The sequence below is a fragment of the Nyctereutes procyonoides genome, unplaced genomic scaffold (assembly GCF_905146905.1).
Source record: "Nyctereutes procyonoides isolate TBG_1078 unplaced genomic scaffold, NYPRO_anot_genome, whole genome shotgun sequence".
NCBI lineage: Eukaryota > Metazoa > Chordata > Mammalia > Carnivora > Canidae > Nyctereutes > Nyctereutes procyonoides.
This window is the reverse complement of record NW_026575125.1, coordinates 10,903,240-11,191,328: the sequence shown is the minus strand read 5'-3', so window position 1 is coordinate 11,191,328 and position 288,089 is coordinate 10,903,240. Positions and strand designations below refer to the sequence as shown.

The 288,089-nt window shown below is 38.4% G+C and overlaps 1 protein-coding gene and 1 pseudogene across 2 annotated transcripts; both read right to left on the bottom strand.

Annotated features, from left to right (window-relative positions):
* Nucleotides 1-63,888: 63,888 nt before the first annotated feature.
* On the bottom strand, nucleotides 63,889-64,088 carry LOC129518840 (small EDRK-rich factor 2-like; annotated as a pseudogene).
* Nucleotides 64,089-90,245: 26,157 nt separating this feature from the next.
* On the bottom strand, nucleotides 90,246-264,188 carry GLRA2 (glycine receptor alpha 2). Of its 2 annotated transcripts, none has more exons than XM_055338563.1 (9): nucleotides 264,121-264,188; nucleotides 261,854-261,987; nucleotides 220,529-220,596; nucleotides 211,866-212,089; nucleotides 193,073-193,155; nucleotides 190,284-190,421; nucleotides 188,298-188,512; nucleotides 126,583-126,732; nucleotides 90,246-90,539 (listed from the first exon to the last, which is right to left on the bottom strand). In XM_055338563.1, the coding sequence occupies exons 1-9, from the start codon at nucleotides 264,186-264,188 to the stop codon at nucleotides 90,261-90,263; spliced, it is 1,359 nt and encodes a 452-aa protein (XP_055194538.1). In that variant the 3' UTR covers nucleotides 90,246-90,260. The 2 variants fall into 2 exon arrangements, with proteins under 2 accessions (XP_055194538.1, XP_055194539.1); XM_055338564.1 differs by lacking the exon at nucleotides 220,529-220,596 and adding an exon at nucleotides 220,366-220,433.
* Nucleotides 264,189-288,089: the final 23,901 nt, after the last annotated feature.

The window sequence follows — 288,089 nt, the reverse complement described above, 5'->3', positions numbered from 1 at the left end:
TTTAAGCCATTTGTAATTCTAACCCTAGGCAAAGCTAAAATATAGAATTCTAACTAAAATAACTTAAGGAATATGATGCTCCTTAGGGACTGAAAAATTTAAAAATAAGTGAAAATTCACTTAACAGTTAAAAAGTGATTTTTAAGGGGTCCAATGAGACATTTCAAAGGGGTAAAAATTTAACCTATTCTTTTTTTGGAAAAATAAGAATTCTGGAGTAATAGGAGAATGTCAGGAGAGGGGAAGACACAAAAGGATATAGGCCAAAAGGAATGTTTCGGATTCTTTTTGCTTTAAAATCCTTAAGTGAGATGGAAGTTTTGATCTGAGTTGAAAGAAAGAGATGATTATAGAAAGTGGCATTTCATGCTTGCAGCTCTGAAGTGCTAATTCCTTCCATGGCTTCAAAATGCTCGTACCTAATGATCTGGTGATGCAGATGGGGTTTAGAAAATACAGGTTATTATTTTCTTATCTTGCTTTTCATGATTGTCCATATACTATGCTACCTCCTGTTTTAGTAATCCATTACAAATGGAGATAGAACTCTATTTCCTTGAAATGTCAATAGAAAAGATTTCAGACTTTCTGGAAATGGAAATGGTATCATTTCAGGATTAATTATAGAGATCTGGAAGCAGTATGTGTCACTCATTAGGTGCATTGAAACTGTGACATGTTCTGAAAGAACAACCATGTGTAAAATACATTTTAGTTCCTACAGGAACTAAATTGAAAAACAAGGGCAATCAAAAAGTAAATAGAATTTAATTATAATAGTTTATCTGTAGGAAAGTTAGGATAATACAAAAAAGCACGTTGCATTTTTTTTTACCTATAAAGGCAACCAAAAAGTATTAATCTATATACACCAAGTAACCTCTTTGCAAGTGAGTTTTGTACTCCAGTATATTTTTTCTACTTACTACAAACAAGAAAAGCCAAAGTTGGAGGGAATGATGGCCTTGCTACTCTCTCATGATTCAGTAACGTTTGCCCATAAGCACACTCCTCTGACCACTTTCCTCATTATAAATCGGAGCTTACCCTCAAAAACATGCTTCTCTCAAATCCACACTGAAGTGAAAATGAGTTTTGTTTTAGAACAGAGCATACCACAGTTTTCAGGCACAAAACTTTCTGTTGTCCTCCTAATCCCTTAACTAAGGAATGTGTGCAAGTCAGCTTAGGTGTAGTATATATGTACCATTTATTGATTGCCAGCTCTCTGCCAAACAGCTTGAAACACATATACACACAAATATCCATATCAATACATATGTATGGTGACATCCTTCACAGCAACCCATAAAGTATAATTATTAGTATTGTCCCCGGTATGAAAAAAATGTTAGACAATTTAAGGGGGTGCACACAAGCAAGTTAATACTATATACCCTTGTTACAAATATTTTCAAAATGTGCAGATCCTTTTAGAATTCTAATAATATATAAGTGAATCTTTTATTGTCCTGGTAACATCTCTTTATACAATATAAAACTGAACACTCAGTTTTTTCCCAGTCTTAGAAGAGGTCTAATTAATGTATTTCTCTGCCTGTCCTTCCCAATAAAGGCAAAAAAAAAAAGTCAGCTGTCCAGGCTAGAAAGCTATGTAAAACTTACTTCCTCTCTCTCTCTCCTAAAACTTGAACAGCACCAGATACTGAGAGGTATCCTTTCTCTTCCTTATATTCAAACTTGTGGAAACATTACTATCCATTCTAAGAATTTGAAAATGAAAACTATTTCTTAGGTAACCCCATCTGGAGAAAGTTTGGCTTTTACTCTCAAAGCTAGTATGGTGTAATGGAAAGAATGCTGATCCATAAACTGTGTACCTAATTGAATCCTTTGGTTTGTTCTGTTTTCCCTTTTTGAGTTCCCTGGATCTGTTACTTGAATTGCTTTCTGCCTCAGCAAAATAGCCCTGTTCTATAAACCCTTACCGTGTTGAGTATCTTTGCTGTGCCATTGGTCTGGCCACTTTCTGGTTTCTTATTTCAATAATCCTGTCTTGCCTTTTTCTTCAGTAGGGTAGCAGGCACTGTCAGATAGTGAGGGTCATAAGGGCAGGAAGTCAGAGACCTGCTGTGCCCTCGCTGTTCCCATTTTTCCTGAGCTATGCTTGTGAATAGCTACACTGGATAGAAGTGCTTCTGTGCACAACTGAGGTCAACATAATGGTCCTGAGTTCAGCTAGGAAAGTTATTTAGCATCTCAAACTTTATCTTTGCTTCTCCATGTCCTCACAGCAGCCGTCACTTACCCCAAACGTACAAGGAGTGTTATGGGCCAGAAAAGCATGCCATTAGTAATCAGCTAAAACATTTAGCACTACATAGCCAGTCAGAAGTGGGAAAGAAGTGTGATGCATTCTGTTGATTGCCTTTTCCACATTGATTTCTTTCTTTTCTTGAACCTGAACTCTCATTTTGTTCAAGAAACTTCTTTCTACAGCTCACATGATTGGGAAAGTAGAGCCTATCCTCAGTTCCAGAGCTTAGTCCTGAACAGTATGAGCCAGTTACAGTAACACATTTGCTGGCACCTATTACTGGTCTGGGGTGAGCGCCAGACCTAAGTTGGGCCTAATGGGACTGAGGACCTAAAACAACTTCAGATTTTGGTGAGGAAGAGGCTCTTCCTGTCCTGCTGGAAGTAGGTGGCCCTAATTTAAAAATCATGGGAAATTAGGCTTTAGAATGAATCTGACATTATAGCCTACAGAATTGTTTTATTGTGCAGCTATATCAAACCTAAGTCCCACCCTTTCCTGGCACTACTTATTACATCAGGAAAAAAAAATTCCCTCTAACAGAAATCAAGGTTTTCATTAATTGCACCTGAAAACATTGCTCACTGCTAGACATGGGAAAAAGAATCCCAGAGGAAAAAAGTGACTGTTGGACATGTGACCTCCCAGGACAGGAACACTTTACTACAGAAACAGGACGCTTGTACTTATTACTCGGCCTGCCCTGAAAGAAGAGTGGGGAAGAGGTACCTACTCCTTATCCTGCATACACCTTTCCTTTCTGGGCAGTGGCTCCCTGGCTTTCCTGGTTTTTGTTTTTGATTTTTTTTTTAGTTTAAACTCAATTTAGTTTGTAACTGATAGTAGTTTATATCTGAGATAAGCTTTAATTTAAAAGATTCTTTTTTCTCTGCTCCTTAGCTTAGCTTCCCACTCTAAAATTCTCTGAAATGTTTGTTGTTGGTAGGGAATCGCTGTAGTGGAGAGTGGAATTTCAGGAAAAGTTGTAAGCTGTCTAGCCTAGAAAACTTAGATCTTTATTCCATTTGAGTACTATATCACCTGAGAAGAAAGAGAATGGAATTCTATTTTCTTTTTTAACTGTTGCCATGCTCTAATCCTTCCAGATGATGTGCCAATAGAAAACATTTCACCTCTTTCAAAATATCAATGGTATATAAAGTGGAAGGGGTTATGGAGATCTTTCATTCAGTCATGTGTTTATTGATGTTTCGTTGAATACTTTGTCATGCTCAGGTATATAAGCAGGTGCTGGGGATATAAAGATGAATATGAAACATTTTTAGGTTTTAAAGATCTTGAAGTCTTAATTGGAGAGACAGTGACAAAGAGTTGCATGCTATACTGAGATAATTCATACAAGTATACCTAGGGTTCCATGGGAATACCCTTATAGGGCACTGTGCCCATTAGGGGCACCATCTGAGAACAAGAGGTCTTAATTTAGGGAAACAGGACTTTCTGGGAATCTGATGAAAATGAAAACTAAGGGTATTCATGCTGGAGGTAGCTGTGGTTTAAAGTGGTGTTATAACAGAATTTTGCCTGATTCAAGGATCATCTGACAGACCTGTTCATGCCACATAAAGAAAGGTGCAGAGAGAAGTGTATACACAACAAAGATTAAACCAGAACACTTGGTTCAGTAAAAAGCAGTCTAAAATACTTTAAATCATGCAATTTTTAAATACTTATTGATTGAAAAACTGTCTTTATTATATTGGTGAACCCATAATTATACCCAAAACCCTTTGAATTTTTTAATTTTTACTTTTTAAAGGTTTATTTATTAATTTTATTTATTAATTTTAGAGAGAGAGAGAGCACTAGTGGGGTGGGAGGGTGGGAAAGGGCAAAGGAAGAGGAAGAGGGAGAGGGAATCTCAAGCTGACTCCCTGATGTGCACAGAGCCTGATGCAGGTTCGATCCCATAACCCAGAGATCATGACTTGAACCAAAATCAAGAGTTGGACCTTTAACTGACTGAGCCAACCAGGCACCCCTCCAAAACCCTTTTAGAATAAAAAGAACAAAACAAACTTGTTCTGAAAATTAAAATAACATATCCATCTATGTTAAAGCAAATAATTTCCTTAAATTGACTATCTGAATGATTTTGCCTATATTATTGCAGTAAACACATAACATCAAATTTATCATCCTGTTCATTTTTAATTGTACAGTTCAGTAGTGTTAAGTGGATGCACATTGTTGTGCAACAGGCCGCTGGAACTTTTTAATATTGCAAAACTGACTCTGTACCCATTAAACCCAATTCTTCCTTCTCTTCTCTGCCCTTGCTCTACACTAATAAAACTCAGCACTGATTGTACATAGGAATCACTTGAGGACTTCGTAGAATGATTTGCCGATCCTACGCCCCACCCCAAAGATTCTGATCGAGTTCTAGGTTCTGCCTTGGGCCTTGGCAAAGGTGTGAAAGCTCCAGGTGATTCTACCATCTAAGGTTGAGCGCTACCACTTTACTAGAAGCAGCAAATTAATTTAACTGTTTCAGGGGGCACAGCTTCACAGATTTTTCTTTGTCAATGCATCTTTCTCTTGGCAATTTAATAACCCATTGTTTCTCAAGCTTTAATGTACATATAAATCACCTGGGGACCTTGTTCAACTCTGCATTCTGATTCAGCAGGTCTAACAAGCTCACAGATGACGTTGATGCTGCTGGTTCATGGACTCAACTCATAGTCAAGGGTGATAAGCCACTCGATAGCATTGTCAAAGTCAAGGATTTTATGTTGGGGAAAATTCAAGTTTTCAAATAGTTTTGTTGTCAATATATTGACATATATATTGACAACATATTGCCCATATATTCTCACAGTCTGATGGGGTTTTTTGAATGGATAAATACAAAGTAATCCATCTCTGCTGGCATTGTGCTTCTGTTGATACAAATTCTGCACAGAAGTATTGCATATATTATCTGTGTTCCAACATCTTTGGTGATGAAAGGAAAACCAAAGGATACATAAAACTCTTATTTCTTCTTTGACATTTTCCAATTTAGGTTATCTTCCATGCCTAATATCCATAATCATTGTGGAAGGATATCTTTTCTTTAATTCCTAACAATGAAAAATTACTCTGAACACTGAAACAATGGAAAATGATTATACACTTCCTAATGATACCCTTTATCCATTAGGACTTAGAGTGAAAGAATACTCAAATTTACCGGTGAAAGAGGTGTCCTGGTTATTATAACTGGTGGGTGGTATGCAAGCTTGAGTCAGTTTGACTCAGCAGCTCAGCAGGATATCAAGGTTGTTTTCATCTTCATTCTAAGGTTGGCTCCCCACACAGTGCAGAAAGGCTGCAACACTTGCAGAGTATACATCTGCACATCACTCCATTCAGAAAGAGCTTACAGAAGATAGAGGAACCTTCTTTTCCAAAGGAAAATCTTGCCTCATGTCGTACTGCCCACATTTAGTCACACATTCAGTCCTGAAATTGTCTATGGCCATTTGAATCCCCTATATGGATTGGCTTAGGCCTGGGTTGTGAGAGGGAGACTTTTCACTGTTTACTACTACTTAAATGTTTTTATGTAAGCATCTGTTACAGGTTGAATTGTGTTCCCCCAAAAAGATACATTGACGTCCTAACCACCCCCTTCCCCAGTACCATAGAATGTGCCTTTCTTTGGAAATGGAGTCATTGCAGATGTGATTAATTGAGATGAGATCATACTGGAGTAGGGTCGGTCCCTAATCCAATATGACTGGCGTCCATAACTTAGAAGATGTGAAGACACAGAACAATGCAGTGTGACAATGTTGGCAGAGACTGGAGTAACGTAGCTGCAAGCCAAAGAATGCCAAAGATTGCCAATAAACCGCCATAAATTAGGAGGGACTCCTCTACAGATTTCAAAGGGAGTGTGAGCCTACCTGCTTCTTGATTTCAGACTTCTAACCTCTAGAATTATGAAACAATACATTTCTGTTGTTCTCAGCCACTCTGTGGCATCTTGTTTTGGCAGCTCTAGAAAACGAGACTGGACTTAGACTAGACAAGACTTACTCTCCATTACATTAGTTTTAAAAATTAAAAAAATCAAGAGTATTTTGGAGAAGAGGGGTAGATCATTGTGAAGGCCATGAAAAAATAGCAAGATGTTTGCATAGGACTGAAGGCAAATGGTTGTTAGTGTTAAAGATTCTGTCAGTCCATCCTCCTAAATCTCTTAATTTTATCAAGTTTTTCCCCCCATTTTCATTGCTGCCTCCCTATATCATGCTACCATTATTTCTCACCTGGACTATTTCAGCAGCTTTCAAACTTGTCTGCCCATTTTTACTCTTGCTTCCTTCCAGTCCTGTTCTCTAAACAACAGATAATGGTCAAAGCACAAATATCAGAATAGCCACTCATCATCTTTCCATTCTTTCAGTGTTTGTTCAGTAGCTTCCTATATTACTTTTAGAATAAAGATCAGAATCTCTATGTGGCATATTAGGTATATGGTGTCATCTAGCCTGCCTCATGAACTTAGCTAGGATTCTACTTCTGTCCCTGTGGACACTAGTCATTGACATCCCATCATTTCTTCAAGCACAACATTTTGCTTTCTACTCAAACTCTGCATGTGCTGTTCCTGTTATCTATGTTGCAGTCTCTCCAATCCTACTGTCTTTCACCTGATTTCATGCTCAGTCCTTCTTCAAATCTCAGTTCTTAATTTACTTCCTTATGGAAACCTCTGACCCTCCAAGACCAGGTCAAGTCCCTGTGGTATATGCTTTTGTAGTATACTACTTCCCAGTGACTGTAATTACAATTTAATTGGTGAGTAATTATAGGCAGGTACTATGGTTAACTCCAACTTGAAACCAGGGCTAAAAACTCGAAAATGTAAAACCTCATACTCTTAAGTTCCTTATGGGCAAAGTCCATTTTCTGTGTTGATCAACTTTATATCCCATCTAGCATAATACACATAATTGGTATTTAGTATTAGTGTGATTTTTTTAAAAAAGAAAACATTAATAAATGAAATGTAGTTTTAAGAAATTCGAGTAAAGAGCCAACGTTGGTGTGTTTATGTGTGTGGTAGAGGGGAGGATTTCCATGTTCACGTGTCACATTGAGAAGCTTGTATTTAATTCTTCAATCAGTGGTTTTTGGACTTTAATCATGGAAGCAGGTGTAATTTTAGAAATTGCAGTGACTAGCATAGATTTGACAACTTTTTGTTTTGCCAGGTAAGGATGTAATAATGACATTCCACTTCAGTTAGGAAAATATTATCTTAGGAAATCCAAGTAGCCACCTGGAGGAGAAAGGGGAGAATGTGCTTATTACCAGGATTAGTTTGATATAGATCAAAGTTTCAAACATAAAAAAAGAAAAAAGCAGATTAGATGAAAACAAGGGATTCTTTCCATGTTAACTTGGAATGGGGAAGACTTACCAATCTATTTCACAAAATCCAGAAGCCATGAAATCCATTCACATTAAAATAAAGTCAAAACATTTTTGTAAAAAAAAAAAAGTCAAGACAACACTGAAAAAAAAAAGACAACACTGGAAAAACATTATTTGGACATTTCTCAAAATAAAGACGAATATCCATAATATAGAGAAAATGTCTTGAAAATGATAAAGAAAAGGGGGCAAAGAAACTTTGAAATTAATGGAAAAGGAAATGCAAATAAACATTTAACAACATGTGTAACTTCACACAATAGGAAAACACAAAACTGCATTGAAAAAACTGGACTTTCATACAACAGTGAAATGAAATAGGTTGCCACAGGCCCACTCTCCCATTAGGTGAAACTGGATACATTACAAAGATCACATTTTAAAGGATTTAGAAATCTGTGGAAACAAGGACTGGATAGATAAAAAATACAGAACAAGGAAAATTGTTCTGAACTGATAATTCCAGCCTTTTGTTTATCTGAGGGCAGACTGTGGATCAGGCTTGGTCTAGGCAAAGGGCTTCTGCTTGAGGACTGAGAAGTCTGCATCTTTTAGGAGTTGCATAGTGCTGTAGTGATGAATTGAAACATTAAGGAGGCTTAGATGCACATAATTTCTATTATGTGATATTTTCATAGTTCTGTGGCCGCACAAGAAATGGGGCAGCTAGCACAAAAACTTCTAAAAGGAAGACTGAAATCTCTCAGTTGTACACTGCTGCCAGGGAGGAGGTTTGCTTCAAACACATGGCTGATTTCCCCTTTAAGACATTTGCCAAGTTTTGAAGCTCAATGAAGTAGGAGGCTTGAAGGGCTAAGCTATAAACTTTTGAAGGTCAGAACTGTCTCTCTGTTAGCTTCTAGGGCTGAGATCTGTACTTCCAGAATCTAGGAACAGGAACAGACCAGTAGTAGATTGAATCTTACTAAACTTGCAGTAGATCCCTGATCAAGCTCAATTTCTGATTGGATTGAACTGATTAGCTACTTAACCTAATTGTCTAATGAAATAAAAGGTTCCTCTTTTCCATGGAATCTCTGTGGTTCTTCTGTACCTACTATCTGGCACACAATAATTTTTACATAAGCAAAGAGGCAAGACTGAATGGTAAGAGAAAAAAAGATGCAGAATCCACAGGTGTTGCTGATATTGAAGTTAATTGATAAGAACTCTAAAATATGTTATATTCAAAGTAGAGGGAAAGGACAAAATATAAGAGGCTGGAAAATGTAAAATAATTGGAATCTTTGTAATCAAATAGAAAGATTAGAACTGAAAAGTGCAGTATCTGAAATTTTAAGAAGTAGTTTAGCAATAGAGGGGACATAGCGGAATGTAGAACAAGTGAACTGGGATATGGGCCAATAGAAAATACTCAGAGTGAAGCAGAGGGAAAAGAATAGAGTATAAGAGAAATGAGACATACTCAAATGGTTTAACATTCATGTAATTGAAGTCCAAGAGGAAAAAGAGAGATTGAGGCAAAAGCATTATTTAAAGAGCTGAGAATTTGTTCCAAACTGATGAAAGATAGCAGCCAAAAGATTCAAGAAACTCAGAGAACACCAGCTAGGAAATAAAAGTAGGAAACCACATGGTGAATTGTGGAGTACCAGCTGATAAGCAAAGACAAAGTCAATTAGAAAATCTTAAAAGTAGTCAAGAGAAGAAAGATATGTTACCTTCAAAAGAACAACAGTATAACTGACAGCCAACTGAAACAACTGAAATCAGAAAGCAATGGAATTTCATTTTTAAGCTGCTTCTAAAAAAGCCTAGAATTCTACGTGTGGCAAAATGTGCTTCAAAAATGAAGATAAAGACATAGATAATTTATTGATAGCAGGCCTGCTCTAAAAGAAGTATTAAAAGGATTTCTTCAGGCAGGACCAAAATGAAACTATATGGAAACAAAAATGTGGGAGGGAATGAAGAACATATGAAAAGATACATAGTAAATTTACATGAATAAATATTGTATAAAACAATAATTGTCATGTCTTGAGTTGAAATCATTTGTAGAACTTAAATACATGACAACAGGGGAGTGACATCACCAAGATGATGGAGCAGGAGACCCAAGTCTCCATCTCTCCACAAAGAACAACATTTAGACAGTGAAATCCACAAGTGAAAATAGCTCTGGAGGAGCTCAGGAGTCCATTTCAGAAGCTTTAGCAATCCAAAAGAAGAAGCAGCAGCAGCAGCAACAGCAACAACTTTAGCAATACAACCGCCCTGCACCTGCATGCTGCTAGCCTGACTTTCGTCACCACTTTGTACTGCTCATTGCTCGTAGTTTACATGCCCATAGCTAACCCCTGCAGCTGTATGAGTGCACAGCAACAGCTGCTTGTGTGCCAGAAGCTGGTTCTGACCCTTGTCACAGGCCCCTACCACTCCATGCACTAGTGGCTAGCCCCTGTATTTGTGCACCTATATGTTACTTGCTTCAACTCCCATTGTGGATCCTCACTGCTCTGTGTGTGTGTGTGGGGGGGGGCTGCATGTCTGGGACTAGCCTGTATAGTAGCATTAATGCACATTAAATGCCTCACAGCTACTTGGGTGCCTAGAGCTGGCTCTGACCCTGTCACAGGCCTATATCAACACATGTTTGCAGCTAGCCCCTATAGATGCATATGTGCACATCAGTGGCCCTGATTCCTTTCGTTGGACCCTGCTGCCATACTTATACGTTTGGCTAGCCCCTGCAATTATAAGGGCAGGTTAAACACTCGGACCCTACAGATACATATGTATCCATAGTGGGTCCTGGCCTCTGAAATTGGTCTTGGTCCTTGCCACTGCTTATATGCTTGAAGCCAGCCCCTGCCATCACACAGACACCTGTAGCCATTTCCCACAGCTGAACACATGCACACCACCAGCTCTGGTCCCTTGCCTCTGGACCTGGAGGTTCTACTAAGAGCCCCAACATCCATTGCAGCCACCACAGACACCTTACAGGTACCACTGCAAAGAATTATACAATTGTCAGTAGAAAACAGCTGCTTGAGCTTATGAGACCCCTTGCCTCACACTTGGAGCCCCACACCACTAGACCAAGAGCCACAGCATGCTTCAACATGTCCTGACCCACAGGCGAAGGTTTTTCTTAACTAAAGTCAGTCCATAAAGTCTGGAAGAAGTGACTGTTTCAAATGTGCAGACACTTACCACAAGGCTATATGGATCACTATGAGTCAGGGAAACATGATAACACCAAAGTACACAATAAGCTTTCAGTAACTGACCCCAAAGAAATGGAGATCTACAAATTACCAAAAGAATTCTAAATAATTATTCTAAAGAAGCTCAGAGAGTTACAGAAGAACATAGATAGAAATTTTAACAAAATCAGGAAAACAATAAAGCAAATGGGAAGTTCAACACAGAGAGAAAGCACTAAAAAGACCAAATTTTGGAGCTGAGGAATGAAAAATGAGATTTTAAAGATGCAAAAGAGAGCTTCAACAGCACACTCAGTTAAGCAAAAGAAAAAAAAATCAGTGAATCAGAAGATAGGCCATTTGAAATTAACCAGAGGAGAAAAAAGAATGAAGAAAGCTTGTGGAACTACAGAACAATGTTAAGTGAAATAATATTCACAGTATAGGAATCCTAGAAAGAATTTAAAAAGGAGCAAAAAGAAATCATAGGTTGAAAACTTCCCAGACCTGGGTTAAAATACAGACATACAAGTAGATGAAGCTCAAAGTTCCTAATTAGGGTCAGTCTAATGAAGACTTCACTGAGACACATTATAATAGAACTGTCAAAAATCAAAGACAGCATTTTGAGAGCAGCAAAAGAAATTTGTCACATACAAACCCTGGCCCCAAGTTCAAGGGAGCCTCCTTATAAGGCTATCAGCAGATTTCTCAGCAGCAACTCTGCAGATCAGGAGAATGGGATGATACATTCAAATTGCTGAAAGGAAAAAAAAAAACCAGAATACTTTACCCAGCACAGTTATCCTTCAGACATGAAGGAGAGATCATTACATTCCTAGACAAACAAAAAACCTACCTTATAAGAAATGCTAAAGGGAGCCTTTCAAGTTGAAAGGAAAGGTTGCTAACCAATAGCATGAGATCATATGAAAGTGTAAAACTTACTGGTAAAAGTAGTATAGTCAAATTCAGAATGCACTAATATTTTAAGAGTGGTGTATGAATCACTTATAATTTTAGTGTAAAGGTTAATGGACAAGGGGGACGCCTGGGTGGCTCAGTGGTTGAGTATTTGCCTTCGGTTCAGGATGTGATCCTGGAGTCCAGGATCGAGTCCTACATCAGGCTCCCTGCATGGAGCCTGCTTCTCCCTCTCCCTGTGTCTCTGCCTTTCTCTCTCTCTGTCTCTCATGAATAAATAAAATCTTAAAAAAAGGTTAATGGACAAAAGTATTAAAAATAACTGTAGCTACAATAATTTGTTATAGGATACAAAATATAAAAAGATGTAAATTGTGACACCAAAAATATAAATTGAGAGGGAGGTAGTAAAAAGTGTTGAGCTTTTGTATGCAAAGGTAAGTTGTTATAAGCTTTAAACAGACTATTATGTTTTGTGTAAGCCTCATGGTAACCCAAAAGCAAACACTTATAGTAGATACAGAAAAAGATGCAGAGGTGGATAAGTCAAAGCATATCACGATAGAAAATCATCAAATCACAAAGGAAGAATGCAAGAAAGGAAGGAGCAAAGGATCTATAAAACTACCAGAAACAATGGCCAAAATGACAATAGTAAGTCCTTACCTATCAATAATTACTTTAAATGTAAATAGACTAAATTCTTAAAAGACAGAGTGGCTGAATCAATAAAAAACAACAAACAAATGAAAAAGACCCAACAATATGCTGCCTATAGGAGACTCACTTCAATTAAGGACACATGTAGGCAAAAAATATAGTGACAGAAAAAAAGGTACTCCATGAAAATGGAAACCAAAAAAGAATAGTGATAACTATATTTATGTCAGACAAAATATTATATAAGTAAAAAATGTAATAAGAGACAATGTTGTTATATAATAATAAAAGGTTTAATTCATCAAGACGTAATCACAATAGTAAATATATATGCACTCAACATCAGAGCAATAAATATATAATTATTAGCAGATCTAAAGGGGGAAATAGAGAGGAATACAATAGTAGTGACTTCAGTACCCCACTTTCAACAATTGATAGATAATCCAGATAGAAAATCATTAACCAAACATTGAACCTGAACTACACATTAGGTCATATGGACCTAACAGACATATACAGAACATTCCATGCAATGGGAAGAGAATAAAATCCTTCTCAGGGGCTCACGGAGCATTCTTTAGGATAGATCACACGTTAGGCCACAAAACAAGTCTTAACAAATTTAAGAAGAATGAAATCATATCGAGTGTCTTTTTTGACCACAGGGGTATGACTAGAAATCAATAACAAGAAAAAAATCTGGAAAATTTACAAATACTTGGAGATTGGAAAACACTCTTGAACAACCAGTAGGTAAAAGAAGAAATCAAAAGGAAAATCAGAAAATATTTTGAGACAAATGGAAACACAGGATTCCAAAACATATAGGATGCATGAAAAATGATGCTAAGAAGAAAGTTTATACCAATGAATGCTTACGTGAATTAAAAAATAAAGATCTCGGGGATCCCTGGGTGGCTCAGCGGTTTTAGCGCCTGCCTTTGGCCCAGGGCGCAATCCTGGAGTCCCGGGATCAAGTCCCATGTCGGGCTCCTGGCATGGAGCCTGCTTCTCCCTCCTCCTGTGTCTCTGCCTCTCTCTCTCTCTCTCTATGTCTATCATAAATAAATAAATCTTTAAAAAAATAAAGATCTTAAATGAACAACTTTACACCTTGAAAAACTAGAAAAACAAGAGCAATCTAAGCCCAAAATTAGTAGATAGGAGGAAATTACAAAGATCAGAGAATAAATAAATGAAATAGAGACTAGAAAGACAATAGAAAAGATCAATAAAACTAAGTTGGTTTTTTGAAAAGGTGAAATTGGCAAACCTTTAGTTAGACTAAGGGAAAAAAAAGAAACTCAAATAAAATGATAAATGGAAAAAGAGATGTTAGAACTGATGCCACAGAAGTAAAAAGATGATAAAAGTCTACTCTGAAAAATTCCATGCCAACAAACTGGATAGTGTAGAAGAAATGAGGTTCCTAGAAATATACAACCTAAGAATAATGAATCATGAAGAAATAGAAAGTTCAAAAAGAGATCTACAGCTACAATGACTATTGAGTAAGTAATCAAAAAGCCTCCCAACAAAAAAAAGTCCAGGACCAGATGACTATACAAGTCATACTTACGAAATATTTAAAGAATTAACACCAAACATTCTCAAACTCTTCCAAAACATTAAAAAGAAGGAAACATTTCCAAAACTCATTTTATGAAGCCAATACTGTTCTGATATCAAAGCCGCAAGAAAACTACAGGCCAATGTCCCTGATAAATATAAATTCAAAGATCCTCAACAAAATACTAGCAAATGAATTCAGCAGTACAGTAAAGGATCATATACCATGACCATGGGATGTTTTCCTGGGAAGCAAGGAATATATGGTTCAACATATGAAAACCAATTAATGTGATATACAACATGAATGGAATGATGAATAAAAATCACATGATCATCTCAATGGACACAAAGAAAGCATTTGACAAAATTCAATATTCTTTTATAATAAAAAGTCTTACCAAAGTAGGAATAGAAATAAATGGCCTCAACATAATAAAGGGGATACATGATAAAGCCGCAGCTAGCATCATCCTCAACAATGAAAGGTTGAAAGCTTTTTCTCTAAGATCAGGAACAATATAAGAGTTCCCACTCTTGCTACCTCTATTCAAGATAGTACTGGAAGTCCTACCAACGGAATTAGGCAAGAAAAAGAAATAAACAGCATTCAACTTGAAAAGGTCAAATTATCTCTTGGCAGTAATGTGATCTTATATATAAAAAACACAAAGTCTCTACTTAAAAAAACTTAAACCTAACAAATGAATTCAGTAAAGTTGCAGGATACAAAATCTGCTACAAAAATCAGTTGGTTTTCTATACACTAACAATGAACTATCAGAAAAAGATTATTAAAACAATCCAATTTATAATAGCAACAAAAAGAATAAAATACTTTGGAATGAATTTAACCAAGGAGGTGAAAGATCTATACACTGAAAACTATAAAGCATTGATGAACAAAATCAAAGAAATCATAAATGGAAATATGTTATGGATTGGAAGAATAAATAATATTAAAATCTCTGTTCTACCCAAAGCAATCTACAGAATCAGTGCAATCCCTATCAAAATTCCAATGGCATTTTTCACAGAAATAGAAAAGTCCTAAAATTTGTATGGAACCACAAAGACCTACAAGTAGCCATAATAATCTTGAGAAAGAACAAAGTTGCAGGCATTACCCTTCCTGAGTTGAAAATATACTACAAAGTTATAGCGATCAAAACTGTATGATACTAGCATGAAAACAGACATTTTCAACAAAGATGCCAAGAAATATACAATGAGGAAAGGATAGTTTTCTTCAATAAATGGTGCTGAGAAAACTGGATAACCATATGCAAAAGAATAAAATTGGTCATTTAAACTATACACAAACATCAACTCAAATTTAAAGACTTAAATGTAAGACCTCAAGTTGTAAATCTACTACTTATTTATTCATGAGAGACACACACAGAGAGAGGTAGAGACAGAGGTAGAGGAAGAAGCAGGCTCCTCCCAGGGAGCCTGATGTGGGACTTGATCCCTGACCCTGGGATCACGCCCTGAGCTGAAGGCAGATGCTCAACCGCTGAGCCACCCAGACATCCCGGGAAGAAATTTTTTGACATTGGTCTTAACAATCATTCTTTGGAATTGACACCAAAAGCACAGGCAACAAAAGCAAAAATAAACAAGTGGGACTACATCAAACTAAAGAGGAAAACAAAAGAAACCATTAATAAAATGAAAAGTCAACATACAGAATGGGAGAAAATATTTGCAAACCATATATCTGATAAGGTGTTAATATACAAAATCATAAGGAACTCATACCACCCAATAGCAAAAAAAATTGATTAAAAAAATGAACAAAGGCTCTGAATCAACATTTTTCCAAATAAGACATACAAATGGCTAATGAGTGCATGTAAAGGTGTTTAACATCTTCAGTCATCAAGGGAATTCAAATCAAAACCACAGTGAGAGCATCTCATACCTACTAAGATGACTGTTACCAAAAAGATAAGAGAAAACAAGTATTGGTGAGGATATGGAGCAAAAGGAATCATTGTTCAGTGTTGGTGGGAACATAAATTGGTACATCTACTATGGAAGACAGTATGAAGGGTCAACAAAAAAATAAAAATAGAAATTCCTTAAAAATTTAAAAATCATATGATCAGCAATCCTCACCTCCAGAGATTTCTATCCAAATGCTATAAAATCACTATCTTGAAAAGACATCTGTGGTCCCATGTTCATTGCATCATTATTCAGAGCAGGCAAGATACGGAAACAACATAAGTGAGTTCTGGACTGCAGCTCCTTCCAGACAGTGGCAGTGGATTGGTTGTACACTGTCTGGTGTGACGAGAGTAGCTTTCCTTTCCCTTTTGGGTCCTGCCATGTAACACATTTGTTGGGCCAGAAAAATCACACATAAGTTTCTTGCCAGAAGCTGGATTCCTCAGTTTCAGTTGCAGAATGGGGGCCATAAATGACATTATGCATATAAAATGTTTAGGAAACACCGGACACATAGTAAACTCCCAATAAGTATCTTATTGTTAATATTATTATTGTTATCCCTGAGTTAAAACTCCTTGTTATGATCTTGTGATATGTAATAAATTTGTATATTTGGTCTTTGTCCTCATTTCTGGCACAGAGGTTCTAAAATGCTTGGAATTTCTTGTGATAAGAATGATGAGGTGTTTTTTGTTGTTTCAATGAAGTGACTTGTGAACCTAAGGATGCCAGTGGAGCCAACCAGGTGATTAGAAGGTTGGACCTTTCAGTCCCACCTACTGACCTCCAAGGAGGGGGAGGAGGAAGGAGATTTAGTTCAATTACCAATGACCAGTGCTCTAACCAATCATGCCTATGTCATACAGCCTCCATAGAAACCCAAAAGGACCGAGTTCAAAGAATTTTGGGATGGTAAACACATGAGATTAGGGGAGAATGCAGAGGACATGATACAATACGCAGAAAACCCTAAAGACTCCACCAAAAAAACTATTAGAACTGATAAATGAATTCAGTAAACTTGCAGGTAACAAAATCAGTATACAGAAATTTACACTAATAGTGAAGTAGCAGAAAGAGAAATTAAGGAAACAATCCCATTTACAATTGCACCAAAAAGAATAAAATACCTTGGAATAAACTTAACCAAGAGGTTTGAAAGACCCATATGCCAAAAACTATAAAAACACTGACGAAAGAAATTGAAGATGTCAGAAACAAATGGAAAGACATACCATGCTCATAGGTCAGAAGAACCAATATTGTTAAAATGTCCATACTATCCAAAGCATCTACAAATTTAATGCAATTCCTATCAAAATACCAGCAGCATTTTCACAGAACTAGAACAAATAATCCTAAAATTTGTATGGAACCACAAAAGACCCCAAATAGCCAAAACAGTCTTGAAAAAGAACGAAACTGGAGGTATCACAATCCTAGATTTCACAATATACTACAAAGCTATAATAATTAAAACAGCATGGTATTGCCATAAAAAGAGACACATGGATCAATGGAACAGAATAGAGTCCAGAAATAAACCTGCATTTTTATGGTCAACTAATCTACGACAAAGGAGGCAAAAAAATCCAATGGGGAAGAAACAGTCTCTTCAACAAATGATGTTGGGGAAACTAGACAGCTACATGCAAAAGAATGAAATGGGACCACTCCCTTATATCATACACAAAAATAAATTCAAAATGAATTAAAGGCCTAAATGTGAGACCTGAAAAATTCTTAGAAGAAAACACAGGCAGTGATCTCTTTGACATCAGCTGTACAAACATTTTTTAGATATGTGTCCTTTGGCAGGGGAAAGAAAAGCGAAATTAAGCTATTTTTATAATAGATAAAAGTTTTTGTACAATGAAAGAAACCATTAAAAAAATTAAAAGACTACTGAATGGGAGAAGGTATTTGCAAATGATGTATCCAGTGAACTGTTAATATCCAAACTATATAAAGAACCAAAAACCCCACAAGTAGTCCAGTTAAAAAAGGGCAGACCAAATAGACATTTTTGCAAATACATGCAGATGGCCAACAGATACATGAAGAGGTTTTCAACATCACTAATCATCAGGAAAATGTAAACCAAAACAACAAAGAGATATTACTTCACACCTGTGAAAATTGCTAGAATGAAAAACCATAATAAAAACAAGTGTTGACCAGGATATGGAGAAAATGGAACCCTCGTGTATTCTTGGTGGGAATGCAAGCTGATGTGGCCACTGTGGAAAACAGTATGGAGGTTCCTCAAAAAATTAAAAATAGAATTACTTACAATCTAGTAATTCCAGTACTGGGTATTTACCCCCCAAAAAAACCCCAAAAACACTAATTCAAGAAGATATATATGTGCACCCCTATGTTTATTGCTGCATTATTTACAATAATCAAGGTAGAGAAATAACTCAAGTGTCCATTGGTAGATGAATGGATAAAGAAGATGTGTTGTATAAAGGCAACGGAATATTGGCCACAAGAAAGGATGAAATCTTGCCATTTGCAGCGACATGGATGGACTTAGAGGGTATAATGCCAAGTCAAAGAAGTCAAAGAAAAACAAATACCATATGATTTCACTCACATGGAATTTAAAAAGCAAAAATGAACGAAGAAAAAAGAGACAAAAAATCAGACTCCTAACTATAGAGAACAATAGGTGGTTGTCATTAGGGAGGTCGATGGGGGAATAGGTGAAAGGTGAAGGAGATTGAGAGTATACTTACTTTGATGAGCACTGAGTAATGTATAAAATTATTAAATTATACCCATGAAACTAATAAAGCACTATGTTAATTATATTTTAGTAAAAAGAAAAAACTCCAAATGCACATGCCCTTTGACAAATTCTGCTTCTATGAATTTCTAAAATTCCTGTTATATTTTCAAATGTGTGTGTATGTATGTGTGTACACACCTACAAAGTTGTTTACTTTGCCATTGTTTGTAATGTCAAAAAAATGAAACTGAATGGAATTGGTGGAATAAATTGCATACATCCATTCAGTGGTGTTCTATGCACGTGTACAAATGGAAGTTGCTCTCTATGCAGTGATAGGGAAAGATCTCAACATGTATTATTCCGTCAATAAAGCAAGATACAGAACATGTATGGTAGATTACCTTTTGTGGTAGAAAGTGAAAAAAATGTGGGTATATTTTCCTACGTGTTTGCATTTGCTTATATCTGGAGAGGTGCACAGGAATCTGTGGTAGACTAAGTAATGGCCACTAAAGATACACCCACTTCCTAATCTCTGGAATCTATGATTGGTACGTATATAGCAAAAGATGTGATCAGTTAAGGAGATTATCCTGGATTATCCTGCAAGGTGGGCTCTAAATACCATCACAAACATTTTTATAAGAGAGAGTCAGAGAGTGATTATACACTGAAGATGTGAAGGCATTGTGACCAGGCAGGCAGCCGATGGGGTGATACAGGCACAAGTCAAGGCGTACCAGAAACTGGAAGAGGCAAGGAGCAGAGTCTCCCCTAGAACCTCTGGAGTGAGCATGGCTCACCTGACACCTTGATTTCCTTTTAGTGACACTGAGATCAGACTTCTGGCCACCAGAAGTTTGAGATAATAAATTCCTGTTGTTTTAAGCCACCATGTTTGTGGTACTTTGTTAGAGTAGCTATAAGAAACGAATTCAGAAGCTAACAAAAGTAATTACCTCTTTGGAGAATTTAGGTGATTGAAACAGAGGTAGGAGCAATATTTTTCACCAGATCTTTTGATCTTTTTATAGTTTTTTTTTTTAAAAAAAAAACAAGATGAATGCACTTATGTTTTAAAATGTAAACTGTTAAAAAATTAATCTCTCATTCACTTCAAACTTTCCCCCGCTCTCCTCAGCTCAGCTTGGCCCCCAGTTCTGCAGAGCAGCAATGAGGAAGGGGAATAGGCTGTACTCTCCACTTTCTTGTGCTCTGCTGTCCTGGCTGGCTCCCAACATGGAGACTCAAGGTAAAGAACAGTCCCTCCACACTGGTAGCTGTTGGTACCTCTGTCACAGAGGCAGGTCCTAAATGCAGGTGCTTTATTTCACAGCTTGTGTGTTTGAGCTTTTTGGAAATTCTTGTGGAAGGCTTGGCATTCCCATATTTCATGACCAGGGTGAGAAATGTCTTCCTATGACTTCTCTTTAACTCCTGGCTTTTGAATCTTGGGAAGCAGCATGGAGTTCCAGTATCTATTCTATGTAAAGCTGGAGAAGTAAGTAGGAGCCAGAGGGGCCAGATCATGAAGGTCTTGTGAAACCATGCCAAGGGTGGACTGGGTGGACAACGAGAAGCACTGGACTTGTTGTAAACAAAGAGGTGACACGATCTGATCTGTGTCTAGAAAGAGTATTCTGCTACCACTGGGAGAGTGGATTGGGGGGCAGTTATAAAGGCAGGCAGTATTAGGAAGGTGTCACAATAATCCAGGTGAAAGATGTGGCCTGAACAAGGTAGTGGCTAGGAAAATTAATGGAATTGGGAAATATTTTGGCCTCAAAATGGCAGAACTTTGTGACTGCCTGTGAAACAGACTGCCTGTCAAGGCAGGTATCAAACAGGGTACCTATGGAGGGTAGGTGGTGCCCTTGCCACTGATCTTCATTGTTGATAAGATCTCCTGAATTCCTTTGGGTATATACATATTAAGAGGAGAAAGCATGCATTATTCAGTATGGGAATAGATACTGGAACTCCATGCTGCTTCCCAAGATTCAAAGTTATGATGCCTGTAAACAGGCCAGAAAGACCTTCAAAAGCTAGTGGTAGAGATGGGCAGTGACATCCTGTAAATGCTGAGCAGCCACTGAGACAAGATTTGGGAGTTTATGGAGAAAGGCTGGTTTGGGCATAGTCTGTGGCTGGTGCTGGAGGTTCCTTCAGGCCTACCTTCCTGGTCTTCTGTGGTGCATGATGGGGCACTCCTTAGAACCAGAGATGGATGCTTGGCCAGTCAAGCATACAGGACCTGTTTTTGACAGCAAACTTGTGTAAGAACTCTGATGACAGTTCTCTATTTGGTTCTACACTAACATGGAAAATCAAAACCATCCTTCCCACTCCTTGGATTGGGCAATCCCCAGAGTTCATGGTCAATTATGGGGAGATGTAACATAGAGGGAATAAGTGGACTTGATGCTACCAGGGTGGTGGAGAGGTGGAGGCTTGAATGTATAATTGTTTTTGTCTGTCTTATCTTCAGTGATGGTGAAACAGGTGATACTGGTTCTATTTGGGTATTAGGAGTGAGGAGAAGGAGGAGTCAAGAATGTTTCTTAAGATTTTGTCTTAGGATCTGGGTCAATAATGACATCATTCCCAGATGTATGGAATTCATTTCCTATCCCTGTCCTACACTTGGTTAGGCTTTAGGCTTTTTTGTCTGTATCCAGACACTGGACAATAACTAACATTTGCATAGTACTTTACCATTTATCAGGAGCTTTCTCACATATTATCGTATGTAATGCTTTACAGTGCCCTGAGAAGTCCACCAGGCAATGCACTATTTTTCTTTTTTTATGATAAGGAAATGAAAGCTCAGAGAAGTGAAATGAGTTGCTCAAGTAATACAGCTAAGAAATCCATTTCATATAATTTAGTCATTCACTTGTTTATTTATATATCCATTCTTTATTTCTTACACAAGTATTTATTGGATGCTTCCTAGACCAGTTACTGGCTACTCTCCAGAGATACAAAGATGTGCATGATATAGGTCCTACCCTGAACACAGGCAGATGTGTTGACATGTAAGAAAAATACAAGCAGATTTCTCCAAGAGAGTGGAGGTGTTGTAAGGACACAAAGAAATTTGCATGAGTCAGCTTCATTTTCCCAGAGGTGGTGTTTCAACTGGCACATGGATGACATGTAGGAGATGTCAGGTGGAGGGGAAAGAAAGACACTCCAGGCAACTGTTTTTCCTTATTGGTGTTCCATCGTTCTCTGATTTCATAATCCTGAATGTCATTGAGAGAAGTGTAAAGTTAATGAGACTGAGTTCTATATTTTATGAAAAATTTGGGAGGAGAGAGGTAAAGATTGAATTGAGGGAGAGCACTGTTTTGTGCAAATGGCTAGATTTAATGAATAAATTCTTCCTTTTAAAAGTCTTTTTTTTTAAGTCAGTTATGCAATAGAACGGATTATGTTTCTAAAATTGGGAATTTTCTCTATTGTATTTCCCAGTTTGAACTCAGAATACCACAGATTCGGGCAGCCCGGGTGGCTCAAGCGGTTTAGTGCCGCCTTAGGCCCAGGGCCTGATCCTGGAGACCGGGGATCGAGTCCCACATCAGGCTCCTTGCATGGTGCCTGCTTCTCCCTCTGCCTGTGTCTCTGCTTCTCTCTCTCCTCTCTGTGTATTCTCAGAAATAAATAAATAAAATCTTTAAAAAAAATACCACACATTCTTTCAAATTACAAGACAGGAGAAATACAAGTTTCATAACTAACAAATAGAAAATTGTAATTGTTCACCAGGATAGCATTAAAAACCTGTTGTTAGAGCAAGTGAAAATATGGTGGTCCTGTTGATCCTTAATGGAAAGTATTGTGACATTCTATGGAAGAAGTTACAAAGTTAGACCTTTCCATCCTAATTCAATTTGAGCACTACTACTTTCAAAAGTTAAATGGTATAATGTGTCATCAGTTTGTCTTGAACTAAATGTCTTCTGAATTTTATTGCACCATAATTTCTGTTTTTCTGTACTTCTACACCTGTCTCATTCCAACAGCTAATGGGGTGGGAGACCACCTTCAACTTGCCTCTGGGAGCCCTGCAGGGACTAATGTATGCAGGAAGGTGTCTCCATTATCCCAACCCTGCACAACCTTGACTTGTTTTTTCCCTCTAAGATAGGAATCTAATTACTTAGTTAGGAAAAGTAAGATCTTCCTAGAAGAGCATTTTTATACATGGCAAATTAAACTTCAAGGAAACAGGATAGAATTTAGACTGATCTATTTCCAAGGCTAGAACAGTCGCTGACACTGTACATGACTCCTATTGTAGTATAGGACAGAGACGCTGCTGCAGGCAGAGCCATCTGGGGTTCAGCCCTGGATGCAAGCCTAGCAGTGCACTCTTCCAGGGCAGCCCACCTGGCTTGTGTCTAGAATGCGAACACCTAGGCCTTTGTCTCAATAAATGTTGGTTGAGTGAATGAGGCCATGGAACAAGCTTAACCTGTCTGGCTGTCTCTTTGCCCATTGAAAGCATTCCTTTGAAGACTTCTCTGGCTCTAGAAATGTATTGTTCCTAGGGTGGCCTCTGTCTTTTCACTTGAAATACCTCCCTGGATGATCTCACTCACTCAAATGGCTTGATCTGTTATCTATTTATTGCTGAATATTAAATTTAAGACTTACAGCCTCTCTCTCTTCTTGCCTTTCCCTCCCCTCCCTTTCCCTCTGCCCTTCTTGTTCTCCATAATAATTGACCCATTACATTCCCAAGAGTTCACTAGTTACTTCAAGTAATCTGTAAACTCCAGGGGCACCTAGCTGACTCAGTCAGTAGAGCAGGTGATTCTTAATCTCAGGCCCTTGAGTTTGAGCCCCATGTTGGGTATACAGATTACTTAAAAAAGAAATAAGTAAATAAAAGCAAAGTCACACAAACGTTCTTTTTTAAAAAATCTGTGAGCTCCTGAAAACTACTATGGAATATAATTATCCCTGTTAAATGTGTGTAGAAGGTAGAATAGAGAAAAACACAAAACAAAAACCCAACATAGCACAAAACAAACAAACCCCAGGTCCCTCTGAGGTCTTCAGCTGGGCCTCTTCTGTGTCCCGTCTATTCTTTGGCCCTGTCCCTGTCAATTCTTCTATCCAGCAAACAGCTTCTCAGATCATTGCCTCCACCTCATTCTTTTTTCCCACCTCCACTTCTAGTCCTCATTATTTCACATTTTATTTACTATGATAAACAGTTTGTCTCCCTGACTCTCTTGAATTTTTTTCTTTTTTGATTTTTCTATTCTGTTATAGATTAGGCTCCCTAGAAATCTGTTTCTGTCATAATATCTTTTTGCTTCTTGGCAACTAGTATAGAGTGGCTCTGTGCTGTGTACTAGCTTATATGCATTTTCCCTCCAGATGCTCTGAGTCTGCCATCCATGGGCCTTATGTCACCTGGCAACCCTGCTTCCCACCCCTAAAACCCACCTCTAGACCCGTGCAGCCTGACTCATAGCCATTGGCCACCTGTATGATTAAACCCTTGAAATTTGACCTGTAGGCCTGAAGAATTGAACTTTTAATTCATTTAAGTTTAATTGATTGACATTTAAATTTAAAAACTAAAGCAGTCTTGTCAATGTGGATGCAAATATTGACAAAATGATTTTTGATATTTGATTCAGTTACTAGAAGACTTTTAAGTATGTTTGGGGCAACTGATGTGGAAATTCATCTTTTTAGTTATAAATTTTATAGTATCTAAATACAGATCAAATATTTCTGATGAATTTAGCATCCAAATTGAGATATATGGGAAATACATATTAGATGTCAGAGACTTGGTATGAGTAAAAGAACATCAAGTATCTCAATAGTTTTTGTATATTAGTTTTTGTATATTGAGTTTTATATATTGAAATAACATTTTGGTTTTTTTTAATATTTTATTTATTTATTATGAGACAGAGAGAGAGAGGCAGAGACATAGGCAGAGGGAGAAGTAGGCTCCATGCAGGGAGCCCAATGTGGGACTCGATCCCCAGTCTCCAGGATCATGCCCTGAGCTGAAGGCAGACGCTCAACCACTGAGCCACCCAGGCGTCCCTGAAATAACATTTTGGATATCAAATTCTAGAAAATATATTTTTAAGTGAATTTACAGGCATATTTCATTTTATTGTGCTTCATTGTGGTGGTCTGGAACAGAACCTGCAATGTCTCCGAGATATGTTTGGTAAGTGTGTCAAAGAAGAGAGAAAGCATGATGCCTGACTCCAGTGACTGAACTTTCTAGAAGGGAAGGGACAATCTACATGTAAGAAACCAGAGCAATGCAAAGCAGTGTGGGGTGTGGCAATGAGTCTTATGATGTGGAAACTAACTCTAGGTGCTCTGGGAATTGAGAGATAAGAAACATCAACCCATGGCAAATGGTCAAGAACGGCACAGGGGTTAAGGTGGGACAGGTCACCCACATTGGACTCAGAGGACATATATACACCTTGGAAAAGAAAACAAAGATGTCTGAGATGCAAAAAACAAGATTAGAAAACACTTGAAGGGGGTGGAAGCCTGGATCACATCTTCTAAACCATTCATTTGAGTAGATTATCTCACAGGTATGTTGAGTTATTTATGAAAATGGGGGAGAGGGTAGTTACAGGAAATATTAAAAATTTAGCCTGCCTGGAAAATCTGAGTTGAAGGCAGGGGAGAATAAGGGAAATGGCCCAGTTGATTAATTTTATATAGTTGAAGTGCAGCCTTATTGAGTTTCCAAATACTAAATTTGGCAATTTTAATTAATTAAAGAAATATATTCATATTTTTGAAGCCGTGCCATAGTGGAGAAAGGGCTTGCTATCAAGTCAGCAAAATAAGGCTTTAGTTCTAGTTCTGCCTCTGTGGGTGCCTGGCCTTGGATAAGTATACTTCACCTTTCTGTGAGTGACTTTCTTCACCCAGAAAACAGATTAGCTAATCTCTAAGGTATATTGCAAATTACATATTTTATAAGTCTGTGGTGGAAATCTTTGTCAAATGCCATACACAGTACTCTGAATTTTTTAAAATAGAACATGCTGAACAGATATTAGCATTTTTTAAAATGTCAGAGTCATTATTAGGGATGTCAGTTATTATGCACTGACACTGTAATGCAGCTAAGGGGTTATTGTGATATGTATGGCTGCTTACTCTCCAGAGCATGTGGTTTTTATTTTTTAATTAATGTCTGCCATTTACTTGCCCGTCTTAATGTCAGACTGTCACCTGCCACTGATTGTTGATGCCAGTTCTGCCTGTAGTAATACCTTCGTTGTCCTCATTGCACCTCATTTGGGACTTCTAACAAGGTGATTTGGGGAAACCTGGTAACAATAAGCCTGTTTGACTTATATCTGAAATTGGTCATTTAGTCCCTCAGCAACCATTTATTGGGGCCTGTACCTGTGTGCAAGGCACCAGATGGTGCAGGGACTAAAGAATTAACAGTTTATGAACTGTCTTAATAACCTTGGGGGACTTCCAGTGAGAAAAGTATCTGAACTTTAGTTGAGGGCTTTTATAGGCCTGTTTCTTCACTTCTCATTTTCCAGCCCCTTTTCTGAGGGCCGAGTTTCCCAGGCAAGTCACCTATAGGTAATATAGGCCTTACTAATGACACTGGTTTATCAACACAGGGAGGAATTCTCCCAAGAATATGCATAGAGACAAGTAAAACAGGACAGAAAGTACAGAAATAGGTTCCATGTATATATAGGAACTGGGTTTATACAGAAGTCATTTCCTAAACAGAGAGAAAAGGAGGAGTTATATATTGTCTCATTTAATTCCTACAATAAGCTTGTGAGCCAGGTAACATTATCCTCCCTATTTTATAGATAGGGTAAAGAAGAGATTCAGACACTTGCCCGAAGTCTCAGTGGTAGATCTGGAAGAAAGTGTATTATCTTTATTCTATTCCTGCCTGTCCTCAATACTGGGGTATTTAATGTGTTAGAGGATCTGAACTCTTCCTAGTGGTCAGAGGAAACAAATAGAAAAGCCCTTCTCAACCAGTTTTTATTCGTACCCCCAGGGATATTTAACAATATCTGGAGACAATTTTGATTGTGACAATCATAGTGGGAGGGTTGATATTGGCATCTAGTGGGTGGAGACCAGGGATGGTGCTAAATATCCTGCAGCACAGGACAGCCCCCAAGAATGATCTAGCCTAAAACGGTAATAATGCCAAAGTTAAGTAACCCTAAAGTAGATAAAAGAAAACTCTTAGTCCTTCACTGGTTATGTGGATTTGATTAAAATAAATAATGTATTTAAAGTCTGTTTTTTATTCCTTTTTTTTGGGTCACACCATACTGAAGCAGGAAACAAGTGGGAAGAAGGTGGGGAAAAAAGCTTCTTATGCTTAGAAATACCTGGAGACATTTTCATTTTATCTTTACTATAGGAATACAAATAAAATTTGAAGATCTGCTATGTATCTGTAATAGACATTATTAAGTTTGCCACCAGGATTTCTGATTCTCCTTTTTTTGGTGGGGGCACATGCCCTCTTGAAGTTAGATATTGTTATGTGACTGAGATGTGAGTTATGGATGGAAGATAGCTTATGATTTTCCATGTTCTCTTCCTAGGCCACAGCAATCATCGCAATATATGTTGGGGTGGAGAAACCACAAAATCTAAGCAATGTGGAAAACTGTGCCAACACATGAGGAACAGCAATCCCGCCTAGTCTCCCAGATCTTCTAAAGACCTTGAGTAAGAAATAATCTTTTGTTGTGTTACACCAGTGAGAATTTTGAAATTATTACTGTAGCATATTCTAACTTATCCTAATATATCCAGGTTAATTAGCAAGTACTCTGGAATTCCTGAACCCCCAAATTTCTGGGTTACATCTGCTTTGGGATTCAAGATATATTAATATTTCACATACATATTCATTCCCACTGCTTTGTCAAATTCTGATTCACATTGAGGTCCTAGAGAGATGTTAGTCTCTATAAAACTTCACTGACTCTGCAGTAAACACCACATGTTCTCACATATAGTTGTTGGGTGGGTATGTGAAGGAATATTTTTTTAGGCTTTGGAAATACACCTTATGTCTGAAATGATTTCTTTTGGCATTAGAATATGTTCTGATTTGTGACATCCCAAGCTTGATGACTTTTACCTTCTTATTTTATAAATTCTATTATGTAAGATACAAGGTAGATTTGTTTTTAGTTTCCTGAATTCCTAGATTAGGAACTGTGAAAATTCTAGGACAATGGTAATCAACTTCTCCCTCTTCTCTTCCATTCACTTTACTCTTTCTTTCACTATAATTTGAATCAAAACCATGTTATTATTTCTCTGACCTTTTGGAAACAGTACAGGTTTTTTTTGGTAAGTCAAGGATCCAAAGACTAAAGACTAGTCTTTTATTTTTAAGTTATTATCAGTACTTTTATGAGATTATGTCTACAGTCCAATGTGATTTTTACCAACCCCTTTCTATCAGTGTATTCATTTTTAACTTATACTTAACATGGTTGTTATTGCATTTATTTACCTACTCAAGAGTATTTACTTCACTGAAATCCTATAACTTTATTATATGAGCTACTGTAACCCTAGGGTCAGCTGCCTAGAAATCCCCCCAATCTTACTGCCTTATGGGAATTGTGTCTCTTTTCCCTTCAATATCAAGTAGACTGTCCTGAGACACAGTCCATCAGTTGGTAGAAAAATCTAACATGTGGACCAAGCTGTCTGGGCACTTTTCTGCATCTGACTTTCTTGTGGTCAGTTCACACTGTGGCCTGTTTCCCTGTTACCCCCTGAACCCTAGCAGCTGCTGTCTTTTCTCCATACCACCTGTGCTGTTTCCCTCACCTGTGGCTTGGAGTACTGTTCTGCAGCAACACAGAGTGCTACTGTGACAGATTGTTATAGAGGGTTTAGGGGGAACAGAGGAGTATCACAACTCAGAAGAGCCGAGACATGCCCTAGAAAATGGAATCACAGGCACTCCAGTTCTCCAGAATCCCTTGGCCAACCTCATCACTGGGAATCGCTCAGTGGGTGTCTGTCTTCTCTGGCCATAGCATGTCTTCCCCGATATTGGGCTTTCTTTCATTATTACACTCTGCTCATGTGTCCCCTTCCCTCGTTTCTCAGAGCCCTCACTCACTCTCTATCCAACTCTCCTCTGAAACCCATAATTGCCCTTACTCTAGCATGCACTACAATTGGACTTTCCCAATCTTTAACTCAACCCTGGTTCTGCCTTTTCATTTTATAAACTTCAGCCAGACATTCTGCCAAACAAAGGCCATCTACTCTGGGTAGACAACCTTCAGAAACATATGCTTCCAGATTAGGGTTTTCTTTAATCTGTCACATTGTTAAGAACGAGAGTTCCTAATTTCTCAATAAGGAGCAAGCAACATAAAGTATTAAGGCATTTGAGAAGCCTAAGGAGGAGCAGACAGCTTTGTGGGTAACAGTAGCATGTTAGAGTACAGCTAAGTTGTTGAGTTGTAGCTAATGGGATCCGAGTGGTCAGAATGGGCCACATAATGGAGGACAGTATGTGGGCAGAAGAATGCCTTTCAAGGTTGTAAAAGAGCAGAACATCATGCTCAAAACTGGAACGGTCACTCTGGCTTTAGCCAGAGGGGAACAGTCAGTGCAGAATCAGAGAGAACAGTTGATAAGATTTTTACTCCAAAAAGAGACATGAGGCAAGACAAAGGTAGTGAGGTGAAATGGATTTGAAGCTATCAATAAGGTGGGATTAAATGAGTTTGGTAGCTGGTTGGGGAGATGAGTCAGTGGAAGGATGAACCTGGCTGAAGCACTTTAGGGGGTGATGGTATGCCCTCTGAGATAAGGGAATGAGGGGGGGAAGAACACTTTGGGGTAAAAGTGAAGGAAATCAGGGATTCACTTATGCCTATGGTTAGTTTGAAGTACCCTCTTGAAGATATCAAGTAGGCAGCTGTAGACTCACAGATGCTGGCACCCACAGATTCATCAGATTTGATTTTAAATGTTCTTGAGGGTCATGAGATTGTTAAAGCACAAACAAATCAAGATGTGAAAGATTGGTGTTTCAGAGTGAATCATGTAGGCCTGTGAGTAAGACTCAAACATCTACTTTTAAAAAATGTTTTCTTATTTTAATTCAAGTTAATTAACATACACTGTATCATTGGTGTCAGAGGTAGAATTCAGGGACTCATCAATTGCATACAAGACCCAGTGCTCATCACCTCAAGCGCCCTCCCTAATGCCCATCCCCCAGTCCCCCATCCCCCTAGTCACTACTGTTTATGGAGGAGCAGGAGAATTTAGGAAGGCTGGGCTTGGAGACACAGGGAGAAGTTGCAGTTAGTAGGGTGAGAAGGAGGTGGCGATAAATACGATAGAAGCATGTGGAGTTTGCGCAGCCAGCGTAACATACAAAAGCCACTAGAAAGTCAGGACTGGGACTGGATTAGGGAAACAAGTCCAACTTCTGCGTTTGATTTCTTAGCTCGCTTAAATGGGGTGGAACCAAGAAGCAGGCCCTGGTATTTTGAGTTTGTTCTACTTTCTAAAAGGCACCCTGTTCAAATTGGCAGAGGAAGGTGACTCTTTAATAGTCTGCAAAGAGATGGAGGTGAGCAATACACTTGGAAAAAGAGGGTGAAATCTAAACCACATCAGTAGAATTATAACTTTGTTATCTCTACATGCTGTGGGTGAAAAACAAGCATGGTATGTGAAGCCAGAAACAGGCTAAATTTTCACTTTAATTTGTCTTGTTTTAATTTTACTGCTGTCTGTGTGATGTTCCCCACACCTCCATTCCCCAAAAAAATCTTGGCAAGAGTTTTCTTCTCCCTCACACTCCTCTGCCACCATCACCCGCCACGCTCCTGTGCCATGTACACACCCCTAAAGAATTATTACTAGGCAAATTAACTCAAAAAGGCATTTCAGAATGTAATTTCTTTTTTGGTGAAGAAACACATGGTGATCATTTTAAAATTTTGAGTGGCTAAAGGAATTTCTGAGGTCTTTAAGACAATAGACTAAACTGGAGTCTTATTCTACACTGACATATGCTAGCACCAAGTTTATTGCTGAAATCCAAGTACCATCTGTGCTTTGAAACCCTAGCGCCATACATGCCTGTGGCTAGTTGACAGGTCTCACAATCCCTGGGTGATCTGCACATCTTGTCCTTAGGAATAAAAGTCTCTCCCTTTAGGAGAGCATGAGCCTGAATTGTACATAACAAAATCCCTTTGGTATATATAAAACAGTAGGTTTCTTAGAGTGAAGAGACAAATTGGTGAGGTCAGGACCACAACATGGCCCAGCTGACTCTTGGCTACCAATGTAAACATCTTGACTCTGAAAAAGAAGCTTGGTTGTCGTATACTGACATGAAGAGAATTTATTCAAATCTCAGCAGTACCTAGATCTGAATGGTCCAGCACCAGTACCCAAATTTTTCCAGAATTTCTTGTGTTTGGTACATGCCGAATCCTTTCTTTCTGAAATATATCTCCAAGGCCCGTGGTAGAAATTGTTGCCTGGTGACTTTAAAGGGGAGGGTTGATTGACTGAAGACCTGTATATTTCTTTTTTTTTCTGAAAGATTTTATTTATTTAATTCAGAGAGAAAGAGCAAGAAAGAGAGCACGAGTTGTGGTGGCGGTGGAGGCAGGGAACAGAGGGAGAGGGAGAAGCATTGGGCTGGGCAGGGAGCCCAATGCGGGGCTTGATCCAGGACCAAAGGCAGACATGCTTAACCATCTGAGCCACCCAGGTGCCCCAGGGCCTTTATATTTCTTGGATGGTTTGATTGCACTTTAGCTTAGGAATCAATCAGCTCTCCTGGTTCCCAGGCTTTTGAACTTAGACTGGAACTACAATGTTGGCTCTCCTGGGTCTCCAGCTTGCTCACTACAGATCTTGGGACTTCTCAGACTCTAATCATGTAAGCAAATTCCTCATTTTATATTTATTTGTATCCTACTGGATCCTCTTTAGAGAAGCCTATCTAATACAGCCTTCTGCCAATAGCCATGCAAGAGGATCGTCTTGGAAGCCCCATTCAAGCTTTCAGATGACTGCAGCCCAGATCACAGCAAACTCCCAAGAATTCCTGAGTCAGAAACCTGAACTAGGCTTCTCCCAAATTCCTTATCCATAGAAACTGTATGGGATAATAAATATTTGTTGTTTTAAGCTACTACACTTTGTGGTAACTTGTTATATAGCAGTAGATTAGTACCACACTAGGTGATAGCAATATACAGCCAAGCTTAAAGAGCACCACCATATTCTTTTGTCAGTAAAAATCATGAAATACTTGCCTTTGAGTAAAGGGATCTTGACCATTTATTTATATTGTAAGAGATCTGTCAAATGTCTAACTGAAGCAACTGATCTGTTGTGCTAACTCTTCTGTACTTCTCAATATTTTCCAGCTTTTCCTTACGTCCAATCAAATCTTCCATCAGTGAGCTTCCTACCTGAACTGTGTTACATTGACCTGGCCCTTTCCTCTATGCACTCAGAATTGACTTCCTAGCTCCAGTAATTCTGGTATCTTATGTTTGGGTATAAACATCTTTGTGTTTGGGATAGGGTAAAAGCCCTGAGAAAGACATAATTTTGTTCTAAATTTCTCTGGTTGTTTGAGACTTTCTTCTTGGTTTTCAGAAGAAAATCCCATAGGAAAAATAGTAGAAGCCACTAAACACAAATTCCCTCAATTTTCTTATCATCAAACCATCTTTGTATGCAATGTTTTCTCTCCTCTGGCTGTTATTCTTGGACTTGATGTCCTCTTTTCATAGGCTAATTTCCCACCTATGCTCTTCATCGCATTATCTCCTTCTCTTCTCGGGGACTGGTCTGCATCTTCACTGCTCCCCCTCTTCTGGCTTCTTCTCATTAAAACTACTCGTGATGTAAGGATTGGACTCTTTCCTGAGTTGAACTCTAGTCTTCTAGGAGGCAAGATCAGTGTCTTATTAATGAAGATTTATTGACTATAGGAGTGAACACATTAATTGTGAAAATACTGAAATACTTAATGAAGAAAAGAGTTACTCTTTTTCTGTCTACCCCCAAATTTGTATTTCATTTTGTTGAAAAGGAAAACTAAGATGAAAGTTAGAACCTCTTTTACAGAGATGTAAAAGAAGCTACAGATGTATTAAACTTAAAATAGAGGTGCATCTGTCTGGAGATCACCTACCTGTTTGGCAACCTAATGGCCACTTGACAGAGCGCATTTAAAGCATTATATTATAAAAAGAATCTGGAGATTAAAGACACACTTTTTCTTTTATTTTTACCTGAGCACTCTTGATTTCTCTTTATTTTGCAGTCAGAAAGACATGTCCACTCAAAGAGCCTAATGAAATTTTCCCTAGGAAGTGGAGTGACAGGCATTATTAGGTGTGAGAATCACTAGTGGGGTGGTTGCCATCCCTCTCTATCATACCTTTTATTATAGTATCCTTTTGAAATGTAAACTACAAACTGACTACATTGGATTCTTCCATCATACCTAATATTGTGCCTATTTTCTCCTTATTCTACAGGCCTCTTTTTTTGTTTTTTGTTTTGGGAAAGTCCATTCATTGCCATGACTTAGAGAGGGTCAACAAGACACAGAGGAAAGAACATAGGTGTTGTATTTAATGAGAGTTAGTTGAATCCTGGTTTTGCCATTTATTAGCTATGTGGCTTTTAGGAAGTTATTTGGTCTTTCAAAATCTCTTTCAAAATTCAAAAATGTCCTCATCAGTAAAAATGATGTATAGTTCAGAGTTGTCATGGACATTAAATGAGATAATTTAAAAACATTGGTTATGGTGGCAGTTTCATTGCATCCATATTCACAGATGACTTCCAAACATATGTAGCCCCAGTTTTCTCCTTAGATCCAAATCCATAATTACAACTGTATATCTGAAAGACATCTCATAGAGATATCTTCAACACAGTGGCTCAACTCATCATCTTTCCTGTCATCCTTTCTCTTCTGATGTTCTCTAGTTTAATTAAGAGCAGCATCATTCAGTTATCCAACCTAAAACACCTTTGCATCATGATGCATCTTTCATCTTCCTCTCCTTCAGTCTTCATCCCCAGAATCTGTCAGTCAACAAACTTAATTCTGTCTCTAAGGTACTTTAAAAATATAACTTGTCCTCTTTCTCCTCATTTCTACTTCTCTGGTTGTGACTCTCAATTCTTCAACCTGGCCATTGCCTGGACCATGTAAACAAAAGCATGTCATTCATCTGCTTACACACTAGACACATTGGTAACAGTGTCCTAGAGGACCCTGACAGCCCTTGTAGCTTCTACAAATCCCCCAAAGTGCTTGCCAAGAACCATGCAGTTGATGCTCTGGACCCCAGTAACTTGAGCCACTGAATCACCACAATCCCTTAGACCCAGAGTCTCCACATACCCCCCTTTAGTTGGCACCTTTATCACTAGACCCAGGGTCATAGAATATTCCAGTGTGCTGCCACCCATGGGTGAAGGTCTTTCCTTACTAAAGTCAGCCCATAAAGTCTGGAAGACATGATTGCTTCTTCAAATGTGAAGACAACAATAGAAGCTACAGGGATCACAAAGAATCAGGGAACCATGACTCCACTAAAGGAACACAGTTAACTTTTAGTAATTGACCCACCAAAGAAGTGGAGATACAGGAATTGCTCAACAAAGAACTCAAAATAATTGTTCTGAAGATGATTAGAGAACTACAAGAAAGCACAGTTAAACAATTTAATGAAATCAAGACAACACTACAAGAACAAAATTAGAAGTTCAAGAAAAAGACAAAAAAGAGGACCCAAACAGAAGTTTTGGAGCTTGAAAAACAATGACTGGACCAAAATTCCATAGAGAGCTTCAACATCAGACAGGACCAAAGAGAAGAAAGAATCAGTCAGCTCAAAGACAGATCATTTGAAATTGTCCAATTAATGGAACAGAAAGAAAAAAGAATGAAAAGAAATGAAGAAAGCCAGTGGGCCTGAGGGACACCATTAAGAGAAACAGCCAATATGCATTATTGGAGTTACAGAAGAAGAAGAGAGGGCGAAAGGGACAGAAAGCGTATTTAAAAAAAATAGTGGCTGGGAACTCCCCAAACCTGGGGAGAGACTTGGAAATTGAAGTTCATGAAGCTAAAAGGCACTCCCGAAATTTCAATCCAAAGCAATCTTCTCCAAGACATATTGTAATAGCACTGTCTAAAAATCAAAGACAAAGAAAAGTTTTAAAACAGCAGGAGAAAAAATTCTCTTGTACAACTGCCCCCTGCTGGTAGCAGATTTCTTAGCGGAAACCATGCATGCCAGGAGATAATTGAATGATATATATACAAAGTGCCAAAAGGAAAGAAAAAACAAAACTGCCAGCCAAAAATAGTTTATCCAGCAAAATTACTGTTTAGAAATAAAGCTAAGATAAAGACTTTCTCGGGAATCCCTGGGTGGTGCAGCGGTTTAGCGCCTGCCTTTGGCCCATGGCGTGATCCTGGAGATCTGGGATCGAATCCCACGTTGGGCTCCCGGTGCATGGAGCCTGCTTCTCCCTCTGCCTGTGTCTCTGCCTCTCTCTCTCTCTGTGTGTGACTATCATAAATAAATAAAAATTAAAAAAAAGACTTTCTCTAAGAACCAAAAGCTGAAGGAGTTCATCACTGCTAGACCTGCCTTAAAGGAAATGCTGAAAATAATTCTTCAAGCTGAAATGAAAGTACACTAACTAGTAATATGAAAGCATGAAAATATACAGCACACTGGTAAAAGCAAGCCTATATAGTCAGATTCAAATACTCTCTTGAAACATGGTGGGGTGTTGACCACTTAACTTTATTATCAAGATTAAAAGAAAAGTATTAAAAATAGCAATAGCTACAGTAACTTGTTAATGGGTGCACAATATAAAAAGATGTAAATGATGGTATCAAAAACCTAAAATGTGGTGATGGGAGTAAAAATAAGGAGTTTTGTATGCAAAGTTAAGGCCTTAGCAGGTTAAAATAGACTGTTGTATCTATTAAGATGTTTTTAGTAATCCTAAGGGTAACTACAAAGCAAAATCCTACAGTAGATCTGTACAAGATTAAGGGAAGGGAATCAAAGCATACTATTACAGAAAATTATCAGTTCACAAAGGAAGATGGCAAAAGAGGAAGAAAGGAACACAGGAACTATAAAACAGCCAGAAAACAATGAACAAGATGGCAATATTAAGTTCTGACCTATCAATAATTACTTTAAATGTAAGTGGGGTAAGTTCTCCAACCCAAAAGGCACAGAGTGGCTGAACGGATTTAAAAAAACACAGACCCAGGATGCCTGGGTGACTCAGGGGTTGGACATCTGCCTTTGACTCAGGGTGTGATCCCAAGTCCGAGGATTGAGTCCCACATTGGGCTCCCCACAAAGAGCCTATTTCTCCCTCTGTCTATGTCTCTGCCTCTCTCTCTCTGTCTCTCATGAATAAATAAAGTCTTTAAAAATATAAAATAAAACAAATGAAAAATAAAAAAACCCAGACCCAATGAAATACTGCTGTTGAGACTCACTTCAGCTTCAAGGACACAGGATGAAAGTGAGGAATGGGAAAAGATATTTCATGCAAATGGAAACTAAGAAAGCAGGGGTAGCTATACTTATATAAGACAAAATAGACTTTGAGTCAAATACTGTAATAAGAGCAAAGAAAATAATTATATATTGGTAAAGAGATCATTTCATCAGGAGGGATATAACAATTGTGAATACATATCTACCTATTATCAGAGCACCTAAATATATTAAGAAAATACTAGCAGATCTGAAGGAAGTAGTAGACAATAATACAGTAATTGTAGGGGACTTCAGTACCTCACTTTCAAAACTACCTAAGTGTCTGTCAATGGATGAATGAATAAAGAAGACATGGAATATATGTATTCAATGAAAGATTATTCAGCCATAGAAAGAAGGAAATCCTGCCATTTATTTATTTTTAAAGATTTTTATTCATTGGCCAGCCCAAGTGGCTCAGCGGTTTAGTGCTGCCTTCAGCCCAGGGCCTGATCCTGGGGACCCGGGATCGAGTCCCACGTCAGGTTCCCTGCAAGGAGCCTGCTTCTCCCTCTGCCTATGTCTCTCTCTCTCTCTCTCTATGTCTCTCTCTCTCCTTCTCATGAATAAATAAAATCTATGAGAAGCAGAGAGAGAGAGACAGGCAGTGAGAGAAGCAGGCTCCATGCAGGGAGCCTTATGTGGGACTCCATCCCGGGTTCCTAGGATCACACCCCGGGCTGAAGGCACCGCTAAACCGCTGAGCCACTGGGGCTGCCCAAATCCTGCCATTTATGGCAATGTGGATAGACCTTGAGGGCATTATGCTAAGTGAAAGAAGTCACAGAGAGACAAATACTCTATGATCTTATTTATATTGGGAATCTAAAAACATTGAACTTATGGAAACAGAGTAAGTGGTAGTTATCAGGAGCAACTGAAGAATGAGGGAAATCAGGAGATATTGGTCAAAGCATACACACTTATATGCATACAATTAAAAGGTGAATACGTTCTGAGGGTATATTGTACAGCATGGTAACTAAACAATAATATACTGTGTTCTTGAAAGTTTCTATGAGAGCAGAGCTTTAATGTTCTCACTATAACAACAATAACAAGAACAAAATGTTAATTATGTGAGATAAAGTAACTTTATTGTGGTAAACATTTCACCATGTATACATGTATCAAATCACATTAAGCTTACACAATGGTATATACATTAATTACATCTCAATGAAGGTTAAAAAAGAAGTAATGAAAAAATGAAAAAAAAAGAAGTAATGAGAATGCATGTTAGAAAGAGTCTGCACTTGAGATTCTTTATCCAATAGCCTAGAATCTAAATAGCACATTTCCTTTTTTAGTTTATAGAATTATAAAGAAGTATTATTTATGATAAAATGTCTAGATTACTTCCAATTTTTTTGGTTTTTAACTCTTGACAAATTATAACTCCTTTTATAATGAGGCAATATGTTTAGTTTTTAAAATTATGCATTGATATTGAAACCAAACACCTATTTCTGTTGGCCAACAGGATTCAATGTATGTGTTCATTCCAGAAAATTACTTAGCTTCTGGGAGGGATGGGTCAGCCAGGTGGAGAAGGAGAGTCAGGTTCTAACCAAAGTAGGGCATGATAAAGTGACTGGCTTTCATGAAGAGCCTTGCATTTTCTTCAGATGAAACATATTCAGCATCTTGAAAAAGTCCTTTCACTAATTTTTGCACATATTTCTTTTGAGATTGATGCTTTTGGAAAGAAAGTACAAAATGACAGTGTCTGAGAGCAATGCTTTTAGCAAGATATTCCTGACCCAGTTAAGGAATCTCGAATTTTAGGCAAATACCCATGCTCCCAATTTCCTTGGCAGGTCTATGACACATTTTTAGTGAATTCATTACAATTTTTAAACCTTTTCCCATACAAATATTATGAATATAAATGTAAGATTTTGAAGTGTAACACAATTGTCATCCGTTTTTGTTTTTGTTTTTGTCATTTTTTTACCCTAGAAAGAATGGAGGCTGCTCTGGAAGTCAGGCTGTTAAAATGTCCCCTGTTCATGTGTTAACAAATGTAATTGGTTCATATAAAAGAGGACATGGAATCTTAAGGGCTGCCTTAGGAAGAAAAAGTATATTTATAATTGAGAGGATAATAGGATTTACCATTGCCTCAAATGTAATGACAACATAGAACATACCTTTTGGCAGTGTAGGTTCTAGTTCTAGCCATTGCATACAGCTTTCCCACTCTTAGGGGGAGCTGAGAAACAGGACATTTTCTCAACTTCAACATGTCTACCTTTTGTGGACTCTGTGAAAGATGTCTGTAGTGCCCATGTCACTTCTCTTGCCTGCTCCTCCTAATTTCTGCCCTAGCTATGTTGCACAGTTCCTTGTGTAGGGGAACAAGAATGCCTTGCCACCTTCACAGGAAACAAGAACTCCTGTCTCCTTCAAGATCCTTCTAGCTGAACTAAGAATCAAATTAACATGATATAGGTTAATGGGAGAGAATCAAATTTAATAGGCTTATATATGGGAAATCCAGATAGACATGGAAATTCCAGAGACAGGCAAAATGAGGTCTATATGTCATTTTGAACTAAAGAGAAGGGAGTAGGTGTCTGAGACTTGATAGGAAAGGAATGCACTTCACAGGGCGATAAGAGCAGATGTTTGGTAAGGGGACACAGTTCAACCCATACAGCGTCACACCTTAAACTCACCTTAAACCCCTCTGCTGGGCTCTGAAGGTGAGGCTGTTGACACTCTTGGGGCAGTCTTCAATCAATCAGGGATGGGACCCAGTGAAAAAATGCACCAGCCTCCTTTCCTTTGGATTCTTCTGGCATGTATTCTGTCTTTTCTTAGAAGTCCCGATGAAGCAAATGGTGGATATTTATCGTTTCTAATGGCTGAGGAATATTCCATTGTATACATAAACCACATCTTCTTTATCCATTCATTTTTTGATGGACACCGAGGCTCCTTCCACAGTTTGGCTATTGTGGACATTGCTGCTAGAAACATCGGGGTGCAGGTGTCCCGGCAATTCACTGCATCTGTATCTTTGGGGTAAATCCCCAGCAGTGCAATTGCTGGGTCGTAGGGCAGGTCTATTTTTAACTCTTTGAGGAACCTCCACACAGTTTTCCAGAGTGGCTGCACCAGTTCCCATTCCCACCAACAGTGCAGGAGGGTTCCCCTTTCTCCACATCCTCTCCAACATTTGTGGTTTCCTGTCTTGTTAATACCATTCTCACTGGTGTAAGGTGGTATCTCATTGTGATTTTGATTTGTATTTCCCTGATGGCAAGTGATGCGGAGCTTTTTCTCATGTGCTTGGAGAAGGACAAACATGATATGGTCTCATTCATTTGGGGAATATAAAAAATAGTGAAAGGGAATGAAGAGGAAGGGAGAAATAATGAGTGGGAAATATCAGAAAGGGAGACAGAACATGAGAGACTCCTAACTCTGGGAAACGAACTAGGGGTGGTGGGAGGGGAGGTGGGTGGGGGGTGGGAGTGACTGGGTGGTGGGCACTGAGGGGGGCACTTGATGTGATGAGCACTGAGTGTTATTCTATATGTTGGCAAATTGAACACCAATAAAAATAAATTTATTTTTTAAAAAAAGAAATCCTGATGAGACAGGTTTCTAATTACTATAATAGCAACTTCATTAATGTGCTTTGACTTTGGCTTTCTTTTCTGTCTCACTGTCCCTATGTCTTACTACAACTTCTTGGGATTTCCCTCTCAAACAAATTACCACCATTCTGCTGAGATTATCTCCTTATCTCGTCGGACTCTGCTTCTGAGACACTCCAAACAGCTGTTTTTTTTTTTTTTTTTATCTTCAGTAGAAAAACTAATACCCTATAAGGTTGCATATCAATTCAAGTTGTACATGATAGTAGTGCCTATGGTTATGATATTAACTATAAAAAAGTATATTTTTCTAGTCTCCATAAACACGGCCTGTCTTGCTAGTGTGATTATAGTAGACAGGAAATAGAACTTTATTGCTGAAAATACCTTTGAGACCCTACTCCCATGTTGGCAGGTGACAAAATTGAAGCTTAGGGAGTATAATTGATAATATAAGAAGTTAAAAGCAGAGATAAGGCTAGAACCTAGATTTTCTGATGTCTAAGTTAGCATTTTCCCCTACTACACACTTAATTCCTGTTGCCAGGAATACTTAATATGTTAATAAATGTCATTCCTTTCAGAGAGTGTTTTATAAGCTTTTAAGGTAATGGAATATAAACTTAAAGACAGAGAAAATTGTTATTTGTATTGTGACAAATGGGGTTAATGTCTTTCACAGAATGGGTGCTAGAGAGACATAGTGTTAGCTCTATAATGGCACAAGTTTTTTTTTTTTTACTGAAGTTAATTGACACAAAATATTGCATTAGTTTCAGATATACAGCATAGTGAATCTACAACTTTATATTTTGCACTATGCTCACAACAAGTGTAGCTACCATCTGTTACTGTAAAATGCTATTACAATACTACTGACTATATTCCCTACACTGTACCTTTCCTCCTTATGACTTATTCATTCCATAACTGGAAGCCTGTACCTCCCACTCCCCTTCACCCATTTTGCTGATCCTCCCATCCGCCTTCCCTCTGGCAACCACCAGTTTGTTCTCTGTATTCATGGGTCTGTTTCTGCTTTTTTAGTTTGTACATTTGTTTTGTTTTTTAGGTGCCAGATATAAGTGAAATCATGGGTTTTGTCTTTCTCTGACTTCACCTTAGCATGATACTCTCTTGGTCTATCCACGTTGTTGCAAATGGCCAGTTCTCATTCTTTTTATGGCTGGGTAATACTACATTGTGCGTGCGTGTGTGTGTATACACACACACACACACACACACACACACATACATACCACACATACATACCATATCTTTTTTCATTCATCTATCAATGGACGTTTGGGTTGCTTCCGTATCTTGGCCATTGTAAATAATGCTGCCATAAACATAGAGATACATACAGTTTTTCACATTAGTATTTTCATTTTCTTAGGGCAAGTACCCAGTATTGGAATTACTGATCATATGGTATATCTGTTTTTTTTTCTATTTTTAATTTTGGAGGGAACTTCCATAATGTTTTTTCCACAATGGCTGCACCGATTTACATTCCCACCAGTAGTGCACTAGGGTTTCTTTTTCTCCACAACCTCACCAACATTCTTATTTCTTATGTTTTTTATTTTAGCCATTCTGACAGGTGATATCTCATTGTGGTTTTGATTTGCATTTCCTTGCTGATGAGTGACATTGAGCATCTTTTCATGTGTCTGTTTTGGCCATCTGGATGTCTTTGGAAAAATAGCAATTCGGGTCATATGCCCATTTTCTTAATTGGATTATTTGTTTTTTTGGTGTTGGGTTGTATAAGGTCTTTATAGATTGTGGATATTAATTCCTTATTGGATATATCATTTGCAAATATCTTCTCCCATTCAGTAGGTTGCCTTTTCCTTTTGTTTGGTTTTCTTTACTGTGCAAAATCATCTTATTTTGGTGTAGTCTCAATAGTTTATTTTTGCTTTTGTTTCCTTTGCCAGAAGAGACATATCTAGAAAAATGTTGCTGTGGCCAATGTCCAAGAGATTACTATCTATGTTTTCTTCTAGGAGTTTTATGGTTTCAGGTGTCACGTTTAGGTCTTTAATCCATTTTGAGTTTATTTTTGTGTATGGTGTAAGAAAGTGGTCCAGTTTCATTCTTTGATACAGCTGTCCAGTTTTCCCAACACTATTTATTGAAGAGACTGTCTTTTCTCCATTGCATATTCTTGCCTCCTTTGTCATAGATTAATTGACTATATAAGCTAAGTTTATTTCTGGGCTTTCTGTTTTGTTTCATTGATCTATATGTGTCTCTTTTTTGTGCCAATATCATTCTGTTGTGATTATTATAGCTTTGTAGTACATCTTGAAATCTAGGATTGTGATACCTGCAGCTTTGTTCTTCTTTCTGAAGATTGTTTTGGCTATTTGGGGTCTTTTGTGGTTCATTACAAATTTTAGGATGATTTGTTTAAGTGCTGTGAAAAATATTATTGGTATTTTGATACAAATTGCATTGGCCTTTTAAAATTGATTTGGGTAGTATGGGCATTTTAATATATATAAATTCTTCTAATCCATGAGTATGTATGTCTTTCCATTTGTTTGTGTCATCTTTCATATCTTTTATCAGTGTTTTATAGTTTTATAGTTTCAGAGTGTAGGTCTTTCACTTCCTTGGTTAAGTTTATTGCTAGGCATTTTATTCTTTTTGATGTAATTGTAAATTGCATTACTTTCTTAATTTCTCTTTATGCTACTCCATTATTAGTATATAGAACTGCAGTATATTAACAAAATGAAGGTTAAAAATTGTATGATCATCTCAATAGATTCAGAAAAATTATTTGACAGTATTCAATATTCATTCATGATAAAACTTCTCAACAAAATGGTTTAGAAGGAACATAACTCAACATAATAAAGACCATATATGAAAAACCCACAGCTAACATCATACTCAGTGGTGAAAAACTGAGAGCTTTTTCCCTAAAATCAGAAACAAGAGAAGGATGTCCACTCTCATCACTTTTATTCAACATAGATCAAGAAGATCTAGCCAGAGGAAGCAGACAAGAAAATTAAATAAAAGGCATCCAAAATGTTAAGGAAGACATAAACTATCACTATTTGCAGATGATATGATACTATACATAGAAAATGCTAAAGACCACAAAAAAACTATTAGAAGTAATAAATAAATTTAGTAAAGTTGTAGGATATAAAATTAATATACAGTAATTGGTTGTGTTTCTATAATGGCACAAATTTTTGTCTGGTGTGTTAGTAAAATATCCTAAGAACCTAGAATAGTGCCTGGCACAGAGTAGACATTCAACAAACATTTTCTGAGTGAACAAATGAATGTATACATGATTAAAAGATAAGAAATAATTCTCTCTTTGCTTTGGGGCCACCTAAAATCTATTAATAATAGTATAATTATACATATCAAAGAATGTTCTAGATTGTTTACATATATCCATGATCTAATTTAACTTTTACAAAATCCCTATAAGGTAAGGAAAGTGAGGCTTAGAAGAATTTTGTAACTATTCCATTATCACAAAGCTAATGATTGTCCCAACCATGTCTTGACCATGTTGCCTCTGATGAGCATAGCTTAGATAGCTGCACTGTGAATGCTATAGAAAATGAGGACACAAAGAGCTCTATTCTCTTTTTTTTTAATTTTTATTTACTTATGATAGTCACAGAGAGAGAGAGAGAGGCAGAGACACAGGCAGAGGGAAAAGCCTGCTCCATGCACCGGGAGCCCGATGTGGGATTCGATTCCGGGTCTCCAGGATCGCGCCCTAGGCCAAATGCAGGTGCCAAACCGCTGCGCCACCCAGGGATCCCAGAGCTCTATTCTCTAATCATAAATTAAGCAATCGTGTTGCAAACATCATAAGCCAAAAGTTGAAGAACTCATTCCAAGGTATTTCTAAACATTGAATCTGATGGAGTGTGATGACTCATCGTAAAATCAGAAAGAAACTTTACTTCTCCCTCTTGGATTGTTGCAAGTCTGCTGGGAGGGAATTTTATTAAACCAAAATTACTTTCAGTGTCATAATTCCTTATGTTATTAAGTACCATTATTGTTAGTTTTTTTGGTCCAAATTCATTCTTTCTGAGAAAAATAATGTTCTGCTGAACAATGGCATGCAAATAAAATCTTCTTCCTGTCTGAAGTGTCACTCCCCTTTGACAGCCTGAGACAATATATCCAAGAGGTTAAGTTAAGGGCTCTGTATAAACTGTGTGGCTTTGAAAAGTTCCTTACCCACTCTAAATTTCAGGTTCTACATCTATGAGCTGGGATCAAGAAAAGTACTTAGCTTATAGTGTTGTAGTATTAAATGAAATACTGAAATCAAAATGCTTTGCACAGGACCTGACTCTAAACATAAATGCTGAATAAAATATTGCCACTGCTGCTACCACCCACTGCCACCATCTTCATCATATTGAAGAAAAGTCCTTTTTATAATGGCATAATACTATTATTTGTTTAAAGAAAGATCACCTTTGCTGAGGTAGGGATGGTTTCTCTGGGTCTGCAGACATAACAGAGGGGTGAAACTTGCCAAGATGATTTGTTTTCCTTCTAATGGGATTTAGGGCCTCACCATCCCCTATACTTGTGTTGTCCTACATGGTATCTACTAGCTTCATTTAGCCTTTGTGCACTCCAAGTATAGGTAGTGCAACTGAGGAACTGAATTTTAAATTTCATTTAATTTTCATATGTTTAAATTTACACTTAAATATCCACTTGTGGCTAGTGACAACCAGACTGGACAGCACTATGCTTTGTCATGCTGGGGAAGGGACTTTGCAAACCTTTGCGAGCTGATACCCTGTTGGTCTCTACCGGGAGGGGGCACTAGAGGGAGACTTCCAGGTTGGATGGAGAAGGGCCTTGTTCCTTCCTGTCCACTTCTGTTCCTGTCGCTCAGGATCACCACAGCACTGGCTCTTCACTCTGACAAGTGGCAGTTGGTTTCAGTACTTGCCACACCCAGAGCTACCCCTCAGAGATACCAGGACCAGATGGGCAGTGCCTGTTCCCTCCCCCACAGCCCAGGCCCATGGCACTCCCTCTCCAAACCCCTCAGTTCCAATCACCCAAACCTCTTACGTAGAGGTGGGTTGCTGCTGCTGCAGGTTACTCCTTTTGTCTTTTCAGTCCACTGACAACAAGTTTAATCAACACTAGATTAAATCATTCCCATTAAACCACTTGGCCTGGTGTCTGTTTTCCTGCCTGGGCTCCCAATACAGGCTTCCTGGGATCTCAGTCCCTGAGACATATTCCCGCTGCTGCAGCCAGATGCAGCTCCAGTCCCTTGACTCTACCTCAGACTTCACCTGGGACTTCACCTCTGACACAATCTAGCCAGAGTTTCTTCCTTTCTTTCTGCTAATTCTTAACCTCACCTTTTAACCAAAAAGTTTGACGTTTTACTTTAACTGTACCTCCCTCAACTCCTGTTTCTATTGTATTTCTCACTGGATCTCAGTTTTTTCATCTCTCATTTATTAATTTTCCATTTTTCTTTAAATGGGTTTTTAATTATTATGATTTTTATTTTGTTGTTTAGTTTCCCCCTATCTTACTCTGGGTTTCCTCATTTAAAGTCTCATCTGTTTCATTTATTTATTTTTTCTTTCTGTTGTTGATACTGGGTAGGTTTCTAACAAAAACTTTAAAATGAGCAAATTAACTTTTACTTTTTAATTTATAGATTTAAGTCTACTTTTTCTTTTTCTTCATTTTCTTTGTTTCATATATTCTTTAAACATGTTTAAAATTGTAGTAAGATACACTTAAAGTTTATCACCTTAACCATTTCTAAGTGCATGGTTCAGTGGTATCAAATACATTCATATTGTATAATCATCACCACCATCCATCCTTGTAACTGTTTTAATTTTATGAAACTGAAACTTTATATCCACTAAACAATAACTCCCCATTCTCCCCTCCTCCCAGCCCCTGGAAACCACCATTCTACTCTCTGTCTTTCTGACTTTGACTATGCTAAGTACCTTATAAAAGTGGAATCATCCAGTACTTTTTTTTTTTGTGACTGGCTTATTTTACTTACTATAATGTCCTCAAGGTTCATCCATGTTGTAGCATATAGTAGAATTTCCTTCCTTTTAAAGGCTGAATAATATTCCATTGTAGGTATAGACCACATTTTATTTATCCATTCATCCATTAATGGACATGTGGATTGATTCCATATTTTAGCTATTGTGAATAATGTCATGAACATGGGTGTACATATGTTTTAAATGACTTTTCATCAGCACAATATGAACTGAAGGAGTCCTAAAGGGCACTAATGAGAGAATATTTTAGATGCTGATATTATTTCCCTGGTTCCTCCTGATGGATCCCCCAGCCTAGGTGAGGGATGTTCTGCCAAGAAATTCACCATGTAGTGACTGAGGCCATGTTAGTTACCTCTCCTTGGAGTTATAATCCCCATTTTGCCTTTGACCTGTTTTCCTCACAGGGACATTTATGCATTGTGACATTTCACATCATCCAACTCATTGGGCTCTAAATCTATGGTCTATGAAATATATTATCATTGGATTCTGGACAAATCCTTCTGGTGTCACACACTTGGAGAGCTTGCTACTAGGGAAGTGGCAGCCAGGGCAAGGCTGATTCCATGGTGTTCTCAGATGGAAATGAACTTCTTAATACCAGTGGAGGCCAACTAAGAGGTTATATTGCCACTTCTTGGGCAGTTTTACCTGTCTGCTTTCTGCCTACTAATTATGAGGTTCTTCCTTTTCACTTTTTTATCAGAGACATGGAAAGGCTTTTTTGAGGTACATTTATCCTCAGCTCCTTTTCCTTGCCATAAGGCCAAAGAGAATGAGTGAAACAGGAATTCAAACAAATATGAGTTTGAAAATAGTTTATCTTCTGTTGGGGAGGTTCTTTGATTTGTCAGGTTCCATTCTTTGCAACTAATAATAAGGAGAAGGACCAGACCCCGTCACTTTTATATGATAGGTCCAAGATGCCACAGCTCCCTGAGGTCAGGAAAAGCCATCTCAGCATATCAGAGCTTCTGGGGCAAGGCTTTTAAAAACTTTTTTACCATAGCCCTTGTCATAGGTGCTGCCCTGTTTTCCCTTCAGGACTGAAGCCTCATTCCCCCACCAGCTGGCTTCTGGTAGCTGATAGTTCATGGTAATCCCTTTTTGGGAGTTTCCCTGGGCCAAAGGAAGCCACCTCACAAGGGTCACACCCCTTCCCCAAGCACAGCTGCAGTGACTAGCTGATGCAGTAATGGAAAGATCTGAATCCCTTGCTTCAAGCAGGACAATTTAAAGGGCAGTTCAGCTTCAGAGCTCTTCACTTGGGCTCAGCTGAGGGCCATTGTTGCAAAAACATTGTAGTTCATTTCTCTCTGTGCCCAAACCTGCTTTCCTCATACCCTTACAGATATTCCCAAGAACACTCCTACACATGAGAGATTTGGTGTCAGGAGTGATGGGAGGAAGCTCACTCTAACCCACTAGTTAGCTGGCAATCAGGGCCCCATCACTAGGGGGTAGTGAAATATGGACAGCCTCTGGCATACCATAGCCCTGGGATTATTAGACTTTCAAGAGAAAGAAAGCACAAAAAACAGATATTTCAAGGGTGGAAAAGTGGGATAGAATACTTTTATCTCCTGCAGCCAAATAGGAGATCAACTAGGGTCATGTCACAACATAACCCTGCCAGAGAAGTGCTGGCCTTCTGAGAGAGGAAGGGGACTATATCCCAAAGTTGCTGCAGAATCTAGCCAACATACGCTATTAAGATCCAGAAGAGAGCTATGGTACTGAGTCTTGAGGTACTGGATCAAGGGAGAGTGAGCCAAAGTTGGATCAAAGAGAGTGTATTGATTTGGGAACACTGTCCTATGATGTAGGATTTGACATTCTGAGAAGGATGCAAAGAGCCCGTGCTGACACACAATTATGATAGCTCTCAGAAGCTTCAAGAAAACAATGGTCTGCACCAAGTCAAGTAATAATGGCAGAATTGCCATAGCAGATGGTGTAAGCAAGAACCAAAAGGCTCAGAAAAATGGGCACTCTAGTCTGGATATACTATTTAAGAAATGGAAAACCCAACAGTGATGATACTCCTAATCCCCGAGCCTGTGAATATGTTGCTTTACATGGCAAAAGGAACTTTGCAGATGGGATTAAAGGAAGGATTTTGAAATAGAGTGATTATCTTGGATTACCTTGGTGGGCCCAGTGTAATCACAAAGGTCTTGATGAGGGAAGAGGGGAGCAGGAAAGTCCAAGAAGGAGATGAGATAACAGAAGCAGAGATCGCAGGGATAGGATTGCTGACTTTGAAGATGAAGAAAGGGGCCATGAGCTGAGGAATGCAGTCAGCCTCTGGCAGCTGAAAAGGCAGAGAAATGAATTCCCCCCTAGAACTTTCAGAAATGTATGCAACCTTGCTGACATCTTCATCTTGGCCCAGTGAGACTGATTTCAGCCTTCTGACTTCCAGAATTATAAGACAATGCATTTGTGTTGTTTTTAAAAGCTACTAAGCTTGTGGTAATTTATTATATAGCAAAATAGAAATCTAATAGTAATATAGACATGTATTGCTAACCTAACACATCTGCATTTACTGGCATTTGTAGCTATTGCATTTATGGTAATAGGGGCCAGTATCCAACCACTCCCAGATATCTTCTCCTGTAGTTACACTCCAGCATTTCCATACCAAAATATGTATTTTGTTGTGAATTATATTCTTTTTTATTCTTCCTTTATATACTCTTCCCTCTGGGTTCAAAATCCTCAAGATCTCTTCCCACAAATATCCCTCTGGTTTTTGCTCTTATAGCTCAACAAATTCCTAAAGATCTTCTATTATATAAAGCCTTCTCTTCCCTAGTTTGGTTCCATGCTCAACTCTCCTCCCAAGGAATGCTAGAATATAATTATGGTTATTGGCTGAGCGGCAGTGACTGGTGGGGCACACAGTATGGCTTTTTTCTGCAAGGGCACACACTCAGGGCAAGAAATAAAGAGTTTCTCTAAGCAAAGGCAGGAGAACTACTCTGGAGACATAGGAGATCCAATGAGAAGCACATCATAAGGGGCTGCAAATTTAGGGTGTTCCTCAAAGTGTTCCAGATATTGCCATTCAAATTGCTGGAATTGTACTCTTCCCAGGTCACTGCCTTCACTCACATCAGAGACCTGGTAGAGCTATGAATCCATCTGATACTACAATTCAGCAAGCAAACTTGGATTGGGTCAGACTCAAAGTCTGAGTTAGATTTTTGGGTATTTTATTACTACTGCTGTAAGAGAGAACATTACTTAAAAATCATGTTATAGAAAATCTTTGATTTTAATCTGTGCCTCGAGGTAGAAATTTAAGCATATGAGGTTTTTGTTCATGCTTTAAGTTCTATACTACTATCAGGAGTAGCTATCCAGTTTAATTAGCTGTTTCAGCCCTGCCCAGTCTGAACCCCTGGGTTCCTGTGTCAGATTATGGACATAGATTCAGTGCATTTTCCATCCTTGCTACTCAGAGTATGGTCTGCAAACCAGCAGCATGGACATCCCCTAGAAGCTTGATAGAAATGCAGCATCTCAGGCTCCATCCTAGATGATGCTGAATTAGACTTGTGTTTTAACAAGATCCCCAAGATCTATATGCACCTTAAAGTCTGAGAAGCACTTTATGTACTATGTCAGCCGGGTCAACAAGAGTAGATTCAGAGTTTAGCTTCTTACCATCTCCTGGTTCTGCATTCCCTGAGGTTTTCAGTTTGAATCCTCACATGCTGGCCCTAGCCTCAGCATATTCTATATCCTCTCAGATTTAGGGCTAGGAGGAATGGGCACTGTCCCCTCCCCCCCAGGAGCCCTAGAAAAAGGCTAATTACCTCTCAGTAGTTCAACTGGGTCACATATTATTTATGAATCAATCAGGGGCCAGAGAATTGAGATACACTGACCATAGTTGTAGGTTCCAATGCAATAATAAGGAGTGACAGCCAGTGAGAAATGCCCAATGAACACTGTTCAAGAGTAATTGATGGGATATCCCAAGAGAATATCTAGGGACTTGATGAGTATTGTTTTACCAGAAAGGCAAATAAATTCTGGGCAGACAAAACAGTAGTTGTGTACTATGCATTTCCCATTGAGTTTCTGTGATGGCTCCCACTGAGAGTGATTTCTTGTTCCTGGTGGGCTCCTCCCCATCACTGCTCAGTTTCAGACAGTGGTGGTTCTCCTCATTTTGTTGAAGTGAATCCTGAGTGAAGGATCGGTGCTGCAGGCCAACATGCTACCTTATTGCCTTTCTTCCCAGAATGAGTTGTTGGGGCTCATCCTTTGGTGCATGAATGGTCTCCTCTCCCCTGCTGGCAAACTCCTCTAAAAACCTGCAGATTCATCCTACACTCTGGAACTGCTCAGAAACATTCTGCATTCCTCTACTTAGACCTACCTACAGCTGAATTTTTTTATTTCAGGAGTTTGCTTTCTCCATGACCAACATTCCTTTCCTGATATGTAACTAAATGAATAGGGGCCCCAAGATGTTGGCTTTCTTCTGGGTTTTTAACTTTACAGCCTGTGAGTGACCTAGCTTTTAGAATGTTAGTACCCTCATGTTTGTGATTTTAGGCTCCCAGAGAAATAACCCAGAAATAAAGGTTATTATCACCTTAGCAAACACTTTTTATTCCTGTATATTCCCTCAACCCACCTATGATAGTATATGCCACTCTGGTGGCAAGTTCCCAGGCTGACGAGCAGCATCCCATCACGAGTGCTTGTACCACTTCTTCACTTTTCTGCCTCAGAGCTTTACTGACACACAGGTAGGGCAACTTAAAAATCAAGAGACTATAGTCAGTAGGTAATGACCCAAGTCTCCCATTTTTCAGAGGAACATTTCTGAGGCATGTTCTACCAGTTTCTTGAGGTTCCCCCATGGGATAGAGCCCAGCTGCCCTCAGTAACCAACACAATAACACATTCTTTGTAGGGTCTCTCTCTCTCTCTCTCTCTCTCTCTCTCTCTCTCTCTCCCTCTCTCTCTCTCTCCCTCTCTCCCACTCCTGCTCCCTCCCTCCCTTCTCCTCCCCTCTCCCTCTTTCCCTTCCTCCCTCTCTTCATGTTCCTTTGCCTCTGCTTCTTGGGGGTACCTCCCAAATAAACTACTTGCATCCCAAGCTCTTGCCTCAGCCCTGCTTTGGGGAAACTAAATATTGGGACACCAGATTCTTGGACCAAATCTACCCTACTACCTGTTTTTATATAGCCCACTAGTGAGCTAAGAATTATTTTCACATTTTTAACTGGTTGAAAAAAATCAAAGGAATATTTTGTGATACATGAGAATTATATGAAAATCAAATGTCAGTATCTATGAAGCTTTATTGAGACATAGCTATGCCTAATAGTTTATATATTATCTGTGGCTGCTTTTGTACTTCAATGCAAGGTTGAGTAATTGTGACAGAAACTGTCTGGCCTACAAAGCCTAAAATTATTACTGACTCCTTACAGTGAAAGTTTGCTTACCCATGATCTATGCAATAAGTGTCACATTAAAATCAAATTATAACATTATATATCAAGTATAGACTAAACTCTAACCTTCTGTATTACATTAAAATAATTTCTTTCAGAATTTTATTTTTCTTTCAGAATATTTTAGACACTTAAAAAGCTTAGCAGATATTCTTCTACCTAATTATTATTAATAAAACTTAGTTTTTAGGCCTCAGACTAAGAGGTAATGTTGTAGGAAACCCTCTTCCAGTTACATCTACAGAATATAGAGTTTAATGGGCAGCCCTGGTGGCTCAGCGGCTTAGAGCCACCTTCAGCCCAGGGTCTGATCCTGGAGACCTGGGATCAAGTCCTGCGTTGGTCTCCCTGCATGGAGCCTGCTTCTCCCTCTGCCTGTCTCTCTCTCTCTAATAAATAAATAAAATCTTTTTTTTAAAAAAGAATATAGAGTTTAAAAATCCAAAAACTATTTCAATATTTAACTTTAACATTTACTTCTTAATCTATTTAGTACTTGACACATAGTAGGCAGATAGAAACTATTTAATAACAAACAAAAGATGTCCATAATTTTCCAAGATACTAAGTAGTTCTCATTTCATATTAGAAATGAAATTACCTTGTTATAAAGACAAGTGTTTCATTTTGTAAAATAAGTGGTCCCAGGCCACAGGGAAGCAAGCTTCCATTTTATGGTTGGCCGTAATCACAGTTCAAAGTCATTTGATCTATTCATGTATTTCTATAGCATGAAGCCCCTTTGTCCACAGAAAGTAATCACCACCTAAGAATTTTTCATTTCCCTTTATTGCATTGTGCTGTACTTGCAAGTTCCCCATTATTTAGTAATGTACTTGGAAAATGTCCAATAATTTACATTTAGTATCAACTAAGGTTTATTCATGTAACCAATTCTATTTTATGTGGAATGCTCTCCCTTACTGGAAAAATTGTTAATAGTTTTCTGTTGCTCATGGGCTACATCCAAATTCCTGAGTTAGACTCATCCTGGGTACAGTCTATCTCTCTGACCATATCTTCCACTATCATCCAGTTAGATGTCCTCTTACTATGAGAAGCATCTCCAAGCTCCCTAGCCTCCAAGTTACCTCCTCTTTTGCATTAGGTTGCCCAGAAGCAGACTTGGAGACGAGGCTTTATGTGCAAATGATTTCTTAAGGAAGTGTTCTCAAGAGAAAATGATGAGGGAGTAGAGTAAGCAGGATAGGTAAGAGTGTGATTGCAGGAATTCCTGGGTGGCGCAGCGGTTTGGCGCCTGCCTTTGGCCCAGGGCGCGATCCTGGAGACCCGGGATCGAATCCCACATCGGGCTCCCTGCATGGAGCCTGCTTCTCCCTCTGCCTGTGTCTCTGCCTCTCTCTCTCTCTGTGACTATCATAAATAAATAAAAATAAAAAAAAAGAAATCTTAAAAAAAAAAAAAGAGTGTGATTGCAGGTGAGGTCCTTCAAGTGTCCTTCAGCCTGATCCCACAGGGGAACTCTGGAGTGGCAGTCACTGCTCAGACCTTGTGTTGCCTTGAGGAACAGGACCTAGACTTCTATACACTCATGGCCCTGAGTTATTGGCTGAGGGCTGCTCAAGGGCATGTGGGCACACTAGCTGTAGGCATCTAAGGGAAACTTTGGAACAAAGTCATAGGTACAAGATGTTACAAGCAGAGGCACACCAAAGGGTGTATAGAAGCGGTAAGAGAGTCTTAATTCCTATCACATTATTTTCTCTAGCATATGCTTGCTGTGTGGTATGTATCACCTTCCACTTCCAAATACCATTGGAAAGGGAGAGCCCTGGGAGTGAATCCTGGCTTCCTCCCATACCAAGGGACCTTAGTCATATGTCTAAACTTCTTAGTCACTTAGATTGTGCTTCTTTACTTTTTTTTTTTTTTTGAGAGAGAGAGAGCACGCAGAGGAGGGGGAGAGGGAGCGGGAGAATCCCAAGCAGGCTCCATGCCCAGTGTGAGACCAACACAGGGCTTGATCCCATGACTCTAAGATCATGACCTGAAATGAAACCAAGAGTTGAACACGTAACTGACTGAGCCACCCAGGTGCCCCTAGATTGTGATTTTTTAAGTGAGCATAGTTCTACATACCTCAGGATTGATTATTCTGCAAATTAAAGAAGATACCTGGGAAACTAGTCCAAGATAGGTCTTCCATACATGTCAAATTTGAAATCATCCCACTTTATTTGTCTCTAGCAGTCCTTTGCTCTCCTGGCCATAGTCTAGAATTAGTCCCTATTGTATGACACAATGGAATGAATTATGAGCTTCTCTATTTAGTATAGTCAAGAACCATTACAAATGATGCATCCTGCCCTGGTTGGGTTAAGCAGGAGTTTTCAACCTCCACTGACATTTTGGATTCGGTAATTCTTTGTAATGGGATGCTGTCTTGTGCATTGTAGGATGTTTAGCAACATTCTTAACCTCTACCCAATATATCCTACTAGTATTTCCCCAAGTTGTGAGAACAAAAAGTATCTCCAGACATTGCCAAATATCCCCTAGGGAGCAGAATCACTCCTGGTTGAGACCAGTGGTTTATTTATTTTTTTAAAGATTTTATTTATTTATTCATAGAGACAAAGACACAGGCAGAGGGAGAAGCAGGCTCCATGTAGGGAGCCTGACGTGGGACTCGATCCTGGGCCTCCAGGATCATGCCCTGGGCTGCAGGCAGCGCTAAACCACTGCACCACCAGGGCTGCCTGAGACCAGTGGTTTAAATAAATTCCTAGGAGCCTGTGCAGAATTGATTTCAATCTTGGAAACCATGTAGGTTAACAGCAACATCTTTAAAAATTTTTTATCTAAATTCCATTTAATTAGCATATACTGCATTATTTGTTTCACAGGTAGAATTCAGTGATTCATCAGTTGCATTACAACACCCAATGCTCATTACTTCAAGTGCCCTCCTTAATGCCCATCACTTAGTTACCCCATCCCCCCACCCACTGCCCCTCCAGAAACCCTCTGTTTGTTCCCTAGAGTTAAGAGTCTCTTATGGTTTGTCTCCCTCTCTGTTCTCATATTATTTTATTTTTCCTTCCCTTCCCCTATGTTCATCTGTTTTGTTTCTTAAATTCTACATATGAGTGAAATCATACAGTGTTTGTCTTTCTCTGACTTATTTTGCTTAGCATAATAACCTCTAGTTCCATCCATGTCATTGCAAATGGTAAGATTTCATTCTTTTTATGGCTGAGTAATATTCCACTGTGCATATATACCACATCTTCTTTATCCATTCATCTGGGCTCTTTCCATTAGTTTGGCTATTATGGACATTGCTGCTATAAACATTGGGATGCTTGTGCCCTTTTGAATCACTATATTTCTATCCTTTGGATAAATACCTAGTAGTGCAATTGTTGGGTCATAGGGTAGCTCAATTTTTAACTTTTTGAGGAGCCTCCATACTGTTTTCCATAATGACTACTCCAGTTTGCATTCCCACCAACAGCCTGAGGGTTCCCCTTTCTCCATATCCTCACCAACACCTGATGTTTCCTGAGTTGTTAATTTTAGCCATTCTAACAGGTGTGAGATGGTATCTCATTGTGGTTTTGATTTGTATTTCCCTGATGCCAAGTGATGTGGAACATTTTTCATATGTCTGTTGGCCATTTGTATGTATTCTTTGGAGAAATGTCTGTTTATGTCTTAGCAGCATCTTTTAAATGCTCCTTTCTCCCTTTTTTAAAAAAGATTTTTTTACTTATTAATTTGAGAGAGATAATGAGAGAGTGAGAGAGCAGGAATGGAGAGAGAAGAAGAGGGAGAGGGAGAAAAAGACTCCCTGCTGAGCAGGGACCCTGATGCTGGGCTTAATTCCAGGACCCTGGGATCATGACCTGAGCCAAAGGCAGAAGCTTAACCAATTGAGCCACCCAGGCGCCCCCCCCTTTTTAAATAATATAATTTTTATGCATTTTTTTACTTTGTTTTGGACGATCGCAAGGTGAAAGGGATGAATCTCACATGCTCCAAATGCAAGAACTTGAGGAGCCATGCTTTGAGCAGCTCAGAGACCCAGATAGATGTCTCACATATGTCTTATCTCAAGTCTCTGAAAGAATCAGGATCTGAATGCAGACTGCCTTGCTCAAAGGAAAGCAGCCATTGAAAGATTATGATATTAGGTAATGATTGATTGTTTTCTTTTTTAAAGATTTTGTTTATTCATGAGAGACACAGAGAGAGAAGCAGAGACATAGGCAGAGGGAGAAGCAGGCTCCCTGAGAGGAGCCTGAAGCAGGATTCGATCATGGGACCCTGGGATCATGACCTGAGCCAAAGGCAGACTCTTAAGCACTGAGCCATCTGGGTGCCCCAATTGATTGTTTTCCATGTAACATTTTATTTGGGATGAGAGGAATAGAATGAATGTTATTGGACAAGATAGGATGTGCCAATCTCTTATTTAAAAGGAAAGATTAACATTGTTTTGGGAATATGATGCTAATGAAGCATATTTAGGAGCCAGTATTTCCATATAAAATGTCCAGTAATCTTATCTTTATAAGACCTATGGGTTCTGATTTCAATTTGTCATCCTTGTCAAAGAGAAAGCCAGCCTAATTGAAATCATCAAATTACTATAATTGTGACTATACTAATCTAGTAATTATCCCCTGAATTCAGTTTTCAACGCTGAATATTTATATCTGTATTAGGAGCAGATAGAATTGAAAAAATATCGAGTATTGCAAATCATAATCTCAGGAATTTGAACTGATAGGAAGACGTTACTTTTCCATCTTAGAAAAATAATTGGCTATTTTCAAGCTCACTGGAAGTCTCTCAGCAGGTACCCTCACAAGTAGATCTGTGAGAAAAATCACCTCATTTACACTACGACAGAGCTTTATTCAAGAGGTACAAAATTCCAGCTATAAAATAAATAAGTCACTTTACTTAAATATAGTAAAGCACAGAGAATTTAGTCAATAATATTGTAGGAACTTGGTATGGTGACAGGTGGTAACTACACTGATGGTGAGCATTTTGAAATGTATATAAATGTGGAATCATTGTGTGGTACCCCTGAAAATAATATATCGTTTGTCAGTTATACTCCAATTAAAAAAGAGAGAGGGAAGCTGTTGAGGAGCTTCTGGGTTGGTGAACACGTGAAGGTGCAGGAAGAATGGTGCGCTCAGAGAGGACATGGAAGCTCTGGGCCCTTTCCCCTCATACCTTGCCCTCTGCATCTCTTTCACCTGCTGTTCCGGAGTTATATATCCTTTTATAATAAACCAGTAATCTAGTAAAAAGAGAGAGAGAGAGAGAGAGAGAGAGAGAGAGAGAGAGAGAGAGAGAGAGGCTTTTGAATCTTCAGGATTTGGGTTTGTAAACCTTTAAGTGTTTCAGCATTATAATGATTGATTGGTTTTATTTTTTAAACCTGCTTTTAGATTCAGTGGTGCCTACAGAGGTCCTGAAACCACCCATTCTTGGTATGTGGTAAAGCAGAAATACCCATAGAGATCAGCAAAGCCAGTGTTGTCTGACCTATTTCCCTCTGGGCACCTTCCAGTTACTCTGAGCCCACCTCACATGGATAGCCAGTAGTCCTTCTATCTTTGGTCCGTCTTTCTGCTTCTTCTTCCAGTCTGTTCCATCAATTTCATCCCTTTGATGACCTAAAACCCCACACAATGTGGCCTAGATGACAGGTCTTCACCTTTTGTATTAGCAAACTTCATTTGCCCAGAATCCGTACTCTGTTCAGAGCTGCACACCTACAAGGTAAACATCCACCTCTCTTGCTAATATTGGTCAGTCCTCACAGATTTACTTTGATTTTTTTTCTTATGAATAACTATTTTAGTTTGGTTAAGTAGTTGTGAAACTTTATTTTAGCAGCCAAGTTTTCCCTTGAATAAAAACAGATACGGAGTCTCTGTACATGAAACAGACATGCATCTTATTTCCCAGCGGCCCTCTTGGCTGGTCTTCACAGGTCCCTTCTAAGTTTAGGCAATCCATAGACTGGAGCTTTCTGTTCAATATTCTTTGTGAATGACTGGTCTAGTTCAACGTTCTTATTTTACAAGAACTTAGGCCCAGAGAGTTACAGGCACAAGTTCAGCATTTTATTGCTTGTTCTTGACAGAGCCAAGATTTGAACTGGCCTGGTGCTTTTCTCCAGTAGCCCTCCCAACCATCCTGGCCAGATGTCCAGCAGATGTTTTTAATAACTTGAAGGAAGTAGGCATTTTCCCTAGGATCGGTCTCATATACTTGCTTTTATCATTGTTGATGAACTGAAAAGCCCTCTGGGAAGACTCAACATCCAAGAGGATGGTGTGCCACTTCTCACATCATGAGGATGTGAGAACCCCTCTTTTTCTCATTTCCACTTTTCCTGCAACCTCAGAACCCTTGACACCTCCCTATCTCCTCACCATCCCAGTGGTTTTGAGAGCTACCAGGGCATATAAAATGTGCCTGGAAACAAATCACCAATTGTATTCCCCTTCTCCTGATGATCCCCAGCAGGTGTGCTGGGCTCAGGCTCTGCATTCTCCTAAGTTTATGGGCACTAATGACCTGTCTGCTGTGTAGTGCTGCTCTTGCTTGGAGAGCTGGTATGGAGTGGATGGACAACCTCTCTTTTCTCTGTCATCCTCTCTATGGAGCTTTATGGAGTTTTTAATGATTGTGACCAGGAATACTCCATTAGAGTTGGGGAGATTTCTGGCAGGTTGAACCCGTTGAACCCACAGACGTTCCCAGACACACTCAGTTCCCTTTGGTGGCTCCATAGAAGCTCAAGCTGAGACTTCACTATGCTATAAGAAGTGATTCCCAGAGCTTAGGATGTGTCTACAAGTTGAACTCTTTTCTAACCCACTGAGCTGGTCTGGAATAGGTATCTCCTTTTTCATGCTGCTTCCTATCAGCACCAGGATTCCCAAGTGTCTGCCCAACATCATCTTCTGACTTAGTCTGGTTCTTCTGAGGTTCCCCTGCCCCACGCTGACTGGCCAAACATGGATTGTATTGAAAGGTAGAGTAAGGAGGGCAGGGGAAGGATTATCAGTAGGAAAATCTGCAGGTGTAGAAAAGAGAGTTACATTTTAATTAGTGTTAAATAACAGTTTGCACTTAACCATCAGAGTTGGGCATTGTTATTCTCTTAAGATTTCAATTTCTTTGAGAATACCGTGCCAGTAAAATGCTGTATGTCCTTGGAGGAATTTATATTCACTGTCTTTAATGAAAGCCAGATATTTGTGACCTTATTTTTCCCTTCATGCCTTGGCTTCTAGGAACCTCAGATTCTAATGGGTAATGAAAATTTATGGCTTATATCAACCTCTATAGTTAGTATGCTTTCTCCCTTTTTTTGTTCTGATTCTTCCCAGCTTTGCATACTCTTCTTTCTTTCTCATTCATTAATTTCTTTATTTTCCCATATGTACCCTCCTTCAAAACATTTGAAACAGATTATGGAAACTTACACCAAATGGTACCAAAATAAAAAGATTGGGTTAGAGGAATGGAAATTACAGAGTGGAAATAGAAAAGGGCCTTAAAAGGAAATGTCCTAGTTTATAGACAATAAAGGGACATGGCCAGAGCTTTAGGAATCTGAGCCTTAGCTACCTGTGAAAAGATAGAAAAAAATATGTATTAGAACATTTGTACTTTTCTTTTGAGTTATATACTTTCCATGAATCACAGGAAAGTTTTCACCACTACCAGGTTATAAAGAAATTTGCCCATTTTTTTCTTCTAGTACTTATAATACTTCAAAATTTTACCTTTAAATCATTGATCCATTTAGAGTCGATTTTGCTGCACAATGTAAAGTGTAGTACCAACTTCTTTTTCCATGGGGCTATCCAATCATCTCTACATTTCTTAAAAAGTCAATTTTACCCAACAGGTTTGAAATGCCCCTTCTATTATATGCTAATTCCCATGTGTATTTCTATCCTATATTTCTAGGGTATTCTGTTACATTAGCATTTCTAGTTGTACACTAGTTCCATAGCTTTAAATTATTGTGCCATTATAAATATATTTTAATATTCAGTAGGGCTTATTCTTCATTGCTTTTATTATTTTTCAGATGTTTGCCTAACTATTCTTGCCTATTTTATTATTTAATTTTACAATTAGCTTTCCTAGTTCTAGACAAAAATATTGGCATTTGTTGGAATCTCACTGAATTTATGAAATATAATACAGAACTTTTAATGGCTACTTAATAGTCTTTCATATTGAAATACCCTAATTTATATAACCATTCTACTATTTTGGTACCTTTAGGTTGTAGGCATTGATTGTTTTGTCCAGTCATTTTTGTCTTCTTTCTTTGGGGTAGTTGCTCTTTTCTCAGTCTAATCATATAACTTGGTTGAGGGCCATTAAACAAAGAACCTCATCACATCCTGGTAGTTGGTTCAACATACAGATAGGTGACACAGGCTGATCCAGTTAGACTCTTTCCCTGGGATCTCTTTGAATTGGGAATTTCATTGTAGAACTGTGAGGTTTTTAGCCTAGACCTGTAAGCAAGGATGGTTTTGTTTCATGGAGAACATAGCAAGAAAGAAAAAGGCTGATATCTATAGAGTGTTCTAGTGACATGGATGTCCTGCTTCAGGTATCTCTAACTAGAATCACACTCTTGCTGGTTATGAGCACTAAGAATCACATTTTGTAAAGATAGTGCCCCTCCAGTTTAATTAAGGTATAATTGACAAAATTATATATATTTAGGATATACAATGTAATGATTTACTATATGTATACATTATGAAATAATTATCATAATCAAGTTAATGAACACATCCATCACTTCACATAGTTACCATTTTAATGTTTGTGTTTATGGTGGGAACACTGAAGATCTATTTTCTGGGCACCTGGGTGGCTCAGTTGGTTAAGCATCTGCCTTTGGCTCAGGTCATGATCTCAGTGTCCTGGGATCGAGCCCCAAGATGGGCTCCCTGTTCATTAGGGAGCTTGCTTCTCCCTCTGCTTCCCCCTCCACTTCTATACTCTCTCTCAAATAAATAAATAAAACCTTAAAAAAGATCTAATCTCGTAGCAAAGTTCAAGTATACAATCCAACATTATTAAGTATAGTTACCAGGCTTTACTTAGATTCTCAGACCTTATTCATCTTATAACTGAAAGTTTGTACCCTTTGACCAACATCTCCTTATTTCTCCCACCCTTTAGCTGCTGGAAAGTACTATTCTATTTCTGTTTCCATGAGTTTGACTTTTGTGGAGTTCACATACAAGTGATAATATACAGTATTTCTCTTTCTGTCTGGCATATTTCACTTAGCATGATACCCTCCACATTCATCCATCTTGTCACAAGTGGCAGCATTTCCTTATTTTTATGGATAGGTAATATTCCATTGTGTATATATAACACATTTTCTTTATTTATTCATCTGTCAGTAGACACTTAGGTTGTTTTTGTATCTTGGCTGTTGTAAATAATGCTGTGAAGAACATGGGAGTGTACATATCTCCCCAATATACTTATTTTGTTTCCTTTGGATATATACCCAGAAGTGAGGTGGCTAGATCATATGGTAGTTCTATTGAGGAACTTTCCTAATGTTTTTCATAGTAGCTGCACCAGTTTTCATTCCCAGCATCACTGTACAAGCTTTCCCTTTTCTTTATATCCTCACCAACATTTATTATCTTTTTGGTAACAATCATTCTAGCAGGTGTGAGGTGATATAAAAATAATTCTAATTGAAGTAGTACTGAACAGTATAAAAGTTGTTTTCACTTTTTTCTCCCTCCCTCCATGCCTTTGTTTAGATGTGAGCATCTTATTGAGCATTGGGTATCCTCTAAATTTCACTTATGGCCTTTCTACCGGTATCTTATTCTGTTCCTTTCTGCATCCTGCATGTTAGCCAAACTGCTTTAGGACTACACCTTTGCCTTCCTTGCCTTTTAAACCGCTTTTGTGACTTCTAGGTCCTCCTATATTCTGATTTGAATAGCACTATTATGATACTTCACCATTCATAAGAAGCATGTTCAGAGCCTTCACAGATCCCCACTTCTGCTAAGAGTAAATGCTTGTTCATGTTTTCTTCTGAGCTGAAGTTTTTGCGTAAGACATGGATATATCCTAGGGCTAGTTCTTCAACCATCACTGATGTTTTTGGTTTCATTTGATTCCTGTTTTTCATACTTTTTTAACCCCTTCATAAATTATTATATACTGTATAAGATTTAAGACAAATGGAGGTTTGTCAATGAAAACACACATGACCAGCTAGTTTCACACATTAGCCCATGCATCCTTCACCTGTCCTATGGTGTTGTGACAACTGGTCTTTAAATGTTTGCCTGAAGAAAATGACCCTTTATTAGAATTATACAAAGCTTTGATCTAAATCAGCAGGGTTTTGCTTTATTTTTTCCTGTCTTTTTTTTCCTATTTGCATTCATTATTAACTCAAAATTTTATTTTTATTTGAGGGAAGGACATACATCTCATTCCTCCTCCATATCACTTCCAGGTGCTTACAAATTTATTTAATGGCTGAATGAATTTCTTATACACAGTCTTTCGCAAAGTACCTGGCACAGTGAATCACTCAATAAAAATTTATTGAATGAAGTATGAATATATGAATGAATATGGAATGATAGTATAGAATGGATCAGTGTATTAAGTGTTTTCAAAGTAGAAATGTTCTGAAAATCAAAACCACAATGAGATACCACCTCACACCAGTGAGAATGGGGAAAATTAACAAGGCAGGAAACCACAAATGTTGGAGAGGATGTGGAGAAAAGGGAACCCTCTTACACTGTTGGTGGGAATGGGAACTGGTGCAGCCACTCTGGAAAACTGTGTGGAGGTTCCTCAAAGAGTTAAAAATAGACCTGCCCTATGACCCAGCAATTGCACTGCTGGGGATTTACCCCAAAGATGCAGATGCAATGAAACGCCGGGACACCTGCACCCCGATGTTTCTAGCAGCAATGTCCACAATAGCCAAACTGTGGAAGGAGCCTCGGTGTCCATCAAAAGATGAATGGATAAAGAAGATGTGGTTTATGTATACAATGGAATATTCCTCAGTCATTAGAAATGACAAATACCCACCATTTGCTTCAACGTGGATGGAACTGGAGGGTATTATGCTGAGTGAAATGAGTCAATCGGAGAAGGACAAACATTATATGGTCTCATTCATTTGGGGAATATAAATAATAGTGAAAGGGAATAGAAGGGAAAGGAGAAGAAATGGGTAGGAAATATCAGAAAGGGAGACAGAACATAAAGACTCCTAACTCTGGGAAACGAACTAGGGGTGGTGGAAGGGGAGGAGGGCGGGGGGTGGGGGTGAATGGGTGACAGACACTGAGGGGGGCACTTGACGGGATAAGCACTGGGTGTAATTCTGTATGTTGGCAAATTGAACACCAATAAAAAATAAATTTATTATTTAAAAAAAGAAATGTTCTGAATACCAGAGTGTTAGAGCAATCTGATTTGTCAGTATAACAAAGAATTCAGATGGTCTCTGACTTATGACGGTTGACTTGCAATTTTAAACGCTATGTTAGTGTGCAAGTGATACACAAGCTTTACTTGGAATTTTGAATTTGGATCTTTTCCCAGGCCAGTAATATGTGGTACAATCCTCTCTTGTGATGCTGAGCAGGGCAGAGAGCTACAGTTCCCAGCCAGCCACGTGATCATGAAGGCAAACAACTGATACACTGACAACCATTCTGTCCTCCTACAACCATTTTGTTTTTCTCATTCAGCACAATATTCACTGAATTACATGATATAGTCAATACTTTATTATAAAAGAGGCCTTGTGTCAAGATGATTTTGCCTAACTGTAGCCTAATGTGTTCTGACCACATTTAAGGTGGGCGAGGCTAAGCTAAGATGTTCAGTAGGTAAGGTGTAGTAAATGCATTTTTACCGTATGATATTTTCACCTTATTAGGGTTTATCAGGATGTAACCCTGTCATAATTTGAAGATTGCCTATTTCTCTCTCTCTCTTTTAAATTACAAAGCTACTTTTAATACTTTGAGGTGAGCCCCACAGGAAAAAAAACACTGGGAAGAAGTAACTGTCACCCCCCCCCCAAAAAAAAGGAGACTGGCTCCCTGGGGAAGGAAGCACAAAAGGGACCTGCCGCAGACTCAGGGCACAGAGAATGGCATCGATGATGCTGGGACCTGTGAACACTGTAGAGAAAACTCAAGCATGGTGGCACTGGCTCCGGGAACACAAGCAAAGGGCAAAAGGATTGGACACGAAGCCACAAAGCTACTTGGGTTCCTCCTTCTTCTGTTTTGCCTTTTTCTGCTTCTACTGCATGATCTCCGAGTCCCTGGGGGTAGAGATGATGGGGCTCTCTGCTTGCGGGCAACAGCAGAAAGCCTGTCATCTCAGCACCTTCCCTTAACCCAGTCGCTCTGTGTTTTCATATTCTTCTAGCGAGTGAGCTTGCACTTTCTGTGGGTCATGGCGACAGCAGAGGCTCCAGCCTGCCTCTGTTGCATCCCCTCATTCTGTCCAGTTGTATATTTTTCTTACTAAGCAGGATTTCTCAACTTCAGCACTGATGACATCTTGGGTCAGATCATTCTTTGTCATGTGCACTGGAAGATGCTGAGCAACATCCCTGGTCTCTACTCACTAGATGCCAGTAGCTTCCACTACCCATTTTGATAACCAAAAATGTCTCCAGCCATTGCCACATGTCTGCTGGGGAAGGAGGTTGGTGACAAAATCGCCCCTAGTTGAGAACCACGGCTCTTAAGATCCTTTGCTTCGTTTCCTCCCTTCTCTCCAGCTACATGTTTAATAATGTGTAAATCATTTTTAAACGTCTTTCTATTCCTCCAGCAGTAGAGTGGACCCTGGCAGATCTCAGTAGTCTAATGCGCATTTGTCATTCCCATCTTGGCTGGAGGAACCGCAGGACTTTATATTTCTAGCAGATATCACTTGCCTATCATCAGCATTTTCAGGCTGCATCTAGCTGTCAGGCTTTGTTATGTTGAAGCTGCTGTTGCCAACTTCAGTAAGCAAGAACAACAAAAAATGCCTTCTGACTTCCCTAACAAGTCCTGTTTGACAGATTGAATTCACATAGATACTGAAGCATTTCATTAATAGATGATGAGCTGTCATTTCTGAACTGTCTTCTTACTCTTCGACGAAAGAGGGGGATTTGCTTCTTAAATGAGGGAACTATTCTTGACTATTGTGTCTCATGAAAGAGAGGCTAATTGGGCAGGGTAGTGGGTAGACAGTTTCCTATTGTATTAGTCATCATTTACTGTGTAATAAATTACTCCCCAGACTTCCTGGTTTTAAGTAGCAAGCATATATAGTCTCAGTTTCTGTGGGGCAGGATTTCAGGAGCAGCTGAGCCTGGAGGTTCTGGTTCAGGGTCTCTCCCAAGGTTGCAGTCAAGATGTCAGCTGTGGCCATAGGCAGAGGAAGTTTTGATTGAAGCTGGGCAGGGAAATCTGTTGCATCACATGGCTGCTGGCAGGTAGGGCTAGCAGATTTTGGAAAACAAACAAACAATAAATACCCCAAGGTGCCCTGTTAAATTTGAATTTCAGATAAATAACAGATAATTTTGCAATGTAAGTCTGCAGGATTTGGGACATACTTTTACTATTATTCATTGTTTATCAGAAATCCAAATTTAATGGCATTCTTTTGGAATCTAGCACCCTGATTGGCAGTAGGTCTTAGTTCTTTGCCATGTGGGGCTCTCCAGAGGGCTGTTTCAGTATCCTTATGGCATGGTAGTCAGCTTCTCTGAGAATACCTACCTGACAGGGAGGTTAAAACTGCATTGTCTTTTTTGATATAGTCTCAGAAGTCACAGGTCATCATTTCTGCCAATTTCTATTGGTCACATAGACCAATTCTCATTCAATGTAGGGGATTACACAATGGTATGATCATAGAGTACCATCTTGGAAGCTGATTCCCACATCTGTATTGTGGGATTTGAGGGCTGCTGATAAGATCTCCCTCACTCTCCAAATATTACCTATTTGTAGAAGGCAGACTTCTAAGGCAATCCCTAATGAGTTATATCCATGTAGAATATGTTCTCCTTGAATGTGAGCAGAGCCTGGGACTTGCTTCTAGCCAACATAATAAGACAAAGGTGATAAGATGTCACTCCCTCAATTAGGTGATATTATATGGCAAAGGTAATAGGATTTCATTTTCATAATTCTTTTACATTATATGAGCCTCTTTTAGCCTACTAGAGCAAAATACTCTCCCTTGCTGCCCTTGAAGGAGCTGTCATGTTGAGAGACCGGCTAGGTCTGTGTGTGACATGATGGGTAGACTCTAGGAGTAGAGAGTGGCCCTTAGTTCAACAAGAAAGAGGGGATCTCCATTCTACAGTGTCAGGGAACTAAATTCAGCCAACAATCATGTGAGCTTGGGAGAGGACCTTGAGACTCTCAAAAGGAATGCAGCCCTGGTGACACCTTGATTGTACCTTTGTGAGACCCTGAAGTAGAGGACCGAGTTAATGTATACCCAGAGTTGTGATGCACAGCAACTGTGAGAGAATTAGTGTGTGTTGTTTTAAGCTGCTAAGTTTTTGGTCATTTGTTACAAAGCAATAGATAACTAGTTCACCCTTCTATCTTTCTCACTGTATTGGGGCTGATATTCTCCCCTTGGGAGAGTATTATTAAATCTTACTACCTTCTTATGTCCTCCATTAAAATTTGTGCACTTTCACAATGAGCCTAAAAAGATATATAAAGCCAATTTGCAAAACTTGACCCAACAAGTAGTTGTAATTAAATGTGGAGAGTTGCTAAGAGAGGTGAACAACAGGAGACTTTGACTACATAGCAGGATGAGCTAAAATAGTCTAGGAATTCAGGAAAGCAAGAACACTTGCCTCACTTGCTTCTGGACAAAGTGATATTGAAAGTTGGAAGAACAAGAGTTATTTAGGTAAAAAAGGAGAGATGCAGAGTATGAAGGCAGAGAACTTTTTATAAGTGTCAACTGTTGTAGTATTAACAGAAAGAGTGCATAAATCCTAAGTGTGCAGATTGACAAATTTTCACAAAGCAAAGCCCGTGTAACTATTGCTCAGATCAAGAAACAGTATTACCTGCCTACCGGAAGCCTACCTATGTCCGATTCCAGAGAGGAGCTTGCCTTTCTCCTCTGCAAGGGCCACCCTGTCCTAACTTATAACATCATAGTTTAATTGTGACTATTTTTATACTTGATATACTTGGACTAATATAGTACATGCTCTCTGTACCTGGCTTTCCTCTCCAGTGTTATGTTTGTGAGATCCATTCATGTTGTTGCATCTAGCTGTAGTTACTTTTGTCTCATGGCTGCATAGTATTGCCTTTTAAGAGGATACCATGTTTATTCCTGTTCGTGTAGATGATCTGGGTTGTTTCCCATTTGGAACTCTTGTATATAATGCAGCTATGAACATCTTTATCCATGGTTTTTGTGAACAATAGCATATGTTGAGTAGATACCTAGGAGTGGAATTGGGTGATGGGATGAAGGCACTAGACATTTGAAATCAACAAGTGAGGCATCTAATGTGGCTTATAGGAAATAAAGCAATCTAGCATCAGTCTACCTTTCCAAGCTTTGTTTAGACCACTCTCTGAAATACAAGAGAGTGGTCTAAACAGATGCCAGAAAGGTAGATCAGTTCTAGATTGCTCACTGACCTGCAAGCCATGTTTAAGTTTCGACTTTATCCTGAGGGATCATTAAAAGGTTAAAGTGAGTGAAAGATAAAATTCATTTTTTTTCAATCCTTAAACATTTATTTAACTCTAATTACTTGCTAAACACAATGCCAGACACTGCAGTAACACCAAAAATACCAAAACATAGTTCATATTTTCTGGCTACAATTTGAAGAATTAATTAAAAGGAAGCAAGCCTGATGTATGGAGACAGATTGACTGCTATTTCAGTAGTTCTGAACCACAGAAATATTTGATCTTATAAGGGTTTATTGACTCTGGTATTCGATGTTTTCTGAAGTGAAGGACCTTGCATTGAATCATTGTTTTTTCCTGGATCAGCCAGAGGACTTAACTGGCATTTTTCACAGAACTGAGGAGGCTGGAGGAGCTGCTGGTTTGCTTTTGCTGGCTATCAGGCACTCCTGTAGTATTTGCATACTCTGCAAGTGCTACTGTAAAGAAAACAAGAAAAGCCTGAGGGCCACTGTCCTAATGGGGCTTTTGACCATAGTAATATTGCTGGCTAGGACAGGAAGCATGATTCCAACACTTACTTACTTTATTTATTTATTTGAGAAGGAGAGAGAGAGAGCGTGTGCTTGGCAGAGAGGGGCAGAGGGAGAGAAACTTCAAGCAGACTCCCTGGCAAGTGCAGAGCCCAACACAGGGCTTGATCCCATAACCCTGAGATCATGACCCGAGCTGAAATCAAGAGTCAGACGCTTAACTGATTGAACCCCCCCAGGTGCCCCTGATTCCAGCACTTTAATGTTAGAAATGCAATCTCATACTTGGACCAAGAGGGCATCCTTGATACTCTCTATAGACACGTGTAGTCAACACACCTTCCTCCATACACTGTGATGCTTCTGTCCAGAATGGCCCTTTCCCCATGTCATGACTAGGCTTCCCCCATCACGCTCTCTTTATTCATCCCCACTGATGTTAACTATCACATCTATACTGTGCACATGTTCATAGTGTCCCCTTGTTCACTCTCTTTATAAAAGCTCTCTAAATAGGTATGTGGTCATCCTTTCCAGCAAGGATTGTACCCGTCTGAGACCTGTTTCATGTTTATTTTTCATATAGCCACCATCCACCTTCCACCTCCACTGTTTCCCAGCCCCTCATAATCTTTCTCACCACTCTCTATCCATTTACTAAATCACATATGGTCTACCTCAGAAAACTCTCTAATGACCAGGTTTTTTTTTTTTCTTTCCACACCTACTGCTGACCTTCTACCCATTTCAGGCACTTTGCATCTCTTGAATGACCCCAACTGAATGACTCCTATTGACCTCCTTGCTCACTCTCCCTACCCTACTTCATTTTTTTTCATATGTCCAGGAAGTAGTGGCTTTTTGATACTATTATTCCAGCTACAATTAGGGTTCTTTACAGTAGCATTTGCAGAGTACACGACTACTACAGGAGTGCCTGATAGCCAACAAAAATAAACTAAAAGCTCCTCCAGCCTCCTCAGTTCTTCTGTGAAAAACTCCAGTTAAGTCCTCTGGCTGATCCAGGAAAAAACAGTGATTCATTGCAAGGTCCTTCACTTCAGAAAACATCGAATACCAGAGTCAATAAACCAATTAGAGCTACTGAGACTGTTGCTGTTCATTCTACAAAACCTATGATCACTGATCTGGAAAATTATGAGATGCATGGGCCCAGGATAGACCCACTTTCCTTGGGGCTGGTCAAAAGAGACAGTTGTTTCTTAGCCCTCTAAAAGCTCAGTCTTATTTAAATACCTCCCTCCTTCAGGCAGTGATCCTACTTCTGTACTCACCTGATATGTCAGTGTATCTGTGTCTTTCTTCCCTCTTAAGATTGTGGTGCTTTGAGCCCAGGGATGAATTTTACTTTTCTCTGAAGCCTGTGCCTTTAGTAAATGCTCAGTGTTTGTGGAATGGATGGATGAATTTAGCAGTTATGAGAAACAACACATTCTCTTATTATGTAGCTTAAAGCCACTCTTTGCATCCCATCAGTTTTGTGGAGAGGGGGGACAGATTTCCCACTGCAAAGGTCAGATAGATGTAAGACTGATTGAAATACATGGCATTGTCATTTGGCACTGAACACCCAGCAAGGTTCTTCTTGTTTCACCTACTCCCTATGGCCCTTTTGGGAGACCTTCCAACTCTCTGAGGCTCCCTGTGACCTTCTTTATGTGAGAAGCCAGGAGAGGGGAATCTCATATAAGATCTAACTTGGGCTTCATATTTATAAAGCAATATCCCACATCCTATTTTATTGGAAGCTATGGACATGCTATTAATAAGAGAAAAAAGTCATCATGGGAGTTAGGAACTCTGTCATAGAAGCATATAAAAAATGAACACTATCCAGCTGCCTGAATTTTAATCTGTTCTCTGATTCCAGATGTAGCTATAATAAGACACAAGACTGCTTTACCTTGGTTTCTTTTTCCCCACTTCTGTTCCTCTTCTGTATCTCATGCTTTCTCTTATGCACCCCTTTTGTCTCAGTATTGGGGCAACAGTAAGAATATGCTTTTAATGAAATACCTTTTTTTGGACTTAATGGTTTTTGTAGTTCATGAGGGTAGGAACATCACCTTTCAGAGGAGCAACATCTACCTAACTGCATTGATAGAGCTCTTCTTAGGTTGAGATGAAAGGTGCCCCTGACTTTCTGCTTGGAGAGCCTTGACCTCACAGAGGAGCCATACCCCTTGTGGTAATAAGCTTATGGCCCATCGGGAGAGAGCAGTATAACCTTCCCAGTGTCCTACATTAGTTCTACACAGTTAATTCCAATAATTCACAACAAGCCCTCACACTCTTAGGGAAAGTCATCCCATTCTCTAGCTATGGTAACAATCAAACCCCCAAACAAGAATGAAAGCGGTCTTATCTGTCTTATCTGAAAGCCAGCCAACAATGTCAGTCTCCCACTTTGACAGTCATCTAATGGGAAGCTGCTGACTTTGAACATGTTTCCAAGACTGACCACTCCAATCTCTTTGACAGTATAACCTCAAAACAAATCCATCCCCTAAATCAGCAGTTTGTTTTGTTCAGACAGTGTACCTAGCGAGCAAAACTCTCTCTTCCTTATATAAGAAATAAATTCAGGCTTTTGATTTCAGAAATCGTGTCATGGTCTTATTCTTTGTCAGTTTTCCATTACATCTTGATGTCTGCATATGCCAGCATTACAGAGTTCAATCATCTTTGCTATATGTAATATATCACCTGAAGATGATGGTTGTGGAGCATAAAGGTGTATCCATGCTATATATATATGATGCTGAGTCTTATAGTTCTTGAGCATAAATAAAGGTACATTTTACATAGTCACAGGTTAAGAGAGAGACTGTGACTAAGGGAATTGGATAAGCATTTCATTTATCCAAAATTTAAACTCTTTTTGTTTTTGTAGTTTGAGTTTTTGGATTGTAGGTTAGACAGTTGAGTTTTCAGATTCATGGTCCTTGGGCCTAATTTAGCATGTGAATGTGCTCTTAAAAATACTTGAAGCAACATTTAGAGAATCTAGAAATTTCACATTTCAGTCTAAATTTCCATATTTTCTTGAAAAACAATGCTCAATTTGGGCATTCCTGGGCCTCCATTGCTGCCTCGCAGTACTCAGTAGTGATGAAGGAGCTGCTGGTGCTGCCTGTAAAATGGGCGCAGGCTCCCTTCTTTATTACAGTGTCAGGACTCTCTGTCACTGCCCAGCAGGGAGGAAGATCATCAGTTCCCTGTATCATCTCTATCTTGTTCATATTACCATAGGCACCTATTCCTCTGCACAGAATTCTCTGTCATTTAGTGTTTGTGAAAATTGCATTATAGCTTTGGAGAGTGAGCATTACAGTTCATGTATAGGCTTTTAAATTTGACCCCTTTGACCAATTTTTAAAAGTTAGCTTGTGTTGGGATCCCTGGGTGGCGCAGTGGTTTGGCGCCTGCCTTTGGCCCAGGGCGCGATCCTGGAGACCCGGGATCGAGTCCCACATCAGGCTCCCGGTGCATGGAGCCTGCTTCTCCCTCTGCCTATGTCTCTGCCTCTCTCTCTCTGTGTGTGTGACTATCATAAATAAATAAAATAAATAAAAAAAGAGTGTCTTTTTTTTAAAAAAAAGTTAGCTTGTGTTAAAAGCCCTTTTCCCTCAGTGGTGTGGCATCTTGATTTCAGATTCTTTCAAGGATGTGAATTTAAGTATTTGTACCTCATGATTTTGGGGGCTTTTGTCTTTTCTCCTCATCTCTTCCATTAATAGCATATTCTTTCTTCCTTAAAAGAATTTCATCCCCTGTGTTTAGCTGCTATGGTAGTTTATAAAAATGGCCACAAATTATTCTTTTTCTTTTTAAAAAATTTTAATTTATTTTTTATTTGAGAGGGCATGAGGGAGAGAGCAGAGGGAGAGGGAGAAGCAGGGGTGGTGGGGCTCAATCCCAGGACACCGGGATCATGAACTGAGCTGAAGGCAGATGCTTAACCAACTGAGCTATCCAGGTGCCCCTGTTCTAATTTTTTCTATCCATGATCTGTGAGAGGGTTCTCCCACACTGACTCTGAGCTGGCCTTGTGACTTCCTTTGGCCAATGGGACATTAACAAACATGATGCAAGTAAAGGCTTGGAAAAAGTTTGTACATTGGGGCTTGCTCCCTTGCTGAGCTTCAGAACTGTGACCACCATCATGTGAATGAGTCCAGGTTAGCTCACTAACACAGATGATGAGAGATACATGGCTAAGTCATCCTTATCACTCCAGCTCATATTCATCTAACTGCTAGACACATGAGAGAGCTCACCCTAGACCATCCAGCCCCAGTCAAGCTGGCCCAAACCAGAAGAATCATTTAGCTGACCCACCCAATTGTGAGAAATGATACATTTTTTGTTATAACAATTTTTTGTTTTAAGTTGCCAAGTTTGGGGTTAATTATATAGCAAAAATTAACAGATACAACCTAGATTAATGAATATTCTATTACCAAAAAAAGACCCGCATTTTTAAAAAAAATGTCATTATCATGAAAGAAAAGAAAGACCGGGATCCCTGGGTGGCACAGTGGTTTGGCGCCTGCCTTTGGCCCAGGGTGCGATCCTGGAGACCCAGAATCGAATCCCACATCAGGCTCCCGGTGCATGGAGCCTGCTTCTCCCTCTGCCTATGTCTCTGCCTCTCTCTCTCTCTGTGTGTGACTATCATAAATAAATAAAAAAAAAGAAAAGAAAGACCAAAAAACTATTCAAGATTGGAGGATAGCAAAGAAGCATGAAAATCAAATGTAATATGTCATATTAGATTGGATCTTGGACTGTGTGGGGGAAATGCTCTAAGAGACATTGCTGGGACAATAAAAAAAATGGAATGTGGGCTGTGGAATAGATAATAGTATTATCTTGAATTTGATAATTATATTGTGGTTATGTAAGAAAATATCCTTGCTCTTGGGAAATACACACTGAAGTGTTCTGCGATAAAGTGGCATGATTTTTATAACCTACTCAGAGAAAAATACTAATAATGATATTCTATCTCAGAGGACAGATAATAATAATAATGTGCATGTGAGAGAGAGAGAGAGAGAGAGCAACTGTAGCAAATATTAAAAAGTTACCAATCTGAGTAAAGTTATATGGGGGTTCTTTACACTATTTTTATATCTTTAAGTTTTAAAACATTTCAAAAAAGATAAAAAGGAAAACTCAACAATAAGGAAATAAAAAATTAACTGATATAGTTTCTTTCAGAAACTTCCTAACAACATTATCTTAATACATTTGTTTTGGGCAAAAGGCAAGATACTTATTTATGTAGACATCAGACCTTGGGGCTTATGGTTGAAATGGGACATGGGGAAAAATGTTCATTTTATGCTAGATAGGGAAAAGAAATCTGGATTTTTGTCTTTGTTCTATAACTATCCTTACATTTTCAAGCAAGTTATTCAGTGTTCTTGGCCTCAATTTTCTTCCTAGATTAAAAGGAAAGGTAATTTACTAAGGTTCCTATTGATGCTAACATTTATAAAATACTTATAAAACGAAGCCACATGTGTTGATCAGTGACTTCTAGTGTTGTCATCGTAGTGACTTTTTGTTATTATGTGATAATTACACATGACATATATTTGTGGTTATAGGTAGGTGCCTCGTTAAACATCTGGATGTATAGTGAGCGCAGGCTTGAGTTATTATGTGGTTGCCCCTGCAGAAGTTAGGTTGTCTGGGATAATACTAGCTGAGAAAGATTTTTACGTGATCATGGTGTTGGAAATTTCCACTGGTGGTCAGGGTAATTGATACAGATTATATGGATTGGGATTGGTAAGGATCAACCCCTTCCCCATACACATACATACATATAACCATAGCTCCCCAAGATGACACAGGAAAGAAGAATTATAATGACAGAAATGACAGGGTGGCATATGGAATAGAAAGACACATTATAATCTGGAAGACATGTAGTTGATTGCCCATAGGGAAGACTTGTATTTTTAGCAGCACTAAAACTTAGCCTAAATAAGAAGGCCTATGTCACTGTGGAAAAATGTCCTGGACCCTTTTGTTATTGTCAGGGATTTGGGGCGTGTAACATAAAATGGCAGTTTTAAGACAAGTGGTAGATATCTCTGGTTCTTGGTACCCTCCAGCCTTATTCTACCCTCACCATCTCTCCTCCCTCTCTATAGCTTGTTTTCACATTTCTCCCTCCCTGCTCCTTTTAACTCTTTTTTCCCCCTTCCAAAGGCTGGTGGCACTCATGAGTAATGTTTAAACACATTGGAAGTCTCTCAGGGGAAGGATGCTATTTTTAAAAACTTTTTTCATTGATGTAAGTGTACGCTTAATGAATTTTCACAAACTGAATCTACTCTGGAACCAGCACCTCTCTTCTTCCAAAAGAGAATGCTACCTGCCTCCCACAAGCCATTCTCACATCTATTCCCATTCAATTGCATCCTCCAAGGGTAGCCATCATTCTGACTTCTTTAAAAAATTTTTTAAAGATTTTATTTATTTATTGATGACAGACACAGAGAGAGAGAGAGGCAGAGACACAGGCAGAGGGAGAAGCAGGCTCCATGCAGGGAGCCTGATGTGGGACTCGATCCCAGGTCCCCAGGATCATACCCCGGGCTGAAGGCGGCACCAAACCGCTGGGCCATCGGGGCTGCCCCATCATTCTGAGTTCTAATGGGACAGATGAAATTTGTCTGTTTGGAACTTTATATAAATGAAATTGCACAGTAGGTATTCTCTTGTATCTTTTGCTCAATATCTGTGAGATTCACCCATACTGGTGCACGTGGCTGTAGTTGTTCATTTTCATGGCCTTGTACTATACTATTTATTGCATGTAAGATATACAACAGTCTATTTGCCCATTCTATTCTTAGTGGGCATATGTAATATTGTTCCATTTTAGCTGTTATGAATAGCGTTTCTTTGATCATTCTGGTACTTAACTTTGGGTAAATATGTATATGCATTGGGTATAAACCTGGCAGTGGAATTGCTGGGACATAAGGGATGCATGTACTCAGCTTCTGTAGATGCACTCAGCTTCTGTAGATGCTGTGAGGGCACTATTTTACAAGTGCCTTTTATAGGCCAAGAACTTGCCCTACCATCTCGATGAGTCTTCACAAAATCCTTTCAGGATCTTATTATTGAGCTTACGCTGTTGCCGAAGACACTGAGGTTAAATAAATTGTGCAAGGTCCATTATTGTTTGGGCTGGAGCAGAGATTAAAACCCAGCCTGACTTAAAAAAAAAAAAAAAAAACAGCCTGACTTGACTTCAAAGCCTTTTTTTTTTTTTTTTATGATGCCTTCCCATAAGCTTCTGATCTCTGATTTAGAACCATGCTGGACTATTTTCATATGATTTAAGGATAAATGGCAGTGGCTTTCCAAGCAATGCTGTCTGTTTTATTGGTAACATTTCTAGCTATAAAAACCTTTGATGCGTGTATTGCATAGAAATGCTAGCAAAACGAAAGGATGCAAAATGTTGTAAACCTGTGTTCTCTCTCTGTTCTGTGGTAAGGAAGAGATGGCTACCTATTCCCCAAATGTTTGAACTCCTTTTTCATAGTGTGGAGTTGTTGCTGGCAAACCAGGAACTACATTTCATATCTTATTTGTATCTAGTGGGACCATGTGACAGGTTCTGTTCTCACCACAGGAATGTGAATGATAGTGATGTGTGTCCTCTCCAGGGATAAGTAGTTGAAAGCAGGTGTTCCTACTTCTCTTTTTTCTGCATGACAGACAAATACAGAGGATCCAGCATGGGCCTTTGAGCCCATGGTGATGCCTGAGCCATAAGGGAGTGTGGGTTCCAGATCAACTGAAAGAGAGGAGAGCTACCTGCCAATCAGAAATGCCCATTTGGAGGTGGGTGGTGCCTGGGTGGCTCCGTCGATTAAGCGTCTGCCTTCGGCTCAAATCATGATCTCAGGGTCCTGGGATTGAGCTCCGCATCAGGCTTTCTGCTCCGTGGGGAGTCTGCTTCTCCCTCTCCCCCCACTCATGTGCACATGGACTTCGCATGAGTGAATAATAAAGTTTTACTGTGTTAAGCTTCTTAGATTTGTTGTCTTATTTGTTACGACAGCTAGCATTACTTTAATATATCAGAGAAGTCTTCCTGTTCATCCCACCACTTCCTTCTGCTTTCATTATTTGCATTCTGGTACTTCTTCCACAGCTGATAGATACCTTGAAGAGTTACCCCTACCTCTCCTTACTGGCCAGGATCATAGGAATTAAATGCTCTGCTTTGCAGGATTTTGATCCTATTATCTTTGTGAATCATCTTCAGTCCTATTATTTATTGCATGTACTGTGACAGTGTTACGTAATTTTATGTAATTCAGCCTTTGAACTTCTTTGTTCTTTGTGAAGGAAGCCATTATGGAAAGAAGAAAAGGCTTTTTCATGGCAACAATGGAAAATTTAGTGGAACCTCTTTTTATATATAACCATGTATTTGTACAACTCTTTTATGCTTTTCAAACTCCAGCCCACACAGAAGCTTTGTGACATAGGACAGGCAGCTTTTATTATCTACATTGGGCAGTTGAAGAAAATGAAGTGCACAGAGGTTCAGTCACGCTGGACTAGAAGCCAGACTTGTGACTCCAGTCCACTGTCCTTTTGCCTCCTGTCTGATGCCTGGTGTCTGTGTCAGGAGTCTGTTTCAGGAGTCAGGAAATGATCACAGCATCCACTAACCACATGATGACAGGCTATTACATTTGAGATTCTTCAGTGTAGGTCTGAGGAATCAGTAATTTAAAGAAATCAGTGATTTCTCAAGAATTTCTTTAAAGTTGGTGTCTTGTGTGCTCAATTTACATGTTCATTCCCAAAGCTTTATTAGCCTATCATGGGGCTATGATGTACAGCTGTGTAGACTGAACACTATCTGCCAGCTCATATGCTCATATAATGCAAATGCCACAAGACCCACGTAAGGGTTTGGTGCATTCTAAGCACGGGTCTGAGTCCTGTATCTTTAGGTGTGAACACTTCCTCTTTCCCTCCACTTCAAGACTATGAAACTAGCAAGTTTCCCAAATTCTGATGCCCATCATCTCTTCCTACCCACCCATTTTCCTATTTCCAGATTCACTCTGGCTGCTTGCCATAAAGTCTTATGCAAATGTTCCTTCCTTGGTTTGCCCCCTACCAAGATTTGTCTTTCTTTTTCTGCCTACTTCTCCTCTTTGTAGGTACCCTTTCTTTCCAAGGCTTCCTCATCCTCACCTTTCATATGAGTTTCAAGATGATTGACCAAACCATGGAGGTCTTGATTCTTAGGACCCCTCCCATGAGGTACAGTCCCATCATTGTTTGTCTGGCCTGTACCCCTCAACTGGAATGCATTCCCTAATCCTACTCACTCTTCTAAGCCCTTCTTGAGCTTTCTACATTCAGGGTTCTTCCAGCCTTTCTGATATTCCTGTCCTCTAAACATTGTCATGGGATGTCATGGAAGAGTTCTGTAGTGGGAATCAGAAGCCCTGGGTTCTGTCGATGACACTTACGAGGAATCTATGGCCCTGGGCAAGTAAGTCACTTAGCTCTTCTAAATCTGTTTCCATTTCTAAAAAATGAGGGTGTTTGGCTAATGACCTCAAAGTTCCTTTCCAGACAGCAATTCTCTAAATTTATGCTTGATTTAAACTGATGGGATCCAACCAAGTTTTGGGCACATGCCCTATGTAGTTTTCCCATAAACACAAGCATATTCAGAAAGTCTTGGTCTATTTCCTGGAAGTAAGTACCTAAGGATCCAAATCAGCTTTTGGGGAAACAATTAAGTCATGCATTTATTCCTTCATTAGCATATGTTTACTGATTGTATTAGTTATTTATTGCTACACAACAAATTGCCTTAAAACTTAGTGGCTTAATACAACAAACATTTATTATTGCATAGTTTCTGTGGGTTGGAAATCTGCTCATGGCTCAGCTGGTTCCCCTGGCTCAGAGTCTCTTGAAGACTGAAATCAAAGTGTTGGCCAGGACTGCAATTAACTCAAGGCTCAACTGGTGGAGGATTTGTTTCCAAGCTCATTTATGTGACTGTTGGCAGGATTCAGTTCCTCATAAGCCTCATAGGTCTGAGAGCCTCAGTTCCTTGTTGGTTGTTGGCCAGAGTACTCCCTCAATTCCTTGCCACCATAGACCTCTCCATAGGGCATTTTAAAACATGGCAGCTTGCTCCTTCAGAGCAAGCAAGCAATAAGACCCACGAAGAGCGAGACAGAAGTCACAGACTTTTGTGACCTGATCTTGAAAGTGACATCCCGTCACTTTTGCCTTATTCTCTTTATTAGTAGAGGCCAACGAATAGCCATCTGCTTTTTCCATTGAGTTGTGAGCTAATTGAAAAATCAGAAAAATAGGTGAGGCAGATAAGAGACTGAAAATGCCAACACCTCTTACTTAACACTGGTTTTCTGTTAATGAAATCAGATGTTCTGCACAAAAATGTTAAAGGAGCTCTTTTACAATTATTTTAAATGGGAAAAATTACAATTACAAATCAACCCAAAACCCCCAGCCACAACCCAAACACATTAGAATGTCCATATTTAAAGAACAAACTCATATCATGAGATAAAATGCTTAAAATATTGTTTTGTTGACACCAAATAATTAATATGGTTGTTAACAAGCAGTTGCTTTGTCCACAGCCATATCTTTCGTAGTGCCAGCAATATTCTAGCTATAAATCCCCTCTGTTGACACTCTGGAGCACTTCAAAATATCTATGTGTCCTTCTGATCCATCTAAACTTGATTTATTCTAAATGCCAATTGTATTAGGAGTGAAACATCTCAAGAGATGTTTCCCGTACACTCTTTTCTTTAAAAGTTTGTATTGATTTTTAAGGCATAAATGTAATTTTTTAATAAAACCCTCATTCCCCTGAAAAGTACTTAGGTGAAGTTTGGATATTAAAAGGCAAGAAGCATTTCCTTGAGGAAACATTAACTGAAGACACATTCTGTGTGGTATACGTGTGTAACTTTTAGTGTAAATAGTACTAATATTGGAAAATGTGATTTATTATCTGTGGGCGAGCAGGCTCTAAAATTCTGTGCTCTAGAATTAGTCAGACTTGTCTGTTGAGTCACAGATCGTGCTGAAGATCTGTGGGCTTTCCCTGAAGGGAATTGTTGAAAACATTTCCTCCATGGCAAACATTTCCATTATGTTGAAAATATATGGCAAGACCAGAGCACAACATGCAATTTTGGAGGATTGGCCATCTCCCAAAACAGAGGAAGCTGGGGGATGGGGGTGCAGGGCAGGAAAACACCTTTAAACTCTGCAATCAGATTCAGTTATTTTTCATGTCCACGTCCAGAGAGGGGCAAAAGGGAGCCAGAAGGAATACCCTAGTGAGGTCCCTCCACACATAAAGAAACCACCAAGTTTGGGAAACCAGACTCTTTCTACAAACCCTGTTTTGTAGGTTCTGACAGTTTCCATGCACAAGCCTCACAAGGGGGTTGCAGATCAGGTGCTGCTCTTGTTATTGCCTTCGTAGGTGAGGAAACTGAGAATTTAAGAGAGTAAGCAACACATCAAAGAAACAGGAATGGAAGGAACAGACAGTGACACACTTGAGACTTGTACCCAGGCCTATCCAGTGCTGAAGCCTGTATTTTCAACCAGAGTGATAATACCTTACCATTTTATTTAACTCTTGATTGTAACCGGAAATGAAATGTCACTGAATTTTTAGGTGGTGACATGTTGAATTTTGATGAATTTTAACTGCTAAAAAATTTTATCCACATTTGGAGGGTTCGTTTTGTTTCCATCTTTGTCCAGACTAGAGGTTCCCCTTTACTTAAGTTAACTTCAGCAGTAGATGGATCTTTTCAGGTTTCGACCAGCATATTTAATTTCAAAACTTTAGAGATCATCCCTCTTTCATCCCCCTCCTGTCTCTTCTGTGCTCTGTAGCCAGAATTATATTCTGAAATGCAAAATCAATTCTGTCTCTTCCCTGTTTAAAACCTTGTAATGGTGTGTCATTACTTAGAAGAGAAATCCCAAGATCCTTTAAGCAGGCATGTGACTTTATCTTTTCATCCCAGCTTTTCTTTCCAGCCTCATTTCTCATTCCCATTCCAGAATAAGATCCAAGCATTTTAAACTATCTGCAGCTGGTATAGTTTCTCTGTGAAGAAGGATGTGGAATGCTAAGAGTTTTGACTGAATGATTTCATAAAAATGTAACCATAGAATCAGAGATGTCCAAAAGGCCTCAAATGCATTTCCAGCTGTTCCTCCTCGACCATTGGAAGTACCCCTTAATATGAGTTGTTGTTAAGACTGTTTCTTAAAAGGGATACCTGGGTGGCTCAGTCGGTGAAGTGTCTACCTTTAGCTCAAGTCATGATGTCAGAGTCCTGGGATGGAGCCCCATGTCAGGTTCCTGCTGAGCAGGGAGTCTGCCTCTCTCTCTCCCTCTTCCTCTTGCCTTCCCTCTACTCATGCTCGCTCTCTTTCTCTCAAATAAATAAATGAAATTTTTCTTAAAAAAAAGACTGCTTTCTTTAAAAATCCAGAGTCCCCATTATAAGTCTCCAGACTTTTATTGGGTTCAGAGGCAATCAGAAGCTTTCAGCAAAATAGTGGGTTGTGTGTTTGTGCGAGTAGGTAGGAAAGGGGACCGTTGAGCAGGATTCTGAACAACTTGTAAGGGAAAGAAGCTGGGGAGGTAAAAAGGCTGGAATCAAAAAAAGTCATCTCCTCATAGGGCTGGGGCTCAGTTCATTTTTAGTGTAAGGTTTGGTATCCTCTTACCCCCTCAGTCAACCCACAGACTGGATGGAGCTAGGATACAGACAGAACTTTCAGGTTGATTCACAAGCTAGTGTTGCCACACTGGTTCATTAACATCTTGCTAAATCAGTCCCAGAGCCATTGAGAAAATTTCTGAAAGAGGGAACCAATGACAGCACATATTGAATATTACCTTGATGCCTCCCAGAATCCAGTAACAGGACCTTTTTGCCTATTTTGATGTGTGATGTTCAGATTTTCGCAGTCTGCACACCCTTACACATGAGCCCATTTTAATGATACTGGTGAGCTATAAAAAAAATTAGATCCATCCAAGGCTTTCCTGAGATCAATACCATAATTACATTTTAGACCCTCCAGGTATTAATCTTCTACTTTCTTTCAGAAAAGCAATTCCATTTTCCTAGCATGGTCTCTTCAAAATAATACTACTTCTCCATGGCTCTTTTGAAATTTTTTCCCCTGAGGGAGAAGGAAAGGCAAGCTTTTCCTTTTCACCTTCACTTCTACAGCCTTTCTGTCTTTTAAACTGAATATTCATGGATGCTCTACAAAGACGATACACAGAAAAAGGGTGGATCTAAAAGTATTTTATAATATTAACAGCTTGGATGTAAGCTGTTTCCAGTGCTGACACTCCTTGTTTTCATTATTTTATTTAAAAAATATTGTGTTATCAAAAAATAATGCTAGCAATATTTGTTGAACGCTTGTTATGAGCTAATGATCTAAGCACTTGATGTGAACTAATTTAAATCTCATTAGGACTTTGAAAAACAGGTACTCTTTACACATTAAGACTTCAGTGTGTAGAGAGTTTGGAACCTTTGCCCAAAGGCTCACTGCTAGTAAAGATGGAACCAAGATGGAACCAACCCAGGCAATCTCATCACAGCACCTTTATGCTCAACCGGTAAGCGATATCTAGCTGAATCTGTTTGTTCCTTACACTGAGCCAGATGCCTGGAAGGCTGTACAAAATTAGACACAATTGGTGCCTGTACTGGGCTGAATACTGTTCTGCCAAAGTTCATGTCCACTTAGAACCTCAGAATGGACCTTATTTGGAAATAGGATCTTTACAAATATAATTAGTTAAGTTGACGTCATACTGAATGAAGATAGGCCTTATGAGGTGTCCTTATAAGGAGAGGGAGATCTGTAGACAGACACACAGAGAGAAGAAGGTCATGTGAAGATGGAGGCAGAGATTGGAGTGATGCAGCTACAAGCCAAAAAATGCCCAGGACTGCCAGCCCCCAGCAGAAGCTAAGAAGAAGCAAGGAAGGATGCTCCTCTAGAGCCTTCAGATGAAACATAGCTCTGTTGACACCTCGATTTCATGTTTCCAGCCACCAGAGCCGTGAGAGAATACTTTTCTGTTGTTTTAAGCCACCAGGTTGTGATAATTTGTGACAACAGCCCTAGGAAACTAATATAGTGCCCTTGAAAGTTTCATAGGGGAAATGGATAAGGAAATGAATAATTTAAAATGATACAATAAAATCTACTAAAAATAAATATATCAAATGTATATTTTATGTATCCAACATGATAGTTGTATATATACAACTGTATTTAAGTGTATATCCAATATGATAATTTTTATATCGAAGAAGCAATATACCATGGTAGTGAAGAGGATGGATTGTGTGGAAAGACGGACTGAGTTTAAATTCTGGCTGTGACATTTTATAAGCTGTGTACCCTCTGCAAGTTACTTTACCACCCTGTGCCCCGCTTTCCTCTTCAATAAAACAGCTTTTGGATATCTTTGACATTCGTAGTTTTATCTTCTTACAGCAGCCTTGAAAGGTGGGTAGATGCGGCAAATATCATCATCCTCATTCTCCGGGTGTTGCCTAGAGTCACATAGCTAGTCCTCTGATGGCTGGGTTTTCCTCTGTGACAGTAACCAGTTCCTTAACTGTGCTAGGTTTCAGTTTCCTTATCCATAAAATGATGATGGTGATGGTGGTGATGGTTATCATGCACTGCAGGCCTGCTCCTTTCGAGGCTTTCTCATGGGAAGCCATTATTTTTCTTTATCACATTATAAGAGAATAAACCGAGGCTGTGGGAGAAAGTTGCCCAAGGCCACGGTTCCTATGATCATAGGATAATCTGGCAGACTTGAGGTGCAGCTGATTTGTAAACTGTACTGATGCTGCACATGTGTTAGTTGTATACAGTAAAAGTCCTCCTAACAGCTTCCTCCTACTGACCCGATTATGCCAATTTAAACTTTGTTCAACGCTTAAATCAGGAAAATGTTTTTCCTTTCTGTATTAGGCCAAAGTGAAACAATAAAAACCTCTGTTGTCCCCTTTTACTAAGGAAGTTTGTTCAGACTGTCTCTCAATATGGTTTTCTTATATTTACTTTTCACTTGTCGGCTATTGATATTTAGATGATAATTTAAAATTACAATAGAAAAATTTTAAATGAAATTATAATAGTTACAATAGACCACAGAAGAATAGACTCTATTCATAGGTGATAGGTTCATAATGACATCATTAGTGAAATAAAACATTAATTAAAGGTGGGTAGGAAAGGACAACTAATATTTACTCACTATCCAGTAAGTGGCAGATACCAATATAGTCCTTACCTACAATAGTATGAGGTAGACATTATTATATTCTATTTTATAATATCTTTAGTGCTAGGACATAAAGCTTTGCCCAAGGACACCTTACAAATATGAGACAGGGAGAATTTAAACTCAGATCTGATTCCACAAACTGTGCCTTTACAACTATGCCACCTGCCCTTCAGGAAGAATGGGCAAATAATCATGTGGAAGTGGAGTAATATAAAGGAGAGAAACTGCCCTTTCTAGCTTTCTCTACCAGGGATATATGGAAAAAAGCTCATGGGAGTACTTAGAAAGGAACCAGGATAAAATTCAGGGGATTTTGGTTTCTGAGCCCAAAGTTATATTAACATGCTGTGTGATATAGAGCATGTCACTTTAATGCTCTGGGTCTTGGTCCTGTTAAGGTATGATATTAATAGTCAAATAACAGTTAAGCATTGAATTTGAATTGTGATCTGTCAGAAAAATTACCTGCAACTTGGAAATAGGCAAAACAAAGGTTGCAGGTGCTCTTTCAGTGCAGTGCTGGGCCTGACATTGTATTGTCTGGCCTATTTTACCGCTCCATGGAGACAGAGGTGAAATTGTCGAATTTTGTCCAACAGAAATGCAAATGATTTCTGTCTAAAGAAGAAATAATCCCAAAGGTTACTGGTTATGGATCTGTTGGACATGAACCAGTTTTTTTAAACAAGATTTTATTTATTTATTTATGAGAGACACACAGAGAGAGGCAGAGGCATAGGCAGAGGGAGAAGTAGGCTCCTTGTGAGGAGCCTGATGTGAGACTTGATCCCAGGACCCTGGGATCATGACCTGAGCTTAAGGCAGACACTCAAACACTGAGCCACTCAGGTGCCCTGGACATCAACCAGTTTTGTGTCTAACTCTGGAAACTTATCCTGGTATTGCTTGTAAATACCTAACTTCTCAAATGCTCTTTGGACTGGTTTTAAAATCTTACTGTTTTTTTAATCAGTTATTAAGTATAACTTTTGACATGTGTTAATTTTATATTTGCTGGAGAGTCATGATTTTATCTTTTTGAAAATTATGCTTTAAGAATATTTAGCCACAAAGCCTCAAGTCTACAACATTTTCTGGAATCTCTGCCTCTGCTTCCTCTAAGTGACACAAAAATGGACCTGGAAGTTGAGACTGCTACCTGGCACTTTGGGCTCCTCATGCCAGCAGACAAAGAAGGGGGTTACTGTACTAACTGGGGTGATCCGTTCTATCAAGGGGAAATTGAGTTGCTACTACATTAATGGAGGTGAAGGGAAATATGTTTGAAATGCCTGAGAAACCCCATGTCTTAGAAGGCCCCCATCTTCTGGTAAAAGTCCATGTGAAACTACAAAAATTCAATCTGGGCAGGATAGCTAATATCCCAGACCCTTAAGGGTGTGTAGATAGGGTTTTTCAGAACTCACTTTGGAAAATGCTGATCTAATACAATTTCTTCATTGTTACAAACCCAAAACCTGCTTGAATTTTGACAGCAATTTTTATCCAACTGGCTGGTATTGGGTTGCTTACTTCTATCTCCAAGCCTCCTGTGTAAATACTCAATTAACTCCTTAATAAGTATTAACTATTCAGTATTCAATCAACAAATACTATATTGATTAGACACCTACTAAGTGCCAAGCACAGATCTAGAATTAGGGAATACAACAGTGAACCCGTTTTTCTACTTTCTCACATGAAACTGCCCTTCAAGTGTGTGTGTGCACGTGTCCATGCATATTTCTGTGCATGCCTAAAACACATAAAAGCATCAATTGGGAAGTGGCAAATGCTATGCAAAACAAAAGGCATGAATGAGAAATAGAGTATAATGGTTGGAGGGTGCTCGTTTATATAGGGTAGTCAGACAAGGCTTCTTGATAAGAAGACATTCAAGCTGAGGCCTGAATTAAATGAGTAAGCCCTGTATGTATCTAGAGCAGGTGTTGGTAAAGTACTGTCCATGGGGCAAATCTGCCCTCCCACCTGCTTTTATAAATAAAGTATTATTGGGACACAGCTACACTCATTTGTTGACATATTGTCTATGACTGCTTTCATACCACAACAGCAGAGTTGAATAGTAGCAGCAGAAACTGCATGGTTTGCAAAGCCTAAATGATTTACTGTCCGCCCTTAAAGTTTAGTAACTCCTGGTCTAAGGAAAGAGGGTGCCAGGCAGAGGAAATAACAAACACAAATCTCTGAAGCAGAAGTATGTTCAGGCACCTGCCAGTATGCCTGGAAGAAGGCCAGTGTTGTACACACCTCAGAAAAGCACCCCAGAGTTTTGCTCTCCTTTTTAAAGACACGTTCACCTATTTATGAATCATTTGTGTCAAGGTGATAATGTAATTATCTAAATGCTGGCTCCTGGCCTAAATGCATCACATACACACTACCTTCAGCTTGAGGGAAACTATATTACTTGTTATATTTTTTTTAGGATTTTATTTATTTATTTTGAGAGAGTGTGTAAGCAGGGGGAGAGGCAGAGGCAGGAGAGAGAGAATCTCAAACAGACTCTATGCTGAGCACAGAGCCCGACACAGGGCCAATCCCACAACCCTGAGATCATGACCTGAGCCAAAATCAAGAGTCAGATGCTTAACAGACTGAGCCACAAGGCACCCCTATATTACTTATTATTTTTATTTATTTTTTTATTTTATTTAAATTCAATTTGCCAACATATAGTATAACACCTAGTGCTTATCTCATCATGTGCCCTCCTTAATGCCCATCACCCAGTTATCCTATCCCCCCACCCACCTCCCCTTTGTGGATGGAACTGGAGGTACCTCCAGTGAGTGAAATAAATCAATCAGAGAAAGACAATTATCACATGGTTTCACTCATATGTGAAATACTTGTTATTTTTAAAATGTGTTTGCACCAAAGTAGGAATATTGCATTTTTTCTTATGTGGGGGCATGTGTGACAATGTGAAGGTCATTTTCTCTCTTTCAAGAATGGAAAGAAACACCTCCTAAATTGAGTTCTGTTCATCTTTTTTCACCTCCAGTATCTCTTTGGCCATCGATCGCATAAGATATTACTCTCTGTGAGGATATCCTTAGTGCTGTGTACAGCATTTGAGCTATTTTTCTTAGGCATTTTCAACAGAAATCTTCTATTGTATACCTTCCTTTACCAAATTATTTTGTCATCCATGAGAGTGAGTCAGTGGTACCATGGCTTTTTACTTTCTCGGTTTTTATTTTCCTAAACATGGTGTATATAGTGAGCAGATACAGCATGAGGAGCTAGGAAACAAATTATGCTGGATATTCAACCTCGAATATGACAGGTGGCTTTGAGTGAAGCATTTAACCCATGGAACTTCTGTTTATCTATTGACCAAAGGATGGATATTGATTCTTTGTGATCTGGCCACCTTGGATAATTGTTGAATTGAATGCTGTTATGAACATCAAAACATTTTGATATGTTCAAAGTACTGTATGAGTATGAAGTTGTGTTGTTATCTTTAGTTCTTTGTGATCTAGGAAAAGCATGCATTACTTGAATCATTTAAATTATACTTGAGAAAACCCAAATTGGTGAAAATAAAAAATTTAAAGCAGAGGCTGAAAGATTAAAAAAATATATCTGGCAGACACATGACACATTCATTCCGCAAATTGGCTTTGGGCTTAAACTAAGAAATGCATACATTTTTTAAAATTCTCAAAATATTTTTACCCAAAACTGTGAATCTTATGATATGGGATTTTGTGCTGTGTTTTGGACAGACCTTCTTATATGATATTAATTGACTAAGTGTATCGTAAAATGATACTCATTTAATCTGTATTGGAAAATTTGGTTTCAGAATTTGGCAGTTCTGTTCAGCAGCACAGATGAGGAGCTTAATGCTAACAACACTGGAAGGATTTTTAAAAATCTACAGCAAGTCTGGTTTGTAGCATCTGTTTGGGGCCAAGGTGTTTGAGAATGCCATAAAGAGTCTTAAGCCTTAAGTCATCTCGATCTGTTGTTAATACTGAGTGGCAGGAATTGAAAAATGTTTAAAAGACAAATCTCCCGATAATCCATTATCTGAAAAATGGTAGCAGTATTTGGTTTCTTCATGTCATTGCTTTGTTGGGAAAAACTTACATAACTTTGTCAATAGGCACAGCATATCCTCCCTCACCAACTTTTTCCTAGCTATAGTAATAATATTCATTGGGCATTTGAGCTTTGGTAGGCAATACAGAGAACCCATGAAAACATAACCACTTTCTTCCAGAAACTTCCAAGCCAGTGAAAACTGGTAAGTTCTCTTCCCTCGGATCCATGATTTTATTCTTGAACTATTTTTCTTCAAATACTATTGTGAAAGAAAAATGTCCTAAATGAAATATCCAATAACATTATAGGGGAATTATCTATTTTGCCAGCATATGCAGCACTCAAAAATCTTTTCCCTGAGATTTTATCTTATTTATATAACTCAAATCAGTGCACTGAAGAATTCTTTCCACTGAACGTAGACTAGAATCAGAGATAAGTCAAGAATCCCTCTTGCCATCCAGGATGTCTTTGCCTGCTTGAGTAGCTGGCAGATATGTTTAGAGGTGAATCTTCTTAACATTGTCTGATGTGGGGACCACACACCCCCAAAATTATATGGTACACACATTGATTAGACATAATGATTTAGTTTAGGATTATCCCCCAAAGTGCTTCCCCACAACATCAGGGCTCTTCCTAGGACACTTATAGAGAAAGGCCCATGTTTGGAAGGTATTTTAGCCTAAGTTTACTATTTTTTAGTGAAATGAGAAATGAGACCATTCCAATACTTTGCCTTATTTGTTTGGAAAGGAATGAACAATAGGACATGTTTTAGGAATGATAAAAAACAAACAAACATAGTATTAATCTTGCCAAGGTGAGGAATTGTGAAGCTTCTTTCCCAGTGGATAACCAATACTATTCATGATAATAATAATTTTATTATCTATTAGTTATTGGAAATCCACTGTGTGTTAGACACTGAGCTTTACTTGCATTTTTCTCAGTTTACCCCTCTTAAAACTCTATGAAACAGAAGCTCAGGTAACTTACCCAAGATCACAATGTTGATAGGTGGCCAAGCTAGTCTTTCTATCTGCAAAATTCCTGTTTTTAGCTGTTCTACAATATTTCTCTCTATGGAAGTGATTCAATATTTGAATTGGTTTAAAAGGCCATAAAATCATCTTATGAATCTGCATCTTATCTGAAAATATTATGATGGATATCTTTGGTTAAGGAAAATCTATAAGGGTTAAGGTGAATTATTTTTACTTCACTGAGATTTTCAGAATTTTTTTTCATCTTAGAACTCCATTCCTGACAAAAATCAGGATGGCTAGGTAGACAAGTTATTCTTTTAAATTTCTTTTCATTTTGATGTTTCATGATTCCTCAGTGCTCTTGGAACTTTTTCAGGGCTTATATGAGGTATCCAGTATTACATTTGGCCCACAGTGACTACCAGTAGTTCACATCCCCATTTCTGTTTCTACAATGAGAATAGTATTTTTTCTTTCTTCCTAGGGACATTATAAGCTATTATTCTATTAGGACATAACATAATAGATGTAAGTGCTCTAAGATTATGAGAAAGACCAGAAACAAAAATCCAAGTTACCATTGTCATTTAAGTTACTTACATTGTAGTGCAAAAATGGAAAGACTCTTAGGGAAGTTCTGTGGCACACTTAGCTTTATTGAAATTGAACAAATATTTTTTAATAATCCCTTTTACAGCACATGTAAAATTTAATTTTTTCATTATATTTTTACAGGTTGTCTTTTATCTGAGTAAGCAAAAATACGTCTTTTTTTTTTTCTTACTTAAAACATGTAGCCAGGATTCAAACCACGTAGCTCTGGTACCAAAAAGGCAACGGGTTATGAAAATCACAGTACAATTTTAAAATTCTTTAAATTAGTTAAGGATATTTAAAACGATATTCACTTGATTGACAGTAGAAATCATGGGTCATTTGACATTAGGACTAATAGTTACACCTACAATGAGAGCGGAAATGGAAAGTTCAAGCTAATATGAGCTACACCATTCAGGACACACCATCTCCATAAATACTGTGGCCGAGAGGTTGCAATGACTAAGTCACACTTGAGCAGTTAAAGTCACACGTAAATATAGCGAAAAAAATAGTGTGCTGATTGGGATCTAAAACAAAATGGGCATTTATTTTTAAGAGGGTATACTATCAAATCAATTACACAACACACAATTTAAACCCCCAAATTACATTTAGGAAAGAAAAATAATATTAAATTGCACACCTACACGGACAGTAAAGTAGAAATCTGTTTTTTTGTGGTTGGTGTTTATTTTTTGTTGTTGTTTTCTCAATAAGTAGAAATAATTTACGACCCACAAAAGGATTTCTCAGGTGAAACACTAATTACAGACATTGTAAAGAACGTAGCTCAGAGTACTTGTTTTAAAAACGAGGCAGCATTTTCCTGAAAAAGTTTGGTCCTTGACTCACTATAGGCTAGTCACTATGGTCAGATGGTAAGCATTTTCCGTGTGTGTGTGTGTGTGTGTGTGTGTGTGTGGTTTAAGCTAACTTTTCTGTACCAGAATTAGTCAAAACCAAACCAAACCAAAGACAAATAGCTTTCAAGAACTTGACCTTGCATATCATGTCTAATTAATACATCATCTGAAAGAACAATGCTAAAGACTATGAAGGGAATTATGCTCACATGATTCTGCAACACTTTAATTTTGTGCAAACATTTTCTTTCATTGCCCAGATAACTTATCTTTATTCATATAGGTGCCAGGAAACCTGCCCTCATGATCTTCCCGCCCCCCCCTCCCCCAGCCTCCTCCTCTGTCAACATGATATAAAGACAATTTCACTGTGTATTTACAAGCACAACAGTTAGGCAAGAAAGTCCAGGGTCTGAAGGGCAGATCTATTTCTTGTGGACATCTTCATGCCGAATGATCTTGTATGTGATCCAGTAAAAGATGTTGAAAATAAGGAAGGCCAGTGGAAAGGCAGCTCGAGATATCGTGTCAATCCTTTTTGCCCGGTCCACAAACTTCTTCTTGATGGCATCTGCATCTTTTGGGGGTTGTGGGAGCGGGTTGGCAGGTGTGGCCTTGACAGCTGTTCCATCTTTCACTTGGAGGCAGTGACCCATCCCATAACCACTGAAATTAAAACGACTTTCACGAGTAACATCTTCTTCCTGGGAGAATAAAGACAGAGAAAGCACAGATTGGTTGTCAGTCAAATCAGATGGAAGATGCTTAAAATTCTTCAGAAGTAAAAGGATAAATCACAGTTAACTGGTAGTGTGGGAGGCTTTTGGAATGTGGAGTTCTCTTTCAAGTTCAACTCAATTATTCATGGAACAGATTCAGTTCATTAACTTTCAGGCTGAGAAATTAAGAGTAAGAATAACAACTCTGTGGTCATTTTAATTAACAAACAAATACATTATATTCAGCACGGACTTTCCCAAAATCTAGTTTATTATCCATAACTTTGAATGGACTGTTTTCTAAACCCCGATATTATACTTTACATCCATATAGAAGACCGTTTGTTCATTCACTCACACATCATTCATTCATTCAAAATATCATTTACTGAATCCCTGCTGTGTACCTGGCCCTGAGCTAGGAACTTCTAATTTTGTGGCCCATTCACAGCCTAGTTCCTTCCATTAACATTGACTTCAATGTTAATGTTAAACCTAAGATTAACTCCCTAAATGTATAACTGTTTTCCTTCCAGTCCTCTAGTTCATCTCAGCTGTATATGAAAAAATTAAACATTCACTATATGGTGTTGAATATTTCTACCACAGCTAATTTTCTTATGTCAATTTTTTTTAGGCAATCTAGTTTTTTAATCAAGTGTTTTTTTAAAAAAGACTATTTATTTGAGAGAATGTGTGAATGAGAGAGAGAGAGAGAGAGAGAGAGAGAGAGAGAGAGAAGGAGCAGAGAGACGGAGAAGCACACAGGTCAGTGGGAGCCCCATGCAGAACTCAATCCCAGGACCCCAGGATCATGACCTGAGCCAAAGACAGATACTTAACTGACTGAGCCACCCAGGCATCCTAATCAAGTGTTTTATTTTATTTCCAGTATTGTGAGCATACAGTGTTATATTAGTGTTAGGTGTACAATACAGTGATCCAACAATTCTCTACATTACTCATTGCTCATCATAAGTGTACTCTTCATCACCTTCACCTGTTTCACCCATCCCCCTCAGCCACCTCCCCTCTGGTAACCATCAGTTTGTTCTCTATGGTTGTCTGTTTCTTGGTTTGTCTCTCTTTTTTCCCTTCACTCATTTGTTTTGTCTCTTAAATTCCACATGAGTCAAATTATATGTTATTTGTCTTTCTCTGACTTACTCACTTAGCATTATACTTTCTTTTTTTTTAGCATTATACTTTCTAGCTCCATCTATGTTGTTGCAATTGGCAAGAGTTCATTCTTTTTTATGGCCAAGTAATATTCCATTGTGTGTGTGTGTGTGTCTGTATGTATCACGTCTTCTTTATCCATTCATCTGTCAATGGACACTTTAGTTGCTTCCATAACTTGGCTATTGTTAATAATGCTGCTATAAACATCAGCATGCATGTATTCCTTTGAATTAGTGTTTTTGTATTCTTTGGGTACATGCCTAGTAGTGTTATTGCTGGATCATATGGTAATTCTATTTTTATCTTTTTGAGGAACCCCCATGCTGTTTTCTACAGTGACTGCACCACTTTGCATTCCAACCAACAGTGCACAAGGGTTCCTTTTTCTCCACATACTCACCAACACTTGTTTTCTAGTATTTTTAATATTGATTCTTTTGTTATTTATCTCTACCTTATTTAAACATGTGTCATCTTAACAATTGTCAATGATATTTTATGTTGATTGTTTCTATATGAATTAGTGAAAAGACTGAAAAACTGTAACCTCAGGGTAAAGTGCCAATAGCCTTAGTAGAGTTGGATGTATAGAATCTCAGCGTGTGATTAGGTCAAAAGGGTGGAGTTGAAAAGGTAAGATTGAAATGACCTGCTGAATAAAAATTTAGTCCTAGGGGCATCTGAGTGGCTCAGCTGGTTAAATGACCAACTCTTGGTTTTGACTCAGGTTATAATCTCATGGGTCGTGAGATGGATCCCCATATCAAGCCTGGCTCAGCATGGAGTTGGCTTGAGATTCTTTGATTCTGCCCTTTCCCCCCACTCACTTGTGCTCTCACTTTGTTTCTCTCTCTTTCTCTCTTTCTCTTTCTCTCTCTCTCTCAAATAAATAATAAAAATTAAAATTTAGTTCTAAATAGTCATTGATTAAATCTTTTGAGATGAGTTCACTGCCCTCCACAATACTGTTCAACCCCTGTGAGTCATGAAAGACACTGCAGTCTTTATTTTGCCAAATAATAACAACGTTTATATTTCCCGAAACACAAGAAAACATGGTATGAATTTTATTTCATCAATGTTTATTGCACATCAGTTGTGCTTTCAACCACATGTAAAAGATAAAGTGAATGAAATACTTTTAACATAATATGAATGAGAGCCCAACTGGAATCCAAATGGTATAACAAGGACAAATTTATGTCAGGAAAATCAGGTAAAATCTCTTATAATAAAGTAACTGTAAAACTACTCCTTATAAAATCATCTCCCCAGTACTTTTATTTATATAGGATTGCTCTTTTTTTTTAAGATTTTACTTATTTATTTGACAGAGAGAGAGAGAGAGAACGCACACAAGCATTGTGAGTGGCAGGCAGAGGGAAAGGGAGAAGTAGGATCCCTGCAGAGCAAAGAGCCTGATGCATTGCTCAATCCCAAGACCCTGGGGATCATGACCTGAGCTGAAGGCAGACGCTTAAGTGACCGAGCCACCCAGGCACCCTGTATGGGATCGTTCTACACAAGTTGGTTCAGGACACTCTGTCTCATTCCTTTAAAAAAATGTAGTAAAGAATTTTTCATGCAACAATGAATTATTGAGTGTTGAGTCTATGGCAGGCATTTTGCTAGGTATTCAGAAACAGTTGATGAAGTTGGACAAGAGCCCTACTTGCACGGAGCTTTCAGAACCTAGTGTAAATGTTCAACTTAAAAACATTATCATATAAAGAAGCTGGCTAAGAAAACCCAGCCTGGCATTAGAATACTTTCATGTGTCCAGCTATATAAACTCAATAAGGGAGACTTTAATTGGACTCAGATTCTAATATTGAATCTGTTTTCTTTGCCTTGAAATATGAATGATATATTTCATAGATGTAAAAGTTTTAAATAAGTGAAGTATTTAAAAATGTAGAATAAAGAGATGTATTAATCATTATAGTGTTATCAGATGACTTATTCAGTACTTAGCAAGAAAGGAAGCACACAGGTCATTGGGGGGGGATTTGTGAGTCACATGGGGTATAGGCTGTCTTGGACTTTCTATTACTAACTGGTAATTAGATCTCAACTACTGAGTGAGAGAAGTAAGAAACAGTGCCAGTTGATTTAGTAAACAGAGATACAGACTAGGAATTTGGATATTTGGGTTCTAGGTCAGGCTCCAAGGGCTGGAAGCTATGTTGATTTTAAGCAAGCTATTTATTCTTTAATGACCTCAGGAGGGCACCTGGGTGGCTCAGTCAGTTAAGCATCTGACTCTTGAGCTCAGCTCAGGTCTCCTCTTAGGGTTGTAAGTTCAAGTTCCATGTTGGGCTCTACACTGGGCATGGAGCGTACCTAAAAAGAAATAAATGAATTAATTAAATAAAGGCCTCATGGACCTCATACCAAAAATGTCAAGGCTGGATTAGATCTGTGGGTCTCAGCTTTGACTGTTGGGGAACTTTTACAAATATATGCATGCCTGCCTCCTCTCCTAATCCCTTCCAGACCAAATGGATTAGAATCTCTAGGGAGATTTAAAATCCAGTGACTCTAATGCAGAAGGTTGGAAACCAATGGCCTAGACAAGCTCTAAGGTCCAGCTCTAAAATGCTGAACCTGTTCTATATTATTAAGTCTAAAATTACTTTTTGAATGGAAACTATTTCTCAAAGTCCATTTCTCCTTATCTGCCTAAATTTACTCTGCTGTTTTTCCTTTCCATATCCGTAGAATCTTGCAAATTGCTGTCCTCACCTCTATAAACATTTAGAAACTCATGATTAAGCATATAGTTCACTGCCTGAATGATATAAGATTCTTTTTAAATTCCTGGATTCCTGAAGAAATAGAAAAGGTAGTTAGCTAGTAACCTGCTTTAACACGTAGAACAAAAGGAAACCTAAATAGCCACATCCATTTTTTTTTAGACTGACTCATTCATTTAATTTCTATAGTCTTTCCTCACATACTGTGAATGGATAGCCAAAGAGATGAACTCATTCAATTAAGTACCAGAGCTAGAGTAGAATGATGCCAGGTTAGGTTATCATTACATTGTGCATTGCCTGACAAACTGTGGGTGCTTAATAAACATTTGCTGAGTAATGAAGAAAAGGGAACTTTAAGAGGGTTTTTTTTCTATTCTTGAAAACACTTTCCTCATTCATTCAAAAGCACTTCAAATTATGCTTCTGAGCATAGTTACAGCTAATTAAATCCATTCTTTAAAATTCTCCACCACAAAAATAAATTTGTCGTAGGTAGAAATTATCCATTAAATTTTTCACATGCAGGAGATACGAATGCTAGTTTAAGGGAGGGTCTTCTTATTTACCCTTATGACTCATTCAATGCATTTTAAATATAGAACCTTAAATTATCCACATCAAAGGGTATGGTTTTGATTCAGAAAACATAATTGCAACCAATTTTGAATTTTTGTGTTATAATGAATGACTAATTGCCTTTATAGCAGGTTCAGAATAAAATGTTATGGTAATATGGCAAGATTCCTATATGAGGGTAAAATGGAGATGAGTTTGAGTCATGGATAAGCTGAAGCTAAAATAAAGAACAATCTGTAGGCACAGCCTAGTTGAACATATTAAGAGGGAAAATCAGATCTTCCCAGTAAGGAAGGAATTTTAGGCATATATTCTCCACTTCTTCTAATTCACTGGGAAACCAGTTAGTTATGTATTGCTGCTGACCCACCCCATCTTCAGTAACTTTGAACAGTGAGTACTTCTAGTTCCCTCTGTTTTTATTCACTGATTAAATTTACACAGAAAATTAATCATCCAAACATTCAATACACTCAATTTCTATATCCCACTTTGAGAAAATCTCCTTAAATCCTGTCTTGCCATATGAAGCACTGTCATGGCACTATGCAATTCATTTGCGTATGTTGTTTTCTTTAACTCATGCCTCAGTTTTACTTATTGTAATATTTACTCATCCCTGTGTTTGGAATAACTCTTGTCTAGATGTGATATAGAACCTAAAGCTCATCAGAATTACATTATAGTGAATTGTTTGTCATAAGCAAATGATTTTGGTATAATTAAAGAACATGATGCTTATAAAATGAAAGATTTTCAGGGAGCCCATAGTTCTAACTTTTATGCCCTAGAAAGGAGGAAAGAAAAGGATTCCTAAAAAAACTGGTGTAGGGAAAAATACTTTCCATCACATTTGTCAACCAGATTCTTTCATTGGGTTGAGTCTCTCTTATGTTGGAACAGGAAATTCCTCAGTTGTAACTCTTGGGTATAGGGACCCTCAATTAGTGCAAGGATGTAATGGAGTCTCTGGCCATCCTTAGGAAACAATGTAAGTCCATGATGGGGACGGGGAGCAGTTGGTTAAGTGATTGACTCCTGATTTCAGCTCAGGTCATGTTCTCAGGGTCATGAGATTGAGCCCCGTGCCTGGGTCCACACTAGGCACAGAGCCTGCTTAAGAGTCTCTCTCTCTCTCTCTCTCTCTGCCCCCTGCTCCTCCCACCCCTTAAAAAAAGGGGGAGAAATACTGTGAGTTCAATGTGAGTTTTCACTAAAAAAAAGTTCCCTGATCAAATGAAGGCTATATAATGTTTAAATGTAAGGACTGCTGATTTCTATCACCTGGTCTTGGGGGAAGGGATGGCTTGAGAAATTCTCAATTCTTGTGGCCTCAGTTTCTTCCTTCATGTCGCAGAGACTTGGGGATCGATATGAACAATACACAGGTATCATTTACTGATTATAAATATGTACTAAGCATTTAAAACTACAGTCAGTCCTATCACCAAACTGACCATGGAAATCACATGCTTTCATGGAAAATTTTGACTGAGAGAAGCTATGTGGCTTTCCAAAGTTATATCACTGATAAATGTTGAAGATGAGATTCAAATTCAGGTCTGTTGGATCCCCAAACTGTCTGATTCCAAAGACTCTGAGTCTGTGAATTTTATGAATTTTTCCCTATCAAACCCCAAATAGCTTCACTAAAGATTGCAGCTGAAGAATCTGACTGAACTTTGTTGAACAACAAATTTAAAGTAAAAGTAAAGTAAACTAAATATAAACCCTTTGTTGTTTAATGACCTACGGAAAAATGAATTAAAACTGTCAGTGTCATTCTGGGAAGATAGTAAATAAAAGTTTTTCCAAAAGAAAAGTTTATCACTGGAGCATCTCTTTCTCAGTGGAGTATATCATTCATCTTAATTTTTGTACAAGGAACTTCTGGTATTCATTTCTTGAGCACTTGCTATTCGTGTATTCATATTTCTACCAAACTAAGGACCTGTTATGTGCTAGGTATGAGGTAGGGATGCAGCAGTACACAAGAAGACAAAGTTTCTGCTTTTTGGAATTAACATTCTATTGGGGAAAACAGACAGTAACAAGTAAAGAAACCATGCACACACACACCCAATCACCTACTTCTACATATACCCATATATATGCATATGTGTTTACATACACACACGTTACTTCCACACGCTCACACACATGCACACACAAATAATGATGACTGCTTTGAAGAAAAACAATCAAGATAAGAGACTTTAGAGAGATGAATGGCAGAGAAATGGGTGTTTTAGATTGAACAGTCAGAAAATGCCTAGGGAGATGTCAGGTACGGTGCCATTTGCGAGGGATCCGGTGGTAAGCAAAACATCAAATTCTCGCCTTCAGGGAATTCACAATCCTGAGATGAAGACAAATGTAAATTAAAATAATCACAGGAATACATAATTGCTCTGAAGGAAAGTTCTAGGGTGCCATGTGAGCTTATTAATTGGGTTCCTGGTCTCATCTGGCAGATAGGAGAAGTTTTTCCCTGAGGAAGTGATATTTTGTTAAAGACTTGAAAAATCAAAAGAATTAAAGTGGTGAAGGCAGAGTTACGAGATGTCTGAGATGGAGGGTCTGCTGTGGGATGGATCCCAGAATGCAGGTGCAAAGTGGGGTAAGACAAGGTTTCACAAGTGACCAGGCCAGGGGCTGGATCATATAGGGCTTTGCAAACCATGCTGCCTATTTGGAGCTTTTATTTTCAGAACCATAGGAAGCAAAAGAGGAGTAAGACTTTGGCTTTTTTTGGTGGGGGGCGGGGAGAATAGAGACTAATACAAGACAAACCCTTGAGACAATTTACAAAGGTTTATTGGTGGTCAGATGCACCTAAAGTCTCCAGAATTGGTGAAGGTATTCGTGCTAATATAGCTGAGATGTACAAGGCAATGTGCAAATCATCTATGATTGCCCTCATCTGGAAAAGACTCTAGCTACCTGTTGGTTTTTAGAATAAATTCTCAATTTTCCTCCTTATTATTTTAAAAATTTTGCTTTCCAATTATATTAAAGAATGGATAGTCAGGAACTTTGGATTTTGATAGCTGATTTCCATTATTGTCTTCATTCACTGGAGGGTGAGCTCCTAAGAGTGTGCTAAAGTCATCTCTGTAGCTCTATTCCCTGACAGTGCTAGTCCTGTAACAGTTATTCAATAACTGTGCTTGCCATGATCCTCTGGATTCTGAGTAAAGTCTCCGAAAGGATATGCTCCCTGGGGGAGAGAAGGAGTTAGTGATCTCCTTTAGCTGATCTCCCTCTCGTTGCCAATTGCAATCCTTTCTGCAGCCTCTGGATCAATATTCCTCAAAGAACTTTCATCCCTATCCCTCTCACTACACATGATAGCCTTGATATGTAGAGGAGCAGAGGAAAACACTGGAACCGAATCTCAAAGACTTTGGTTGAATTCACATCTTTACTATCTCCTGAATTTGTGGGTTTAGGAGAGTCCGTCAGATTTTCTTCTCTCCCATTTCCTCATTTTTAAAATAAGGAAATTAGTCTTTTAGCCATGTTCTGAGTTTGAATAGAGGACTATAATGCTGGCTAGTATGTTGCCTTAAGACTAATCTCTAGTTGGTTGATATGTTCAAGAGTTTTCTTCCCAACCAGACACTAGAGAACATGTAAATAAGAGTCTTAATGTCTTCTCCCTGCCTCTTGCCCTGATAGCTTCTGCTAGGGTTGGCTTCATGGGCATGCATATTTTGCAGTCACGCTGGGTCCAGAAGGTCCCTAAACTTGGTTTCATGCCTTGCTATAGGCATCTTAAAATTAATATTTTTGAAAAAGGACCTCATATTTTCATTTTGCACCAGGCCCCACAAATTTTGAAGCCAGCCCTGTTTTCTGCTATATTGGGGGCTAAGGGAATGCCAATGGCCCACTGCTTCTATTCTCAGACTTAATAGTTTTCAACAGTTTCATCTCCTTAATGACTACTCCCAGGCTCCTTTGTGTGACATTCAAGGTCCCCTATGTTCTACCTTATACCTATCCTCTCATGAGGTTCCATGATCTGTGATTTTAGTTGCTGGTTCCCTTTGCATAGAATACCCCTCACCTCTCTTCACATGGCGAGCTCCTGCATATCCTTCAAGACTCTACTCTGCCATTATCCCATTCAGGATCCCTGAGCCTGGGCCATGGGTTTCTCCTCAGTAGCACTGGCTACATACCTCCATAACAACCTCCTGCATCATATTAGCTGTTTTCATGTCAGCCTCCTTGATGACATTCAAGTATAGGGACCCAGTTCCTCATATCTTGATAGCCCCAGTACCCAGAACAATACTTGGCTGAACCTTCGTATGTTGAATATTTATAAAGGAAATACTTCTTAAATCGTAGAAAAAAGTCTATTGTAATATTAAGAAATGCTTTTCTGGCTCATTTATCATGTGGCGTATTTCTGCACATTAAATTGACATAAAATTAGGGCAAATTTAAACTTAACAGTGCCACTCAAGCACTGAGGTGTTTATGATCTATTTTGAAACACTGTCCAAATTTTTGGTCCACTGTTAAGCTAGTGAGCAGCCCAGATAGTGTGAAAATACATAAATTTAGATCAAACTCATTAACAGTCTTAGCAAACAATGTACACTCATTTGCAAAGAAAATAAATGGCATAGACAAATATGCCAGACTACAAAGAAACATTTTTCCATTTATGCATCTATTTGCAAGTCAAAATAATCATGCTAGGTAAATGAAAAGACAGTACATATTAGATATATGCAAATATTTCACCAAATAAATTAGACCTTATCAGTTATTACCCATAGCAAAGACTACGGAGTATTTGTATAACATTAAGGGTATCTGAGCTCATATGCCGTCCATTTGGGTTTGGTGAACAGAATAAAATTCCTGTAAATCTATGGTCATCACTAAACATTGGTTTTATGTCATCAAATTCTAATTAATGGAACATTTTCTTCACAAATCTCTTAAAACAAATGAATGTGTGCCCTGTGGTGCTGTACATCACTTAGCTATCATTACACAAAACCTCCTTCATTGTCTGGGTCACATGTTATTTTTGTGTCTCCATATGAAAATAAAAGCCCACAGAGCCTCTTATGCAGGACAAAGCTCACCTCTACTAATGGGGAGAAATCTGTGGGCAAGGAAGTACAGACAGGATTCAGTTGTGGTATGAGCTGGATTCTAGAGCTGAGCCTGCCACAGCCTATGAATGCTTTGCAGGAGTTCGGACACATGGAAGGTGTTGGGCTAAGACTCCTAGTTATCTACTAAAACCCATCTTTCTCTCTTCTTCCAGTGGTGGGTTTTCCTTTAGCACAGAGTTGTTTTTTTTTTTTTTAACTGTAGCACTACCAACATTTAGAACCAGGTAATTATTTGTTATAGGGAACTGCATTGTGTGTTTTAGGATATTTAGCAGCATCCCTGGCTGCTACCCACCAGATGGAAGTAGCACCCTTCCTTCCAAGTTGTGGTAATGAAAAAGTGTCTCCAGACATTGCCAGACATTACAAAATCACCCTCACTTAAGAGGCTCTGTTTTGGCTGGTCACACATGTGCACATGGGGAGACTGCATTTTCTGGCCTCCCTTGCACCTGTGTGGGGCTGTGTAATAACACATTGAGTACCATTAAGTCCAGTCAGCCCCATCTCCAAACCAGAATGTAGTCACTTTGGACTACCCTCAATGGTGCATGCTGGTCTGAGCCACCCAATGGTGGCTCATCAGAATCATTCCCCTAGAATTGCTCTAATAGTCTTCTACCTGGTGCCCTGACTTCTACACCCTCCCTCCCAACAATAATGTTTATTCTCAATACCCCAACTCAAGGGATCCTGTTACAATGTGAGTCAAGTCAGATCTTCATCAATTGAAAACTCTCCAGTGGCTCTCACTGCACTCAGTAAAAGGCAAGCCCTGGCAATGTTCCCTTTACCCCTCAGACCTTAACTCCTACTGCTCTCCTTCCAGCCCAGGTGTCAACACACCTTTTCTGTGAAGAGCCAGATAGTAAATATCTTAGACATGTGGGCCGTGTAGTCTCTGAAGTATACATCCTTTCAATGTATAGTTTGAATCTAATTTTCTAAAGTGAAATATAGACTTCACTCTGGACCACACCTCACCTACAGAACCATGTTTTTAATGGGCTGTCAGTATTTAAAATGAATTGTTTGACTTTTGGCTCAATATCTATAAAGCAGAAATGTTTCAGTTCGTGTCAGCTGTAGTCCTAAAGAGTAGTTTAGAAGTCGATAATATGCTTGTGATGCTTTGATTCCTCAAGAGCAAAGCGATGCCTTGTGTCTGGAATTTCTTTCCTAGTAATCTCTGTCAATTCTGGTCTAGTGAGAATGCTCAGAAGACACCCGAAATTCTAGGAAGCATGAAGGGGAACATCTTCCATCTGGAGTCTGAGCTGTTCGATTATTAATATAGTTTGCCATCTGCTCAGGGTACAAACAAAGTGAACATTGAGGCTGTCTACAGAGCGCAGACTGAAGGGGACGGGTGATCAGAGGACGAGCTGTCTGCCAAATGAAAAACAAGAACAAGGGTAGCAACAGAATCCCATTTACTTGTTTTCTAACTTGGAGGATCATGACTGCCAAATTCTCTGGACCATTATCTGTTCCTGTGTGTGTGTGTGTGTGTGTGTGTGTGTGCGCGCGCGCGCGCACGCGCGTGCACGCACATACACAATTGGTGTCAAAAAGTGACTTAGGATATCTGTTGTTAGAATTAGCTGTTGCTTACATGGCACTGCCAGTCCTGTAGAAGAGTCTGCCCTAAGGCTGGGAGAAACTACACTTCCCACAGTCCCCTTCTTGACTGTGAAAGGAAGGTTTGTCAGTGAAAGGAATTTGAGAGATTTCAAAGGTGGAAGGGAGGCAGAGGCTGTTATTTTTGGGAGTCTGTGGATGTCAGATGAGACTACTTTGTTAGACATTACTGGAATTCCAGATCTTTCTGTGGGCTCCCATTTTATGATCTCACTTTCCAGGCTGGATATGGTAGCTTCTCAGATTTCCCTATGAACACCGCTTTTCCGCCCAGAGCTTCAGATTAAAGTCATCTCTTCTGACTATAGCCTTCTAGACCTTCATTCCTGTAGTTACTCTCATATTCATATAAACCATGATTTCTATATTAAACCCCTTATTCTGGTAGTATGCTTAGTGTCTCTGTTTTCCTAACTAAACCCAGACAGATATAGATAATACAGGTATTCCAGGTTTATAAGTACAAAACACCATTTTAATGCAAGTTACTATAGTTTTATTCAATTAAGACTTATTAAGCATCATAATGTCCCAAACACTGAAAATAAATAAGGCTGAAAAAGACAGAGTCCTGCCCTTGAAGTCAGTGTGGGGCTGGGAGAGAGGGCTTAGAACATGTAGACCAGTGGTTCTCAATCTAGGGAGATTTTACCCACCAGGAGATGTCAGCAATGTCAGGAGACATTTTGGGTTGTTCTAATGGGGAAGATGGTGCTAGTGGGTAGGGGCCAGGTTACTGCTAAACATCCACAGGACACTCCACCACAGCAAGGCATGAATTATCTAGCTTGAAATCTTAGTAGTGCTGAGGTTGGGAAACACTGACACAGACCAGGGATTCCAATATAATGTGATATGTGCTATGGTAAAGGAATGGATGGACCAATAGGATACTAGGGAAGGGCTAATGTTAGGCTGGGTAACTAGAGAAGAGTTAGATGACATTGCATTCTTTCTCTAGTAGCAGCCTGAAATGCACTACCTCTGGGAGATACACACAAGTTACAGATACATTACAGACAAGTGTGCCATTTTAGGAGGCAACCTCATTTCCTTAACTGAGCCCACTTTTTTAGGGCAACTACACAGCAACTCAAAGGCACTGGTCTGTGCCTTTTGGCCAGGAGTTAGTATTTTTTAATATTTCTGTATTTTAATCAGGGAGGATTTGTTGCAAAGGACAGTAACCTGCTTCACAGTTGCTTACATAAATGGGGAATTTCTCCAAGTCACTCCAAGTCAATGGGTAAGTCACTCAGTCCTCTGTGTGCCTCAGTCTCCTCTGCAGTAAAAGAGAGATAATGACAACCTCCTTTAGGGTTTTTAAAAGGATTCAGTGAGATAATGCACATTAAGGGCTTATAACAGTGCCTGGTACGTAATATATATTCAATAACTGTTAATAATGATGAGGATATTGATGATGGTGTGAGCAGGGCTCCCCAGCCCAGGAACTCCAGTGAGCAAGTCAGGAAATGAGATTATTCTCCAACTCTCATAGCCATTATTCTCTCCCATTTCTGCTTTTCTCTTTTCAGCTTCCTTTACTTATACATGTTCCACCTGGGCCTACCCAGCTTCAACCCTATGGGGACCTTTTCAATTCAAGTCCTTGCTATCATCTATCATCTAATTAGAGTACTCTTCACTCAAATTCTTGAAAGAGAGAATTTCATGGATATCCCAACCTATGGACTGTTGTGTTTGGGTCAATGGATAGGAAAAGGGGTAAGAGAGACAAACAGGATAGCCTGAGGGCAGGGTATGGCACAGGAGTGCTGAATGTCCCTGAAGCCACACCACTTGAGGAACCACGTAAGGAACAAGAGAGGCTGGCCTTGGAAACAGATAAACCTGGCTCAGATGATAGGTGTTTTCAAAAGAGTGAAGAGCAATTGTATTAATGGCTCCCAGGTTGCTAATCCGAAACAATTGGTTGACATTACAGGAAGACGGAAGTCAACTCACCATGAGGAAGGACTTTTAATACCTCTGACTGGACATGGAGCACAACACCTTGGAAGGTAGTGAATTCCTTGTTGCTAGAGATGTTCAAGCATTTAAAAATTTGTTGGAGATGTTAGGTATTGATGTAACATGTCGCTTAAGCAACTGGATGACTATTTCTGTACCTACTAATTGTGATTGTCTCTGATCATGTATGAAAATTGCTAAGGTAAGAAGTCTAGGAGGGCAAAACATAGCGAAGGTGCTGATCCAGGTGCAGAAAAGATGTATTCAATAAGCTGTGCCCTGCTATAACCCTGCTTGACCTCCTGGAAGTTTCTAGTTATTCTGATCCCATTTTGAGAAACCCTGCTCTAATATAATCAGCCCAACAGGAACAGTTTGGTTTAGGTGTCTTTTCTCTTTCAGTTATCTCTGACTTGCAAAATATTTTATTTCACTATTTTAAGGGTTTCATTTAAGCAGCAAGTCCCTTGCTACTGTTATAATTTTGAAGAATAGAATATATAAAATATAGAATGTAGAATAATAAAACCCCCCAAATAGTAACATATAACCTCACGTTATATAAAGAATTAGGCCCTGAATGGATATTATTTTTGGAGGTCAACACATCATATTCGTGGAGTCCTATCTTTATTCAGTTTTGAAGTTCAGAGGCCACAAGCAATAATATCAACCTTTGAAGTAGCCATCTCTTCTCTTCCCTCCCACTGCTCAATGTCTGCTGAAAGGAGCTCAGAGGGAGAGGAGGCAATGCTGTGGGCTGTCAGGATCTGGTGAGCTGACTGCTGCTGCAGGGAGCTCAGTAAAACTCAAGAACTGAGAACTCTGGTTTTATCCTGGATCCCTCCCTCTCAATTGTGAAGAGACAGGTTAATGTCATGATGGGATCACCCAGGTGTGACCTGGAGAAGCATTAGGAGGCTTTGGCAGAGGGGCAGTGAGGCATAGCCTGAGGAGACGTCTGTGGGCCATCACTTCATCTTCCACAGCTGCAGAGCAAACACATTTTCTGCAGGTGAACAACTATAAACCTGCTTTCTCTAGCCAATCATTATTTCCTTCCGAATCTAAATGATCCCAGTAAGCTAGGTCTTCTCAAATGAATATGGACTGTAGGTTCTGTTTTAAAATTAGCACTTACTGAAGCAAATGGGCACCATAAACCATCAGGAGGCACTTTTGTAGTGCCTCTCCCAAGGATATTCAAAGTAGCGAAGTGCACCAGAAACACAATCTATGCTCCATTATTCTGGATTATTATTTAGTTTTGCAGATCATCTGTGCCCTAGCTCTCTTCTACCTTCCCTGCAACCATTGGTTGACTAGCACTTTGATTAGCTTTTTGCAAGAAACTCTTGCAACGAAGAAAAAAATAGAAGAAAGAAAATGGAAAATAATAGATAAAATGAGCCCCCCCCACCCCGAGTATCTGTAGCACATTTCCAAGATCTCCCCTTCTCTGCGTCATTACTATGGTTACCAGATTTAAGATTTCAGACAGAAACTTGTCTGTAGGCCCAAAGGGAAGATTGATTGCAGTAAACACAGAAGACAGAGATCGGGCACAATTTTAAAATAATACCGCTCTCTGTTGATCTGTTAACCAGTTGAGTTTCTGGTTAATAAAATATATGAAGGTACATAGCACAGGACTTGGCATCTAATGGGGAATCTGCCTCCTTTTCCTTTTCAAAGATGTCAGCGCAACAGTCACAATCAAAGGCAAAGAGTAAACCTGATGGGTTATAAGAAGATATATTTTCATAGAAAATAGACAAGTTCTGGGCAGGTGCCTTTTCTCCTTTCTGTTTGTGCCTCCTCATACGGCTGATATCACTCCCCACTGAGGGTGACACAGCTCTCACATGGCAGGCACAGGTTACTTTCTGCATGATGAGCGCACAGAGCCACAGGTATCGCAGCCCTCAGGTAGGGTTTGGACACGCACTGGTGAGACTACAGCAAGCGGCTCAGGGAGTTTGGGGGAGGTGCAATAGTTACTGCAAGGGCCACCTCCTGTCCCTGCCATCTAGCAACCACATAAGGACCCCTGCTACTGATTGCTAAGTGGATTTGCGAAGGTTCAGACCAGAGAAGCTCTGGCGAACTCATCTGCTTGGCCTGATACAGGCAGAAAGCACTTTATGTCGTGACCCAAAGCTGGAAACATTTTTCATTGCCAGCCAGGATACACAAATACGCACTCCTACATACATTAATCTGTCTAACAGAAACAAAAGTTTCACAAAGTGGCACTTTCCCAAAACAGGGTACACTCTGATATTTTCTCATTTTCCCACGTAATTTGTATTTTTCAAAAGAGCTGGTGTTGAGCCACTGAACTATTACAAGTCAGTCATACCCCAGGGTTTGAAAAGTAACGTGTTTAATGGTCTTAATTGGTTTCTTCACCGTCAGTTTTCATTAAGTATTTACTGAGCATCGACCGTATGATAGGCATGTGCTAGTCATGGGCAAATCTAACAGAGAAACTTCAAAATAAATACATAGGAGAGTCCTGACAGAGTCAACTCTTCGTTTAAAGGCATTGCAGCTGTCATGTGTCATGCTGGAGAAGGTGCTGGGATTTCACTGGAAATCTGAGAGATGGCCTACTATGTACCAGGCATGGTGCTCAGCCCAGAGACTTCCTGCTGAGTCCTAAACTCTATGTGCACACAGGTTTTGGGTGATTTTAGCAATAAGGGAGCAGTAAGTGCTTCAGGTCTGCAGGAGCTTTTTGGGGGAAGAAACCCTCTATTAGGAGAAATAGGATCCAGTGTTCAAGGTTCTGAACTCACTTTTCTGCTTATCCACTAGAGATTGCTTGCCTCTAGGCTAGAAATGCAGATCCTGTCGGCAGAGATTACCAGCCCCTTATAATCAAGCCCTAACAGACTGTTCGAGTTTCATTTTCCATAATTTCTCATTACATATCTTATACTCAGGAAACTCCCTGTTCCCTTAGTGGCCCAAACTTGTCCATACCTCTGGGCTTTTATATGTCCTATTCTTTCTGTCCAGCGGTTCTCTTTGACTTTTGTCTGCCTGCTGGATTACAATTCAGCCTTCCATCTTTAGCTCAAATTATAGCTCCCTCCATAAGGCTCTTGCCTCCTGCTTTTTGCCACCTGTTTAGCAGGAGCAACACCTTTTTTTCTCTTCTCTCCTAAATGCTTGCATTTATTAGGTTGGATTTTAATAATACAGTTGTCTTTTGTGCACTAGACTGTGGGCAATTAAATTCATCAAAATAATACGTAGGATCATTTTGAGGAGTCAGAGGACATTTTACATGAACAGTAGAAGATAAGTTTACCTAAAGAGCTCAATTATACTACTGCAGGTAGCTGGCATGTCCTTTTCCAACAGATTTGTGTGTTGGGCTACAAGTGAGATGCCAGTGGGCTGGATTCTTAAGAAGACATAGCTATCTATGTCTATCTATGTCTACAGTGCCCCATATAAGAAATGGCATGACTTCTGTTGACTTAGTGCTGGCAAGTTTTCCGCTTTCAGACCACTGAGCTACAAGCTGAGTAGAGACCAGTAATTCATTCAACAAATATTTCTCAGATACCTAGTATGTACCAGACAGCATGACAGGCTCCTCAGCTTGAAAGATGAATAATGAACAGCCTCTGCTTTTTAGAAGGTATCTGATAACATTTTCCTGAGGGTTTTTAAAAACAGGTGAAGGGTTGGGCAGCCCCAGTGGCTCAGCAGTTTAGCACCACCTTCAGCCCAGGGTGTGATCCTGGGGTCCCGGATTGAGTCCCACGTCGGGCTCCCTGCATGGGACCTGCTTCTCCCTCTGCCTGTGTGTCTGACACTCTCTCTCTCTCTCTCTCTCTCTCTCTCTCTCTGTGTGTGTGTGTCTCATGAATAAATAAATAAAATCTTTAAAAAAAAACAGGTGAAGGGAAGATAAAAAATATTTGATGAGTATTGGCTGCGTGCAAGGCACTGTTGTTACATGCATAATCTTGTTTACTTCTAATAGTATTTGCATGAGAAAGGGATTTATTAGACCCTTTTTACGGATGAAGAAACTAAGATCCAGAGTGATTTGACCATGGCTTCAAATCCCCCAACAAAAAGAGTACCAGCCAGGATCTGAATTCAGCCACCTGGACTCCTGGCAGGAGCTCATTTCACTACAATGTTTCTCTCTCACCTCTTTCTTTGTATGATTTGCAGAGAGAAGGTATATATTTTTTAAGAGGACAGAAATTCACATGGCAGAATTATTCCAGAAAAGGGTGCTCTAATGAAACATGTTGACAGGGTACTTGGCTGGGATGAAGCAAGCTGGCTTTATGACAGGGATTTTTATGTTTTTTTTTCCTCCCTTTTATCGATCTGTCCTAAAAGACAGGAAGTGTGAAAGAACATTCAATGATTCAATGATAAATTAAGGCAACTAAGGTCTGGCAGCCAGGAATTGGCGGTACGGCATTTAACAAACCTCCTAAAATTCCCTAGGAAAATATCACTGCTGAAGCACTTTAATATGAAGCATTTTGTGCTTCCTAGAATAAAGTTGATGGCTAATTAGAACAATTGTTTTACCACGATACATGTGAGTACAGTTCAGTGCTGTTAACTAAGGTGCCACTCTTCAGCCAGCCATGGATTCTACTGGATGGCATTCCATACTGTCTCCTCCTTGCACATGTGCATGCAGGATGGAGAGGGCACCTTCTCAGTTATGGGAAAGGTGTTGCCTGGGGTTCTTATTTGGTCCTAGTACCAGAATGATAATCTCAGGCCACTGAATAGCTAGTGCTACTCTTAAGAAAACAAACAACCCCCCCCCAAAAAAACGAGAAAAAAAAAACCTGCAACATAGGATTATTCTATATCATTAAAAGCTTTCATAATTAAAATAGGTAAGATTTACTGAGAAACATAAGCAACCATAATGATGAACATTAACATCTAACAAGTGAAAATTAATTTTATTTTGAGCTTTGGGCCATTTCCCCATGCCTCAATAGTGTGCCTTGTTTTCGACGGTACCTATTGCAATATGCATACATCTTTTAAATTGACTCTTTGCAATATGTTTAGAGCAGCACTTCTCAAGTTTCAGTGTGCTTGTGAATTCCTTGGGGATCCTGCTCTACTGAATATTCTGATTCTGGGGTGGGGCCTGAGAGTATGCATCTCTAACAAGCTCCAGGTGATGCCGCCGCTGCTGGTCAAAAGGTGACACTAAAAAACGAGCTTCTAGAGCAGTTCTCAAAATTGGCTGCACATTGAAATCACATGGGAAGTCTTTTTTAAAAAATCAATGTCTTGATTTGTTTCCCACTCCCCAAAGATACTAACTTAATTGGTCTAGGGTGGCATCTGGGCATGGAGAGCTTTAAAGACTCCCAGGTGGGATCCCTGGGTGGCGCAGCGGTTTAGTGCCTGCCTTTGGCCCAGGGCGCGATCCTGGAGACCCGGGATCGAATCCCACGTCGGGCTCCCGGTGCATGGAGCCTGCTTCTCCCTCTGCCTGTGTCTCTGCCTCTCTCTCTCTATCATAAATAAAAAAAAAAATTAAAAAAAAAAATAAAGACTCCCAGGTGATGGTATTGTATAGCCAGGATTAAGAACTTTGCTTCAGTGGATTACCTTATTTCTAGAAAATAGGAGGGCTCATTTCTGGCGTGACTTCTGTTGCTCTTGAATAAATCCAACAGCAGAGTGAAATGAAGTAGGAATGTTCAATAACTTAACCTTCTAATGTTTACATTCATGTCAACTTTTTGAAAAGCAATTAAGTTATACACCCAACAACATTCATACCCATCTTACCAGTGCAAAGAACTGTATTTTGGGCCCATTTTTTACTGTCTGGTGTAAATTTTAAAAGCTTACATAAAGAGCTAATTTACTAAAGAGGAAATTCCTAATTAAAATGTTTTTCTGGCTGGATAACCTTTTGGGTTATACTAGCCTGAGTACTCCTGACAGGAGTGATAGCGTTGTTCATAAGCAGGTTGCAATCATGAAGCTCTTTTTTTTCCTCTCAGAACCGCAGTCCTCTGTGTGCACAGAATGTCTTTGGCCCTTAGATCAGGGTTTCTCAACCTTGGTACTGTTGGTATTTGAGCCAGGTCATTCTTTGCTGTGGGTGCTGTGTCCTGTACACTGTAGGAAGTTTAGTAGCATCCCCCAACCTCTACTCACCCAATGCCAATAGCATACACATTCTCCCACCTGTCCCCCACCAAGTTATGAGGACCAAGAATGCCTCCAGACGATGCCAAGTTTCCCCTGGAGCAAGGAAAAAATAACCCCTGCATTTGAGAACTATTGCCTTAGATCAAAGGAGGTTTCCACGCTAGTGACTCACTTTCATCTTGACCGTCTGGCTGTGGGAAGCTCTCTGGGTTCATCTGATGCAAATGAGAGGTAGATGGGCAAGATAGGACGAGGCCATTTTCTGGTGAGCATTGATTGCCACCTTATAGAGCAGAATTTTCATTACCTGTTTAGTTATTTAATTCTATTTTATTCACAATAACAAGATGAGGTTAGAATAATTTATAGTTAACATTCCAAGACAAAACGAAGTTCGCAAATGCCAGTTACTCCTTGAGAATAGCCCCCCTCCTCGTCAGCCGGAAGTACTTTCCCTCCTATAAGTCTGTTAGGTTCTTGACATTCTCTACCCCATATTAGAAAAATTTTGCACTTAATTCTTCTTCTTATGGAACTCTGCAGCTGCATGGAAACAGTTCAAGCAGTTTTCATATCCTCACTTTCCCTTATTTAAAACAGAACTCTTTACAAAGCAAGCATTCAAAAAATATTTGAATAAATGAACTCTAGGGTTTGTCCAGCAGCTTATAGTGAAAACAAAGAAAATAAGGGCTATTTCCACATGCCCACTTCTGCACAGAGCCAGGATCATTTATTTTCTAAAAGGCTCCACTTGCTTGTGATAATTCTTCAATCAGGTGGGAATAACTCCAGTTTAAGTGTTTCATCCCCAAATGAGCTTGTTACAAAGAAGAATAATATTGATAGAAGACAAATTAAAACTGCGATTAGGGAAGCACCAGACTTCTCTCTCGTTCTGTTTGATCTTCTTATAAGAGTCCAGTTATGTGTACGTATAACTACAGCTTGCATCACCATGGAGAATTTTATAGCAATTAAGAGCTAGACAGTAAAAGGAGAATGTTTAAGATATCTGCCATCATAGCCTTTCTAAGATAGTAGAGCTGAAGGCATAGGCTTGATTTCAGGACGTAAATAAATAGAACTGTATTGTGAAACCTGTCAAGTTCTTCGGAATACCCAGTAGCACAAAATATTTTATCAGTGCCAACTGCAAGTTGCAATAGATGGAATGCAATTGTTTTTCTGTAATTTGGAGAAATGACTATTCTGGCTTTGGGGACGCCACTCATTGCTCCTTCTAGATCCTTAGCCGTCTGTTTCCACACTCCAGGCACAAAACATATTCCAGGGTCTGTTTGGTATTTGGTGAGGAGACAGAGGATGGGGTTAAATGGAACTGTAATTGTCATCAGGCTCCTAGCCAAAAGGCATAGGACCTTAGTTTGCTTCTGTTCTCTCCAAAACCACCCTGAGACAAGGATTTGTGTGCAAGTAGTTTATTTGGGATGTAGTAGTATTGGAAGTGCAGAGTGAGTGGGGAAATGGGACAGGGAAAGGAGGAAAATCAAGAAAGGGTGTGTGACTCATCAGCAGATTACTGTTGGCAAATGGACCTCAAACCTCTGAGACACTCAGACTTGAACTACCAAGGAGTGAGGGAGCTCAGTATTTGGCTACCAAGCCCCAGCTCTCATTGGTTGAGGGCCACTCCTGGGGCATTCACCTCCTGGCATTTCCAGTGGCTTCGAATATGGATGGAATATACCAGAGTGGCCTGCAAACACTCTCAGCTAGTTGCAGGAAACCATTGCTGTATGTGGCAGTCAGAATAATGGCTATAAAGATGTCTGTGTCCTAATCCCTGGAACTGTGAATATGTTACTTCACAGGGCAAAGGGAGTTTGCAAAGTATGATTAAGTTAAGGAATTGGAGAGAGGGCCCCGGATTATCCAGGTGAGCTTAATTGAGTCACATGGCTCTTAAAAGCAGAAAACCTTGAGGCACCTGGGTGGCTCAGTTGGTTAAGTGTCTGCCTTTGGCTCAGGTTGTGATCTCAGGGTCCTGCTCAGCGGGGAATCTGCTTCTCCCTTTGTGCCACCGACTCCCCCTCCAGCCCCCCCATACACTTTCTCTCTCTCTCTCAAATAGATAAAATGTTAAAAAAAAAACGTGGAGAACTTTTCTCAGCTCTGGTCAGAGGGTGATGGGACTATGGAAGAAAGGTCAGAGAGAGACAACATTGCTGGCCTTGAAAGGGGGCTGTAAGTCAGGGAACATGGGTGGCCTTTATAAATTGGAGAAGGCAAGAAATCAGATTTTTCCCTAGAACTTTGTTACATAAGTGAGACAGGTGGCCACTACGTATTGGCCCCTTGGGTGGTTTATTTTTTCCACTGCGGGCTGAAACCTATTAGCTCAAAAGCCTGCTGGCATCTCTCTCAAATTTTACCTAGTGAATAATTTTTAAAATGGCCCGAACAAGCGGATCTCTAGCCATCTAAAGCCTGCCTGCTTTGCATACCTCATGAAACCGTGTTCAGCATCTGCTGACCAGGGAGCCTTGTGGTTCTAAGACCGCCAGCTGCCGTGCCTTTGGAAGCTGACACAGACACTTCTGCATGCTGCTGAATGACACCACCTAGACTGGGAAGCCTCTTTTCCCGGGGGAGTCCCTTTGCCCTCTTCCCTTCTGGGTAGCAGCTCCTTGCTGAAAGCTTCCGAACCATCTCATGCAGCGAGTGACTCTCCCCTCGGGAGACCCTACCAAGCCCATCCCATACAGCTTGTTGTGTGCCGCTTCCAGTCATGGGCGTGGCTTTTTCCTTGATCGGCCTCCAAATCACAAAAATCCCCACAAGCCTGCAGAAGCAGTGCATCCTTGCCAATACTTTTATTTTTTGCACAGTGAGGCCCATATTGGGCTTCTGACCTCCAGAATTATAGGTTCTAAGTTTGTCTTGGTTTAATTCACTAAGTTTGTGGTGATATGACAGCAACCATGAGAAGCATTTCTAACTGCAAATAATTCACAAAGACCTTTCTATATTTATGCTTGTTTAAGGAGAGCTTTGCAAAGGTTATAGTATGTATCCCAGCCAGATTTGCAAAGGTAATTCCAGCAAAATTACAAAAAGATTACTGTGTATTCATAAGGATCTATGCTCTAGGGAGGGGCTTTCAGGTAAGCATAGACTAATTATACAATTAAAAGTGGTTTTTAAGGTTTTTATTTATTTATTTGAGAGAGCAAGAGCCAGGGAGTGGGGGGAGCAGAGGGAGAGGGAGAAGCAGACTCCCCACTGAGTGCGGAGCCTGACACAGGGCTCAATCTCATGGCCCTGAGATCAAGACCTGAGCTGAAATTAAGTCTGACAACCGCCTGAACCACCCAGGTGCCCCAAAGAGTGCGTTTAAATAGAAATGCTGAAGTAGTATTTTCCTGATCTTGTGCCTCATTCCAACCTGACCCTTTTTATAGGGTGTGCTATTTCTACAGTCCAGTATGATCATAGTATTTGTAAAACCTTTTGGTGGCTCTCACTTCAGGACCAGCTCAAGTTTTCCTCCCTCACAGGCCCTATATCCCCCATGTTCTGGTGGGCCCATCTCTTCATGACAACCTTCCCGTAACTGTTCCCTCAGCATGAACATCCCTCTTAGTCCTTTTTCACCTGTCCAACTCCTACTCCTGTGTCAAGACCCAATGAGGGGTCACTTCCCAAGTGTTATCAAGTGGAGGACCTGCTGTATCCTTGGTCCTTGCCAAATCTTGCAATTAAACCTCGCTTGTAGCACAATACATGGTTTCTAAATTTTTTTTTAATTTTATTTATTTATTTATTTATGATAGTCACAGAGAGAGAAAGAGAGAGAGGCAGAGACACAGGCAGAGGGAGAAGCAGGCTCCATGCACCGGGAGCCCGACGTGGGATTCGATCCCGGGTCTCCAGGATCGCGCCCTGGGCCAAAGGCAGGCGCCAAACCGCTGCGCCACCCAGGGATCCCCCAATACATGGTTTCTGCATTGAAACCATTTGTCCTAGAGTCTATCTATCCTAGCCAACCAAACACAGACAACACAAAAAGGAGACTAGTTGATATAAGTTTTTCTTCTCATTTTAACATTGAATTCCCTTTTAAAATTTTGTGTAGCAAGTCTCTTAAAAGGGTCTTTATGCAAAACTGGAGCTTCAGCTAAGTTTGATGATTATAGATATATAAAGGATCATTGATGTTAAAGACCTGAGGTAACTGTTTTATTGCAAAAGAAAAAGTGGTGGTTAACTCCTGTTATTGTATTGGTCACATTTTCATTTATGTATAAAGTGTCCTCCTTTCATTGTTATTCTCCTTTTTTTAAGATTTTATTTATTCATTTCTGAGAGACACAGAGAGAGAAGCAGAGACATAGGCAGAGGGAGAAGCAGGTTTCCTGCAGTGAGCCTGATGTGGGACTCAATCCCAGGACCCCAGGATCACACCATGAGCCAAAGGCAGATGCTCAACCACTGAGCCACCCAGGCGCTCTATTCTCCTCTTTACACTATATAGCCATTGCTACTCCCTCCTGGACCATCACATAGGCCATACTTGTCTCTCCCCATTGCCTTGAGGAGGGAGTCCAATGTTCTTAGGCTGGTGTAGAGCCTTTCCTTGCCTGGCACCTGCTCAGCTCTCTGGGCTCCCATCTTGTTAGTTAACTCTGAGGGAGCCCAAGTGTTGATTTGGCGCTTGTCTTAGTGGGAGTTTTCTAGAAGGCCCTGAGACAAGGATTTGAGTGCATATAGTTTATTTGGGAGGTGATCTCAGGAGGCACCAGTAGAGAATGGGAAAGTGAAACAGGAAAAGAAACCACGTCAATTCAAGGTGTATTGGTAAGCAGGTTAGAGTATGGGTGACAGGCTCAATCCCACTCGGAATCACTGGGAACCAGTATAGAACATACACATACCTTAGAGCGACAAGGAAGCTGAGATATTTATCTCTAGTCCCCGACTATTATTGACAGAGAGCTATTCCAGGAGTGAGTCCTCAGTATTTCCAGCTTTCCCTGCAAGAGTTGAGCATGCTTCTGGGGCCCAAAACCCCTTCTCTCCACACCATGGCAGAGCAGAGCTTATAGTGGGAAGCTATCCTTGTATATAGAAACAAGGAGTGGCATGGGAATAATGGGTGGAGCACTGACAGTGTTTAGCCCAGGGCCCCTCCGGTCTGTTTCCATGGCACTCCTCTGGCCTCTATCCCAGTGCATGTCCTATGCACTTAGAAAGTATGTCTGCTTACTAGTCTGCCTCTCCCTGGACTGTGAGCATCCCCAGGGCGGAATCCTTTGGACTTTGTGCATGGCTCATAGTAGGTGTGTGCTACGTTTACGCCGAGTGCATGAATGAATGTGTAAAATGAGATGGACTGAGGAAATGACACTCAGGATAAGGGAATGAGAGAATTAGGAAGAAAACGAGGGATAGAAAAATAGGATCTAGTAGGAAGGAAGGAAAAGAAAATAGATGACAGTAAGCAGGCTGGGATGAAAGAAAGGATTGGAGATACCAAAAAGACAGAGATTTCATCTGCCAGGCTGCTTCTGCACATCATCTCCCATCCTGCAAAAGAGCATTGCATCCCGCAAGTCCTAAAATAAGGTGTCATAATAGCTAGCAAAATGGAACACACTTGGAAGAAAAACACCTTACGAACATCCCAGGCCTCTGTGTCCCTGACAAGTACCAGCTCTCTACCCTGGTGGTCTAGGGAATTACAGAGTACCATGACATTTATTTACTCTTGCTGGCTTTCACAATTAAGTCCAAACTCCTAATCCACACAGGTCTGTTAAAGCCTCATCTAAACTCCTCAACCTTTAAGACAAAAAACAAACACACCTTCTACCTCTCTGGGGAAGCAGTTACAACCTCTTCAACATCCTGCTTGCTAAGGAAGCAGTTGTTACCTTAATTAATGATCCACAAAATCCTCTTTTTTTTTTTTTTAATTTTTATTTATTTATTATAGTCAGAGAGAGAGAGAGAGGCAGAGACACAGGCAGAGGGAGAAGCAGGCTCCATGCACCGGGAGCCCGACGTGGGATTCGATCCCGGGTCTCCAGGATCGCGCCCTGGGCCAAAGGCAGGCGCCAAACCGCTGCGCCACCCAGGGATCCCTACAAAATCCTCTTTAAACACCGTGTGCAAACATGTGACCAAACATAGGGGGAAATGCTAAAGGACAAAGGAGAACACACACCGTTTCGCTGTATTCTTAAAAAAAAAAAAGCTAAGATAAGATTATGGACTTCCCTTCCTAAGGAGAAAGGAGAGCTGTAGGGATTTCCAGTCTAAAAATGTCTTTGTATTTTATTTTATCTTTGTTAATCTTTTAATGGCTTGTTTTTCAACATGGAATCATGGGGGTTAATGTCCTTGACATGATTATGGGTATGTTAGTAGCAAAGGTATGAAGTACCCATAGCATTTTCATGACTGAAGGCCATATTAGGGGTTCTTTGGACCCTCGGTATTCAGTGTGGCCCTCCAGACTAGCAGCATCAGCATCACCTGCACCCGGCCCACACTTGTCGGAAACATCCCAGGCTCTGAGTCAAGCTCAGGGCTGGGTTCCAGGCATCTGTTTTACTTAGGCCTCCAGGTGATTCTCAGGTGTACCAAAGTTAGAGAAATGGTGATCTAGAGCAGATCAAGAGGGAGCCCATCCTCCAGTGGTAGTCTGCAGGTGGGCAAGTGTATTTGTTATTGCCTGTTCTCAATTCCAGTGCCTGTGGCTGGTCCAAGTAGTGAGGATTCTTATGTGCATTCTCACAGTTTAGTGACCTTCCAAGTTCAAAAATTCTCACTAGATTCTTTCTAGAATGGATGAAATCGTCAGTCTTTTCAACACTGTCCTACTGCCTCTCTTTCTCTTTAACACTAAACATCATTGTGTGCACCTGTTGAACCACACAAGTTCAGGGGTTGAACTTAAAAATAAGCTTTCCTTATGACTATTAACACCACTGAGCATTCCCTAAATGGGTGTGATAAAGAAGTTAATTTTTTCCTCCCCACATACAAGTATCTTCATCTCCCAGAATTTGGATATTCAGAATGTGAACTTAATATTTCCCAGATATGGGCCCTGTCTTACTTCCTGCATGAAGCTATGCATAGCATCATAGCTTTGTTTTCTTAGGGTGTGTGGTGTGTGGATCCATATGATTTATGTTTTAATGAAGCCAATCAGATAGAGATTTCCTTCATACTCAACTGAGTGTGCATCTGAATAAATAAAAAATTTAAAGATAGGCTGCTGATAGAACTTGCTTTTTCTAATATAAGGAGAAGAACTGGCCATCACCCAGTGAGCCCCACCTACATATGAATCATGGAGAACTGACTCTGAGGTTTGCAGAACTGAGAGCACTCTCCTGACTTAGTGGGCAGATGTAGGCAAACCATGTCACCCTTGCAAACAAGAAATATAAAATAATTAGGGTATACTTCTCAGTATGAAATAGTCCTCACAATGTTCTAAATCAGGGTTTTCTCTACCATGGCACTATCAACATTTAGAGGTGGATAATTTTTCATTTTATGGTGGGCTTGGAGTTACCCTGTACATAGTAGGAAATTTAACAGTATCCTGGCCTCTACAGACAAGATGCCAATAGCACCCGTCCCTTAGATGTGACCACCAAACCTGTCTCCAGACATTGCCAATGTCCATTGGGGGGCAAAACTGCTCAGGCTGAGAACTACTACTCTACACCTTTGGAGAGGAAAGAGATGAGAGAGCTTATGAAAGATTCTCATATGTTGATCCCTTGACTTACAGTTCAACGGATTCATTTGCTTAGATTTGTGGGGTTGATTAGACTTAGCCATAGTAACATCTGCATTTCAATAGTCACCTTTTAGAGTTAGTTTACATTCTAATTGGGTTAGAGGGGTCTTCAAGGGTTATCTACAACTGGAAAAAGTGCCCTTGTACTTAGGAAGTTTAGCCACAGCCTGTAATAGTGGGAGACAGAATGGAAGAATTCAGCTTGCTCCTAATGCTTTCCACTTCTCTTGTTTAGACACTATAGAGTAAAAGTACGAACTCATTATTTCAATCCTATGATTATAAAAATCACTGTACATGAGTCGAATCTTACTGTGCAATCTAATTTTCCTTTGTACAAGAAAGATAAGAGGAGGGACGCCTGGGTGGCTCAGCGGTTGAGCGTCTGCCTTTGGCTCAGGGCGTGATCCCAGTTCCGGGATTGAGTCCCACATCGGGCTCCCTGTGAGGAGCCTGCCTCTCCTTCTGCCTGTGTCTCTGCCTCTCTCTGTGTGTGTCTCTCATGAATAAATAAATAAAATCTTTAAAAAAATAAAAAATAAAATAAAGACCCTCAAACCTGGGTGGCTCAGAGGTTGAGTGCCTGCCTTTGGCTCAGGTTGTGATCCTGGGATCAAGTCCCACGTCGGCTGGGTCCCTACAGGGTGCCTGCTTCTCCCTCTGCCTGTGTCTCTGCCTCTCTCTCTGTGCCTTTCATGAATAAATGAATAAAATCTTAAAAAAAAAACAGAAAAATAAGAGGAATGAGAATGAGGGAGAAGAAATAGAGCTATTTTAAGATGTTTAATTTTAATCTGTAGAAAATGCTCCCCATTAAATTCAGCAAAAGCTTTATGACCCAGAGTCTGTTATATAGTGGTGGAGAAAGTAGATACTAAAATGAACAATCACTAAACAGAATTTTACTACGTGCTATGGCTTTTTTATTGTATGAGCTTTACTCACAGGAACTCACTTTATTCTCACCAAAATCTTATGAGGTGAATACTATTAACTCCATTTTACAGATGAGAAAACTGAGGCACAGAGAGGTTTATGTGTTTGTTTTTTGTTTTTAAGGGTCCTTGTCTTCTGGCCCTCACCAGTGGGGTCTCACCTCCCATTGGAATGGGAAAATCTAAGGCTTTGGGAACAGTGAGGAGGAAATAGCTCAGGGCTTCTGGGTCTCCTGAGTGGAGGGAGACAGAGAGAGAGAGGAGGGCTTCTAAGCTGTTTCCCTCCTCGGGGCATTGCCTTCAGGTTTGAAGTTAAAGCTGAATAAAAATAGTTTATTGTCCTTGTAGGTTTATCTCCATTCAAGGTCAGTGAGAAGATGATTGAGATCAGGATTCAGGTATTTCTAGGTAAAGTGTCTTAAATAATATTTCCCGATATCTTTCCAATCTTCTATTCCTCCGTGAAACATGAACAGCAGTGGGTAGAAAGTGGCACATGTTATGAAAAGGAACGAATTGGGTACTTGAAAGAGTGGGATTATTTCAGCCTTGTAAGACCAGGAAATTATCTTTTGAGGAATTAGCAAATTAGCTAAGAGTTAAAGGATAGATAAGGGGGTGGGGGGAGAAAATCACAGCAAAATGAGTGCTGAATTCTTTCCTTGCCAACTTACAGTCATCTGAGACCTTTTAATCAGGGCCTCACATTCTCACCCTATTGTCTGGTCAGTTTGAAGCCCCATATTTTCTCCCTGGGAGGTTGAAGTCTTAATAGTGTGTCAACATTCCTTTTAAAAGGCAGCTTCTGGTGATGAGCACCAGGTGTTGTATGAAAATGTTAAATCACTATATTGTCCACCTGAAACTAATATAACACTGTAGGTTAACTAGCTGGAATTAAAATGAGGGGCGCCTGGGTGGCTCAATCGGTTAAGCATCTGCCTGCCACTCAGGTCATGATCCCGGGGTCCTGAGATCAAGCCCCACATTTGGCTCCTTGCTCAGCGGGGAGTCTGCTTCTCCTTCTCCCTCTGCCCTTCCCCCCACTCGTGTACTAGCTCTCTCTCTTTCAAATAAATAAATAAAATATTTAAAAACAAAGACAGCTTATCATTAGGTGGCCTAAAAACCCTAACTGTGTTCTCAAGCAGCCACAATTTCTGTTTGGTCACTGAAAATAAAGAAGTGAGGGCTCTGTGGGCATCTGGGAGTATCTAAAATCAGACCCATTGCCAATAGTCAAGTGTGGTGTTGCCAGATAATAAAAAGAAAGGAAAAAACAAAAGAAAGGAAGAAACTCAGGTGAGGCTTTAAAGTTCTTCTAGGAAAGCTGTTATAAACATCACATGGTACGAAAATTCCTTATTGGAACTAAGGAAGTAACATAAATACAGGATTTTACCACATAGACCTGGGGCATCAGCTTCTGATAGACTGGGGTTGGCCCAACCACAGGAATTTGCAAATTCTGTCAGTTGAAGATCTGGGCTTGATTGTTTCTGAGAAACTCTGCTTTAGTAAAATTGACAGTGGCTGCTTCATGAGATGTAGAAAAGATAATCTAAGCAAATACACCTAGTCAAAAACTCCCTGGCCCCTCCTTGAAAGTGACCCCATTTCATAACTTGATTGTTTGGTAAACACCAGGCATTCTTCCCGTGCAAGTCAATGTAATCTCAGGCATTCTCTCAGTAAATATCTTCCTTGAATAAGTCTTAATGCCAGTGTCACTGTGGAAAATTATTTGCTTTTGTGGGGTTTTTTGTTTTTGTTTTTTTACCTTTTAAATAATCAACCTGTATTGTGTTACAGAGCTCTGTTCCCCAAGACTTTTTTTTCACTGGGAATAGTGAACATTTAAAAATGGTGTTTTTGTTTTTGTTTTAACTCAGGCACAACCTATCTATTAGGGTCTGTGAGAATTTAGTGGTTCATGACTAACTGGGCCAGAACTAGGGCGTGTTAAGGCCTCCGGTCCAAAAGGTAATGGGGTGCCACAATCCAAGTGCTCCAGGTCAATATTTTATTGCCAGATTTAAAAACTTCATTGTTAATGAAAAAAATCCAAGGGGAACAAAATATCAAAATTTTAAGTGAAAACAGGATCTGACCCTTGTACTTGTGTGCTCATTTCACTTGCCTTACCCTAATCACATTCACATTGAAAAAACAGAGTAGATCATTAGAGTGTATTAGAGGTGTTTGTTTCAAGTATGCCTGTGTCTCAGAGATGGATACTGGATCATAATGTAAGATCTAAAACATGAACTCTGAGCAATAGCAGTTAAGATCAGGGACTCTGGAGCCAGACAACCTGTGTGTGTGGCTTTGGGCATTTTGCTGAACCTTTGTTTTAGTTTTCTCATCTGTAAAATGGAGATAAGAATACTGCCTTCACATTGACAGGATGACCATGTAATTTATCCAAACAAGGGTAATTTTGAGAGTGAAAATGGCACTAACAGACAGTACAACTCTCTGATGTTATTTATTACAAAATAAACATGCATTATCAAATTATAAAGTTATCTTGCAAAAAATGACAAAGGCATTAACTTTCAGATGCTCAACAGCAAGACTGCTCAGTCTGTTTTGTTTTTTTGTCCATTGAACCTATGATTTTCCATGTGTTCTACTGACCCCACCAAGTGGTGGCCTAGTGATATCATGGACTTTGTGTGCCATGTCATGGACCAAGGCTGGCACCCCAAGTGGCCAGCAGGATAGCAGTGTCCCACCACTGACAGAGGCCAGAATCCTTTGTCCCCAGTCAGTTGTGTCAAAGTGTACTTCATTTTGAGACCAGCAATCTCCCTTTGAGGTATCCTAGAAAGAGAGTGATATGACATTGCTTCCAGAAAGGGTCAAGAAGCCAGGGATAGTGATGCTTATTTTTTAGATTTTACTACATGTTAAAGTGAGAACTTGTCCACTGCACATGTATGCCCCCACCCCAGAAGATTATGCCATGCAGAAACCCAATAGAGACATCAACCAAAACCATTTCATTTTGTTTTAATGCAACTACTAATAATTTGTTTAAAATGAATAATCCATAACAAATGCTAGATTACACCAAGGCATCAGGACAATATGCAAGACCAGGACTTCCCATAGGAAGCTGGGCTGTAGGATCACACTATTCACCTAGTTGTTGTAGGGATTAAAGCAAATACTGTATGGAAAGTGCCTAGAACAGTGCCTGGTATATAGTAAACCTTCAATCAGTGTTAGCTCTCATTACCATTTTTTTTCTTATCATGGTTCGGACTTAAAAAAAACTTAATGTGCTACCTTAGAGAAGAAGATACCATTTCCTAAGGGACACATAAGTGGAAATGTCTCCTAATCTTTTTTTTTTCTGAAAATGTTAATTTTCAGTGAAAATAAGAGCCTTGACTACAAAGGCCCAAACATGATTTATTTTATTCCCTGCCTCGTTCTCAAGTCTTAAATTTGTTAATTAAGCTTCGTATTTCAAATGGCCATTTTGAGATGCACAGTTGAACTCCAGAACATCTCCATGCAAAACACCTAAACTTAGATTTCTCAGTTTTTTTTTAAGACAAAGCAATGACTACCAGTGCCAACTGGCATTTCTAAGGAGTCTCCCCTTAATGCCCAGCACTGTCAGACATCTCAGGTGTCCTTCTTGCTCCTCTTTGCAGTGTCCAAACTCTCTTGCTTTCTTTCTTCCTTAACTCCAGCTCCTCTGGAGCCTCTGAAGTTGAGCTCTTTCAACCTCATCACTGGTTTCCTTTATCACTGGTGTCATCTACCAGCTTCCAGCCCTTAGTAGTTGATGACTTTAGGAACTATTTCATTATTAACTCAATACCCATTAATGCCACTTTTCATTGAGGGTCTTCAATAATCTAATGGATAACTGGCCCCATCCTTGGCCTTCCAATTCCCTGACTGCCTCACTGTCAGTTTTCCCTCCAATTGACCTTAGCCATATGCTCATGGTCATACCCTTGTCCTTGTCTTTACCTCCTGTGATATCTTGATTTTTGAGCATTTATTTCTCTCTTCCATTCATTACTGGCTTCTGTCCTTCTGGCACGGTTATTTTAATATTCTTATTTCAGCATGTCATTGACCCCTCAGTGAAATGGCCAGTCTGTGAATAGCCAGTGTCCCCTTCATGTTCTCACTTTACTACCTTAGAGTCCCTGTTTGATCACTACAACTCCCTTGGAAGCACCCTTAATGGCCCTGCTCTCCCTCCCTCTTTCCCTTCCTCTCTTCCAACTCCTCCATTGTCTTTTTTTAACTGACAGTGTTTTAACATGGCAAGTGCCTTCCTTTATCCCCATCACCAATTTCTCCCATCTGGTAACCATCAGTTTGTTCTCTATAATTAAAAGTCTATTTCTTGCTTGATCTTTCTCTTTTTTTCCCCTTTGCTCGTTTGTTGTTTCTTAACTTTCATATGAGTGAAATCATATGGTATTTGTCTTTCTCTGACTTATTTCACTTAGTATAATACTTTCTAGCTCCATCCATGTCATTGCAAATGGCAAGATTTCGTTATTTTTTATGGCTGAATAATATTCCATTGTATATACACCACATCTTCTTTATCCATTCATCAATTGAAGGACACTTGAGCTGCTTCCATATCTTGGCTATTGTAAATCATGCTGCTATAAACATAAGGGTGCATGTATCCCTTTGAATTAATGTTTTTGTATTTTGGGGGTAAATATCCAGCAGTGCAGTTGCTGGATTGTCAGGTAGTTCTATCTTTAACTTTTTGAGGAACTTCCATACTGTTTTTCACAGCAGCTGCACCAGTTTGCATTCCCACCAACAGTGCACAAGGGTTCCTTTTTCTCCGTGTCCTTGCCAACACCTGTTTGTCTCTTATGTTGTTGAATACCTATTTTTTCAAAGTATTCCAAAAAATAGAAAAGGAAGGAAAGCCTCCAAATTCATTTCACGAGGCCAGTATCACCGTGATACCAAAACCAGATGAAGACACCACTAAAAAAGAGAACTACAGCCCAATATCCCTGATGAACATAGATGTAAAAATTCTCAACAAAATACTAGCAAACCAAATCCAACAATACATTAAAAAAATCATTCACCATGATCAAGTGGAATTAAATTTTGGGTTTCAAGGGTGGTTTAATGTTTGCAAATCAATTAATAAAAGAAAGAATAAGAACCATATGATCATTTCAATAGATGGAGAAAAAGCATTTGACAAGGTACAATATCCATTTATGATAAAAAAAACTCCAACAATGTAGGTTTAGAGGGAACATACTTCAACCTAATAAAGGCCATCTATGAAAACTCACAGCTGACATCATCCTCTAGGAGGAAAAACTGAGAGCTTTCCCCCTAAGATCAGGAACAAGATAAGGATGTCCACTCTCACCACTTTTATTCAGCACAGTACTAGAAGTCCTAGCCACAGCAATCAGACAACAAAAAGAAATAAAAGGCATCCAAATTGGTAAGGAAGTAGTAAAGTAAAACTTTATTTGTAGATGACATAATTATATATATATATATATATATATATCCAAAAGACTCCACCAAAAAAACTTCTAGAAGTGATAAATGAATTCAGTAAAGTCACAAGATATAAAATCTACATACAGAAATCTGTTGCATTTATATACACCCATAATGAAGCAGCAGAAAGAGAAATTAAGTAAACAATCCCATTTATAATTGTACCAAAAATAATAAGATACCTAGGAATAAACCTAACCAAAGAGGTGGGAGATCTGTACTCTGAAAACTAAAATCCTGATGAAAGAAATCGAAGAGGACACAAAGAAATGGAAAGGCATTTCATGCTCATGAATTGGAAGATTTCTACAATAGCCTCCTAACTGATCTGCTGCTGCTACTCTTGACCCCGTGGACCATCCACTTGATAGCCTGGCATTTGCTATGTTGAAACCAATCTGTGAATTCTAGTCAGTTAGAATAAAATCCATCCCTTTATACCGGCTTGCAAAGTCCTATATGAATCTGAAATCACCTGTTCCTCTAACCTCATTTTCTACTACATCATCTTCTTTTCCCCTGACTGCTCTAATATTGCCCAAGTTTCTGCAAACTTATAATATGACTCACTTGGGACTCCTGTGAAAAGTACTAACTCTTAGTGATCGTTCCCACCCCTACCCCCCCTCCCACCCCCGCAGCCTCTGATTTGGAGGTTTGGGAAAACGTACAAGAATCTACTTTTAACAAGTGTTCCATGTGACTCTTACGATACAAATACAGCCTAACAATCTTCCACATAAGCATTCTAAGGAAGTCCTACCAATTATTCAGAATTGGGAAGCAAAATGAAACTCATTTTCCATCTCTGGTCTAAGACAGTATGCAGTCAGTGGCCATCTACTATGTAAGCCAGGGAATTCTGGGAATGTAGTTTATGTGCTGAAATACCCTCACATTCTAGTAATTCCTGCATGGCACAAGTGCCACTTTGTGCAGACTCCTCTGGATGAGGTTGAAGAAATGGTTATCATCAACAAGAAGGCAAAGAAGAGAAAACTGAGAAAGGCTTGATACTCAATAGCATACAGCAAAGAGAATATGTGTGTGTGTTTCCCTAGGCTGTGGTAGAACAAAATGTTCCTAAGAGATAGAAAAGAGAAACAGATCAACCAGCCAGATACCAGTCCAGAGTATGTGCAGGAAACATTTCTGTAGATGAGGTCAGGACTCTGTGAGCTCATACACATGCAAGCTCCTCAACATAACCAACGTCTAAATCACAATAAATGTTTAGCTTTGCATCTAGGTATTTGGAGCATTGACAGTGAAACATTTTTGGTTTTGTTCCAACAGAGTTGTATATAACTATGGCTTCAATAGCAAGTTTAATTTCTCAGATTTTAGAGGAACAGATTTTGAAAAGTACCTGTCATTTACTGTGTGTTAAACTTTAACTTTAGTTCTCTAGTGACATTGTTACAAGCACTAGCATCCTCCACATTAAAGGCCATGTTTCTTTTCTAGAATCAGAAACTGAAAACAAGTGCAAGCTGTCTGGTGTCCTGTATAAAAGTGGATTATAAACCAGGGTGGTGCTTTTCCAACACGTACACACACTAAAATTACCTGGGGGGAATTTCAGAAATCCTGACTCCTGTGTGCCCCATCCCAAGATTGGAATTTAATTGCCATAAGGTGTGGCCAAGATTTGGGATATTTGAAAGATCCCCAGGCTATTCGAATGGGCAGGCAAAATTTAGGAACCTGGAGCTAATGATTTTGAGCATCTATTTGAACCCTCTAACCTCTGGATAGTGTAAAATTTGAGTTTATGCATTAAAGTTTAAGTCGAGACAATGAGATCAGTTTGATGGGATTTATCAAGTTGTGACCAACCTGGGTAGGGACCTTATTTACGTAAACCAGAGCAATTGATGAAAAAGTCAGTCGAAGAAGTTATGTACACAAAGTCACATATACACAAATTATTAATGTTCAAAAAATCAGGATTTTTGGCAGTTTTGTCAAACTGAGTATATGTCTCCAATTAGAGTTGCCTGATAAAACAGGGCTCCCAGTAAAAATAATTTATTAATATAAGTGTCTCCTATGCAATATTTGGGACACATTTATACCAAATGCTATTTATTTATCTAAAATTCAAATTTAACTGCATGCCTTATGTTTTTATTTTCTAAGTGTGACAACCCTGCCCCAATTTTAAAGGACGAACCTAAGCAATAAGCCAGTATAGTAGGACACATCAGGACAAAAATGAACCTTAGCATCTCGCTCATCATGTAGTCTATTTTTTGAATTACATTGCCTGGTTAACTACCTCAAGCTCTACCTGACTTTGTCTGTGCTGAGGGTCAACTGTACCTTATTCTGTCTCTTCTGTCGTCTCCGGAGCCGCAGGAACTCCTTGTGTTGCCTGGAGACAAAGTTCACTGCTGCATATTCCAGTAAGGCAGCAAACACAAACAGAAGGCACACTGCCATCCAGATGTCAATCGCCTTTACGTAGGACACCTGAAAGAGAGAGAGAGACGAGAGGGGGCCACTGTGAAAACCTGTGGGGAAATTGGGTTCCTAATGTTGTGAGAAGCAGACTACCTCATTTTCCTTGATTTTCTATCCTTTCCTTGAGAGAATGCTTAAGCATTTCCCATTCCACTTTGCAGATTTGGGGCTGAGCAGTGAAAAGTACATGCTCTCTGCCCCAGGCCCTTGTTCATCTCTCTCAGTATAGCCCATCTGCTCAAGTAGCCTCATCCTGGAGACCAGCTCCGAAGATCACTACAAGAATTTCCTTCATGGAAAACAAAACAAAACAAACTTTGAAACTGCATATTTCCTTCCATTTTTTTCCTTACTATTTAAAAGCTAGTGTAACTAAGATAATTCCCAAACCTGGATGAGAAATAAGCCATGTGTGGCTTTGGGCCCTTCAAAAACCTATTTGTAATTTCCATCAATCTAGTGGTCCTGACAATGAAAACAAATTTCTTTTTTTTAAAAAAAAAAGATTTTATTTATTTATTCATGAGAATACTCAGAGAGGAGAGAGAGAGAGGCAGAGACACAGGCAGAGGGAGAAGCAGGCTCCATGCAGGGAGCCCGATGTGGGACTCCATCCCAGGTCTCCAGGATCATGCCCTGGGCTGAAGGCGATGCTAAACCACTGAGCCACCCAGGCTGCCCTGAAAACAAATTTCTAAAGAGTTTTAAACTATCACAGTTCAAAAATATTCAACCCATCAGGTTCTGGTCTTGGGAAGGAATCTGGATAAAAAGGAAATTTTATAGCACTTTCTATGGTTGGCCAAGTGTTCGGTATATATAATCTTAAAGTTTGAGAAATCAGATTCTGAAAGCAAATAGTTTTTACTTGCAATGGAAAGTGCTACTCACCTTACCTCATTCCCAATTATTTTTTAAAATAACTAGATGATGTTGTAACCTACTGGACCCCAGACTACAAAGGATGCTTATCAAACTGCTAGCTGAATGTGTACTATCTAGCTCTAATTTTTTTTTAAAGATTTACTTATTTATTTAAGAGAGAGAGAGAGAGATTGAGGGAGAGCGCACATGTGATGGAGGGCAAAGGGAGAGAGAGAAGCAGACTCCCTGCTGAGCAGGCAGCCTATGCGGGGCTCCATCTCACCACTCTGAGATCATGACTTGAGCCAAAATCAAGAGTCAGACACTTAACCGACTGAGTCACCCAGGCACCCCACCCTAACTTTTTAAAAAAGTTTTATTTATTTGAGACAGAGAGTGAGAAAGAGACCCTGTGAATGTAAGAGCATGCATGGGGTAGGGGGAGAGGGAGAGGGAGAGAGAGAATCTCCTGCAGACTCCCTCCTGAGCACAGAGTCCAATGCAGACTCAATCCTACGACCCTGAGATCATTACCTGACCCCAAATCAAGAGTCTGCCTCTTAACCAGCTGAGCCACCCAGGCACCTCTAGCTCTAACTTTTAAATACGGTTTCCAATTATTTTGATAGCAGACACTGGGTATTTACCAGCCAGTATTGTAAGCATTTTACCAGTATTTTCTAGCCATTACAATAACTGTATTACCCTTATTTTCTGATGAGGAAACTGGAGTACATACAGGTTAAATTATTACCCAAGGTCACAGAGCTAATTAAATGGCAGAGCTAAGATTGTAATTGGATACCAGTCTGACTAGTGGATTTCCTTCCCCCCTCCCCCTGCCACCACACACACACACACACACACACACACACACACTACTAGGATTATAGTTTGTATCTTACATTTCTCTTTGACCTTTATAGTGAGCATTTCTTACATCATTTAACTTTCTTCTAAATCATACTTGCATAATGGTCCAGACGATGATTAATAATTCTGTATCATAGGGCATATAGGTGATTTTTAGTTCTATTTTTTGCTACTATAAAATTTGGGGCTATGAACGTTCTTCCCCTAAAATATTTGGCTGTATCTCTGATTATTTGTTAGATCAGTCCTTAGAATGGGATTATAGGAATAAATGATAGGAAAACAGGCTTCTGACTTAGAAAGTTAGTAGTAACACAGTAGATGTAAAAGCAGAGGCTTCAGAGTGAGATGACCCAAGTAGAAAACAGCACTCTGTTCCTAACTCTATAATTTTGCCAAATTGTTAAACCTCTTTCTGCCTCCCATCCTTGTCTGTATAATAGGGACAATAATACCTATCTCAGAGTTATGTGGATAAGATCACTTAATATATACAAAGTGCTTAGATTAGTATTTGGTACAGAATAAGTGCTATATAAACGTTTGCAATTATTTGTGTACATAAGGATGTGATTTTATTAATGGAGAAATTTTGGAAGAGTGAGAAAGATCAAGGAAAATAAAAATCATCCACGATCCTAATATATTCCAGTTATTATTTTTAAGGATACACCTGCTTTACACTATTTGTCTCAGTCAACCTGAACTACTGGTCAGTCCCACATATGTTGTGACAAAATGGTCCAGCACTTTATCATCTCCAGCACTTTGAATATATCACCTTTCCTACCTGGGATACTTATTCTCATTCTTTCTGATTCATAGACTCTTCAGAATCCTTCAGTACTTGACTCATGCCAGCTCACCTGGGAAGCCTCCCCAACCTTACTACTTTCTCTCATCTGAGTTAGGAGCCACTTTCCTTTGCTTTCTCATCTTTCTCTGTTGAACCTGTCCCTTTTTACTCCATGAACTTCTCTGACCCTATCACTAGAGCATAAGCCGTTTGTTTTGTTTTTTAGACAGGCTCTATATATTATTAACCTTTGTATCACCAACATAGGACCCGGCAAATAGTGAGTAAGCATTAGCTATGTAGGATGGATGGATAAATCAATGATTGATTGACAGAAGGAATAAAGGAAGTATCTGGCCATCTTTCCATCTTTGTATTAAATTTCAATAATTTTATACTATATAACCTTACCCGCAGTTGCATGTATTTGATATTTCTAGGAGTGGACTGTGAGTGGATTTTAATTCTCTTAGCACACTTAGCATGCCTGGAATGTTTCTTCCCTTAATAAGCAATCATTTATCTTGTGTTTGCTCTTCTAGAGCAATCCTGTTCCCCTGTAATCTGTCTTATATTTGCTCTTCTGGAGCAATCCTGTTTTCCTGTAATAATAGAACATTACCAATCACAGCATTCCCAGTTATATATTATTCAGAAGACCATAAATGTTTTAAGACCCAATAATGAGAGGAATTTGTCAGTGCCTGAGATATGTTCATACCAAGAGCTAAGTCCAAGACAGCTGACCGCCACTCCTCCCGTTCCTGGTGTTTACAGCATTTAGTAATTTGTAAGCCTTTTCCCCAACTCGTTCTGGCCATCAGCAGGCCAAGCACATATTTGGCTTCTTTTATAGCTGCTCATAAATGAGCCCTTTCAGTCTCTTAAACATTTTGGTTGGTCTCTGAGTTTCCTCCAAATCATGAACATCTTTCCAGCATTGAAGTGCTGGCATTAAATGCATTATTCACACGGATTTAGAAGGTGTTGTGAAACATCTATTACATATGATGTGATGTCCCTTGGTGCTAGTCTCTGAGGATTGAAATGCCTTTTTGTTGCTTTTACCCAGCTCTGATGTCAGATTCTCTCACTTTGGCTGTTAATCCCTAGATGTTGTTAGCTCACATCTTCCCCGTCACATTCTTTTTATGATTCTTGGGCTTACATGATTGCTTCCTGAACTACTTTACTACAATCTTGCAAAAAATAGTTTTCAAAGGTAATTAAGCTCTCAAAATGCTATTATGACTCAGTGAGTTGGTATCTTTCCAGGCATATTTAATTCAGGAAAATAAACATTGAGGGCATACTATGTGGAAGGCACTGTACTAGGTGCTGGTGGGAGGGGAGCAAAAGGTATATGGATAACAAAGATGCACATCGATACTTCCCAGATCATACTTCAGAGAACCTTGTTCACACTGTGCTCCAGAAAGTGCCATTCCCATACTTCAGGGAGCAGCAAATTATGGCCTATGGATCAAGTCTGGCTCACTATGTGTTTTATAAAGTTTTATTGGAACACGGCCATACTCATTCATTTACGTATTATTTATGGCTGCTTTTACACTAAGATGGCACAGTTGTGACAGAGCCCATGTGGCCTGTAAAACCTAAAATACATACTATGTTGTCCTTTACAGAAAACATTTGCTATGCCCTGACCTAGACTGTAGTGTCATCATGTTTGTCCTGGGTTGTACATCACAGTAGTGCTGCTTGGTGCTTGAGAAATTTGTGGTCTACTGAAGGAGACAGTCAAGTGAACATATCACTGATACAAAGTAGATGGTCTCCTGTGCCAGGGTAGAAGAAAGACCAAAAGGCTGCTAAAATGTCGGGAGGTTGACAGAGAAGATCAGGAAAGGCTTCATTCTTTAGTGATGTGGCATTTAACTAATGTTTGAAGAAGGTCAGGATTTGGTGGGTGGAAACAGCTATGAAAACAAAGCCATGAGGATGGGAGAGTAGATGGGCCCAGGGATGGCAAAAATACCTATTAGCCAGGGTGTGCTAGGTACCTGGGAAGTACATGGTGGGCTGCGAGCAGATAGGCTGGGCCAGCACACTGAAGGCCAAGCAGAGGGCTTTGGGTTTCAGACGGCTTGTAACGACAAGCTGATGATGGTTTTGAAGCGGGGTATAGCTGTGTAAGTCCTTTTCTAATTATCCTGATGTTTTTTTTTTCTTTGTCTTCAAAAGCAAGAGTCTTAGCAAAAGCAGACGTTTTCCCTCCTTACCAAAAGTTGCCTTCCTTCCTCTTGCCACTTTCAGCTCTACACAAGGCCTGTTCTCCTCAAGCTTTCCAACAACATCTCCGAATCCTTTGCTGGATTTTCTTCTATTTGTCATGTTCCTTGAACTCTACCTCTTCAATTTTCCTTCTATCTTCATATCCTCAATGAATCTACCCATTGGATTCTATAGTTTTCTTCTTGTTCGTGTGTGTGTGTGTGTGTGTGTGTTTGTGTGTGTGTGTGTCCTATAGCAGAGATTGGCCAAGTTCTCATGAATCCCACTTCCTTTCCTGGGACACCAGTATAAAAAATTTGCCAGTTCAGTTGAATCCCCCGTGCAATGTGGGCAGAAGTGATAGATGCCACTTTGGGGCCTCTAAAATCTCCCATGAGGTCCTTATGATTTAACCCTTCTGCAGCCACCTTGGATGTCACTGATTTCAGATGGCAGTGCCAAAAGATGGAAGAAGCCTGGATCCCTAAAAGACCTAGGGCCACCCACTCTACAGAAGAGTATAATTTAAGTGAGAAATAAACTTTCATTGTATTAAGCCACAGAGATTTCAGGGTTCTGTGTTTCCAACACTCCCAAATCCATCATTCAGTCCTGACCTCTCACCTCTCATTCCTGTCATAACTCTAAAATGCCTGCAGTTAGTATTTGCAAAATCAAACTCATTAAATGCCCCTCCTTCCCTTTCATCTGATTTGAATCTTCCCACTAGCAAACATAGTTTCACCATTGGTTCCTTCCTTGCCTTCATCTCTAATACTCAATCTGTTGTAAAAGGTCAACATTTCTTTCTGCAAAGTACCCTTGGTTTTATTCTTTCTCTCCATTTTAAATATATCACTACAACCCTGGCAACCAACACTTCAACCTGGTTATTATAACCTCCTGACTGAGCCCCCCACTCCTTGTATTCAATTCTTCTCTGTGGCACTTTATCCTTTTGCTTTTGCTAGATTAAATTTAAAATGCCAATTTCATGTTGCAACATACCTGCTTAAGAATTGCCGAAGCTGCCTATTACCAGCTCTTGTATCCAAGATCTTGCACAGCATGTGTCCACCCCAGTTAATCTGATTCCACTCTTTCCTAACATGAACCTTGTACTTTGTTTAAGTAATTCTGCTTATCCCTGAGGGAGCCAAGTCCATTCCTACCGAGAACCCCAGTGGTTCATAACTGGGTGTGGTTTTGTACCCTAGGAGGCACGTGGCAATGTCTGGAGATATTTTGGGTTGTCACAGCTAAGGGGAGGTGCTACTGGTGTCCAGGAGGTTGAGGTCAGGAATGCTGCTAAATATTCTATAATGCACAGAACAACCTCCACAATGAAGAATTATCCGACCCCAAATGTCAGTAATTCTGAGGTTAATAAACTCTGAGATGGAGAAAGCAAAAACTCTCCCAGCCCAGGCATCTATATGTAGTCCAGTGGTTCTCTACTGGGGACAGTATTGTTCTGAGAAGACACTTGGCAATGTCTGAAGATGTTTTTGGTTGTCCCAACTGGAGAGTGGGGTTTTGCCACTAGCTTCTAGTGGTTAGAGGCCGAGGATACTGCTGTAGATGCCCAACAATGCATAAGACCGTCCCCATGACCTAGAATTACCCAGCCCTACATGTTAATAGTGTTAAGGTTAAGAAAACCTGGCCTATATGTTTTTTATCAGCATAGACATTCTTCCTGCCTTTCTGCTACCTGTTTATTGCCAGATAATTCCTCAAGGAGTAGTTCAAATTCCATCTCCAGACTGATGCTTTCTCTACCTATTCTAGTCCACAGTGGTCTTGCCCATCTTCAGAATTTGTATTATACTTACAGTTAGGATTGTACAGTTTAGTCTTTGCTTCGTATATGCATTTTTTCTTCACTCAACTAAAGTGTATGATACTGGGGGATAAAGATCCAGTAATGTCTTTTGTATCTATGCCACCAAGGACAAATCTTTAAGTATATCATAGATGCCCCATAGTTTCTGTTGATTCACAAGTTATCCAAAACATATATAAATTCGAATTCCTTTCACAATCAATGCTTTTTATGAAGGATAAGCTACCAAAACAAAAATGACAAAAACAAAAACTAAAAGGAAAAAATTAGCTTTGGTCTTTATAGGTGATAATATCCAGCTATTTATTTGCACTAAGGGAAAGAAGCATACTTATTATTTTCATGACTTTACAATTTATGTAATTTGCAAACTTCTTAAAGAGGTAGAGCCAGTCGAATGGGTTAGATTTTTGTGGCACTAAATAAACATTTACCTGGTATTTGAACACATCAGTTAGATAATGGAGTTTAGCTCATTGCTCAGTTGTTTTGGCATCACGTTGACATTTCTTAAGATATTTTGCATCAGTGGTTATTTTCAGTACTGTCTTGGCATTTTTTAAAAACTTGGGCAAGTTTTCTTGAGTAAATTTTTTATTAATTATATACTCAGATCAGTTTCAAAAGGGAAAACCATCCCTGAATTTACTTACTTTAGTACCATAATATGTTTTGTTTATATTAAAAAACTACACCATATTCCGTGTCATGGAGCTGGTTGTTTAGGGGTTGGGCCATTTTCTGCCCAGGGTTTATCCTCCACAGAGAAGAGTGAATCATCATTGTATGAGGATTGCCTGAATGTCCTTACAGCTTGGATGCCCTCTACATCCTTCATGAGCAAGTCACTCCCCTTTGACAATTTGTCAACAAAAATATATCCATATTCTCAGCTTCTGAGCTGACCTCAGAGAGTTGTGACATTCCTCCAGCAGACAAGCAAGGAGGGTTAGTTATGTGCACATATGGAAAGAAATTCTCAACAGTAGGGAAAAATCACAAATTATCGTGATAAACCAAGTAGCATTTTTTTTTAAATAGGCTCCATGCCAGCGTGCAGCCCAATGTGAGGCTTGAACTCATGACCCTGAGATCAAGACCTAAGCTGAGATCAAGATTCAGATGCTTAACCCATTGAGCCACCACGGTGCCCCCCAAGTAATACTTTTTAAAAGAAAAGAGGCAAAATGGATTCATAGGGAAATCTCAAAATGCTAAGATATTTTTCTTTAAGTGGAATGGTCTCTCACACCCACCTGTTTGAGTCAATGTTAATTCTCATACTATACATACAAACCATTGCTAAACCAGAATAGAAGCTTTTCTGCTGTGTATAGTACAATTGCTTCTTATCTAATTTAGAAGGCAAAATTTTAATTAACACTGGTTAATGCAGCTGTCAAAATGAAAGATACCTGTTGGTCATACTAGCCTGACTTGTGCTTTCATTATGTAGAACAGAAGCCTTTGGCAACTCCAATGAACTTGTCCTTTATTCAGTGCTATGAAGTACACCACCACTCTCTCCATCCCCATTTTATGGGGGAGAAAAATAAGTTTATTAAATGCATATCAAAAGCTTATACAGCTGGTAATCAACAACAGAGGAAATGAAAAATTCTGGCTTTGATTTTCTGTTTTGACTCTTACCTACATTCAGTCACTGTAAAAATATCATCTGAAAAAATATAGACAGTTGAATTAATCCTAGTGCCAAAGATTTGTGGCGTTGTACAATTTTATCTTTATAATTTCACTGCCAAGTTGCCATTTTTATTGCCTAATTAAAGAGCTCACATCTGCTGTTTAAGGCCAGGAAAATCAGATTGCCTTGGCAGAGAGGGATGGTGGCAGCACTGAGTACCTGGCCCAAACCAGTGTCACCACCCCTACCCCATTTTCTCTCTAGTCTTATGCTCTTGTTGGGTTCTGGGTAGAATATTGAGTAAACACTATTGTGAAGGTGCTGTTTGTAGAAACAGCCATTGGGTGGCAGTGCCTCCAAGCCTGGTATCTGTAGGAGGCAACTAGAAAATGGTACTCTAAATCACAAAACTTTCATAAAGGACAGACCTGAACAACCTTCAGGGACCAATTAGTTTGTTGAGTGGTGCACAGGCCTAGCTAGCTGGTATCATTTACAAAGATGATTCAGTTTCTCTCTATGTTGGTGGTCCAAAAACTGTTCAAAGTAGCTTGCCAAAGTGTACTACCCACATGAATTTTTATGGGTAGAGAAGCTAAGAAAAGGGTAGAACTGCCAGCCCCAGAATATATAAGGACTCTTAGGTGATATCTGCTATTAGGGGTGCCAAAGGGACACCCTGCAGAAAGGCTCCCCCAAGTCTCTCAGCCTTGTGCAAATGTAGCCATCTAGGGAGGAGGCCAAGGTGATGAGGAAGCAGCATCTGGAAAAAGGGGAGGAAGCAGAACTAGGGGGCATCTTCTCCCCTGTGCTTGTGTTTGCACATGTCTCATCACACTCCCAGCTCATGGCCGGGAATATGGATTTCTCCCACAATCTGCTTCCCGTAGCTGCACCCCTAGTGCCAAAACAAGGGCAGTATATTCTCAAACAAGGGCAGAAATGAAGAGGGAGTGGGAGCCAGGAGCAAATGCCCACTAGTGAAAAAACAACCCCAGTGAAGAAAAAAGCCAACTGGATGATCTCCATGTTAGAAAGACAACCACCAGCTTTTGGAGGATAATGATGATGATCCTCCACTTTATTAAGAGATATTTGTGTCGTCAGATAGATATTTGTGTGTGTGTGTGTGTGTGTGTGAGTGAGTGAGTGAGAGAGAGAGAGAGAGAGAGAGAGAGAGATTGAGATTGGGGAGAATATGAAGATGGAAAAGTAAGAAAGGAAAGGAATAGTTTTTGAGCCAGGCCAGCTTGGATTTAAATTCTAGCTGAATGGCCAGTGAAATTGGGAAAATCACTTAACCTTTTAAAATCTCAGTTTCCTCATACTGAAGTAGGGGCTCAAGGATTCTAGTGTCATGGGATCACCAAAGGATTGAATAAGACACTATGTAAATCTTAACACTCATTTGGCAGATTGCAGACCCTCAATCACAGTGGTTTGCCACTGAGGAGCTCCTGTAGCCATTGGGAAATTCAAAACTTGCAAAATTCAAGGCAATTTTCCCCGGAGGAATAAATGTAGAATTTATTGTATTTCATGTTCTGTGCATGCAGTAAGACTTTATTAGTATTTTTACATTGCCCTATTTCAAATTCACATAAGCTAAGTTCACATAAAATGGAACCTCATTGTAGTGAATACAACAAATATACAGTGACAGAGGAATATGTCACAGGACCTGATATATGCTGTTACCAAAACATGACAATGAACCACAACTATCAGCAACAAAAAGCTTGCAACAACACACCTCTGGGAATTATTTCCATTATAAAGATAAGAATGCTCCAGTTTACTCATCAGCTACCACGATCACATGGCCACAGAGTGGTTGTGCTGCTCTTCCCATCTACCTGACGTGACTCCACACTCAGTGCTTTTTTGGCTCACTGACCCCTGTGGGAACCTTCCTCTCTGGGGAGCGAGTCAGGAGAATTCCTCACAGACTGTGATTTCACCAGATGACAACATCTGATGTGAAAGAGAAGTGGGAAAGTGCATGTGGTTGGGCGGCGCACAAGGAACCGCAGCACCGTCACTCCTGCAGCCGTAGAGATACTATGAACATAAGTGTTTAAAGATGAGCGATAACCACTCTGTTCTTTATTTGCTTTCTCAATCAGCAGTTAGTGCTATTTCCACTTCTTTAGTGATTCCCTTACACACCCCACCCAGGTGCAAATTTCATACTTGCAAGCAAGGAAGGAGAAGGGGGAGAAGGTTAATACAAACAGCTCAGTCTCATTCTCTGGACTAAGGCTGAGTGAAAGGCCTTGGAATGATGGCCAGGGTTTATAGTGACAAAGGTTTTCTCCGGCTTTCCGTTTGGTGCTCCCCAGGGAGGAGGCTTGATGGGAGAGGGAATATGGCAAATCTGAGGCATCCCTACCTCCTAGACTGGGCTTGTTGGCTTATCATTTCCAGGTTGGCAGTGCTCCCTAGAGTAGGATAAGGAGGCCAGATCAGGAAGGCAGCCTTGGCCAAACCTCTCACCCTGACCATTTCTGAAATGCAGAATGTTGGAATGCGTGGGCAGGCCAAGTACTGAGTGTGTGCAGGCTTCTTGTCACCCCACAACAATCCTGATGGTGGGTTCCTGATTCACACCAACTTCTGAGATGATCAGAAGGTAAGTCCAGTGAGGAATGGTTGGTTCTGAACTATAAAATGGTGACAGTCTGAGAAACCCAGTTCAGCCCGCAGTTATAGAGAAGCCATTTCCTCAACAGCACCTAGAATCCTTTGATGACTTCAGGGTACAAGAGACTTCTCCGGCTGCTGACCTTCCCCACAATGTACCCGAGTCCTCCAAACACTGGGATGCCACATCCTGGGGATAAGGATAAGTGTTCTTTTGGTGGAGGGACAAAGACTATTAAGCAGCTGAGGACATAGTGTGAGATGATAATTGAATGACAGAGTCCGTGGTAACTGAGAAGTTGACCACCCACCTCCTGGCTTCTGGCCTGGTTTAGCATCAGCTTTGTACTTGCTGCATATGAGCTCACAGTGGAGGTAGCAGGCCAGTGAGGATGTCTCCATAGAACCTTGACAGAAACCTTCCCTTCTTGGCTTGAGACTCTGAGCACTCATGCCTGGTGCATGCTAATCTAAAGCTCCTGAAGCTCATCAGTGGCCTACTGTTTCAGACCACTCAAAGTAAGACTGAAATGGAAAAATTCCAGGCTCCCATCAAGTTCCAGGTTACATGTAGGGAGGAGAAAACAAGAAAAGGAGCTACAGGTCAGTCAGGACTAGAGAATTAATGGATACAAAAGCCACTGGCTGGGCTGGTGATCTCACTTTTTGTTACTGTAAATTACCAAAGAGCTGGCCTCTACTATATCCATTTCCTGTAGCCTAGCAGCGTTTTGATTCAAGTCAGCTCTATGCCTTTCTCCTCACCACAAAAATCAGAAGCACAAATCACCCACTAATAATTACTTATTTGCAAAAGATACTAGCCTGCAGGAGTCTGTTTGTAATTAAAAAGAAATCCTACAGCCTTTTGAATAAAATGACAAAAATAGATGTGCAAGCTCTTTGAAGAAATTAAAAAAAAAAGTCCCTGCCATCAGAAAGCAGTATTATTATATTTCATTTTTTTAAGATTTTTTTATTTATTAATGAGAGACACACACACACAGAGAGAGACAGACAGGCAGAGACACAGGCAGAGGAATAAGCAGGCTCCATGCAGGGAACCTGACGTGGGACTCCATCCTGAGTCTCCAGGATCATACCCTGGGTGGAAGGCGGCGCTAAACTGCTGAGCCACCTGGGCTGCCCTATTATTATATTTCAATATGGAAATGTACAGACTAGTAAAAACAATAAATTGTAAATGTGAAAAGATTTTGGTAGGACTTATTGAGCACGTCAGTTTCTAATATATCAGTTGTATATATCTGCTTCAGAGAATTACAATTGATCTCAATCCCTTGGTGGCAATCAGTCCTGTAGGATTATAGAAACTGAGAGGAGGTAGCAGGGCTGTGATGGAGAGATCAATGAGAAGATGCCAGGGATATGGGTTTTGGCCTTGCTACTGCCTGACTTTGCAAACTCGATCACATCATTTCACCTTTCTGGGCCTCAGGTTCCTTTTTAGAAACAGAAAAGGCTTGGATGATCATCTTTAAGGTTTCTGCTATTCTTTGATTCGGTGACTCAGGGGAGAGAGAAAGTGATGAGGGAGGAAACCAAGTCAATAGCAGGATGGGGTCCCAGTCTCAAGGGAGCCTTCTTTACCCTATGCCCTGCTTTCTTACCACCTTCAATGTCATCCATCCAATAATGCATATTCATTGAGCTCTTCTGTGTGCCAGGCAGAACTTGCCTAAAATGGTGAATTCCTTGCTTAGCAACAAATTGCACTGATGGAAAATATTTATGTGTAGAAGACTGTGTGTGGCAGATGCACTGAGTTCACCTACAAATTCAGTGGGAAAGTTTCCTAGAAATGGTCAGCAACTTACCTCAAGCCCCTGAGCCTCTCCGTTCTTCTGCCTAAGATATTTTTTCTGGTGCTTTAACAATTTTTTCTACTTGTATACAAGGAAGCCTAGAACACTCCTAAGGGCAGCCCTCAACTAGGGAGGAGTGGGAGCTGAGTTGGTAGATAAAGACCTCAGATTTCAGATTATTGGTGGGACAAGTCCAGTGAAGATTCTATATGGTTTTTCAGAGCATCCCCAGCAGGACTGAACCCTGGTTGCCCTCCACGGTAACCAATTTCATAATACACTTTATTGGCCTTTCCCCTTTCCTTGTTTACTCCCCACACTCTCATTTGTCCTTCCTCAGACCACCTTCCAAATGAACTCTCTGTACCCAAATACTTGTTAGAGGGCCCATAGTTTACTGAAACAAATGACCCAAACCTAAAATTAGATCAGGGAAGCCTGACACAAATATGATGCCTGCCATATCAGGCACCATTTAGAAACCAGGATGGCAAGCAAACCAGCCACACCTCCTCCTGAAAATTTCTTATCGACAAAAGCCCTATATCTGGCTGGTTTGCACATCATCAATAGGAATGGATTGTCAACATGGTTCAAAAACCAATCTGGAGAAGTATCAAATCAATTTGGGATCTAGTACCCATATAATTTAATACTCATCACTTCCCTTTTTGTTCTACACAGATAGTTTTGAACTGATCATATTAAAATTGTGTAACTACAACAATCATAATAACAATAACTATTCAATAATATGCAAGAGTTATCCAACATATACTAACCCTTTTGGGTCAGGGAAATAATGAGAACACTTTATTTACAGAAACATAATCTGTTCTATGCTAGATATGATGTTTGTTAGGAAGATTGAGTCACAGCTATCTTTTGAGCTTATAAGGATGGACATATTATGAAGGTACAAATTGTTCCTATTGACAGGACACCAATGAAAAATGTTAACGACATTACACTAAAAGACCAGTGAAGACTTAGTTTTAATAGCGGCCCCCAATGATTCTTGCCTCCTGGTATTATAACCCCCTCCCTTTGACTGTGAGCCAGACCTGGTAACTTACTTCTAACAAATACATTACGGCAAAGTGATGGGATGTTACTTTCATTATTAGGTTATAAAACATAGACTTCTATCTTGCTTGTACTTTCTTTCTTGCTGGCATGCTCTCTCTGGCTCTTTTCACGGGCTGGGCTTGGCGGAGAAGGCTCCCTGGCAAGGAACTGAGGGTGGCGGTCAGCCAACAGTCAGTGAGGAACCAAGGCCTCCGTCCAACAGCCCAGAAGGAACTGAATTCTGCCAACAACCACATGGGTTGGCTTGGAAGTGGATCCTTCTCTAGTTGGGCCTTCATGTAAGACTGCAGTCCTAGCTGACACCTTGATTTCAGCCTCCTGAGAGACCCTGAGAAAAAGATCCCAGCTAAGTTTTGCCTGAATTCCTGATCCATAGAAAGTAAAGATTAAAATGTTGTTTAAGCCACTAAATTTAGTGGTGTGTTGGGAGAGTGATTTGTTATATAGTGATAGTTAACTAATACATGGTGTCTTCAGGAGAAGCAAGAGGGAGAAGAGAGAATGAAAGGGAAAGAGATAAGTTATGTACTTTGGGACTCACAAGGTCAGAATTTGGTAAGATTTTGTGGCTTAGTTTTAGACCTTTTATTTTATTTTTTAAAAAGATCTTATTTATTTATTCATGAGAGACACACAGAGAGAGGCAGAGACATAGGCAGAGGGAGAAGCAGGCTCCATGCAGAGAGCCTGATGCGGGACTCCATCCCGGGACCCTGGGATCACAGCCTGAGCCAAAGGCAGATGTTCAACCACTGAGCCACCCAGGTGCCCCAATTTTGGACTTTTTAAAGAGGCAAGTTTAGTTAAAAATTAATAGCCAAGGTATCTGGGAGGATATCATTAGCGTAAGAGAACAAGAACCATAATACATTCATTTTTAATCTATTCATTCAAGCAGGCTCTCTGCTTAAACATATATGAAATAGCTATTCAAAATCAGTTTACCTGTCACAACTGTCTATGGGTTAAATCTGTCCTACTAGTTTCCTTTGTACATAAAGTTTAATTAGAATGCAGCCATACCCATTCATTTATATACAGTGTGTGGCTCTTTAGTTACTACTTACCATGGTTTAGTTGAGTAGTTGCAATAGAGCTCTTACAGTTCAGAATGCCTAATAGATCTAGCCCTTTACAGAAAAAAATGTTGTCATGTATTCCTGAACTAATCATATATTGTAGTTCAAGCTAAACACTACCCAGGGTAGTCTGAGCTAATAAATTTTCTCTATGTTTTGATCAACATATAAAGTAAAACTGGATCATTCATACTCAAACATTCCATTGTAAGTTTTTTTTTCTGGAATCACTTAAATTCTCATCTCAATTGCTTGTTGCTATTGTGTATACAGACATAGGGTCCTCAAATGAACTGCATATTTTTAGCTGTCAGTCAACAATTCCTTGTAAACTGTTCCATATATGATGGCCATGCACTCTATTCATGCTATGTTGGCATGGGGGTAAAACCCATTTGCACCAGTGTTTGACTTTGCAGGTCCAAATCAGGCCTTGCCTCTTCCTAGCTATCTACTTTGTGCAAGACACTTAATCACTCTGTGCCTCAGATTTCTCAGCTGAGTAATGGGGACAGTAATGAAGCTGATCCCATGGGTTTTCTGTTAACAATTGAGATATACATGAACTAACAAGGGGGTAGTGCTTACAGCTGGGCCTGGGACTTTGTAAATGTTCTAATGTGTTAACTCTGTCACGGTGGAGCTGACCTCTTGGACTCCCATCCTGCCATTAGAGTTGATGCCTTGAGTACTGCAAATTAGTTAGATTAATTAATAGTTTCATCCAATTTAGTATCTTCATTAAAATTAAATATGGAAGTCAGTCTCGTGTGACTTCTTCCTGGATGGAAGCACTTCAGAGATTTTGGGCAACTGCTCTATCTTAAAATCAATGCTATCAGGAATGACTGATTTTCCTGGCAGTCTTCTTGTTTTAGAATGACCTTTTGGCCTGAAATGGCTCAGTTTTACCTTTAAATCCCCAACTGTTTATTTTTAGAAAACTGGGCAAAATTATTCATGTGGAATTTAGATAAACAGAATGCAAACTGTATATTTGCTCAAATCCTATTTAGAGATTCATTTATGCTTCTGTAATTCATAATTGAATTTGATCTTTTCCATAAACTTTTGTTGAGCCTTATCCAGTATTATGACTCATGGTGGTAATAGTGAAGGCATTTATGAGTAATATTATGAAAATACAAAGTTTGTGTAATTTTTCCCAGTTTCTCTAACATTCTGAAGCATATTGTCACAATAAATAATTAGTATCATGTATGTTGTGTAGTATACAAAGAACTTTCAAAAATATTTCAAAATGCAATTCACTCTATCTTCACATGCTATAGTCATGCAGATACTAAGGTCAGAGAGCTTGAGAGATTTCCCTAATGTCAAAGAATTAGTTAAGGGCAAAGCCAGGCCTTGAACAGGATTCTTTGTCTAGCCTTATTTCCAATGTGACATCGCATGTGCATTCTAGTTTTAACACTTGGAATATTTTTATTATACTCTAAGTCTTTCATCAGCATATCTCCTAATACCTTAGACCTAACAATTAATTGGAATATTTGATTAATCAGAATAGAAAGAATCACTATTTCCAGGGGATTTTTGCCTATGAAAAGGGTTTGGCCACATGGTATCTTAGATTCTTCCTTATTCTTTTACTTGTCTTTGCTCATTGATAACAGATTTTTGTGTTATTCACTGTTAAGATATTTGTGCCGTGCCTCAGTGATGTGGATAGTCAAGGACCGACTCTACTATCCCTTCCCCCAGTTTGAGGATTGATCAAGTTCAGTATTTGCCTGGCTTATCCATATTAATTCTCCATTGGTGACTCAGGCTAGTTAGAGTAATTTGCAAGGACTAGATGACAAAACACCAATCAGAATTTTAGAGCTGAGATAACTTTCTAGATGAGCCCTCATTTTTCAGATGAGGAATGGAAATGAAAAGGCCAAGATTGTCTATGACTGCCTGCTTTAAACTATGCTGATCCCATGCATTCTGAAAGCATAATTAAGCATGGAGGTGGAGGTGCTGTTCAGAAGAGATAAACAGCAAGTAACTCAAGATGTATTTGGATTAGCAGGCTCCCATTTGGGGATGAACATATGTCCTGAAAAATTAAGTTATAGAGTCAGTCACTACTCATTGCAAATTACTTTAATAAAATTGGTACTTAACTGAGACTGGCCTAATTGGCTGGAATTTACATTGTAGAAGGGAAAAAAAGAATCAAGGAGGTTTCTGAATGTTGGAACTAGATCAGTCATATGAGATTAGTGGCTTCTTCAAGGGCTGAGTAGAGAATTAAGAGTAGAAAATGCTGGTGATGAACACTGGCCACGTTGCCATTTTTTCTGATGTACTTCGGTTCTTGGTGTGCTACTGACCACATCTGGGTACCAATACTGGGGGGCTGTCAATGTCTGGATGGGAATCATAGGACTTGTTTAGAGTGTTATCTACTTGCCAGACACCTTCAATCTATCCTTAATATTTTCCTCCCAATATCTCACTCCCTCTCCCTAGTCATCTTCTCTAAGTCTAGAGAATTCCTCTAAGAAGAATTCTAAAGAAGGGAAAGCTATGGAAATACTCATGCATTCATTCCACAAATGATTATGAGGATCTTCTATGTGCCAAGTGCTGTCATGTCCTAAGGATACAACAATGTATGAGACATGCTCCCTGTTTTCAAGGACCTTGAATGTGTTGTCAAGTAAATAGTTATAATGCAGGGTAAAAATTGTTAAAATAGCAGGAAGTACAGATGCTAGATGGACAGAGAGGAAAGGAGCCCAACTGGGTTTAGGGTACGCATGGTTTGAAAACCTGTGTTCAAGGAAATGTCTGATAAGTTGAGACTTGAGGTGAGCATGAATAGAAGACCTAATAACATAATTAATGAGGAAGATCTAACTGACATTTTTGAACTCTCTAAATAAAGAGTATGCCTTCTTTGCTCATACCCATAGGGTGTTCACAAAAATCAACCATGTACTAGACTGTAAAGACCATATTGATAAGTTTCAAAAATTGGAAATAGTAAAGCAAGCATTTTCTCATAATATGGCAAAGCTAGAAATAAAAACAAGAACAATGAAATCCATAAAATAAGACCTTGTTTTTTTTGGGGGGAGTGCATTTGTTTCATCATTAAACCAAAGAGGAAATACTAACTGAAACTGTTTAGTATCTAGAAAATAGTAAGAAAATATGTATTGTAATTTATAAGGCCTATCTAGTGCAGTACTCAGAATGATATTTATATTTAATATTGTATCAGTAAACAAAATAGACTATGGAGAAGAAGAAGGAAGGACTTAAAAGTTGTCTTTTATAAGCAGGAATTAATGAGTTAGAAAAAGGAAATCATTTGAAAAATAAATATAGTAAAAAACTAGATTTTTTATAATAAAACAAGATAAACTGCTAGCTAGACTAATCAAGAAAGAGAAATTATAATTTCTTACTTGATAGGTTATAATAGGCAAAAAACAAAAAAAGAAAATTAAGACTACTAAGAGACTACTTTGTCCAATTTAAACATATTTCAAAACCTGGATGAAATGGACAATACTGTAGAAAAATATGATTTACTGAAACTGATCCCAGAATAAATTTTTTTTAATTAAAGTAGATTGGGCAGCCCAGGTGCCTCAGCATTTTAGCACCACCTTCAGCCCAGGGCCTGATCCTGGACACCCGGGATCGAGTCCCATATTAGGCTCTCTGCATGGAGTCTGCTTCTCCTTCTGCCTGTGTCTCTGCCTCTCTCTCTCTCTCTCTCTCTCTCTCTCTGTATCTCTCTCATGAATAAATAAATAAAATCTTTAAAAAAATTAAAGTAGAACATTTTCCTAGAAGAAATAGAGACATTTATTCAAGGCCTCTCTTTTTCAGCATAGATAACCATATGATTTCTCTCCTTACATAAATTAATATGAAGTACTTTAGCAATAGATTTTCTTAGAGCAGATTATCATTACATTCTTTAATAAATCCCATTTGGTTATAACTTATTTTTTAATGCCTTGCTGAATTGTTTGCCATGTAGAATAATTGCATCCATTTTTCTAAGTATGTCTTGTCTGCTGCAGTTATACTGTGTGTGTGTGTGTGTGTGTGTGTGTGCGCGCGTATAATCTTTTTGCGGAATTTTGGTATTGCTCTTTGTTTTATGATTTATAAGTTTCTCTTTCATACATTAAGTTCTGGAATAGACAAACAGATTAGAATTATTCTCTTTCAAGGTATATTAGAAGTTCTCTGTGAACCCATCTGGGCCTGGAATCTAATGTGAGAACTTATAAGGTCATATTCTGATATGCTAAACAGATATTTGTAAAGTTCAACATAAATTCTTGATAAAATATTCAATAATATTAATTTGTAAACTATGTATGCAAAAGCCAGAACTATGTTTAACAGGGGAAACACTAGTACAATTACAACTAGTCAGGAACAAGGCAGGGATGCCCACATTACCATTATCATGCAACATTGTAGTAGAGGTAGACATTAAGGCAATTAGCCAAAGAACTTAACTAACTAGAGCTATAAAAATTAGAAAGAAAATTACCAAGAAATTGGTAATAAAACTATTTGTGAATCATGTAACAATCTACCTGGAAAACCCAAGAGAATCAACTGAAAAGTCTTTACGTGTTAAAAGAATTCACTAAAGTAGTATAGTACAAAATTAATATGTAGAAATCAAAAACTTTTATTAATATAAGAGTATAATAAAACTTGTTCATCATAGAATAGAAAAAGAATAAATGTTTACAAATACACGTAGGAAATGTGCAAGAACAAAAAGTTGATCTAGGAATCAAATGAAAAAATATTCCGTGTACTTGCGTAAGAAGGCTCAGTACCATATAAGTTCTAAGTTTTTTATAGATTAAAGTTGTAATTGTAGTGTTCCTGATAAATATGTGAAATGTTTACCTGTTAAGAGGGATACAAACTTAGGAAGTGGGCCTGTGTCAAATGGAGTCAGGGAAGACTTCCTTCTAGTACCTTATATGGGCATTCATGTAAATGTATTTCCTGTTCAGAAAATTAAATAAACATTTTTATAAATCAGATGCAACTAAATCTCTAAAGCCTGAACATTCATATACATCTTGTTTGGGCCCTGGAATTCTTAGCAGGGTAATTACTCTATTTTTTAAAATAATTTACATCTGAAATAGTTTTTTTTTTCCTACAGTAACACAAAATCTTTTATTCCTTTTGGATTAGAACTTTTGAAAGGTCTTTTTTTACATTTAAATTCAATTAATTAACAGAGTATTATAAATTTCAGAGGTAGAGTTGAGTGATTCATCAGCTGCATATAACTCCCAGTGCTCATTAATATCAAGTGCCTTCCTTAATGTCCATCACCCAGTTACCCCATCTCCCCACCCCCTCCCCTCTAGCAACCCTCAGTTTGTTTTTTTTTTTTTTTTAAAGGTGTTTTTTTTTTTTAATTTATTTATGATAGTCACAGAGAGAGAGAGGGGGGGGGGCAGAGACACAGGCAGAGGGAGAAGCAGGCTCCATGCACCGGGAGCCTGATGTGGGATTCGATCCCGGGTCTCCAGGATCGCGCCCTGGGCCAAAGGCAGGCGCCAAACCGCTGCGCCACCCAGGGATCCCCCTCAGTTTGTTTTCTATAGTTAAAAGTCTCTTATTTCCCTCTCTGATTTCATCTTATTTTATTTTTCTCTCCCTTCCCCTATGATCCTCGGTTTTGTTTTTTGAATTTTACATATGAGTGAAATCATATGATAATTGCCTTTCTCTGATTGACTTATGATATACAGTTTTGGAACTGAGTTAGCTTCAGTGAATTGTATTGCTCATCTTTTTGTGTAGTAATATAGAACCTAAAGTTAATGTGAAAAATATGAAATCATGTTATATCTGCCCCTTTAACTAAAATTGTCTTACTGAACATGAATTTTCGTTAATAAGTCTTTGTGTGTGTGTGGTATGTGTGCATGAGTGTGTGTGTTTTGTTCTGTTTCATGAATTTTAAAGAGACAGCGATCTTAGAATATGTAATTCATCTTCATTTATCACAAGTCAACAAAAGGAGTTATAGTGACAAACTGGGGAGTATTCAGGGAAATAATAAATCCCAAATGTCCTTGCACTTCAATTCTACCCACCTAACTATTCTACCCCCCTTTTATCAAATATAATCTAGAAATTAAAAGTGATAAAATATTCATAGTCGTATTATATTTATCTGGATAGAGTTTCAAATTTTTATAAATAATAGGCTTGAGATATTATTCAGATAAAATTTTAGGTAATCTTTGAAAATATACTTAATTCTTAGACTGGATGATATTGACAAATCTATTTTAAAATTAAGTTTTAGCAAAGTTACCTACTTTCTTTTTTTTAAAATCTTTTTTTTAAAGATTGTATTTATTTATCAGAGACAGAGAGAGAGAGAGAGAGAGAGAGAGAGAGTCAGAGGGAGAAGCAGGCTCCATGCTGGGAGCCTGACGTGGGACTCGATCCCGGGTCTCCAGGATCACGCCCTGGGCTGAAGGTGGTGCTAAACCGCTGGGGCTGCCCAGTTACCTACTTTCTAGAATTCATTATATTTCTCTTGGCACAGTTTTCAACTACAGAATTTTTCCCAGATGGATGAATTTTCCTGCACTTTTTCTTAGGAATTCAATTTGTCTAATCATCCCACTTGTTCAGAAATTGACCACTCTCCTTTGATCAATCTGAGTCATTCTTTTATATCAATAACAACAAGAATTAGGACTGCCAGTGTGTTTATTGTATTCCTATAACTAAAATGATGGTAATGACTACCTGCTGCCAAATTTGAGGGTCATATGTGCTCTTTTACCATGATACTCACTTGAACATTGCTTCCTAGATACTATTAAAGGTAAAGGTCTTCCCTCTTCCACAGTAGGAAAATACTCCTTTCTCAAAGTGTATAAACTGGTCTCATTAAAATATCTATTTGCCTATTCATTCACTCATGTAGCATCTTTGAATATCAGTAAAATATAGCATTATCCATTGTGCTCCTGGCACCGTATTAAGGGCTAGAGATAAAAAGATGAATGAGAAAGGGTCCTGTCATCAAAGAATATACAGAAACAAAGAAATGCCATGAGCTATATTTTAATCAATGAAATTTACATCTTTAGCCAGAACTTTCTCTGAACTCCACACTTGTGTATGTAATGCCAACTCAGTAACTCTACTTTGATGTTCCATGGACATCTATACTAACCTACTCTACCTGAAATCTTTCCCATGGTTATATTAGTTGGTACTTCCATTCTAGTTGCTATGCTAAGAAGTTTAACTACTTTTTTTTTTCATTTAAATTCCATATCCAATCCATTAGGATGTTCTGTTGGCTCTAATCCAATATACATCCAGCAGAATGTGACTGTTCTTGTCTCTCCACTGCCAGCCATTGGTCCCATTATCCGCCATCTCTCATTTGAATGACTACAATAGACCCCTAACTTGTAGTATCCCTGCTCCCTCCCTTGTTCTCCCAGAATCTATCATCAGCAAAGTAGCTGCAGTAATCTTTTTAAAACAGGAATCATATCACATTGCTTCACTGTTTAAAAAATTCCATTGCCCATTTTTCACTTAGAATATGAGCTGAAATCCTTCCAGTGGTCAACAAGGACCCACATGGTACATCCATCATGATTACTTTGACCACATCTACTAATATCCTTTCACTCTCTACTCCAGACACATTGTCCTACTTCTTATTCTCACTTTAGAGTCTTCGCAGTGACTGGTCTCTATGCCTGGAATGTCCTTTCCTCGATACCTAAGTACCTTTCTCCTCACTTTATTCAGTCTTTGCTCATATCTGCTTTTCAGTGAGGACAAGAGTTGAGGAAAAGTCTACTCTGACAACACCATTTAAAATTGTATCCCTTCATTTGTGCTCTCAATCCCCCATTGACTTTTTTATTTATTTATTTATTTTTAAATATTTATTTATTTATTTATTTATTTATGATAGTCACACACACACAGAGAGAGAGAGAGAGAGAGAGAGAGAGAGAGACAGGCAGAGGGAGAAGCAGGCTCCATGCACCGGGAGCCCGACGTGGGAATCGATCCCGGGTCTCCAGGATCGCGCCCTGGGCCAAAGGCAGGCGCCAAAAGGCTGCGCCACCCAGGGATCCCGACTTTTTTTTTTTTAATTTTATTTATTTATTATAGGCACACAGTGAGAGAGAGAGAGAGAGAGAGAGAGAGAGAGAGAGAGAGAGAGAGAGGCAGAGACACAGGCAGAGGGAGAAGCAGGCTCCATGCACCGGGAGCCGACGTAGGATTCGATCCCGGGTCTCCAGGATCACGCCCTGGGCCAAAGGCAGGCGCTAAACCGCTGCGCCACCCAGGGATCCCCCGACTTTTTTTTTTTAATCTCACAGCCCATACCTCCTTCAAAGTACCACATAATTTACTTATTTATTTTATGCATTGCTTGTTATCTGTCTCCTGCTGCTGCAATGTAAAGTATAAAAGCATGGAGGGGGGTCATTTTCATTCATAAATCTGAAGAGAACCTCGTGCGTATTGGATTCTTGAATGAATTTACTGAGTGAAAAAAAAATTTTTCAGAACCCAACTTGGAACAAATAAATTCATTGAATGACCAATTTACCATATTTAACAAATGTATTACGTTATCAAATTATTTTAAAACTATTTGTGGTGAACTGGCTGTTTCCAGACAACTGTTAGATGTGCTATGAGGTCTTATTCTAGAGTAGGAGACAGCAAACATTTTCTGCAAAGAGTCATATAGTAATTGTTTTAGGTTTTGCATTCTCTGTGATAATTACTCAGTTCTGCCTTTGTAGTGCAAAAGCAGCTGTAGACACTATGTAAATGAATGACAGTGACTACATTCTAATAGAATTTTATTGATAAAACCAGATAGTGAGCTGGATTGGGCCCATGGGCCATAGATTGCTGACCTCTGTTTTAGAAGACACTGGAGCCCGTATGGGAGATTGAAGGGATTAGGTCATGTACCCATTGTCTGTTCTGGCTAAACTTGGGGGCTTTTATCTATTCAGACTGGATTCAAATTATGGATCTGTATTTACTTACCTTATCAGATTGGGTGAATAATGAGTTATCCCTCCTTTTTTTCATCTTAAAGTAGCAAAAACTGTCACCATTCACAGACAGCACGATTCTATACGCAGAAAATTCTAAAGGTTCCACCAAAAAACTACTAGAAGTGATAAAAAAATTCAGTGAAGTTGTAGGATACAAAATTAATACCTAAAAATTGGTAGTGTTTCTATACACTAACAACAAAATTTCAGAAAGAGAAATTTTTAAAAACACCATTTGTAATTGCATCAAAAGTAGTAAAATATCTAGGAATAAACTGAAGAAATGAAATAAACCAAAGAAATAAAAGACTTTTACTTTGAAAACTATAAAACATTGATGAAATAAATTGAAGATGACACAAAAAATGAAAAGATCTTCTGTGCTCATGGATTGGCAGAATAAATATTGTTAAAATGTCCATACCATCCAAAGCAATCTACAGGTTCATTGCAATCCCTGTCAAAAGACCAACAGCATTCCTCACAGAACTAGAACAAATAATACTAAAATGTTTATGGAACCACAAAGGACTCCGAATAGCCAAAGCAATCCTGAGAAAGAACAAAGCTGGAGGTATCACAATTCCAGATTTCAAGATATGCCACAACAGTATGGTACTGGCACAAAAAGAGACACATAGATCAATGGAACAGAATAGAGATCCCAGACATAAATCTACATATACATGGTCAGTTAATCTCCAACAAAAGAGGAAAGAATATACAGTGAGGAAGAGACTTTTCAATGAATGATGTTGGGAAAACTGGACAGCTGCATGCAAAAGAATGAAACTGGACTACTTTATAACACCATACACAAAAATAAACTCAGAATGGGTTAAAGACCTAAACATGAGGCCTGAAACCATAAAAATCCTAGAAGACAGCACAGGCAGTAATTTCTCTGACATTAGCCATAGCAGCATTTTTCATATGTCTCCTAAGGGAAGGGAAACAAAAACAAAAACAAAACTATTGGGACTTCATCAAAATAAAAAGCTTTCACATAGCAAAGGAAACCATCAACAAAACTAAAAGATAATCTAAATGGGAAAAGATATTTGCAAATGACATAGCTGATAAGGGATTAATATCCAAAATGTATAAAGAACTCCTACAACTCAACACCAAAAAAAAAAAAAAATCTGGTTAAAAAATGGGCAGAGAACCTGAATAGCCATTTTTCCAAAGAAGACATGCAGTTGGCCAACAGACACATGAAATTATGCTCAACATAACTTATAACCAGGGAAATGCAAATCATAGCCACAATGAGATATTACCTCATGCCTGTTGGAATGGCTAAAATTAAGAAGACAAGAAACAACAAGTGTTGGCAAGGATGTGGAATAAAGAGAACCCTCATGCCCTATTGATGGGAATGTAAACTGGTATAAATTGGTACAGTCACTGTGGAAAACAGTATGGAGATTCCTCAAAAAAGTTAAAAATAGAAATACTATATAATCCAGTAATTCCACTATTGGGTATTTACCCAGGAAAAAATGAGAACACTAACTCAAAAAGATATATGCACCCCTATATTTATGGAAGCATTATTTTAAATAGCCAAGTCATGGAAGCAACCTAAGTATTCATCAATACAAATGGATAAGGGAAATGGGGTATATAAACACAATGAAATATTACATAGCTATAAAAAGGATGAGCTTGTGCCATTTGAGACAATATGAATGGACCTCAAAGATATTATGCTAAATGAAATAAAGCAGGCTGAGAAAGACAAATACCATGTAATTTACTTATAAATGGTATCCAAAAAATGAATAAACAAAAAGTGGAATCAGAACTATAAATACAGAGAACAAACTGTTGGGCAAAATGGGTGAAGAGGAGAGGGAGATACAGGCCTCCAGTTATGGAATGAGTAATTCACCGGAATAAAGAGCAGAGCATAAGGAATGCAGTCAATGGCACTGTAATAGTGATGTAATGGACAGATGGTAGCTATACTTATGATGAACATAGCATAATGTATAAACTTGTCAAATCACTAAGTTGTACACCTGAAACTAATGTAACATTGTATGTCAACTATACTCAGAAAAAAACCAAGAAGACATGGGGTGACTGAATGGATAAAAATAACAAGACCCCTGTATATGCTGCCTACAGGAGATTCACTTGAGACCTGAAGACACATACAGACCAAAAGTGAAGGGTTGGGGAGAAAAATAGCAAAGATTTAAACCCATCTCAGAGGTAGTAATAAATCAAGAAAGTACATGTGACAAGGGCAAAATACAAACACATGGAAGGCCATGGTCTTTTCTTTTTTCCTTTGCCGCTAAGGCTGCTCCCTCTGTGGTGAGGTCACCTGATTGAGCACCCACTCTCTTCACTATGTAGAATTCAAGCCAGGGTGAAAGAAGCCTACAACATAGTAGAGTGATTTATACTGGAAAAGATACAGAGCTTCTCTAGAGAGAGAAAAAAACTGGATTTGGAAAGAAGAGGGGGTTGGGAGGGAGGGAGAAAGGGAAGAGGAAGAAGGGCTATCCTGGGATGGGTTTTAAGGAGAGAGTTTTAGAGTTTTAGAAGTTTGGAAGGAATGGGACTGGAGGTAGCCCTCATGCACTGCTTTGTAGGCTGCAGAGATGGTGAGGGGAAGAAGGGAAGAATTCTAAGTATTGCTCTGTATGAATGTAATTCTCCTTCTGGAGTTTTTAAAGAGAATGCAATAAAGACTAAAACTACAATTTAATTTTACAGTGTAGGACTTGGAATAAAACCATTTTACTGCCTGGCCAGGAGGCAGCCTAATTTTATAAGGGTTACATAAGTACAGCACTAAACAGAGAGTCTGACACAGAATAAGAATTTAACATTGTAATTATATAGTTTTTGCTATAGTATTTATACCTGTCGAGGGGGAGATAAGGGAAAGCTACTGGGAGCGTAGACTCTTAAGTTGAAATTTGTAAGATAAGTAGGTATTTGTTTTTTTTTTTTTATGATAGTCACAGAGAGAGAGAGAGAGGCAGAGACACAGGCAGAGGAAGAAGCAGGCTCCATGCACCAGAAGCCCGATGTGGGATTCGATCCCAGGTCTCCAGGATCACGCCCTGGGCCAAAGGCAGGCGCCAAACCGCTGCGCCACCCAGGGATCCCGATAAGTAGGTATTTGTCAAGCAGATAAGCTATATGACTGTGAGTTCAGGCAGTGGAACCGGGAAGTTTAGATTTTGAGGCCTGTTTTGGTCACTTCTTGTATGCCTTTGGACAAGTTGCTTAGTCTCTATGTGACTCTGGTTCCTGGGAATGAACATGACAATAACTAAGGCATAAGGGGATTATGGGGATCAAATTTGATAACACACATAATGTAGTTAAGAGAGAGATTAAATCAACTTTATCTTGTGTTTGTCAATGTTCTTATTATTACAAATATTTAACCTGTACTGCTAGAGCTAAATATCATATGAAAAAGAGGAGACCTATCATGGATAGATTAATCATTATCATTATCAGCAATCATCATCATCATCACCAAGAGTTGTTTCTGTGGGGGCTTATATTTTAACTTCACGATTTGTGATTAAGACTCTTATAATTGGAACACAGATCTCTAAACCCTAGATGGACTTGGGTGATTGAACTGTAGAAATAAAACCATGACATCTGAAAAAAAAATGGTTCAAGAAGCAAGACAGCAACAAAATAATGGTGTTCTGCTTCTTGCCTGGAACCAGAGATGCATATAGTCTGGAACCAGAGCTAAGCCCCAGTGCTCTGAAAGCCAAGGCCTCTGATCCTGGCTTTCTGAGTAGTTCACAGAACTTTGATAAGAGACAGAAGCAGGAAAGCACCTAACTGGATCTTTTTAACACACAAGAGAGCTGGGAGGACATTCACTAACCGTGAGGCCCTGTCTAGAGCAGTGAATATTATCTCTGTTTGTGTTGGGGAACACGGTCCTGCAGATTCCAAAGTAAAATACTCATATAGTGAAAAATGAAGAAGTTAAGCCAATGATGATAATGCTCTGGTTTTTGTTACTTTTCTACTGCCTCAAATATTAGATATTTTTCCCTTCAGGTAATTTATGTTTCCCATAGATGCACTAAAGCTTTGATAGCTATATGACTACAGTAAATCTACGTGATCCTTTAAGCCATAGACTAGTGACACCTACCAAGAATCGGCCACCCTTGCCTTACATCTCCCTCTTACTACTCCTCGCTTGGTTCTGCCTCAGGGATTTTATTCTTGGAGGCTCTCTGCCTATGCTTGCCTGGCTGGCTGCTTCCATCATTCAAGCCTTTACTCAAATGTTCCCTTCTCACAGACCTCTTCTCTGATCACCCAGCTCCATTGCCCTCCATACACAATTTCCCACCCTGTTTTTCTTCTTAGTACCAATGTATTCTTTATACTTTTATCTTCTTGCTTGTTATTCATATCACCTTATAATACAAGCTTTATAAGGACAAGAGCTTTTCCAGTCTTGGTTATTTATTGCTGTATATACAGTGCCTGGAACAGTACCTGGAACAGAATGGATGCTCATAAATCTTGACTGGATGACTGAATAACTCCTAGAATAGCGAATCATTCACATTTGGCTGACAAAGAAATGGACTTCCTAACAAGTTCAGTGGTCTGCTCAAGGTCAAAGACCTCATGTCCTTATAGAGCTAGGGTATGAACTCTAGTAATCTGTCTCCTGCTTTAGTACCCCCATCGATTAGGAATGTATGAGTAACTACCATATGCTAAGCACTGCACAAAGTGCAACTTGGAGAATGCATAAAAGTAGAAGAGGTGGCTTTGGCCTTCAAGGATCTTCCAGTCTAACACTGAGTATACAACCTGTACAGCTAAATGGATACAAATCTTACCTAATATTGCTTACTCTAGAGAAGTAATGTTTCTCAGCTCTACTTGTCCTTTAAAATAAATGTGAAACCTAAACATAATACCCATATCAGGGCACCATATCAAGCCAATTAGAATCTAAGAGTCGGACCTAACTTTGGTGTTTTTTTTTTAAGTTCTCTCTGTGAGTAATGTACAGTTCCTGCTTCAAAAACCAGTGCTGTAGCCCAGTGTGTCTCAAATTATAATGTGCACACAAATCATCTAGAGATCTTGTTACATTGCAGATTGTGATGCAGTAGGTCTGGGACAGGGCCTGAGAGCTTACATTTCTAACAAGCTCCCAGGTGATGCTGACACTGCTGGTCCTTGAGTTCAGTACCGAGGTTCCCAGGTGCAAGAAGTGATTGGTGTTAGAAAATAGTCTATATATAGGTACAAAATAAACAGGCAGAGTGCTGTGTTCTGACACAGATGGATCTGTGGCATAGACCCCATATTTCATAGTGAGGTTCCATTATATCTGGGGGAAAATGGAAAAACAGCAATGTACAAATGCAGCAACTGAGCCCCGTATAAAATGCAGCCAGCAAGTACTGGGAGGATGCCGAGGGAGGCAATTAAGAAAATATCCTAAGAACTGAAAATAAATGCTAAGCTATAGAAACCTCCTTCTGGTCTGTTTCTGAGAATGGAACAGATCCAAAAGTGCAGCTGCAGAAGCCTCCTTCAGATTCCTTCAGGGAATAGTGGCCATCAAAGAGTCAGGAAGGGTTTTATACAGGAACCTTCAGTTTGGAATATTTTCACCAAGAATAACAGACTTCTTATGAGAATCTGATCTGGTCATCACCTGTCCAGGTCTACAGCAGGGAGTAAATCAGGTGTGGCTAAAAAAGAAATGAAGAGAGGCTCATCCCAGGTGTCCTTGCCCAGAGTGCAGGAGGGACAAGGGGAAGCCACCCCTGCGAGAGTAATAGAGAACCTTGGCCGTCACCCAGCTCCAGATGCTTCCACATGACCCAGATCGGCTCTGAGCTCACCTGGTTTGTTTTTACACGGCTTCTCCTGTTTCCAAAGTGAAACTTCAAGATGCTGGGATTTACCCAACTATGTGCTTATTTTCTTCTCTAGAGAATTCCCAATGTGTATGTCGCCCCTGTGCAGTGTGGATATCACACCTGGTTTATATGTTTCTATCCAAACAGCTCTCACTCTCCTCCATTTTGGAAAACCTTGAAAATCCATGGTACCATGGCCTTCATCCCCAAATATTTTTAGTATTTATCATGCTTAGGACACTGAGTATAAATGCAAGTTCACCAGAGGTGGATGCTGATTTCAAAGACTAAACATGTGTTAGAGATGGAAATGCCCACATGCTATCTGTGTGTGGAATGAAAACTCAGAGGGAGAACAGAGCAGTGTTTCTCTTCCACCTCAAGGACATCAGGATGACTCTGTCCTCATTTATGTCCAGTAATCCCTGGTTCAATTTCTGCTCAGGCAAGCAAAGCAATACCTAGATGACATCTTTGAGAAAACACGCTAAGTCAAGATTGTCATATATGTTCCAAGTTAGGTTTGTTCTTTGGAGCTTTACATTTTAACATACCTGATTTTACTTTGTGATATCCGAAGACAATAGCACGGAGTTAAGCTATTATTAGATGGTAGATACTATAAAACATAAGGTTTTTTTTTAATTTTTTTTAAATTTATTTATGATAGTCAAACAGAGAGAGAGAGAGAGGCAGAGACATAGGCAGAGGGAGAAGCAGGCTCCATGCAGGGAGCCCGACGTGGGATTCGATCCTGGGTCTTCAGGATCACGCCCTGGGCCAAAGGCAGGCGCCAAACCGCTGCGCCACCCAGGGATCCCAAAACATAAGTTTATATTTTAGTATGTTGTGTATTTTACATTTGAATATTATAATATAACTTTCTATTATATATATATTAAATATTTTATTTATTTATTCATGAGACACACACACACACACACAGAGGCAGAGACACAGGCAGAGGGAGAAGCAGGCTCCATGCAGGGAGCCCGATGCGGGACTCAATCCCGGGATCATGCCCTGAGCCAAAGGCAGACACTCAACTGCTGAGCCACCCAGGAGCCCCAGAATTTTCTATTATAATATCAGGCATGATTTTACTTCGAAATCTCTCAACGCTCAGAACCTTACACCTAAAAAAAGCACATTGCACACTATCTACAGGTTTATAATTACAAAGTGTGGGAAAAACAGTTCTCTGGAATTATTTAAAAGCTCCTGCTTGAACTTCATTTATTAGCAAATTCTTCTCTCATGAAACAGTAATACCACTTTCAGAAATGATTAAGGTCTGCTGTTCTTCAAATTCAACAGAAGAATAAAGAATATATTCACTTTTGCATGCAATCATTTCACAGATGGCATGCTCTGCAGTGAATACCGCAGTCTTAATTGAATTGCTGACACATACCTTCTGGAATATAGTGTTACTGATATCATTAGGTAGATACTGGGCAAAGAGGTCTAGGAAAAATTCTTTCTTCCACCTTCTATCCGAGAACGTACTTCTCAGCATCCACATTCCACAAAAGGATATTCTTTTGATTTTTAGTTAAGCAGTATAGCAGAGGGCCCTCCATTCACATATTCTAGTTTACAAGTGGACATTGATGAAGTCACTAAAATCATAAAATCCCATGTCAAAGACTCAAAGCCTGGGATGCCATAGATAAGCTATCTCTATCCTTACCAAACACGGGCAAATGTTGGTCCTCCTGACTTCTCTTTTGGAGAGGCAAATGAAACAGACCCTTGTGCACTTGAGGCCATTGGGGTGGAGATGAGGAGATTGTGATGAAATGGAAAGCAAAGGAGTAGGCAGTCTTTACTGTGATAATTTTAAAAAGTGAGGCACAGTCTATGTTTTCTTTTTTGGGTTCATGCTGAACAGATTGCTACTAGAATTCCTTGGTGGGTAAAGCAGAGTTGGGATCCACTGCTTGGGTGCCAGTGCCCAGGCTCCATTAGGGAGGAGGCTGGGGGAGTGGAGGCTCTCTCTAATGAGACAGGAGACTTCTTTGTTTTCCCGGAGGTGAAAGGTACAAGGAACATTCAGATGTATTTTCCCTTCCTGCCATATTTACTCGATTAACATGTCACTAAAGAACAAAAGAACAGAAGGGAACAAGGGAGTAGGGATTTTGTTAATTTTTTTTAACAGAGCTTAATTTGCACACCAGGAAGAAAAATTGATCCTCTTCTTATGTCTGCTACTCTGTTGAGAGTGTTCTATGCAGAAAATCAATTTCCTTGTCTCAAGTTGGTTTGCCTATTTAATTAACTTAGAGGCTTAATGGAGACAAACATGATTAAAACACAGTTTGAGAAAGCTTTCAAAATTGTCGTTTATTATATATAATAATATTTCATCAGAGATTTTCCTCAAGCCATTATGATGTGTTTAGATTTTGTTTTCCTTGCATCAATGTTTTATTAGTTTTTGAAGGTGATTAGTGCAATAGTCCTGTGATAATCAGAAACTAAAATATTTCTATTATGCTTTAATATATGCAATACAGTACTGCCTGGGCTGGAATATTTTGTTTTACATGAATCTGTAGCTTGGTATTTTTTTTGGCTCATCTAGAATTCTTGCATTGAACAATCATTACATATTTGCCAACTAATTCATAACAATGAAAAGTTTTAAAGGTCAACTTATAGGAAGTCACCTTTTATATTGGTTCAACATTTTTTAGCTCTGCTTTTTTTTTTTTTCAAATAAGTGATCACTGGGTGTTATACTATATGTTGACAAATCGAACTCCAATAAAAAAAATATACAAAACAATGTTTTTAAATCCACATATTCCTAATGAGAGAATACTATTTAGGACTATATCTGGGGAATCAGATTAGGCAGGTCAGAGAAAACATAAATATAAGGGAGAAAGAAGACATACTGCATCTTGGGCTTTATTTACTTTAAAAGTTAATCTCTCAGCTTTAAAAATAAAGTTTATTTAAGGTTGCCTAAGTATTTTTTAGATTGTTGGGAGTGAACTTATTCTTATTGTCCCCAAATTTTTACTAACTGTGTTATATCTCCATTGCCAAAGCGTACAGCCATTAGGTACTATGCTTTCTTCTTTATAGCCTTAATTTCATCTTAATTCTACAGATAAATAAGGACCACCAATGCTTATACTCTAAAAGTTCTTAGTATAGATATACTATAGTGTGCTTATTCATTCAATTATTGATGGACATTTGGGTCATGTTCAGTTTTAGACTATTGTAAATAATGCTACTGTGCACATTTCTATACAAGTCTGTGTGGACATATATTTTAATTTCTTTTGGGTAAATACCTAGGAGTGGGATTGTTGTTATATGGTAAGTGTCTCTTTAATTTTATAGGACACTGCCATATTATTTTTAAAAGTGCTTTAACATTTTGCATTCCTACCAGCAATACATGAGGATTCCAAATGATCCACATTCTCACCCACACTAGGTATAATCAGTCTTTTTAACTTAACCATTCCAGTGGGTATATAATGGTGTCTTGTTGTGATTTTATTTTGCATTACCCTAATGACTAATGGTGCTGTCTTTTCTTTACTGGCCATTTATTTATCTTCTTTGTAATATTTGTTGAAACTTTTTGGCCTATTGTTTTATTGGGTTGTTTCTCTTGTTCTTATTGACTTGTAAGAGCCCTTGTAATATTTTGGATATAAGCTTTCTGTTCAGTAATATGTCTTACAAATATTTTCTCCCAGTCTGTGGCTTGCTTTTTCATTTACTTAAATGTCATTTTAAATTTAATAAGGTCCATGTTAGCATTTTTTTCTTTTATGATTTGTGCTTTTTGTGATTGGTCTGAGAAAACTTTGTCTAATCCAATATCTCAAAGATTTTCTCCTATGTTTTCTTATTTAATAATTTTAGCTCCTACATTTAGAGCTGTGGTTATTCAGGATTCAGTTGTTCAAGATTCATTTCCCCTGTGACTCTTCCAGGAAGAGTTCATCAAGTCTTCCTTCTGTACTTTCACAGCACCATATGTACATTTACCTCAGAGTACTTAATTGTAATTATTTATTTAAATGTTCACTTTCCCCGCTAGACTGTGAGCTTCAGCACATAGTGATAAGTCTTGTTCATTTATGAAGACCAAATGCTTAGACCATTCCTGATATGTAATGGGCCCTCAAATAATGCTTGTGGAATGAATGAATGAATGAATGAATGAGTGAATGCAATTATATAATAACACTTAAATCATATTTTTACAAAGCACTTTGGCATCAACATTTCATTGAAATCTCACAAGAAACCCATGAGGCGACAGTGTGTTACCTCCATGTTTAGAAATTGTTATTGATGCTCCAAAGCCTATATGGCAATTAAGAATAAAGATCAAACTATGTGGCTTGGCATTCAGAAATGTCCATGGTATTATGCCCCTGCCAGCCTTATTCTCTGCTATTCCCTTTCACATATCCAAGGCAACAGTTGTACTGGGCAATCCATTGTTTTTCATTTATGCCGCTGATTTTTACTTTTTTACAGTCTTTCAAGTTGTATCTTCCATCTTACAATTCTCTCCACCTCATTTCTGCTTGAAAATATTCTACCCATCTCAAAACCCAACACTTTTATGTACCTCCCATAATCTGACCAGATAAATGACCAGGTAAATGTGAGTGCTCCTTCATTTATACAGCCACAAACCTCTATCTATCTTACCTTAAAATAAATGGTGTTTGTCCTTTGCTTTATACCATTTTCTCTTAATATCTATCTTCTGACTGTGGCATGCTCTCCACTGTTAGTAGGCTCCCTCTGCTCCCCTGGTGCTCCTCTGTTCATCCTCCTACATCCTCAGATCAGTAGTCCCGAGATCTGGATTCCAATCCTAGCTCTGTCAGCCACTGACAGTGGGGCTTGGGCCCTTAACTGTCTCCTTTGCAAAGGAGATCTAGTCCTACCTACCTTCAAAGGCTGCTCTGGAAATTAGATAATGGGAAAATCACGTGTGCTTTTAACATGCCATACACATATAAACTATTATAATCATTATTGAAGTCAACCTTTAGCTGGAATCCATGCGTCTCTCAGCCCCACAGTTGAAGACAAATGTGTTTGGGAAAAATGTTTTAGGTGTATTTTTGGTATTTCCTCAAAACGATCCTTGACTCCTAAGTCTCCTGGTGGCCAAGCTAAGCCTAGAACACAACCTTCTCATTCCTCCCTGCATTTTGTTTCATGTTTAATTATATGCTTTTGGATCCCTCTGTGCATTGGCCACATCTGTTCATGCTTGCTCATGTCAGGTTTTCTACAGCTAATGTGAAGAGGGATAATGACTTATTTTGCTTGATTTCCTCAGGTTTTTGCAGTTGTGAAAACCTGGCCCAAAAGTGGCTCTCACTGTCTCTTATGAGGTCCCAGGGACACAGACAGCAGGAAAGGAAAGCTGAAGCCCATAATAAACAATCACTTCCTATTTTCAACATCATCGAAGGATCGTGCCTCACTTGGCAAAACCAAGGTTATGGCAGCAGGGCTGCCTGCCTTCATTTGCAGACAGACCCTCCCCCACCTTTGCTAATAACCCTTCCCCTCTGGACTATGTCATTGTCAGTCTTCTCTGTCACGTGCCTACCTGCACATCCCAATGCTCCTCTTCTGAGCCCTTGGGATTTTTCTGAGATGGAGTCTGCCTCCCCACATCGTTTACTTTTTCAACTCCCTCTCTTGGGGAAGGTTCAGGTTAGTTATTTAGTGACATAAGGAGAGGCCACAGTTAAAATTTTGCACAGCCTCTGCTGCAAGATTTTCTGAATTGAAATTCCAATGCTCTGCTTTATTCCCTTTCTAATGATTGCAAACTTCTCTTACCTCGGTTTATAAAAGTGTCAAAGGGGCTACTGAGAGCCCCTACCTCATTTGTTATTTGGTTAAATGAATTAATTAAAGGGTTTAATGAGTTAATAACAAACAATTCATTATGGTGCCTGGTACCAAGTAAGCAGCCAATGCAAGTACAGTATGCCAATTAACTGAGTTGAAGGAACCTAGAACAGAGCCATAAACCATGTGGCTTCAGACTTTTAACTGTCTGGGTTCTGATCTTGTCTCTGCCACTCACTGGTCGCATAGTCTAAGCTGGTAGGCTGAATTTCTTCATCTATCTATAATAATGGTAACTTTACCCATAGGGTTGTATTAAGCATTATATAACATGATGTATATAAATCACATTTAGTACAGTGCTTGGTACATGATAAGCATGCAACTCAGTTGTCTATTTTTATTTCTTAGGTCACTAGAATTCTCCTCTCTATTTAATCATGGCCTTCTGGAGCACTGTTCATTTGTCTCCACTTATTGAATAGGGATGGCTTTAATGGTATATAGTCTTAATTTGGGTTAGAAGGTAGAGAATCTATTTTTGCATAGACTAGATTTGTGATACTTTTCAACTCACAGAGGATCAGTGGAGCTATTGTACAAGGAAAACAAGGGAACAGGCAAGCAAAGGGGCAGTTTTAATTCACCCAAGAAATAAAAGCCCTTTAATTATTTTTCAAAGCGCATCTATCTCACTCTGTGGGAAAACCAGCCATCTAATATTGCACCAGGTCTGGCAAGCCCCGGGTGGACTTTGCTCCAAAATTTGTGATGAGTTCTCACTCTAGTCTTTCCTTTAGGTTAATTACAAAGAGGCAAGATAATGGATTGAGAGCTGTGTTTTGTTTGGATCTATGTTCAAAGTGTTTTGCTTTGAAAAATGACTCCGCTATTTGCACGTTTTTGCACAGAGTATCTAATTATGGGTTCAAAGAAGAAAAGACTAGAAAATAGAGTTTACAGTCATTTCTTCGTATTTTTTTTCAGTTTTGTATTGTTAAAAGTTTATGTTAATTCCCATCCCTGAGGAAGAGACTGGAAAATATAATGCAATAAGAATAAGAAGCACATACGGCCATTAGGAATGGAGAAGAGAAAACTAAAGGCATCAATTAACTGTTCACCTTCACTAGAGCAATAAAGGGAAGGATATTTATTAGACACTTTGATCTGTAGGTAAAGAGGATCTATGGCTCAAATCACAGAAAATATACATTATTCACCTTGCAATTATCTTTCATGTACCCATGCCAAGTAATCAAATCATGAGCAGAACAAGCAGAGAATTTGCTGTTTACCTTTACATACCTATGCCATTACGATGGATCAGGGAAGTTATATCAGTTGTATGAAATCAATATTTCTCATTAATGCCATATACAAAAGTCGTTCAGGCCATTTTTATTTATGCCACCACCAAAATTCTGCCTCACTTGAAGATGAAGGCTTAAGCATTAATATATTTTTGAAGATTGAACAGTGAACAGTATTTACAACACTCATTAATGTGCTGTGATTAGTACTAGAAGTTAGCACTAGAAAGCTATAGGATAAACAAGAAACAAACTGCTTTTACCAAACTATAAAGCCAAAAGCCAATACTGCATTGAATTATCTTCTCCCATTTGTTCCTTTCCCTCAAATCAGCATTTAATTTGACAAATAGGAATGTTTAAGGATAGAGCAATATGTTAAACAATTTAGAGCCACTCACTTAGGTAGGAAATAAAATTTATTGTTGGGTAGACCAAGGAGCCTTCTAGTTATTTAAGCATACTAATTAAAAATTAAAAAGATAAACCCATCTTCTGAAATCATATCAGCAAAAGAAACACTATCAGTTAGGAAAATAAGACAAATTACTCGGATTTGATGCCCTGGACTTTTCCTTTTGAGATTTTGGCTGTGGGGTGGGCATACGATGCTTCTTTTCCTTGCTTAAACTAGTAGGCTTTGAATCTTCATTTCTTTCTAAAATTACTATTTTTTTAGAAAGCTTGGAATATTATGTGAAAGAGAGGTTTTTCAAATATTTAGATTGCCCTGTTCATAAAAATCCATGACCCTCAATTTCTCTGTTCCTAAAAAAATTCCAGTTCATTTTGTTATCTGATTAGTCTGTCTAAACTTCAGTTTTCTATCAAACAGAGCAGGAGATGTGAGCTCTTATGAGGCAAGGACTCTGGATTCAGAAAGAAGAGTGTCATTTGGACAGTATCATGGGGAATCTCTCTGAAAAAAAATCCTTCCAAGAACTGAAAGAGCCACAGAAGAAGAGTAAAGGATATCAAGAGTATAGAGAAAAATCTAGCAAGATTGGTGGCACATGTGGGAAAGCAGAACCCAATGAGGGTGGTCCACACCAGGACTTCAGAGCTGTTCCTAGGAACTGTAGGGGTAGATACATATATCCTTCTCTTAATAGCTTCTTAATTTAACTCTGTGTTAAACACACATAGGACCCATACTCCTATTTTCTTTCTTTTCCAAGATTACTTTATCTACAAATTCTATTTTCTTGTAATTTTGGAAATCATTTTTAGCACCACTTTACACCTTCCACTTTTCTAACACCTTGTAACACTATGCTGTGTATGCTTTAACAATGGATTTTGTGATAATGATGATGTCAGCATGTTCCTATTTTATTCATGGAGCTGTCATGGCATTCCTGGCCTTGTCCATATTGCTACAGGAATGAGAATAAGCCCTTCTAAGTCAAGGAGAAAAAGGAATCACAAAAAGCAAAATGACTTTCCTGTTATGGTTCAAATTTGAGGAAAATGATCAAAGAAGGAAAAATGATCATCAGACCTAGCACCTAGTCAACTCTCTTATGCTCCCACTAGAAGATGCAATATTTTTTTCCTTGCCCCAATTACAGTGTGGTAATTACTCTGAAGATGGGGTTAATTGGAGCCTTTTATTCTTGAGATAACCCCATAATCTCTAATAATCTGAATTAATACTTTGGTGTTTCATAGGCCTTTTAATTATCTTTACTCAGTCTTCATCTGTTGCTTGGCCACTTGAACGAATGCAAAGAGAAGAAACCAAGTGTATTAGTTTTCTATTGTGTAACATCTTATCATAAATCTAGTGGCTTAAAACATCCAGTTATTAGCTCATTTCTGTAGGTTGAAAGTCTGGCTCAGTATGGCTGTGTTCTGGCCATAGGGTCCCATAAAGTTGGTTTCAAGATGTTGGTTGTTGGTTTCAAAACAGCTATGTTCTAATATGGAGCCTGAAGTCCTCTTCCAAGCTCATTTTAATTATTGGCAGAAGTCAGTTCCTTGTAGTTATAAGACTGAAATACTTGTTCCTTGATCACTATTAGAGGCCTCTCTCAGCTCCTTAAGGCTGCCTACACTCACTTGTGGCCTCCTCCATCTTCAAGCCACAATAGAATCTCTCTTGTGCTTCAAACCTCTCTGACTTCCTCTTCCTCAACCAACCAGAGAAAGCTTTCTGCTTTTAAGGGCTCATGTGATTAGATCTGGCCCACCCGGATCCTCTCCCTATATTAAGATCAATTATGCTACACAACATAACACAATCACAGTAGTGATATCTCATCACATTCACAGATTCTGGGGGGAAAGGGCATTTTTAGAATCAATTATTTTAGAATAATTGATTTAGCAAATCAATAAACATTTAAAGGGATCCAGGACCATCTTTGCCTTTGAATGAAATAATTCTCAAGAATCATTTTCTTAAAATCCATGAAGTAGCAAATTAAAAAAATAAGCAAAATAAAAATAATTGCTTGGTGGACATAGTAATTGCAAGAATTCCATGTAGCCATAACTTGATGAATTGTGCAAAAAAAAATTATGACCAAGTGCAAATCATTGCATTCTTACATGAACATTTTGGGGAAGCTAACATCCTGATGGCATTGGATAATAAAGGATGTGATTCCCTTCTGAATATAATGACTCAGCAGAGGAAGGACAGTCAGTCAGCACTGTCCTCTGTCCTCATTGCATCAAATGACTGGAGGAGCAGGGTGACTGAATGATCATACCTGGTTGTGCCTTGGAAGGTCTCTTTCTTGAAAAATTATTTCTGACCTAACACTGTCACATGTAAAGGGATAGAGATGAAGATTTATTTTTCCAGTATTAGGAAGAACAGATTCTCATTAGAAGAACTGCCAGCCACCTAGCCTAGGCAGATGGACTTAATGAGAGAAAAAGCCCATGTCCCCCTTTAAGTTACTGACAGAGAGTAAGTGCTCTTACTTAGGTAATTTCTTCCTTGCCACATTTGACTTGTGCATTCTGGCCACTTGGATGTCCTTGAATATATGACCTTTATTGGAGTGCATTATAGTTTTTACAAAATGATTCTTATGAAACCCAAGTTCCCATTTTTATTAAAATGTTCCTATGTCTTGGCCTGCCTGGAAGGGGAGCTACTGTTTTTTTTCCTACATCTTTTAGTTCCTATTCAGAGCCAGACTGAACAATTTACGAGTCATGAATATGTATCATTTGGCCTGGGCCCTCCTAACTCAGGCATCAGTGGAGCTATTAGGCATATGCTGGGTCCTCAAAGCCAAATGGACCAGAAAGAACATTTTCAACAGGCTTCAGTGATCATTTCAGTGGTCCTTTCAAACAGCCAGTTCTGGAGATTCATACCCAATCCCCCAGTTTTTGTTTGAGTGGTCCCGATCCACATGTGAATGTTTCCCCAATTCACTGGATAATGTTCTAATCTTCTCTTGATTAAAAAGACAAAATAAGGGCCTAATATGGCATCCTAAGTAATGTTATCGATAAACAATACTTCTTGAAGGATTGTCATACACTACACATCACTCTAATAGCTTTATATAGGTTAACCTCAGTGCTCTCCACAGCACTGAGGCAGGCAATATCATGATCACCATTATATAGATGAGGTATCAGAGGCATGTAAATATAACCAACATCCTATGGCTTGAACCCAGATATCTTGGCTTCAGAGTCTATGTTCTGAACCACTAAATTGTGGGATGGTATCTCACTTCTGATAATATATGCACAATAGGAATCCTACAATATAGAATATTGCACTTAAAAAATAACCATTTTGAAATCACCACAGAGAACTTCTAAAAAGGCAAAAATTATTACCCCTGAAAAACCTCATTAGAATGATTTATGAAAATTATGTAGAATTCAACGTATAGTACTCAGGTAAGAGAGTTCAAATAAAAAATTGAATTAGGGATCCCTGGGTGGCACAGCGGTTTGGCGCCTGCCTTTAGCCCAGGGCGCGATCCTGGAGACCTGGAGACCCGGGATCGAATACCACATCGGGCTCCCGGTGCATGGAGCCTGATTCTCCCTCCGCCTGTGTCTCTGCCTCTCTCTCTCTCTCTCTCTCTCTCTCTCTCTCTCTCTCTCTCTCTTTCTCTCTCTCTCTCTGTGACTATCATAAATAAAAAAAAATTGAATTAAATAAATTTTTTTTAAAAATTGTGCTTGAGTGGTAACCTAACAGGTAAAAACTTGGCGCAAGCACTTCGCAAAAGGAGAGAACTCAGTGGCCATTAAATTTGTGAAAAGGTGCTCATCATCATTTGATTAGGGGTGTGCAAGTTAAAACCACAATGAGCTACCACCAAATACCATCTGAATGGTCAGAATGAAAAAGCCTGACATTGTCAACAGATGTGTGGAGCCACTGGAACCCTCCTCACACATTGCTAGGGAAGTGTAAATTGTTTGAACCAATTGAGAAAACTGTCACTCCATACTGGAGCCAAGTATATTCAGACCCTGCAGCCCAGCAACTCCACTCATAGATATATATTTAAGATAAATGAGAGCATATGTTTGTCCAGAGTTGTGTTAAATGTTCACAGCAGGTTTAACACATAATAGACTAAGACTAAAACCTGGAAGTTACACCCATCGATAGAATGGTCAACAAAAAGGAACAAGTTAGGGCACCTGGGTGGCTCAGCGGTTGAGCATCTGCCTTCAGCTCAGGGCATGATCCCGGAGTTCTGGGATCGAGTCCCACATCGGGCTCCTCACAGGGAGCCTGCTTCTCCCTCTGCCTATGTCTGCCTCTGTCTCTCATCATAAATAAATAGAATCTTTTTTTTAAAAAGGAAGAAGTTATAGCTACACATATCCAGTTCTGTGAGAAAAGCCAGTCATAAAAAAATACATAGTATATAAAATTCCATTTATATGAAATACAAGAAGAGACAAAACTAATCACTGGTTAATTATGCCAGAAGAGTGGTTTCCTCTGGGGCAGAGGAGTTGATTATGAAGGAGAAATCAACTTTCTGGGAGTACTGGAAATATTCTACATCTTGATCTGAGATGTATGTACATGTAAAGATTTGGGGAGTTGTACCCTTAACATTAGGGCATTTTCTGCCTCTTAACATGTGTATTTTTTTACTTTAATGAAAAGATTTGTGCCTGGGAAATTTTTTCCTGTGATTGAACAGAACATTTTAGCTCTTTTTCCTTTCTTTTTTGTTTACATGACATTTCCTTTATGGTGCAAGCAATATATCTTTTGATTATTTCTTAAATGATGAGTTTACCATATAATTTGAGGCATCTTCCAAACAAAAATAATAATAAGAGCAAATATAGTGAACAAACAGGGAGCTATTTAAATAGGATTAAACTCTCAAGTTTAGACAGATTTCAGTTCTTTTTGTGGGGGTTTCAGGCATTTATTAAGAATTTAGAATCTTACAAAGACAACATAGGTCAGAATTGCTAATGAACATGCAGCATTTGAGGAGTAGGAAGCAGAGGGGCATGGGGCCCAGGCCTGGAGAGCCAGCTTTAGCAGTTGTCCCTGGGGTTCCCATATAGAACCTGAAGCTGAAACAGAAAAGCATTGTCATTGAATAGAGAAAACCATAAATAATTGCAAGACAGGAGGGAATTTCTTCTAAGAGTGTTAAACCACCTAATTTAACTAATTAAGTGTTGAGGATTTCCTTCTTTTTTCCAATGGAAAATTCCTAATATTCCTTTAGTTATTCACTCACTAAATACATCACTCACTCACCTGTTTCATACCCAGCTCTGTGCTATGCTGGCTACACAATGAGTCTCTGCCTTCACAAGGCATATGTTGTATTTCTGTATGTGTACAGTGTCCTATTTCTCAGCATCGGGGACGTGATTCCCATTAAGAGTCACTTGGGAAAGAAAATTGGGTGACTTCCTAAGAAAGACCAGCAAGACTTTGAAGGAGAAGAGGAACTACCTTTTATGGAATACACCGTGCAAGACTTTACTTGATGAATGTGTCATGTAGGACCCCACAACAGCCTTAAGAGGTAGCTGTAATAACTGACTTGGCCAAAGGCACTTACAGCTGATAAGGGATTCAGGTCCAAGGGATATGAACCCTGGATGTTTCATACTGTAGGAAGCTGCCTCGCTTCCACCTTCCTTGGCAAACCTTCCTTTTCACAGTCCTCAAAACATCAAAGAAAGGGCCTCTTAAGTAGCTTTGGTATGCTTTTGCCTACATACTCAAGGTGCCAATTCAATAACCCCTTTCCATTTGAGACACCAAGTGCCAGAGTTCAAGAATATTGGATTAGTGTTTAGGAGACATGTAACTGAGATCCTACCCCTTCTCTAGTAAAATCTTCAGTGCTTATCCCTCTGTTATCCATAAAGGCACTAATAATATCTGCCCTCCTTACATCCAAGACTGTTTTGATAATTAAATAACAGAAAAGAGAGTTGAAAACTAAATATTATGTAAAAATAAGATATTATTAATAGTTTATCCTCCCAAACTAGCATAGATATTGTGTATTCTTATTTCACTGTTTTAAAGGTTTTTTTCTTTGTTTTCTTGTATGGTATTTATTTTTAAGGCTCTTGTTTTCAAAGCTACATAGAATTGACATTCATGTTCTTCAATATATGTATCATTATATATGTATCCCTTATATGAAACCCTTGGGAACATTTAAGCACTGTAATTCAGGGTTTTTCAGATTTTATTAAGGTAATACTGTAACATGTACAATTTATTACATATTACTTACTCCTACTGGGGCTTGGGGAAGACCCTGTAATCAAACACATTAATATTTCTTTGGCAAACAGTATGAATATTCACACTAAATGGGATATGTAGAATGTATAATTAGCCTCCCATCAGTTCAGTACAGGTTTGCTGCCAAATGAGCTATGGAAAACCTTTTGGTTTTCAGAGCTTTGGGGATCTCATAAGTATAGATAAGGGATTTTGGACTTGTACATCTTCAGAAGTGCTAAATATTTACATCTTATATTAAGGCTGCTTCTCCTCCCCACCCCCACCTCAATCATAGATGTTTTATGAACATTTCCTTTATCAGGTAGGAGCTACCTTGTCCTCCCCACCATTATCCACCCTGGGAGAAACTCCTTCTCTTCCTCCTCCTCCTCTTCCCCCCACAGGGGAGGATCTCTGGGCAGTCATGTACATACATATATCTGTTCCCTTGATGGCTACTGATTTGTCCAGAGTGAACAAGCAAACTAAGCTAGGCTAATCAGAGTCCTTTCCTGCCCCCAACAGCCTATCACAGCTGGTGGAAATAGAGGTGAACTCCTGTCCCAGAGCAGACAATCCTTTCCTCTGGGAATTTGGAATTGGGCCAGAAAGAGAGCAGTCCCTGTTCAGGTACCTAGCATACAACATGAACATTCTGGCACTGTCGATAGCCAGGTTTTCTACCCTGTGTGGATAAGAGACAAGTGAGAGAGAATAGAACAAACTAGGTCTCTTATTTAGAGAGAGAGAAAGAGGATTCCCCCTTATTCTTTCCATCTCTCTAGTCCAGTTTGGATGCCTAGGCACATATTAGATTCTGTAAGACATTTCAGTTGCTTTACAATAGATATAACTTTTTAAAGTAAACTTCTAAAAGTTTAGAATAATTATAGATTTATAGAAAGTTGCAAAGATAGCACAGAGAGTTTCCATATAACCTACTCCCAGTTTTCCTCATGTTAACATTTTACTTTGGTCTGGTATATTTGTTGTACCTAATGAACCAATGTTGATACCTTAGATTTTACCTAATTTTTATTATTGTTGCTCAAGGATCCCATCCAGGATACCATATTATATTTTGTTTTTGTCTCTCCATAGTTTCCTTTTGGCCGTGACAATTTCTCAGACTTCTTTTGTTTTTGATGACCTTGACAGTTTTGGGGAGTACTCATTAGGCATTTTGTAGAATGCCTCTCAACTGGCACTGTCTGTTTTTCTTGTGATTAGACCATGGTTATGGCTTTTGGAGAAGAAGACCACAGAGGTAAAGTTCCCTTCTCACCATATTGGATCAAGGTTACATGCTATCAACATGACCTGTCACTGTGGATGTTGATTTTGATCATCGGCTAAGTTAGGGTTTGTCAGGTTTCTCTACTGTGAAGTTTTTCCCCTCCTTTCCATACTGTCCTCTTTGAAAGAAGTCACTATGTATTACCCTACACTTAAGAAGTGGGGAATTATACTCCGTCTCCTTTGTCTACATAATAATATCTACATAAATTATTTGGGATCATTCTACATGGGAGATTTGTCTACTGTCCCCCAACTATTTGTATTCATTTATTTATATCAGCATAGACTCATGGATATTTACTTTAATATGAATTATAATCCAGTACTACCTTATTTTGTTTAAATTGCTCCAGCTTTGGCCACTGGAAACTCATGCGTTCAGCTCCTGTGTCCTTTCGACCTACCTCTGTCATTATATGTATGTATGTGTGTGTCCCAGTTTCAGTATGGCCAGGGAATACTAGGAGCAGTGATTCCACCTGGCCACAAGGAGGGTATCTCTTTGCTCTCAATACAAACTGCAGTATATTCAATCCCCATGATTTGGGGTTGGGAGACATGCTCAAAACTCCTCCTTAGGACTTGTTTCCAGTTGAGATAACATGAGACTCACATCTCACATGACCTAATTAATTTCACATAAAGAACAAATTAACTCTTCTCTGGGGGCCTTCAAGACACTGACAGAAATTGTCTTGCATTCTCATATTTTGATGTGTACATTATATCCTTATTATATAATCCATTTTCTCCTGGATAGTGACACAGATTTTGGCCCTCATATTTCTCTTGTTTGCTTCTTTGGTGACATTTACTAACAAGAGAAGGTTCCTACTCATAAGCTACCACCTACAGAGTCTCACAGACACACAGGTGGTATATAAACAGATCCTGCTGATGGATGGTTTCACCACTGGCTCCTAGGAAATCTTCACTAACTGGTTCTGGGCCTCCTCTTCTCTCAGCTCCACGTGTGTAGTCAGAGTCTGGTTTCACTATCTTCATTTTCTCAGTGGACACAATAAAGCCGATTTATAATTCTGCACTTATTTACTCTCATTGCACAAAGGCAGCCACAGAAGCTTCGTCTAAATGCTAACTGCTTGGTGTTTTTCTTTAAAGAACTGCTCAAAAACTATGTCTTTGTTGAACACTATGCATTTTACAAAATGATTTCTAAGGAGATACTAGCAGTTGCAGGAGGATTTGAGAATCTTTATCAGCTTTCCTGTCTTCTCAGGTTAAACTTGCCATAGGCAATTTTGTCTGCTGATGCATAATTAATAGAACACATTAGATTCTTACTCATTTCCTAAGTTTTATTACTCATTTTAATACTACACTGACTTGATTTTAACCCATTTAAATTATTTATTCCATATTTCATGGAAAAATGTATTCAAACATAAAGATTAATTCACTTAATTAACCTTTTGATTAAAAAATAAAACCCCGGTGCTTATCTATATGGATTTTCCCCTTGAAATAGACTGTAGAGAATTGCAACTTAGAAGCTGTATTTCAAGTGGCTACTAATTATGGTCAAATCTACATGGAAGAGGAATTAAAGAACCTATGCACACTTGCATGATTTCTTACCAAAACTGTTGTTGAAAAATAAAGGTGCTACTGTTGTAACGAGTGAACATTTCTACTCCCCATGAGTCAGCTAGTCTTTAAACTGTTTCTGTGGGACCTCAGAGTCTAGTTAGTAAACCCAAACCGTTTGGGCTGAAGTGTATGGTTTCATTTATTAATCCCACAAATTTCTTTCCTCTGCTGCTGGGTCTCATCTCTGGCTAGAAACAGTGTAGATTCAAAGATGAGCGATATATAATCATTGCCCTAAAGGTGAAGATTGTCTAGCAGAGGAATAAAGAGTTGTGCAAAAATAACCATGATGTAAGGCAGAATGAGATAGAGGACCAAGGAGAGCTGCTTAACCAGTCTAGAGGAGGAAGAAATTTCTCTTGGGGGCCAGAGGTGGGGGTTGCAAAGCCTTACCTTTCCTCATTTTTCTACCTCACACCTGAATTTAATCAACATTCCAGCTAAATAGGACGACTTCTCCCCCAAAATCTTTAGTGCTTACTCATATCTGGTATTTATTTCAGGTCTTCTCCTGTCATTTCTGCTTATTCTAATTCTATCTAATCTTAATACATCAAGTCAAATATTGCTGCCTCCATTATATTATTCACTGTTTTTACAAACCTGATATTAAGATATGTATCTCCCTTCTTTGGAATACCATAGCAGTTGCTTCTGGTCATCTTTGTAATACATATGTACTTCTCTGCTTCTTCCTATTAGGTCAGGGGTTTTATTCGAACATAGCCACACTCGTTTGTCTATACATGGTCTGTGGCTGCCTTTGTGCTACATCTGCAGAGTCTAGTGACAGAGACCTTATGGCCCAAAACACCTAAAATCTTTACTCTCTGGCCCTTTGCAGACAATATTTGCTGACTCTTGTACTAGATCATAAATTCCTTAAGGGCAGGGACTATCTTACCATCTCTTTGACCTACTTAATGCCTAACATAGCAGGTGTACCTTGAATATTTATTGAATCACATCAAACCTAAATGAAGTAAATAACTGTGATTTAGTGGCTGCAACCACAGGGGCAAGCAGGGATCATTAAGAGAAATTGACTTGTGAAGAGGAGTTGCTGAATGGGAGGTAAGGTCTCCTCTTCCCAAAGCAGTCCAGAGTGTGTTATAAAAAAATAGAGTTAAAAATTATCAGTCAACTGTAAGCCTAAATATGTTGGAACGTATCACTTTGAAGCAAATTTTTGGATGAAACATTTTGTAGAGCAAAACCAATTTTCCCATTAAGATATTAATATTCATGCCCATACATCCTAATTATTAATTTCTTTACAAAACATTTGTTCTTGGTCTCAGAGTTCATAGATCATGTATTAATAAATGCAGCCATTTAGATTAGATTAGATTAGATTAGAACAACTGTACTCTTAGCATTACAAGCTAATGCTGATTCTGATAATTATTTTAATTATCAGAATTGTCACATTCAATTTATTTACAACATATGTCAAATTTTAAAAATAAATCAAGGATTCAAAACCATCACAGTGACTTCCCCTTAAGGGCAAGAGGGAATAACAGGGACTAGATTTACCCTTCATCCTGAACCACTAAAAAATGTGGACACATGAAAAAAAATGGATTTCAAGGCCCTAGATATTAGGCAAAAAGGACAGTAATCCCTGAAAGATGGAAAACAGATGCAGTCAGTCCTGCTATTGCTTTGGTGTACTGTTTTGAGAGTTTTCAGGTCATGATGCAGAGAGGATGAACAAACTCTCAAAACCAGATGAAGCTGAGGCTCTGGGGAGTCCACAGACCCTAGAGTTCAGGGTAGAGTACCAAAATAGAAATGCCAAGAGAGACGGACAATGAGATTCTAGAAGTCTGAAGAAAGTTCCTCCAGGGCAGTCAGAAAAGTACTGATGATAAATGCCTACCTGTAAGGAAAGTAACTGAGGCCAGGGAAAGATTAGCCATAATGAACTAGAGAATATCTGGTATTGGGCTGAGGATAGCACTTGTTCCCACAACCAGATTAGAAAACCTGATCATTCATAGGGCATTACACTATTATCAGCTAATTACATACCCAGTATTTGTCACTCCGGTGAGATGTGAGCTCTCTGAAGGCTGGGCACATGTATATTTTACTTCTATATGCCCAGTGCCAAGCATAGTGGCTGACTCTAGAAGTTCAGTACAGTAGTTCATTTACATTACAGGAATGTAAAATATGCCGTTATTTTATGCACCACTGAGAAAGAAAAACATCTCTAATTAAACTCTGATTTGCCTTCAGTTTTAAGCTGCAACCCAAACTCAGAGCTGTGAAAACAGGAAAAAGTGCATCTTAGAATATAGGCTATATTATGAATATTAAATAAAACTCAATGAGTAAAGACTAGTTCTATAACATATTTCCATATTTGCAAACCATATTTTCTATGGAGTCTCACGAAAAGAGAAACCCATGAATATGGTTTGAAACCAACAAGTTTATGGGGAAAGGGAAATGGTCTTCTGTATGAGCCAATTACAAAACGTTCGTTCCCTTTTATAGTGATCTTTTCATTAGGATTATATAAAGCAAGAGACATTAGGTACCAATTTGTTTAATATCTTGGACCTTCAAATTCTCTCCAAAGACAGAAAGCTGTTAATTTCCCTTTCCATAAGAAAGGGTTGTTTAGCAAGTGAGAAGGAAACAGCAGTGGGAAGTGAAAATAAGGGTGAGACTGTCCAAGGAGGAGTCGGAACTGGATGGAAAATTCATTATGATCACTCACGCTGTGCACCATAATTTAAGAATATAGAAGGAATCTCTAGGTTACCAAATCCTTTGAGTCCCATCAGTCAACCCTCAAGCATATAAATTGTGATAGTCATAAAGGACATCCATTTTAAAGGCTGAAGGGATATTAGTGATTATAAAATGAAGAGAGTAGCATAGTAAAAAAAAGAATAGTGTAGGGTTCAATTAAGTTTGAATTCTGGCTTTGTCACCTATTGTATAACTTTGAGTTTCAATGTATTTATCTACATAAATATACAAATGGCATATCTACAAATGGGATCAATAATATCTAGCTCATAGAATCGTGGAGAGGGTTAAATAATATATGAATGAAAAGCACTCTGTAGCAAGTTTGGAACCTAGAGTCAATACATTTCACCTTTTGATATTTTTATTTGAAAAAGGAAGAGGAGGAAACTGCCTGAAGTGTATAAGCATTCTCTATTGTTTATTCATTACTGGCGCAATCTGGGTTTTTTTAAACTTCTTTATCAAAATATTTAAAAGTACCAGGATCAAAAAGAAAATTAAAAACAAAAAGAAAAAAGAATGGCTTTATGCCAAAATGTTCTTGTAAGCTCATTTAGGGAACCTGTATTTCTTTGCTTTACCAAACAACTTTTATTCATCTTTTTAGAAACAAAATGTGTAATTTATGTCGGAAACAAAAGAGTACCAGGATCACAGCCATACAGTTCAGTAAATCACCACAAAATACACATGCCCACATAACCACCCAGATCAAGAAATAGAACATTATTTGACCCCTGAAGCTCAATTCCTCGTGGTCCCTCCCAGCCACTAATACATGTCTACTTCCCAAATCCGATGACCATAACCCTAGTTCAAACACCATAGTTTAATTTTGCCTGCCAATGTTTTTTCTGTGCTTGTTAACTTTTCTCCAACATTAGATTTGAGAGATTCATCTCTGTTAAGTGTAACCACAGTTCTTACAGTTTTGTTTCTAGTATTTCATCGTACGAAAAGGCCACAATTTAACTCTTTTATTGTTGATGATCACCCAATCTGCTCTCGCTCAACCTTTTAGTTGACATTATATGATAGATAATGGCTTCTGCCTGGTGAGGCTCTTAACATAATCACACCTGTGAGCTGATGAAAGTGGTGGTTAAAATGGCCACAGCTGACCAAAGCGATAAACAGCCACTGAGTTAGAGTCGACTGAGGAGGAATGTGTAACGGAAGCCTCAGGAACCATTAAAAGTTCTTCACAATCTGAAAGAGGGCAATCAGGCAAGCATTGTCTCTTCACCCACATGATGAACAGATGCCAACTGCACTCAGTACCCAGTGAATACAATATGTATAGCCACAGACCAGGGATTTTAGAGTCTGGAAAATAACTCATCTCACAGTCAATAAAACCTTCCACCTGTGATTAGCGTATATGGACAGCATGATGGAACTTAAAATTCTTAGTTCTTCCTTTAGGAGGATTTTAATTGACCAGTGGTTCGAATGTTGGTTCTTCACTTGTTAGAAAAATAACTGTGGACAAATCGCTTAGCTCTTTATGTTTCCGTTTCCCTACCTGCTAATTGATGATGCAAAATCGTGCTTACCTCATCCGTTTGCGGTGACATAACCTAAGTAAAAGGTTTAGCACAGGGCCACGCATGTAGAAGGAACTCAATAACTGTTTACTATGAAAGATGGTGTGGCACAGTGATTAATCATTCCCAACTCAGACTCAGACTGCCCGGATTTAAGGTTTAGCTCTGTATGAACTTAAGCAAGTTATTTAACTCCCCTGTGCCTCGGTACCACCATCTACAAAATGAGGACAATAATAATATCTAGCTTAGAGTGTTGTTGTGAAGTTCAAATGAATATATGTTCTAATACATGTTAAACACTGAAAACATTTCCCCAGACCACAACAAAAGTCAGAGCCACAATTCTCAGCCCTGGCTACACATTAAAAATTTTTTAAAAAAATCCTGATGCCTGGACCCTACTGCCAAATAGTTTGATTTCATTTGTCTGTGGTAAAGTCTGGGAAGGCTTGAAAATTTCCTCAGCTGATTCTAATGTGCAGCAAAGTGTGAGGCCCCCTGCTTTAGTGACACTTTCTTTTCAGGCCAATTAAGCTCCCACAGTAATTCTTACTCTGATCACTGAGCATCAGGAGCTGTTGAACATGGTCTTCTTACAGTATTTCAGCAATAACTACTGACGGCTTCTTCTGTGTAAGTCACATAGGTTATACATAGTTAAACAATACTAGGTCCTCTCCACAGGGGATTTACAATAAAGTAGGGCAAGGACAACACATGGACCCTGATCACTAAGCCACGAATCCAAAATGCAATGATTGATATAAAGCACAGAGTATGGTGAAGGCAAGGAAAATAGGCCATTTATATTTTATGGAGATCCATGAGGGATTCCTGTAATAAGTGACATCCACTTCAAGCAGGTATTAAAAAATGAGAAGTGAATTAATCTTCATGTCATCAGTTTTCATATTCTTAATAGGATTGCTGAGGTTCTTTTCTTCTAAAGACACAAAAGTTTAAGATTTTATAAGAGCCATTCATGTATAGTTTGGAAAATATTTCTATACTCCAGTTTCATTAAGATATAGTCAGTTTTGGGAAGCAACTGGAATTGTCCTCTCCTCCTTTTATTGGGAGGGATGGAAAATGATTTGCTTTAGGTATATATAGTTTGCTTCAGATTGGAGCCCATGGCCTCTCAAGTCCTAGATGCAGTCCAAAGCAATCCTGAAGTTTAAATGCACAGATAGTATTTAATGACATATTAAAATCAGGGGAAAACAGAAATCCACTTGTTTTTTGTTAGGTAAAGAAAGGAAAGTCTGGTGTTTGGGCCCCTTGGCCCAGTGTGGCTGTAGAGTGTTCAGATGAGGAGAGTCCTAGAGGCCTTTATCAGAACTCAGGGGCTACACCTACATCCAAAGAAACTGGAGGGGCAAGAAGGGGAAATGGACACTTGAATTGGCACACTGAAAAACTTCCAAATTAGTTGTGACAGTGCTGAGGAAGCAAAACTTAGATTAAAAATAGCCTGTCTGCATGCTCTCTCATCATCTAAACCCTTGCTATTTTATTATTATTTCTTTGGTTAGATTCCTCTATAGAAATAGATATCAAAGACAAAATGTACCTGACACTATTTGATACAGTCAGCCAGAGAAGTGAAACTTTAAAATAAGGTAATTATGTCATAGTAACATAACATAGGCAATTAAGATTCTCCGTGGTAATGAATAGCCAGCCAGTTAAGGGAAAATGGACCCCTTGCTATGTGGGTTCCTTTTATTCTGTATCCTGGAGAAAGTTAGATGGATTTTTCACAATGACTGGACTTTAGAGATGTATATATTTATTCATTCATCCAGTCAACAGACATGTACTGAGCATATACTATAGGCTAGGTGTTGCTTTAGGGAGCAAACTAGATAAAGATTTTTGCCTTCATGGAGTTCATAGTCAAGCTAAGGAAAACAGGCAATATACAGTAAACATAATCCATAATAGAGTTTTGTATAAGTCATAGTGTTGCTATAAGGTAATAAAGTATGGTGAGAAAAAAAAAGAAAAGTTGGGTCAAGGTATTGATGAAGGCATGCTTAAGGTGATAAAGGCCACAACAGACTTTACTGAGGAGGCAGGATTTGCATAAAGACTTGGAAAAGGTGGGAAAGTGTATTGTGTAAATATCTTGGGGCAGAGCATTTCAGCCATTGCAAAGGCTCAGGGATGACAGCACGTGCCTGGTATTTTCAGGAAACTGCAAGGAGGCCACTGTGCCTAGAGCGGTGAGTAAGGAAGTCGTGCTTAGCTGGCTGTCATCTTGGTAATTGAGATAACTGGGCCACGTGTCTCTCATCATTCAATAGGCTAGCCTGGCCTTATTCACATGGTAGTGTTTATAGGATCCCAAGAGTGGCAAGAGAAAGCTAGCTACAGTATGCAAGCATTTTTGAGGTCTCTGCTTATGTCACATTTGCCATTGTCCCATAGACCAAGACAAGTCACATAGTCAAGTTGACAGTCAATGTGGGAGGGACCTATTACCCAAAGGGTATGGATACAGAGAGGAGAATCTAGCCATTTTTGTAAAAAATCTACTGCACTGCCCCTACTTTACTGAATTATAATCTATTTTATGTATATGCCAGTCTTCTTAAGAAGTTGTTTCTTTATGTAGTACATGTTCCATAATAGTTGATTTTTCCCACACTGTGGTGTTTAAAAGAACCAAAGAAATTTAGGCTGTATGACCTAGATAGAGTTACCCATTTTAGTGAAATGGAAAGGGAAAGTTCAAAAATAATCCCATTTGAGGTTTCTCAATAAGTTAAAAATAGTACTGCCCTATGATCCAGTAATCACACTTCCAGGTATTTATCAAAAAAAAATACAAAAACACTAATTCAGAGTAATACATGCACCCTGATGTTTTTCGAAGCATTATTCACAATAGCCAAATCATGGACAGCCAAGTGTCCATCAATAGATGAATGAATAAAGAAGATGTGGTGTGTGTATGTGTGTGTGTATGTGTTTATATATACATATATGTATATAAAACTATTATGCAGCCATAAAAGTAATGAAATTTGGCCATTTACAAAAATATGGATGGAGCTAGGACAGTATAATACTAAGTGAAATAAGTCGGAGAAAGGCAAATACCATATGATCTCACTCATGTGGAATTTAAGAAACTAAACAAGTGAGCAAAGAGTAAAAAGAGACAAAGCAAGAAACAGACTCTTAATTATAGAGAACAAACTGATGGTTACCAGAGGGGAGCTGGGTGGGGAGATGGGTGAAACAGGTGATGGGGATTAAGGAGTGCACTTGTGATGAACAATGGCTGATGCATGGAAGTATTGAATCACTATATTTTTATGCTGGAAACTAATATAACACTGTGTGTTAACTATGCTGGAATTAAAATTAAAAAATAATAATCCTGAACCTTAAAATGCTATCCCATAAAGATTTATGAACCTGACCAGGACTTGAGCAGAAGTACAGCCTGGGTAGTTTCTCTCTACTGTCAGCTTCCCTATAAGGTCCACCAACATTCTTGAACTATAGTGCTATTGGTGTTCCAGGTCTGTCCCAAGAGAATTCACACATTTTTATCTCTGCATATTTTTATCACACACTTACTACATCAACAACTCTTTAATTTGCTGTGTCTCAGGAAATACTGGAAGGGAAAGTTTATGAAGTCTCCCATATATGCAGACATCTGGCTAACACAAACAGGCCTGCAGATCAATTTGCCAAAGCTTGGCTTTCTTACTTTTCAACCTTTTATCCAAGAACTAAGTAAAATCCTGATTTTGCAAGACAAAAGTATTCCCATCTTCTTCCAGAAATACCAAGCTGACCTAGGAGATTCATTCCAATTAGCTGGGGACATACTTGATTCAAGGAGCAATCATCTTTATTTTTTTAGAGTTAAAACAGACATCCAGACAAATTCTTTATACACACACACACACACATATGTATATTTTTTATTGGAGTTCGATTTGCCAACATATAGTATAACACCCAGTGCTCATCCCATCAAGTGCCCCCCTCAGTGCCTGTCACCCAATCACCCTATCCCCCAAATTCTTATTTCAAAACTTCTGTAGGTAGAGCCTTACTGCTCTCATAGTTTCTCTTACGCTCTTGCAGTCTTTAGCTAGAAATATTCTCGTGGGGAATAGAGCAAGACCAAACATGATAAGACTATGGCTTCTTTTGCTTTAAATTTCAAGCTGGTCCTGGGTTTGGCAGCTGCTCGAAATGGTCCACCTGGTCTTAATTGACCAGATGGCCGAAAAGTAAGGGGAAATTCCTTATTTAGGATATAGGGTTTCTTGGTTAATAATGACCAAATACAATACCTCTGGATCCTTGCTTTAAGGAGATGGTTAGTGATCTGTCAGAGTCACCTGCACACCACATCATCCCAATTGTCCCCTACAACACTGCCTTTCACCTCTATAGTTTCTGGGCTACAGCTACAAATGAGGACTTGAGACACAGGAGTGGCTACGAATCATTCAGCAGTAATAGCAAACAAAGTGTGAGGAAAATAATTATTTAACCCTCTTTGGCCACACTCAAAGCCTGTCTGATGTCTCACAACCTTCCATTCAATTCATCCTGATATTTTCCTGTGGGTCAGATGGACAACAATACACCCAGCCTTTAGTCTACCACTAGGGGTTTTGTGCTCCAAACAGAACATTACCAACAGAACAGCTTCTTGGAGGTTGGCAGAGATGTATATTTAAAAAACCAATTTTACAACTTCAAATGGGAAGGCACCTATGGAACAGATACCATGCTGGTATTTCATTTTCCTGTATTTAGGGAAGAGATTGAACTTTTGAAAACCAAATCAAACCAAACAAAACCAGACCAAACAAAACAAAAACCACAAAAAGCTTTGGTTGGCAGGAAAGCAGGAAATTAACTTGGAATCAATAAACACAAATTTCTTACTTAAAATGTGTTTAAAATTTTGAAGCATGTTGGAAACCTGCCCAGAGTATCTTCTAGAGATACTTCTAGAGAGGTTTATTTTATGAGTGTAGCTCAAATATGAGTAGGAAGTCCTCATTGCCTAGAATGACCTTTGCCACCTCCTACTTCATTTAATCTGCTTTATAGATTCAGCTCAGGCTCCCTCCTTCAGGCCATTTTCCTAACACTACTTCTCTTCCTCTTTCTCTAGCTCTTTTCTTCTAGCTCCTTCCCTCCGCCTTCATTTCTCCCCACTTCATTTTATAGGTTAGGCATCCTTCTGGATGTCCTTATATTCTACATTGTTTAATAGTCACCATTCCAATTATCTGCCTTTGGCATACTAGGTGACAAGTCCCTGAGGGCAGGGACTATGTTTTATTTATCTCTGGTTTCCCTAGTCCCTAGCACAATGGATGGCACAGAGAAAACCTTCAATAAATGTTAGATGAAAAAAATGAATGGATCAATGAATTACCAGTTAAATTACACCTGGAATGGCACTTAACCATCAGTCTTTTAAATACTGTTTATTCATTTACTAACCTACTCTTTACTGAGCCAGGTGTTGTGCTAGGTGGTGCATGTATAAATATGGACAACATCAATGGAGTCCTTGCCCTCATAGGGATTAAGTATGTTTATTTGTAAGTGTAACAATATGAGAATGGGATATTTTTGTCATTTCAGAATGTCAACTAAAGTCTCACTCTGAAGGAAGGCTGCACATATGCATTAAGGATACAGGACTTGCTAGAACAAAGCAAATGCTATCTAGAGACCACTGCACATAATACCCTGTATCATTACAGAAGACTAGACATTTGAAAATAATTAATTGAAGTAATAGGATTTGTGGATATTGACAGTGCTGTGGCCTTTTCCCTATTCTCTGAAAGATAGGGAGAATATGTTTTACCCCTACCCTGGTAAAAGAAGAGACTGGCATCTCCTGCACATGTCATGTATCTGCTGAGCTGCTGAAATTCCAACAGGTTCCTCATGGATCAGAGAGTAAAGGTGTTATTAGAAGAACCTGTCATGTGTCCTCAGTAGTTTGGATTTTTGTATGAAAACATGAACATCAATACTTGTTTCTTGCCTGGATAAATTCTGAAGGCAGTAGGCTAGCTGGGCTACCCAAAATGGTGGGATAAAAGCAGATGTGTTAACAGTTAAGTTGCATTTCCGCTATTTAGCAAGGCAATGAATGCACTTTCTTGGTAGACCAAATAAATGGTGTGAAAGATAGATGTGAATCCTCTTGAAAACAGATCAACCAAGAGAGCTGTCTACTTGAGTGAGGCGACCCTGGAGTAAGAAGTTGCATGGGATATGTGGCTAGGAGGTGATAGATAAGAGGAGATTGTAAGACACCAGCCAGAGATTGCATTATTCATCCAGGAATCGTAGTGTGCAGGATCTCCAGGAATTACCAAGGAACTCAAATTCAACCGCCAAGAAAGCCAGCATTTGGAGGCTTGCCATTAGAGAAGGCAAGAGTTCGAATACAATATTGTCAGTCATGTACAACTTTCTTCCATTTACTCTTTCACCCTTAGCCCTCAACAGTGGAGAAGCAAGCAACAGGAGTGGGGAAGAAAACTGGAAAAGCAAGGATAAAAACTGTGAAGGAACATGTGCACTTCGCTGGATATCTTCAAGCCAAAGGTTAGGCCTGGGCTGGGGGCAAAGGAGAGAAGGGACATTGAATTGGTTGTGAGATTGAAGTTTTATTTCAGGCTGGCTGATTTTTTTAAAATGTGATAATGGCCTGTGCTGAAGTATTTATCACCAGTACTTCAGCTGTCTATTAAATTGTAAATCACACGTTTGTTCATTCTGGGTCTAATGGCATGGCATGTGGTAACTTAGAATCTATGGAATATTTCTGAAGTGTCCTCCAGGGACAGGAAAAATAGAAGCAACTGAGGATGTTTAATGACAGTGATTGGAGAAAAACAGAGCCATTGCTTATTCAGATGCTCTAGAGATTAACCCATTCAATAAATTGACTACCTATGAAAAACACATATGCATGTGTATACATACACACATGCTTACAATAAACTGGCTCATCTCATTAGCAGCATGATTATAACCAAATAAGGAGCCATCCAAAGAACATAGCATCTTCTACTCATAAGGCCCTTTATGAGTCTTCAAATATTACTTCCCATCCCAGGGAGCAGTCTTTTCTATTACGTTATGGACAGGGAACAAAAACAATAAAAATAACCAGAAAGAACTGAGTGCCTACCATGTACAAAAAGTGGGCTAAACAATTTCTATAAGTAATATACCATCTTATCCTAGTTCAATTTTTAAAAGGAGTAGATAAGGTTATTTTCATTTTAGAGATGAAACAGGCTTAGAGAGGTTGAGTGAAAAGAAGACTTTAAGATTTAGATCCAGGCCTGCCTGTATTTCAGAATACGTATTTGTGGATATATTCTTAACTTCCCAAAGTCTACCTGAGACCTTCTGAAAAAGGGAGACATAGTCCTTTAGAAAAATTCCATTCCTCTGTAGTGTATGTAATATTATTATGAAATTCTTCCATATATTAGAACTCTGATATTTTCTATAAATCTTTTACCCATAGATTCTGTTTTAAGTCTGTTTCACATGGGAGAGCATGGCTGTTCATTAATTTCTTTATCCACTTTATTGATCATCTAGCATAAATCACATACTGTACTAGTTGCTAAAGTTAACCCGATGAACAAGACAGAATTTTTGCCTGAATGGAAGATATTGGGCATCTTCCTACAGATTGTCCCTCATTTTCCCTAATCCTCCATTTCTTCTTTTTTCCCACTGTAAAGATTTTAAAAATGTATACACATGTCTTCTAGAACACGGGGAGACATAAGCACTCATATACAAATATATTTATAATATTTGTATTCTTATAATATAAATATAATATTTACAATGATCACACTTAGAAAAGCAAACAAAACCCCCTAAACATCCAAGAGAGTAAGATAAATGATGATTACTATTATAGATAGACTATTATGTCGTTGCAAATAATGTTCATGATATATTTTTAGTGCTATGGAAATAGAAGATAGTATATAACTGTCTTTATAGACAGTTTTGATCCAGTTTTCTGGGTGTGGGTTTGCCTACAAATGTGTGTAGGAAATGGGACGCCTAGGTGGCTCAGTGGTTGAAGTGTCTGCCTTCGGCTTAAGGCGTGGTCCTGGAGTCCCGGGATCGAGTCCCGCATGGGGTTCCCTGCATGGAGCCTGCTTTTCCCTCTGCCTGTGTCTCTGCCTCTCTCTCTCTCTCTCTCTCTCTCTCTCTCTCTCTCATAAATAAATAAATAAAATCTTTAAAAATGTGTGTAGGAAAAAGGCTGGACAGAAATATACCAAAATCTTAACAGTTATTTACTAGATAGTTAATGATATTTTCTATATCTTCTATTTTTTCTGTAACAAGCATGTCTTTTAAAGGGCTAGTCTGTAAAGGGCTTGGCTACAGGCTCTGGGACATCTGTGCAGTCAGCAGAGTGGGGCATCTGCTTGGGGACTATAGTGTTTATAAACTGAAACGAGTGTGTGTGTGTGTGTGTGTGTGTGTGTGTGTAAGTGTATGATCAATTCTTTATTTTCCATGACTCACTTCTTATCCCATTTTCCTTTCTCACTGTTATCCATATGAGTCACAATCTCCCCACAGTCAGTTGAGAGCCAACCATGTTTAATAATAGCCTAAGAAAAATATACGTAGGAAGATAAACCTGCTAATGGCAAAAGGATAACCACTGTGAGTTCAGAGCCAAGTATAAAATGATTTTTTGATTATACCACCTTTTGGTTTATCTCAGTTCCTGATTGCCTCTACAGACAAAAATCACTGATCAGTGACCATTTATTTAGCAATAGTTTTGACCATTGATGTAGGATCATAATAGCTAATAAGAATGAATAACAAATTTATAAAAACTCAAGCTCCCATTCTGAAAATAAATGACTACATTTTTCATAACAATGAAAGTTTGGAGGCTATAAATGTCTTAAATTTTGACATTATCTGCTTACAATTTGTCACCACTACTTTAGCAATCTATTCAATTGTAAACTACATGTTTTGTGCATCCTGAGGTTTAATGGTGTGACATGCAGTGATGGATCTAACTAATTACCAACAAGAAATAAGCAAATGAACCTGTTTGGGATGGGGCACACAGTGGATTCGAATTTTTATTAGGTAAAATTGATTTGTGATTATGTAGCTGAAAAGAAAGCTGTTAGTGTTTCTGATATCTGTATTTCAAAAGCAATGCAACACAGGTATTTTGTATTATTTGTTATTCTAGAAAATTTAAAAGTATCAGAATTGGATCTATTCCTTTCTCTATTAGCATACAAACCTAACATTTATCTTAGGAAGCATAGAAGTTGGAAACTTTGTATGACTATTTCCCCAGTACTCTGTCCATCTCCAGGATAGCCACAGACCTCCTCCATATGTCATCTTATCTTCCAACACAGGAGATAATGTGGAACATGATCTAACATATCTCATGTCAAATACAGCACAACTGAACATAAGCTCAAGCCAGCAAAGATAGGGGATTATACCTCAATTATTTCCTGGAACTAGGTTTTTGGAGAGACTGCTCAACCAATATGAGACAGTGTACAGTGAATACTAAATTGAACTCACACTCCTGGAAAATTGAAGCCAGCGGCTCAAAGTACTCAGTGAAAAGGAAACACACAGAGGCACACTTCTGGGGTGCTGGGACATTTCACAAACAGGACATTTACCATTGCTTGCTTAAGCAGTATTTACAAATATAGAGGGCTTGCCCTTACATCAAAATAAATTATACAGCCATTGTGGATTATTATTTGAAGTGCTATGAAATGTCTCTGTGTACCTGTTATCCATCTCACGCTTCTCTGTCCATTTGCCATAGTTGTCAGAATTTTCACCATCTTGGATGGTTCCACAGTTCCTTCTCTAGGTAACTATGTCACTTGAAAATAATGATGTGTCAGCCATTAAGGCAAATTAAGGAATAGCAAAGATTCATGTATCTGATTTGGTGTACTCTAATATTCATATTTATTTCTTATATATTCTCTTTGACATGGCTTTTCTGTATAAATTTCCAGGGGCTTAATTCAAACTTTTATTACTGTAAATGACTTCACTGAGCATATGAATCATAATAGCCTCACCAATAAATACTTGACAATACGGCATAAGTTGCATCAATCTTACTCTAATTCCTGCAAGCTTCATGGTTTGTGAACAGCATGAGGTCAAAAGCACTCAAGGGCTTCTTAGATATGATTCCTGAGCCATGTTTCTGCCTCCACTCATCCTTCTTCTCTCATCTCTGATTCCCCTCTCCCCTAATTGATCTGATTAGGAAAGACCCCCATGTCCTCAGAGCTCTAATTCTCTCAAACTCAGCTCTTCATTCTCTTATTGCATTGCACTTCCAACAGTACCACAGGATGGCAAACGTTTCTGTCTTCACAGAATTCTCCAGCCCACAAGACCTTTGACAACCACCTTTGGTTGCACCCCTCCACCCCACCCCCATCACTTATTGTCAAGTGAGGCGATTTCTTACCTTTGGCAGAGATGCCCTAGAACCTGAACTCTGGGTGGTCATCGTTAGGACGGTGGTGATGCCCAGTGCAACCCTAGCAGGGGCTGCATCCATGTTTATCCAGAAGGAGACCCAAGACAAAATGACTATCAACAGACTGGGGATGTACATCTGGATCAAATAGTATCCCATCTGGCGTTCCAGGTGAAACTTAACCTCGATGCAGGTAAACTTTCCTGAAAGCAGGGAATAATGATTTAAAATCCAATTCAAATATATCTTTCCCATTCTAGCCTCCCACTATTTAGTTTTTAAGAGTATTTCAGATGGATTTAGAAGATTGCATAAAATGCTCACCCTGCATAACCAATCCTTGACTCTTTTTCAATTCAACCAGTAATAGAATTAATAGTTGTGAGAATGTGTGATCTAAAGAGTCACTGAACTAAAGGGCGTCTGGGTGGCTAAGTCAGTTAAGTGTCTGACTCTTGATCTCAGCTCAGATCTGGATCTCGGGGTTGTGAGTTCAAGCCCTGCATTGGGCTCCATGCTTAAAAACTTAAAAAATAAAGAATCTTAATCTTACTTAAAAAATAAAGAATCACTGGGCCAAACGTGTGGCATATTTAATTTTCTAAATCTGTGCTTGTAGTTTGGTTATTTAGACAGAGCTTCTGAATTTGCAAGACTGTCAGAAACTGACCAGTAGAAATATTCACATTTTGTGAGGTTGTAATATATAATATTGTAATATACAATAAGTAACATGCAGCATATATGTATAGTATATAGTATATAACACATAATATGTAACAGTTGAAAATAGTAAAGTTCACATGGGGCTCTCCAAATATTTGGATAATTGTGTATCTATCTTTGTGCTATCCATAATAAGAGAAAAATGTACATTTGTATATGCCATGCATATAATCTAATCATCGTAACAGTTTCCTAGCTTTCTGGGTAATTGCTTGAGGACATTTAGAATATTCCTAAAATCTGTTTACAATGTTACATTACTTATAAAAAAAAGAGTGCATTCAAAGATATTAAAACCTCTGACATACTATTATGAGACAGATGTGTCTTGCCACTTTTCTTCCTCTTTAATTGGTTTAGAGACAGAATCCTAGAAGGTAATTTGGCTTAGTCTACACAAATTATGAGAGATAGGGTTGGATTCCTCTTGGTCAGGAAAAATACATCAGAATCAGATTTTGGTCACTTCATAAGAAGCACTGTTGACTATAGGAGTAAGTGTTCATCAACATTCTATTTAGCAAAGGACCTGGAGCAGTCTCTGAATAAACCATCGTACTAGTTTGCCTCTCTATGATCAGCTTGTGTGATATCAAAGACTGGGACATTCATAGGAAAATCCATCAACTTTACTGGGCAGGCATGATCTTCCAGGTAACAACATATGCCCACTAGTTACTACCACCTCATATTCTCCCTCTGGCCTGCGTGTCTATCAGCACTACTGACAGTGCGTGACTTTAGAGCCAGCTGAATTCCCACCAGCTGGTTTTCATCCAAATTCTTATCACTGCAGGACTGAAGAGCACAGCAACTGAATTTCTGGGTTTACAAAGATCTATGTGGTTATTCTTCTCTTCCACTAAGTCAGAGAATACAAACTGATCTGAGGATCCAATGTCAAGAGTGGATACAGGAACAGGCCAGAATTTACACATTTCCAGCACTATATAGAAGATTTCACATACATTTCCTTGGACTCATTTGACAGCAGATGGTCAGCAAGGGAACAGCAAAAGAATCCCAAATCTTTTTCTTTCTCTCTCCATTTTGGGAGAAATTCTCTATTGTGTTCACTGACTTATTCCAGAGGTTACAGGTATCTTATCTGTAAAGGGGGTATTGAGCCAAGGTCTGTGCCTTGTAGCTCCATTTTCTTGGTAAAGATATAGCAGTTAAGGTGATGTGATATATACCTCACGCTGCAGATAGAGCCCACTTGGGTGTAGCAGCTGACAGTAAACTTACCAGTGTTATAGTGCTTTGTGCAATAGCCAAGTTCCTTCTCTTCTTTCAAAATAAACTGAGGCAGGGTCAGTCCTTCAGCAACTTGAACTGGACCATCGCTTAACCACTCAAATATCAGGTCATTCATTGTATACCCAACTGTAGTAAACAAATCATAGTGAAAAATTAATGCATCTTTCCAAGAAAGCTTGAAAGTTTAGCCATGTAAAGAACAAACAAGGAAACCATCTAAAGCAGACACATAATCAATTTAAAAGCATTTTTAGTAAAAGAGCTACAATCATCATGACAACTACATATTATTAGAACCAAAGAAATTGAAAAGAGCAAGCTATTTCTGAATGATTTTTTTCTGTGTAATGGGAGAATGGAATCTATAAAGTCTATTTTCTTCTGCCCTCTTTATTTACTAAATCTTTCTGAAAAATAAGTAAATAAACAGAAAAATCATTTGAAGGTTGTCTTTACTTGAAAGAGCTGTGTCTGTGACTATCCAGCAAAATAATCCAATTCATGGCACCAGTCGTAGTATTTCAAATGAAAAAGCATTCTTTTTTTTTTATTAAATTCATCACAGTCCTACCTAAAACACTCCAATTGCAAGCTTGGCCCCTTCTCTAGGATATATTAGCTTTGTTTTCAAAAAACTTATGTTAAAGTTCATATGGTCAATCCTGTTATTTTACCAAGTGGGAAAGGTGTAGGCAGGTAACCTAAAAGGAAGCTGTAGAATAATACAAATCAAGAATATTCATTTGTGCTAGTATCTTGCTCATTGGCCCCCTCATCACAATGTTTAATATGGAGTAAAACATACTCTCCATTATGTAAGGTCATATTATTATATGACTCTTGAACCATGCAGAGTAAGACTGCTATCAGTTTAGTAAACAAGAGTTAGCTCTTGGTTTCCAAGCTCCTGCTAACTGGGTCATTATCTGTTAAGTGCTTCTGGATCTCTTTGCACCCCAGAAATGAAGACTGCTGTTCCTTCAGGCATCATTTCTCTCCCTTCTTTGTAATATTTGAACTCTAAAATAAAAATGAGAAGGACAAGGGATATTATGTGAGTTCTTGGCTGGCCAGTAACTTCAGCATATTTATTAAGTTTATGGATTCTTGTTTACTGCAAGAGAGTGACTCACCAAAGCTACCCAGAAATCAATGACAGAGTTAATTGGAATCTACTTTCCTCTTTCTTTGAGCCACCTTTTCTATTCAAAGCCAAAAATAAAACATGGAAAGCAAGGAATTGCAAAGAGGACCCTGTACAAGCATTGGTGTTCCACAAAGAGAATGGCCAACTCTGTCTTTTGTACTGCAACACTATATGAGTACTTGTTGGGTCTTTTTTTTGGGGGGGGGGGTTCCAACAAATGCGAGAACCTTATATCCCCATATCCTTGTAATCCTATATCCTTATCTGGCCAGCTTCTTACTGGTCACCACAATAGCAGTTATTTCCAGCCATACTGAAGTCCTGGACTGGGGCAGACAGAAGAGGCAAAGAGATGGGGAAGGAAGAAGTAAGTAATATGAGGATGAAAAAGAAAGGGATAATTCCCACCCTTTCCATTTAAAGTTAGTGGTAAATGCTTTGCTGCTGCTTTGATTTCATTACTTCAAGGGCCTGCAAGGGCCAAGCGTATTTACTAATTGGAGCTTTTTAAGTCTTGGAGGAGCCTCAGATGACAGCCATGCTTGCTGTTTTACAGAGAAAGTAAGTGTTGGGTTGAGGCAGGAGAGAGTTTGAAGCAGTAGAGAAGACACAAAGAACCATTATATAAGAAAATGTTTTTCTCAACTTCTTCTCAAGAGAAGGGGCAATAGGGAAAAAAATAAATACATAAAGCCTATTGTAAATCAGAAATTCTCATTTTATCCCTGACAACTTCTTAAAACAAAGACATTTCATTATTTTGTTTATTTCTATAGGGAGTTTCAAGGGAAATCTACAATGATTTTAAGTGATCAGAAGGAAACCCTGTCACTGCCTCTTTTTTAATAATAGTTGACATGTCTTTTTATTTTTATTATTTTTCTAAACCAAGAAGTTAAAAGTATTTCCTTGCCCTTGCCTCATTAAATCTCCTAACATCCCTGTAGGTCAGTCGCCTTATTATTCTCTGCACTTTACAAACAGAGAAAGTGACAGAGCAAGCCAGAAAAAATTTCATGTCTATTGCCTAAAAATCCCATTACCTTGGAGGCATCAACAACTTCTGGCACGTGTCAAAGATTTCAGTGACATTAGGGCTAAGGCATAAAGGGGACAAAGTAGATAGCATTTCTCTAGCCTTTGTGGATTCACTGCCCATCTAAGGGAAATGCCTTTTCTTCCATATCATCTCTGGCCCCCTGTTCTTGCATCCTCTTTTGGCTAAGGTCCCTGAATCCTGTCCTCAAATCAATTATCCCTTCCTGCCAAAGTTCCTTTGGGGTGGTGGTCTAATGAGCATGAGACAGAAATACAATTTTCTGATGAGAGTGTGACTCATTTTAGAGATTGAATGACTAATAATCTTAATTTTCCCAGGACACATTTTCATTTCAAATAAAAGCTATTAAATCAGGTTTGCTTTTTGAGGAAGGGCGAGTTATTTGGCATTTTACTTGAAAGATTGTCTGTGTCTGAGACATGCACACTTGCTTGTCCTTCCATTAGGGCCTTGGGAGTTGCTAATAGGTAGAGAATGAGTCTTATGGGTCCTTTCTTCATAATGACATACTAAAAGAACCAGGTCATCGGTTAAAACAAGCAGGCAGTCATTTCAGCAGTGGGGACTTACAACTCTCCAGCTGCATTGTACAAGTCTGGACATCCATTGGAAAATTCTTCAAGTCCATGGGACAGGATAAGGTCAAGGTGAGTCTTAGCAAGGAAAAAGAAATTAAAAACAAGTTTTAGATCTGCGAGGTCTGATTCTCGAGAAACAAACCAACAGGATATTTGGCATTAAACAAAGTGACACTCATTCAAATAATGAAATCTAAGCTCCACTCAGGGCAATGCTTTCTATTTTTCAAGTGAACAAGTAGTCATTGGTAAATTTTACGAATATTATAGAATTTCATTATAACTCCTACTCTCTATTTCCCATTTCCCAGCCTCAGTGATCTCAAGTTTATTCTAGAATCAGCAAGAACACTGGAAAATAGTGTAATATGACAATAGTGGGTTCTTATCCACACTGATGTCCAAAAGACATAAAGTTTATACTATTTTAGGGTTATACTTTGGGACATGTGGACTTTGCTTTAAGGACAATAAATGATGTGATAAGCATAATTGGTTGTGATGAGCATTGGTTCTCTTTCCATCAGATGGCCAAATCCTTACCTCTTCATTTGCTAATCCACATGGATAGGTTAATGATATATTGTAGCACTTATTCTAGAATTTTGACAAATCTAAAGCAAGTCATGCTTGAGTTGAAGAAAAACATTTAAGGATGGTAGCAAATACATAGTCTTCACCTCTCCACACCAAAGAAAGGCTACTCTGCTCCTCCTTTTCTCTTTCCTTAACTTTTCAGAACTCCAGTCAGCTCTGACCATGCCTTGGACCAGGATATTGATTGAGCTGCTATCTCTCTTCCACCACTTGGTTGTTTATTCCTCAAAGAGCTAGTGTACACCTCTTCTTCTTCAATTTTTCTATACCTCAGAAATGTGAGGAAGGAAATTGAGAATTGGCAGATCTGGGTTCCCTTCCCAGTATCGCCTAAAACACTCTGTCCCCTCAGTAAGACCTTAAACTTAATAAACATTCATCTCCTTATCAAATGATGGAGTAGGATAAAATGATGCTTATTCCCATTTTGCTCTAATATGAGCATCCCTGTTATTCTAAAGTTCGCTGCTCCAAATTCTGTTCATTTTCTCTCAGACATCTTTTATATGCATAGAATCCTCACCTACACTCCTCTTACTGTCATGCTTATTCTTGCTCTCCTCTCCTGGTTCCCTTCTCCTTCCTTTCTCTGCTTCATTTTATACATTCCATGCAAACCAAGACAAAACAAAAAGTCGTGGCGCACTTATATTAAAGGAAGAATGTTTGGGATTTGAAGTAAGATTAGGTGAAGAATCTATGCCAACTATCTTCAAAATTGTTAAACTACAAGAATGATTGGGAAAAGCAGGATACAAAACAGTGCATTATAATCTCAATTATGTAGAGATATGTTCAGTCTTGGAAATAAACACAGCACTATGTTAAAAGTAGGTATTTCAGTTTGGTGGTATAATTCATATTTTGTTTTTACTCTTTATTTTCTGTTATCTGTGTTGACAAGTTTAAGTTATTTGAAGATGCCCATCTTCACGTAATTAAACATGCCTGTTTTCAAATAATAGTTGAAAGGTAAAATTATAAAATTTTGTTTTATTCAGTAATCCTTTGCTTTATTTTATTATTATTAAAATTTTGCCATAAACATCCAGTATTTCACCTTCATTGCTAAACAAATTACCTAGCTTCTGTGGGCTGTTCTGAAAACACAAATACCATGTTTTCTAAAGGAAAAAAATAGTTTTGAGTTCTAAACAACTGACTTAAAAATAGCATTTTAGACAGGAAATGTAATTTTTGTCAATTGTAGAGTTCATTTAGAGATATATATATAAATGTAGATATAGATATTTCATTTTTTCTACATCATGAACACTTTATTTTTGGAAAATAATAATACTGAGCATGAACTCTTTAAGGATTGAGTAAAATAATCAAAATAAAAATTTCTAAAAACCTGGCACTTTATTAAGGGGAAAAGACTTCAGCAGGATTTGTTATTAACACAATGATGATCTATATATTCTCTCCTATTTTTAAAATGGAAATATTTTCATCAAACAAAACTATGTTCATCATACAAAAACAGGGGCATGTACATAATTTAAGTGAATCAAAATCAGAAACTCTGAAAATTTTGAAAAGTTTACTTTTGAGAAGTTAGAAAATAAGAATAGTAGAAATGAATGTAGATTTTAAAAATATGCAACATATAATTCAACTGTATTCCATTTGCTGTTGGAAATAGCCTAATCTTCATATTCTTAACCATAGGCTTGCTGAATATGATTCTTTTCTGAAGTGAACTTTTCACATTTATTTAGGAAGAAGAGGCCTCACATACAGTTATTTCTGCCTTTGTGGAAGATCTCACAATCCTGCAGAGACCCAGAATTCTTAGGGTCAATACTGTGAACAGTATGGAAAACCCCATTGAGAGAAATTCCCAACAAGCATGAATCTATTTCCGAATTTTGTCTCATCTGAGAATTCAACCAGTATTTTCCTTCATCCTCATTTGTTTTTCTAATTTCCTTCCTAGATAGGTTTTGTGTTAGAACCCAGTGGGCACCTATACAAGGAGAAAAGTTAACAGTTCCTAGTTGGCTAAATCCTGTCATTAGCTGAGCAAATGGGAAGAGACTGTAAAGACCTAACCAATTCCTTCATGGGTCACAGGGCCCATCATTTCTGGTGTCTTGTTTACCACACATCTGCAGGCCTAAAATTCAGACTTGCCCTCTACTTACGTTTTCCTTCTTTATTGGAGTATATATTAAACACAGTAAAAACATACAAATCTTAAGTTACAGCATAATGACTTTTTACGTCTTTATCCACCCATCTAAAAATCGCCCAAATCCAGATTTAGAATATATCCATCACTCCAGAACTTCCCTTGTGCTCTCTTCCCTGGCAAGAGCCTTCAAAAGGAACTACTACTGCACTGCTTTTATTTTTAAGCTATTTTTTATTTTTAAAAATGTGAGTTGGGGGTGGGGATTAGCTTGGTATTATTTTATCTCTACTGAGATGTAGAAATTGTACCAGAGAAAACTGACACAACATTATACGAAAACATGAACAGGTTTTATCTCCTCTATTCTGGCTTTCCATCTATTTTTGGTGGGTCTTACAGAATTAAATATTTTAATTGAAACTCAGACTTTTTGCTGGCAGATACCACCTAAAGCATATCAGATATGCTCTCCTCTTCGCCATGATCTAAAATATGAAGGCCATTGCACCTGAAGGCGCTGAGCTGAGGCCACCCATGTTCCATTTGATTTTTTGTTAAAAAACTCATTTCCTGAAGCATTATTACACATTCCCCCACTGTCACTGCACTTGATATACATGTATTCAGGGTACCCCTGCTCCTGTTTGCACTAGGTAAAGAATATAGTTGCCTTATAGGGGCCTGTGAGTAAGAAGGCTGAGCAACCATTTCTATTTTAAAGGCAAAAATAAATAAATAAATAAATAAATAAATAAAGCACAGGAAGTTAGTCTCCCAAAATCTCATTTCCCTTCCTTATTATTCTCCCGTTCAGTTCACCTTGCCCATAGAACTGGCTCTTGGATTTATATCTTACTGGAAGTTTAAATGATTAATAGATGTAGACATTGTAAACTGTTTCAGTTACCTTTATAGATATTTCTCCCCTATTACAGTGCAAGATCCAAAAGGTCTGGGACTCTCGTTTTTACTATCTAAAACAGTATTTGGCACAGAGTCGATATTCAGTAAATATTTGTTGAACAAATGAATGAATCTGCATCCTAGAGCTCTATGGGAGAATTTCAGGCTTTTGTTCTGCGGAAATGGGAAAGGACTAACGATTTAGAAGAGAGGAACCTGGTCATCTGAGCCCAGAGGATATTGCCAAATTACAAGACAGGCAAAGGAAGCCAGCAAACTTTGTTTGCCCCTTCTGTAAATTGTTTGCAGATTCTTACTAGAAAGGCGGCAAATGAAGCTGAAGGAACGTCAGGAAGCCTAGTCCACCTGTCCTTGAACAGACTGCTGGGTCCACAGCCAGGACTCTTCTCACATTGCTAGAAAGATGCAAATTAATCATTTAACTTTCCATTGTTGTGGTGGACAGAAAGCTCCTTGACTCAGGAAGCTACTACTGGTTCATAAGGAACTCAGTGTTAGAAGTTAGTTCATTCCCAGTGAAAGATTCTGGAGGAGAAAAAAGCCATTTGAAGAGAAAATGAATTTTCAGGTAGAAATAAAAATTTTAATGAGTGATCTACTTGCCTGAAGCAAAGATTGCCATTGCCAGTGTGCTTTTTTGGGAGAGTTGATTCTAATGGTTACAGTAAGTAGTCTGTCTTTCTTGAAGAGGAAGGACTAAGGGATGCTTTTGTGTTTTTCAGGAGAAGCAAGAGAGTCTCTGGTATATTACCATTATTCCTCTGTTAGGGACCACATTTAGCACACTCTATGTAACACACTGCAAAACTCAGTTGAGGGGACGGGACCTATGGTGAAGTTATTTTTTTTTTTAGCATTAAAATACTTAATAAGGAAAAATTAAAATTTAAGTGATGACAATCATAGTGTTAACAATCATAATTCTCTGAGCACCTGCTGTAGGTCAAGCATTCTTAGTATTTTGCAGTCATGGAATACCATCACACAAGGCAGTGTTCTTTTTGTTTTTGAGATCAGTACATTGAAGCTCAGATGTTAAGCCATTTTTCCAAAGTCACAAAACCATTAAGTGACCAAAGTTAGATTTGAACCCAACTTCAATTGATGTCAGATCCATTTATTATTTTCCACTCTACTACATTTTCTCCTTAGAAAAAAAAATCTTACTAGTTTATCATCCTCTTTTGTCTACAAAGTGAGCAGATTGGGTTGTAGACACCTCAGTTGCCTTATACCTGCTCAGGGCTATCCCTTTCATTTTTCTTCAGGAATTCAGACTTTTCATGATCTGTTCTTTTTAATTTTTTTTAATTTTTTAAAAGATTTTTAAAATCTATTTATTCATGAGAGACACACACACACAAAGAGGCAGAGACACAGGCAGAGGAAGAAGCAGGCCCCATGCAGGGAGCCCAATGTGGGATTTGATCCTGGGGACTCCAGGATCACACCTTGGGTCAAAGGCAGGTGCTAAACCTCTGAGCCACCCAGGGATCCCATGATCTGTTCTTTTAAAAAGTCCTCTAGGGGGGACTCCTGGGTGGCTCAGCAGTTTAGTACCTGCCTTTGGCCTAGGGTGGATCCTGGAGTCACAGGATCAAGTCCCATATCAGGCTCCCTGCATGGAGCCTGCTTCTCTCTCTTCCTATGTCTCTGCCTCTCTCTTGCTGTGTCTCTCATGAATAAATAAATGAAATCCTAAAAAAAAAAAAAGTCCTCTAGGGGATCTCTGGGTGGCTCAGTGGTTTAGCGCCTGCCTTCAGCCCAGGGCGTGATCCTGGAGTCCCGGGATCGAGTCCCATGTCAGGCTCCTTGCAGGTAGCCTGCTTCTCCCTCTGCCTGTGTCTCTGCCTCTCCTGCCTCTGTGTCTATCATGAATAATAAAATCTTAAAAAAAAAAGAAAATCTAAGAAAAAAATAAAAAAATAAAAAGTCCTCTAGCCTCTCCTGGTAGCTTCACAGAGTAAAAGTGCCATTGACTGGGAATCCAGGGACCTACATGGTAGAGACCCAGCTTACGCATAAAGAACTATTTGACCTTGACTAAATCTCTGGCCTCTTTCACCATCCACAACCCTATCCTGTTCAAAATTTTTATGATTCTAAAGTGTAAGTGAAGGTGACCAGCTCAAAGGATTTCTTCTTATAGGTGAATTTGCACTCTTGAATATAATGAAAAGTTTAAATGCAAGTAATAATCATTCTTAAAATAGGAACTTTTTGGCTATCTGGTTATATAAGTGACATATTTATTGCCCCCATTGGGCTTTGTCATCCAACATCCTAGAACACAATCCATTCTTTTCCCCAAGAACATAAGGATAGCCTTATGATACAATGTAGATTTGTTGAATCTCTCCTCTCAGTTGTACTTTGAAATTTCAGAACCACGTGACTTTCTAATTCCAGGGAGATTTTTAAAATATTTTATTTATTTATTCATGAGAGACACACACACACACAGAGAGAGAGAGAGAGAGAGAGAGAGGCAGAGACACAGGTAGAGAGAGAAGCAGGCTCCGTGCAGGGAACCTGACATGGCACTCGATCCTGGGACTCCAGGATCAGGCCCTGGGCTAGAGTTGGCGCTAAACCGCTGAGCCACCCGGGCTGCCCTGCCAGGGAGGTTTGACAGAATTAATCAAGTATCAGTCAAGAGTGTCATCTGAAGCCACCTAGACCTTAAGTGAAAGTAGCCTGGGGGCAAGTTAGAAGTCAAGTTAAAAGTACATCATTAATACAACCCACAGATGGGGAGAGGGGAAGGAAGAGTTAGGGAATCAGTAGATAAAAAGACACTGGTTATCTGATCAAGATACTCTTTATCATTGTGGGTTTTAAATTCTGATGGGCATAAGTGTCATCTGAAGGGCATCTAAATGTAGGTTCTCAGGCACTCTTGATAAGTAGCCCAGGTAATACTGATCCTGGTGTCCTGGAGCACATTTTAAGGAGCACTCCTTCAGTGTGTCTCAATGGATGACTTAATTAATTACTGTCAACATTATAGATTAAAAGGAGAAAATTTTAAAAGGGAAATAGAAAGATTGATAAATAAGTCTGCAATTTTCAGTAATGTTAGCACTGTCTTTGGAAAATATTATTTTCTCCTTAAAACCAGGGCAGGACAGTTAGGCCCAAGTAGGGTTCTACGTGATTGTACCAAGGGTTGTGAGAAGAGGTGTTAATCATGATCTTCAGTCATAATAGAGAGACATGCTGGTAAAGTCATGGCAATGAAACCAAGATTAGTCCACTAGCAACCAAGAATATGGTGGGTGTGGGGGCACCTGGATGGGTCAGATGGTTAAGTGTCCAACTCTTGATTTCAGCTCAGGTCATGATCTCAGGGTCATGGGCTTGAGCACCACGTTGGGCTCTATGTTCCATGGGGAGTCTGCTTGATATTCTCTTTCTCCTCCTTCTCCCTCTGCCCCTCTCCATTTCTCTCTTTCTCTCTCTCTCAAATAAATAAATAAATCTTTTTAAAAAATATGGTGGGTGTGGCCAGGAGATTGGGATAGCTTCTAAGAAAGGTAAGAGGACAGCTTCCAGGTGCAGCAGAGAGGAAACCAAATCCATGCTTATTAAAATGTATAAATGTGCAAAGGTAGGCAATGGAACTCAAGTCAGGGCAGTGGCAGTGTATCAGGTTCCTATTCCTAGTCTTTGGACTAGAAAATCAGCCATTGAGAAATTTCACAGGAAGTTGGGGAGGTAGCTGTACATGCATTGGATGGATGAACCTCAGCTATAAATTCTAAAAGACTCATGGAAGGAGGACAGAGCACAGAGTAGGACCACCTCTAGGTTCTCAGTGAGAAGGAATTATTTTTAAACAGAACTCCACCTAAGTTATAATCTAGCACATCCATTAAGCAATTTTTGACAAGTGTTTATTGGACACTGCGCATATCAGACACTTGAAATAACAGTTTCTCTCTTGAAGGAGTCATATTTTAATATTAATTTGTTATTTATGTATTATGTGATAATGTATATTAATAGATAATATATATTAATATAACATATATTAATATATATACATATTCTTTTAATGGAATATATCCCAAGAGTTGTGCATTTATTCTTTAAGTTCTTAAAATTGTTTCCAAATCCTCATTTAAAGGATCTTTCCAGATTATATCAATCAGACATAACTGAACTGAATTAAGTATAAGGCTTTTAATTACCTTCTTGCAGCCTAGATAAATGTTCACACGGGTTGGGTAGAAAAGATAACCTACTCTTACAGACTTAGGTGCTGAGAGGGCCCTTTGGGTGTATCAGGGAAGTTAGACTTGTAATAATCATTTGATGCAAAAAAAAATCATTTGATGCTCCTGAATCAAAACCTGAGGTACGCACAAAAGAATCTTAATCTATGAAGAACAAAAATAATTGGTCCAACTTTGGCAAGGCAGGCGAGGAATGAAATTTTTTAACTCATCTTCTGAAAGCTTTGTAATTAAATGACTGCTTTGAACTCACTCATCATATAAAGCATAGACAAGGGTCCTACTCACTCTAGCCCTGAGCTATTCACCTAATCTGTAAGCAAGAAGAGATGTGGCTGAACCTAGAAAGGCTTCCCATATAAGTAAAGATTGAAAATTCAGGGTGTGTAAATTATTAGGAGTTCCAGAAAGATCCCAATGCATATCCTTGCTCAAACACCTTCCAACTCTTAGCTGCTATATATAATTAACTAACAGACATTTAGCTAAAGGCTCCCATGACTATTAAGATGCAAATCTAGGGAAAGAATAGTGTTTTAAGTACTGTTAGTCATTTCCTCCTTTGTGTATATGAGTTGATGGATTCTCAGATTCCCTACCAATATCCTCAAGAGCACACTTTGATACTGAGAGTATTAAACGGAAGGATGAAGCTGGATGGAAAACATGGCTCAGAACAGTGTGGCTAGGGGACCAGAAATAAATCATTTTTTCAATATTGTCTAGGGCTGAACCTAAACCCCACATCCGATCTAAGCTGTATGGTTAGACTCTATCCTTTTAGTTAATTTCAAGGAACTATAAGACCTGTTTTTCACTGTTGACCTTGGTATTTGGAGGAGATGAATCACATCACTGCTGGTCCATTGGCTGTTCTGCTCCTCTCCCTTGACTAAAATGCCAGTGACTGACTAGGAAGGTCCATGTTTACCAAACATTATAAAGGCATCACAGAAAATACCCATATGCATTGAGCAATACTAGCTGGGAAGGACAAAAATACAATATCTGTTCCCATCTGTGCCTGGTCCCTTCAGAAAAATGTGTACACATATGGTTGGCCCATGTTAATTAAGTCCAAATATGGATTGGATTCAACTTGGAGAGCAACTGATAAATCTGTGGCTAAAACTTTTCCAAATGCTTTGATATTTCCTGAACAAAAATGTTTTGAAGGTGTTGAATAGGAGAGGGCTAAATTGGACACCACCAAAAAGATCTCAAAGTACCAAAGACTCTACTAATACTGTTCACATTTTACATTTTAAATTTTAAAGTCATTTCATATCTAGTATTTATTTATGCACCCAAATATTCATGAAGATAAAATATTATTAAGTCTGTACATTAGAATAATGAGAGCTGACTTGTCCATGGTCACTGTATAGCAATTTTTTAGCCATTATGTATCTAAAAGTACTATATAATAATTTTCTTAACATTTTGTTTGGGATTATCTTACTTTTGGTAAGAAAAAGGGAACAAATGCTTTTGAACTGCAAATATGGTTGTAAGATAACCAAAGTAACTTTGTATCTGCTAACAGCAGAGAGAAAAGTTGTGTTTGTTAGTATTTTACTTCATTAAGACTTCTATTGTGGTAAGTGGTGGAGAGTACTGGCCACTGTTTCTGGTGGCAAAGGCTGGAGTTAAAATGGAGCCCTGGTCAGGTGGTAGGATGTTCCATTTGAAACCAAGCATAATTCCTCAGTTTACTCTTTTTTTTCCTCTTTTTTTCTCAGTTTACTCTTAACAAGCCGCTAAAGAGGAGATCTGAGCTATTATCTGAAAGAAGATGCAACTATCACTTCTATTGTGAGCTGAATGCCTCCCAAAGGGAGGAAACTCAAGGCAAGGAGGATATCCATCTACTTGAAACTAAGTATGAAAGGTGAGTGGAGCCTGAGTGTAACAGGTACTGAATAAGGAAATGTCCATGTGTATAAGTTAGGGAGCCTAGAGAGAACTATCTCCCCCCTTTACTCCCTTTTATCCTACAGCCAAATCAGGGTTATTATGACATTCATTGAACATTTAGTATGAATATGGAACTCAGAAAAACTGCAGATCAAAGAAAGGCTAAATGACTTCTCATGGTCACTTAGTAAGATTGGATTTGAATCCAAGTCTTCCTAAATCTCTGAACTGACATATTCCCTACCCCCATAGTATTTCTATAATCCCCACCTCACTTATTGCTTTCTATCCTTCATCTAAATGCTCAAATTTAGCAAAATATACCCACTAAAATGAAACATCAAATAAAAGATTTGTTTTATTGTCCTTTGAAAGGAATGATCACTCAGACATGGATGGCCTTGCTCTGAGTGTGTATCATGTGTAGAACTTTACATAATTATATATGTCCTTAATTGTCTTTCAATGACTATCCAGTGATAAATGTTGTATTCTCTTCAGTACAGATGTTGGTTTGTAATTTTAAATGCCACAAGCAAGGATAGGCTTGTTGGAGAGACTGCTAAGCTTTGAGGATGTACAATTATTTTTCCCATTTTAAAAATGGATTGCCTTTCCCTTGGATTATGTGTTATGAGAATGTGCTAAAGTAATTCATATGTCTCATAAGAGCCATGGTGATATTATATATATTTACTTTGGGATTAATGCCATCCAGAGAGGCTTTCAAAGGCAGCACTGTGGACCAGGCAGAGGCCCATGTCAACATAAGTTGAACAGAACAGGCTCATTAGGACCTCTGAGTTTCCTTTGGCTTCCCACTGTAAGAAAATTCAGGTAATGAGTAATAGCAGACTAGCCCTTTGACTCTGCTGGCTCACATATACCATGTAATTTCCTTTAGCCTACATATCTAGTTAATAATTGTCCCAGCCAAACCATCTTTCTATAATTGTCTAAAAGTATATAAACCCATAATTCATGAATACATTCTAAAATAATATCTCATGGATACTCCTGCTGAGTGAATCAGAGGGTATAAACGATCTAATTTGCAATTGGGGAATTTCTCAATAGGGAGCTCAGTACTGAGTATTTGTTATTGTGAAAACTACATGTTGAATACAAGGTTGCCTCTTAAACTACAGGTAGTCCAATCTTCCCTGCCCCACCCCAAAATCAGGTTCCTTTTTCCAAGAGTTGGATAGTTAGGTTGTGAGAGAAAGATTCAAAGGTCCAAAAGAAGTGTGAGATATGCACCTTAAGAATCCTGTCTTGTTTACTCTCAAGCCCTAAGGGACATGAAGGGCTCACTCTTATTTCTTCATCCAGAGGGAGTTTTGTCGTTTGGAAAGGAGACCATTTGGAGTTATAGATGTATGATAGAGCTATAGGGAGCCTCAGATTTCATCTAATCTTTTCTAGTTCAAGCTCATGTTATGGATGAGGAAACCAAGACTCAGAGTGACTGATGGAGTTAGTAGAGGCAGTTCTGTGAGCCTGGAGGATACAGTAAATGTTGCAAGGAGTGTGGAGTTCCTGATGCCCTGAGCTACCTCCTCAGTATTCTGTTCTTTGCACCATCACCTTCAGAGCAAACACCGATGAATGTTAATGCAGTAGAAAGTTACCTCCAGAAGGAGGAAAATCTGGTTGCTATTGCTAGTCCAATCAGGTAAACAGTCAAGGACAACTGGTTGTGCCAGCTGCCATGTATTTCATTGCACAGTTCCTTTTTTTCCTCCAAACAAGGGTAAAATCCTAACTCTGTGGCATTTGGGGTTTTTTTTGTTTTTTTTTTAAAGATTTTATTTATTTCTTCATGAAAGACAGACACACACACACACACACAGAGAGAGAGAGAGAGAGAGAGAGAGAGAGAGAGAGAGAGAAGGGCAGAGACACAGGCAGAGGGAGAAGCAGGCCCCATGCATGGAACCCAACGCAGGACTCAATCCTGGGTCTCCAAGATCACATCCTGGGCCGAAGGCAGGCGCTAAACCCCTGAGCCACCCAGGCTGCCCCTCTGTTGCATTTGAACCAGTATTATGCCCTTGAGTGTATATGTATTTCTGAACCCAATCAGGAGCTCGATGGAGATTTCTAGCACTTTAAGAGAGTCTGTCATATACAGAACACAGTTTCTGAACTACTACTTCTACCCTCAGTGGTGCCTTTTTTGAGGATCACTGCTTCCCACCCTCACAACCTTGCTTGTTCTAGAAAGAATAAAATCATTGTGGTTTCCATGGCATTTCCCAGCACTTCTCTGAAGACTCACTGCTTAATTCTGATGTGGGCACTTATGTTACAGTCATTAATTATTACATTAAGTCAAGTCACAAAACTAATGAAGATTTGGACACAGAATTGGAAAATGAGAATGTAATTTTGCCTAGATTATAGGATATAAAGATAAACATGGTTCAAATATGCAAAGAGACAAGAAATCACAGCTTTCATAGCTGCCTTCTAACAGAAAATTTGGGCTTACATGTCTCATCAAAATTGAGAGTAAGGTAATCAAAGTATCACCATTGGTAACATTTAGGCAGGTCTTAGTTCACTGTGCATTTTATTTTCAGCTCTGACATCTAAACAGAGAATTTTCTTTTTTCCTATGCCATAAAAATCATTCTGTAACTAAAGTTAGAATCTTTTGAAGTTCTTGCATCAAGCTGCAGGATGAGTCAAAGATAGGAGGTTATGTGAGAAAAGTTGGCCTTTTATGTGTGTGGGTAGAGTCGGTCATTAGACAGGATTATTTGGGGAGCACCGTTGGATGTCTGTCTAGAAACCTACACTCCACCTACTCTCAGTGGTGCCTTAATCTATCATCAGAGGGAGAGGCATGTCAATCCCCAAGAGTTCTCTATTACAACTCAAGTAGTACTGGGAAGGTGGAACACTGAATCATCCACACCTAGCATTATGAATTGAATCAAGAGAGATTAACAACCAAATCACCTCCAATGCCATAAAGGAATAAATTTCAGGTCAGATAACATTTAATGATGAGGGGAGCAGATATCTAGGTGACAAGGGATACTGTTGTGGAGGAACAATCCCATAATTATTTATGCTCTGGAGAACTCTATGTAGTTGGAGGGTAGCATAAAACCCCTAGGTACTTGGTCAATCAAATAAGAAGACACTGAAGGCAAACAATATTTCCTTACCAACTTTGCCTCAGGTAAAACCATTCTGAAGGCATGCAATAAATCTTAAAGCAGAATTGTTAGTAGTTGGAGGATCATAGCTTTCTTAAGGACCCTTTCCTCTGAAGAAACAAACAAAAGAGCTGAATACCCCAGTACAAGAAACATGCATACACTTTAGGGAGATTCGAGGACCTCTTGGAGTTTTCACCTAGCCCTCAGATTAAGAACCCCTACTCTATAGGATTACACTCAAGGAGTGGGTCCATCCTATCCTTAATGTCTGGAATTTGTAGGGTTCTATTTTGATCAGTTTACTCTTTCTTTGTTTGTGCTTTCTGTTCCAGTCTCTAAATCAGTATATTACAAGAAATACCCAGGGCCCTAGAGTATATGGCAATACCACTTTTGACCTGTATGCGTATAACATATTGTATTCTATTAATGTTCTTAACCAAATCATCTCTTTTCAAAGCTGAAGAAATAGAAGTTCAGAGAGTAATAGATTCCCCTAGGTCATACAGCAAGTTCTGAGGCCAGAGACTCAAGCCCAAGGGCGTTTGCCTTTAAAACGCTTGTCTACTATAGTATCAGAAATAATCACGATAGCATTCAACATCATAAGTTTCAGAGTAGGAGCCCCAACGTGTACAGCAAAGTGAAAACTAGGAGATGAAGAACATCTTGTTGCTGAAGTGGAACACACTGCAAAATTAAATCAGCAGCATAGTGTTGATGACCAAGCATATGTCTACTAAATCTAGTGGGACAAAAATGTATGAAAGTAAAAACAGTGAGGTAATTCCCTCCATTCTTCCAAAAATGGTAGCCATTTGTTGATCACGTTAACAAATGTAGGAAAAAGCTACTGATTCAAGTTGTAGCAACTGTGATTTAAGTTATATAAGAAAGAATTTCTGCATAATGCTAGAGTAACTTATTGAAGGATCCAAAGAGAGAATATAAAGTCTCCTTCTCTGAAGGTTTTTAAAACTAGCAGGAGTTCTCAACAGGTTGCCTGAAGGTAAGGAAGTTGACTTAATACCCTTAATGATTCTCTTCAGCCCTTTCATCCCTGGGATAGTAAAATTTTTCAGAAAGTCGACATGCTATATAAGCAACATATGCTGTATAAAACTATCAAATAGGGGCACCTGGGTGGCTCAGCAGTTGAGCGTCTGCCTTTGGCTCCAGGTGTGATCCCTGAGTCCCAGGATCAAGTCCTACATCGGGCTTCCTGTATGGAGCCTGCTTCTCTCTCTGCCTATGTCTCTCTCTCTTTGTGTCTCTTGAATAAGTAAATACATAAATCTTAAAAAAAACTATCAAATAAATCTTGAAATTGTTGCACCTTGACCTGATAGTCACTTGTTGCACTCTGACTTTAAACAGTCTTTTCAGACATTTGCAAAATCTGAAGATACTTTCTGTTCTCATCTTAAATCTTACATTCTTCCTCTCATAGTTCTTTGAAAAATGAGTCCCAAAAGGCTTGTTTCAAAATGACATGTCTTTCAAATTGTATTTATTTGTTTCTTTGGACTTAAGTTGGGGCAAATGAAGAATTAATGTGGGGTAGGAGATGATAGCATTGAAATATAAGTCAAGAACTTTGATTTTTGGCTAGGTTTCCTATTTATGGGCTCCATTGTTTTACCTCACCTAACTTGCTGAAAGAAGTCACTTCCTCATTGGTAAAACAAGGGTGTTGGATGAGATTATTTTGTAGCGTAATACCTTCAATATAAAAAAGTAATCCTATGCTTCTATGAAAGTCAGAATGCTGGCAGAAAATTCTCAGAAGCGATGGAAAGTAAAGGAAGAAAACAAATATTAGCAAAGACATTGTGGACAAGTGAGACAAGCTGCTCCTCTCCAAAAATACCTTGTCCTTTTTTCTTTCATATTGCACACCATATGCTATGGTACCCTGAATTTTATTACAATCCATTATATTCAATCCAACAAATATTGTTTGAGCAATAATATGTACAATACTCGAGGCTTACCTCACTATTCCACTATGAATTCAGACCTTTTTAAGTAATATGAATTTGGAATTTGACTGTCTCTGAAGGGAATGTACAAAAAGCAAGATGTGTGTCGTTTATACTTTGGTCAGGGATTATCAATACTTAATGGAGTGTGTCAACGAAAAACTTAAAAAGAAAACAGAGTAAGATTAAACATATTAGGGAAGTGAATATTAAAGAAAAAATCAGAAGAGAAGTGGACAAAAATAGATCTGACACTTTTCATCAGCAAAAACTGTGTCCTGCCACACTGGATAGAAATTTTCTTGCAACGAGCCAACACCTTTGGTTCCTATTTAAAAGATTTGTTTGGGAGCATGTGGGTGGCTCAGTCAGTTAAGTGGCTGCCTTTGGCTCAGGTCATGATCCCAGGGTCCTGGGATCCAGCCCTGCATCAGGCTCCCTGCTCGATGGGCAGCCTGCTTCTCCCTCTCCACTGCTTGTCTCTCTTATGCTGCCTCTCTCTCAAATAAATAAAAATCTTTAAAAAAATAAATAAAAGATTCGTTTTGAATTTTACTAAAGTACTCCAAGTGTTTGAGCTGCAGGACACTTGTAGAGTTCTGGTCTATTATCCCCTCCTTTTTTAAACTGCTGCCTTTTGGGAAACTTCTCAGGAATGTGACTTTGATTGTTATGAAATAAATGGACCACATAGTTCTCTTCGTGTTCTGTTTGACCATCAAAGCCTTAGGTTTTGGTTTCCTTGAGGAGTTAATTTTACTTCTGCTCCTGCAAAGCTAAGAAAGTTTGGATTTGTTTGTGGATGAAATGTTATCATCTGTTTGTTTTAGGTTCAGAAAATGCAAATATAAAACATCACCACAGAACATTATTTTTTTCAAGTGAACCAATATTTAAGTAATTATTTAAATATGTAGGGTAGAGGCAATTTATTAATTTATCTTTGGTACTTCTGTTGTGCCCCTTCCTTGTAGCTTTCTTAACCCTCTTCATCCTGATTTCTTGTCTCAGGCATCCAACTTTTTCATTCTCACTATTCTTCAGAGGCATCAAATGTACTATCAAAAGGAAAATTTCATATCAGCTCCCTACAGCTTAGTATGAATTTAAGTCACTGGATTCCCTCTTCTAGGTGTATTTGCTTTGTAAACCTGAGAGTAGAGGGAAAATCCTTCCTAATGCAACATCAGCAGGAATCTTTTCAGCACCTTTTAGACATCACCTGCTTGGCCTTAAACTTGAGTTGGACCTGCAGCTGGGCATAATTAGCACTAATTACTCCTTGCCCTTTAGTTAAATTAGTCCAGTGACTGAGGCGAACAGACATGTACGTGCCAGCCCCTATATTCTAACTATTTAAGTCATACATTCACTTGCAAAGTTAGAGCCACTTTTCTTTTCCTTGTTCCTCATTTATTCCTATTACTTAATTTACCTTATACCTGCTTGCCTTGTTTGACTGGAGCCCTTCCAGAGCAGGAACCCTATCTTACTCAGTTCTGGATCTCTAGGCCCAGCACAGTGTCTGGCTCATTGAAAATCCTTCCAGGCAAATAATTAGATTCCTGTAGTTCAAATCTGCCAAGAGTTTTGTTTCTCTAAAATGACATGCCTGGTTCTACACCAAGGATCTTTCCTCTAATTTCGTAGAATACCTATAATGAAGGAAAAGTCTAAACCAGCCTGCTACAGGACAAACTCTACCTAATCCAAAACAATTGTCAGGGTGTTTCAGAGCTTATAATATGCTACACTGGGGATGAGAGAAGAATTGCCTCTGGATCTAGGTCTGGGGAACATTATGTTCTTCATGGCTCTAGAATGGAAAGGCCTTCATAGAACAAAAGAAAAGAAACCTGGTTTTATTTCAGCAGTGCACAATGCCAGGTATTTACTAGAGCAAATGCCACCCAAGGCCCAGGGGGCTAGCTGGAGCAGCTGATACCCTGTGCTGCTTTTTATAACTCTCCTCCCTAGCACCATGCTCCACATATGTCCCATTTCATCAGGTCACATCAACTTGGGTTGTGCCCAGTACTGCATCTTACACCAAACACATCATCATGTGAAATATTCTGTGTTTCCTTAAAATTTTTATAAAAATAAAAGTAGAATTCCTTAAAAATAAAGTGGAGGAAGTTTCCTGGTTTTCATGTAAGCAGTGACTTTGCCAGTTTTTATAAATGAGCAACCTCTTTCATTCCGCAAGACACTGGGTCTGTTAGCCATCAGCAAACTGAAATCACTCGGTCAGGAGTGGAATGTATGGTACAGACCTAAATTGTATATAGAGTTGTGAAATGAGGTTTTGATGGTAGCGACTCTACAGACTTTTGAAAATTATTTGCAAGGATACAAGCTGCCTATTTTCTTTTGTAATAAGATTGGAGAGAAAGGGGAAATACTACAAAGGATCTTTAAAATGTCAATATTTATTTAATGTATTATTATCTCTCATATACATTCTCTTGGACCTTTGGGTAGAGTTATAGAAGGTGCAAAATCCAAATGTCTTGGCTTTAAAGAGCTTACTATTGAGAAAGCATGTTAACTTTAAAATACGGACAGCCATCATTTCATTTATTGAGCACATATACTGTGTCAGGTACTATGGCAAGTGTTTTTATATATTCTGTGTGAGATATTGGCAAATTATGGCCAAACGGCCAAATCTAGCTACCTCCTGTTTGTATAAATAAAATTTTATTGAAGCACAGGAACAGTCAATTGAGTACTGTCTATGGCTGTGCTTGTGCTACAATGGTAGAGTTGAGTAGTTGTGACAGCGTTGAGACAGTCTGGCCTACAAAGCTGAAGTACTTACTGTCTGGACCTTTACAGAAAATAATTGCTGACCTCTCCTCTATATCATTCATTCTCACAAGAATATTTAGAAATAAATATAGTGTTTCCCATTTCACAGTTAGGTAACTGAGGGTTATTATATGTTATATATTATGTATATTTATATTATATATAAAATTAGGTAACTGAGGGTTATATGTAAGTTACATAAGTTAATGGCAAAGTTTGGATTTGATTCTAGATTATGTGATTCCAAAGTTCCATGTTCTTATGCTAAATTTATATACAGAAATATCCAAAATATGAGGTAGGATGAAACAAGAGCCTTACAGATTCACAGAGAAACTAGAGTTCAGAAAAGAGAGACATAATTTTCAGGTTGGAATGATAAAGATTGTGGAGCAAAAATCCTGAGATTTGTCACTCCCAAGCTCAAACCTAGGAAAAGTTAAGAGATCAAGGTTAAATGTTTAGTTAGAAGCAGATCTGAGATTAGAACTAGTTTTTCACTCATGTAGCCCAAAATATGCTGTCAGTGACCATACTGAGCCATTGAATGTTTTTTTATATGTGGTTCCATGTTATAGAATGGCAAAATTATTTGAAATGGATAATATACATTATGCCTGATGATTAATTGAACTAAAGGCCTGTACTTCTTTTACTGAAGCAATCAAAATTCCATGTATGCAGGTATTTACATGATATCCACCAAATCTTACCAAATATATATATTCTCTTACCAAATATATATATTCTTACCAAATATATATATTCATCATCTTACCAAATATATATATTCTCTTTCCCCCAAATATATTTTTGTTGTGAAGAATTACACTTCTGAGACCTTGGGAACCTCTGGCGTTCTCACCAACTTTAAGATTCAGATGACAACGAAGAGACCACAAAAGTTAAATATTTATATACATCTTACCCTCCAGAATCAGGCAGCTCTAGGTCAGGAAAAAAATGGAGAAGTGAATAGGTGCAGCCAACAGAAGCTTACCTGATACTGTAGAGTACTTTGCCATTTTTTGAAATTCGAAGCAATTTGTTGTCAGTGGTGACATCATGGAAGTTGGCACCCTTCTCATTGGCAAAAAATAAATCTGGTTTCCAAATGGAGTCCAGCATGGATGGGTCCAAGTCCAGGGAATCATCAGGGTACTCGCTATATGCCAGCCGTGAATCATTCCACTGTTGTCTCAGAAAAATGTTCACTCGGTAGTCCTATAGAAACCCCATGCATAAGAGTTACTTATCACACAGTCTGGCATAAGAGGTCCATCTACATTTCCCCCTCACTCTTCTCCCTGATTTGGTACAGTATTTGGTGTCTGTACAAACCAGGCTGTATATATCTTGGTCAAAATAAACGACTCAATTCTATTAGGAATGGGAACAGAGGGGAGAAAGAAGACTCAACCAAATCAGAACACTAATGGAACAGGTTGAGTTGGTTGAATTTTTTTATGTATAAATTTAAATCATTCATTTTGGGAGGAAGTAAAAGCTGATTTTTCCATTGAAAAAGGTAACCATGAGTAAGAAGTCAGTCTGTGATGGCAGATTGTCAAAACCGATTCATTTTCCAAATCAGAAATGATGTGATCTCTATTCTCATTTTGCTCAGAAGCTCTGGGCAGAAGGAACCCACTCTGTAATTTTGGTAGGGGAACTCTTATTATAAAACTCTGACATCTTGAGGCAATATTTTTAAAAAATCATCTATGTAAATATTAAGATGCTTCATGTTGACAAGATAAGTCCCTAATGCTACTTACTTCTAAAATTCTTAAATATTCTATCATTTCTCTGAATGGGTATCTACAGTAGTTGACTTGACACTTTATCAGTACATAGATCTTTTTCATGTTTTCCTAATCTGAGTACCTTCTGACAGAGGTGTTCCTCCCTATGAAAGACTCAGGTACACCGTGTCATTCCCACTTGATCTGGGAATTTACTTCTTTGCCAGTAAATCAACTTGGGACAGAGACTTGTCTCCTGAGAATTTCTGCTCAAAGGTCTTTAGGTTCATGGAAATTGTTGTTTTGCTTGGTAGATTGAACCCCAAAAGAAGCTTTAACAGTATTCCCTGGTCAAGTGGGACTATGGTTCAGAGCTAATAGTTGTTCAACCCTGACACTTACAGTCATTTAGGGTGATACATACTCCTACCTTCTTACTCTCTTTCCTTTTCCTTTTTCACCATTTTCTCTATCCCCACATCTTTGGCACCTGGATTTTTGGTCATTGTTTATTGTTCTCTAACAGTGACCAACTTGTCCTGGTTTGCCTCAGAACCTCCAACTTTTAGCCCCAAAATCACACATTCCAGGGACCCACTCAGTCCCAGGCAAAACTGAGATAGTCGGTGACTCTGCTAGGTACAGTGGAGACTACCTCAGGATGGTCAGTTTTGCTTCATTCCCTCAGGGCCAAAAGAAAAAAAAATAAGTGGTAAAGATTAGGGCATATGGAAAAGAGCTTTAATCCAGTGTCTTCTATCTAATTACTACACTATCCAAATTCCTAAGATATTTTTTTAAGTACAGCCATCCTAATATATCAGGCTGATAGAGTATTTTAGAGGTGGCAATTCTTGGAAATGTGCCCAATGTAGGCTTAAAGAATGCTAATATTCAAATAGTTACTAACTTCTGAAAGTCAGTCAGCAAAACCCAGCTCGTTTGGAAAGGCTGAAATATTTTTTTATAAATTTATTTTTTATTGGCGCTCAATTTGCCAACATATAGAATAACACCCAGTGCTCATCCCATCACGTGCCCCCCCAGCGCCCGTCACCCAGTCACCCCCACCCCCCGCCCACCTCCCCTTCCACCACCCCTTGTTCGTTTCCCAGAGTTAGGAGTCTCTCATGTTCTGTCTCCCTTTCTGATATTTCCCACTCATTTTTCTCCTTTCCCCTTTATTCCCTTTCACTATTTTTTATAACCTTAAGGTTCTCCATTGTACAAATAAGAACTCTCTGACTTGGAAAATTTTATCAGCTGACTTTTATTTGAGATTATGCATAGCAAATTTTCAAACCTAAGAGGGCACTCTTGTGTGCCTAGTCAGGCTGCCATCCCATCACTTGCTGATCGCCTGCGCAGAGCTAACAATACACGAGACAAATCTACAGACCATACCTCCAACACCCGCTATCATTTCACACGTTGTTTGGAGACAACTCCTTGACTCAATACTTAGCGAATTTTCCTCACAAGCGAGATCTGTACCATATACAGACACCACAGAGATATATACATGTCTGAGACGCAAAATAATATCTGCCAGCTATTGATAACGATTTACACGACAATTTCTAGACAACCTCCCAACTCCACTCACATATATAACATACAAGCATAAAGATTAACCAATATGTCGAACTATGCGATAGACTTTTCCATCTACTCAACACAAAGGCGATACTCCCTCACTGAAGGATAAGCGCAACTAGACTAACATTTCAAGCACGACAGACGTCTCTAAACCAGGGACTTCTTGAGAGTCTACACTCTCACCCTTTTTCCCCACTGGTCACATTCTCAAACAGAGAAGTAGCTTCTCACGGAAATGAGATTCTTTTCATATAAACCTCTAGCACTTTTATGATAATCATGTGAGACAGAGGATGTCTGAACAAAACACGCTTGGGATTATTGTTAACCCTGGAAAATAATATATCTCGCTCGCGACTACAGTGCGTCATATCTAGCACTTTTAGTTGTTCATGATCAACTTGGTTGCGAAGAAACTCATCTAACATCATTCGTATATATGTCAGAGGCTTAATAATTGATCGGGGATATACTTACACATAAATCTGGAAAAATATTGTTGTTGTTGGTTTGAATTATGTAATTGAGGGGATTACAAATATCTCCTGTATACCATTCATCAGCAATCTACAAACTCTCATATATCCTAGGACACACACACTTACAGAATTAAGAATATACAAATTCCTTCGAACAACAATGTAGATGAATGATATTAAGTAATGTGAAAGTTTTATTTGAGTTTTGGGATGTGTATAGTGATTGTTTTATGGTATATTATTGTGGTTTTTAGTGAAAGGTAATTTTTTAAGAATTTTTATTGTATAGAGTTTGTTATAATATTTTATTTATGTAGTCAAATATTTTTATTATAATTGTTTAATTATTTTATAGGGATTTTTTTGTGTGTTAATTATTTATTATATGTGATAACTGTTATTTAATTTTTTTTTGATTTATTAATTTTTTGTAGTTATTGATTTTTTATGTTTAATTGTGGTTGAATTTATAGTAGTTATATACTTGTTTAATTGATGATTATGAAATTGGTATAGTTTGTTTTTTATTATGGGATTAGATCTTTTGGAATTATTTGTTCTTTATATAAATGTATAGGAATTAAAATTTTCCATAATTTTGTTTATGATGATATACACTATTCTAAAATAAATAGCAACCCTTGAAACCTTCCAGAAAAGGACACCCATCTAGAGACTTAGATATCCAAGGAAAAGATTTTCTGGGGCTGGACCTCTATAATTCTCTCAGTTCACTGTGATTTTCAATGTTGGGTAAAAATTTGACACGTGATTTCTCTGTGCATCATCTCTGTTTATTTTGAGATAAGTTTATTTCCTCATGATATTCCAAACCACATGAAATAGTTATATTCTTCAGTAGTTTTTCTTTGTCTTTGTTTGCTTCTAGGTTTAATGAAATATTAAAGGGGGAGTAAATATTGAGAAACATGCTTAAATGTAGACTGCATTTTCTTTTACACTACCTTCTCTCTACAGAGACATATTCTACTTCAAATAAATGTCATATTTCCTTGTATTACAATTTGTTTTCCTATGACTGACACTCTGGATATTAGATTAGGTCATGGAAACATTTGAATTAAAAAATATATAAGTGTAAATATGTACATATTTTTTCAAATGCTATGTGTAAGTCATATAATCTTTATTATAGTCTTAACACGGGTACTACAGGTACCTACATTTCATACTATTATTTCACATTGAGTTTATCATTTCTAAACTTTCACTTTTCCTAATACCTTCTAATGCTATGCCCGTGCCACAGATGGTTTTCCTTAAATTGAATTATTTTGGTACTACTGTATTTGGTCTAGCATTTGTACACAGAGATTGCCACTCTGTCTCATACGTACTCCAATAAACCTTACTATTACTCTCTTATTATTTTTATAGGTATACATTTTTAATCTAATTATGTTATAAAGTATGTTATAAAGTTATCAACCACAAGGATATGCTTTGTTGATTCCTCACAATGTCTATGTGGCCCTTTGGTTTTAACCTCTGGCTGCCCTGCAGTAAAGTTTTCATCCTCCTGAGTCTGTACCAGCTTTGGTATGGGAAGTTAGCCTCAAATTTGAAATTGTGGGGAGGAGTGCTGTTGTTTTATGATGAATTCAGGCTTTAACATTACACTGTTAATTTAGAGACCAAGGTCACCTTATATCTCAGTTTAACAAAATGCCAGGCTTGAGGTAGACTCTTGATTCTTCTTTAAGAAGTCAGAAGTAAGAAATGTAGCTACCTGCCATTCCTGATGAGTTAGTATCTCTTCATGAATTGCTTATCCAGCTCTAGAATGAAAGGGAACCCATAATGTTAGTTCAGCAGTTCCAACACAGCCGGAGTCCTCCTGAGGGGCTGCCTGCCTCTTACCCACTTCCTCAGAAACATGATTTCAGATCAGAGATAAAGCAACTCTTCACCCTGCAGCAGTAACCAGCAGAGCATATGGAACTTATCTTTTGGGGACATGTTTGGGGGAGCTGGAATCATAATCTGGAGAGACTCTCTGAGTGAACACATTTTATGCACATTCACCTCTTTCTCTCCTACCTCAAATCTGTTAAATGAGGAGGGAGTCAGGATCTGCTACCGTGGCATGGGTAGTGTCCCAGCACCCCGGGTCCAAGTCACATTATATCCACCCACATCCTTTGAGACTATCTCTTTTTCATTTTCTCATGGCCCAGCCTTGGGGAGAACTGCATGCAGATGGTATGCAAATACTCTTGACCTTTACTGACATTATTAATATTCCCAACATATGTCTTTATATCAGGAAAGTGGGAGTTACAAATATACTCCCCATCCTCTAAATTCACTTGCCATCAGCAGCTAAAGAAAAGATAGAAAGAAAGAAAAATAAATGGTAAACTGACACTCTCCAAACAAAATATAACCTGTTTCATCATATATCCCTTACTAGTCTTCTAATCTTTTGGAACCACAAAAAAAAATTGTTCTACTGAAATCTCATAATACAGGGTCAACTAGCAATGATAATCAACAGATCCTTGTGACTCTTAATGAAGAAACATTTATATTTTAAGGGCACCTGGGTAGCTTAGTTGGTTAATCATCTGGCTCTTAATCTCAGCTCAGGTCTTGATCCCAGGGTCATGAGTTCAAGCCCTGGGTTAGGCTCCACACTGGGCATGGAGCCTATGAAAGAAAGAAAAAGAAAGAAAGAAAGAAAGAAAGAAAGAAAGAAAGAAAGAAAGAAAGAAAGAAAGAAAGAAAGATGTATATTTTGGAATAGTGTATATCATCATAATAATTCATAAAAATTTTCCTAGAATAACACAAATACATTGTCTTCCAGTCACACATCTTCAACACTAACATATCAGAGGATCGAGAAGTAGTATTGGGTCTGTTAGTGAGCCTATGCTTTGCGGGCAGGTAATAACCAAAATAATTTACTGAGATTGCATCAGTCATAAGGGGCAAACTCGATAGCACCAGAAGAAAGTCATTGAATTCTTAAAATATATAGTCATTGTTTCTTATTTAGAAACAAACACTCAAAGTGAATCCTTCAATAATGCTGTCTGGGTTGTAGAATGAGAGTGGGGCATGAGGGAAGAAGGGACAAATCAGCATGTTTAGAAACTCAGAATTCTGCGGCATTCTTAGAAATACTCCTTCCAGAAAACAGATAAAGCAAAATTATTATTGTTCCCAAATAGCACTGAGCCACATCCTCAGTGACCACATACATTACCATGCATAATAACTAAGGGTCTGATGTTCTGACTCCAGTGAAAGACAGTTCAGAGAAAAATCTGGTTCTGTTTAACTTTTTTGACCAATTTTCTTTTAGTCAAAATTTGTGAAAATATGGGCAAATCCACAGGTGGTGAAATCTCAAGGTTTTGGTAGGGGAAGCTTGGGCTGCAATGATATTCTGTGATGCAGCAGGTGGATTCCCAGGCAGGGCCCCACTGGTCTGGGAAGATAGACTCTTCAAGGTGGAGCAACTCTCATGTTCTTCTGAGCATCCGATTAACATCTGTTTAAATACTGATGCCTCAGATGCAGGGTGGGCAATCTGTGGCCTGCAGGCCAAATTTGGCCACGGCCTGTTCTTGTAAGTGAAGTTTTTTGGAGTACAGCCATACCCATTTGCTTACTATTGTTTATAGTTGCTTTCCTACCCAGAGGGCAGAATTGAGTAGTGGTGACAGAGACTGTGAGCCCTCAAGGTCTTAAGCATTTACTGTCTGGCCTTTTACAGAAAAGAAGTTTGCCAGTCCCTACCCTACATGGCATGAGGATTTATTAAGCATGATAGCGTTTCAAAAAATATTTGAGTTTCACACAAAAGCTTTAATTGAAGTAAAGATCATTTTTAAAAGCCAAGTGAAGTTTGTCATTATATCAAAAGCCAAGAAATAAAAGAAGCACAATATGCATCACTCTTCTGACCATGCGATGCAATCTATCTCATACAGCAAGATAGGCAGGCTGTTCATTTTACACGTGAGCAATGATTTCCAAATCTTCTCATAGGAAACATGACAAAGGACACTTTAATAAGTGGCCAGGAAGCACCTGAGCAGCCCAAACACTTTCAGTAGTTATTAAAGACACAGGAAAACAAGGACGTCCAGAGTTTCCGTTTTCATCTCCTTAAATGTTTAGCTTTTTCTCACATTAATAAACACTGAAAAGGTGCACATTTACATTTTTGATTGAGAGTAAATGCAATGAGGAGACTTAATCAAAGCAACTTAGGATTCTAATTAATGCAATCAGCATTAGGTCGTGCAAATATCGTCATTGAATGCCATCGTGTAAAGCTGGTAACAGTGATTTGGGCTGCTGGAAGATTTGCCCCTCTGTTATCAGGATAAAACCAAGAGGGGAGAGACAGAAACTGAATGCCAAGCCCAGAGCTGGATTAGTCTTTCTATGTTTACCTTTTTTGTGAGTCATTTAATAACCCTATCAAAGCTATCTTATTTGAGTAAAATTCTTAATGCACTACATGCTGTCAAAGCACCAGAAGTCTCATTTCTAGACTTTGCTGTGTCAGTAATATTAAAATGGGTAGTAGAGTTGCATTATGTCTGATTTTGCCAGTGAAAAGGAATGGCAAAAGGTAAATTACTTTTTCTAGCATCAAGGACACCAAAAAGTACAGTAATTTGTTAAACACAATCTTAGTAGCCTAAGAGAGAAAATTCATAAAGACAAGGGAACACTATTTTTTACTTCTCAATGGCATTATGCTCATTATTTCACTTGAGTGTTTCTAGGACATCAGCCACCATAGTACTTAGTCAAGCTCAACTATATTTTATTTTGACTTCATCCAATAATATGGCTGTATACTTTACATAGTCATGAAAATTGGAGCCAGCCAATTGATTTAGGACTTAAAATAAATTGTGTGAGGACCGGGAAAAAATTTCAACCAAAAATAAAGTCTCCACACTGTTGCCTAGCACTATAAGTCTATTGATCTAATAGACTGTGTTGCAGGCAACTCCATCACCATGACATTTATAAGGAATATTGGTGGATTTTATAGTGTCTGAAATGTTTTTCATGTACATGAAACATGTTTACACAAACATTATGATAAGCTTATAATTAGTTTTACGTTTATTGGGGTTTATTTTTTTGGGGGGGATGTAGGGAGCCATGTATATGATGTAATTACTATGGACTTGGGACTGCTTTCTTTTGCCAACAAGAGCGCGCGTGTGTGTGTATAAGTTTATTGTAAGTTCAGCCCCTTTCGCATATATCTTAAATGTAGCATAACACAGGATTGACTGTGTTAAAACTTCCACTATATGAAACAGACTGGCTATAAAATCTATTTCCCAAACTGACATTTATATTTCTGAAACATTAGAGATACAAATATTTAAAAATGTTACACCATGCTTATTACTGATCATTCTATCTAAATCTAACTAAACAGCAAGTGTTTTCAAAATTTCTCTGTCATGATGGATAAAATATTGTTGAATTTTAAGTAATGAACACTTGACGAATGACTTTCTGAAGTGAAAGTGTATAAATAATTGCTTCCTAGGGGTAAGTAAACTTGGAAATTGGCATTCAGTAAGTGTCCCACTATAAATATAAAACAGTGCTTTCTCGATCCCACATCCCATTCCTTCACACGATGGCTTCAATGCTCAGTCCCACTCACCATTGTAGTTTCTGCTATTGACCCAAAGCTGTTGATAAATATGTTGCAGGTAACATTTACAGGAGGCCCTGCAAGTTGAACAATAAATAGAAAATTTGACAGGTTGTGTTCATGGCATAATCAAGTCACGTTTTTCTGTTGCCAGTGGCATTGTAGCACTTACCATGGTGGTTTCTGTGACCGATCCAAAACTGTTGATAAAAATATTGCAAGTAACGTTTACTGGAGGACCTGCAGAATGCAATAAGAATATTGCAATAGACATTGAAGCAAAAATACAGCTCCATCAACATCTGTGCAAATGACTAGAAATGTAAACTAAATTAAAATGATGGTGAGATTGCAAAAACAAACAAACAAACAAAAAACCAAAAACCAAAAACATTTTACCCAGAGGTTAAGAGTGGTAACATTCCCACTAGCATTTTGAATAATGACAGTTAAACAATGATAACTTACCAGCAGAGTTTTTGGATTTAGAAAATATAAGCTGGAGATCATTAAACTGAATTGACTATCAGTAGCTGCTATCAAAATTGCCTTTTGGGTGGGTGGCATTTTTTGACCTGAGGCTCACCAACATTGTAGACATCAACAGCAGGTGCCCACAGTGATGAAACAGCCTGGGTCATGAGTTCAAATGGAGCTGCGTTTTGAACTCTGGGTGAGTCAGAAGCATCCACCTCCTTTTGCATGACACCCTTTAAATCAGTGGATCAAATTGATTCTCTTGATACCTTTGAATTTTCCCCATTCATTCTTTCTATCCTTTGACCCCCAATGAAAAATGATGTACAGAAATACAAAACCAAAGAACATGCGCTCATTTTAAGAAATAAACTTGGAAATGTCATTTAATGCCAAGATTGTAAAGCAGGGGTTATTAATTCTCAATGTGCTTTCAATAGAGAAACCACTTTTTTCTCCAGAGGCCCATGTGCTAGCTCTCTTTCTCTTGCTCTTCCACCCAAGCACTAACCAGGCCCTTTTCTGCTTAGTGTCTGAGATCAGATGACTACAGGAGTGTCCAGGGGGGTATGGCCGCAGACTCTTGGCTCTTCAATGATAGACATCATTGTCTAATGATTTCCAGTTTCATGTTTTTCTGCAGAATATCTCTATTGCTCTCATGTAGTTACCCCCTAATGTTTTCTGGGATAAGAACACACTGCCATGAACCATCTATTCACTTGCTGCTTTCCCTGGTGGAAAATTGTCTCTCTTCACTTGACATGGTCTCAGCAACCTAGTGCAGGCTACACTCCAATTGGCTCTGTACCAACAAGCCACTAGAATCTAAATAAGGAGGAGTTTAAGTTGAGGTCTCCGGAGCCCTAAGGCTGATAGCAGAACACAGCTGTGGTGGCACTTGAGCACCATCTTTTTAAACTCTACAAGTTGGTGGGTTCCCCAATTCTTTCCTTTGATGAAAGGAAACTGAGGCTAAACAGCTAATTTAAGTCTCCAGGCAAGAACTTTTGGTGAAAGAGATGTATTACACTTTTTTCTTTAACATAACTAATTTTTCTGTTTTTAATGAAAAACAGTTGTGGGTATTTTTTAAATGTTTGTAAGTATAGAATCACAGGCAATACCCTATTACCAACACATATTTCAGCCTACATATTTGAGATATTCCAAGCCTTTTAGTTCATCCCGTCCCCTCTTTATTTCAGCATCTGTCAGGATTACTTCCTGTCCAGGGCCACCTTCTACTCTGCCTCATTTGTTTTTCTCCTTTGGTTACTCAGAACAAAATTAAAATGAATCTCTTCCTTGGCCATAAAATTCTATTCTATAACAAATATATTTTCCTGCTAATAAGAGATAAATTTAGACAAGGTGGAGGCAAGTCATGAGAAATTGTATATGTTTGCTTTTTTCTTCTCTTCACAATAAAATATTTCATTTTAATTAGCCCAACTCAGGATGGAAAACTTTCATGAATTTTTATATACAAGATAGATGAGAAAACGAATGGTGGGGGATAAAGAAACAGGAAAAAGAGAAACGTCATCTTAACGAGGAATTTGAAAATTCAAATATAGATTGTCTGCCACTGTACATTATCCATTTGTATGGCCTCCCCAATTGGCCTGTAAGAATTTAGGAGCCTGGCTCATACCGTCATATATTTATTTTTATCCTTCCCAGTAAATGGCAGTGTGAATATATTGCTGGAACTCAAAATATTTAAGCTACCACATATTGACACACTAAGCACATTTTAAAAAGTATCTAGTATAATCCTCACAAAAGAGGAATTGTTTTACTGCACCAGTACATGTTTTCAGATGAAGAAACTGGTTAAGTAACTTGCTTAAAGTCCTGCTACAGTAATAAGAAAAGCTGACACTCCATGCCTTATGATTGTCATCCCAAAAACCTAAACTTTCAACCACTTTGCTGCACTGCATCCATTACACAATAACCTCTTTCCCTCCTGACCTGCCAACCATGGTATTTTCTGCTGGCTTGTATATTTCTGGGATAATTTGATCCTTTATAGCTGACCTCTTCCATCTCAGGCATTGTCTCAAGTTTCGTTTGCATTTGGATATAAAATCTTGGAAAGAAGAAAAAGCAATTTTTGGATACGGGATTAGCACATGCATATATTAAGAGCTGATACATAAAAAAAGCCTTGCTGTGGGGATCCCTGGTTGGCTCAGCGGTTTAGTGCCTGCCTTCAGCCCAGGGCGTGGTCCTGGAGTCTCGGGATCGAGTCCCACATCAGGCTCCCTGCATGGAACCTGCTTCTCTCTCTGCCTGTGTCTCTGCCTCTCTCTCTCTTTCTCTCTCTCTCTCATGAATAAATAAATAAAATCTTTAAAAAAAACCTTGCTGTGTGCCACTGAGTGCCTCATTCATTCTTCAGTAATTAGGTGCTACCATGTCCCCCATTTTATAGATGAGGAAGCTGAAACACAAAGGTAGTTAATTTTCCCAAGGTCACAGAATTTGTAAGTGGCAGAAATTGCCTAACTTTAAGGACACTTTTCTTAACTGCAGGGGTAAAATGTCTGAGGCCATTGGAATTAGCTCAATGAGAGAAGGTACTGGGACTTGGCCTGCAAGTTCTTTGAGTTAAATGATAGAACTGTTTTTCATTTTTGTTATCCTGATATGTGCGAGCACAACCTTTCATTTATATTGTAGTGCAGTAATCTGCTAAGGTGTTGTAATTAACAAGGACCCATTCTTAGATGTGATCACCAGTGATTGAATGAATGTGTTCTGTAAACTGTAGAAAGAAATAGTTAACACGAGTTAACCTCATGTAATTGGTTTTATCGGCAAAGTTATGATATTCCAAAGTGAACTGGATGAGAACTACATAGGAAAAAGAATTATGTAGACATCTAATCTCTCACATCACTATTTATCCCTTTCTTTCTAAACCTTGTCTCCTCTCTCCCATTTTCACTCTCTCCCTCCCTCTTTCCCTTTCACTCTTTCTTCTTTTATTTTTTACCTTATTGTTTTTTTATTATTTGAGTGTGGGTGACACCCAATGTTATATTAGTTGCAGGGATACAGGATAGTGATTTGACAAGTTTAAACACTATACTATGCTCGCCACAAGTATAGCTACCATCTATCCCCATACATTGTTATTTATAATATCATTGAATACATTCTTTATGCCATGCCTTTTATTTCCGTGATTTTTTCATTTCATAACTGAAAATCTGTATCTTCCTCTCCTTTTGCCCATTTTGCCTATCTCCCACACTCTTCGGCAATCATTAGTTTGTTCATTAGAACAATTCTAAATCATTAGAATCATTTGTTCTCTGTGTTTATGGGGCTGATTCTGCTTATTTGTTTCATTATTTTTAGATTCCACATTTGAGTGAAATCATGCAGTATTTGTCTTTCTCAGTCTGGCTTATTTTAGTATAATACCCTCTAGGTCCATCCATGTCACAAATTGCACAGTCTCATCCTTTTTATGGCTGCATAATACCCGTGTGTGTGTGTGCGTGCGCGCGCGCATGTGCCACATCTTCCTTATCTATTCATCTATCAATGGACTCAGGTTGCTTCTGTATCTTGACTATTGTAAATAATGCTGCCATAAACATAGGGGTGCATATATCCTTTCAAATTAATGCTTTTGTCTTCTTTGGGTAAATGCTCAGTAGTGGAATTATTGGATCTTACGGTAATTCTATTTTTAAGTTTGTGAGGAACCTTCATACTCTTCCACAGTGGCTGTGCCAATTTGCATTTCCACCAACAGTGTATGAGGGTTCCTTTTCTTCCAAATCCTTGCCAACACTTGTTATTTCTTGTCTTTTTTATTTTAACCATTCTCACAGATCTAAGGTAATATTTCATTGAGGTTTTGATTTGCATTTCCCTGATGATTAGTGATGTTGAGCGCCTTTTCATGTGTCTGTTGGCCATCTGGATGTCTTCTTTGGAAAATGTCTATTTAGGTCCTCTACTCACTTTTTAATTGGGTTGTTTTTATGGTGTTGAGTTGTATATTAAATTCTTAATATATTTTGGATATTAACCCCTTATTGGTCATATAATTTGGAAATATCCTGTCTCATTCAGTAGGTTGCCTTTTTATTTTATTGATGGTTTCCTTCATTGTGCAAAAGCATTTTATTTTGATGTAGTCCTAATAGCTTATTTTTGCTTTTGTTTCCCTTGCCTTTCTAGACATAGCTAGAAAAATGTTGTTACAACTGATGTCAGAGAAATTATTATCACCATTCTCTTCTAAGATTTTTACAATTTCAGGTCTCATATTTAGGTCTTTAAGCCATTTTGAGTTTATTTTTGTGTATGGTGTTAGAAAGTGGTCCAATTTCATTCTTTTGCATGTAGCTGTCCAGTTTCCCTGGCACCATTTATTGAAGAGGCCTTCTTTTCCTCATTGTATATTCTTTCCTCCTTTGTCATATGTTAATTGACCATATAAGTGTGAGTTTATTTCTGGGCTCTATTCTGTTCCATTGATCTATGTGTCTCTTTTTGTGGCGGTACTATACTGTTTTGATTACCATAGCTTTGTAGTATATTCTTGAAATCTAGAATTGTGATACATCCAGCTTTGTTTTTTCTTTCTCAAGATTGCTTTGGCTAACATGAAAAAATGCTCTGCATCACTTGGCATTAGGGAAATACAAATCAAAACCACCATGAGATACCACCTCACACCAGTGAGAATGGTGAAAATTAACAAGACAGGAAACAACACATGTTGGAGAGGATATGGAGAAAGGAGAACCCTCTTGCACTGTTGGTAGGAATGAGAACTGGTACAGATACTCTGGAAAACTGTGTGGAGGTTCCTCAAAGAGTTAAAAATAGAGCTACCCTATGACCCAGCAATTGCACTGCTGGGGATTTACCCCAAAGATACAGATGCAGTGAAAAACCAAGACACCTGCACCCCAATGTTTATAGCAGCAATGTCCACAATAGCCAAACTGTGGAAGGAGCCTCGGTGTCCATCGAAAGATGAATGGATAAAGAAGCTGTGGTCTATGTATACAATGGAATATTCCTCAGCATTAGAAATGACCATTTGCTTCAATGTGGATAGAACTGGAGGGTATTATGCTGAGTGAAGTAAGTCAGTTGGAGAAGGACAATCATCATATGGTTTCACTCATACAGGGAATATAAAAAATAGTGAAAGGGATCATAGGGGAAAGGAGAGAAAATGAGTGGGAAATATCAGGGAGGGTGATGGAACAGGAGAGACTCCTAACTCTGGGAAACTAACAAGGGGTGGTGGAAGGGGAGGTGGGTGGGGGGACGGGGGGACGGGGTGACTGGGTGACAGGCACTGAGGAGGGCACTTGATGGAATGAGCACTGGTTGTTATGCTATATGTTGGCAAGCCAAACTCCAATAAAAAATATACAAAAAAAGATTGCTTTAGCTGTTTGGGATCTTTTGTGGTTCCATAGAAATTTTAGTATTATTTGTTCTAGTTTTGTGAAAAATGTTGTTTTTTTATAGGCTTTGCATTGACTCTTTTTGCCTTGTTCTTATGAGAGAGTGATCTTGCCATAACTCAAGTATATAATTCAAATATAAATGGAGGTAGATTTGGCACATGGTAAAGAGATTTCAGATACTTTCAACGTATTTGGAAGAAAGCCTCCCTTCCCTGACCCCCAGCACAAAGATGACAAGCCCCAACCTATACTGATCCTCTTTGTTGCTATATATCACTCTCTCAGATTATATTCTTTGGGGTAAGGCATTTGTCTTGATAGCCCAAGTGAAACTACAGTTATGCTATTTGAGAGGAGTAGAGTTATCAATTCTTGTCTATTCACATCTTCACTTTTGGATAATTTGATTAAATTGGCTGTAGAAGAAACAGGATCACAATTAATAACACATCCAACTATTTATTTTATCCCCTGCTATTCAAACTGTAGTGGGAAGATCAGCAGAATCAGTACCACCTGGGAGCTTGTTGAAAATGCACACTCTCCAGCCCCATTTAAGTCCTGCTGAAGCGGTCTGCACTTTAACAAGGGAGAATTGTTCCTACAGTTAATTTCTCCTCCTCCCCTTCAAAATCAAGATCACTTGTACTTTGCTTCAGTCTTTCATGAGTGTTCCTTGAAATGTTAACTCTAGTCCATTAATAAAACTACTAAGGTCAGACAAGTTTCTTTAATATAGGTTCCTCCAAATTTGGGCAACCATTAACCACTATCTAGTTCCAAAATTTTTCCATCACTTCAAACAGAAACTTTGTAACTATTAACTGATAACTCCCTATTCTCCTCTCTCTCCAGACACTGGTAACTTCTTACCTACTTTCTGTCACTTCGAGTTTGTCTATTCAAGGTATTCCATGTAAGTGGAATCATACAATATTTGTCCTTTGTTCTGGCTTCTTTCACTTAGCATAATGCTTTTAAAGTTCATTCATGGTGTTGCATGTACCAGAACTTCTTTCCTTTTTATGACTATATAATCATTGTATGTATATACTAAAGTTTGTTTATTTATTCATTTATTAATGGAAACTTGGATTTTTTTTCACCCATTGGCTATTGTGAGTAATGCTGCAATGAAATGTTTGAGTTCCTACTTTCAGTTTTTTTGGATATATATCCAGGAGTGGAATTACTGGGTCTTATGATAATTTTATGCTTAACTTTTTAAGGAACTGTCATACTGTTTTCTACAGTGGCTACACTATCTTACATTGCCACGAGCAATGCTTGAGTATTCCAATTTCTCCACATCTTTGCCAAAGCTTATTTTCATATCATCTGAGTAGGTGTGAGGGGATATTTTTTTTTGTGAGGGGATATTTTATTGTGATTTTGACTTTCATTTCCCCAATAACTAGTGACATTGAACATCTTTTGTTGTGATTAGTGGCCATCATTTTGGAGAAAAGTCTATTCAAGTCCTTTGCCCTTTTTGTATTGGGTGGGTTGTCTTTCTGTTGTTGAGTTGCAGGAGTTCTTTATATATTGTGTATATTAAACCCTTCTCAGATATATGATTTGCAAATATTTTCTCTCATTCAGTAGGTTGTCTCTACTCTTTCTTGATAATGTGCTTTGGTGCACAACAGTTTTTAGATTTGGTGAAGTCCAAATTACTTATTTTTGTTGTTGTTGTTGTTGCTTGTGTTTTAGTGTGATAAAAAATTAATAGTCAAATCCATGGTCATGAAGATTTACCTGTATTTTTTCCTTTAAGAGTTTAATGGTTCAGCTCTCATATTTAGGCTGTTGATTCATTTTGAGACAATTTTTGTATGTGGTGTGTGATAGAGCTCCAACTTCATTCTTTTGCATTTTGAAAGTCTAGTTGGGTATTATGCTAGGTGAAATAAATCAGATGAAGAAAGACAAATGCCATATGATTTCACCTATGTGTGGAATCTAAAACAACAAAACAAAACAAATGAACAAACAAAAACAAAACTCTTCAAAGTTGAATTTGTTTTGTTAATTTCATTTTTTTTTTTAGAGAACAAAAGACCATGTATACAAGTTGGAGAAGGGGCAGAAGGAGAGGGAGAGAATCTTAAGCAGGCTCCATGCCCAGTGTGAAGCCCGACATAGAGCCAATCTCATGACCCTGAGATCATGACCTGAGCTGAAATCAAGAGTTGGTTGCTTAACCAACTAAGCCACCCAGGCGCCCCTTTTTTGCTAACATATTTTGAGGATTTTTGTATCTATATTCATGAAGGATATTGGTCTGTGATTTTCTTTTCTTGTGGTGTCTTTGTATGGCTTTGGTATCAGGATAATGTTGGCCCTATAGAACAAGTTTGGAAGTGTTCTTTCGTTTTTTTATTTCTTGAAGAGTTTGAGAAGTTTAATTTTTTTTAAATGTTTGGAATAGTTTACCAGTGAAGCTATCTGATCCTGAATTTCTCTTTGTTGGAAGGTTTTTGATTACTCATTCAATCTCTTTACTTGTTACAAGTATGTTGAGATTTTCTATTTCATCTTCAGTTTACGTAATTTTTGTTTCTAGTTATTTGTCCATTTCATCTAGGTTATCCAATGTGTTTATAATCTTCTCTTATAATTATTTTTGCTTCTGCAAGGTCAGTATTAATGCCCCCACTTTTATTTCTGATTTTAGTTATTAGAGTCTTCTCTTTTTTTCTTTGTCAGTCTACCTAAAGGTCTGTAATTTTTGTTGATCTTTTAAAATAACCAATTTTTGGTTTTGTTGATTCTCTAATTGCTTTTCTATTTTTTTCTCCACTCTATTATTTACTTTTTTGGAGAGCTTTGGGCTTATTTTGATCTTCTTTTTCTAGTTCCCTAAAATACATAAGATTAGGTTATTGATTCAAGATCCTTCTCTTTTAATGTAGGCGTTTACATTACAAATTTCCCTTTGAGCACTACCTTCACTTCATCTCATAAGTTTTGGTATGTTGCATTTTTGTTTTCATTCATTTCTAATTTCCTTGTGATTTCTTCTTTGATGCATGAGTTGAGAATGTGTTGATTTCCAAAGATTTGTGAATTTTCTGGTTTTCCTTTTACTGTTGATTTTTAGCTTCATTGCACTATGGTTGGAAGAGATAATTTTTATGATTTTAATCTTTAAAAATGCATTAAGATTTATTTTGTGGTTCAATATATGGTCTATCCTGGAGGATGTTCCATGTGCACTTGAGAAGAATGTGTATTCTACTGTTGCTGGGAGGAGCATTCTATATATGTTTGTTAGATCTAGTTGATTTATAGTGTTGCTCACATCATCTATTACCTTATTGACCTCTGTGTAGATGCTCTATCCATTACTGAAAATGCTGTATTAAAGTCTCCAATTATTACTGGAGAAGTATTATTTCTCCCATCATTTCTATCAAGGTTTTTTTCATGTATTTTGGGGGCTCCATTATTTGGTGCATTTACTTTTAGAACTGCTATATCATTTTGATGATTTGACCCTTTTATCAATATATAGTGTCAATCTTTTGTCTTTTACTTATAGTGTATTTTGTCTGATGTTAGTATAACCATCTCAATTCTCTTTTGAAGACTACATAGAATACCTATTTCCATCTCTTCACTGTCACTACCTCACTACTTACATCTTTGGATCTAAAGTGAGGCTCTTGTAGATAGCATATAGTAGCATCATATTTTATTTTATCCATTCTTACAGTCTGTCTTTTGATTGGGGAGTTTAATCCATTTACATTAAAATAAACTACTGATAAGGAATGACTTATATCTGCCATTTGGTATTTGATCTCTATATATCTTACTGCTTTTTTTGTCTTTCATTTCTTCTTTTACTATTCTCTTTTGTGTTTGGTTGACCTTTTTGTAGTGAATCATTTTGATTCTCTTTTATTTCTTTTTTGTATACTTCTTTTTTTGTAAATTAAATCTTTTTTATCATTTAAATTCTATTAGCCAACATATAGTACATCATTAGTTTCAGATTTAGTTTTCAATAATTTATCAGTTGCATATAACACCCAGTGCTCATCACATCACACACTTATTAAATATTTTCTTTGTGGTTACCATGGGGATGACATTTAGCACCCTAAATTTATAACAGTTTTCTATGAATTGATACCAACTAAACTTCAATAACATACAGAAACTCTACTGCCATACAGCTACATCCTCCTCCCTTTATGTGCTATTGTCACAAATTAAATATTTATTCATTGTGTGCTCAGTAGCATAGATTAACACCTTTTAAATGTATTTGTCTCTTAAATCCTAGGGGAGGGAAAAATGGAATTACAAACCAAAATTACCATAATACTGTTTTATATTTGCTCATGATTTACTTTTACCAGAAATTTTTATTTCTTCATTAGGTTTTATTTATTTATTTTTTTTTTTGCTGTTTCTTTCCATTAGGTTTTAAATTACTGTCTAGTACCCTTTCATTTCAACCTGAAGGTCTCTCTTTATCATTTCTTGTAGGGTCGATCTATTGTAATGAACTCTTACAGCTTTTGTTCATCTGAAAATGTCTTTATGTCTTCATTTGTGAAAAACAATTTTGTTGTAAATCAGCTTCTAAGCTCCCAGTTAATATTTTTTCCCTCCCTTCCAGCACTTAAAATATATCATCCCATTGTCTTCCAGCCTCCAAGGTTTCACTGGAAAATAAGCTAATAATTGTATTGGGGAATCCTGTGTAAATAATGAGTTGTTTTTCTCTTGCTGTTTTAAAAATCCTCTCATTGCCATTGACTTTAAACAGATTGATTATAAATGTTCTCAGAAGTGTAGGCCCCTTTCAGTTTTCCTACTTGGAGTTCGTTGAGGATTTTGGATTTGTAGATTTATGTTTTCATCAAATTTGGGGAGCCATTATTTATTTAAATACTCTATTCAAATATTCAGATATTCTTCCCACCTCTTCCTTTCTCACTTCTCCTTCTTGAACTCCCAGAATGTATATGGTGGTACATTTGGTGGTATCCCATTGGTGAACTTGAGTAAAATGTGTATTCTACTATTGTTGAGCAGAGCATTTGTTCAGTTTTGCTCATTCTTTTTCCTTTATGCCCCTCAGACTCAATAATTCAGTTGCTCCATCTTCAAGTTAACTGGTTCTTTCTTCTTCCTGCTTAAATCTATTGTTGACTTCTCTAGTGAATTCTCCATTTCTGTTACTATATTTTTCATTATGTGTGGTTCTTTATATTTTCTCTCTTTATCAATAGTCTCATTTTGTTCATCACTTTTCTGATTTCCATTAATTCTATTTTTTTTTTGGTTTTCCTTTGGACCTTTAAACATATTTAAGACAATTATTTTAAAGACTTTGTTTAGTAATGTCTGGACTTCCTCAGTGACAATTTCTGTTAATTTATTTTTGTTCCTTTGAATGGAACATACTTTCCTGTTACTTTGTATGCTTTGTAATTTTTGTTGATAATTGGACATTTGAATATTATAATGTGAAAACTCTTGAAGTCAGATTCTCTCCTTTCCCCAGAGTTTGCTGGATGTTTTGATTGTTGTCAAATATATAGTATATAATATAGTAGTCTATCTGTTTACTGAGTTTCCCAAATTTTTTTTGCAAAGGCTATGTTCCTTCTCACATGTGGCCATTGTAGTCTCTGTACCTCAGCTTGTGTTCAATGAGAGTTTGACAGATATTTCTGTGAACACCAAGAGCTAACAAATCAGCCAGGCAACCAACCAAACAAATGAAACACACCTTTCCCAATATGCAGATTGTCTCTGTGCTGGAGCATTCCTTTAATACCTAACCAGTCTTGAACTGAACCTACCGATCAGCCCAAGGTGAAATCTTAGGATCTGCTAAGGTCTTTTCTGAGGGTGCATCTTTCCCTGAGAATGCACATGGCTTTCAAAATTCCTCTGCATACATGGCTGATTTGAATTTCCTAATTTCCCTAAGAAAATTTCCTCAGCTTTCACTCTCAGGCCTTACATGGTCTATTGTATATTTCAGTTGTAATCTTTTGCCCAGGCATCTGAAGGTTTTTAGTGGTTTTTGCATTGTTTTTTACCACTTGCTGTTTTTCCATTCTGAGTTCCAAGTTAGTTAGAACAGAGGTAAGCAATGTTATGGGTTGAATTCTATCTGCACTCCTCCATTCATATGTTGAAGTACTAACTAACCTCTTAGTACCTCAGAATGTAACTGTATTTGGAAAGAAGATCTTTAAAGAGGTAATTAGGGTTAAATGAGGTCATAAGGGTAGGCCCTAATATGATACAAATGGTGTCCTTATGAAAATAGGAGAAAAGAGATGCCAGGGATGTGTGCACACAGAGGAAAGACCATGTGATGACAGAGTGTGAAGGTGACTATCAGCAAGCCAGGGAGATAGTCCTCGGGAGACACCAATCCTGCTGACACCTGGATATTCAACTTACAGCCTTCAGAACTGTGAGAGAGCACATTTCTGTTGTTTAAGCCACCCAGTCTGTGATATATTGTTGTGGCAGCCCAACAAACTAATACAGTGTCTTACATTAACCCTTCTGGTAGTACACATTGGTTAGAATAGACAGAATCGTTTGTTAATAATGTTTGTTCTGCCCTCTCTAGAACTAAGGACCAGGTTTCCACAGTGAGAATGCAGGTTGCCACTAATTCAAAACCTAAACCACTGTTGGGGAGGGAATCAGCAAGAATGAGTAAAAACACTGCAAAACTTTCCTACCATTTGAGGTTGGCTTTTTCTTAATTCAGCAGTCTCTTGGTTCCTACAAACCTTAGACTACCTTCTAGAGTTAACTCTGACAAAGTTAGCTCTGATAGTTTCTAATTACTTTCCTAAAACTTTTATTTATTTATTCATGGGAGACACAGAGAGAGAGGCAGAGACACAGGCTGAGAGAGAAGCTGGCTCCATTCAGGGAGCCTGATGGAGGACTCAATCCTGGGACCCCAGGGTGATGCCTTGGGCTGACGGCAGACGCTCAACCGCTGAGCCACCCAGACACCCCTCTACTTACTTCTGGATATTTCTATGGGAGAACAAGAGCTTGGAGCTGCCTACTCTGCCATTTTGTTAACATCAGCCTCCTCCTCCCCCAAACTTTAATATGCTCCTGTAAATTATGGTGCTCCTGAAGGATAACAGTGTATATTGTTGTTTTCCAAATTTATTTGACCGTAGGAGGATTTTTTTGCGTTTTTTAAATAGACCATCCTTTAATGAAGCACATTTCAAAGATGTCAAACATTCTGCAAAACATAGTTTTGAAAATTCTGATCTACATTTTTCTTTTATTAATTCAGTTAACAGATTCTCACTGAACAATAAATATATTAGATGATAATAATAAAACTATGACTAAGAGTAAAGGCAATCATAGGGCTATAATAAAACTCTGTGCTCCTGCCAAGGAAGGGATATTTTATTGGGGGCTGCAGGGTAAGTGCCTGGGATGGAGAGGTAATGGAGGAAGAACAAAGAATCAGTAAAGATCAACTTAATCATTCTCAGTTACTTGTCTAAGACTAAATTTATGTAATGATCCTTTAGTCTAGAGATATAACTCAGGGATGCAAGTGAAAAACTCTGCTTATAATCAGATTTGATAAATGTATGAATTCCTAGATGAGTTCTCTTAAAAACTCAGTGCCCTGGATGATGGATCAACAACATTTTTTTTTTTGTAAAGGGGCAGATAGTAAATTTTTTAGGCTTCATGGACCACAAAGTCTCTGTCACACCTACTCAATTCTGTCTTTGTAGTGAAAGTAACCATAGACAGTGTATAAACAAATAGGTGTGGCTGTGTTCTAGTAAAACTTTAGAAAACAGGTGGTGGATTAGATTTGGCCCATGGGCCAAGTTTGCTGAGCCTGGCTCTGGACTCAGAGTAGGAGGTTGGTGAACAACAGAAACTGTTGTGGAATTCCATGATCTTTCCATACCTACAACCGAGGACTGGCCATGGACCTGGAGGAGCATAGTGACTATCTGTAGGATTATCTCTTATCATTTTGATACTGTACTTTGTGGCATGAGAAAAATCGACTTTGGCAGCAAGATTGGATGGGAAGTGATGTCCTTTGAGCCAGCTGCACTGTTGTGGGTGAAAACCATTAAGTTTGAGTTAGACTACTATGTTATTATAAGAGCTAGGAGGCAGTATGGAAGAAAAATAGGGCAAGGCCATGATAATGTGAATAAATACTTAGTATATTTGACTCAATCATTATATTTAATATGTTCTATATCTTGCATATTTAAAACCTGGAACCAATTTTTATAACTTTACCATGGTAATAAAAATTTTTCCTATTTTCCATAGTGACTATATTTATATAAACCCATATAGATATAGATATAGATATAGATATAGATATAGATATATGTATCCATCTGTATTGACCATAGCTTTGTAAGTTAAGAATAAATGTTATTTTTTAAAAAAGCTTCCAGATGGATTTTATTTAAAAATAAACAGCAGAAACAAATATTTGTATAATATCACTTATTTGTGGAAACTGAAAAAACCAAACTCACAGAAACAGAGAGCAAAGTGATATAGGGGCTGTGGGTGAGAGAAATGAGAAGCTGTAGGTCAAAAGATACAAACTTCGAGTTATAAGATGAATAAGTTCTTGGGATATAATATACAGCATGGTGACTAGAGGTAACAGTACTGCATTATAATTTGAAAGTTGCAAAGTGAGTAGCTCTTAAATGTTCTCACCACAAAGAAGATATTGTAGTTATGTGATGTGATGGAGGTGTTAACTAACACTACATGGTAATCATCTTGCAATATTAATGCTATAGTGGTAATCATTTTGCAATATGTAAGTGTATAAATCAATACATTGTGCACCTTAAACAAACACAACATTATATGTTGATTATATCTCAATAAAGTTGGAAAAAATTTAAACAAGGGCTGCAGCAAAGATTTAAAAAAATAAGCATTAGGAAAGAATAGGAGATCTTGTGTAACACCAAAGCAAGTAGTCACTATTCATTAGTTTTGCCTCAAGTATGTTATCTTCCAACATCATTTTAAGGAGAAAGATTTAAGAGCAGAGGGCATTCTTTGAGTTCCAAGATGAAAATGTTATTTTTTTCTCTTGTCACAAATAGGCAAGAATGGCATTTTCATTTCGCATTTTTTTCCTAATAAGTAATTTAATGTGTCATTAAGTACCACAGTTGCTTTAGTGTAAGATCCTCGAATGGGAATGGAATATTAAATATATGTGCTTGATTTATACAGAAATTAAATTTCATTTGGAATAAGATTTTTGTCTAGCAGAAAGATTCTTGCCATTGGCTCAAGAGACAAAAGAGGAAAATAAAACACACAGAGGAAGCAAGAAGACGTATAGTTAAGGGTCAGAGCCTTGCTATTTGAACAGGGAGAAGCAGTGTTTCTTGTGATGGCTTCCTGTGTTGCATTGTGCTTTGATGATCATGAAAGAGAGAGCCTTGGAGAATGGGAAGATTGCAAGGGGAGGGAATGGCTTCTCATGGTGGTAGTCCCTTTTTGAAGGGTGATTTGAGGCACCTAATCTAAAAGAAGGGAGAAAGTTTTTTAGATTGTCATGATTGTAATTATAAATGATCACATAAACTAACCCATTGCATTATTTTAATTTTCAATTCACTCATGGTGAGTTACATACCATTGATTCTTCTGTTTAACATATGGTCAAAATGGTTTTATCACTTCTATTATATTTAATTTGGTTGCTGACATCCTGGTCTGTGCAAAGGGCAAAATATTTAGAGCTGATTCCCACAGCTTATGATATAGCCCAGCAAACCATTTGCTTTGGACCAGCCACATTGATAAAATGATGAAATTGGCAGACAAAGCAATTAATTAGCACCTAAGGTAGCTTAAATATAGAGGACCAAATGGCAGCTTCTGTGAGTCCTTTCCACTCATGGCTACCAATTGTCAACTACCCTCACACAAAGATAAGTAAATGGACAGGTGTACACATAGCTCAGATCCATGTCAGAGCTTTGCGGATGTCAGCAAGTTTCTATTTTTTTCATGCTATAGATTTCTCTATGATTTAAAGACAAGGGATAAGACAGGGGTTATTATCTCATTTAGGATGATTACTTGTAAGAAAGAAAGTGGGTGCTATTGATAATTAACAGAAACACCAGGCATAAACCAGGACTGAAAAAGCCTGGACTTTGGGTCATACTACTCAGATATTTTTGAAGTATGGTGACGACCAGTCTGTCTTGATTCTGTACCTAGCTCTGCTTATTACCACATATGAAATTTAAACAGTGCAGAAACTCTCTGAGTCTATTATATCTTCTGTAGAATGGAAATAATGATCCTTGCCTTGATGTTAATTGTGAGAATCAGTAGTAATGTATGGATGGCATATAATAGTTGCTCAATAAATTGCAGTTTATTTATAGTAATACTAGTAGTATTAGTATCATTATTTCAAGTTCATTGGATTGTTAAAACATGCCTATGCAGGAGGTGTGTCATTGAACCCATTTTAATATAGAGTAAACTGAAATATTGAGACTTCAACTTAGATCTCCCAACATTTTCTAGGCTAATCTTGACTGAAATAATGTCCATCCCATCCAATTTTCTTTCTCTTCTCTGTAAACTTTATTTTTTTCTCATCTCCACAGAACTTTTTAGCAGGATCCAACTACATTTTATAACTTTTTTTTCTTCCAGAAGATATGCATAAACATTCTTTTTGTTTCGACAACCACATAGCACTATGGGTTTGAGATCATTACTGCTAGCTTCTTTATTTAAAATAAGGTTTTTTAACCTTGGAATTATTAGCATTTTAGGCCAGATCATTCTGTGTTGTGAGAGCTTGTCCTGTGCATTGTAGGATGTTGAGCAACATCCTTGGTCTCTACTTATTAGATGCCAGTAGCTCCCCAACTTTCAAGGTCCCTATTGTAACAACCAAAAATTTGTCCAGACATTGTCAAATGTTCCCTGGGAGAAAAAAAATTACCCCTGGTTGAAAACCACTAGATTATAAAAAGAAGGTAAAAATGACAGGATGTGTGGAAAGGTTTTTCAATAAGGATTACATGTTATATAATAATGAAATGAGCTTCAGATTATTGTGCTTAGCCAAACATATGTTAGGGTCATATTAAAGTATTTTTGGTCATGTGACTTTCTTATAAGAACTCTCATGAAACTTGTACTCCTTTGTTGGGTTCAGGAAATTAAATTTGGTGATTCAGGCATTTACTGAATCCTGAGCATTTCCATCTTATTAGTCATTAAATCAGCAAACATTCATTGAGAACCCATTACATACTTGGTATACACTTGGTCTTCTACTAATTATCATTTACTATTAGATGGTAAGTTGTGGGACTAAATATAAGAAAATCAGGCATTATGGACCGGACAAGTCAGAAACATTTAGTGAAAAGCCCTTGAGTCATCTTACAAGAAATGTCAAATGAAACAAAAAATGTGTGTGTAACCAAGCATCACAGAGAGGGCATTTTTGTTAAGCCTCTTTCTAATACAAGTGAACTGATGCTTTTTTGTTCATTGTAGGATCATAGTGACCCTTAAAGTGAAAAGTTTTTGTTCTTGGAGATTTAAGGCACTTGGCTTGTGGTGACAAAGTTCATTTACTATTTTAAAGATCTCAGAGACTTGGGACGCCTGGGTGGCTTGGCGGTTGAGCATCTGTCTTTGGCTCAGGGCATGATCCCAGAGTTCTGGGTTCGAGTCCCACATCAGGCTCCCTTTGAGGAGCCTACTTCTCCCTCTGCCTGTGTCTCTGCCTCTCTTTCTGTCCCTCATGAATAAATAAATAAAATCTTTTTTTAAAATCTCAGAGACTAGATATAGACCTTCACATTGGGAGTAATTTGTAACTGTAATCTACATATATTTCTATTTATGCTATAATAAAATGTCATCAGATGGAGGATTGCTAAAAAACATGAGATTCTTGCTATCTTAGATTAGGGTGGATAATAAATAAAGACCCATTTAGTCTGAGAAGAAGACAATTTTAAATGCCATTTGGAATTAATTTTTAAATGAAGAGATCTGAGAATGTGTCATGAACCCAAATGATGTTTCCATTGATTTTAGGAAGTAACAAAAATAGAATTAAAGACAACTTTCTCTCATGTTAATTGGATGCTTTTCCACTTTGCAAAATGAATAGCAAGTTCATCAACTTGTTAGGTCCTGACAAATTGAAAATAGGGTTTTTTGCATTAATAATTTTTGAAGAAGGAACTGTGTTGCATTTAGGTTTATAATAATGGAATTTGTCAGTGCAGTCTACCCACATATACATATATGTTTCCATGTTCAAATCTTCTCATGGTTCAAAGCATAGTTCAAATGATAATGACTCAGTTTTCTCTGTACTTGAATATCATCTTTTTTGGCATTTCTGTAGCCACTTAACCCTTATAATGTTGTGTTATGGTCAACTCTTCATGTGTCTGATCATTTCAAATATGCTCTAGAAGGGATGTGGTACAGATCTGATTCACTATAATGTTTTCCAAAGCATTTAGTATAGTACTGAACACATAGTAGATGTTCAATAAATGCTCAATGAATGTTATTGATCAGAATATAAGCCTTTTTGTGTAGGAAATACCAGTGACATACCAAGAAATCCATGCATTTCCATTTCATTTCAGAACAATTTTCAATATGGGACATTTTAACCCCATCAATTGGCCTCCATCCCTTCAGCTTCAAAGGGTAGTTCATTCAAAGGGTTGTTCATTTAAATTAATTGTCTTATCTCACTCTCATGAAATCAGAAGTGAATTCTGTTTTCTGTCTCAGCAGCCTAAGAAAATTATGACAAAAACAGGACAGGCACCAGTGACTAGCATTACAACATGGTCCTTTGAAATTACTACTGAGCTGCCCCACTGAGGTGGGGGTTGGGAAACTTCTTAACTGTTTCCCTCCCTCCTAACATCATCCCTCATCAGTGCAGCATGAAATAATGGGGAGTAAATCATAAGCTCCAGGGCTAGAAGAACTAGATTTAAATCCTGCCTCTACTATAGGACTATTTGTGTGACCCTCTGTAAGCTGTTGAATGACTCTGGGCTCTTCATTTACAAAAGAAATATCTTTACCTAACTCTCAGGTCCATTGAGGGGACTTAATGTGATTGTGCCTATGAAATGCTACCTATTTCATTTTTCTTACCATCTCCTTCCTCTATCAAGGAAAGGTCTTTCTCTTAAGCCTTGAGATTTTTCCCTTTATTTAACAACCAGATATACTTTTCTCAAGCACTATATCTATGCCCTACATTTTATATGCTCATCCCTACTCAGAGTGTTATAAAAAAGAGAAAAAGACCTGGATTTTAACAGTATAAATAGGCTCTAGAAAAAAATATATATAATCTCCTCTTTGTTGGAGAATCATGAATGGAGGTGGGGGGACATGTGCTTCAGTGGAAACTATGCATTGTCAATAGTACACCATTCCAGGTTATCTGATTCTGATTGTATGGGAGCTATTTTACAATTCTGTAAATTTTATAACTGATATCAATGTATATTTTGCTTAGAGACATGTAAATTCTGTCCTGTTCTATTTTATAGAAGTTAAGTGACTGCCCTCCCCCATTGTGGAAGAGGCTAGTTTTGCATCCATTTGCGCATTCATTTCTAAATATTTTTTAAGGATTTGATTTATTTAATTGACAGAGAGAGAGGGAGGACACAAGTAGGGGGAGCGGCAGGCAGAGAGAGAGGGAGAAACAGGCTCCCCACTGAGCAGAGAGCTTGATGTGGGGCTCCATCCCAGGACCTTGGGATCATGACCTGATCTGAAGGCAGATGCCTAACTGACTGAGCCACCCAGGTGGCTCATGCACATTGATTTCAATATTCTTGATCAATAAATGTGTCTGGTCTTTGGATTTTCTTCTGAACTGGCTATACCATCTGTCTGGTTCCCTCATTGATTAATGAGTTAAATAAAATCTTTAACATGTATTCATCTTGTATCTGCATGAGAGTCATGATTTTACATTTATTAAAAAATTATCTTTTGGGCAGCCCGGGTGGCTCAGCAGTTTAGTGCCGCCTTTGGCCCAGGGCGTGATACTGGAGACCCGGGATCGAGTCCCACGTCGGGCTCCCTACATGGAGCCTGCTTCTCCCTCTGCCTGTGTCTCTGCCTCTCTCTCTCTCTTTCTCATGAATAAATAAATAAAATATTTTTTAAAAATTTTTAAAAAGTTATCTTTTAATGCAATTTTTTTTTAAAGAAATGACTACCCTTTAGAAGCGTTAGACTCAGAACCAGGCTTTGGAAGCTTGGAGACCTAAATTCTGTTCAAGGCCATTGCACTGTTGGGTAACCCAGCTCTTGCTGTTTTGCTGCCAAAAGAGATTTAGAGCACCATGTCTGCCAGTATACAGTACCTAAGTTCTCATTTCCCTCCTCTGTTCCTCTGTGGCTTCCACAAATAAGGGACTGTTTTCTCATTGGGCATTCTGCACCATTTCTCTGAGGGTAGGAAGGTCACCATTGTACTGTTAGGAAACAGAGGTTTTCTATGTCAGCAAGAGATCTAAAAATAGAAGCCAGAGTTCCTGACATGCACTCTTCTCTACTAACAACTAGGACAGACACTTCACTACTGCAGAGGGAAACCCTGAAATTGTGATGTTTGTTGTGTTTATGTGTCCTCAAATTTGACTAATAGGTCCCTAGCACTTATGTAGTATAGTGCTTCCATGTCTCTTATCTCATACTACACTGTGCATCTTTGTAATTCAGTTTAATTAAAAGGACATTTATTGGACTTCTGTATATCAGGTGTTTACTTAGTTTAGGTTACCCTTAAGTCAAGGACTGAGGTGAAAGTAGTTTATTAAAGAGGTGAATGTTAGTTGGGAAGTGGGGAAGGAAGCTAAGAAAAAGTAGTTAAGCAAATCAATTACTCTTTGAGCACAAATGAAGCTTTATCCTGTGCGCAACTCTGGAAGGCACACTCCTCTGAGCTATGCTACCCAGGGGGAAGAAGGTGCTGGGGTATTTTACATTGACTCCCATCAGTCATTGAATGAGAGTATTCTCGGGGGCATTAATTCATCTTCCCTTCTGGTCAGCCACAGGGGCAGGCAAAGTGGCTTAGGTCAGAGAAAGCCCTGGAGCAAGGAAATACAAGTGTTGGCATTTGGAAGTCAGATGGTGCATTGAAATGATAAGGGATTGGGGATATTGTCGGGGCACTGACAGTGGTGCCTATAAGGTGCTGGGAATGCCAGAATGTACTCAGTCCTTGCACTCAATACACTCACAATCTGTCATGGCACAAAGACATAAATTAGACTAAAACTGTAATATAATGTGATAAAACTAAGATTTTAGGGGAATGTAGCAGAAGTGATGAATCATGCATGGGAAAGGAGAAAGGGAGAGAAGGAAAAGGATTCTTTGTAGGAAGGTTGTTGTATTTCTTTATATGGAGGAGTGGGAAGATGGGGCTCTATTTTATAAAAAGTATATATTATTAGCCAAAGCATAAGCAGCAGTCGAAAGTCGAACCTGCATTATTGCTCTTTTTATTATATATCCTTCCCTAAATTCAAAGTCCTCCAAAATTGGCATTGTTTGAGATTTTTTTAAGTTGTGGAGAAACTGTCCTACATCTGGATTTTAATAACCTATACTTGCACCTCCATCTCACTGTGATAGGATCTCTGATACTAAGCAGCTGAGCAGAGCTGTCCCTCCAAGAATGAAGAAGCTAAGTAGCCTCCCTCACCACAGTTGAGTTCACATTTGAAGTGGAGAATGTTCTCCCATTAGACATCATCACTTCCTGTGAGCTCATGACAATAAATGGGAGCATCACTTTGGGACCTGGAGAAGGTTATAATTGGAAGACATGAGAATCTGGATGCTTTGCTAAAGAAATACAGTGGGGTTCATACTCCTAATCCTTTCACACTAGAGACAAGATTTGTTGAAGCCTTTAACAGACTCTAATTTTGCGTGTTGCACCAAACAGAACAGAGCAGTGTGTAGAAAAGAATCCTTTGATGAGAAGTGGCCCCATTCCCAAACTCTCAGGTAATGGAGGTAGAAAGTCCCTCAAGTTAAAAAACAGGAATCTTCCTAAGAGAGTCTTCTTTTTGGGATGACCCCAAGGTCACGCATCCCTCCTCAAAAGTGCCCTTCCGGTCAGATGCACTGTTCATTTGCAAACACAGACACTGATCACCTGCCTCCACTACCATAAGGAACAGTGCAGTGGGTAAGTGTGTGAGCTCTAGCACTAGATAGCTTGAATCTGATGGGCCGCTCTGCCTCTCCCAGCTGTGCCAGCTGCAAGGATTCTGAACATTAGTTTCTAGATCTGGAAAAAGGGAATTGGTAATGGTAGTACTTCTCAATTTTGTAGGGAATAAGTGATATCCTGCATGCAACACATGTAACGTGTTACCTGCCATATCATGAGGCACACATTATCTCTGTAAGCTCCACCTGTGTTCACATTCCACCTCTTCTTTATACTTGAGCCATCATCAACTCCCCTACTCGGAACTTCTAGTGTCCATGACATAATTCCCTACATAGCTGCATGTTCATATACAGAGGAATTGACTTGTGTTGCTCAGACTTGTTTTTTGTGTATTATTTCACTTGTTCATCAAGATGACATGTTTCTAAAGGACACTTGCTGTCCTAGTACTGCTTCCAGTAAGTTCCCAAAGTACCTATAAGCCAGGCCCATCCATAAGTCTTTCTCCCGAATACTTTGTGATTAATATTGACCTTGCTATAAAGTAAACTTGACTTTGTACATAAGCAGCCATGGCTGCTTCTGCTTATGAAAAGACCACATACAATGTTTCAGAGAGCAGTGTCCTTGGTTCTTAAAGAACACTATCCCAGCAAGCGGCACTTAAAATCTTCCCACCCCTGTTAATCTTTGCAAACTGAGGCTCTTCATTTGTGTTAGAAAGTTATCATAAAGAGAATCAAATTGCAGACTTCAGGTCTCAGACTTAGCATTTGTCCCCACTATGTCCAAATGATTGAGACTATTAAAGGAAAACATTTCCAGAACCCAGATAGTAAACTGCACTAGGGAGGAGGCTATCAGACTAGAGAAAATGCCAGATGCTTTTGGTATGTCATAGTCAGCATTTTTCTGGGATATATTTAAATACATCATGAATTTGTCCTGAAGGAAGATGTAAAAAAATGACTACAAAATGCCATTAGTCAGAGACAAAATCACAGAATGTGTAACCTGTGAAGAAGTAAGTAGTCACTCTATCTCTTGTCCTTTCTTCTGCCACTAACTGCCTCCCCACCCCCACGATCCACAAAGTAGTTCCAGTATATTCTAAGCAGAAAGCTGTTGGGTGATTGAAGAGAAATCAGCTTTGCTCATTTATTTAATCATTCATCAAATATTTATGAAGGATTAATAATGAGCTTGAATCAAAAGATGCAAAGCTGAATAATAAACAGACTCTGAGCAAAATGCTTCAAAGCCTCTTGCAGGCCTCCAGACTCACAGCCCCCAGCCTGGCTCTGTAATTAAGGGATGCAGGTCTGACTCATGAACTCGGTGTACAACAGCACAAATCTTTAGGCCTTTACTATCCTACTAATAATGGTGATAGGATAGACCCATGCCATACTACCTGGGACCTAAAGTTAGCTCTGCACTCTTACTAGCCATATGACTATAAGCAACCACTGTGCTCTTTTTTTTCTCAGTTTCCTTATCTGTGAAACAGGGATAATAATAACAGATATGTACTTCCCTAAAGGGTATTGGAAGGACTAAATGAGTGAATATGCAAAATGCTTAGAAGAATGCTTGACACATGGTAAGGACCTGAGTAACGTAAACTAATATTATTATTAATTCTTTCTGGGCACCTACAATGAAAATGGTGTGAAATACATGGATAGATGCAACAAGGAATACAGAGTGGGCCAAAAAGGCAAATGATGGTTATCTTGGACACTGAGCCCCTTTTCTTCCCTCATCTTTTGTCTGAATATTGCACACAATACCTTCTGGCTTCATCTTCTGGGTCTTATGTTTAAAGTATATTTTAAAAATCTGGGATCCCTGGGTAGCGCAGTGGTTTAGCGCCTGCCTTTGGCCCAGGGCGTGATCCTGGAGGCCCGGGATCGAATCTCATGTCGGGCTCCCGGTGCATGGAGCCTGCTTCTCCCTCTGCCTGTGTCTCTGCCTCTCTCTCTCTCTCTCTCTCTCTCTCTCTCTCTCTCTATCATAAATAAAAAAAATTAAAAAATAATAATAAAAATAAAAATCTCCCTACTATATAAGCCTACTCATAAGTGAATTTTTAGTAGAAAACTCTGTTTTTATTATGTATTTCAATTTTACAAAAGCTCCCTGAATATCTGGGAGGACCATCGAGACAGATCATCATGAAGCACCTGGGTGGCTCAGTTGGTTAAGTGTCTGACTCTTGCTTGATTTCAGCTCAGGTCATGACCTCAGTGTGATGAGATCGAACCGCATGTCTTGGGATTCTCTCTCTCTCCCTCTCCCTTGGCCCCTCCCCATTATTCTCTTTCTCTAAAAGCAAAACACAACAAAACAAAAACAAAAAACAAAACATCAAGAGTCTGGTGCTCTTTTGCAGCTTAATGTTGACTATACTCAGGAGCAGCCCATGCCAGGGGCAGTTACTCCTTTGTGGGAGATGACTGCTTCACCAAGAAAATAGAGGCCATTGGATGTGAACTTACCCTGACTACCTTCCTCTCTACCTGTAAAACTTACTATTGGAGTAAGGAAGGGATATTTCTCCTTGAGTGCAAGGGTGACTCCTCCATCTATTCTCACGCCATGGCTTCTTTCTGTCCTTTCCAGAATTCTGCTTCATCAGTTATCTTCTGTGTCTCTTGTTCTTTCAATCTACCTTTCCCTTATTTCACACATGCATTCTTTTCATCTTAATATAAAAACAAAAAAACAAAACAAAAAAAGCCTCCCTGCTCTCACACTCTGTAAGCTATTATCTGATCTCCCTTTTCCTCCCTGGCGTTAATCTTTTAAATGAAAAGTCTACAATACTCTCTTTTCTCCACTTTCTGAAATCTCACTCACTCTACAACCAGATACAATCTAAGCTTTTGTCTCCCTATCCTGGAGAAATTTTGCTACTGGTAAGGTCAAAAATGTCCCACTGACAAAATCCAATGGTCTGTTTCCTCGCCTCTTTCTATTCAACATTCCTGTTACACTTGGCATGGATGACTTCCTCATCCACAAAACTTTCTCTTCCTTTAACCTCGGTGACTCCATCTTTTCCAGTTCCTTTCCAGATTTTCTGACAACTCTTTGTCAATATTCTTTGTTGAGTCCTTCTCTTCCCCCCACTCCCTCAATGTTCCTGTGCCTGGAAGTCTCATCCTTAGTCCTCTTCTCTATTCTTTCTACACTTCAGCACCGAATGATCTTAGTTGATCCTGTCACATTCTCATGACTCCCATTCTTACATTTCTAGCCTTGAAATTGCTTATTGGCTTCAAATTAACATTTTTAACTACAGGTTAGATATCTCTGTGTGGATGTGTAACAGTTATCTCAAAAACATGCCCAAAGCTGAACTCTTATTATCTTCCTCCCTCAGCATCTTCTTCCTCTTATGTCTCCTCTTTGGGTAAACAAAATCACAATCTGCTTAATTGCCTAACCTGGAACCGTGAGTCAAACACTACTCTTTCTCTTGGACCCACCATATCTTGTCTAGTGCAATTTGACCTTCAATTTATTTTGTTAATCTGGCTTCTGCTTTCTAATCCCATTGTCACTGCCTAAACCAAAAGCTTCACTATTTCCCTCTTGTGAGTGATTGTCATGGCATCCTGATTCCCCCACTTTCTACTATATCATTTGAAAGATATCTTGAATTATCTTCTTAGATATGCACCTTCTCCGTTTAGAAAAACCTCAATTGCCTTCCTGTTACCTATGATTAAATTTCAATACCTTAATAATTTCCTTAATACTCTGTCCCTAACTTCATTCTCTAGTCTCATCTATGACTCCCCTCCTTTTATTTCCTCTAGGTATACACATCTTTTGTTATCTCCCAAGCTTGCCATTTTCTTTCCAAACATCTAGAGTTCCCTTTCTGAAATTCCCTTTTTCATTCATTGAATACCTACTCATCTCTCAAGACCCAATTCAAACATCACCTCTTTTATGAAGCCTAGAGCTACTTTATTTTGTCCTCTGTAGACTGACCTTTCGCATATAAAGGACTCTCTAAAGAAATATAAAGATCATCATCAGTAGTAGGTACCTTAGTTGGGCTTCCTAGGCTTTGTGAAAATTTTTGTTCATTGCCTCATAATCTGGGAGAATCCCACACCTTGAAAACTACTCTTTGATTCTTGATGATGCTGGAAGATAAGGCTCAAAAGGAAAATTTTAAAGGGGAATCAACCACATACTCACTGGTTGGAAAGAGTTAAGGGCTATAACCCCGAAGGGCTCTGATATTATTTTATGTTGGAACTTACTGGTAATTCAGTTATATCCAGTATTCACAATGAGTACCATTTGGGTACATTGGTTTTATTTACTAAACACTGGAGGCACTGAGTAGGAAAGTTGGGTCTTATCTGGGTACATTTGATGCTACCATACATCCCAGTTCAGAACTGGCCATGGAAAATAATGCTTTTTATATATGGGATGTTGGCCCTGGAAGAGTGGTAAAGTAGAAGGAGGTAGGATAGAAAAGTTGGAGGTAAGAATGCTGGTAAATTAGCAGTTCTCCTTTTAATTCTCCTCTACTTGATGCCTAGCACAGTGCCATATGCACAATAAATGCTTGATATGTATCTATATGTGAATGAATCCACTCACTTAACATTAAACATTTATTAAGCTCCTACAAAGACAGTAAATGCATAAAAACCCAGGGCTGCAAAGATAAATTAGACTCACTCTGTAAAAGAAAGGAGGGCAGTTATGTTAAAAAATACATTCAATGCATGAGCACCTTCTCTTTCTCTCTCTCTCTCTCTCAAATAAATAAATCTTTTAAAAAATACATTCAATGAAGTATTGTAAATTGTCTTTATCTTCATGCTTTAAATGATGACCTACATTCTATTCTATCCTAGGTTTTATGTATCTGGAAAGGTAGTGCTGATCTAAGTCCTGCCTGATAGCAAAATAACTTCTTCCCCCTAGATAACAAGAATGGTAAAAAAAATTCCAATTGTTTTCCATTCTGAGAAATGCATAAGGAGTCAAATGAGATAACATATGGGGGAAAACTTCATGCATTTTAAAAGAATCATGAATATTACCAGATAATAATTTATTATTTTAGTTCAGTTGTTCACATCCAACTTTGTTTTAGAACAGATTATAGGGATAAAGATTGGTATTGTAAGTTTATTCTGTTCATTTGATAAATGTTTATCGGCCTGACCTACTGTCAGATGTTGGAGGTACAGTGGAGAATGAGATAAGCCCAATCTCTGGCCTCCTTTAACGAGTCTAGGAGGGAAAGAGACAGAGAAGCAGCAGAGACTATAGACTGAACATGAAGGGCAGGATGGACTTAGTAGTTGAGGAGAGGCTTTCTAAAGGAAATGATGCTGAGGTCTGTAGGATGAGTAGGCTTTAGGCTGCCGGAAAGGCAGGAACAGTGAAGGTAAATGAAAGTACAAAGCACCATAGATAAAAGGTTTGATGAACGAGAAACAGGGCATTGGGGCTAGAACAAAGTGGGAGGGCATGACTAGAAATGTGGAATGGTCATGTTGAAATGGGCAATATTGATTCTCCACCCGGGCTCCTCGGATCCCATTTTTCATTTTGTGCCTTTTATCTTAGTGTGCTTTTGCTTCCAGTACCCAGAACATGTGGCCTTTCGCAGAAGACTGTCCTGGCGCTCCGGAGATCACTTTACCCACATGAAAAGAGATAGAAGCATCTGGGAAATTTACTCTCCTCCCCACTTAATACACCCTAAGGGCAGTCTTTACTCAGTAACTGACAGAGGGGATTGTGAGAAGCCAGCTTTCTTGCTTCTAGTCAAGAAAACCCTGGGGTACAGCTTACAATGAAGAATTTCCCCTGAAATTCTGGGGATAGGTTGAACCTGCCCTCTGTTGGACTTTGCCTGAGATCACATCCATACTGGGTTTCCCCTCATTCTTTTCTGATTTTATCACTCTCTTATATGTCTCTCCTCACTTATCCTTAATAAATGACTTGCACACAGGGTCTGCTTCTCAGAAATCTGACCTCAGATAGTTTTAGTCAAAAATCTAACCATGGGGATGCCTGGAAGGCTCAGTGGTTGAGTGTCTGCCTTTGGCTCAGGGTGTGATCCTGGGGTCCTGGGATCAAGTTCCACATCACGCTCCCTGTAGAGAGCCTGCTTCTCCCTCTGCCTCTGTCTCTGTGTCTCTCATGAATAAATAAAATCTTTAAAAAAAAACTAACCATGAAGATCTTTATAAGCCATGTGCAGGTGTATAAGGAAGTGATAAGTCCCAGGAGAATTTCAAGAGTCATGAGAGGCCTAGAACATCGAGGATACTAGTATTTTGAGCTCTGCACTCTCTTGGGTGACAGCTCAGCTTGCTTTTCCTGTGCATTCAGATAAAGATGTAGCCAATCAGGCACCCCACAGCAGCTGCACTATGAATTTTCTAAAAAAAGTATAGGAGTTTATTTCTGATCTTAGCTTGCCTTTAGAATCTATTTATTATCCATTCTCTATTTCTTTGCCTTCTTTGCACCTGCCACATCACCCCTCAGCAATAAATAACTTTTTTCAAAGGTGTCATTTTGCAATTTATATGGCATATTTCATGATGCCACTGATGGACACTTTTTGTTAGTACCCTCAATTGTTTTTGCTCTATCACTGAAGCAGATAATTTATCCTGGCATTTATATGAAAAGTTAGACACTGAGAATACCTGCTCACTTGAGACTTTACATAGGCATGGTTTATTATGGCACATATTGTTGGCACCTGGTTCCGGATTCTTATATAATAATTATGTTCTTTAAGTGTATAGAGGAATGAGAAAGGTCCCATGGTGGAGGACTCATAGCCAATCATGGAAGCTTCACATGTCAATCCACTTCCACCGAGCTCCACAGAGATTCCTTCACTCAAACTATATTGCTGTTAACTGTACATTGACACCTCTTAAATGAACTCAGTTGGGGTGAGTGAGTGCTTAGAAGACTCTTCACCCAGGGGCCCTATGCAAACCTGGTTTCAAATGTAGGCAGGAAATAAAAAATGTGCGTGTAATTATGCTATTTGCAGAGTCTGTTTGACAAGTAGAAATGTGGAATTTTTCCTTGAGATAGCTGTGTTCTCTTGCTGAGGAAATCCTTTTTTTAATGGGCTTTAGGATATTTGCCCCAAGTCACAAATTCATACACTTTTCTGAGAGCCCAGCATTTTATAAACTTGTTTGGCATCAAGAGATCTTTGGAACAGGAAACCACCTGCTGGGTTTTAAGTGGGAATATTTGTTCAGAAGATTTGAATAAAGGATGAGCTTAATGAGGCATACGTGTCCAATAAACAAATGTGAATATTGGAAATGTAGGTAAGTTCTGGGGGGGGAATAAAAGGAACACATATCCCAGACTGTGCGTAATTCCTCCTATTTTTGGAAAGCTGGAAAAAATAGGCCTGCTAATATAGGATTAATTCAGTAAGGATTAGGTCGAGTATGCTGCTGGTCATGGAGTGGTCACTAACTCCAGAAAATGGAATAGGGATATTCTAAAGAAAATAAATACTGAAGAGTATATAGCAACTTTGTTGCTAACAAGCCATGATCTCAAATTTTAGAAGAAGCAGAGTGGCATTTTATCTATCAAAAACCCTTCTAAAAAATGAAAATTTCCGTGCCAGTTTTTCTATTTACAAGACATGGCACTGGGTGTATGTGACATTTCCTTTCAAAGAGGCATGATCTTTTCTTAAATTTTTACATTTTGAGAAGATACTATATACTTCTTTTTGAAAGGAAATCTCAGACTCCTGGAGAAAATGTTATCTTCCTTTTTTTTAAGGGTTTTATTTATTTATGAGAGAGAGAGAGGGGGAGAGAGAGAGAGAGAGAGAGAGAGAGAGAGAGAGAGAGAGAGAGGCAGAGAGAGAAACAGGCTCCATGCAGGGAGTCTGACGTGGGACTCGATCCTGGGACCTCCAGGATCACACCATGGGCCAAAGGCTGGTACTAAACCACTGAGCCACCCAGGGATCTCTGAAAATGCCATCTTCTTGTTCGTATTCCCTGGCTTCTGTAACTGAAGGATTCAGCAAAGCCATCTCCTTGTCCCTTTATATCTAATGCCACAGTCTGCCTCCTAGAAATGGAGAAGCAACAGTGACATCAGAAGCAAATGATAGCAAGGAACTTGAGTCAGGCACCCAGGCTACATAAAACAAACTTTAAAGACAGAATAAGCAAACTGTGTGTAGGCTAAATAACTTCGTTAATCTTCACTCAACTCCTCTCCAAGGTGCCATATATCTAAGACTGCCAAACCTTAATCGCTAGAAAAGCTTAAAAATCGGTATTGCATTATCTGTAGGTTGTACAGTGGAATGTCAGCAATGCTAATGCCATCACTGTAGATACTTTGAAGAAATGTTTCAAATAAAGGACTAGTCTCATACAGAATGTGTAGTGGCTGCATCATCAATGTATCTTTATGTATCTTTACTGTATGAAATAAATGACATGGATCAGGAGCTGTTTTGATTAAATCTAAGGTAGCTGTAATATTTCCCACCCCCTACTTTGTTCTATTTTCCTAAGATCCTGAAGTAAGAAATAGGAAGAAAAAAATCATATTTGGCTATTTGACAGACTCTCTCAGAGAAAGCATGGGGGAAGAACTAGTAATAAAGAGATAATATCTTTTCCCAAGACATTTAGTGACTATTTCAAAGACATTTCTTTCTGCATCCATCTTTATTGAAAACAATTTTCAAAAGTTTTCCTGGGAATTTACACATGTAAATATGAAACATCATTGATTTTGATAAGGCCAACTTAGAATATTTTTAATGCTAATAAATGAAGACCTTGATCATAAATCTACACAAGTTATTTAGGTAATTATTGCATAGTTTCAATTTTTTAAAAGTGAGGGGGTTTTTTTTAGTATGGATTCAAATCTGAAGAATTTCATTGCAAGAAAATGATGAGGAAAAATTCTAAACAAACAGTTGAATGGAAAATGTACAACTATAAGATTTATCCATCTTGGAAAACTGCCTGAAAGAGAAGATGGCAATCCAAAAGGAAATTCTTCATATGGGCATGAATCTTTGTCATATCCTACAGAAGAAATGTCTTTAGTTCAAGGTTAAAGGTCACTTGTTGAAATGTGTATGTCATTCAGCATTCAAGAATCATGAGGACTAAAACAGAAGATGATTACCAGATCAAAGTATTTTGCTGTATTGACTAATGTCTTTTCTTTTGTCTTCAATGTTTGTTTTTTCAAAATGCCACTGTTTGCTCATTTATTCATGTAAATGAAACTGGAGATAAATAGCCTGCAATAATATTTTAACTTGAGTAATTCTCTTGTGGCATCAGAATACTAATGTTGACCATGTATCAAAATGAAAGCCACATTTACTGAATGCAGGGGCCTTCTCACTCTTATGGATATTATCTTTCTAGCAGAGCATCATAGGTTTCCCGTCATCATCATCATCATCATCTATATTCAGGGCAAAAATATCATTTAGATTTATGGATTTACCAAAGCCACATTTTCCAAAGTGTATTCCATGAAACACCAGTTCCCCAGAGTGTTACTCATTTAAAAAATCCATGATCAAATAAGTATAGGATAAGCCCCTATGTAAAAAAAAAAAGTTTTAGAAATATTTGTGTATTTTTACTGCAGGTTTCCTCTAAACTTGTAATATGCTAATGAATATTGGGACTCTCTCAGAGGATGTTTTGTAGAATTTCCCATTCTTATTTTACATTTTTACATTTTAAATCTTTTATCTGAGAACATTTCATAGGACTAATGTTTTGAAAAACATCTTTGGCCAGATGCTGAACTAAAGAAATGTGGCAGCTACTTTTCCCTGAAGCAGCCTCTATACAAGAATTTGCTACCTCCAAACCAAAAGCAAGACAAAATTATAAATGACTGATTTCCTCAGTAATCCTCTTGTAAGTTTCCAGAGTCTTCCTATAGAATAATGATTATTCTTGAAATATTGGGAGTTGAAAGAAGATATGGGCAAGTACAAAAAAATTTAGACAGAATTAATATTTCTCAGAGGAAAGACCAATTCCCTAGGAAAATTGGATGTACCCAAGCTCTTCTGTGGTGAGTTAATAATTTATAAAAGTACGTATCCCAGAATTTTAATTTAGAATATAAAGACCAGAGACAAAGTTGGAAGAGACATAGACATATTGGCCCAAATCCTTTATTTTTGGAGATGACAAAATGACAAAAATGATTCCTAGAAAGGTTAGGTGGCAAGTTCCAGGTTATAGCTGACAGAATTGGAGTTAAAACCAGGCCTCATGAGTCTCAGTTTAGATTTTTTTATCTCCTCTGGTATTCCCCCCACCCCCGTTTTCTTTTTTTGGTAAGGCAATTCCTGGCACAGAGTACCTTGGGAAAAATACTACAAGGAAGTATTTTTATCCTTCAGATACAGGGGCAAAATTTTATCTTTCTGGTCCTGTAGTACTTAAGCTGCGAGGAGTTATGACTTTGTTCAAGTGAATATTTTAAGATCCCATCATTCAGCAATCCTGGAGAGGTAGCGCTAGAGAAGTGTGGGGCCTAGGTATGTGCCTTTTTAAAAAAGATTATTCATTCATTCATTCATTCATTCATTCATTCATGAGAGACACACAGAGAGAGGCAGAAACATAGGCAGATGGAGACGCAGGCTCCCACGGGGAACCTGATGTGGGACTTGACCCCAGGAATCCGGGATCATGACCTGAGCTGAAGGCAGATGCCTAACCACTGAGCCTCTCAGGTACCTGGCTATGCACCTTTTTAATATGACTCTCAGGTGGCTCTGGAGCAGGTGTTCTGAAAAGCATGGCTTGAGAAAGACATGTGGTTGGTTGCTTATTTGGTTTAGTAGTCAATCCTAAGTCCTTTGCCTTCATATAGTCTATACAATGCTGAAGTACTAAAAACAGAATTAATTCAAAGGAAAAAGTAGACTGTAAGAATTCCATTGTGAGCATTGCACAATGTATTTATAAATTATCCTGAATCACATCATCTAACAAGTTGCTACAGTGTGGTTTGCCAAATGTGTGTATCGTTCACTTTTCAGAGACATTGAGGTTTAAAGCTAAATAAATAGACCCCTTGTTTTCTGAATACATTTTTTGGGCAAATAATGCTATTTCTAGGAGAAAGCCTGATAAAAGAAATCTCAACTGCCTTGTTAGATATGAAGTGGTTCTTAGAAATCAACATGTGAGGTATTTAAGTGTAAATAAATCAGAAAAAGATAGATTATATTATCTTCTATATACACTTGGGTTTTAAAAATGAAAGAAAAATTATGTGGTAAAGTGGTTCTGAGGTTTTCCTAAAGTAGCAGAATTGTGGTGATAAGTAGCTATATTTCAGGTGCAGTAATCAAACCAGGCAAGGAGTAGAAAACAAGCAACTGTTCCTTCAGCCTTGCCATTTCCTTGAAATGCACATTACTCCGTTCCTGATTTTCATGCTCTTCTAACCTCCACCCAATATTTTCTTCTTCTAACTCTCCACAGCTCTATGTAGAACAGGAGAGCACAGAGGGAAAGGATGTGTCTCAGAAATGCTGCCCCAAAGAGACTTGGTGTTAAGTCTTGTGCTCAAAGCTAAGCCCAGAACATATCCCAGCATCAGGAGCATGGAGGGGATTTCCATGGGGCAAGGGCAACAATACAGTATTGGCAAACATATAACCATATTAGATAGACAGGAAACCATATTAATTATTTTCATATACTCCACAGAAAGATCTCTTTCACCCTCTCTCTCTGTCTCTCTCTCTCTGTCTCTCTGTCTCTGTCTCTCTCTCACACACACACACACACACACGCATGCACGCACGCACATATACCAGTCCATTGGTTGTGCTCTTTCAGTTGTCTGTTTAGGAGACACAACTATGACCTCACATTATCTTCCTTTCTCTTCTCTGTCTTTGGAGGTGTCATTTACTATTGGGATAATATATCCAAACAATATCCCTCTCTTACTTCCCTTCTTTCCCAAGATTGATAAAGGAGGCTTACTAATGATCAGCTTTGGAGATGTCTGCTCCACCACCTGAAAGTTGAGGGATGACTCTGATCATACATTGGCTCTGTGTTGATCATCTTCCATCCCCTACCCCTACCCCACCCTGAGAAACTCTCTTTTCTGTTATTCTCTGTACCTTGAGAAGCTGACCTTTTGGGTTTGCATCTTTGAGCTCCTTGCCCTCTGACTTCTAGTTGGATTTGGCCAATGGGAGACTCCCACAAGAAAATGGAATACAGGAGGAAAGTGAGCCCAGAATATTTATTCTCTAGCTTTCTCCCTGCTAGGACAGCACAGATGGATGACATTGTTCTACAGATGTCATTAGGTGTCTTGTCTATATGGCCACATTCTCTACCATCTGGTAACCACTCCCTCCCTTGCCTCTTCAAGTCTATTGTTGATAGTCCTGAAATACTACACTCTCCTTTTGGGACTGGTTTTCCAAACCCTCTCGCACCCTGTTGGAGTGTGCTATTTCTTTCCTGCAAAAGTCCTGGATGATACAGCATTTAATTTACAAATTATATTCCAGTTTTCAGTGAGATGAGAACTGACATTTACAAGCTTAGATTTCTGTTTACCACTGTATACTTAGCAAGTAACATGGCACTTGCACATAGTAATTACTATTTATTAGAGGAATGAACAAATGAATCGTGTGCTTAGACTCCAATATAAAGATGTAAAACCATTACATGTAATTTTTTGTGTCCACATATATGCTCCCTTGCCACAAATGTATTCTATTACTTTGAAAATGCATGGGCAGGTGTAGCTTTTTTTTCCTCAAGAAAATATGGCCCCTCTCCCATCAGGAAAAAAAAAAAAGAAGAAATCGAAAACAAAACTTAGGCAGTCACATTTGTGATAAATGCCTCTTGACTTTTTATATTTTGACTTGATCCAGGATTTTCTTTTGCCCTCTTGGATAAATGTGTTAAGAAAACAGAGAAACCATTTGGTATACCGATGTTCATAAGGGAATGACAACTACACAAGCTAGGGCAGGAGTCTGAGACAGCATCCAGCTTTCCTCTTGTACTTGCCCCATGACCACAATTGATTGGCTAGCCAGACTAGACTCCAAGAGGGTAGCCCAGTGGCTTTATTTTTAAATCTCCTGCTCACTTAAGAATACCACTTAGGGACCTATTCCTTTTGTGCAGGTCCTTCCTTTAGTGCATTTCACATGGCGAAAAATGTCTGCAATCAGTCACAAGTGTCCAAAGTAATCCTCTCAAGAAAGAAGTCAATTAGCAAATGCTACATGCCACAGTCAGGACAGCCTCATAGGTGTTAACTCCAAAGAGAACTCAGAATGCTTCCAAAGACCTTATTGTTATGAGGCTTGATCAACTATATTTCCATATTTAAGACCCGATTTCAAACATGTCTGATCCAACACTCCAAGAAAAATATTTCAACACCACCAAGAACAAACTAATGCTGATTTTTTTTCTCACTCTAAGCCTGATAGCCCTAACTGGACACATTATAATGTCCAGTCATTAAAGACCAAGATACCCTTATATCAATACTGTTATTTTTTTTAATGAAGTCTCAGATTATCAGTAAAATGGACTGAGTTGTCCCTCAAGATGGACAAGCAAGCACTATAGAATTTAGGGTAAAATGTTTAGGCTTGGGACACCTGGGTGGCTCAGTGGTTGAGTGTCTGCCTTTGGCTCGGGTGGTGATCCCCGGGGTCCTAGGATCGAGTCCTGCATTGGGCTCCCTGCAGGGAGCCTGCTTCTCCCTCTGCCTATGTCTCTGCCTGTCTCTGTGCCTCTCATGAATAAATAAATAAAATCATTAATAAAAGGAAAAAATGTTTAGGCTCTTTCAGTGATGAAAATTAAGGATATGAAGTTATCCAGAATCAACCAAGGAGCAATGTAATACAGTCTCAAAAACTAAATTATAGGCTTCAACTTCTATTGCTCTTAACGTGCCATGTTTTAGAGACCAAATGTCCTCTTCAAAATGCTTATTCTAAAATAAGAAATCAATTCTGCACGGTTGTGCAGTGACCCTTGCAAGTGCAGTAACCGGACAAGAAAATACATAAGAAATGACAGTCATATATCTTCATTTAAATTTAAGGTCCTTCTTTCTAGGACTAAGTAAAATTGGTTCTTTCTTTTACTTGGCTTATTTAAAAATGAGTTCAAGAAAATAGTCAGGGACAGGATTTGAATGGATAAAGATAATTCCTTCCCACAAATGGCTCCTTCTTTGTTTCATGTTTAGGAATATGAAATAGCTCTTTCAGGTTGGAAATCTTCCCACCAATTGAATAAAAGGAGAACCAGCTGAGACACATGGCATCTATGTTCTGACTAGTGTAGTAGGACTCTAAAATACTAGGACTTCTCTGACTTGCTTTTTTTACCTTTCAAAAAAATCAAGCAACTATGAGGCCCAACTACCATAAAGGGTTAGCTTTGATAATATATCATTAGTGTCAGTTACAAAAGAGAAATGAGGGACTAGTAATAGAGACTAATAATTCAAATTATTTGCAATAAACTTAATAGTTAAAAACAAACCATTCAGATGCATGACCTCAAATGAGATAGGCAAAGGCAGAAGAAAACCTAAGGCATGGAGAGGTGAAGATACCTTTTCTCAAAAAGGACATGAACATGCGTTTTCCAAATCCAAATCTAGCACTCTTTCCACTATACTATTCTCTCACCAATGAAGTGGAAAACATATATTTTGCCAGAGTCTATTAGAATATTGTAGATATCTCTTTCTTGATGTCACATCAAATCCCAGACAAGCACCTTGTAGGCCCACAGTAGCAGCCTAGTATATACAGATGTATTGGTTGATGTCCATACAGCACAGAAAAGCTGAATTGTTACACAGCCAATGGATTTCAGATGTCCAAAAATCTTCATCAACATCATTTCTGAACAAAACTGTGATATATGAATTTCCCTTTGTTACCTCCAGCCTTTCATCTCAATAATTCTTTTTCCCCTTTTATCTCCTATTGTCTTGTTCTAAAATGGCCGCACTCTTTCTGCAACTTCCTGCACTCAAGTCAGATACTTCTGATACTTGCAAACATTCTATTCTTTTTCTCAGAATCTATAGTAACATCTGATGCTTGCATCTACCAGAGTGATCAAAGAAATGACCATGCTGGGGCTGCATTATCACTAACTGAGAGAATCACCCTTTCCAAATGTCCCTGCTGGACATTTGTGCTCAAGCCACCCCCTACAGGGATTGGCAAGCACAACATTTGAGCTTGAGTTCCACTTGGCTACAGACAATAAATAGAATTTCCAAAGGGAGAAAACTGAACCTCTAGTTTTTTGGAAAGTGGATCTATTTCTACTTGTATCTGAAACACCTCTTGAGCTGATAACTCCTTAGAAAATGAAGGAAACCATATTGCATGCAAATGTAGGTTTTAATGTCACACATCACACTTTCAAATTTAGGTCTCCAGACATAGAAAAAAATTAGTGTGCATGGCATGCACAAAGAAGTGGAGTGAATAATTATCTCCTGGCATTATCTATTCCAGATCCTATTCCAAAATGAATGCTATAGTGGAGTGTATTTATTCACATTGGGTTGAAACTTGGGATATAACTCTAAGTTAATTTTATTTTCAAAGAAAATTCCATTAAAATAGATAAAGGCTTTGTTTCAAAGAGACAGAATCAGAGCTAATGCATTTTGCCCAGGTTTGAGCATTTTACTTGGCCTCCTTGAAAGCTTAATGTTTAAGGTGGCATTCTCAAGATACAATAACACTGACAAAGGAGTATCTGATAGGATGATGGAGTAACACTATGATAAATCAGCTGACAATGAGACAAATCACCCAAGTGGGGAAAGTGGCCCCTATGTTGACATAGAATCAATATTTACCATGGTTTTAGAACCAGGTAATTGTGAATGGACATAGCTTGTGTTTTCATCTGAACTGAACATTTTGAAAATTTATGTTTTGACAAGATCTGACCCAGCTCTCTATGGATCTTATAGATGGAATGCAATTGGCAACTCTGACTCATGACTTTGTTTATACACTTGTGCTTCAGTACATCAGAAAAGCTATTTTCTTCCCTATAGTTTCTAAGAATGGCTCTCAATTACAAAGCCTAAGTCTGATTCATTTCTGGTCCCCTTTTCTAGCTTACATCCATTTTCCTTCTTGTATATGTGCCCATTATGACATCTTTCAGAGCCCATCAGGGATATGGAATAGACATGAAATATTTTACTGACTTGAAAGTATGCAGGAAAGATTCCTTCCAATAAAAAAAATTATGCATATGCATTTCCTTTTCCCTTGCCAATGTATGGCAGCAAGGAAAACAGAGAAGAGCTAATATTTAATAAGACATCTAGAAAAGCCATTCCGTTTACCTCAATGGCCCATATTTCACTCTTGCTTTTATTTTTGTAGCCATATCTTGCCCTTCTGTCTTCTTATTAATTACTATTTTTTAAACATCATCATCATCATCATCATCATCATCATCATATTTATTGTTATCATAGCCAAATTGTGTTTTAGCATTTACAGGGTGCCTGCCACTATTCTGGATACAGTCACATTTCCTAATCACCCTTCATTTCTACCTACTATATAAAATTTCTCATTGGTACATTGCTAATTGACTATAGTAAGTTACAGTAAGTACTATAGTGTTCTTCCTAAATTCCTCACTGTTACAAGTTCTGTGTTCTCTCTTTCTTTTATTTCTTTCTCCTCAGCTCAGCTAAGATCATCTTTGCTAGCCACTGTGACCACTGGTTAGTACCCCAAAAGTTCCTACCCTCAACATCTACTACAACTAATTGGAGGCACTAATCTTCATAACTGATCTATATTTTCCTCTCTTTCTTGGTCCTTATTTCCTCATTCCGGAGAACAAGATGACTTCTTTTCCCTATATTGTGTGTGTGTGTGTGTGTGTGTGTGTGTGTGTGTGTGTGTGTGTGCACTCTCTGATGCAGTATGGGGTGGGTTGATAAAACATAATATGCAAAAGAACCATATTAGACATCTGAAGTTTCATGGGAACAAGGAGTGAAAATTATTTTACTCTAAAATATTGGAGGAATGTTTTACATCTAGGAAGAGCCAAGATTCTCTGAATAAAGAGAATTGTGGGAGCTGTTAAGTAATTAATCTGATATAAATGGTTTCATGTAAGTAAAATCTATGAAAGAGGATCAGGGTTCATTGGGGTGGAGAGTTAAAGGGAATGGGAGACAAAACTCAGTAAAGTCCATTAATGTTAGAGTCTTAAAGGATATTTACCCCATTTCCCTTTTATAAGTCTTTAAAACATCCTGTACTTAGGTCTTCAGGCAATGGAAATATCTCAAAAACATGGCCATGCTTTCCCATACTTGATATTCTCTGCATTTATTTATCCTGAATCATGAGAAATGTCATTTCCACAGGGTGACATCCCCAGGAGAACCAGAAAAAAAGCTGTGTGAAAATGATTGCTCATTTTCTATCTGGTCATTTAAAGGAGCAATGGCAAGATGGGTGTTTGTTTTATTATTCTCTGTACTTTTCTCCCCTTTTGAAAAGTTACTTCTAGAAAATAATGAGTAATAGCTGCTATCAAACAAGACCCTCATAAACTTGAAATGATTTTCCATATCTGGGCCTTCTCTATGAAACTTTGCACGAATAGCCTAATAGGAAATCATCTCTTCATTTGTTGGAATCCTGTAGCATTTTATCTGTACTTCCTAATGTTACTTAACTACTACTTAACTATTTCTGTCTCATAACATATATTATTATAATTTATAACTATTCATGTAATCTCTACTCTCCCTGCTAAAATTTTTGACGGTAGCACCCAAACCTGTTTCATCTCTCAACTTTTCAGTGCATGCAGTAGTTGGTATTTCCCATATAGTTCAGACTCAGAAGTTATTGACTAAGTGAATAAATGTAGGAATGAGCAGTCCCATTGAAAGCTCATTCTCAGCTTGTTACTCATAGGATTTTATTTCAAATATTGACTTCCAGAGCAATGACCACAAAATTAGTATGAAATGGGATGAGCATGAAAATTGATTTCAGGAAAATCGAGCTTTGAATTTAGTTCTATTGTTTCTTTTGTAAATACTCTACAAATCAGAAATATTTGTTTTGTCAAAATGATGACATAGCTCTTTATAAAATGTGCCCTTAGCTGGGTATATTCAGAGGTATAGCATTTAAAGAAGAAATGAATTTAGAATTTAGTTTTCATGCTCATACTTGCCAAAAATAAAAATTAAACAAAACTCAAGGAAAGCAATCCAATTTAATTGCTAATAAGCAAAATCAAAGCAATGGAATTACAACATAATATCTAGAATATTATAGAATTCTTTTAAAAATATAAATACTCAACAATGCATTATGTTAATTATAAGATAAAATACAATTGTCATTTAAAATACATATTTAAAAATTAAAACATCAAAAGTAATTCATTTATTAATAATTTGTTCTTATTTAGAGTAAAAATAAACCAAAAAGATAAAAATTCATTTCTGCAGGTGATTAATTACATTTTTATAATGTTAAACAAGAACATCAAAGTTTTTGGTTTCTTTCTAATTGAACAAAGAAAGTATCCACCGTCTTTGACATGTGCACTTTAGAGTGCTATGATCTTTGTTAATTTTAGATAAACATTTAAAATGGTTAAAAAAAGGAAACTAAAAATTTCTGATGTATTTAATTAGAGCCTCTTGTCACAACGTTGAAAAATGAGAGTGGTCTGAAAGTCTATAAAATGGCATGTTTTATATTGAGATTCAAACTTCACTTTGGGAGTAGGTATTCAAAATGAAAACCAAAATTTTGAATAATCATTGACTCTTATATGAATTTTGGAAGAGACTCATATAAGCCAAATCTATCATTTGCTCTTGTATTCATTCCCATTCACACTCCCACTTAAGATAAAATAGGGAATGTACCAATAATCTCTGACATTAATTTTCTTTGTGGAATAGAACACAAATGAGGAAAGTTTTCAAAAGTGGCAAACAATATATAAAATTTAAACTACTAAATTGGCTAGCTCAAAAGAATGCCAAAATGAAATGAATACTATACGTGTTTCTATTTTATTATAAAAAGCCCTTAAAACTTATTTAAGATTATACAAACATCTAGATTTCCCACAGGCTTAACATAAATTTAAATGAAACCTACCTTTAAAATTTGGCCTGATTCTTGCATCATATCCTGATGTCCTTCCCATTAATTTGTCCAAGAAATCTGAAGGCGATAGGGTCTGCGAAGGTTGTTTTCCAGACCTGGAGTCATGGTCTTTGCAGAAAGCCGTCCTAAACACACAATTAACTTTATTAGCAACAATTCCACTCTCATTGCCTGTGAACTAAGGCTCACAGAATGTTTGACATCATGTTTTGTTAATATATATGATATGTAAGAAGAAAAAGAAAATTACAAACTTTTTGGTCAGCTTCTGAATTTGTATGTTCTCTAAAGTTAACTTTAAATGATGAGAGTTAGAAATCCTGAGTCATATCTCCCAGATGTCCAAACTATAGCCATAAAGATGTTTAAGATGACACAACATGCATAGCTTATATTTTAGATTTTATGGACATATAGTTAAAGCTATTTCTTTCTAGACTCATCGGAGAAATGAAGATGATAATTTCTAAAATGTGATTGTCTTGAAATCATTCCCCGATGACTGTCAAGCAATTCTTCCAGCAATTTAATCCTTAATACAAGTCTTCTACTTTTTATTAGAAATATATAAGATGGGCAGAACAAAGTAAACAGTAAACTATTCCATTGCTTATTTTCTCACCTGCTAGATTCTGTTCTAGCTATCAACTTAATAATTTTCAAAGTATTATCTAGAAGAAAAGCTTCACTTGGAAATTTAACTTCATTTTAAAATAGGTCAACAATAAGTGTGTCTGTACTTCTATTATTTTATCAGATGTTATTTATATGTTAACATTTAAATTGTTGACTCTCCAGTAAAGTATTCATGAAAAAGAACTTCTAAATCATTTGTCTTCTGCATTTTCAAAAACACTAAGTATTGATTGGAAAATCTCTCATATTTTCATTTTCCTTAAAGGGCTTATAAAAAGACCCTATTTGGTTTGTAGTTAAATGAATTCTTTCACAATACATAGTGGTTGACTGTTTCTTTCCTAAAACATAATATTTTACAAGCTTCGTTTTTAATAGTTTAACAAATAATCTTGTCAATCATATCCCTGAGATAATACCACATTTTTGCCAGTTTTTCAAAGTAGTATTAAATGCAAAGTATTAAGTGCAAAGAGGATTTAAACATTTGGTAGGAGTTAAAAATTGATATGATCATCTAAAAATACTCACATTCCCATATGTAGATTCATCTGATTAATCAAGTATTATTTAATTATGATGGTGATGGTGGTAATGAAGGTGATGATGATGATGGTGGTGCTTCTAATGAAACCGAGCCTACAGTTTTTCTTAATCATAGTAGGTGTGAACCTGAAAGGAACATAGTGGGTTTTCCCAGTACTCATAACAGTAGCTATATGTTTCATTTCTCTTGGTTCTGTGAAAAAATACCATAAAAATTTGGTGAAAATTAAATGAAGAGTTCTACACTTTATTGTATGAACATCTCCTGTCTCTCTGCTGTCTTAGAACCTCTGCCATTAGAATGGCTATTTCAGTTACTGGTAATCATCTGATATTCTGAAGTATCAACTGATTTGATAATTTATAAACTAGGTAGAAAATGCACACATGCAAATAATGATTTCCCACTCTTTTTAATTATGCATAGTCCATTTCTCATGCATACATAAATACAAAGATGTCATATTAATTAAATTTTAGTAGGCATTCAGTTTCCAAATATACTGAGCAGTGGAATATAGTGGTAAAATGAGGTTTTAAATATTTTTGATGTTTCAAGAAATTTCCTGAATTGTAGTGCTCATAGTATGCATCTAGTTGCTGAAATACAATAGAAGTTTCAAGTTGACTGAGAATTAGGATTCTTTTCTATTTTATATAAAATGTGCATGCTCCTTGTAAATTAATCAAATCACTTCCACTATATGATAAGCATTACATCTAATAATCATTTTAAATGACTTTCAGAAGAATTTAAAAGCAAAAAAAAATCATCATTATATAGAAATGTAAAGAGCATGCAACTCATTAGACTTCCTTAATATCACGTTGCCTGTGAAAATGTGTTGCAATGCATAAGAGTGAGGTTATGGATCATAAAACTTGCCTTTGTGAAAATTTACCACCCTCCCACCATAATTACGCCTTTTAAAAGAACAAAAGAAATCTAACTCTCCTCTATAAAATTAAAAAAAATATGGTCCAGGGCATAGAAAAATAGATAAAAATGTATGACACGTTCTCTTTCAAACAGTTTTCATGGGGAAAATATCAGCATGCAAAGTCGTTTCACCTACCTGAAGTGGTTTGTCTCTAAGAAAAATGCAAACAAGGCTGTCAAAATGTTCACTAGCTGCCGGTTCATTCCTGTTTCTGTGATGCTTGTGGAAAATATCCCCGAAATGATTCCAGAAAGAAGCTAGGACAAAGTATCTATTTATTGTCCGGATTCGAAATCTGGCAGGAATCTAGTTTCCTTGAAAATCAAAAAGAGATTTGGGTTTGTACAGTTTGCTGAGAAAAAACAAAAAGTGCCCGTCCTAGGCATCATGGTCAAGTCAAACCAGGGCTCAGGACCATCAGTTAACCAAGGAAAGACAAAGCCTTAGAACTGATGGATTCCCCAGCTGCTTTTCCTGAATAATAAAAATGCCGCTACCTTAATCGTATCACCATGCCAAGGGGGCTGGTGACAATGCCATGCTGGAAGTCAGGTTGCTGTGGCTTTTGTTTTATGTCCTTTCTGCTTAGCAAATCTCTTTTCTCTAGAAAATGTTCTCTTTTCAAAAGAAGTTGTAAATGAGAGAGAAGAAAGGACTCTGCGCGCTGGAGTGGGCACGGGGAAAGAGGGCAAAATTGCTGAGATCCTGTGCTGGAATGAGAGCTACAGAAAGAGACGGAGACGTGATCTTACCCAGCCTATAAATTTCAGCACTCGGACAGCTCCTAGCTCTGAAGTGCGCATGTTTCCTTTTTCAGTCGCTTGGGGCGGGGGTCGGGAAGAGGCATTCAAGAGGGGACAAGCCTGATGTTCAAAGCAAAGAGTGTCTTACTGTTCAGCGAAAGGGTGCGAAAGAGGAGTGCGATGACGATCAGGGGAGAGCAGAGGTCAGGGTAGACGGAGAGGGTGAAGGAGATTAAGGTCTGACCCCTAGAAATGCCAGTCTGTCCGTGGGTAGGCGGGATGGGAGTTTGAAGCAGAAAAGGGAATACGGCCAAGGAGTGGGAAAGGGAAATTGGGGGAAGCAGAAAACAGAATCTGGAGTACGGAAATTATAATAGAGGAGTGGATAGTTCACTCCTTGTCAGTGGAACCTAGAGGCAAAAGAGGAGTCCTGTGCTGAAAAGGAGGGGACGTTTTCTTGGCATAGAGAAGTCCGTGTGCAGAAAAAGGTTCATAAGGATCAATAATTTAATTTAGAAGCCCTTTATGCCTTCCTCGCCCCTTGAGTGTTTTCGTTTGATTTTAGCCGCCTGTTCCCAAAGGATCGCTACCTCTCTACTAGGGAAAGTCCCTTCCGCTGAGCTTTCTTCAGTGGCTTAGAATCCTTGGGCATCCTCCTGTTTAAGACAATTTGTAGAGGAGGAAAAATACAATAATAGGCCAGCAGGGGGCACTAGCAATCTTTTTCTGCCCTGATTAAAGGTTAGAGTAGGGCTTCTCCGTAAGAAACGGAGAAAGAAAGGGTGAGACTTAGGGTTGAGTTTTCATCTGTCCATTCCAGTTGTTAATCACCAGGGAGGGCCATGCAACAAAGTGTGGATGTTCTTCTAAACTGGCTAAGGAGACAGAAAATAGTGAAAGTTTATAAATCCTATACAAAAGCATGACAGGTAATCTTGCTATTTCAAAGTAAATTTACAAATATTATTATTACTAAAAGAGGAAAAGAAATGCAAGTAATTAGCAGCTTCTGGTTAGGGGAAATGCAAAATACATGTTCTTCCATGAGTTGGGTGAGTAACCTACTATTTGCCTGTAAAATATATCTTGTTAGTCACCTTGGCACTCTACTGCAGGCCTTAATTTTAAAACAAAATGATTAGTTTTTAGTCCATAAATGACTAATCTGCCCTTGGATTAATTAAATATCATAGCAGAGTAACAAAGGATTCTGTATTTTTAAAAAGTAGATTCTGAGAAAAAAATTACAAATTCTTATCGCCTTTTAGTGTTAATATGAATCACCTGAGATCCTGTTAAACTGCGTATTCTGATCTAGTAGATCTGAGGTGGTGCCTTAGATTCTGCATTTCTAACAAATTCCTAGCTGAGGTTGATGCTGCTGATCCACTGATCCCACTTTGAGTAGCAATGGTCTATATGACCTGTTAATCAAATTCCTGTCCTACCAAGACATTGAGAGCATAGGAACCTCTCTTTAGATGAAAAGCAGCAAGTGCCCAAGCATTCTGCTTACATACAAAATCAATTAATTTTTTGGATGTGTTCTTTTAGCTCTCAAAGCCCAGAAAAGGTGATTCAATAAAAAAGGAAAATAGTATAGTGTAGTGTGAGAGACATCCTGGGACTGCAACTTTGAATGTGTTCACTTCCAAATTCATCTACATCGAAACTCTAGACCTGATTTTATCCCTACAGACCTGACCCAAAAATAAAAACCAATTCTTGGAAATATATTTCTTCAATTGATGCTATGGAAAAATCATATAAGAACTTTTTTATGCTCAAGATTCTTTTCAAAAGAAAAACATATATGTAAACATAGAAGAGAATGATTTGTCCCACGTTTCTTTGAGGTTGTAATGACGCTTAAAGCAATACAGTCTTGCAAATCATTTCTTTCAATGGCAGAGTCTTTTTATTAACTGGGAGTACGGGGAGTAGGGGAACCTGTGACAAAGAGGCTCTGGCCAGCTCTGAAATCACAGAATTTACTATTTTAAAGTTGGAAGGGACTTTAAAGAGAGTCTAGTCTAGCCTCCCCATTTTACTTTTCATCTCTTTTCAATTTGGATTCCAGCTCCGTCAATCCATAGAAACAGCTCTCACTAAGTCTTCCAATGCATTCCTTGTAACTAAGGCCAAAGGATATTTTTCTGTTGTCCTCTTAACTTGACATTTCTGTGGTCCTGAACATTATTTGTCTCTTTTCCCTTCTTTTTAAAGTTATTTTTATTTTATTGTGGTAACAACACTTAACATGAGATCTATTCTCTCAACAGATTTTTAAGTGTACATTACAGTATTGTTAACTGTGGGCACACTAGAGCTTATTCATCTTGTATCACTGAAACTTTATACCTGTTGATTAGCAACTCCCCTTCTTCTCTGTCCTTAGCCACCTCCAGTCTGCTCTCTTGAAGCACCTTCCTCCCTTGACTTCGTGATACAGTGTACTCCTGCCTTGCCTCCTATTTTGTCTTTTTGGCAGGCATATCCTTCTCTACCTGGCTTATAAAAGTGAGATTTCCTAAAGGCTATATTCTAGGTTCTCTCTTCTTATACTATGCTCTCTTAGACAATATTTTGCACATTCATACCTTCCATTACCTTCTTACACAGATGGTGGACAAATATATAAATATATATATATATGTACAAGTTCTATCCAGACTTGTACATCCAACTGCTTCCTAAACAATTCCTGCTGGATGTCTCAAAGGCTTCTCAAATTCCCCATGTCAAAACCAAACATTTAATACTTCCTTTAAATCCATTCCTATTCTATTGTGCTTGTTTCATTGTTGCCAACCAAAAGCCAAGGCATCATCTCTAAGATTCCCTCTCCATCATATACCATATTTAGTTCTTCACCAAGCCCTATTGAATTTTATCCCTCAAATATTTCCAAAAATCCATCCACTTCTCTCCATCTCAACCTCCACAGCCCCAGTTGAGCATTCCTTTTCTCTTCTTTGTATTGTAGTAATAGTTACTTTACTAGTCTCTCTGGACCAACAGCTCATTCTCCTCCACCTCATTCTATACACTCTAGCCAGAGTGGTTGTTTTAAAAATCAAAATCTGGTTATATCATTCCCGCTGAGTGACACTATGATTTTCTATTGATCTTTGAGTAGAACAGAAAAAATACCTAACATGACCTAAAAGTTTTGGATGGTCTGGCCCATGCCTACACTGTCCATCTTGTCCCCTACTTATCTCATTTCTTCCCTTATAGCTATATTAGTGTCTTTTTAGTCCCTCATGCTTGCTATATTGCTTAATCCCAAGGAATGCCTATCCTTCCCATTTTGTCTTGTTAATATCAACTTATTTTTCAAATCTCTGCCCAAATGTTATTTCCTCAAGAAGGTCTTCCCTGGCCTGTCAACTCTCCTTATTATAGTCTTCCTTAGTGCTTGGCAGACCTGAGTCAAAGAGCTTATCACTACCATAGCATGTATACATGTGTATGATTAATTGCTTAAATAATGAGCTTTATAACGGACAGGGACAGCATCTGTATTAGACCATCATTGTATCCTCATACATTCACTGATAATGACAATAATCACAATGGTTTTGATGATGATTAGAATACAGTTTTTAGAAGGCATCCAGAAGTGTTGCTTAAACAAAATAATATACTTAGATATGTATAGTTCTGTCCAAAATTGTCACAGGGAATTAACAAATGAATAACTGTGATTATTTGAAAGTAAACCAAGCTCAGTGGCTCATGAGTTTATAGCATGAGATGAAAATACAAGACTAGGAGTCTGATATCCTTGATTCTTGTTCCAGCTCTAACATTGATCAATTATGTGACCTTAGGAAAGTCATTTAATCCCATCGAGCCTCATTTTCATCATTTGTAAAATACAAATGATAATCTTTCTATGTAAAATACTATTACATGGAATAGCTGAGGATGTGTTTTTAGGTTCTTAATCTCAGTTCTTAGCATCTGTTGACTGCTAAAATTCATGTTTTGACTTTATCCCTTGGGCAATTCCACTTTCAAGCACAGTAAGTCTCAGGAGGTTAGGAAAAGTCTTATTTGCAATAAAATGGAATACTGAAGTCTAATGCACCTATGCTTCTAAATCACCAAATAACTACTAGTTGAGGCATGTGGCACCCTCATTTGCTACTCTTCTTATCAGAGCATTGAGAAGATTCTGACCCATCCTGTAATGTCATAAAGATCAATACACAATATTTGTCTATATGATGCTCCATATTAAAGATTTTAAATAGATATAAACAAATAGAGATATGTTTTATGAGCATCATTTGATCAGTATCATTTACTAACACTGACAAACTTCTACCATATACAATATTTTATAGTTTTCAAAATACTCATACTGTGTGGTAGGCAGAATAATGATTAATAACCATTTTTTCCAACAAGGAATCTAAAAGTTCATGTACGTTGATGAATTTTCCCAAGTCCACATGATTATTGACAAAGTCATGCTTTCTATATTTACTACCCAGGTGAGCAGACTTATTTCTCATCATATGTATAATCTTATTTTTGAAGTCACTGAAAACCTACTATATATCTATTTTTAAACTATTTTTTATACTATGTTTATTAGTCCATTGTAGTAGGTGCCCCATTCTTGAAGGCATTTTGGTCTCCATTATATTGAGATCTAGTTATCCGCAATTGGCAAATGAAAATCTTGCTATTAAGAGTCTCAAAGTTGATTTCCTTAGGGAAAGAGTTCAAAGATATCTAATATATCAATATCCTACATCAGATCTCCTTGTGAACTTTTATGAGCCTTTCTGTAGAGAGATGATCCTCCTCAAATATGGACATTTTTCCCTCTACTTAAAAATATGAAGTAGAGACTAAGAAAGGGTTTATTAATTTACAATTGATACGAACCAAGAAGCAGAGGTTTGAGGCAAATTAGAGAGGGCAAGAAGTTGTTTTACCAAATCTTTAGTTTCTTGAAGATGCTTCCTCACAGAGAAAAATGAAGTCAATTCCATCTGATGTTCAGTATCATTTACTAACACTGACGTGGGGCTTGTGAGATTAGTGATTAGTGATTGCCGTTCTTTGACGATATATAATATCTCAGGGATCAGGTAGAGAGTCTACCTCTTAAGTTTGAGATCTCTAAGCTACCACTGCAGGGTCAGCAAATGGCTCTCAACTTTCATGGCCGCTCACTGGCCCATATGTTCTTTATCCCCTTGCAATGGTTGTGTTAGAAATGAAAGGCACACTATAGAGCCACTTTGTTGGATTAAATAAATTGCTAGGAGGATGGGAACTTAAAAAAGAAGGTAAAAAATGAAGCATAGTTCATGTTGATTTGTGCAGGCTGCCAGAAGCACTAGTACTGATGAATTTATAGCGGTTTTCAATGGCCAGCATTATCCACAGAGCAAGGATGCCAAAGAGCTGATTCGCCCTGCATTTATTTTCTTTCATTTTTAGAAACCCAGTTTGCTTCTCTCTTCTTTATCTGGTGGAATGAATAAAGATGCTTAGCATGCAGAGATGCAAGCTTCAAGGCCATGAAGTCTTAATATGAAATCACTGCTCTTCCAGGTTCCATGCAGACAATTGGATGTCTATCCAGAGCATTTCTGGATTAAATTACTTAGAAGTCAGAAAAATCATTTTAAGATTGGAACTCTCCTGCTTATTAGTGTTCAATGTTCACAGACCACAAATGTGTCCAGCACTTGAAACAATTTCTATTTCTAGCGATGATTCATACAAGTGATTGCTTCTCTGTTGGCTGATGTGAGAAATGCAGCATTTCTTTTCATAAACATCAAGTGGGCAAACAATAATTTGGAGGGTAAATCAAATGTAATCTCACTTGACTATATTAGAAAGGTTCCTCCTTTGCTACAATTCTAAAAATGAAAATAATGAATAACAATAAGATTGATTTTTACAGTATCACTTGTCTTAGGATCTCTTAGGTTGTGCAACTGACATGAAAACTGCCTCAACACCACCTTCATTATCATGATACCCTTGCTGAAAATTTCCTTCGAAGAGTTCTCAGATGTTAAAGTTTTGTTATTGACTTTATTAATGTTTATCTCCCCTCCCCATAAAATGCCTCTTGGTTCACAGAAGGCTGAAAAGAAGCTGATTTTGAAAGAGTGAATTATTTTAACTTGAACAATAGCAACAGTTTTACATCTGCATTTTGAAAGAGTGAATTATTTTATTTTGAACAATAGCAGTACTTTTACAAGTGCAGGTAAACTAGCACTTGGTAGTTGAAGTGTAGTTCCTTTCATTATATTCAACGATGACATTTTTATTATTGTTGTAAAGCATAGCATAGATGCCAACGGGGTAGTGCATATGTAATCAAAGTCCTGCCAATCATCCAGTCAACAAATAATAACGAAGCATTTACTATATACAAAGTGCTGTATACTTCTTGAAGAAGAGGTAAAATAATATATTATTTCTGCCCTCCAGGGACTTATGATCTGTATGTGAAAATAAGAAAAATAAGTCCTATAGAGGCGGGGCTCTAGGTCTAGCTCTCATCTGAGGAGATCATCTTACTGACACTCGAAAGCTTCAGAATGTAGTATTCACCTATGTATTCCTCACAGTCTAAACTCTGGTTCTTAACTTGGCAAAATTAATCTCGTCAGTGCCCCAAATATGTTACTAATTAAGGATGTGACATACTAACTCCATAACAACTAAGAACCTGGCATATAAACCAGCATGAAAATATAGCTGTCAAGCTGCCAAGTAACCCATGTAGGCTGAGCAGTGTATAAGCTTTTTGGGTGCACACTGCCTGGGAAGGCTTCATGATAAACATGGTTAGACTAATGGGATCTGACTGAATGGTTGAAATGTGAAAAGGTTGAGTAGAACCTGTCTCAAATAGACTGACGGATCCATCTCCAATTTCCTAATACCCATTTGTGAAACTGAATATTTATATTATCTGTTCTCATTACTCATTTCTTGGATTGGGATTTGATTTATCTCTCAGACTTCTTTTTTTATGCTCCATTTATAATCAATTCCACTGCTAATTGACATATTCATTGCTTTTTGAAAATAGTATATTATGAAATATTATATACTTACAAAAATATTTGTGGAATATTCTGTCTCTTAGATTAACTTCTATCCTGAATATTTTGTTATCATTTTCTTGCTTTATTATTCTAACACATACACACACATACACACACACACACACATTGTTTAATTTCTCATCCTTTAAACTGTACCTAAATTGAGTGAGATTGTATTCTTCCATGGTTTGCTTTGTTTGGTCAATATTATGCTATTACACATAGCAAGAATCCATTCATTTTCACACCACATTGCTTCATTCTGTGAGCATTCCACAATTTACTGATCCATTCTACTGCTGATAGACTTTTGGGTTATTCCCAGACTTTTTGCTATGATAAATAATGCTGCATAATATTATTATATACTTTCTGCTGTATATATGCATATTTAGAGGAAGAAAATGTATTGAGTCCTAAGGTATGCACAGCTTCAATTTTATTAGATGATGCCAAATTGTTTCTTACAGTGTTGTAACAATTTGCACTCTCACTATAGTGTAGAAATGTTATAATTTCTTTATATTCTCACTAACAGTTGATGTTGTTAGACTTTTTAATTTTGGCCAATCCAGAGACTGTTAACTAGCATCTCATTGTGGTTTTAGTTTGCATTTATCTAACTACTAATGACCTTGAGTACCATTTCAATATGTTGACTGACATTTGTATTTTATCTGTGAAATACATTTCTTTTGAAAACTATTCAATTAGGTTGTTTCCTTTTCCTAATTTATATGTAAAAATTATTTATTAAGATTTTACTTATTTATTTGGGGGGGGAGCAGAGGCAGAGAAACTCAGGCAGACTCTGCACTCACAGGGGTTGATCCCATGACCCTGAGATCATGATCTGAGCCGAAATTAAGAGTTAGACTGACTAAGCCACCCAGGTGCCCCTGTGTAAAATCTATTTCATAGCAATTCTTTGCTAGTTGTATGTTTTACCAATATCTTTTCCAATTTGTGGCTTTTCATTTTCGTGAATTGATCAATATGATGAAATTAATTAGTTTTTCCCTTATAATTTTGCTATCTTTGTCTTATAATAGAAGTATCAATATTGATATTATGAAGAAGGGACCCCTGGGTGGCTCAGCACTTTAGTGCCTGCCTTTGGCCCAGGGCGTGATCCTGGAGTCCCGGGATCAAGTTCCACATCAGGCTCTCTACATGGACCCTGCTTCTCCCTCTCCCTGTGTCTCTGCCTCTCTCTCTCTCTCTCTCTCTCTCTCTCTCTCTCTCTCTCTCTGTGTGTGTGTGTGTGTGTGTCTCATGAATAAATAAAATCTTTATTTTATTTTTTTAAATAAAATCTTTTAAAAAAGATATTATGAATATATGTTCCTATATTATCTTCTAAGGTTTCTAAATGTCATTCACATTTAAACGATTAATAGCTAGAGTAAATATTGTCTATTTTTATTATCTATGTGACTGTCATACACTTATAGTTGTTAAATGATGTGTGTAGATCATATATGGAAACAAGAATTAGGTGCTCCCCTTCTAAGAATTTGGAAATTAAAATGCCCTATAATATCAATATAGCATATTAAAGTGTAGATTTGCAAAATCACTTCAAAGAGATAAAATGGTTCCTCATCCAAAAAGACTTGACCATTGTTCAGGTAATGTATGACTGTATAATAAATGATCCAAAAACTTTTAAGGCTTAAAACAACAATTTATTACTATCTCTCAAGGTTTCATAGGCTGAGTGGGCTCATCTGGATATTCTTGTTTAAGATCTCTGAAAGTGTTATATGGAAGCTGAGACTTGAGTTACCTGAGGACTCAGTTGTGTCAGACTTCCAAGATGGCTTGCTTACATGAACGGCATTTGATATTGGCTATTGGATACTGGATGGGAACTCACCTGGAATGGTCAACTAGAGGATCTACACATGGCCTCTCCCTGAAGCTTGGTCTTCTTCCACTTTGGTGCCTGGGTTATGAGAAGGTGTGTCCCAACAGTGAGCATTCCAAGATAACAAGGAAGATGCTGCTGCAAAGATTCTTATGACATAGGCTCAGAAGTCATCTTATGTCACTTCTGTTGCATTTTACTGGTTACACATGGCCAGTTCAGTGTCAGTGTGAAAGAAGACTTCTCTAGGGTGTGAATAGTAGAAAGTATCATTCATTGGGCAATTGTCTTTGAAGATTAACTACAAGAGCCATGTCAAAGAATTACCAGTATTAATATTTGCAGAGTTCTGTGTCATCTTCTAATTCAAGTAATAAATAAGATTAGATACACTGAAAAACCTCTCAATATAAAACACCTAGGATTTGTGGATATAATGTGTTTTTAAAGGCAAAGCTGAACTGGCCATGTACTGAGAGAAATTTTCAGAAACCCAAAACAAAAGCACATGAATCCAGAGCAAAATTAAAATGCTAAAGATAGGAGCTACTCTAGAATATCCTTTAATCCCCGAGATTAATGGCTTCTGTTTTAATGGCAACATGGGCTGGGACAGAGGAGGAGGGAGAATAAGATAGAAAGCCTAGAGCCCAGGCAAGGTAGATGGTCTATGTGGAGACCCTCTGTATAAGCCATACAAAAGGAGAGATAGCACAGAAGCATTGCCTAACTAAAACTTGACTTTAAATGGAGCTGAAGCATTATCTGAGAATTTGTAACCAGAGGAAAATATCATATAGGCTTGTGATCCCTACTCTATAACCCAAACACCTCAAGCCGAGAATTAATTTAAAGTTGTTCTGAGTTGGTGACTTCAGGTATCTATGGTGGAAGCAATTCTAGTCTGCTTGGGGGAAATGAATTTCAACACACACCTCAAAGTTTTCCTTTAGCTAAAGTTTAATAGATAAAATGATTTACAAACACAAATCACCAAGCATATGACAAAACAAGGTATGCATAAGTAAGAGTTAGGAGAAGCAATGAGTAATAGAATAAGACACTCAAACACTTCAGATATTAGAATTTTCAGACTTAGAATAGATGTCTTAATTATGTTTAACAATTGTAGAAATAAGAAGTCAGTAAGAAATAAGTAACTCAAAAAGAACCAAATAGAATATCAGGAAATGAAAATTATAATAATCTACACTTAAAAGTCAATGAGTTCTTTAGATATCATATTAAATATAACTTATGAGATAACTAATGAACTGGAGGATAAATCAGAAGTGCTATCTAGAAAATAGCACATAGAAACAAAGAATTTGAAAATGTAAAAGAGAAGAAATGTGGAAGATAGAGAACATCTAACACATGTCAAGTAGGAGCTTCAAAGAAATAATAGATTTCAGGAGCAGTGATTTTTGAAAAGACAATGGCTAGAATTTTTCAGAATTGATGAAAAACTCGAATCATCAGAATCAGAAATTCTGGTGAAATCCAAGAATAAATGGAAAAATTACCATACCTAAATAAAGTGTACTTAAAGTGAAACTAAAAACACTAAATAGTAAGGAAAAAACCTTGAGATCAGTCAGAAATCAATTTTAAAAATACTACATGACAGCAATTAGATGGACAGCTGAATTTTTAGCAATAATAAAAGGAAAAGAAGACAATGAAATGAATTATTCAGTAAACTGAGAGAATATAATGTCAACCTAGAATTACATACCTGCAAGTTCTTTAAAAAATGAGTAAAATAAATATATTTCCAGACAAACAAAACTGAGAACATTTACTAATAATGAAACATCCAGAAAGGAATAAAAGAAAACTAAAAGTTGGCATGAAAGAATATTTTAGGAAAAAGGAAAATGACTCCAGAAGGAAGGTATAAGATGCAAGAAAAAGTAGTGAACAGATAGGTAAATGTGGACAAATAATAAAATCCTACTCAAGAGAGCCAGGAATAGTTCCCAAATCAATCTGATTAAAGCTATACTATGATACCACATTAGGACAGAACAAAAAGAAAAATCAAGGAAGACGAAGATGAGCAGAGAAAATAACAGAGAGAGTAGAAGGCCAGAAGGTCATCCTGACAAGTTTTTAAATGCAAAAAAAAAAAAAAAATGAACATCTTCAACTGGAGAATCAGAGGTGTTCCCTCTCCATCTCCTTCTCCCTGCCCTCAACTCCAGTTCTCCAAGACCAAGATGCTGGGATTAGTTCACTTTATATGGGAACATTAAAAGACAATTTAACTGTTGCCTTCAAGAACATAAAGTCCATTTTCTAAAATATGCCAAACCAGCATATCTCGATTTCCTTTCAGGACAACCATGTAGGGGCCATGGGTCTAGGATATATAAATGTTGGAAATTTTTGCCAAATGGCTGACTGTAGGACAGACAAAGAAGAAGTGGGTAGAATCTCCATCAACAAAGATTTTTAAAGAACATGTTGGTTTGTCATAAACCCACTTGCTCCATCCAGGCTTATTCATCTATGGCACATGATATTATTTGAAAATTTGGAAGATGTATATCCAAGCACTAGCATCCCTACTTACTAGCTCTACAATCTTAGACAAATTATTAATTAATTAATAGTTTCCTTTCAGTAAAATGGGAGACAATTTCACCTTCCATGTCCACCACCTCTGGTTGTAGGAAGGATCCAGTGACATGGGTTACAGGGCTATATAAACTTCAAGGACTCCAATAAATGTAAGTTGTTACTCTTGAATAAATGCTTTCATTATCACAATCACATGAAGCTATTTATGTAATAGCCTCCTTAATCATTTCCTTAATTCTAAGGAGAGGATTATAATTTGTATTCAGCATTTCACATTGACTTAGGAAAATAGAAAAAGAGAGAAATGTATTTTTCAATGATGATGAATAGTATATACAAAATATATGTGGATGAAGAAAACAAGATCCTATTATTTTTCAGATGGGCAATTATTATATGAGCTTCTGGAAAGAAAACCTAATTCAAATTTTAAGTTACTAACTTTAATAATAAAACATGTTTAATAGTCATGCCAAATGACTTGCATAGATTGCTAAATATGGATGGTGGAGAATTCAATTGACACAAAGGAAAGGTCTTCTTGTCAGAGAAAAATTTTTAAAGGGACCTAAGGATAATTTAATGTAACCATAAGACTGACTCTGGAAAATATTGAGTTGTGTTTGCTTCTTGACCAGCACACCAAGAAATGTAATCAACTCAAGAGATTGAAACAATTTAGTAACCATTCATCTTTCTCCTTTTAAAGAAAAGTATTTTTGTTATGATTGTAATGTCTTGAAGATAAGGCCAAATAATACTGCAAAACTAAATCAGTTTTAGGTAAATATAAGACAAATCTAGTTGTACAGGCTTCCATCATATAATTAGAAAATAAGCTTTTATATTTATTTATAGGGTACCATAAAGAAAAGATGAATCCAATTCTCAATGTCATGTATACAAAGTCACACTGATACAGATAATAATGAAAATGAAATATGAATAATGGATGATGAATCATTTTCTTGGGTCTCCGGAAGCCACTTAAAAATTAAAATGAAAGGATGCCATGATTAATCTTTTGTTACATAAGGGCATTGAAAACAATTTTACTGTGAACTTCAGACCCCTTGATTCTGTTATGTTAAATAGACTCATTATCCCCAGGGGTTTATTTTTTCACCACAGAGTCCCAGTTCCTTGTACCAGAATTGCACACTCCTTACTTTCCAGTTCTGTCTGTCAGTATATTCTCTTCCCAGCATCTTCTCATCAAGAATTTATGGGGCCTTTGGGCACTCTCTTTTCCCTGTATGTCCCTCCAGATTTCCTCTCCACCCTTCATCCTGCTCTACCCTCTGGAGGCTGACATCGACGGATTGCACAAATGAGCTGTATTGACATCTGGCTTTCAGTTTATTCCAGCCAATAGGAGGGACCAGCAGGAGATCAGAGTTGGGAGGGAAAGAGAAGTTGGAATATTTATTTCATCAGCTCCCTTCCAGCTGGGCAGAAATTTGGTAGTGGCTTTGTTTTTCTGTTGAAAGCCAAATGCAAAGAGACAGAAAAATAGATTGGTGGTTTTTAGAAATTTGAAGGAGAGGAAAATGGAGAGTGATTGCTAATGGATATGGGATTTTGACGGGTGATAAAAATGTTCTTGAGTTTGGTTGTGGTGGTCACAAAACTTTGCAAAGACCATTAAATTGTGCATATTAAAAGGGTGAATCTTATGATGTGAGAATTATATCTCAATTTTAAAATGGATATAAAATATACAGGGGCACCTGGGTGGCTCATTTGGTTAAGTGTCTGACTCTTGATTTTTGGCTCAGGTTGTGAGCTTGGAGTTGTGAGATTGAGCCCTGAGTTGGGCTCTGCACTGAGCATAAAGCCTTCTTAAGAATCACTCTCTTTCTCTCTTCCTCTGCCCCTCCCTTTTCCACGCTCTCTCTCAAAAAAGTGGCGGGAGAGGGGCGGGGAACACCTGGGTGGCTCAGCTAGTTAAGCTTCCAACTCTTGATTTTGGCTGAGATCACGATCTCAGGGTCATGAAATCAAGCCCTGCATCCATGCCCAGCATGGAGCCTGCTTGAGATTCTCTCTCTCTCTCCTCTCCTACTCCTCTACTTGCTTGCTCTCTCTCTCCCTCCCTTTCTCCAGAAAAAAGAAAGAACATATACAGTGGACTATTATTCAGCCATAAAAAAGAATGAAATCTTACCATTTGTGACAACATGGATGGACCTTGAGGGCATTATACCACATGAAGTAGGTCATACAGAGAAGGACAAATACTGATCTAACTTATATGTGGAATTAAAAAAAAAGTTCATAGATACAGAGAACAGATTGGTGGTTGCCAGAGGCAAGGGTAGGGAGTGGGCAAAATGGGTTGAAGGGAGTCAAAAGATACAAACTCCCACTTTTAAAATAAATAAGTCATGGGGATGTAATGTACAACATGGTGACTATTGTTAATAATACTATATTGCATATTTGAAAGTTGCTAGGGGAGTAGATCTTAAAAAGTTCTTACCACAAGAAAGAAATTCTTTATAACTATGTATGGTGACAGATGTTAACTAGACTTATCGTAAACATTCCTCAACATATACAAATACTTAATCATTATATTGAACATCTGAAATTAATACAATATTATATGTCACTTACACCTCAATTTAAAAAATGGATAGACATTTCAAATAAACTTTTGTAACATAAAGCAGAATATATTGATAAAGAAAAAAGGAAAGAAATACTAAAAACTGAAATCATAACCCAAAAATACAAACCAAGAAAAATGAACCATTTAAATCAATTAAAATAAATAGGAAGAAAGGCCACGGTTCCTTTCCAGTTGTAAGAGAGCAACTGCAAACAATTGCTTACAACTACAGCTTACACCTTACAACTACAGCTCTTTCCAGTTTCCAGTAATGGCTCTACTCTTGAACCTACAGGCCTAGGATAGTAACAGCTCCCTGCTGTTGTTGGCTCTTGGGGGTTTTCCCTAGTTGGCTTCCTTTATTTTTTTTTTTTTTATAAATTAATTTTTATTGGTGTTCAATTTACCAACATACAGAATAACACCCAGTGCTCATCCTGTCAAGTGTCCCCCTCCGTGCCCGTCACCCATTCACCCCCACCCCCCGCCCTCCTCCCCTTCCACCACCCCTAGTTCATTTCCCAGAGTTAGAAGTCTTTATGTTCTGTGTCCCTTTCTGATATCTCCCACACATTTCTTCTCCCTTCCCTTATATTCCCCTTCACTATTATTCATATTCCCCAAATGAGTGAGAACATACACTGTTTGTCCTTCTCCGATTGACTTACTTCACTCAGCATAATACCCTCCAGTTCTCAACAAAACTCAAAGACAACCTACAGAATGGGAGAAGATATTTGCAAATAACATATCAGATAAAGGGCTAGTTTCCAAAATCTATAAAGAACTTACTAAACTCAACACCAAAGAAACAAACAATCCAATCATGAAATGGGCAAAAGACATGAAGTTGGCTTCCTTTAATCCTGACCACAGACCTTTGTAAATGGTCCTTTTAGCAAACCCTTTACATTTAATCCATTCAAGTACACCCTCTCTTCCCATACAAAGCTAGGACTTCTTCCCATGCAAGCCGCCATTGCCCATGAGATCATACCCAAACTCTTCTCTCTGACGTTTAACTCTTTCACCCTCCTGATTTGCAAGCTGTGATTCGACATTATTTTTTCTTCTTCCATATCACCTGTAGCAAATTTCCTATGCTCTATCATGACTTTTCACTTTGTTTTAAATTCATATATAATTATTTAGTTAAGTGTAAGACATATTTCACCTAAAGATGACACAGAAATGCGTTCTTCATACTTCTCATAGCTTGTAGTCCAGGAAAAGGCACCAACAGGGAGCTGGATTTGAAATTTTAGTTCATTATTTCTTGATTTGCTTCTTCTCCTTTCAAGCCTTTCTTATTTACTTTGAATCTTAACCCATGCTTTCATTCCTATTTTTCTCCTGGATCCAGTTCTTAAAACCCTTTATAAAGCCATAAGTTATATAAGTTACTGGTGACAAATCAGAAGACTCTGTTTATGGGTCTGAATGTCTTTTGCTCTCTCAATGTAACAGTCTGAATTCTGTACCTTTCAGGGCACAATACAAAGTTCATCTTAAAATTGTTTTGGCTGATCAAAGAAAGGAGGTCAGTTTACGTAGAAAGTGTTATCATATTTACTTAAACTAAATGCCATTGTTAGTTTTTTATTGTATTTAAAAAAATCAAGTGAAGGATGCTCAGGGGTCATGTAGTACCCAAGGCTGTTGGTCCAGGGAGGATAAATAAAGATGAGCCTGGGGTGGATTTTTACAGCCAGATTCCTCTTTGGCTTTATACTTCAATCTATTACAGCAATGTCTCCTTTTATACCCCGAAGGGCCAGCTTGGGTTCTTTAAGACATGGCCAGAACACATCCCACAGATGATAGAGAGGGGGAGGACTTCTTTACTGACAGTAGAAGAGTCCAATTTTATTTTCCTGGTAGTAAGCTTAAGAGGCACTATATGTATCAATCTTTAGAGGGGAGTGAAAGGAGTGAGGGGTAACTCAGCCCCATGGAGTCTGGGGAGGGGGTGGCTTAGATCGGACATTCTGGAGCCACCCCAGTTATGGAGGGCATGGCATTTATTTCTGGTGTCATCTCTGCAGCATGCTGTAGTAGAATGAGCATTGAACTCTGGAGTTGAACAGCTCTGTGATTGAATTCTGGTCCTATCATTTCCTAGGACCAAGCATGCTGGACCGAACCAGTATTGGAACACGGTTCCTAGAGGGATTCTAGTTTTGATGACTTTGAAATCATTTATTCATTCAACAAGCATTCTTTTGAGTGTCTACTATGGTCCAGGCCCTATTCCGGGCATGGGAGATATTAAAAATGGAAGCAATATGAAGTTCCTAACCTCCCAGAATTTATCATGACTTTGCAGGCTGGCCTCCTCTCCAGCCATCAATTGACCCTAAACGGGCTAGATGGCACATTGCCCCTCCTGTGTCCATAGGCAATCATGCAAAATGCACTAATTAAATGTCTCCATAATGACTCTGTGCTTCAGGAATGGCCTAGTGCCAATGCCTTGAAAAGACTGCTCCAAATGCCGCTCTTGTCCTGAAGCTAATGGATAAAGTGACCACAGCATACGCCTGGAATTGATTGTTTTCTTTAGATTTAATCAAGCACTTCTCCCCTCCGCCCCCCGAAAATGTTAATGCTTTCTTTCTACTATAGCCACCATACCTTAACATGAAAAGATTAAATTTCCCCTCTGACTTTTAATTATCCCCTGACAGCTTTGGGAAATGGCACGGGTAACAAATCAGAAATGCCAGTTGGCTTTGGAATGCATCCTGCGTGCTTTTGAAACAGATTTTCTGAGTTATGTTTTGAACAAATGTTAACGTTAATTTGTGTTTCCTTAACAGACACCAACAGATGAGCAGGAAAGGGAAAGAGGTCCTTCATGAATGTGGTGATGTGACGGGAGAACTTTCAAGGATTAACAAAACCATGAAGGTAATTGGCCAGCAGAAAAGGGAGAGCTCATGTAATATTTCTTAAGAATGTCTTTCCAGGTGATATATGCTAAGCTGGACATCAGACATTTCCCAGTTAGGGTCCATTCCATCTATAGCAGTGCTTCTCTAAGTATCTTAGATCTCTAAGATCTTCTCTAAGTATATTCTCTAAGTATCTCTAAGTATCTTTGGGAAAAGACTTGTTTGTTTGTTTGTTTGTTTGTTTGTTTAAAAAAATTACCAATCTAAAATGCTAACTCTCAATTTCTGTACCTTATTTTTTCTATCACAAACCAGTAATGAACAATTAGCACTGGTCCATGAAGCATACTTTGAGTAGCCCTGTTCCATGTAAATAATAGTTACCACTTTTCAAGGAGCAGATATTATGCCAACTATATTACAAATGTTATAATTTCATCTTCACAACAATCCTGTGAGGTAACTCTTCTTTCCTGTTATACAGATTTAAAAAATGAGGTTTAGAGAGTTCAGGTAATAATCTGAAAGTCACAAAATCAGTCAGTGGTGGGATGTTTCTTTCTGACTCAAATTTATCTGTCACCATCTTTTCTTAAGGATCAGCAAGTAACAAGTTGAGTAGTTTGTAATGTGCAGGGTTATTGACAGAAGAATGATATCAAGGAGAATCAGATCTGATAGTCCAAGGTCATAAATTAACACTGGAAGCAAAAGACCAGGAGAACCAAGTCAGGCCTGAGTCAGGTACTAGGTAATTAAAGATAGGAATGGTTGAAACTGGGTTGGTTGCTAGACTATCAAGTGTTCCTTATAAGCAGATACCCCAGTAAAAAAAAAAAAAAAAAAAAAAAAAAAACTTGAACAAAAGGTTTTGCTTTGGTTAAGCATTTTTTTCTAAAGCAACCAAAGATATTTTTATTAACAGCTGTCACTTGATTCTTCCATCACCTTCCAGTGTACCATCTGAGTCTCACTGTAACTCCGTGGTCTTAATCCTTTTAAGGTGATAGGGTTATCAATACCTATCCATAAAGCTTTATTGTACATGGCAAAGAGAGGAACACATCCTTTGCTATAGTGTCAGGCTCAATTGGAGGGTCTTTATCTTGAGAGAGACTAAATGACCATGGGACCATCCAGGGTCATCAAATTCAAGGATGTGTCTCTTCTTTATCAAAACATCCTCTTCAAAGGGAAGCACATCCAATAAGATTGACAGAACTGGGGGGTAGATCAGTCCCTAAGGCTGGGAGATGGGCACAGGATGATATTACTAAGCCATTTACAGGAACAGAAGACTTCAGCAGGGAATTAGCTCCTAGGGAGATGCATAGGAAACAGTGTGGCAACTTAGGGCTGGATCAGTCACCGGGGAGCAGGGGACATTAAAGCTAATAATGGAAACTACATTGGAAGCTAAAGTAGGAGGAAGAAATGCAAGGTGGAAAATGATACAGGAGAAACTGGCGGGGGTGTGTGTGGCAGGAATTCACTGTCAAGGCAGAGATGCAAGGCAAAAGGGAAAAGCCAAGAAAAAAAGAGTCTCTGAGCAGGGGGAGGTAGTAGGTCAATTGGAGTAGATGAGGCCAAAGCATGTCCCAGCCTCAGGGTTTGGCCCAAGGTCAAATAAGTATGATATCCAAATTGTAGAAAATACAGGAAAACACACACTACAAGAAATCAGTCACTCACATTCCCACAACCTAGAGATGATCGTTTCAGTATGTTTCATATGCATAATTTGACTTTGAGAGTCAGCAAATCCTGACCACACTGGTTCCCTGTGTTCCGAGTAGTGTATGTGTGTGTTGGAAAGAGGGAGAGATATTGAGGCCAGGACTCTGAAAATAGGGGCAGCTAATCCAGTTCTGAAAAATAGTGATAATGTTGCGGATGGCCAAAGCATCATGGGATTTCTGACCCGGAGAGAACTTGAAGATCATCCAGTTGGTGGTTTTAAAAGTCTGTTCTTCAGAACTGTGTAGGTTTGGTGCAGATGCCTCCGAGGCTAGCTGGCCATGGAGTGGGGGAGGGTTGAGTGTACGACAAAATGATCAGGCTTATAGGTCTCCTGGCCTGTCTTCAACCCAGGGGCTCTGCTTTATCTCGTGTATATATTCCTTTCTGAGTAAGATCTCATTTGAAGAAAGGAGTCTACTGCTTTTAAAAGAGGAAAACAAAAATGATTGAAAGTCATTGCTCTAATGCCCAGTCATGTTGCACATAAAGAAATGGAAATCTCCAGAGATGAAAGGACATTTAGAAGATCCCATGGCTAGGTATGGTGGTTACCAGGAGTGCTCTTGATTCCCTAGGCCTTTTCTGACATTCTCCCTCAAATAAGTTGTGTCCTTTTGTGTCCTTCTTTAGAGTAGGCCTCCTCTTCCTCAGAAAATATCTGGTCTTGGCTCAGGATTATACAGCCATGGGGTCATCTGCCACCTCTGTTGTCCCGGGTCTGAGAGTTTGCTCTAGGTATAGGATTTTGGGTGCTAAAATTGGAAAAGGCCCAGACCAAGCAGGACACTCTCTCAGGAAGCCCCAAGGCCCGGATCTTTCCTTATTAAGTACTCAGGATTCCTAACTAAGTTTCCATCTCAGTTTAGATTCTCAGAGTCCTTCAACCTTTGAATCCTAATCTTTGAGCCTGGCCTCCTCATTTTTGCTTCTTGACGCCATGGTTTCTGATTAATAACCTGTGCAGAAGCATTCCATCTGTTTGCTTCTTTCCACCATGGAGAGCACCCTCTATCTAGCCTTCATTTTTTCCCCCTCTGAGATCTGATCACATGAGGTTGTTTATGTCACCATGTGTCACCTGCCCTCCATCTGAATTCTAATAACTGCTGGCTACTTTCCAGATCAATCCTGCCAAACTTTTGGTATATTCTGGAAGTTCCGAGACCCAAATTCAGACTTCTGTCAGTTTCTTTCCATCATCTTTTCTCTTCACTGCTGACACTTTTGCAAATTTGTATCTTGACTGGTGTAGGTCAACTACACATCTGATCCTCCGTGCAGTATGTGAAATGAGTTCCCAGACCTATCAAATTAGCAGGGGCAACTTTTTAAAACTCCATTTATCAAACAGCTAGAAAGAGTCTCTTTAGATCACTGCTAATCAGTGTATCTAAATTTTTCCTACCACTTAGTTTTACCTTCAAAAGACTTGCTACATATCATCCAGTGAAGGTTTTGTTAAGTAACTCAAGCGTGGAATTTTAGTGTCTCATTTGAGGAGAACTCTGCCAAAGTGTTCCTGTTACTCAACTCAGCATTTGGCCTGTGGGGAGAGCCTTGTGGCCTCTGCTCTGCTCATCTGCCCACTCAAATCTATTCTAGGCTTACTTCGTAGATTCTGATCTGAACTGTTTTTCAGAGTTCCAGACATGTTCTTTTCAAAAACAAACATAAAGAACTGGTTTGGCTGAACTCTGTGTCTGTCCTGCTCTGTCTCTCCAGCTGCAGCAATGGCACTCGGGCCTAAGTGCTCAAGGGATGTGATTAGAGACATGAGATGGCATTGAAATTCGTGCCATGCAGCATTCAAGTTCAGCTAGCATGTGAAAGATTATGGTGCTTTTCTTTCCAATTAGTAAACACTGAGTTATATTTTTGTCTCTTTCATTTTGTGTTTGTTTGGAGGGGAAAAAATCACTTTACTTCCTTCTAAACTTATAGCTAAGGAAGACAGACGTCAATGGTGCTGCAAACATGCTATGGAAAAAAAAATACATAAATCAACATATTTCCTATAGCAGCTACATCAGTAGAAGAAAAGACTGGATGGGAAAGTCCCCTGGTAGTTTTGAAATTGAATTTAGGTTGGTAGCTCAGAGCATACTATCTTGGGACTCATCAGATACCAACATCTTTTGCTGCATATGAGAAAAGTGAGAATCAGGGAGGTCAAAGTAGTGGTTGTCCACTCTGGCTGTACACTAAATCTATCTGGGAACTTTAGAAAATAGGGATGCCTGTGCCCCCCTTTCAGAGCCCATCTGATTGGTTGGGGATGGAACCTGGCATTGATGTTTTTGTTTTTTTTAAAAAAAACCTCCCCCCCACCCCCGCCCCAGGTGGTTCCCATATGTAGCCAAAGTTTAGAATCCCTAAACTGAGTTTAAAGCTCAGTGGCAGAGTGGGGAGTAGAACAGAACCATGTAAATCCCAAATCAGAGATGTGTTCACTGCCCTCCATGCTGCCTCCTTACAGAACATGAGCTGTTGGCGTCGCAGAGAGCATTGAAATAGGGCGAGCCACACTGGAGAGGGAAAGTGTGGCAGCCAGGAACTGTTTGAATAGAAGGGAGAATGCAAGACCCATGTTAGTCACATTCAGGCATTTCCCAGGAGACACAGGACACAGAGGGAACTGCTGCCACACTACATAACTCAGGTTGGACTTCAGTCAGATCTTACTCTGATTGTGGTACCCTCCGGAAAAAGGTACTCATCATTCAGCAAATGAAATGATGGTAGAACTTCTTCAGGAGACAGATGCTTGGAATCCTCTTCCTTCCCAGAGGCTTCAAGGAACCCAATCATTCCTGCAAACTCCTTAAGTCAGCAGGTTATTCGTTAACCCCTCTTTTGCCACCCTGACATTCTGTTCCCTGTTACACAGTGGTGACCTAGAATCTGATACAGTGCCTGACTTGTACTTAGTTCTCATTATTTGCAGGTTCCATATTTGCAAATTCACTAAAATTTGTTTGTAAACCCAAAATCAATATCCACAGAGCTTTCATGGTCATTTGTGGACATATGAAAGGCAACAGAAAATTTTGGGTCTCCCAAAGCGCATGCATACTTCCAGCTGAAGTTACATGAGACAAAGTTTCACTTACTTGATTTTTAGCTCTAACACTATAAACAAGTATACATTTGCCAGCCAACTTAGTGACACGATCTTAAAATTTTTGTGCTTTTTTTGGTGATTTCACTGTTTAAAATGGCTTCCAAATATAATGCTGAGGTATTGTCTAGTGTTGCCAAACACAGGAAGGCTGTGATGTGCTTTATAGAGAAAACACATGTGTGCAATGAGCTTTGTTCAGGCATGAGTTATAAATGATGGTGGCCATGAGTTCAATATTGATGAACCAACAATGTATATTGAAACAGAAATATACATAATACAAAGTTATGTACTGGTCAGTTAACAAAAATGTTATGATCAGAGACTCTCAGGAACCTAACTCTGTATTTTCCCTAGAGCAATGTTTCAGTATTCGCTAAATTGGTATTCAAGGTAACTTCATAGAACATCACTACTGCAAATAACAAGAATCTACGATATATGATAAGTGCTCAAGAAATGCTTATTGGGCAAATGAGCAAGAGAACAAAAACCTCACATCTGCATATTTTTATGTATACAGAATTGTATGTGTATTCCTAATGAATTCAGCGCTGGTGCTGGGGCCTCAGAGATGCCAAAAACAGCTAGCCTTTACTGAGTTCTTGCAGTGAACCAGACGCTTTACATGTATTATTTTATTTTATCCTCACAACAGTCCTAGGAGGCAGATGCTTATTTTCTCCATTTTTCAGAGAGGGTAACCGAGGCCCAAAGAAATGAAAGAACTTGCTCAAAATCCCTCCGCTAGAAAGCAGTGAATACATATTTGAACCCAGATAGCTTAACCATTGTTATGAGCTGAATTGTGCTCCCACAAAACTCATATGATGAAGTCCTACCCTTGAGTACCTTGGAATGTAATGTATTGGAGACAGGGTTTTTAAAGAGGTGATTAAGGAATTAAGGTCGAATGAGATCATTGGGGTTGGCCATGGTCCAAAATGACTGGTGTCCTTATAAGAAGAGGAGATTAGGACACTGTGACATGCACAAAAGAAAGACAATGTGAAGACACAAGGAGAAGATGACCATCCACAAGCCACAAGAACAGAGGCCCTCAGAAGGAACCAACCCTGCTGACACCTAGATCTTAGACTTCTGGCTTTCAGAACTGTGGGGAAATAAATTTCTGTTGTTTAAGCCACTTAAACTATACTACTCTGTTATGGCAGCCTAAGCAAACTAATACAACTACAATCTCAATGCCTGGCTGATAAATAAGACATGGCCCCAGACTCCAGATCATTCAGAGTCTAGCCACTTGTCATAATCCACTGGAGGCAGTGTTCTCCGGGGAGGGAGGAGTATAGTTGCAAATGAGGCTATGACTAAATCTGGAATTCTGGAACTGCCTGCAAGGATGGAGCGAGGGAGGAAAAAGTGCTGGATCTTGGGCCAAAGCCAAGTGGAGCATAAAGGTGGCCAAGCCAGAA

What these genes read in the sequence shown, in the direction of transcription:
- GLRA2 (XM_055338563.1), bottom strand. Translation starts at nt 264,188, where the DNA reads ATGAACCGGCAGCTAGTGAACATTTTGACAGCCTTGTTTGCATTTTTC. An exon ending in TTAGAGACAAACCACTTCAG is followed by an intron (nt 261,988 to 264,120) that starts GTAGGTGAAACG and finishes TTGTGTGTTTAG; the next exon opens with GACGGCTTTCTGCAAAGACC. An exon ending in CTAGGGCATCTCTGCCAAAG is followed by an intron (nt 126,733 to 188,297) that starts GTAAGAAATCGC and finishes TCTCTCTTTCAG; the next exon opens with GTGTCCTACGTAAAGGCGAT.